Source organism: Argiope bruennichi, chromosome 6 (assembly GCF_947563725.1).
Source record: "Argiope bruennichi chromosome 6, qqArgBrue1.1, whole genome shotgun sequence".
In the NCBI taxonomy this organism is placed as follows: domain Eukaryota; kingdom Metazoa; phylum Arthropoda; class Arachnida; order Araneae; family Araneidae; genus Argiope; species Argiope bruennichi.
The window spans coordinates 123,807,582-124,036,286 of NC_079156.1; the positions used below are offsets into that span (position 1 = coordinate 123,807,582).

The 228,705-nt window shown below is 30.0% G+C and overlaps 6 protein-coding genes across 9 annotated transcripts; 3 read left to right on the forward strand and 3 right to left on the reverse strand.

Annotated features, from left to right (window-relative positions):
• Window positions 1–31,926: 31,926 nt before the first annotated feature.
• Window positions 31,927–41,634, reverse strand: LOC129972151 (uncharacterized). The gene has a single exon (XM_056086167.1). It carries the CDS (start codon window positions 41,486–41,488, stop codon window positions 35,507–35,509), a length of 5,982 nt encoding a protein of 1,993 aa, XP_055942142.1. The 5' UTR covers window positions 41,489–41,634; the 3' UTR covers window positions 31,927–35,506.
• A 13,614-nt stretch (window positions 41,635–55,248) lies between these two features.
• LOC129972602 (protein phosphatase 1 regulatory subunit 16A-like) lies at window positions 55,249–162,556 on the forward strand. Of its 2 annotated transcripts, XM_056086800.1 has the most exons (11): window positions 55,249–55,469; window positions 117,077–117,175; window positions 140,194–140,818; window positions 142,961–143,031; window positions 144,476–144,725; window positions 146,788–146,912; window positions 147,987–148,112; window positions 150,905–150,980; window positions 154,960–155,077; window positions 157,063–157,174; window positions 159,637–162,556. In XM_056086800.1, exons 3-11 carry the CDS (start codon window positions 140,545–140,547, stop codon window positions 160,270–160,272), a joined length of 1,788 nt encoding a protein of 595 aa, XP_055942775.1. In that variant the 5' UTR covers window positions 55,249–55,469; window positions 117,077–117,175; window positions 140,194–140,544; the 3' UTR covers window positions 160,273–162,556. The 2 variants fall into 2 exon arrangements, with proteins under 2 accessions (XP_055942775.1, XP_055942776.1); XM_056086801.1 differs by lacking the exons at window positions 55,249–55,469; window positions 117,077–117,175 and adding an exon at window positions 135,684–135,810.
• Window positions 162,557–170,994: 8,438 nt separating this feature from the next.
• On the forward strand, window positions 170,995–176,574 carry LOC129972176 (gastrula zinc finger protein XlCGF8.2DB-like). 2 transcript variants are annotated; one of them, XM_056086206.1, is made up of 3 exons: window positions 170,995–171,329; window positions 173,439–174,413; window positions 176,211–176,574. In XM_056086206.1, the coding sequence occupies exons 2-3, from the start codon at window positions 173,591–173,593 to the stop codon at window positions 176,270–176,272; spliced, it is 885 nt and encodes a 294-aa protein (XP_055942181.1). In that variant the 5' UTR covers window positions 170,995–171,329; window positions 173,439–173,590; the 3' UTR covers window positions 176,273–176,574. The 2 variants fall into 2 exon arrangements, with proteins under 2 accessions (XP_055942181.1, XP_055942180.1); XM_056086205.1 differs by lacking the exon at window positions 176,211–176,574 and having other exon boundaries at window positions 173,439–174,708.
• Window positions 176,575–196,939: 20,365 nt separating this feature from the next.
• On the reverse strand, window positions 196,940–213,621 carry LOC129971565 (probable tRNA N6-adenosine threonylcarbamoyltransferase). The gene is made up of 12 exons (XM_056085450.1): window positions 213,415–213,621; window positions 211,713–211,832; window positions 209,096–209,198; window positions 208,354–208,426; window positions 207,562–207,657; window positions 207,426–207,475; window positions 206,996–207,074; window positions 203,797–203,896; window positions 202,267–202,323; window positions 200,471–200,546; window positions 197,612–197,710; window positions 196,940–197,045 (listed from the first exon to the last, which is right to left on the reverse strand). Exons 1-12 carry the CDS (start codon window positions 213,527–213,529, stop codon window positions 197,006–197,008), a joined length of 1,008 nt encoding a protein of 335 aa, XP_055941425.1. The 5' UTR covers window positions 213,530–213,621; the 3' UTR covers window positions 196,940–197,005.
• Window positions 213,622–213,711: 90 nt separating this feature from the next.
• LOC129972241 (chromatin complexes subunit BAP18-like) lies at window positions 213,712–217,157 on the forward strand. 2 transcript variants are annotated; one of them, XM_056086297.1, is made up of 2 exons: window positions 213,712–213,841; window positions 216,089–217,149. In XM_056086297.1, the coding sequence occupies exon 2, from the start codon at window positions 216,109–216,111 to the stop codon at window positions 216,553–216,555; it is 447 nt and encodes a 148-aa protein (XP_055942272.1). In that variant the 5' UTR covers window positions 213,712–213,841; window positions 216,089–216,108; the 3' UTR covers window positions 216,556–217,149. The 2 variants fall into 2 exon arrangements, with proteins under 2 accessions (XP_055942272.1, XP_055942273.1); XM_056086298.1 differs by having other exon boundaries at window positions 213,748–213,836; window positions 216,089–217,157.
• Window positions 217,158–218,714: 1,557 nt separating this feature from the next.
• On the reverse strand, window positions 218,715–222,624 carry LOC129972412 (tetratricopeptide repeat protein 32-like). The gene is made up of 5 exons (XM_056086547.1): window positions 222,392–222,624; window positions 221,538–221,724; window positions 220,774–220,931; window positions 219,817–219,963; window positions 218,715–218,871 (listed from the first exon to the last, which is right to left on the reverse strand). Exons 2-4 carry the CDS (start codon window positions 221,663–221,665, stop codon window positions 219,836–219,838), a joined length of 414 nt encoding a protein of 137 aa, XP_055942522.1. The 5' UTR covers window positions 221,666–221,724; window positions 222,392–222,624; the 3' UTR covers window positions 218,715–218,871; window positions 219,817–219,835.
• Window positions 222,625–228,705: the final 6,081 nt, after the last annotated feature.

Sequence of the window (228,705 nt, forward strand, 5' to 3'; positions counted from 1 at the left end):
TCTTTATTTTATTCTGAAATTACGAATTACGTTCAGATAAAATCTAAGTGTTAACCTTTAAATATGGTCATAAATTGCTATAAGCATTATAAAAATATTTAGTGAAATTGAATAACAAAAAATAAATCATATATACTTTACTGCATATTTAATAATAGTATATATTTAAATTTATCCAGTAAATTCATTTATCACTAAATACTCATAATATAATGTAATTTAATTTGCATTACGTGTACGAAAAATTCTATTTTTATAACGTATTCTACGTAACAAAAAATTCTATTTTTATAAATGAAAAATCGAAAAAAAACGGAAGTTTTAGATTAGGAAATATTATTATTATTTAATTCGATAGGATTATGTGTTGTTTTTCTGTTAATTGAGAAATGTAGTTTTAAAGCACACAGGTATATATTTTATACTAAATGAGGAAAATTTTGCTTTTCGCTTCTAAAAATTTCGAGCATGAAAAATACGCTGATATAGAGATCCAGTTTACTTGAATTCAACAAATGTTTGGCGCAGTTCAATCTAGAATCGCCTTTTCAATAGAAAATCTTAAAAAAACAAAAACAAAAAAACAGCGAAACAGAGATAGATAAATAAGTTCTAACATAAAAAATTATAGATTCTGCATAAAAAGTGATTTAGAATCATCTTCCTATTATAAATTAATTATTATTTATTAATAATATTAATTTTTATAAGCATTCAACTGTTCTTAATCCGTATTTGAAGGATTCTAGGAAAAATATTTTTGTTGTGAAATTAAAAATATAAGAATAGTTAATAATGACTGCTCTTATGGATCAGGTACCATCTCTTATGAATATTCACCTTTTTTTTTGCTTTGTTAAATTCAATTCATATTAAAGCACCTAGTATTTTTTTAAAAAATTACGGAGTGACACTATGGATTAAGCCAATGAGAAACACACAAAAAAACCAAGTTAATTATGTATATGTATCAATTATTACAAAAAAAATACTAAAATAAATCTATCATTAGATTTGAAATTGATTTTATATAAACGATTCCCAAAGAACATGAAAAATTTATTAGGTTTTAAAATGTTTTTATAAAAGTCAGTCATGATGTTTCATTTTTATGTCTTTTTATATTTTTTCATATGAAAATTCAACATTCGTGATGCAAAGTATGCGATTTAAATTCATAATATCTTCAAATATAAACATAATTTATATTTTCTCAATATGTGTTGTTCAAAACTTTGCATCAAATGAGAAATAACTGATTTATCTTTAAAATAAAACAATGAATTATTCAGTGGAAATTCTATTGTAAATCAATTTCTGCAACTAAATCCACAATATTTCATTTCATTTTTGTTGTTGTTGTTTTGTTTTAAATAAGAACTGTGAAATTATGGATGATAGTGATTTCATGAAAGTGGAAATGTAGAGAGAAAGAGGAAATTTTAAAAAATAAAAACATATGCATTTTACTGATCTTCGTTATTAAATTAGGATACTATATTATCTAAGTAATATTTAAATTAAAAAATTAAAAGCCGTGAAATGAAAGCAACATGTCATAAAGAAGTTAAATTGTAAACCGCCTTCATAAATATTATGGTAATCTCATTCAGATATTGGGATTTTTATTTTGTCTCGGAACAAAATTTATTCAGAGCACAGTTAAAACAAGAATTATTCATGATACGATTCTCAAAGATTAAAATAAGAGTTCATCAAACAAAATTAATTGTTGTGACATTTTGAATAATTTATGGACTCTTAAATGAATCTTCTGTGCAAAGATCTCTAGTAGAGCCTAAGGATTTGAATCACTTAACAGATGTGTAATTGTTCTCAATAAAAGAAAAGATTGGAAATCTTCTATTGTAAGAACACAGTTAGTTAGAAATAACAGTTAGAAAAACAGTTAGAAATAATTAAATAATATTTTACAAAAAAATGCTTTCAGAGTTGTCTGAATAAGTATGAATCAAGACATAAATGAATATGTTTGGCTACGTGTCTATAAAAAAATAACATCAAAATTCCTTTATGGAAATACGTGCACCTTTTTTGGTTTTAAATTATTTTTATTTAAATTATTTTCTAACAATTTTTAAATATATTCCTGAATACTAATGAATCTTTAAAATACAAGGATTCTTCAAAGTCATAAAAGTTGGACAACATTCTTGAAACACCAGATTTAATATAAGAAATCGAGAATCTCATAAGGTAGTTCTCAAATTTCAATTTTAGAAATGGGTTATCCTGATAGTTCTAATTTTCCTACAACTTTTCTTCGCTTGATTGGAATCACACGAAATTTTAAAAGACGAATTTTATGTATTGTTTAAAGTTGATTTTTAATTTTGTTCTAATCTATACAAGCGTGAGTGATTGTGCACGGTGTTCCTTTGTTTTTAACGCTTTTGCTACTTTTAACATCACAGTTATTACTAGAGATTTGCTGATAGCAGTTACATATTATCTGATATTACACAATAAAAAAAATCATTACAAACGTTATATTTAAACTCAGCAAATTACAATTGTTTGTAGATAATTTAAAAAACTATATTTTAGCATATTTGTTTTGCTGCACGAGTGCTGTTTATACGATAATATTTATGTGACAAGGCGGAATCAGCGAAAATTTATGCATATGGGTTTTCAGTGCAAGACTGTAAATCAACTGCTTCTCATGTTAATAAATGCTTTTTTTTTCTGTACTTGTTCAGCCTATCTTTATGAATCTTGTGATTCTATTTTACTGTTCACTTTGCAGTAATTGTTGTTTGTTAGTGAATAGTTCGTCTCGTGAGATATCTCAAATGGATTCAGCAACATTTGAACATTCCATGCAAATTCACATTCTGAAAAAGAAAGTTCTGATTGATAACATTCTATATAGCATGGAAGTCGCCTTCTGTGCTCCATCTTTTTTCATACTAACAGGTTGTTCCTTCTCATACTTGATGGTAATGTTTGAATATTTTTAAACGAAAACAATTAACTTTTATTACTTTCAAGTATTTTCTACCATTTTTTGGAGCTTTACTTCCTTTGGTAGTAGTTTCATCGCATTCTGGGTAGCTAATGAATTGCCAATTAAAGAGAAGACTTTAAAGAGGAATTCTTTGAAATGACGCGCATCAGACATATCTTTATACAATGTACGGAAGATCCGTGTGTTTCCATAGAACTATTTGAAAAAGCAGAATTCGTTTTTACTGTATGGAAATGGATGATTTGGGTGCTCTTGTATTGTTCCTCACCGTGGCTCTTTCCTTTGTGTTGAAACAAGTCTTTCTAGACAACGAAACCAAAATTTATTCGACCAGTCAGCAACATTTAAACACTGGTCGCTCAAAATATCGGTCCAATTAAATGTCTCATTTCAAGATGTCACCTTGCAAGATGTGACTAATGTGCAATCTCACCTCGTGTACTTTTATTATTTTTTTCCCATGTATTCATACAGTCTTTATTAAACACTGCTTGAGGACAGAATGAAATTAAGAAACATTGTATTGATTGTGATTGTTTACAATAAGAAATCTGTGTGATTATTTTAAATTTTAACTTTAATTTATGATTTTATCTAAATACCATTCACATAGTTGATAAATTATCATATGTCAGATAATATCGAAATTACTTTTAAACCCAGTTTTGGATCAATCATTAATTACAACATCTAGAATAAGAGAAAATGTTAAAAGATGAATTACTCTCTCATACTTTTAAAAGAAAAGAATGATGTCACTCTTTTCCACATTTTTTTTTCTACTAAACTATTCATTCATTTATAGAAGGATCACAATTTGATCGTATGCCTTTCAAATGACTACTCCAAAACGATGTATTAGACTACAGAAATATTATCGATTTTTAATTCAAAGTGCAGTAAATTACAGTTTTAATAGGAATATCATAATAGTATGAGTCTGCCTGCTTAACCCTTTATAGGGCCGTGGGAAGTATGCTTCCCACCAAATTTATCAATCTTTGTATGAAATTATGTAGGTTGACATAAGTTCTGACAATTTTTTTTTAGTAAGTCAGAAACTTAGATGCTTCAGTTCTTTATCTCAGACAAAATGATGTGTCTTGATTTGTTACTTAATTATTAATTAGCCAAATGAATTAATTAATCAAATTAAATTTATCTAATAAGCTAAATGAATCCCTTTTCTTATTCTAATTTCAAGCCTAAAAATATTTTAACATAATATGACTAGAAAAAAATGGCCCTTTAAAGGGTTAAAACATTTCATAAACATTTAGAATATTTGTGACTGTTTTTTTCTCTATTAATTAGTAAGTTTACATAAAACATACAAACATTCAATTCTCGCTCAATGAAAAAGTTTCTGCTTTTTGATTCAGAAAATTGCCAACAAGCACGATAAGCGGTGATCAGCAAATAAACCCAAAAATACATATAACTGAATCATCGTCATTTTCAGAGTCGTTAGAAAAAGAAATGATCATTTAAACCAAATGTTTCTTTTCTTTAGAAGAAATACGTTTTATTTTTCTTCCAAATAAAACATTTTATTTAGTTAGTTTCTCCATCATCGAAACGTACTTTTTTTTTCTTTTTTTGTACTCTGATTTTCCAGGCAGTGCTAAAACTCTTAACCACTCAAGGTTTTAACAGGATATTATGGTATACAACTTATACTATAGGTTTAATTAAAAATGAATGCTTTGATATATTTGGGACCTTTCTTTTGGAAGCTCATTTTTCTAAATCTTTGTTAAATTGCAAAAAAAGAATACATTTTTTCAAAGAAATCACAGGAGGACACTTTACATTAAACTACTTAAAAACATAATGCATTGAGACTAAAAAATGAATAATTACATCGTATTCCATTAGGTTTGGAAATGCCTTTTATAGAAATGTATAAGTACATTTCATTTTAAAGTCCTTTAATTTTTTTTCAAATAAAATTTTAATATTCGTGATGAAAAGAATTCTCAATAAAGACTCACTTATTGAGAAGCTGTAAAGTAAAAAAGACATAGTTAGCTTAAAAATGATATGCAAAACCTTATATTGGAAAGAAAACCACTAATTTATTTTTTAAATATAACAACGGATTATTCATTGAATATCTGTTACCGTAACTTAATCTATAATTATTCATTTCCTTTTCATCTCTTCTTAAATTAAAACATTCTGGAAATTAAGTATGTTAATGATTTATTTTCATTTCAAGAGATATAATGAATTTTTAATTATAATATCTATGCATTTTATTTTGTTCCTTCGTGAAATTATTATGTACTATGATTTCATTGATATTTAGATGAAAAAAATATATTCCACTCATCTTTAAATGAAAAGATCTCGGAAATAAAATAAATTTTCAACAAGAAACATAATCACTCTTTGAATTATTGTATGAGTTGAAAGTAATGCTTCGTTTAGAAATACAAAAATTTTCTTTTCTTTTCTTTTTTTTCAAACAGCCGTAAATTCGGAAAAAAGTAAACATGATAATGGAATGACAAATAAAAGCATCAGAAAAGTAGAGGAACTGAACATGAAGATCAAATAGAAACTCAGCAAAATTCTTTATTTTTGAAACTTTATTGCTAATATCAAACGTTTTTTCGCCATTACAAATTAAAAACTATATTAAAACTATCTGCTGGAATCAAACTGGAATCCTCTTTCCGATATTTGTACTAACAACAACTCCTATTTTATTATTGTGCCAAAGCTAATGAGGATAACATTTCTATTCGTTTTGAATAAACTATAAGCCGTAACAGTTACCTTTTCTTTGAAGATATCAGGCTTTTTAAGCAGAAAATTTTCACTGGTTCCCGATAATCTGAAGTAAAATTTATCCTCAGACACTTGAAAGACGGTGTTCTTTATTTCAGAAAGAATATTGCCAATTTCTGCCTCAAACAGTATAAAGGCAAAAAAAAAACTGAAAGGCTCAAAAATGGAGTTGCAGATAGTCTCTGCAAAGTTGAAATGAGCTTTAATAATACTGTCTATAATTAACTTGGTTAAGTTAAACTTTAAATTGGTGATAAAGACCGCAATTAGAGCCAAAACTATTGGAGACAGCATGTCATTTTTTTTTCGCTTTTTCAACAGTTAGCATTAAATCAATTTGAAACTTCTGTGAAATTTCTCATTCTTTATATCTATATCTTTATACAAGTTACATTATCTTTATATCAAGTTAAATTATTACAGTTTACATAAAATATGAGTATTGTGAGCATTAAAGATACCTAAAATAGCGATAAAATGCATTATACCTAAAGATACCAAAAAAAACGATAAATGCATCTCCATTTATAGATTAAATTACGATAATTTTATTTTTTACAATGTTGTGCTTATTGCAATACTTTTAAGAGAAATTTGCAAAAAAAAGTGCAAGTTTTAATTTCGTTAAATAAAGGATTCTGTTAACTCTTATTGCTGAACAGTTTAATTTTGAAATTGAATTAAATTATAACATTGCCATTTTCCAATGGCCCCTATTTTACTTGTCCTCTCTCTGCACATAAAATGTATGGCCCTTTTTTATCCATATGTCATATGCCATATGCCTCCTCCTCATACAAATATCAGGATAATTTTGAAAAAATATATGTGTGAACTTCCACAAATGAATTTTGTTGCTGAAAATTAACAGGAGAAAAAAATCACCGTGCAATACGCTATAGACACAAAAATTAAATTCTGATTTTTAAGATATAACTTTTACTAGTTCCGGATAAGATGCGATTTTTAATTCAACAATTTCTTACTTCGCTTCCATTGTCTATAAAATGAAATTCAAACGCAATAAAGGAAAGATATGTGGGCATTTATATCTCAAGAAATTGAGTGTGCGGTTTTAATTTAAATGAACAAATATGTAGCTAAAATTGCAGTCATATATAAAAATTAAATAACTGTCAAAGTAAAAATAAACTGGACATAATTAAATGAGTGAATTTTTTAAAGGAAAATAAATGGTTTTAATGAGGCCTTTCATTTTCTATAATAAAGTTTCCAATGTTTAGAAGCGTCTTTGATTACTTTACTTAAATCATTTACCAATGGATAGCTTTAATCGATTTCATAGTTTTGCCGGAGATTTTTCAAAAGACGAAATGATAATATTCAAAAATTTGAAAAAAATTAAAATCGGAATAATCTATTGATTTTCTTAATGGAACAAGCCGTTGACATTAATTTACATATTCCTGTTTTAGAACAAAAGGCATTCAACTTCATGACATATTAATTAAAAAAATAACTCGTTATTCTCTGCAAAATAGAACAATTATAAAAAAGTGCTAAATGATACACAATAATTTTTTTTTTATCGACAACCGAAATCTTCCTGCTCTGACTACTGAAACCATTCTATATGCGTTGACAGATTTTATTCTTTCTCACGTTAACATACAATTTTATGCAAAAAATAATGTACTAAAGGAATAAAGTATTTTGATATTCAAAAGACAACAAAAATTAACAAGATTTTTAATAAACATTTAATACCGTTGCTGATATTTAACACTTCTACATTATGCCAAATAGGAAACTATGCTTTCAGAATTTTATTTGAAATATGTCTTTCTAATATTTGCACTAACATCAACTCGTAGGTTATTATTGTACCAAAACTAACAAGGATAACACTTCTGTCTATGTTGAACAACCCATAAGCCGTAACAGTGACCTCTTCTTTGAAGATATCAAGTTTCTTAAGTAAAAGACTTGCACTTGTTCCCAATTTTTTAGAGTTAAATTCATCTTCGGTGAGTTGAAGTACTGTGCTCTTCATTTTAGAAATGGTAGCAGGAATTTCTGCAGATAAAATTACTAAAAACACAAAAATGGAACCATCAAAAATCACATTGCAGATAGTTTGTCCAAAGTTGAAATCAGCTTCAATGATACTGCCGATTATTAACTTGGTTAAATTATACATCCAACTGGTGATAATGACAGCAATTAGAAAAAAAATTAATGGAGACAGCATGTCATTTATGGTTTTCATTTTCACAACGGCTCGCGTTAAATCCATTTGGAATTTTTTTTGATGGATTAGAAATTTGTCATCCTTTATATCTTTTTGAAGCCTTTCTGAAAAAAGAGTTAATAAGTAATAGTTCTTAAGCTGGAAATGGCAATATAACATAACTATCAAACAGGGAAATGCAGTTAAAAAAATAAAATATTCAATAATATATAGTCTTAAAAAGATGATTTTAATCAACGGGTATTGAGACTGAAAATTTTCTTCTTTCTCGGAACCAAATGTTACAAGTCGTTTAAAGAAAATTATAATACGTTCATGTGTTACGCATGCTACAATAGAAAGGGCGGTATAAAAGAATGAACCTAGCATAAACAGAAACAAAATTTTCCTTAAATGTTGAAATCTCTTCCACTTTCTCAACATTATAGGATAGTTAAAGACAGGATTTTCCGACAAATATCCTTCCATTCATTTAGCCTTAGAAGAAATCAGGATCCACAGAACAATCAAAAACGTCGTCATGGCCACTAAAACAATCAAAGCACTTCTGAAACGAAATATCGATCCATATAATTTTAATGCCAAAGTGAAAAACATGAATATACAAAAGAATATTTTGTATATTTTGCCAAATAAAAATATCAGTCGTTCAAAGACAGTTTTGGAATTTTCTTTCGACTTAAAATATATTCCGAAGAAACTGAAAGCGTAAAAAACAATTTTAACGTCTTTATCTAATATTGCACTGAAGATACTTCTTAGTTTCCTCATTTTTTTTCAGATTAAACAAATCTTAGCATTTTCAAATAGAGAAAATTTCGCATATTTAAGAATTAATGCCAATTCTAGCCGCATTACTAGTACACTTTCCTGAAATTAGCTTTAGCTAGAAAGAACAGAAATTCGATTCAAAAATGACACGCTATTATAAGCATTTAATGGGCTATGCCATATTTGTATCCATTTATCAGATTTATTATTATTATTTTCGTTGTTCAAATTAAACATAGTTAATAAAACAAATCCTTTTTAACTCTATTTATGAAATGAAATAGGTTTTACCAAACAATGCTTTGTAACATAGCTTCAATTGTTTCATCAGTGCTCATTTCTTATGATTAGCTTTAATGTAAAATATAATGTCATATCATTTAATGGCTCCCACTTAACCATTTAATGACTGGCACTTAACCATTTTTAAAACGTTTGCAACAGTTTATTCTCATCAAAGAAATAAACTTTTAGAAATAAATTGCCCACTTCGTACCAGGAGCTTACTCAGTTTTAGTTATCCAAATGTGCATAGAAAATATGTTTCATAATATATACCATGAATCATATTCATAAAAGTCCGCTTCTTCAATTATATGATTAATATAATTGCAGCTCGTCCCAAAACATGTTGAATCTATAGGGAATTAATATAATGTAAATTGTCTATATTAATTGATATTTTTTTATTCTTTATGCAATCCTGTGTATTTTATTCTCTCCTTAGCGTCTAATTCATGATCTTTGTAAAACAGTGTTTTTATAATTTTCTAACTCAATAGCAGATGAATATTTCTTCTTCTCAGTTAATAAAATTGAACGACTCCATATTGTTATTTACTCAATAAATTATAATATAATCTTTGGAAGTGGTTTGCTGTCTTTTAAAATATATTTTATTAAAAGAAATTAAAGAAAATGTATCGAACTAAGCATGCATTTTTACATTTTATTGGATATATTAATAATGTGTTATAAAAATGTATTTTTTGGCAATGCTGTCCCTTTTCTAAATGATTTCGATTATTTAGGATTATTCCTTGACACAAAGTTACCATTTGATAACTACCTGAAGCAAGACTTCTATTAAACTATTTTTTGAATTTAAAATTTGAGATCTTAATTTTTTTGACGATTAAGCGCAATCTTCTACTCTGAAAATTAATTCTAAGGCTAGTTATGCAATATGGAACGCCATTTGAACAAAATCATCGAAAACTTAAATTAATGAGAATATTAATGCTTCTTTGTATTTGGTAAACAATCTTACATATATTGTACCTCTACTGGTTTCTTTTTAAAAATCAAAATGTTTCTTAAAGGAATATACCAGAATGTCAACGAATAATTGTAATTAACTCTATACGATTCACCAGTTTCGAGAATTCAAAAAAAGACTCAAAAGAAATTTGAATTATGTGTCTAAAAATTTTCCAAAGGTTAAAAAGTTTAGTTGAATTCTGCTGAAACTTTAAAACAATAGAATGCTGGAATTGTTCGACTTTTTCCTTTTCTAAGTCCACTTTTCTATGTCGAGCAACGCTTGTTTTGTGAAGAACTCTTCTTTTTTAACTCAGTAAAATATAAATTCTAAAATTTTAACCAATAAAGGAAACGTTATCTAGTACTGAAAAAATGGCTAATAACCTAATCTACGCTAGCTTTTAAAAATCTGATAAGAATTATATATATTTACTCCAGAAAAAAATTTTGGAAATAAAGGGATCATCTATTACAAATTTGTTTCCTCTTTGACATCTGTTCACTTTATTTTATCTTTTGATAAATATTAAATGTGTCTCATATGTGATATAATTAACTATTTGTTATGGATTAATAAAATTATAAATGGATAAAAAAACATATTTAAAAAACATCGCCGAAGATCGTGTTTTTGATTAGATATAATTCATTTTCATGTAAACTTAATCAGATATCAGTTCTTTTCAGTTTTATGATGCAGTGTTGTGTAATTTATTATATTGTCACGTAGGTATCTATAGTGTGGAACTCAAACACACACAAGAAATAGAGCTAAACTAATTTATTAATTGAACTCAGAACTGAGAATACAGTGAATGACAGATCCTCTGCATTTATACTAGCAAGGAAAGTTCCAGAATACTTTTCTGGAGACAGTAAGAAAAGTCCAGATCACTTGTCTGGTAAACTAAAGAAATGTCCAGAATCTTCTGGAACATGAAATAAAGGAAAACATAAAATCAACTAATGAAACATTTACACAGAATGTGAAAGACATTGTCTCTAGCGAGATTTGAACTCATAATCTCTTGATTATGAGGTCAGTGCTATGGCAATTCGGCCATGGAAAGTCGACTGGCTATTTTCAATGCGGCAATATCACTGCTAGCACATGAAATTTTTCGATATTTCAACAGTGATCTTTGATATTCTGAATGCCGTGCAATATCATGGAGATATCGTAACAATATTGTTGAGTATCTTATTCTAGAACTTAGCCCTCATTTAACATCTATAATACATAATATCACCATTTTATGATTTCCAGTCTATTTAACATAAGAAAATTCCCCCAAGATTCATAAATAAAATTGGATGACCTTCTATTCTTAATTCATTTCCAATAAGTTATTATCCAATTTAAGGATTATTTACTATTCTGAAAATTAACCATTATTTATTTACTTCTGGAAATCTATTATGCTAAGTATGTATATATAGAGTTCTATATTGTACAAGTATATTAGTAATACATTATAGAAATATTATATATAACGACCTTATATACATTATAGAAATGTATATAATGTAGATACATTATACATTTCTATAATGTATATATATATATTATAGAAATATTATTATGTAAAGAATTTTTTTCTCATTTACAGTAGCCTTACAGTACATTCTTTCAGTAGCCCTCATATTGTTCCCAAATTATGAATTATCTTCAAATTGTGGTGGAATGTAGATTTATTATGATCCGTGCAGGAAGCAATAGGGGAATGTTTTTAGGAACATTTCTTTTAATAGTCACATTCACACACTTAAACAAACACAAACACAAAGACAAGACAAGACATTCACTCGCGCAGCTTAACAGAACGGCATCACATCTCATTCTCATTACACTCGCAATGCATTATGAGATGGCCTAATCAAGCATCGCCATCTAGTATCCAAAAGAGAAGATAAGAGTAATGTAACTGCAACAAAATCAAATACAAATGTTAATTCCAAATATTGTCATAAACTACAATATTAGGAATATTGGAAATATTTAGGAAAATTAAATGTAAACAAAAAAATAAAGTATCACCATTTTATCACCAAATGTATTTTAATGCATATTTAATAATAGTACATATTTAAATTTATCCAGTAATTAGTTCCTTTATATCTCACAAATTTTATCCTAGGTATCTAAATTTACAGTATATGTAACGTAAAACTCTATTTTATAAAGTCTCAAGAAATGCAGACGAAAGTTTTAAATTAGGAAATATTATTATTTAATTCTATAGCAGTTATGCTTTCTTTTTCTTTTAATTGATAAAGTAAAGAGACATATACACTTTACATTTAATGAGGAGATTTTATCTTCCGCAAAAAATTCCATTCATGAAAAATAAGCCGAAATAGATGGTCTTTTTATATGTTAAATTAAAAGATTCATTAAATGATAGTCATTAAATGTTTGAGGCAATTCAGCCTAGAATAACTCCTTCATCCAACAAAACCCCAAAAACTAAAACCAACTCAACCCAACAGGGATTGATGAATAAATTCAAGCAAAAATAAAATTAAATCATTCCTGCATAATAACTGATTCAGATTCATAAACACATTATAAAAGGATTAATATTTATTAATAATATTATTATAAACATTCAAATGATTTTAATTTGTATTTCAAAACATTTTATTAAGAAAAAATATATTATGAAACCAATAATATAAGGCTAATAATTAATGACTGCCCAGGGGGATCAGGTACCATCTTTTATGAATATTTACCTTTTTTGAGTTTTGTAAAAGTGATAGGATATTAAAGCATGCAGCAATTTTAAAAGAAATCACAGCATGACACTGTAGATTAAGCTATAAGAAAAACATTGTAATAAAGAAATCAATTATTATGAAAATTATTCTAAAACCCAATATCAAAATCAGTTTATCATTAGATATGAAAATTATTTTGCAAAAATGAATAATTTATTTCAAAAATTAGTAGGTTTTGGGATTTTTTTTTTTTTTTTTTTTTTTTGGAAAAATGAGGTATTATATTTCATTTTGATGTCTTTTTATATTTTTCCTTTTAAAATTTTAATATTCGGGATATAAAGAATACAATTTAGATTCACAATATCTGGGAAACTGTGAATATAAAATTAATTAACTTAATATTCGCTGCTCAAGACATTACATCCAACGAAAAACAATCAATTTATTTTTTTAAATAAAACAATAAATTATTCAAACGCAATTTTACTGAAAATCTCTTTCTGCAACAAAACCCATAATGATTTCATTTCATATTTATTTCTTTATGAAATACATATTTTGAAACTATTAAACGATAATAATTTCATTTCATTACAAGGAAAAAAATAGATTTCTTAAAAAGAATAAAAGCATATGCCTTTTATTTCGTTTCCTGTTAAAATTAAAATAACTATGGAATGGGTAAGAGTTATCATTAATGTACGGCTTCTTGTCAAACGTAATCGTTTCAAAAACTCGCCAAAATTTAGCCAATCTTGGATGGTTGTCTGAAGGGGTAGCAAATGGTATTTAGAGTTACAAAAAAGAATTGCCATGATTACATTTTCGAAAAATCATTTCAGAATACATCAACTTTGGAAACCGTTCATTAATCTTAAATGTAAATATGTAATTTAACCATTTCTAGTTTCTTCTCAATGCAAATTAGCTTAGAAATTTAACTATATTACATCCATGTTGACTAGATTATAAAAAAATATGATACATATTTTCTATATGAATACATGCTTCCTGGAACTACATTTTTGTCTTTATGAAGTTATATGAGTTACTCATTTTTCTTTTATATTTAATTGTGATCAAATTTCTATAAACTAAAAAATGATTTGTGATAAAATTTACGATTGATGTTAATGCGAAATTACGAAATGAAATTGTTACCACAGTAACTATTTTCTATGAGCAGCAAGAAAATTTAATTCTTTGGGTAATGATGCATTTTGGGAATGCATTAATGATGCCTTCATATTACATTATTTACGTATTATATCACATGATATAACACATTTATACTTAGTATAATACATTTGATGTTACAAATAACCTTTATAAAAGAAGACAGAATTTTATTATTGAATAATCATTTGTAATATAAAAATAAACAATACAAATCTGTTTACGTTTGTTAATGGGAGGTGGGAAATTATTTTCCTCTAATTCATCTAGAAATAACGGGCAGATATTATTTTTCAAATTGCGTCGAATAAATATTCGTATGATAAAACATGCAATCTTCGTAACAAAAGCAACATCTAATTGACTAATACTTTCTGAAATATATATGCTAATTATATAAAATAATATTTTTTTGTTGATGATGTATTTTACTTTATTTTATATAAAAACATAATTACATTAATTATTTTAATGGAATTCATTTTAGAAAATTTAAAAGACCAAATCATTCATACACATTTTATGGAACACTTTACGTATTACATTCAGAAAAATCGGATTGAAAGAGTTCCTGGTACCAAGGGATAACTCCAATATTTCTATAAATTTTGTTTCTTTAACGATAAATTAGTTATGAGTGTGGAGTTAATAAAGCCATTAACCAAAACAACATCAAAGTAATTATCAGATATTAGTGCTGATGAAATTAATCACGAAATAATTGTAATAGATTTAGAATCTTTTTTATCAAACATTCATTCGGAATTTTAAATGGAACAGTTAAAAAACTATAGCTTTTCATTAAATGCTTAATGCCTCGCCAATCTATGAAATAAATGTATTTGTAAAGCTACTATTATACAATATTTAAATCTATTTTATATATAATTGATATGTAGATTTCGCAAGTCGATTTAATTTCATTTTTGCTCTAAAAGAAACAATTGTTCAAAATGTGTTCGTTCAGTTGTTGGATAGACTCTGAGAAATCTGATAATGTTTTTGTAATGCCATCAATTCTCTGTATGTGAAGTCTTCACCAAAATTTTAAACTTACTCTATATTTTAAAAAGTGAAGATACATAGAAAGGATTTCCGAAGAATTCAGGGACGGGATGTGAAAATTATGATTTATGCATTTAGGCTGTTTGGGACCAATTTGAAATCAAGGAATTCACCCAAAAATTTATTTGATCGTCTTGTATTAATAATTCGTAAAATTTACAAAATTTTATGGTGTGGGTTCCTGTTTTTTACTTTGGCAGCAAAACTTCACGGAAAGCTTCTATTGCATTTCAAAAGTGTCTAAACAGTTCTGGTGGCTGAGACGATATTTCTGATCATCTTGTGGTTCTTGATTTCTACTAAAACAAATGTATCGAAAGAGCCCTTTACATATACAGACCTTAGTCTATCCTATAATACTGAGAAAATGGAAGAGATTTCAGTTTTTGAAGATAATGATTTTTTCTATATTTGCTATGCTCGTTCTTTTACAGTTTACTTGATATTGTTGTATCATTAACTCTTGAAAGTAATATTATTTATTTTAAACAACTTGTAGCTTTTAATTACGAACAAGAAGGCAATGTTACGGACCAATTCTTTTCGATTAAATTAGTCTTAGTTAGAATTTATATTATTTATTTCGTTTCACTCATCAGTACATTTCCTTGTTTGATAGCAACCTCGTGTTTCTTACTCTTTAATATCAAGGAATCTTTCAATTGACTGTTTTTATACAAAGGCTCCAAGAAGATATAAAGAATAATAAATTTCTAAGCCATAAAACGAAGTTTCAAATTGTTTTAACTCGAACTGTTGAAAAAGTGAAAAACATAAATGACACGCTGTCTCCAATTGTCTTAGTTCTAATTGCTGTCTTTATCACCAATTTAATGTTTAATTTGACCAAGTTAATTATCGGCAGTATTATTAAAGTTGATTTCAATTTTGCAGAAACTATCTGTAATTCCATTTTTGAGTGTTTCAATATATTTGTCTTAATAACGTTTGCAGCAGAAATTCTTAGTATTCTTTCTAAAAGTGTCTTTAACCGTCTTTCAAGTGTCTGAAGATAAATTTTGCTGCAGATTATCTGGAAAAAATGGAAATTTTCTTCTTAAAAAGCTTGATATCTTCAAAGAAAATGTAACTGTTACGGCCTATGGCTTATTCAAAACGAACAGAAAAGTTATCCTCGTTTGCTTCGGCACAATAATAACCTACGAGTTGTTATTAGTACAAATTTTGGAAAGACACATTTCAACTTGATTCCAGCGGAAATAGTTTTCAATTTGAATTGGCGTAAAAACATATATTAGGATGGAAGTTTCAAAAATAAAGAATTGTACTGTGTTTCTATTTGATTTCCACGTTCAACTGCTCTATTTTTCTGATATTTTAATTTATCGTTGCTTTACTAAATTGATATATTGCCGAACTGAATCGTATATCAAAAGACAGGTACTCAAATTCCGAAGATTTTTGTTTTTATGGCTGTTTAAAAAACATACATTTTTTTTAATCTCGAAACAAACCACTGCTTTCAAATCAGGCAATCATTCACAGAGTGCTAGTGTCTCTTGGTACTGATATTTCTTACAGCTTCCTAACGTTTAACCAAAAAGAGAAATATACAAGAAAATTTATTATCAGAATTTTGTTCTAAATGTCATTAATGCTCTTTGCAAGTTTCATTTGATTACAGATGTTAATAAAATGTTTAAAAAATTGTCTTTATATTTTAATAAGTAATTATTAAATTTCTTATTATATTACAAATAATTATTATATTACTGCATAATAAACTGCGTTTTGGAAAACTAACTTGCATCTGAGTACGAACTTGGAAGTGCATCCATTTCTGTAGATATGACTGAGAAACTATGATTTTCCATTATGTTCCACTCAACATTAGGACAATCTTCAATAATCATACATATACTATATATGATTGTTGATGATTGTTCTAAACAATACACACACACATTTATTTTTTACTTTATGATTTTTTTTTTTTTTTTTTTTTTTTTTTTTGTTAAAGGAAGAGGAAGATGGCTTCTCCTAACGGTTTTAGAAAATTTCTTTGTCATAACTTAGAAGAAGAAATAAGTTTTTGTTGTTGTACATCTATTTGCGCCCCTTACTTAGATATTCTACTTACAAAGAAAACTGTGTTCATAACGTCGCTGTAAATTTTGGTGCATTATTGGAATAGGCAATTTTGTTAGAAAATCTATAAGAAATCTTTATAAATACTGTTTGATTTAGGATTCTACGACTACCATTTTTTGATGCTTACACTTGGCTAAAGAACGCTACGCAGAAAGATAAACGGTTATTACTCTTTCTAATTCCACGAATAAACTGAGGTCACACTACAGATAAATATAACATTTCCTCCCTTCAATTTTCCTCCCACCCCCTCTTTTTTATGAAATAAACACCACCTGACGCACGCGAAAAAGTGTGGAAATTTTAGAATCCGAATTCAGTATTTGTTCAACAAGCTTGTAGTATCGGTGCAAAAAATTGGAATGTGACATTTTTATTTTAATCACCCTTTGAAAAGCGCATAAGACTGATATAAATTATAACTGACAGAGCAAAATTTTGGCAGATGTATTTAATAAATTCCTAATTAGAAAATAATATTTAGATATTTAATCCGAGTACTACAATAGTTCTTGAATTATTCTAAAAATGAATTTTTTTTCTGAAGAGATATGAAGAGCATTCATTCCCTAAAATTTCTTCAATGGCTCCTTGCGAAATCCAAATTGTTTTCAATTAAACTATTATTCAGATAAAATCTATAATTTTATCGACAAATTGCTGATTTTACAAGAGTAACTTGTATCGTGTGCCTCATATTTGGTCATATTTGATTCCTTTGAATTTCATGTTTTCTCTAAGCGGCATCATTTAAAATGTAGTGAATGCACCATTTTCTAGAATTCTTTTTACTTGGCTTTATTATTCCCTTTTAGCTTAATGAATTTATTTCATTATTCGCTTCAATTTCTTTCTCTTTAAATTGCTCCATGAACAAAAGGACTACTCCATCTTTATTTTATTTCACTTATTTATTTTACTATGTTGTAGCTCTTTCCCTCATTATTCTTCTCATTGTAGGTTTGTAATAGAAATAATATGGAAAATCAGTTTGTGTTTGTTTATAAGTTTTTCTACGGAATACTGGACACTTTCGTAACCAGTTCTTTCAAAAACTAAACACGATATTTGAAAATCGGATCTCTTATTATTTTAAATCTTTTTAATGATTTGTCTTTACTATTGTAAGTAAATGTTTAATTTATTAGAAAAGAAAGGTAAATATTTAGACCATATAATCTTTGAAATTAGTTTTATATAAAGTATACATTTGAAAGTATATATTTAAAATATATAGTGAATGTTTCATTTTCTAGAATTCTTTTAACCTGCTTTATTATTCCCTTTTAGTTTAATGAGTTTATTTCAACATTCGCTTCAATTTCTTTCTTTTTAAATTTTTCCATGTATAAAAGGACTGCAGTATCTTTATTTCTTAAATTTAGTTTGTATTTCTTGAATACCATGATGTAGCTCTGTTGCTCATTATTTTTCCCATTCTAGGTTTTTAACTAAAATAATGTGGAAAATCAATTTGTATCTGTTAATAAGTGTAATGGACACTTTGCAATCAATTCTTTTAAGAACTAAACACCACATTTGAAAATAGGATCTTTTATTCTTTTATATCTTTTTAATGATTTGTTTTTACTTTTGTAGAAGTTCGTAACCATATAATCTATATAATTAACCGTATTATCATAATATAATTTAAACCATATAATCTTTGAAATTAGTTTTATATGAAAGTATACATTTGAAATCATTGTTGTTAATCCTCACGCGATATTGGATTGTGTATCATTATTTAACACTTCCAGAAAAGTGATTGAAAATTTACAACTCATTTTTGTGCAAGTATATTGAACCAGTGGGGGTAGTATGTGAAAAAGTTTTTTGGAATCGCTGGAAAATTTTCTTGCATACTCTTTAATAAAGTTGTTAACTTCCCCACCCCCTTCCTCAAAAAAAAAAAAAAAAGTAGTTCTTGTGAAATGCTTCACGAATGCATAGATTTTTATTTGGAATGTTTCTCATATCAGCTTTTTATGCCTCTAAAATATATTAAAGAAAACTGTAGCTGTAAATTAACTGTATGTTGTTAGATATCAATAATTACAATCTATGGGGTTAATCGAATGTTTGTTCTGAATCTAATCTTTGATCCTTCCATTTTCATTTTCTTCTTCAATGCTTAATCCTTGGCGTACGGTTAAAACTGAAGGTACAAAAAAAATCAAATGTGAATTTTAGATACCTACTTCAGATTAATTCGAACCAAAATTTAATATATAACTACAATTGTTGTAACAAGATTACACACGAAATTCAATTTATTTAAGTCATTCAATTTTTGAATTATTAGGTAACATACATGCGAATGTACAGATCTAATAAATGATCAGCCGGTGATGTATTTTGTACCAAATTTAATAGGACTGTACTCTTTAGATACTAAATCTCTAAGCCATACTTTACCATCTAACCCCTAACTTTTTGAAGTTATATTGTTCACTTGACGGATAGCCGTATGAATACACTTCCTCTCCATTTATTTCGTTCAAAATTTGACAGAAATGTAGAAATTAGGTATAAGGCATGTATAAAAAATTTCAGCCTAATTCACTAAAAATATCATAAGAATTTTCATTATAGAGGCTAAATTTCGTACCAAATTTTATCCATTTACGTAGTTCTTCATGTTTTGTGGTCATCGAGTTGACTTTTACTTGAACAGCTGAAAAAACAGATTTCCTTTAAAAGGATTTCTTTAAAAATTTGATAGAATAGACAAATTTCGTTTTAATTCAAAATAATTAATTTCTTCAGTTTCTTCTAACGAATTTCTTCTAACAGATTTCTTCTTTCTAAATTTCTTCTAACATATCATTCGAACCCTGGGAGGTCTCAAACTTGGATATTTGTCAAAATCTCGATTTCAGATTTTTTGAGTATTACAATAATTTCTGTTTGTATAATATGAAAAACTAAAAAAACAAGTATAAATTCAATGGATTTGTTTATTACAGTAACGTACACAAGTTAGACTCAAATAAATTAATGAACATCTGCAGCTAAAACAAGGATATATTTTTTTTATTAATAATATTATTAATGTAATGTATTTTAATTTTTTTATCACATTTAATGTATAAACTATTGTTGTTATACTTTAAGACATGGAAAGTTGATTCTTTGAAAAGAATATTTAACAACATAAATCCTTAATAAAGTGGAATTTGGCACTGTATTGTTGTGTACTGTACTCACTACTGTAAACTGTACACATTAATTTTTACCATATTCAACAGAAATGTGAATCATTAATTGATTTGAATGCATTTAATAAAGAAAATTTCACATTTTAGCTGTTATGTGTCGCGTTATAACCATAGTATTTATTGAATTAGCAAGTAGATATTGATATAAATAAGTTTAAACGATTGATTTAATTAGAATTATCTGTCAGAATGAAGGTCTGCTGGATAAAAGATTATGCCAATATGTTGGAAGTTCTTACGTGTGGCAAACTGTTTTGAGATACAAGGATCGTTTTAGTCAGAGTAATATCATTTTTTTTACTTAGAAGCGTAATTATTCTTTACACAAATTCTTCATAAATTGCTTGATTTTCCTTTCAGAATTTTTAGGAAATCAACGACACGAGAGCCGTTTTCAAATATTTATACAACAAATAATGGTTACATGATATAAAGCCTGGCGAATAAGACAGCCAATTAGTATTGATGTTAACTATTTTTTAATTAGTTTTAAAATCTCTCAGTTTAAATAGAGCATTTTTTCAATAATAATTAATAACTTGCGTTTTAAGCATAGATATGTGTGTGTATATATGTATTAGTATATCACTTTAAGACAGAGGTGGTTAAATTTTAACCCGACAGTAAATGGATTCATTCTATAATTTCAAAAATGTAGAAAAGGATATAATTCTATATCCCTAAGTGCAAAGAGCTGTAAAAAAATTATATAAATCATTTTTAGAACTCTATTTTATTGTTGTCATGTTTGGATTTATGGTGCTTTAATCGAAACGAGATTTAGGCACAATCCCAACATTCTCAGAAATCTGAGTATTTTTACAATCATTTGATTGAAATTCGAATGAAATCACAAAATAAAAACAGATTTTGAAATAATTACAAAAATTTCTCATTTCAAATAAGTACAATCGATAGTATTTTTTTTCAGTCCCACTCTGTCAGCAAGCAGAACTCAATCAAGGCTGCTTTCCCTGCCATCAAAGTTTATTAACATTTGTATGCTTCTGTCGATGCATTAAGAGATTAATGCAGAATTATTTTTCCCCAATAGCATGCGCACTAAATATAAATGATATAAGAGAAAGGAAATGTATATATGTGTATGTGTGTGTAGAGTGATTAGGGAATAATTAGTCTGGTACTATAACATTTTTATTTTTATTTTTTTAATTATTACCTTTTATATATCTCTCTTTTCGATAACTCAAGGAGAAATTTCTACTTTTTGAAGCAACGTTTCTACATCATTTCCTGAAAATTGTATCCAGTTAAAAGCCTTCATCGGTTCTGTTTTCGCTACATCTCTAGTCGCCAAATTTGGTCCGTTTTAGCTCCGAACTAATCAAGGAGGACAAGAAGAAATCACGAGCGAAATCAAATGCATAAAGATGATACTCTACTATAACGATTTTATGCCAGGCTTAAACATCTTGACGGACACATAATCGACTGGAAAAAAAACAACAAGCATATGTCGGAATGCCAAGTATTAGCATTATTAGCATTCATGTTGTTCTTGTTGTAAGTTTCCAAAATAAGCCGGAGTTGATATCATAACCTTCGATATAGTACATTTCTCCTGAATCTCCCTTCACGAAATTGCCACTTTTCTGAACGTTGCTCCACATTGTTTCCTGAAAATTGTATCCTGTCATCATCTAAACTGGTTCTCCTTCTGGTACATCTTATCACATCCATAGCTGCCATGTTTCCTCGCATGCATGATTTTCAATTATTCCCTGTTCAACAGTTCCCAGAAAAGTCTGGTAAATATATTTCAATAAGGATGAAAAACTGCCAAATTGGTTTCACAATTTCTTAACAAGTGAGTCATAGACCACAAAACTTTTTAGTGCATCATAAGGGAATACATCAAATATCTCATTAGTATTTTGGATTGATGTTATTGAAATGCAGCTTCCATTTGGATACAAATTTTAATTCATTTATCTAGAACAAATTAGTCTACCATAAGGGCATAAGACGAAGTGAGGAAAAATATTAGAGCAGCCAAAACTGTGTTTCTGTTTAATATTATTAATTTTCCCGCACTAAACACGAAATTTTGTTTTTCAAATAATTCGATGGCAATATGCGTCTCTTCTATACTTTGCATAAAAATTTGTCTCATACGCGTTTTTTCAACAAATTCATCTTTGAGAGTTTTCATTTTTATTGGTAAATTACTCGCGATCCAGAGGACAATGAAGATGCTACCGAAGGAGTTAAAACTCCAGAACATGAGAGAAAATACAAAAAAGTAATCAAAGCTGATTGTTTTTAGATTATAGCATTGATACATTATCAAGAGACACAAGGAAAAATTCTCTATTAATATGAAAAGAGTTGAAACGCAGAAGGCGAGTTCCATTTTAACCAGAATTTTATCAATCATAACTTTTCTTTTCAGAATGTAAATTTGCATGGAACGATCAAATGTTGCTGGATCCATTTGAGATATTTCACGAGTCAGACTGTCCACCAATAAGTAACAATTACGGCAAAATGAACAGTAAAACAATGTGACAAGATTAATGAAGATAGGTTGCACTAGTACAGATAAAAGAGCGATTGTGAATATAAGGAGAAATCGAATGACAGAGTTCTGCACCATAAATCCATACAGATACATTCTCGCTGTTTCTCCCTTATCACATTTTATTATGAAGGCTATAGTATAAACAGCGCTCAAGCAGCAAAGCAAACATGTTAGAACATTGCTTTTCAAATTTTTACCTCTAAAAGATTGTAAATCACACATTACATTTGTTATTAATTTCTTATTGTACAGTATCACATAATATGTAGCTGCTGTAGATAGATCTCTGACGATACTTAAAAGACAAAAAGTATCAAAGCGCTCAGACGAAATGAAACATCGGCCACTCATGCTGGCAGTTGTAAAAATAAGAATAATATTAAAAAGTGATGTTGTAACTTTGTACAAAATTCGTCTTCTGGAATTTTCTATGACCCCTATCAAACGAAGAAAAAAGATAAGAAAATTAGAGCAGTTTCCGTCAGAACAATTCCACTCTAACATGGAAGCATGAGAACTGTCAGTTATAGATCCTCGACTTCTCATATTAGCTCTGGTGTTCCAAGAAGATTCTCTTACTTTTATCATCTTGATTAATCTAGAATTTTAGACATTCATTAGAAAACAGAGGAGTATTTAAAAACTGTTACAAATGCGTTATATATGTTGGCTCAAAATCAGAAGACGTTGCTATAAATTTCTAAAATTGATATCGATAATATTTTTTTTTTCGATTTTTCTATTGTAAAAATCTTAACATAATGTTTTTCGTTTTGATTATGATTAAATATCACAAACTAAAACTCATCTCTTATAAAATAAAATGCCATAATTGCTTATTAATTTTAGAACAAAAGTATTTTGGGTTGAAATGATCCAGTCCTAACTTTTATTGACAGGAGTGGCATTCTTCAAATGTTCACCTTCTGGCAGATGATTTTGCAAGAATTGCGTTTTAGTACTAATAAATTATTGGCGATTTCACAATAATAAAATGTGGTAATGGAGGTTTATTTTATACTAGAGAAACGGAAGATGCCATCATTCGTCTTTCTTGTTTCTTTTGATTTAGTTTTGATTTGAGATTTGTATAATAAAAATCCTGACATCTAAAGTTGCCATGGTTATACTATGTTTCGCCCATACAAAGTTTTAATGATCGCAGTTCACTTTACAACGAGAAAATTTATTTTTATTACGAATTCTTTTCATTCAAAAATTACTAGAATATTTTTTTTTTTATCTAAATATCAATTGAATCATAGAATATCATAATTTAAGGGTGAAACAAAATAAAATGCATAGATGCAATGATTTTTAAAAAATCAATTTCATCTCTTGAAAAAAAAATTATTATCATACATTATTTCCAGAATGTTTTAATTTAAAAAGAGATAAAAAGGAAAAGAATAATTACAGATTCATTTACGTTAATACATATTCAATAAAACATGCAATGAATAATTTATTGTTATATTTTCAAAATAAATTAGTGTTTTTCTTTTCAGTGTAATATTTTGGATATCAATATTGAACCAAATTATGTTTTATTAATTTACAGCTTCTCAGTAGTTTAATCGTTTTTTAGAATTCTTCGCGTCACGAAATTTAAAAGTTTAACTGAAAAGAATATAAAAGGACTGTAAAATGAAATGTACTTAACCATTTCTGTAAAAGGCATTTGTAAACCTAATTAAATACGATGTATTATTCATTTTTTTAACTCTTAAAGCATTATGATTTTCAGTAGTTTAATCTCGTGAGATTTCCTTCAAAAAATGTTTTCTTTGATGCAATTTCATAAAGATTTTAGAAGAATAAACTTCCAAATGAAAAGTGCCAAATGCTTCTAAGCATTCAATTCTAATTAAACCTCTAGTATTAGCTCTATAACAAATTATTCTTTTAAAAGCCTGTGTGAGCGCAATTTTTAACACTGCCTGAAAAATTAGAGTGAAAACAAATATAAAATCTCGATGATAAATAAATAATAAGTAAATAAAATGCATAAATAAGTAAATAAAACGCATTTATAAAAAAGGAAATGAAATGTGAATGTTACCGTTAAAGTGTATAATTCAGTTATTTCATAGAATAACTAGGTATTTCATGAAATAACTAGGCAGGTCAGTTTAAGTATATGATAGGTGAAAAATTTCATTCTTTACATAGTTACTCTATGAAATAACTAATGATAGACCGTTAATGTGAAAAATAAACAACTTCAAAGTTATTTTATAAATTAATTGATCATAAATAGCTAAAATCTCTCGAAATGCGGTCTCTACCACCATGTCCAATAGAAACATGTGTTTTATTTAAAATATCAAAGAGCATGTCACTTGAGCAATAAAATATCACATCAGGTTTTGCATCGGTTACTGGCACAATTAACTTTTCTACTCCTTGAACTTCAAAGATATCAGACTGCTGAAGTAACCAATAGTCATGTGGTACTTTTTTCTGTGCTGTTTTAGCACTTTTTACTTCTGTTATCAAAGCTAATAATTTTTCACGAATAAATGCAGCACTGTTTTCCTTTGTCTCACGCTTATTTAATAAAGATTCAAATCTCTCTTGCATTAAATCTTTCTTATTTACAGGTTGGTCTCCCATTTCTTCAGAAGTCATTGCTTGAAAACAGATTGCAAAAATATTTGTTATTAATCCAAAATATAAAACGCTAACATAAATACGCCATCTAAATTCTACGTCTAGTGTACACACACTCACGTCATTGCAAAGCAAACTATAAATGGTTCAAAACTGACTAAAAGCAGCTAGAACCAGTTCAAAGAACTTTCGAGTTCCGTATTTCATACTTTAACGATCAAATAGTCGTTATTCTATAGAATACCTAGTTAAATCGTAGAATTCAATAATTTTATATACTCTAACTGGCTTGTTTAGTTATTTCATGAAACATCTAGTTATTCTATGAAATAACGTATTTCACTCTTTAACGGTTACATATATATTCGAAAGAAAAGAAACATTTGGTTTAAATGATCATTTCTTTTTCTGACGGCTCTGATTGTGATGAGTCAGTGATATTTAATTTGATTTTATTTGCCAATGACCGCTTATCGTGCATGTTGGAAAACTTTCAGAATCGAAAAACAAAATCTTCCTGCTTCAGCAAGAATTGTAGGTTTGTAAATGTGTGAAGTATTAAAACAAACATGGAGTATTTCGAAATGAATTAATTGCCTTTTCTCTAGTTCAAGAACTATAGAACATATTGAGAAATTATATCAATGCAGAACAAAAAGTAAGTATAAAATTTTAATTTACGAAGTTTTTTATAAGAAAATTCTACCAAAGATAAGAATTTGAAAAAATAACATTTAACGATGTAAAATAGCATGAAAACATACATAAATGCAAATATAAAAATCAGTGTAATTTCTCAAAAAAACAAGATTTCGAAAACGAAATTCAAACGGTTTTTGACTGCTCAAACATAAGGATTATTAAATATTAAAAAATCATATTTTCGCAAAAAAATAATAACTTTTCAACGTAGTCATCAACTGTAACTTTAAACTAACAAAAACACCACTACTCAAATATTGCTACTTAATTGAGTACTTGTTACAAATGCTTTTGCATTATCATTTTATGAATTTCGAGTGTCTCAACAGTTAAGTTACTTGCTCCTAGAATAAAAAGAATTCAGACGTCAGAAAAAAATTAAAAAATTAATTATTCGAAATTTAGAGATTAGAAACAGATATTGTTTGCAAAGTAAAGATGTAAATGAAATCAGATCAACATATCTTATCAATCAACATTTTCTATCCATGAATTACTAAGGACTAGTCACTTCAATTCGTCATAATTTCATATCAACGATTTGACATTGAAGCCGTGTCTTATCTAAATTCCGTTTATTGTCAGGAGATAATCCCATGATATCACGATACTATTAAAAATGTTAATATGCGGTTTATCTATCATAAATTTCCCAAAATTGTAACTATTTATTTCATTTGTCTCCTAAATTACACAGATAAAAAAAATTATTCTTTTAACTTTTAACAGCGGAAGAAAATCCTGTGATCAATGCATTGATGAAGCAATGAAAATGACTTGCACTTCAGAATAACAATTTAATTATTGTTGGAAATTAGGTAAAAAACAAAATATTTGAAAAAACCTGAAAAAATTCACCAAATATTATATTAAATTGCTATCATTAAAAATACAAATTATAAACTTTTAAATGGTGTAAAATTTGTTTTTGTGCAATAATAATTTTGAAAGTTATCACAGAAAAGCAGCAAAATTCAGTTTTATATTTAATTAATTAAAATTTCGAGCAAAATTTCAAAAACGTTACTCCGTGACACATATTCTCACTTTTCAATATATATATATATATATTGTTACAAAATTTTTTCTTCTACAACAAATACCGCCACTCAATTGTAATGACGCAGCACAATTAATCTCTAATAGTTCAGCAACTTGCTTGCTTGCTAATCCTCCAGTTTCTCTACGTGTCGGCGACTCCGACTCCTCTCACACCACTTGTGACGATACACACGACGACTCGGACGATCCACACAACAACAACAACTTCGTAGCTTCTGAGTGCCCGTCTTTTATAGTTCCGGGAGGCGGGGCTAGAATCTTCTGACCAATCAGGGCGTACCTGGCTGCATCTCGGTTGTTAGTGGATGGATCTTGAAAGTTCTCGAACTTTCCGGTACTATCCATTTAGTCGCCAAACTCGCCAAATTTATCGCCAAGCCACCAAATGCTCGCCAAGTCTGTCGCCAAGCTCTAAGTTCATTGATCTCAGCACGTACAGGACCGATCGTACAACGGTCTTTCTTACGATGACTCTATTCGTGCCGGGTAGCAATATTATAGGTTCGTAACAATATATATATATATATATATATATATATATATATATATATATATATATATATATATATATATATATATATATATATATATATAATATAAATTAATTCGACTTAATTAATTTCCAGTATTTTATCTTAATTTAGCCCATAGTAACTTCATTCTAAAATATTCTCTTATTTCGTGATCCAATTCCACTTTCTCTACTTAATTAATTCAAAAGAAGCTTTATAAAATTGCTGAATTGCTGAACACTTTCACACGCTTGGCGTGAAGGGGTAAAAAATGTCCAGTAAGCACATTCTTTCTTAAAAGATCCCTGTGTTTTCCTTACATGTGATTGACATGCGTCAGAAATCCCTATCAGAATCTTATTAATATATTAGCACTATGAAGAAATATTTTCCCTATCAAAATCTAAGGTTATATAAGACGAGGAATAATTTATTTCGTCCCTTTTTCCACTTCTGTTTTTGTACTGCGCTGTGGCGGACGTCTTGTCCGCGTCTCTGCTTGTAAATAATTATGCTTTTCCGATGGATTTAAAAGAATTTAAAAATGTAAAAAGTCTCTTCAATGTCTTCAAATCTGCCTTCTGCTTCAAACAAAATAATACTTACATATATATGTGCAAATTTGGTAGCTGTACGTTAAAACGGTTTCGCTTGAACTGTGCCAGCACACAGACATTCGTTTTTATTATTAGTACAACTATCAACTTTGGCGATCAGCTGGTTTACAGGAATAATGGTTTTATTTCATTGTAGTTAAATTAATTAGATATAATTTCACTGTATGGTTTCCCCAAACTGTTGGGCATTAAAACCATGCTGTTTTAATTGTCCACTGTATGCTTTGTGCATGATGCTTTATAATGGAAAGAGTCCTATGTCATAGCTCTATTAAACATGTAAATATCCGATTAATCTATCTAAATTTATAATTAAATGTCCCATCTTAATTTATCCAAATTTATAAACTAATCATACGACTTAAGCGACTCGCTGGTTCACCAGTAATATTTGTTATATTAGATTTCAGATAAATCGGTTTTCATAAAGTTCATGTTCGCGATTCCGTCAAAATATCTGACATCAAAGCCGTGATATTTTAATTATCTTAGTTAAGTTCGATTTATCGAGTACATGAACCTTTCTAATGGAAGCCATTTCACAGCATCTTAGCGCTATTAAAAAATATTATTTTCTGAATTTTGCAATATTGTAACTTCATTTTTTTTTCTTGTAAAAATACAGATATTAAAACAAATCCGGCAAAAAACAATGCAAGAATATCAAAAGATTAAAAATGAAAATAGCTTAAATTTCAAGACAGCAATATAATCTATTGTTTGAAGTTCGGCGCAAAATTATTTTTCTTAAAATTGCCAAAAATCACCAAAAATTTGCAAGACAATTTAACTAGTGTCATTAAAAATTCCTTAAATTAAATTCTTCAATTTCATAAATTTTGAAGCTATATAAATATTGCTGAAATTATCAAGAGATGGGGAATGCCAAGATTCAGTTTGATTTTTAATTTAAGAAATTTTTAATTAAAATTTTTAAAAAACACATTCTCACTCTTCAAGGTATATATGTAAGGTATATATTTGATAACAGTAGAGCAAACATTCTGACTTGTAGAAGATCAATACATACATTCATTTTTATTAGTATTACAGATGGATCTTGTGTTCCTTTCACAAAAATATAATGAACATCAATCGATTCATGCTGGATTATTTTGTCATATTAGAAATCTAGAAAGAGAATGGAAAGAGAATTTTCTTAATCCATCCAGGCTTGTTCCTCCTATTCAAAGGCATATTATATATATATATATATATATATATATATATATATATATATCCACAAAAGTTCCATTATTTCGATATTGTCACTTATGATATTTTATCGCATTTCCAACAATTTTCTGTAAAATTCACAGTTCCTGACGGAAAAAATTTTTAAATTCTCATCACTTCAAAACTTTAGAAAATTGAAATTAAAGGAGAAATAAGTAAGTTAAAAAGTAAATAAGTTAGTTAAGCAAGTTAAATAAGTTAAAAATGTTTTTATTCACTCCAGAATTGCAAAGATCAGAACAAATATAACTTTGAAGTGGATAAAACTTCTAGGTCATAATATACAGAGTTGAAGAAGCACATGAACTCGGATACAAAACAAAATGTGTATTTAAAAATATATTTAAAATATATATAACATTAAAAATTTAATACATCTTAATAAAAATGCCATTTAAAACATAAAAATAAACTTTTAAAAATTTAACTGCATTAATTCAAATTTAACATCATAAAATTTTCAAAAAATTTATACAATTCTCTAAAATCATAAAAAATATTATTTGGTTATAAAATTTCATTAAGCAGCACTTCATATAAAAATAAAAAAAAATGTTTGCAAGATTTACTCATTTATTGCACTGCATCAACTCATCATAGGTCGATGATATATTGTGTTCATATATTATAGAACATTTGTCTAATTCATATAAAATGAAAATTTTATAACTTAAAATTTTACATTCATGATAAATTTAATTTAAAAATAAAATACAAGGTAACCAATAAGATTATTTAAATATAAAGTAGGAATTAAAATGCTCAATATCGCAGTTAAAAAAATGAAAATGATTAAGCACTTATAATTACATATATGTTCACACACATAAAAATGTTTTTTCTTTTCTTTTTTTTTTTTTGTAAAAACAAATATGATTTAGCATTTTATTTTTGCCAAGAAAACATTTCATAGTCCTTTTCAGTCTTAAAAAAGTTGATTCCCATACTTTGATATCAAACATTAATTGTCAGAATTAAAAATCTATTCCAAATTTATTTTATATAAAGTTTCTCCAATAAATTATAACAATTAATAACAGTAGATATTAATAAATAATTAAAAACAGGAGATATTATTAAATTACTTCTAAATTTTTAAGAAGCAAAAACAGTTAAACTATTGCATGGGAGAATTAATATTCCTCATTGCTTATCAAATTTAGTAAATATAGTTTAATAAATAAATAGTAATTTTTATAAAGAAATTATATACATTTTAATACCCTTATAAATAATTTCAATGAATAAACTACTAAACAAAATACACTGAATATTTTTTAAGTTTTTAAAAAATGAGAATTATTTTATTCTGTTGACTGTATGCACAGTACAACAGTATAGAATTCAACTAAATTAAGAATTATTCACTTGTGATCATCGAGAGTACAAAAAACTTTTTTTTTAACTAATGAAAACAATTCAAAAATACAAACATTTTAACAATTTTTAATTTTAATTTCAAACTCAGGTAAATGAATTCAAATTCTAGAAAATTTCTTAAAATTATAACACGATAAGGAAGCAATGAAAAATTCAAATTAAACACATTTCATTATAATTGGTTTCAATCCTACACCCTATCAAGTTCTCTTTATGTAATAATAAACTGATTACAATAGAGGTGAAACAAAAATCATAGCACATAGGAAGCTGAAGTTAACCAATACCTAATTTTCCAATTAAGTGAAAAAATGGGAAAGCAATTTTTTAAATTCTTCAAAAAAAAAAAAAAACTGATTTCCTACTGCATATAATTTAAAAATAAAAAACACTAAATTATCTTTTATCTCAGAAAACATGTATTCCTAAAGATTTCTTTTAATCAAATTCAACAAAATATTTTTTTTAAGTTGGATCTGTGATTTACATTGATAGTATTTCCAAGCATATCAATCATGGGGAAAATCTTCATGTGTGTGAAACATATGTAACAAATATAGAAAAACAATACCACATATTTTCTACATTATTATCAAACACAATAAATTCAGTACTTTCAATAAATCTCTCATAATTTTATTACAATCTGCTTGCATCTGAAGAGCAAATAATACTTCAATCTATATTGAATAATTAAGTAAAAATTCAAAGCAAGTCAAGCAAATATATATATATATATATATATATATATATCTGTGTGTGTGTGTGTGTATTTATTTATTAAAAACAAATACATAAAGGTTTAAGTAGTGTACTTCTAAATATTCATGCAGATAACAAATGATAAATAATATTTCTGTCAGAACTATTTATAGCAACATAATTTATTTCATCACAGCAATGCATGATAACAATTGATAGGAAAATAATTAAGCATAATGAGTTTTTACAATGAAATAATGAAAAATATTTGTTACACAGTATGCAGATATTTCATCATAAAAAAGAATTTATGATATATTATACACATATTATGAAAATGAAAAATAATATATATATTTTTATTGCAACATGGAAAGAAAGAAAAGAAATTCATTCAAAAACAGTTAAAACAATACAAACTATCTTCAAATCAAATTAAATCTACTTTTTGGCCTCTCTAAAAAAAACGGGATTTGTACATCACAGTGAAATTCTGCATTTTGTAACTTATTTTTCAAAATTTGTGAAATTTTTTTAATTGTTGAACATTATTTGTTCACAAAAAGAAGGACAATATTTGGAACTTCTCATTAATTCAACAGCAATAATTATTTCACTTAAACGTTGGAGTGAAAACAATTTTGAAATTCTACTGAAATTTTAATTTTACTACTCAATATCATCAATCAGAACAAGTTATTAAAATCTGGAATTAACAACATGTTGCTATTGAATTAATTATAACAAAATTGAATACCAACATTTATTAAATATTAATATATATCAGACATGACATAAGTTTGAAATAAAAAAAAAATGAATTGTGAACAAATATAAACATTAAGTAAAATAAGTATGATTAATTGAGCAATGAAATGAACAAATACACAAAAAAATACTTTAAATATTAAAAATAATATAGAATGTGGATATAAAAAAAATTAATCAATGTCAAAAATGATAAAAATCAATTTCAAATCAATTCCCATGACACATTTTCATGAAATCCACTTTTCCATGGAAATGTGTCATGTTTGATATATAATCATGCCAATTTGCGAGTAAGTTTTATTTAAAAATATAAAATATCTAAAAGGTATTTCTTTTAATCTTTCATTTCTTTTCTTTCCACAATAAACAAATTAAAGAATTTTAATAATATCATTTAATGGTAAAATGGTATTGTCAAATATTAACAAATTAGTTTTATAAAGTTATATTAACCAGAATCCTTCATCTTTGTTTTGAATATTGGTAATTTGAGCTTTAAGTTCTTTCAGTTCTGATGAATTTCTTCTTTAATGTCTCATTTGGAAATAACATGTTGACTATTTTTGGATAAATCTTACATTTTTTTAGGCAGGTATTATTCAGATGACAAAATTGACATGTGCCAGCACTTCGCCATAAAACTTCCATTCTATACCAGGAGGAGGATGTTTGATCATCATGAGATTTATATACATAGAGATCTGCTATAGACTTCTGTCTTGAACCTGCAACCCTCCTGTCACAGTTTTTACCACAATGACACCTATGATCAATTTAAGAATCACTCTCTTAACAAGAGGAGTGTCTTTAGATGTTCCCAAATATTTCATACATATGTATTCTTTCTTTAGAATATAAAAGTCATTTCTAAAATCACTTCCATCTGATCATAAATAACAATATTTTCTTTTCTTTCTCCATCAAGCAATGGAGAAGGAAATAGTGGTGGCTTGTTGGCATAGAAGGTAGCAGAGATGCAAAAAATATTCATTAAAAGATAGTAATTAAAAAAAAACTTTATTCAGAAGTAGCTAAAAAGATTTAATTTCAAAATTATATACGAAATTTTTTGCATTTCAAGCAAATAACTAATATAATATAAATTCCACATAAATTATGTGAATGTTGTGATGATAATTCAAAAGAGATAAGTATCAGTGGCCACCCCAACACATGTCCAACGCACCCGAGAATGGATACAAATTTCAGGCGGGAGTAAAAAAAAGAAAAATGATCACATCACTACTGCAAGTTGAGACTGCAACTCCATTCAACTGCAAAAAAGATTACTTTCTCCTGAGTTGGAAAAACTATCATTATGTTATGCACACATAGGGCCATCACTGGCTGCACAGCAAAAAATACATCTGCATTTATTTTACTAGACTGCTATTTATTGTTGATTTTGATGATTTAATTGGGTTTTTTTAATTATCATTATTATTGTTGTTGATCCTCAAACTCTTATTTTAAAAAGTAAAGTAAAGAAAAGAAAAAAACTCTCAGAGCGAAAAAAATGGGAATTTAATTTTTTTAAATGAAAATGCAACTTTAAAAAATAATTTGAAGAGGTACTGCAACCTTGCAGTTCTAATAAGCAAGCCACCATTTTAACATATCACATACACAAGAATTCAAAATTCAGTGTATGTGATTCAGTTATGAATAACATTATGACTTAATTAACTGAATGTCAAGTAACATAACCAGCAAAAATTATTTTGAAACTTTGCACTTATATACAGTGCAAAAATGGTCTATACAGCAATATCACATACCAACATTACAATATCTATTATTAGAATAAAATTTAATTATTAACAAAAGTATAATAATAATTGTTTTGACACTGCAGAACTTTCCTTGTTTTACATATATACAATATTTTATATCAGAAAAAAAAATTGTAGATATAATTGTTGATATTAAGCTCATCTTAATAAATGATATAAAAATTAATAAATAATAGATTGCAAAAAATTACAGCTCAGAACTGCCCTTTTTACTATGTTTTTGCTAGACAAACTCATTATTCTCTTACTTTTAGAGTGAAATAGATTTAAGATTACATTTTTTGACCAATGCTTTGGAGAAAAATAATCAGATATTACATATTGCCAGTTTTAACAGTTGAAATGAATAAAATTTAACATATAACACTGGATGAATAATACTGATTTAACAGAATTAAATAGACTTATATACTATGCATAAATATTGAAATATATGCAACTGAAACTTATTTCTAATTTAATGAGCTACTACTGGCTACAAACTGCAATAAAAAGCAGTATAAGAAATTCTATTAAGCAGAATTTCCTACACAGCAGTGTGCACTTACATATTATGCTTCATTTTTTTAAATAAGATTTTTGCAATCTGAGTTGGATTTCAGAAATAATTTAAACACAAAATTATCAAGAACTTGTAGATAAAAAAAATGAGAAAAAAAATAAAATATTGAAATGCCAATTAAAACAAATTCAGAGATGAAAGGTTTTCTACACCTGATCTCAACAAATACTTGAATAACTTATTCTTATAAATAACAGTATGGGATTTTAACATATAACTTCAGAAATTACTTTTTAATTTCATGTAAAAATGTCACAATATTTGCAGTACCATATTTTACAACTACTAAAATGAAGGGGGGCGGGGAATTAATGAAAGAATATAAATATTATATGCAAGATAACAGCAAATATATTTACTAAACTTTAAAAAATACTAATTAAATCAGTAACTGTTTAACATACTTAAATCACATCACAAAAACATTTGAAACATAACGACTCATAATTAAACACAATACATGTTATTTTGTTCTCTCAATTTTAGAATGAGCAATAGACTGATTCTACTCAATGCTGTATATAACTAAAGTAAAAAATAAAAAATTAAAAAAGTGTTACACCATACATGTATGGATTTAGAAAATTTGTTATTTTATGAAGTATCATCAAATAAATAAAGTAATGGTCAAGATAAATAATAGACATGTTATAATTAGCAATTATATTTCCTGCAAATTCTTTCACTTCAAAATCAAAGACATTGCTTTTATTGTTTTGATAAAATAAAAGCACCTGCGATACTGTGCATCTCTTGACAGATTTACCCAGTCTTGTTCCATGTTCTGTTTAGACAAGAACAGACACAAAATAAGGCACTGGCGTGCTCTAGTAAGGGCTACATTTAATTTTCTACTGTTTGATAAAAAACTGTTTTGATCACTAACTTTATAACAACACAAAAATACTATATCTTTTTCTTGTCCTTGAAAATCTTCAACAGTACCAACTTCAATAACTTCGTAATTAGAATTATTTGACCTCAAAACTCTAATCCAATTTTTAAAAACATCAAGCAGCTCTTTACTTGGCACAATGATACCAATTGATAAATTAGGCTTAATTGTCACTGACTGAATACATAATTTGATTATAGAGTCAGTACATAATTTCAGATTTCTATCTCCTAGCATATGAAACACAGTATAGGGTGCCAGTTTCTTATCAGCATGAACTTCAAGAAAGTGTTCGTATCTTGAATCTATACCATCAGCAGTAGTTAATTGATTGCCATAAAAATAATAAGAAGGAAAGTAACAGATTTCAGAATGCATTCTATATTGTAGTAACAATTCAATGGCAGGATTTTCTTGTTTTGTGTGTGAAAAATATTGCAAAAAGCGCTCAAATGTTGAGCGATCATAACCTAAATTTTTGGCTTTCTTTGATAGCACAACAGGTGGAAGCCCATATTGATTACCCACTAAAATTAACTTATTAATACCCAATGATATCACTTGCAAAAGTTCCAACTCAGTGCACTGCGTAACTTCATCAATAACGCAACAGGAAAAATTCAGGTTCCAATTTTGTTTGCAGAAATCCTGAAGCAACTCAGAAGAACAACAACTTACAGTAGTAAGAATAATCTGAGACTCTTGTAATAAGTAATGATAGTAATCCAAACGTGTTTTCTTATCAGACTGCATGAATTCAATTTGACTTCTTAAGTCCTTTTCCTGTTCTATTAGAGACTTTAAATCAGCTTGATCTAAAGGGTCATTACTTTTAAGCAATACCTGAATTTGCATGTTAATATTTTTCAACTTTTCCATCTTACTTCTGATCTTATATTCTGCATATATTTCATCTAGAGAAAATGGCTTCATTTTTTCACTTGTTTTCTCCTGGAGGTTAACTCTAATGAATCTTATTCCTCCATGGGGATGCCAACTTCGTAAGCGTTTATTCATTTCAATTAGTCTGGAACCAATTTCATCTATGGCTTGAGAAGTTGGAGCGACAATTAAAATTTTCTGTTTTGAAAGACAACTGGAAATAAGATTTTCTAACAATCCAAGAATAATATGAGTTTTACCAGTACCAGGTGCTCCTTGTATAAGAAACAGTTTTGGATCAGAAGTGTGCTTTCCAATTTCTGAACTTATTCCTTGAATTATAGACATTTGAGTTTTGTTGAAAGTACTAGTGGAAGGAACATCAGGATAATTTGAAAAGAAAATATCTGAATCAGGTATTAGAATACTCTGACATAATGGAGAATATTCAAGATTCTGAGCTGCCTCCACTAATTTCAAATAATTTAATATACAACAAAGACCATTACCTTTCATTATGTTGTTTAAAACCGGGGATAACTGAGGGCGTATTTTGACAAGAACTGAAAATCGATATAATCTGGCTTCTTTGGCCCATGACTCATCAATGTTTAATAACTCGGGATTTATATTATTATTACTTTGAATCTCATAACTATTTATGTAGCCAAATATAGGATTTATACTTTCTGTACTTTTATCTTTTATAAACATAACAACCAAATTTCCATCTTTAGGTTCAAAAGACAAATGATTTATTAAAGCTTCACACTGGTATTCTGCAACATCCCATTTCATTTCCACATCAGTAACAATAAAATAAAATTTATTGGTAACTTTTCTTTCATCTTCCTGAATTGGTTTGTATGCAATATACAAACGATCCCAAATTTCCAACAGAAGCATGGAAATAAAAGATGAAATGTAATGGTTCAAAGAGCTGAAATAAAGAGGTATGTGCAAGACACCATTTGTGAGACTTTCATGAGGAGTATTCATCATCTCATATTCTTTAAACCATATTTCCTTCCATTCAACTATTGTCTTAATCATAAAATTCTTTCTATCTGAATCTTTTTTAGGAATTATTACAGTTTTGTTATGATGATTTGTAGGAAACATTTGAGCATTATTTAACAGATCAGTTGTTTCATTATAAGAAGCAGTAGTAACACCTAATGGTAATTTTGACACAATTGTTTGATCTGTACTTGGCTGAAAATAATTCTCAGAAATTACTGGAGTTTTACCTTTATCAACTGTATGGATAGTGTCACTTTTATAATTTAATCCTATGTCTTTAAAGAACAGTTGCCACTCTGTGCTTTTTGTATTTATTGTTGAAGTTTCAGCAATACTGCTTGGAAATTGCTGTTTCAATACAACATTTTGCTCTTTACTTTGCTGTAAATTATCACCAGAAATTATTGGAGTTTTATTTTTATCAAATGAGTGCACAACATGACTTTTAAAATTAAATTCTTGATTTCCACTTACTTGTTCCTTCATCAGTTCAGGTAAAACTTGATTATGAGAGACTGATCTACTTACATCAGCAGGAATTTTTAATAAATTACTATCATCATTCAAACTTTTCCTATCTGTCCTTCGATTTGAATTTGCAATTCTTGGAGTATTTATAACTGGGATCGGAAAATTTTGAATGTCAGTAGTAACATTTGAAATACTCATTTCAGAAGTAGTTTCTCTCCCTATTTCATTAATTTCTCTGTCAATAGATGAACTCAAGTTAGTACTAAATGCCACTTTCTTACTTTTGACATGTGGTTTTAATACAGCAGAAATCGTTTTAGGGGGCTTTTGTTTTTCAGTGGTGAAATCTGTAATTAAAAATTTTGATCGTGAAGCCCATTTATTAGGCTTTCTAGCAATAGATGGTGTTTTCTTATCCAATGTAGATCCTTCAGTTTGATGTGCTGTAGTTTCAATATTTGATTTCACATCAGAAGAGGATTCTTTGTTTATTTTGGGGATTTTAAATTCAAGTTTTTTCGTCAATACAACTCCAGTAGTTATTTTACTAGACTTTTGTATATTTTTTCCTATATTTCTCTTTGCAGGTTGAAGTTCCTTATTTGATATGATCATATGGTTCTTAGGTAATGCACATTTACCTTCAGAACTTGCAACAGCCTTCTGAGTTGAAAACACTGAACTGTTTTTTTGGTTTACAAATGCCTTTTGGCCTGAAAGAACTATTTCATTTTTTGATTTTTCAAGAATTTTCTTTTTGATTTGTTCAGAGTCCTTTTTACACTCTTTTTGTTTACGAATTCTTTTTGGAAAATTAGTTAATTGCTTTGGTTCAGTGAGCAATGTTCTCTTAAGTGACTGTTTTTTAAAAGTGCTATAAGGCCTTTTAATACTTGCAATACTTTGATTTTCTTTCTTTGAAGAATCCACAGCCATTTCAATATCATTCTCTGATTTTCTATTTCCACTATTAGAACGATCACTCTGCTTTTTCCTAGCAAAAGGAATTATAATGTCATCATGACTACTAACACTTGAAGTGCTAAGCGGTCTCTCAATATCTGCATTAAGAGCATCTCCACTTCTAGCTTCAATGAGAGATGTATCTTCATGGTCAATTTCTGAATCCCCATCCAGCATTTTTTTAGCACTTTCTTCATGCTCTTTAATTGAGTCACTAATGCTACTTAATGTAGAATCATCTCCAAATAATAAAGAATGTAGATTCATATCTTTTTCATTATAAATTTCAGTAGCATTGGAATTATGACTGTTACGATACTTTATGTTAAAATCATCATCAGGGTATGCTTGCTTTATAATCCTGCAAGAATTGTAATCTAAATAAGCTGCATCATCAGAAATAGTAATTCTATCTTCAATTTCTGAATAACCTGAATTCATACTACAGCTTTTGTTCACATTTGATGTTGCAATCACATGCATGTTTTGACCAGAATTGGTGGATAAAAAATCTTTAAAATTTGTTACAGAATTTTCAATAGTCAATGAATTATTATTTTCATTATCTGACATTAAAGATGCAAATTTTTTATTGATATCAAAATTATTAATCGCATTGCTAGATGAGGATGCAGGATGAAATTGTTCTAAAGTAAGTTTTTCTTCAATTGAGGATGTTGTAGCTTGTTTAAAAAAAACTGAATTCATCTGTGCAGTAGGTGGTACAAAATCAGATAAAAAATTCAAATTTTTGTTTAAATTGTCAATAGCATCCCTTTTCACAGAGGGTAAACTATTAGATATAAGCTCATTTGGTGGAGAAACAGCATTTATAGGTTCCGGTTTTGTAAACTGATTATTTATATCCGTAGGTTCAATTTTTGTAAATGAACTGCTTATACCCATAGGATCACTTTTTATAATCAGTGGATTAGTATCACTTTCTTGACTTTTCATAAGTGGAAGATTAATAAGCTTATGTTCATCATTCGTAAATGAAGAATTAGTATCCATATCTTCAGTTTTGGTTATCGAAGGCCTATTATTCAAAGATTCCTTTTCTGTGGCTGGAAGATTACTCTCCACAGGCTCTCTTTCTATAAATGGTACATAATCATTTCTTATAGTAGGAGGACAACTGTAATCAATTTCCCTTTTTACAACTGGATATCCCTTATCCACAGTTGGAGTACAACTATAATCAGATTCACTTTCTGCATCTGGAAATCTTTTATCTGTAGGTTCAATCTTTACGAAAGGTGGAGAATCTTTCACCTGTTTACTTTTAACAGTCAGAGGACAACTATAATCACTTTCACTTTCTGCATCTGGAAATTTTTTATCCATTGTTTCACTTTTTATGAAAAGTGGAGAATCATTCACTGGTTCACTTTTAGCAGTTCGAGGACAACTATAATCACATTCACTTTCTGCATCTGGAAATTTTTTATCCATTGTTTCACTTTTTATGAAAAGTGGAGAATCATTCACTGGTTCACTTTTAACAGTTGGAGGACAACTATAATCACATTCATTTTCTGTATCTGGAAATTTTTTATCCATCGGTTCACTTTTTATGAAAAGTGGAGAATCATTCACTGGTTCACTTTTAACAGTTGGAAGACAACTATAATTACATTCACTTTCTGCTTCTGGAAATTTTTTATCCATCGGTTCACTTTTTATTAAAAGTGGAGAATCATTCACCTGTTCACTTTTAACAGTCAGAGGACAGTTATAATTAAGTTCACTTTCTGCAACTGGTAATCTTTTATCCATAGATTCACTCTTTATGAAACGTGGAGAATCATTCACCAGCTCACTTTTAGCAGTTGGAGGGCAATTATATTCTTTTTCATTTTTTATAGGATTCAAATTAACTGGCTCACTTTTTACAGTAGGTGGACAAATATATTCAAACTTCATTTCAGAGCTAATCACATGTCCATTGCTTTCAACAGTAATTTTTCGTTGTTCACATTTTATAACTGAAATACCATTACAGGAAGATTCAGCTAGTACAGTTTGATCATTATCCACTCTTCCACTCTCAATAATAGGTGAATCATCTGTTGATATGTCTATTACTTCGATTTCTGGAGATTTATCATTAGCTTTTACGCTTAAACAACAAACAAATCGTTTATGATTGTCTGTATTCCCAAATGCAATATGATCACCTATCTGTATTTCTTTCAGCCGATGATTTATTAGACGAGATCCGTTAACATATATTTTTTCTACACTGTGCATACTTTTAACAAACCACTTACTAGAACGTTTTGTAAATTGAACATGCTGAGGTAAAACATTGGGATACTTCGTCAAAACTGGATATGTATCATTCCCAACAACTATGCTATTACTATTCAATTTGATGATGAGAGGATTTGGATTTCCTGGCTCAATCTGGCGTAAAAAATACTCCATCGCCACAAAATTTCTAAATAAAAGAATTTGACTAAGTTTTAGATCTCATTTGCTTGTAAGTTCATTTAAATTATCACTTGATCTTTATTTTATCACAAGAAAAAAACAATTTCTCAGCATTTTCTACAGTGAGCTAAAACAACTCCACTTCCTGTGTTTACGAACCAAAACAATAATAGATTACTTACATAAGAGACAACAATATGGGCTAGGAATATCAAATGCTGATTCGTTGCTCAATTTTATGACGTTTACTTCTAGCCAATTGATATTAAGAGAATAACGAGGTATAGATGGTATTTCATGACTGAGTGTTGCCAACTTTTATTTGAAAAAAGATCAAATCGCCAAATAAGTTCCTTTTTTTCTGAAAAAGTAAAAATATTATTTTTTTAAAACTGCTTAAGATACTTTAATAAAGTGTTAAATATTTTAACGCAGTCTTTCCTTATACAGATAAATTTGAATCTATAGTAAATGAAATAAATTCTAAATATAGCAATACTTTAAAATCTAACTGTCCCCACTTTACAAACAAAGAAACAAAATAGATTTGTCATGCAGCTTAAAAAATAAGAACTATAGAGATGCATAATCCACGATTTTCTGAATAAAAAATAATTTTGCTATTGTTATTTTTAAATATTTGTTCCAAATATCTGTTATTCCAGTCATATTATTAATTAAAAATTATTACTTAATATTAAAAAAAATTAATATTATAAAATTTATTAATTGTAATTAATACTTAATTTATTAATTTAAGTAACGTGTGATTGAATTAATTTATCTATTTGAGCTTACTTCTTAAATTTGATTTTTTTTTCAAAACTATTTATTTAATTTCTTTAGTGGAGTAAACCATTTTCTGAACAAGTTGAATTAAATATATATTTTATTTCTTTAAATTGTTTACTGTAGTTCTATATTCTAACAATAGATAGCGCCAGCAGTAAACGGAATATATGCAAAGTCAAGTCACAAGCAATTAAAAAGGATATGTATGGAATATTGCATCATCAAATGCGAATATCGGAAAATCAAGATTACTCTCATGAAGTGGAGCGGCGATTTCACACTTTCCAGTGAAGTCACCGCCCCGATAAATTTCAGTGATATGCAATTCAATGATACGATAATTCCAATAACCGGTCCGTTCACTTTTCAATCCATTCACAGATTTCTCCTTTTCTGTTTTGTTCGAGAACTTCCATTGAACAGATCGAATCGATTGTTACTTTCTATCGTGATCCAAAACCTGTAATCGAAATATCACCAGTAAGACCGTATCAAGGATTTGAATCATACCCCTCTTTGAAAAATATTGATCACTGGTATTTGGGACTTTATGATATTGGTTACGTAATAACCGCTCATAAAATATTAGTCATCCCTAGTAAATTTCAGTGATATCGTATCGATTGTTTCTTTCTATCGTGATCCAAAACCTGGAATCTAAATATCACCAGTAAGATCGTATGAAGGATTTGAATCACATCCCTGTTTGAAAAGTATTGATCACTTGTATTTGTGACTTTTTGATATTGGTTACGTAATAACCACTCTTAAAATATTCGTCATCCCTAGAAACAGCAATTTTTTTTAGATTGATTGCTGAATTGCCCATTTAAATCAAGCCACCCTTAAGATCGCACTTAGTTATATCCCTGGAAAATATTTAAATAAGGATAGTACCAGGTTAAATTAATCTTAGAGGAAAACTTTAAGTCATAACAGTTAAAAAGGCATAACAAGATTTCTGGAGAGTTTTGTTAAATTAATTATATCATGAGTAAATGTTTGCAATTTTTTAAAAAATTACAAATTTGAAAAATTCTTTTTCATGTTTATTGTTATTATTATGGAACTTTACTTATGCGAGCGCGTATTACATAGAAACTAATAAAGACTTTATATTTGTATCCTTATAAGTTCCAAAAAGAAAAAGATAATTCAAAAATGATTGTTAGTACTTGTCTAACACTCAAAAATGGACCGAAAAAATGTATTTCAAAAGCTTTGTTTTTCGATTTTAGATGACATTATAATTGCCGATTTCCAGTAAAAGGTGATGAAAATGAAATTTGTAGTAGGTAATTAAAGCTTTTTCAGAACCAGCCACTATAAAGTAAGATTTTTTTGACTATCTTGATAACAATTTAAATCAAAGAACAATACCTTTAAAATAAGATGAATTCTCGACCCGCAATTTCTGATCAATAGAGAAGTACTTATGGGTTTTTTTTCAATATATCTGTTGTTTTTTCAAATGAGTTAAAGTTTCAAAAACTAATGTAAATAGCTGAAATTTTTACTCTTATTATGTCGCTTATAAATGTTAAAAATTTTGACCAAATTAAAGAAGATAGTACATCTGTTTTTTCTAAATTTGTTTTTTAAAAACTTTATTTTTTAAAAATTTATATTTTAAAAAAATTATTTTTTAATTTGCATTTTTTTAATATTTATATTTTTAAATTTGTACTCTTTTTTATTTATCTTTTTGAACTTTTATATTTTTAAAGTTTATATCTTTGAATTTATATTTTTTTTAATTTGTATTTTTTATTTGCATATTTCTTCTGGACTAGTTAAGTAGTTATAATATTTAACACCTAATTTATGGGTCTTTTTTAATTATAATTAACTTAACAGATTTTTATTTAAACATGGAACACAACGTTTTAACCTTCAAACCTTCTTCTTACCTTCTTATTATATCTGGGTGCAAGCTTATAGACCTGGGATAGACAGCATACCCAGGTAGTACAGAATGTAGCGCAATATTATATAATATTGTAAGATATATTATATTATTCAATATTTTGCAACTCTTGCTGTTCCGCGTTTGTTCCCATTTTCTTCTCTATGCATCTTCGGGCGATAACTTCTTACCACCCTGCCTTTTATTGACCAGACAGAAGAATCGGGTACATGGCGGACATGTGCATTAAGTTATAACTTTTTGATGGTGATAAGTTGCAAAAGTGACAACCTTCATTATTATTTTCTAATAACCCTAAAAGTGAAGAATTGATGCCTCAAAAACGATAAATGGCCAATTTTTTGCCCGTGCATTTTGAGGCTTCAAAAACCCCAAAGCAAAACAACATCATGTTTCCACATGAAAAAAAAAAAAACTACTACTTTACTTATTTTCTTTATTTGAATACTGATATACTCAGTAATGCATATATTTGGTGAATTGCAATTATTTTGCAATTTATTTGAATAGAATATCTCTGTAACCAAAACTTCAAAGGAGAAAATCAGCAAATATATTCTGCAGATATTTTCCTGATATATAAATATGTTTTAATTTTTTTAAAATATATTATCAATGAAAAAATTATTGCATTTGAACATATATTTTCTTCTCAAACTACAGGTTACAACAAATAATATTCTTGAAAATAGATATTGCTTTTTACTTTTTAAATCATATTTATTTTTCCAGTACAGAAAAGTATATAAAAAGCAATACAATGGAAAAATCAACAATTATATGGTAAAAAAATGACAATGGGTGAAATTGACCCGTTTTTTTATCGGCATTATCGGTTTTCGAGTGATTTTAGTGCATTACATTATCATTAGAAAAATTAATTTTATTTGACCATACATTTTAGAATCAGCCGAATGCGAACTTTCATCAAAAAAAAAATCTTCTGTACAATTATCTTCATCACTAAAATCCGTGCCTGGTTCATTTAAAAGTCTTGTACTGACTAGCTCTCTCTATGTACGAACTCAAAAAAAGACCAGCACGAGAGATTCTGTGATGGAGTGACGTGAGGATGAGTGGTGTTATGTGACGAAAGATGTTGTGTTTCATGGAATATGGCCACACTGTTAACTAACGGCCTATTTAATGCTGAAATAGCTTTATATCTTTTATATATGTGTACCTGTGATGCGTGCAATTAATTACTTATTACAGCATATTGTACTAAAAGATTGTCGACTATTATTTGCTCTTAAGACACGTCACAGTCTCTGGAGCTCTGCCTCATAAGAAGATAAACAGGTTGGGTGATATTTCGAGGATCAACTTTTACAGTCATTTTCTAAGTCCTGTATAACACTGAAGCACTAAAAGGGAGGTGCGGTCTTACAGACGTCACGCATAGAAATAGCTGAAATATTTAAAAACGTATCCACTGAAACCGGTTGAAAAAGTGCACGAGTTATGAAGGTCCCGAAACAAGGAGCTACAAGGTCAATCCATTCGATTGAGCTGAAAATAAAATAGGGGTGACCGAAAGTCCATCCTTAGCGGTCTGACAGACCGCACTCACCATCTAAGGGTTAATAGTGGTTTTGTACGTTTTATTTATTTATTTATACATGGCAATAGTATTATGCACGTATGAAAGTCGAAAGAAGGATAAAGATAGATTTAAAATAATACGTATTCCGAATTTATAGCATACTGACTTGAGGTAAATCGGCCGTATTATGAGGATCCATGCTAGAAACAATTTTATGTAATATTTGAGCTTTGTGCATGCTGAATCTATGTGACTGAATTGATGATATCGTGATTGAATATAGAGTGATTTGAAAGCCAGATATTTATCCAACAAATCAAATTGATTGTCATGAACTTTTTGGTAAGATTCCTAATTTGGCTTTTTGCCAAAGCAGTGAGGAAGTAAAATGTTCTTGTTCGTCCGAAAATTTTCGACGAAAAATTTTGAATCCAATTGTTTGCAATGCACTGAATTAAGATATTTTGATTTTTCTTCTCTAAAATTAGATAAATGTTTACATAAACATTTTGAAAAAAGCATTTTTCATGACGGATATAAGAACTTTAGTTTTTCAATTTTTTTTTTTAAATTTTCCAGCAACCCAAGTAGCATATATATGTTGTACAATATTGTACGACATTAAATAATATTCGCAATATTATATAATACTGTTAAATATTGAAATATATAATATAATATTACACAATATTGGGCAATAGCATGTTATACCTGGGAAGAATTACTAATTTTTAAAAAATGTTTCTCTAAATCCATGGTGCCATTCAAATTCTTTCAGAGCGAAAATTATCTGTTCCTTTTCTCTGGAGCACAAATCCCCCCACCCCCACCCCCAGAATAATTAGTAATGATACTACTGGAAAATGTGCGTTATAGACTTCTAAATCAGCATAAAACACGAAGTAAATATTTGTCTAAATTAAATTTTAAGATTCGGACTTCGAGATTCATTGAATCACCTCACGTATGCTAAATTTCAAGGTTTAATGAAAGCGTTCGATGTCTTAATCTGGACATCACACGTACACACTTCCTTTTTTAAAGTACAAATTTGTATAACTAGACAAAACTCGCTTTAAAATAGATGATTAAAATTATTATTATTAAACTTGCCTTTCTGTTGCATATTCGCCTCCAGAAGGATAATCATAGAATTACTACTCCAACTCACCCGAAGGCACAAGAAAGAACGTGAGTGATCGAATCGTAGCGACAGCAATACTGGCGGGAATTATGGTTGACTCCTAAGTTCAAGGACCTCCCAAGTACAACCCTTCCCTAAGGAAGTACGTCCCGTCTTCGATGGGAACAGCCAGACCCCCATCTTTTCGTATACCCATAAGGGTGGCGAGAACCAACCACCATGTTCTCATCCTCAATTACGAGATGCCCCTTCCCGTGAGACTTGAGAAACAATAAGAATAAAAGCTTTTTCTTCATTATACAGGGTGTTCCAAAAAAACGTGGACAAAATGACATGGCAGATCAGTCATACAACATGGATCAAAAATTGCATAGGAACATGGGATGGCAACTGCGATGTGGAGCCGCTAAAGGGCGTCTAAAATAATACATAACACAAAGAGAAGAAACAAAATCAATACAGAACATTTTATTGATAATAACCTACTGACATGCGACTTATGCATGTCAAACGTTGCGCCTACAGGAGGTGCTCGAAGTGTTTACCAGATGCATCGAGACATGCCTGGCATTGATGTTGCATGGAATTGCGCACCTTCTCAAAGATACCAGGTGTATCTCGAACACATCCCGCTGCCTCAACGATTCTTCCTACCAAGTCTTCTGGCGTTTCAACAGGTGTTTCATATACAAGTCCTTTTAAAAAGCCCCATAAGAAGAAATCCACGGGAGACAGGTCTGGTGATCGTGGTGGCCATGCAATTGGTCCACCACGACCAAACCAGCCGCCAGGAAAAGTAGCCTGCAGATGTGCTCTGACGTGTGTACTGAAATGTGCTTTCAACACGATGCGGGAGTGCCATCGTGTTGAAATTGAATGAGTCGACAAATAGGCATCGGAACATTATTCAGCATGTCTGGCAAAACCTCTTGCAAGAATGTTAGATACGTGGAACCGTTCAGTCTGTCTGGTAGAATGTACGGACCAAGTAAACAGTGTCATACAATGCCAGCCCTTCACGTTCACGGAAAATCTTCGTTGTGCGGCGTGCGGACGTATAGCATGCGGGTTTTTATCTGCCCACCTATGCAAGTTGTAACAATTCATCACACCCTCTAATGAGAATTAGAGGGTGTGATGAAGCCTCATTCGTGAACAGAACACTTGCAGCGAAATGTCGGTCGGCAGCCTTTTCTTGCACATACCACCGCGCAAAATCCATATGACTGCTGTAGTCTCCCGGTTGAAGTACCTGGACGCGTTGTAAATGATATGGGTAAAGTCCTTCGTCGTGTACAATGCGCCAGACGATAGTTTGGGGAATATGGGTCTCTCGGGATACAACTCGTATACTTGTTGAAGGATTACGCTGAAGTGCTTGGACAACTCTTTCTTCAGCATCAACTGTCCGAGATATTCGTTGTCGACCTGAATTTGGCTTGTGCACGTCTAACGAGCCGGTTTCACACAATCTTCGGTGAATAGTGGCAAAGAATGAGCAGCTAGGCATCTTTCTACTAGGATATTTTTGACGATACATTCGCAAGGCTTCTAGTCCATTGCAGTTGGCCATGCCGTAAACTAAATGCATGTCAGCCAATTCGCGGTGCGTGTAACTAGCCATGTTACGCCCAACGCATCCACGACTCGAATGAATTCAATCTCCTTTTGCTCGGCTCGTGTCTGCACCTCAACGCCCTCTCGTGCTTCTCGCGCCCTCTACAGGCGTTTGCGACCCCATGCTCCTATGCGATTTTTGATCCTTGTTGTATGACTGATCTGCCATGTCATTTTGTTCACGTTTTTTTGGAACACCCTGTATTTGTAGATGGCAAGGCAGAAAATGTCTTAAAAATAAGAATAATTCTATAATACAGAAATTGTGAATTTTTAAATGAAAACATTAATAATAAACTTAATACTTAATAATAAACGAAAACTTGTACATAAATTTATTACACGAAAAATTATTGAAAGTTTATACAATTATTTATGACGTGTATTTGGAGCGAGGTATTTTGACGAAAACTAACTGGATTAAATTATATTAATTTAATATTTAGAATTGTCTGTTTAACGAGTATAAATCTATATGAACAAGTGAAAAGATTTTATGAGACTTTTTAAGTGCTTTACCTGATGTTCTCGTGCGTTTCTATGATAGAGAAATGATTAAAGACAGTTTGATAAACGGATTTAGATATACAGATGATTGAATTTTGCTAAATTTTGATAAATCTGTTTTTATTAGTAATAGTTATTCAAAAGAATTAAAACTAAATATTACTAACGGAAATCGGTGAAAGGAAAACTACCTGGATATTAAAATAGAAATTTCTAGCAGTAAACTTTTGGTAGATATTTATGATGAAACTGAAGAGTTTGATTTCAGAATAATTTATCCGAATAATTTCTATTCAAATTTAAATTCTAAAATTTTCAAAAAACTTAATTCTTTTTTTATTAAACAGATTTTTAAAAAATGTAATAATCAAAACCTCTCATATTGAAGCAACAGATAATGTTTTTTTGAAATTTATATGCTATTCTATTTTGGGTGGTTTGTCTATTTTTTAACAGTTACTTTTAGATTTCCTACATTGTTTAATTCTTACTCAATAGATGGCCCTAGGTGTTTGTTTGTATATATATATATATATATATATATATATATATATATATATATTTCCTTACGGAGGTGCACGTTTTTAAACGTGTCTTTTTTCCTTTCTTTTCTCTGTCTCTCACTCTCTTATTTTTTTTTTCTTGCAAAATCCTAATTTTTTCCCCTTTGTTTTAAGATTACATTTTTTTTTTCTTTTTGTCACTGACCATTTTGATGGAGAACTATTTTTAAACTGTTTGAATTGTCTGATTTGTAGACGTTTTCCCAATTTTGTTATTTAATTTTTTTTTCAACTTTTAATTTTTTACAGATTTTATATATTTTTTTTATTTGCTTTGTGTTGCAAGCATACATATATTGTCAACATATGTTTTTTTTTTTTAAATGACAAAGAAAGTTTTTTCTCCCCCTTTTTTTTGTCATTGTTTTGAGCTTTTTTGCGGACAATTGTTGTAAAACTGCTTGATAAATTTTCTTAATTGTAGATGTTTATCTAATTTTGTTATTGGGTTGATTAAATTTCATAAATTTTTACCATTCCGAGGGATTCCAAGTTTTTATAATTACTTGATATCTAAGGTGTACATATTCAAGTCCATGAGATTTGCCAGAATTGTAGGTTAAAATGAAATGTTAAATTACACTGATTCTTCCAGAGTTGTGACACGTTCGTCATTGTTGACAATAGTCTCCCGCATGCAATTCGTTATCGTCTGCGGAGTTAAGCATGTTGAAAATTGTGCTAAAATATTAAAAATAAATAATTTATAATTCGACTAAAAGTTTTTATTTTCTCCTTCCTCTTTTGTGTTGTCTTTTACAATGATCTTTTCAAATGCTTTATATTGCGAATTTTCATCATGCGCGTGACTTCTAACGCCATTTATGATTTTTCGTTGGTTGATCCATTTGTGCAGAAAAAAAAAAGTATTTGCAATCGAATCATTTAAAAAAATTTCACTGTAACCGTAACTGTGATAATCAATTGTTTTAAATCATCACAATCTGGAACGCATGCCTTCATATAAGAATATCTAAATTTTCATTTTAGTTAGTTAAGTTGATTTGTCATTAGGGGCACATATATCGGATTTTTTTTTTTTTTTTTGATAAGCACCTTATATAGAGACAAGCTTTTGGTTTAAAAATAAGTAACTTGAAATGTATTTTATGTACTGTTCATTTCAAGCTCCCAAGGCTTGCACTTTTCGATGATTATACTTCGCTAGGGGATGGTTCGCAGAAAGACGACCGATAATTAAGCCTCCTAATTTCGCGAATAATCTGAGTTCAACCTAATACTAAATGCAAAATCTAACCATTCATTTCGCCTCTTTCTTGATAGGTAATATTGATTATTAGGTTGATAGATAATATTGATGGATTGATTGATAGGTAATATTGATTAATTGGTTGATAGGTAATATTGATTGACTGATCGATAGGTAATATTGATTAATAGGTTGATAGATAATATTCATTGATTGATTGATAGGTAATATTGATTAATAGGTTAATAGATAATATTCATTGATTGATTGATAGGTAATATTGATTAATAGGTTGATAGATAATATTCATTGATTGATTGATAGGTAATATTGATTAATAGGTTGATAGATAATATTCATTGATTGATTGATAGATAATATTGATTAATAGGTTGATAGATAATATTCATTGATTGATTGATATATTTTAACTTTTAGAAAACTTTTTCTTACTTTTACTTTTCCTGCTTCTTTTATTCTTACTTTTTCGCTTACTAAGCATATTTAAAATTCTCCTCATGAGTGCTATTGTTTTAAGTAATATTTTAATGTGATAATAAATTAAACCGTAAGTTTTTTTCATGAGTGAAAAAACATGAAAATTTCATTACGAACAGCATACGGTATTTCAGCCAGTACAGAATTTAACTATTCCATATGCAAGCAATAATAACGAATTATATAAATTACTAAAATTTGATACACAAATAGAATTGTAGTTGCAAAATTGCATACCAAATATCTCATATGTAAGGCCTTACGTTTCTGAGTTATCGTGTTCATGTATCTGTGAAAATATATACATACAAACCCCTTGATGGATTTCCAAATCTAATTGATATCTGCTATCTAGGAATAGGATGTGAAATCTGTGGACCAAATTTTATCCGTTTAGCTCTCCTTATTTTGTAGTTATTATTTTATATTCAGATAGTCAGACTTATTCTGAAGGGATTTCATTCAAAATTTGATAGAAAGTTACTGATTTGGTATAAACATATACTACATTTCATCCATCTAGCTGAAAGTATTTTTGAGTTATCGTGCTCAAAGACATACAAACATAATGCAAAAATTATTTTTCGGACTTAGGAAGGTCTGAAACGAGGACAACACGCAGTAAAATCTCGAGGTTGCAAATTTCGACGATTCTCTTTTCGCAAACGGGGGGGGGGGAAGAATGCGAAACTAAAATGGGAAAACATTATATTGCTTCAGTGATTTCAAATTAATTTTAAAGTTAAGTAAAAATTCATAAAAATATTACAATATCGATTCATTCTTAATTAAAAACCTGATTAATTTCTGAATAATTCTTTCTTAATGAGTAATCAGTACAGCACATAAACAAAACACACTAATGAAACCTAAAATATTATCAAGTTTCGATGTTCCAGATTTCTTAAATATTTCTTTATTAGAAATTTTTTAGTTAGATTGAGAATACTCTTAATATATCAGCACCGCACTCTCGAACTTGCGCGGGTGGATATTCTTTTTTAAAATTTCTGTTTTGTGAGTAAAATTCGTTTTAAATTCGGAAAATTTTGCATTTAATTGAAAAATTTCATTTCATTTTATATGAATACATTTGGCATCAAATGGTTAGCCAAGATCAGCAACGTTAGGGTTCGTAGCCGAGTAACAAAGCCACTAGACAAAAGTGTACACTCTCCTCCGGAAGTTGTTATCCGGCTTATGATGTTACCACCACCACAGTTGCTACAAATTTGAACTGTATAACTATGTTTTAATGATCTTCTCAATGATAGTTTTTTTTTAACTTCCTTTTTTGACAGTCATATAACTCATGCTAATTTAGACGACTTATACCATTCTATTTGCTGTGCTATCATATCCTTAATTTTATTTCAATGTTTTTATGCATATCAAAAAATTTCACAGGAAGGATTAATAATATTTCAAAATGGACGCATTTCAAAAAGTGTTTCACCCTTGCTTGATTCTGAATTTAAACCATAAATTGTAAGTACAATATACTTTTTTTTATTGAAATCTTACCTTATACTGAAGTCGGATCAAGATGAAAATTGATAATCAACAATGAAAAAAAAAAGCCAAGATGAAATATAAAGTGAAAAATAAATGAAATATTAGTAAAAACTATAAAAGTAAAATTAGTAAAATTCTACTAATAAAACTCTACTAATGACCTAATCTAATAATCTCTACTAATTTTTAAACATTTTAAAAATTAATTGAAAATATTGAAAAAAGGCAAAAATAATTAGTACTAAAAAGATAATTTGTTTTTGATTTTTGAGATGATATAAAAATATTTTCGTGCTGTAATATTTTTGGAAGTTGTAACAAAGAAACAACAAAGTTTTTGGTTAGTTAAAATTTTTTAAAAAGTGCTTAAAAAATGTGTGCTCTAAAGTGCACATTTCGACTCCGTAAAGAATATATGTACCAATTTTGATAATTCTACATCAAGCGGTCCGGTCTGTAGAGCGCCAATTAAAGGCAATAATAGAAATTGTCCGATGGGCGGGGGCAAACAATATTTCACTATCTTCAAAATTACACGCAATTATTAATTTTATATTTTAATCAAAGGTAATTAAAATTAAATTGCTAAATTAATTAAAATAAATAGTTGTTTTCAATAATTAATAAGTAGTATGGTGTTGGAGTAATACGACCAAACGATGATTAATGATAGAAAATAAATCATCAACGACCAACTTTTCGCCTACGATCTATATATTTAAACTAACTTTCGAAATTAAAAAACTAATCCGCCAGTTATAATATTGGAACCGATTTCGACAACTTTTATTTTTTCCATAGGAAATCTCATCACTCCTAAATATGTCATCAAGAATCGTTTGTCTCCACCGCCTTCATTTTCGAAAGATATCGCATTGTAAAACCCAATCTCAACAAATGAATAGATTTCGCCCATTATTTTAAAACCATAAATGAATAACATAAATGCTCGATCGTTGCTATGCAATTATAATTTAAAACAGCATTTTCTATTTGTTTTGATAAAGTATATTTCTGCGAATATAGTCGGCATGATTATATTAAAACCATTAAAGAAGTCATTGAAGGTGGCTAGAATTAATAGGATTAATTTAGTCCTGCCAAATAACTTCTATGGATTGCATCTTATCAGAAGAAATATATATTAAATGAAAGCTACATTATATTACACTCTTATAATAATATAAGTAAAAACTGAGTAATATAAACGAAGTCTACAATTATGATTGAACATTCCGATTTTCAAAGTAGCGAAACTCTCAAGTTTGAGCAGAAAATTGGCGAAATCGGTTGAGTTATTAAAGTTGAAGGCGGTTATGTCAAAGTGGAATTTGCGATATCTTTCAGAATGGAGTGGAATTGGTGTAGACGAAAAATGATGACGAACCGAGGTGTCATAAGCATTCCTATGAAACAAAAGCCTGCGGTGGGGGGGGCGATATCCGACAGAGGTGGCAATTGCCCCCCCCCCCTTTCCCAAAGTATCTCCACCTCTAGCTAAAATGCACACATTCATTCATTCTTATTATTAGCAGAAATAACGATTCGTCAGCTTTTGTAATGAAATCATTGTGAAATGAAATATGCTGTGTATTGAAAAAGAGTAGTTGATTTTGTAATTTTCTGTTTCATTCAATAACGAAATTCAAATAAATAAATATTTTGTATTGAAATATTATATGTTTTTCTCTCAATATTTTCACTTTTGATAAGTAACAAAATTAAAAAGTTGAGATTCTGTTTCAAAATGGGAAGTTACACAATTTACACATGGAAGTTACTCATGGGCACACAGTTTTCAAGTTTTGTTAATAAATTTGATTGTATATAAGAATTATTCTATATCCTGGTGATAGTAATATTATAAGCAAATTTCATATTTATTAGATTTGTTAATAATTAGAATTTTAAACCAACGCAATATTATTCTTTAAAATGTATCAGATAAAATAGCTTTAAAATTTAAATTTGAACCTAAAATATTAATTAAAAATCGATTAATGTAAAATAAGTATTTAAATAAAACTGATCTATTAAATAACTTTTTCTTCATGTAAAATATATAAATATAATATTTCATTATTCATTAAATTATAAGAATGCAAATAATACTAATAAGTCCAGTTTAAAATTGAATAATAATTATAAAAATTAAATACTTCTTTCTTTTTTCTGAAAAGACAAAAATGCATTTCTTGATTTTTTTTTTAGTGTTGGTAATAGACATAATTTTAAATAGTAGAAATAGTTCAATTTTATACTCGACGATTTATTAAAATAAATCACTGTATTGTTCTGATGCGAAATAAATACGACGGTGGAAACCTGTTGATATAACGCGCAGTTTGGCGACGAAAAAGTTTCTGAATTCCATTAACCCTAAAATGATGAGACAGCGTCGATTTGACAACCAGCGAATGACGGCAAAACGCGGGCTGTACGTTGAAGACTGTAGATCAACATTTGATGTTTCGAACTTGATCTGATATTTTGATGTTTGTATTGGTATTCGAAGTATCGTGGAAAATTAGAATGGAGTAGACTCCGTAAAGAGATTGATGTTCTTGTGTTTTAAAAGGTATTGGGATTTGTGTTCAACTCAGAGCCAGATTCGACAACTATAGTGATTTTCTTAAGTAACGGATTTCTTTCTTGGGTAAGTTTGTATATTGGTTTTTCTTTGGATTTATTTTCGTTTCGTACCACCAAATGTTATGGAATAAAATACAGAAATTTTAAATAGTTTTCTCCAGAAAAAAAAAAAAGTGCTATGTTTTTATTTTTTGTTATTTAAATGTTTTGTTATCGGACTATCACAAATATCAAAATATTTCTGCTTTATAGATGTTTAAGATTTATTTGCCATTCAAGGTAAATAAATTTCTATGAATTTTAAACAGTTTTCTCTAGAGGAAATAAAATTTAAAAAAACGGGCTATGTTTACACTTTATTCTTTTTTTTAAAAAAAATTCTGTGTTATTAAAATATTTATATGTCTTATTATCAGACTGTCACAAGTATTGAAATATTTCTGCATTATAGATGTTTAAGATGTATTTACCATTAGTATCTTGGATATCATTCCATATCAAAGGAAATAACAGGGGAGCGGGGGGGAACGATTATTAAATGCCACAAATAATCAGTGAGTAATTAAAGATAACTAACTTAGTGATATTGCACGAGTTTTCTGAGCATCTGCTTTTTTGTCAATTGTTCTTATCATTTCGGATGATACTGCATGTTTCTCTTTGATAAAGAATTTATATTTGTTTTCATTTTTGCTTAATTAGTAAATTATTTCCATAAATAATTTATGATGAAATTTTTGATATAATACCGAAACGAATGTTTGCACACTTTAGATACATTTAGGAATAAACTTCAGATATATTTAACTTCACAAAAATTTGTTGAAAATATTAATATAGCGTGTTTCAAAGCATCAAAATCAATTCTCAAAATTTTATATTTGATTTATAAGTTAAAAATTTATCAAATAATTCATCAGATTATCAAGAATTTGGGATTGGGATATAAAAAGGTAGTTTTTCTTTCCTTTCTTTTTAATATTTTGATTCCAAATGTATTTTTAAAAAAGTCGTTCTGCTTGGAATTTAGTTTGTGGAATATTCACTAGCTATTTTATAAGGAAGTCAAGGTAGAAATATGGTTTGTTTATTTGTGAAAAATTTTCTTGAAAACGTTGTATTTGTTCTTGAACATTCTCAAAAAAATAATCAAACTTTTTTTTGTAACATAGTTTTCATAATAGTTGGAATTAAAAGATAAATTTCATATTATTATCATTAGTTTATAATCCAAAATTTTATATTTTTTGAAAATAGAGATATTAAAAAATGTTGTCATTGTTTTTTTGTGCTGAATTATTAAAAAAATTCCAAGTGCTTTCCGCCACACAAGTTCTACCACTTCGAATCTATATTCATTAAAAAATAATTTTGATATCGAATTTTATTATCTATTTATTTACTACTATTTCTGAACTATTTTTTATTCTTGGTATTTAAAATTTGTTCTAAATTTTATACAGCGAGCGGTTTTTTTTTTTTTTCGTTTGCAGAATCAGTTTTTTTTTAATTATTATTTTCTTTTTTAAATAAGACAAACGATTTTTTGAAAAGAAGTTAAGACATCACAAAAAGAAGCTGAGATCTGAATTGCGGTTAAACGAAGTGCTCTATGAATAGTTCTTCGCTCAGCGAGGGACTTTTTAGTGATTGAGGCGTTTTAACCCCTGCGTTGCTGATCAGGTTATATTCATCGCTTCACGAATTAATTAGGACATGTTAAATTTATATCCTAAATTTAAATAAAGAACTAATATTATTCTCAGTTAAAAGGGAATAACGTAAGTAATTACTACATTTAGACTGTTCTAATTTTTGCCAGATGATTTCATCTATTTTCCATTCAAATTAAAATTAAAAATTATAAAACTGCAGCGAACCATTTATTTTCATCAACAATATAATCTTGCCATCTGCTATGCTGATAGAAAACCATAACCCTTATTTTTGAAGCCCCAATTTTTAAATCGTGCATTCGATTTGTTTTTGTGTGTTTGTGCGTTTAAAATAGTTATTTAATTAATCAGTTAAAATATTTTGTACATCAGGGTTGAGAAGTATTTTGAAAATAGATAGTATATTTCGTCGTTGTCAATAGCTAAAGTATCAAAAGTAATCCTAACTAATTAGATAATTTTTCTTCCAAAAAAGTGAATTAATATGGATATAATTTTAGTTCTTTACTGAATGTTTGATGAATGTGAATTAAATGTGTATGCATACTTCACCAGAAAGTCAGAATGAATTTTAAATTTGCTTTATATTAAGTGCAAATGAACCGATTGATTGAATATTATGGCCAGAAAGTTGCCCGTTTAAATCAATCCGCAATTCATCTAACCGAATCAAATTCGTTATTATTTATTATGTTCTTTGACTGTTAAAATTTCTGCATAATTCAAATTTCACTGTTTATAATCTTGTATATAATTCTTTAGTTAAAAAATGAATTGCTATCAAACCTTTGTTTAGAAGCAAACTATTAATTGATCAAACCATTATTGGTCTTCCAGAAATAGATCTATTGTATATTCTTGCTGTGAAATATCAGCCAATTTTTTTTTATTGTCATATTGAATCAAAAATTTAAAAAAATTATCATTTGTCGATACAGATATTAGCGATAAAATTTGGGAACTATCAAAATTCGTTTTTTGAAAAAATTTACTTATTAATTGGTCATTTTTATGAACTAAATATAATTTAGAATGTTAGTATTGTGTTGAATCGAATTATTTGGATTTTAAAATATAGAATTGAAATGGAAATGTGCTTTTTAGATGTAAGCGTAAAATCAAACTGTGTCTACACTTTGTCCGTTTTGAGAGTATTTTATGAAAACAAAACTGATTTTTTTTTATTTATTAAACTTATTATTTATGTCCATTTTTATTTATTAAAAACTCTTTTCGTGTAAAAATTAATATCATTTTTTAAAAAAAGTATATTGATTACTAATCTATTTGCAATTTGCAGCATGACGAATGCGTATCCGAATTAATTGCCCAACAAAATATTTTTGTGTCTTTTTTTCGTTTTTTTTTTTTTTTGTTTTTTTTAACCAATTTGTGGGGAAAGGGGGAATTTTTCTGGACACCTTAAATCACTGAAGTCTTTTTTCTTGTTTCTTTTGACTCAAGTATAACCAATTTGATTCATAGGGCTTGAAAAATTTTTGTTGAAGACGAGACGAAAAATTCTATACGAATGGGAATTCTTCAATTAACTGTAGATAGTTTAAATCTTTGACTACTCATCTGCATCCATGACTACTTATTTTTGGTACAATACGGATAGATTTGTTTTATAGTACAATTTAAAAACTTTTTTTGACTTTTATATTTTTGTCGAACCTTAGATATAATGAAAAGAGTTCTTTAAGGTTAAGCTTCTTACCCCCCCCCCTCCATTCGCGCCCTTCTTTTATGGTCTCATCCTTGTAGGAAGAATATTTAAGTAGAAAAACAAAATTTCAAAGTTAAAAATTAGTTCATTTTAAACGAAAGGAAATTTGAATTTGATTAAATCATAATTTTGGAATGGCATGTTTCAAATGAAGACGAAAGTGTAAATTGTTCTTAACCGTCTACCGCCAGCAACGAATTCAACAAAAGCGTCCGACATGGTGCATCGTTTTACAATTTTTTTTTTTTTTTGAAATTTTGATTGTTAAAAATACCTACATATTGATAAGAGGATGTAGATTAATTTTTCAGGGAAATTCAACTTAAAACAATTATATATAAATATTTATTTTTCGGAGCAATAAACAATCTCTTGTATTAGGTGAATAATTATGCATCGAATTACTTTTCCGAATGAAAAGGGTTAATATGTAGTCAGACCGAAAGAAAATGTATTCTCTATAAGTTTATTATATTTGGAAAAACATAATCTATCTGAACATTTTATATATGTCTATAAAGATGTTAATTGAAATTCTGACCTCTAGTTCGAAACATCATAGTATGCTATTTTAGCTTAATTGGTTTATATTGACTGACGCAACCTCTGGGAAAACATGTATAATGATTTTTGTTTATTTGTACTTAATTTTCAAATGTATTTCATGATTATTCCAATAACACCCCTCCATCCACCCTCCAACCAAGCAGCCGAAACCTCTGCCTCCCTAACCGCATTCAGTGAAGACCCAGTCAAAATTGCAACCTTTTAGTCCATGGCATGCCACTACTGACTAATTATTCGTAACGAAGAAGGGTTTTGGTGTGTCACCGCTTTATTGGCTTAATGTGATAGTGAATGCCTGACTTAATATAACTTTCTTCATGTTGGTATTAAAAATAAACAAAATAGGTCCTATTAGTCTGACCTTATTCTAAATATAGTAAAAGTTGTATAGGAAAATTCTTAAAATTATTTTTTAAAGAAATCTTATTCATTTTCTGTTTTAGTATGACTCGTGTACTATTAAGCAGAAAATGCAATGTATTTTTAACCTCAAATAGCCGAAAATATAAAACTATATCCTTTAAGTTTATGCGTCACTTAATCCGTATACGCGTATATAGTTTATAGATGGGGAAAAAGAATTCGCTTACTTCTTTAAAAATTACCTTTTCTATTGAATTAAAAAAATATTTAAATATTCCTTTGTTTATGATAAACTGTTTTTTTATTCGTAAAAACTTTCTATTAAATTACCTTCCCTATTGAACTTAAAAAAATTTATTGAATATTCCCTTGTTTATAATGAGTTATTTATTTTATTCGTAAAACCTTTCTACTGAATTACTATTCAAATTTCTTTTCCTATTGAACTTAAAATTTTGTTTATTTGACATTTCCTTGTTTATGACGAGCTGTTTATTTTATTCGAAAAATCTGGGACAAATAATCCAATTTTGGTTTTTTTTCTAACTGATCTTGGATTTCCTTTTCTTGTCTCTCCTGTTCACCATTTGTCGATGAACGTTTGATTGAAACATTTAGCTTCAAGTATTGGAATAGCAAGAACCTAGGGAGTAATATAATTTTTTTTCGTCCCAGTCGTTATTAGTGCTTTTGCAAATTGTCATGACATTCAAGACAGGATTTTATGTTTTCATTCCTTTTGCAAAATTGACTTTAAAAAAGTGACACGGCCGTACTAAAGTTTTGCCATTAGTGACCGGATTGTCTATATCTTCTCTCCCACGTCATTACGTCAGTAGGCCCTAGATTCGATTTCTATTTGAGGTAATTTTGAATGGTATATCAAAATATTAACCCGGTTATTTTAGTTTTGATAATTAGATATGTATTTCGTTGGCATGTTTGAATTAAAATCTTATTTTAGCTCAGAGGATCTGGAATCTAAATTTCGTAAATCAGCGGATGTGTCCCCACCCCTCAGAATCTTTATCGAATACTCTCTAATAAAAATTTATTCCCACCTCCCCACCACCCACATTATATTTTGGACTTTGGCCAAGGGCATCAACATCACAAATACAGATTTTTATGTTAAGTCTCGCACACGAGTGTTTTCTCTTCGTAATATAACGAAAATCGAGCATGCATTTTGGACGCCTTTCTATCAGGCCGAATTAAACCAAAATGTAACACACATCTATTTTATTAACAAGATAACATGTCAGAATTTTATTAATCTAAATCATTGCGTTTTTTAACTATCCCGTTCATATGTAAATGGAAATACGGTCCGACGGATGGTCAATACCATGTCGCTTTTGGTTCAAAATTTGACGCAGATCTAAACTTCAGATCTATGCAGCAAATTTCATCTATCTAGCTCGTGACGTTTTATAGGAATTGTGTTCACCAGACAATACACAGTTCCACTAAATGGATTTTTTTCAAAATTTGATAGGAATCCGATTTTGGTGTGAAGATTACAAACCATATTTCAAGAATATAGCTTAATGTGTTCTTGACTTATTATGTTCACGGACAGACTAGTATGATTCCCAACAAAGGCTTTTCTGATTCTTGGAGATCTGAAATGTGGAGATTCGTAAAAATCTTGGGTTAGAATTTTTTGACGATTTCAATATTTCCTTTGTGTGTACTTCATATATAAAAAGTTAATAAAAAGAAAATAAAAAGTTAGCATATTTGATATTACTATATGTGATATTACAATACTATTAGCATATTACTATATGTGTGCGATTAGTCTTAAAATATTTTACGTTAATGTACATTCCAAGCATAAGATAATGCGCAAAATTAAGTATCCGATTTCATGAAATATGTAGAAAATAATTGGTGTTTGTGTAAATAGTCACATTATCAGCAAAAAATCGATAGATTTTTCGCTGATAATTGTTTATGCCATTTAAAATTCAGGTCAATTCTAATTTTCTCTTGATTCATTTCAAAGAATTTTGAACTGGATGATCCACACTGATTTTTTGCACTTTTTCATCTGTGAGTAATAACTTTATAACTTATAAAAATTAGGTTTGATATATTTCCAAAAGTAAATACTCAAAATGTTTTTCTTTTTAATAAAATAGTATTATAAAATGAATTTTTTTTTTAAATTTTTATTTCATTTTAAATTCTTTTTACAAAATTCGGCGGAAAAACTGAATTCGAACCTCTTCAATGGCATTTAGGTTTCTTCAGTGCAGTTATATTCACAGTGAAATCAATTTCAAGTGTTTCTGGCAAAAGAATTTGAAAACTCTTTGCATTTCATACAACTTAAATTAAAGAAATAATAATTTTTTCCCCGTTTTTGAAAGTATATACCCGTTATGTTTGTGCGTCATACATATCTCATATTACAGCCTTTTTTAAATTTCTAATCTAAAATTTATTCATTCAAAGGTGTTATAATTCGATAGAAAAATTACACGTATTTCATAAATATCTCAAGTGCTCCACGAATTTTTGGTTGAATCAACTGGATAGCACATTTCCTAAACGGAAAGTGTCGTCCAAGTGGATAATATAGAAAACAAAACGATTTTGAGAAAATTTTAAAACTTTTTCCCGTCAAGGAAAAGTCATAATTACAAATATACTTTCTCCCCGACTTATGACTATCGTTGCGTATGACCCCAAACGATAAATTTCAAAATAAAATTGTAGGTTTTATTTTTTTTTATAGTTCATGCAAGATTACATAACATGCATTTTTTTTAACATTATGTACAGTAATTTAACGCACATAAATTGAATTTTTGTATTTTGAGTGCAATTTTTATAACTGGCTTGTGTGAAAATATAAGAACTTAAGACTAACTGTCGTATGTTGTAAACCTTTGGGGATTTCTAACCAGCAGATTTCAAATTAAATGAATGGAATAACCTTTAATATGTAGCTGTAATGAGTGATTTTTTGCTAATGCAGTAAATACATGGAATATTTTATTATTAGGCGGTATTTCAAGAACATGCAGATCTTCCTCGATTTATGACTGAACTCTATTTCAGCTGAAAGATTGTCTAGTTTGTTTTCAATACTATTTTACATGACCACTCACGCACACACTCATAATTTTAAGTTGTATTTTTTGCTTATAATACATGCAATCGAATATGTATTAAGTATTGTTCATTTTAGGTAATAATTAAACATACATAGATTGAATTTTTGTGTTTTATACACATATTTTTATAACCCGCTGAAATGAAAATGTAAATTAGTCCACCTCTCAGTTAAGTCGAAGAGACCCAAAGCTCAAATTTAATAAACTGAATAACCTACTTATGTTAAGTTATAAAGAGTTGCACTTGGCTTACGACCGCAAAGTCACTAATCGGGTTTATAATTTTCAACACAATTTACGTGTCAATGGATTATAAAAATTTTACATGAAATTCAAAAATCCATTCTCTGTACGCTTAATTATTTTTGTTGTTGTTAAAAATACATAATATATTATAAACTCTATTATATTTGCTGTAAACAATATTTTGCATACTGTATTGTAAACAAAAATACAGTTTGAAATTACGTTTTATTTTTAAATTAAACGTAATATTACATTTTTTGTGGTCTAAGTGCGGTCAGTCGTTATCTTAATTAACATGAAGACATATCTTAATTAACATGATCATAATAAAAATCGCGATTTAACGGAACTCTTTTGATGCAATTATTTCGTTAAATCGCGGTTTTTCTGTGCTCACAAATAACAAGAATTAACGGAATGTTGTATTTTGTATATTTATAAAATACGTGAAACGTGGTGGGTCACTAGTTCATAGACAGCCCTGAGATATATTGTGCGCGTTGCCCACCGGGGCCAAACGATGAGACTACCCTTTTGGCACTGGAATGCGTCGGGCCCTGCCTTGGGGGGTACCGGTCTCCTCTCTTTGACCTCACCTGTCCGGCATTCCACTCGTCAGACCTGTTCCACCCTCCCTCCCCGCTTTTCCGCCCTTCCGAGAAAAGCGCCCTTGGAAAATGGAAGTTCTCCTCTCTCCCACGCCAGACACAACGAAAGATGATCGCCTTTTGTGTACTCTCGCCCTTCGTCAGGTGCTTGCTTTTCATACAACCGTTTTCGTTTTTTTTTTTTTTTTTTTCTCTTCTTCCATGTGGGGATCTGGTTGATAACGACGTTTGGTTAATGAAAATGTTTAAAAGACGCTCGTTCTCGGCACGTCTTTTTTACCATCTGTCAGGGCGTTACTTCATAACTATAGCTGCAACCGACCAGCTTTTGGCAATATGTAGGTAAATGAAGACCACCTGTATGCATGTTTTTCGTTAATAATAACAAGCTTTATTATTATGTTTGTTTTTTAAATAGTAATAAAAACAAATGCAATAATAACGATTTTGCATTTGTATATTAAGTATCCAGTAATAATGAACAACAACAAAGAAAAAAATAAGTAACATTTGAGTTAGCATGTAAGTTGATTTGTGGACTATTTGCTTATCTTGAAAATGTTTAAAAGATTCTCGTTCTCGCACATTTTTTTTTTTTTTTTTACCATCTGTCAGGGCTTTACTTGCTATCGGTAGCTACAATCGACCAGCTTTTGGCGGTATGTAAATAAATGAAGACCACCTGCATATTTTCTTTAATAATAACAACATTATTATTACGCTTGTTTTCTTTAATAATAATAAAAACATAAAACCAATAAAATAATAACATAATTGTATTCGTTTTAAAATATCCAGTAATAATGAACAACAACACAGTAAAAAGGAGGTAGCATTTGAGTTAGCATGCATGTTGATTTGCGTGTTATTTACTTATCTTGAAAAATCGTAAAAAAAAAAATCATTTTTTTAAATAATAAGTTATCAAATTTTAAGAACAGAAATCTTCTCTTTATTCATCATAACTTAATGTTTATGCTCCTTACAGTAAATAAAAATTGCACTGAAATATTTATTGTGAATTAGTATATTTTTTCCGGTAGTATTGTGAATTATCTGCTACGTTTCATAAGTTAGCGAGTCATTTGAGTTTACTTCATTGTTAAATGCAAACATCCCCTAATTTCATCTGTCCTTTCACCCCTATTTTGACGAATTACACTCATCCTAACGAATGCGTAAAGAGCGGAAGGTTTAGCTTCCATTGGTAAACAATATCCAGTAATGATGTACAACAACATAGAAAAAAAAGGATGTAGCATTTGAGTTACCATGTATGTTGAATTTGCGTATTATTTGCTTATTTTGAAAAATCGAAATATATTCACTTTGAATAATCAAAAATATATTATAGCAGCTAGCATTTTATATATTTTACGTATACCAATAATTTGAAAAAAAAAAAAAAAAAAAATCTGTTGTTGTTTCTAACGGCACTTGCTATGGACAAGCTCGCTGATAAACTCAGCGATTTTAAGCCAAGGGAGCGTCTCTTGTTTTAGTAGCGCCAACTAGGGCCAAGAGTACGTCTTAGCTACTCACGCATCACATTCGCTTGCACAACCCCTTTTTACAGGGGAGCACATTCACACATCTGAAGAAGAACAGATGAAGAACAACCAGGACTCGAACCCAGGACGCCCTGATCACGGGAAGACACGCTACCCCTAAGCCAGGAGCCGGCAAAAAAAAAAAAAAAAAAAAAAAAAATAATAATTTTTTTTAGGATTAAATATTTATTCTAGAAGTAATTGTCCAAGATTTAGTGAAAGCTTTTGTTATGATATTAATGCGAACGTATGTATGTAGCTAATCTTAATGTAAATAAAAATTGTGGACAATGTATATATGTTCCACATCTCTTTCTAAACAACTGGTCTGACTTTAACCAAACTTAGAACACTTAATTACTTAGGCCGGAAAAAAAAAAAAAAAAAAAAAAATACCGACAGTTTATCAGTGTGCAAAAGCTAATTAAATATTCAGTTAGAAATTAATTGGAATTTTGCCATTTCTCTGCAGTAATTTCGGTGCAAGTTATTTTGCAAGACTTATTTTAACACCATCTTAAAATTCAAAATTTTACCTCTTCACTGGCATACGATTCCTTTCTGTGCAATTTGTTCTTTAATCTTTATTATAAAATATAAGAAATACGATTTTTTATTACAGTGACAGTAAGATTTTGTTGTATTTTACTAGCATTTTTGAAATGCCTTTTTCATATCTATTGAATTTTTTTATTGGTCTAAAATAGTTATTTAACTACGCCTAAAAGAAAAAAGAGTAAAAACTGATATACCCTTCATTTTCAAACGATTATAAGATTCAGGAGAGTTGATCAGGTTTTTGATGTATAGTAAAAAGTATTGTGTGTATTATAATAATTTATATAAAATTAGTTTTTTCATTAAATATATTATACATGAAAATATTTTAATTCGGAGCAACGTCAGGTTACGAATTCTAATTTTTCTCTTGTAAAATCTACAAATTTTGCCCGATCTTAATATAATTGGGCACGTGTTCTACAAGATCACATACCAAATTTCCTTTTTTTTTTTTTTTTTTTAAGTCATTGTGTTTTTATTTGTGCAGAAGTACCGACCGACAAAAAATCAGTTATTTAAGCAGATTCAGTTCAAACTTTCATAATATAAAAAATGTAGGATTTTAAATGTTAAATATGCGTGCTAAATTTTATTTATCTAGGTATTCTTTTACGTTTTGTTGTAATCGAGTTCACTTTAGACAGCTAGATAGACAGATTTTCCTCGAATACATTTTGTCCAAAATTTGGTGCATATCTACAAATGTGGTATAAAGTCTAAGATTTCATTTGTATAACTCAAAATGTTTTTAAATTATCATGCTTACAGACAGACAGACAGACAGGCAGAATTTCAAAAATATGTTTTTCATATTCGAAGAAATCTGAAACATGGAGATCTCCAAATCTCGAAATTTTTGGCGATTATAATGCTTTCTCTTTGTATTCTTCGTATTCGAGAAAGAGAGAAAAGAAAAAAAATCGCGTGTTTATCAGCGCGATTTTGTGAGTACCATTGCGTTGAAAGCTGCTTATTCTTGCGTCTTATTTTTTCTTTTTTTATCATCTTTCATGGTTTCTCGTATACAGCAGATTAATGAACTGTACCTTTTTTGTTTTTTTAAACATTTATAAACATATATAGTTTGTAAAATTTTATCTTAATTCAAAAAATTACATTAAAATTTTGACGAACACTTGTTTGAAATCGGAATTTGTTTTATTTATCGTTAATTGAGGGTTACTATTCTGTTTTTCTCTTTTATGAGTATAGAAAACTGAGATATAGTAGTTGTCGAAAATTCGACTTCAAGATTTGATGAATCTCTAATGTTCATTAATGGTTCGTTTTGCTTTTTCGATACCTAATGTTGGGATCGAAATAAAATATTTCAGAAAAACTTTACTGTACGATAGAAAATCTAGAACAACAAAGAAAGAGAGGTAAACAATGACAATAACTATCCTGATTTGCTTTGTTAAAAATAAACACACACATAGAAAATATATATATTTTCATATAACTCCAATTGTTTTCCTGTGAATTACTTCGATCTCTAATAGATGAGAATTAAATTACCCGGAAGGTAGTAATCTGGGGCGTCAGTAATTGGGATCAATTAATCAAGATATGTTTGCAAGAGCGAAACCTAAATGAAGGAAATTGAAGGAGCATGGACAGTAGAAAAGATTTGATTGATATGAAATGAAACTGACATTTTTTGGCAAATAAAAACAGCTAATAAATGCATAAATGTCTTAATTTATATATCCGAGTTAATATAGTTGCCATAATACTAAGAGAAGAAAGTGTTTCATTTGTAAATTAGAAATCCTTCTTCTTATGATATGTTATTTGTAAGGCAATTGCGGTAGAACTCCGTCTCTCCAAAGTAATTGGGAACCAGGTTGGATCCGGATAATTGGAGAGTTGAATGAAAGAGAAGAAATTTGCTTGCAATGAATTAATAATTTCAAAAACAAGTTTGTTCACAATGGGTAATCCAATTCACCAGTTAATCCTTTTCTAGTAATCCGGCATTTTCAGAAGGGTGGTTGGGAAATTAATTCTGTGCATATGGATGTCATTGAGCAAGTATCGGCGTAAATGATTGGCTGCTACTCATAATTTTTGTTTATATTTTATAATATTTACTATATATTGCATATTTGTTCATATAATTTGTACATTTTTTATCATTAAAAATATAATTGATAGTTTTTTATGATCTGATATTTACCGAATTATTTTAGATTGCCCTAAAAATACATTGTTTAAACATATCAGTTCAAGTCAGTTGTTTCACTTTCCTTACTCGTTTTTACTCGGAAAACTTTTTTTTTTTTTTTTGCAGATACCCTCCCCCCCCCCCCTTTTCTCAAAGTAATCAAGATAACCAGAGTTTCGATAATCGGAATTCTACTGTTATTCGATGCAGTCAAACTCATCTCAACTTGTTTTCAACGATGTTTTTGTGCGATCTCAAACTTGATTTTGTGCGATTAATTTTTCGCACAAAATCAAGTTTGATAACTGAAATGCCACAATTTGTATAATTTAACGAAAATTAATTGTACGCTTATTATTAATGATCTTACAACAGTTTTAGAATGTTTATTATAATTGTGTTCTTTGATAATTTTCATAGCCCAAGATTACCGTAATTACCTTAATATTACAATAAAATTCGTTTTCAAGTTGACGGTTTTTAAAATAACTGTAATTCAATGTTGCTTTTAAAGTTAATTTTCAAGTAACAAATCTTAGTTCCTCCGCAGTTTTAAATGGAAATTTATATCAAAAAATAAATTTAATTACTTGAAATACTATGTTCGATGGTAACGTTCTTGTAAGCCGTTGGTATTTACTTTAGTAAAAACAAATTATAAGAAATACCCCTTCCCAAAATGTAAATATCGGAAATGAGCTCAAACTCGATCATAATAAAAATTAGTAATTAAAAAAGAATGAAAAATACTGATTTGCTGTTTCATCGTCACGCCGTAATCGACTATTTCGATTAATTAACTCGAATAACTCGGAGTCTATCTAAAGAATACTTATGATCCCGTCCTGAACATGATGATGTATGCCATCCCGTTTGTAATTCTTGCACTACGAAGTCAAACAAATTGTTCTGGAATATAGAACGTGAAAGTTCATCTAAAATTTGAAGCTTAATTTTTTTCTCATCATATTACTTACTATGTGTACACTTCCAGTACAAGAAAATAATCAGCTGGTTTGGATCCAACCTAAACTTGCTCGTGTACTCTTTAATAAACGTACTTGTGTATTAATTGCTTGCCATTGGCGAGCAATAGTTACGAAAGAGGTTTATTACTGTACGATATTTGTCGGTTAATCAATTGTTGTTGTTGTCGTGTGACTATTTTAAGTCAAGTTTTTCCGCAGTAGCTTCTGTGGATAAAGACTCCTGAGCATCCGAGGGCAGAATTCTAACTTCTAGCTCATATGAAAATGGTACACACACACTCACGCGTCACAACCCTTTTTACGGGGTGGACTTCATTCATGCATTTCATTCACTCATCCACACATCGTAATTTAGACCTGAATCAGAGAACAATCACCTCTGAACCAGTACCTCCAGTGGTATTATTCTCGACATGGAAGACTTTGTGACCACGACAGATTTATACGTGAAACAGCCACCACACAAACGGAGAGTCTTCGACCGGCGGGGTTCGAACTCGCAACATAAGGGATGCAAGTCCAACTCCCTATCAACCAGGCTAACCCGGTCGGTTAATCTCAGAGATATTATTAATACATAAACAACTGAAGAACGAACGGGAATTTTGGACGTCTTTTTCCCCCTATGTTTTAAAACTAGAATTTGACAGAGGATTACAATTGCAGTAAAAATATTACATATAAAATTTTTATATATATTTTTATTTATTGTAGTAAAAATTTTTTTCATATATACAAGTTATGTTTTTTAAGTTAACGCTTTTGTATGTTTATGAAAGTACTGGCTTTAGATTTTAAGTTTCTGTACTACATTTTATCCATCGAACTCTTTACGTTTTGTACTTATCGTGTTCACTTGTTTTAGGACTGCCAGATTTGCTCTCAATGGATTTCATTCAAAATTGGATAGAAATCTAAATCTTGGATAGAAAGACCCTATACCGAATTTCATCTTTCTAGTTCAAAGTGTTTTTGAGCTATGATGTTCATGGATAAACACGTATTGTTTATCAACAAATTCCAGAGCCTTCCGCGCTTTTGCGCAAGCATTAGGATGGATTCAATTCTTCAGAATAGGGGTGAGCGGGAAGATGAAAGAAGATGTTTACATTTAACAGTAAAATAAACTAGGATTGCTCGGGTACTAAATTGAAATAAAATTACACGGTCTGAAACGACTCGATACTCACAAACACGTGAAAAAAAGTTGAACGAAAAAGTATTTAATGAAGCGGAAATCAAGGTCAAAGAATGACGAAGGATTTCGGAAATTTGCTTATCTTTCCGCATCTCACCCCTTAATGAGATAGGATCGTCGAAAAGTGATCGTCTCAGAACACTAAAAAGAACAATAATTCCAAGTTTTTTTTGGGGGGGGGAGGGGGGAGGAAGGTCTGAAATATGGAGATTCATCAGAATCTCGAGTTCGATTTTTTTTTCTTTTTTTGTTGATTATAATGCTTTCTTTTTGCATACTTTCGTGCAGGAGGAAATAAAAATTGATTGAACTTTGCTCTATGATTGAAAAATATAAATCCCCCAAATTCTTCATCAAATAGACGCAGTTCTCACGCAGTTTATTTACTTATTTTCGTTTCTACCCGTAGAACTAAAATTGTTTTGGCTCTTTTTCCCTCATTTTTCTCCCTCTCCCGCTGTTCTCTCGTAATATTTTCCCGCATGTCGAAAAAAAAAAAGTAGGTCGGAAAATCGAAAGAAGCGCCAGGTGGAATTTTTTTTAAAGTAACACACATTTCTACCACCTGACTTACGGAGACAGGGAGGGTAAGAAAAAAATCAGAGCACTTACAGATTTTTTTAAAAACTTTTTTTTTGTATGAATTTCTATTTTTGAAATTCTCAGTAGTACGTTCACATTTTCTATGAAAGTAAGAAAATGAAAAAATGTAAATTAGAGAAATTAATAAAAATCTAACAATGGAAAATTACAAGAATAGATGGGGAAAATTTGTGGTTTTTCTTGCGCGTATTTACGGAAAAATCGTCATGGGAGAGCAGTTGTGGGAACTTAATTTCTCATCTTACTCGCAAACCGTTCATTTCATAATTTGGTTTGTAAATTGAGATGTTGTAGATATTTTAAAACCATTCATTTGTATAGCTAAATTTTTATATATATAATATGAATCTTATTTATATCATGAGAATATATGAGCCATATATTCTCATGTATGGTTAAATCTTTATATTTATGAATATATTGTGGAAAGTCTAGTTACTTTCTCGTATACGTAGTATAGAGAAATTAATGTAATCAAAAAATTCGAACTCGACATTTTGATGAATCTCCACGTTGTAGACCTTTCGGATTTCGTAAAACACATTTTTGAGAAATGTTCATCTGTCTGTCTGTGACAAAAATAACTCAAAAACTTTGAACTAGACGGATGAAATTTGGTATACAGGCTTAAAATCAAATTCGTAGATTTCTGCCAAATTTTGTGCAAAATTCTTTCTTAGGAAGTATGTCTGTGCGGTTGATCGAATATAAGTTCACGCCATTACTACAAAATGAAGAGAGCTAGATGGATAAAAATTGGTGAATGAATTAAATATCTATGCTGTAACACTTATCAAAATTTGAGCGAAATCAAATGGGGAGGGGGGGGGGGTCGACCACCTCTTAGTCTGTGCTTTCAGAAACATGTAAAAGCGACAACTCAAAAACGCAATGACTTAAATATATCAAATTTGTTACATGATTTTGCGACTTTCATGTACAATTTTATATCAAATTTCTGTTTCAATCGGATGAGAAGAATGCGCCTGAAATCCATATTCGATATTTAGATACTTTTGATCGCATAACAGGGATTCATCGCCAAAAAACTCGCCAAGGATCACATGATACATTCAGTAAAAATACTAAATTCACGTCAAATGTTAATATTTCGTAACTACTGTACGCCAAAGTCATGCAAGACGTTCACTAAGATAACATTTTTTATTGGAGAGAAAGTTTTTGTGAGACCCCCCTCCCCGGTATTTGAAAATTGTATTATACTCAGTCTATATTTATCAGGTAAGCTATCACTTGAACAACATGCAATTCACTTCTACTTTGTAATTAGATGATAATTTTTCTACTTCAGGTTAAAGATAGCAGAGAAGGGACAATCTAATTAGATATACGATCCGAATGATAAATGTGAATCAAAGCAGGCAACTCGTTAATTCACTACTCAAAATACAACGATTTGTATTTGTATCATTAATATTTTTGCCTTTCTTTATATTCTTGTATTCAAAATATAGGGTGATTATAAATGAGTTTCCTAAATTTGCAGAGGTATTAAAGAATCTTGTTGATCATTATTGAAATTATAAATAACAATTGAAAATCTAAATTTAACAGTTATAGTTGCTGGCCGTAAGCACCTCTAAATATATGAACGATATCAAAGCGATACAATAACTAATCCTATACTCTTTCAGCATCTCGGATGTTATGTTTTGAAACTCGGCAGATATGAATGTCATTAACCCGTTAACTGTTTTTGACGAGTATACTCGTCATGGAAAAAGTTAATATTTTGCGTTGTAACGTGTTTATTGAATGACAATTATTATATTTATAAATAATTTTCATTATATTCATATAATATATATATGTTTATGACAATTTAGATACGCATTTCCCGAAGATGTCGAAATAGTTTACTGGTTAAATTTACCAACGTCAGCTGGTAGCGGGAAGGGGGGGGGGGAAACACCTGCTATTGATGTAACCCCAGAAAAAAAGAATCAAGTGCCATCATATACGCATATCTGCATCGTTCCAGAGCTTCATACCAAGCATGCAGAAAAAATTGTGGGATGAGTTATCGTACTGCTTCGATGTCCTTCGTATTTCTGGAGAGGTTCACATTTAAAAACTTATTTAATTAAAAATTTAAATTAATTAAAACTTTCAGCTCTTCTTTTTGCATTCCAATAATCAACAAAGCAGTACTTTGTTTTGCTTTCTTTTAACAGCCCCACAAAGTTGAGATATTCATTTATAATTGCCCCGTATTAAAAGAGAAAATACAATAGAATTCTGTTTTCGGATATTGAGACCAGATCCTATTTGGATAATGTAATATTCAAAGGGTTGGATAATTACCGAAAAATTTCTTTGTGTGGAAAAAACGGAATTTGTGACGTGTTAATCTCTTTGTATTCGGAAAAGCAATTAGGTGTATAATTATTTACAGAATATATGAACCCATTTTAATGCTCCGAGTCCTGTTGTTGTTGTCTCTAATCTCCATGGTCTGACTTAGTCAGACCAAATCCAAAAATCCGTTGACAAGAAGAAAGTGAAAAACGAGGAAGGAAGAAGAATAAATTTCTCCCCAATGAAATCCTAAACAGTCTAGAATATGTTCAGCAGAGGCCTGATGTTGGCAGCATTTCGGGCAAAGAGGGTAAAATTTTTCACCCTGAGAAAAGAAAAGACATTTAAGGTGGCCACTGGCAAAGCGCGACAGGCAAGTGTTGGTTTTTCTATCACAAGGAAGAATTAAGGACTTTCCCGGCTTATTGGCTCTATACCAATATTCAGATCTTAAACTTCAGATCTTGAAATTCAGGGTATTAAAATCTTGTGGAGAGGTAAGCCTCTAAACATCTTTAACGTCTATCACCCTCCTAACCATAAAAACCTTGCTGCAAATTTTTCCAACTTTATGGATAAGAACTCTATTATTATAGGGGACCTTAATGCTCCGAGTCCTAAAAACTACAATTGTAAGCGTTGAATTTCCGAAAATTTTTTCTACTAATTCTTCCAATTCTGTGGGCACTTTTTTTTAAGAATCTAAATTCAAAAGCATTAATTTGGAATGAGGCATGAAAAGATCCTCCCGAGTGCAAAGGGTTAATGATTACAAAAACAATTCTGTTTACATTTTGTATTAGAATACCACTTCTTAAACGCACATCAATCTGTCAGTTGTTTAATTGTTTTGTTTCTTTGTTATTCAAGAGGATTTTATTTTCGGAAATCTTTCCACTTGGCCTATTTTTGGTGTTTGGCACAGTATGGCCAAAAATGGTTTTTGCGCCATAAAGCAACAATCAACCAACTTTCTATCTCGTTCTTCGAATCTCTTTATTTCGAATTAACTGGGTTCTTCCACATTGCAATCGCCAAAAAATTTGACCTCGAAAGATTTTAATGAATTTCTACGGTTTATTCGTCTGCCCGTGACCAGATCATTTCACAAATCCAATGGGGAATCATGAAATTCAGTATGCAAGATTTCTTTCTTCTTTTTAATGAAATCCTCCGAAAGGAAGTCTTATTTAACAATGTGAGTGCTTGTGGATTATTTTTAAAATATAGCGAACTAGATGGCTGATATTTGACGGTAGTTTTATCCTCAACACTGTAGATGTGTATCAGATTTTGACCGAATCTTTTTTTAAACATTATCCGCTCTAACGGTTTGCTGTCTGTTGGCGCGATCATGATCAAGTAGTAACGGAGTAGTCAATGTGGTAATCCCCCATTGACTACTACGACCCGCCCTGAGTCCCACGGATAAATCTGAATAGCCAGACCGTCGAGACAGCATTGGCAGGAACTGAAGTTGAATCCTAAGGGCTACGGTACAACCCTTAATGTGGAAAGCACGTCCCGTCATCGGTAGAGGGTAGTTGACTTCACACCATTTCTTTACCTACCCGATAACCAATCACCTTGCTGGAAGTTTCTCATTCTGAAATCTGAGGTGCCTCCAATGGGGCCTGTGTAAATTTTGGGTTTAATTCAAAAATGTAACTAGGAAAATTAAATTTGCCATGTGATTTTGATATCAAAAATTGTTAATATGTATCAATATTTTGGACTGAATCAATCGATATCTAAAATGTATATATCCATATTATATACATATACCAAAGTGCCGAGGAGAGAATACTCCTTCTGTTTATAATTGCTTTGAAAAAATGTTGTGGAATAGGACTTTGTATTTGTATTTAACTGAGAATGGAAATTTCAAATTCTATACTGCATCATAATGAACCCTTTGCACTCGAAAAAGTAATTTGATGCATAATTATTCACCTAATACAAAAATTTGTTTATTGCTGTGGAAAATAAATATATATAATTGTTTTAAGTCGAATTTCTTTAAAAAATTAATCTATATCTTTTTACCATTCTGTAGACATTTTTAACACTCAAAATTGAGAAATGAATAAATAAATAAAACGTCAAAATGATACTCCGTTTTGAATGGTGAATGAGAGGCACCATTCGAATGCAAAGGGTTAATTTTTGCTTCCCTAATTTTACGCCAATTCGTTCGCTATAAAACAATTATTTGCTCTTGGAAGTAAAATCAGAAAAGAATTAAAAATTTGTATTTGTTACTTATTTTGCTATGCATTCCTCCCGATATATGTAATTTAAAATTATTCTTACGAACTATTGAAATTAAGTTCCAGAATTAAAATGAATGGACTCGGTAATACGCTGCATAAATTTAGTTTTTTCTAATACATTGCATCGGTGGCATATCAACGAATCAATTTGGCTTCTTGCAGGAAGTAAAATGTCATTAAATCGTAGCGCAGCATGGGACAACGTATAATTAGATTTTAATTAAAAGTGTTTGTGAGAAATGTAAACATTGCAAACGCAGTCGCATGCGCCATACAATGTATTTTAAGTTATATGTTTGAATGACGTTTGCAGTTACGTTTGTCAATTAATTCAATTGGTTGAGTCATACAAGCTTTTAAATATGACAAAAAATAATTTATTACTTTTGTAAAGATACACATTTTAGTATGTTATATTTAAGCAAGCGTGATCTGAATAAACATACCGGATACCAACCGTCTTATGCTTTCATATAGTTGGATTTCTCTCTTTAATTTGAAGGTGCACATTTTCATCATGCCTTTTCATGTGGCGTACCAGTAAACTATTTTCACTGAATTTTATTTAAATATTTGCCTACAATACAAGAGGTTCTCCCGACATGAGAGTTTGATGTTAATTGACTATTTGTTAGGAACAAAGATATTTAAAAAGATCTTAGTCTTGCCAACCTGACAGGAATTTTAAAAGAAACTCCCAACAAGATTCTTTGAACAAATTGATGAAAGTGATAATATCGCAATAAAAGCAATTGAAAACTACGACCCTACATACCAAATATCGTTAGGAGACCTCGCCATCTAATTCATGCTTAAGTCGTCATCATAGTTTTACCACACTGATTGGCTCTAGACCGAATTTGCCGAAAAATACTCATATAAAATCAGTCAACTTTTTTTCCCTCCGAAATATTAGTAATCAGTTACTTTACTAAGTAATTCCTTTATTTTATCTAAGCACAAATACTTACTAAGCAATCTCATTGCCATGCTATTACTCTAATCATCATATCCGGATGTTAAGGACATGATTTAAAGAACTCGGTGACACACCCCTCAAATCGGCTTGCTTGCAAAATCCATTATGTACAGAAAGCAACAACAATAAAATAAATTTAAAAACTCCAATCGAATCAAATTTAAAACATGATCATGCCTTGATGTTTCGGTCTAAAAATTACAATAATCTTGAAACATTATATATAATTTGCTAAATTAAAATTGGGAAATAATCATATTGAAATTTATATATTATATAATTTATATACTATATAATTATATAGTAGACTTCTGAGTATCCGGTCTAATGTGGCGGGAGGGCAGGCTGGATAACAAAAAAGCCGGATAGACCGAAGTTCTATGAACTCAAACTTTACCCACCAACACCAGAAGACAAAGTTTTTGCATCAAAACTCACTGTTACAATACGTATTTTCTCACTTCTTATTGAGTACTAAACCCTCCATTTATCTTAAGCCACGTATAATGTGAACGTGACCCGTAAATCATAGAAGCAATCGCCGGTAACGTGTCGAGTTAAAATGAAATGCTCTGTGCTGGTAATTTATATGTTTATATACTGCACTGCATGCTTCAAGAATTTATTAGAGAAAAAGTAAGTTAAATGATATAAACTGCTCGCATTTTAACATTAATTCTGTAATGCCCAACTTAAATGCAAGAAACATAAAGAATGTTGCCTATACAACGCCTTGTCTTCCTCATTTTATTGCGATGAACGAAAATTAGGCCGTATAGTACGGAAGCCGGATAGTCTCGAATTGGATACTCGGTAGTGCACTCACTGTATTGAAATTTATGTTATACAGAAACACAATAAATCATTACATTCAAAAGATTTGATTGTAAAATATAATTTTGTAAGTACTCTTTGAAATAAGTACAAAATAACACCACTTTAGTGTATTCAGTAGAAACTCTTGATCTTATTAATTTACGCGGAACAAAATAATTTCAACAGAACTTTAAAATATTGCGTTTGAATTGTTGCCATTCATAAATAAATAAATAATAAAAAAAACTGCTCATTTTTATTCCTTCTCTAGTTGAGTGATCGCCCCATTCGCCCAGCCTGTCAAAAGAAAGTGAACGAAGAAAATTCAGTCGTGAATTAAGTTCATTCTCTTTTGTATTTACAAAACCAAGCAGAACGTACTAGAAATAATTCGTTTGCATAAATCACATCGACACAAAAGGCAGTACTTGCAATTTACCTGCAACATTTCTGCTTGGGTATTGCCCTTCAATAAACACAACTTCATACTTCAATTGGAGTGAAGGCAAAAAGAAATGTTAACAATAGAAACTTCTTTTCACTCCACTGATTGTAAAATATTTCATTTTCAATCGACTGTAAAAACTGACTGCAGACGATTTTTATACCGAAGTTCCGGAACTAAAGGCGCGTAAAATTATTTGATTTATAAAAGTGGCGCTTCAAATATAGTTCCTGCGTAGTTTATGTTGTAAAATGTAATTTGCATTGAATTTAGAAACATTTTTCAAATAAATTACTGTTTTTAGAATTTAAGTCTATCTATAAAAAATGTAGTTATTTATATTGGCAAAAGCTACAATTTTCCCGTTTTTCATAGTACTATATTCTTTTGGCTATCAACTTTTTCGCCTAGATTACGGACTTTTTAATCCGTAATAGGATATATTGTTTTAAAATTCATCTTGTTAAGAGATATTAACTATACCTATTTAATGAAAACAATTTCATTACCGTAATTTTTTGAATCTTAAAGGATACAAAGACAATTTTTGTGAGAATTATTTTGGAAGACATTAACGTCACTTTCCACAGACAAGTCAGCGATTACCCATTTTGTGACGGTTAAGCCTATTTTTGCTTTCCATTAAACTTTCTGTTTGAAACTTATTTCTTGGCTTCTTTTTCCTAACTTAATTGACTATTTTGTTGACACGGCTAATCCTTTCCAAAACATTTAATAATATCAGCTCCATTAATTAACTAAGCGAAGTGCTCAGTTTAATGCAGCTGTAAATATATTCAGTGAAGCAGTCTAAAATTCGTACGTTATAGTTTTACATTTGAATGTTGCCACTCGATGATAAGTAATAAGGGTGATTTCTGTGACACGTAGGTTAGTGTTTTATATATAAATAGATAGTTAATTCTTTTACCTTAGTTGATACCTAGGCGCTCCAAGATCGCTTAGCCACATTTTCCCTTTATCACGAATCAAAACTCATTGATTATGTTGAATCAGCTGGCATTAGGATGGGTACAAAATTCACATTAGAATATCGAATTACTTTAAATTGTTAATTTATAAATTAAATAGAAGTATGTGCTATCTTAGTGGATTGGTTACTTAACAAAATTTTAATGTAACAGAACACATTCATGGGCAGTATTTCTCATGTCTTTCTTTTTTTATTATCACTCTTAAACAAGGAAATACAGATGCTTGCCTATCTGAGATGTTAACAGAATTCCAATAATCGTATTGGAAAATGAAAATATCGGTCCATTTGTTTTGCCACTTCTCGTATCTTGAATTATTCTTTGTAGCAGGATGTCCGATTTAACTCATTGTGTTCCAGTATCTTTTTTTTTAGTTGCTATTTTTATTTTCCGCTCGAAAAGGTTAGAATTAACAGCAAGCCATGCACTCTGTTACAATTTACAGTCCATGAAGCTTTAAATTAAGTTTTTATTCTTCCATGTGAATAATGCGTTTTTATTCGATAACAACTGCAATTTTTAGCTGGAAGAAACGTATGCTATTCATCATTGCTACTAACTAAATAGTTCTGAACATACTTTTTAATTATTAAAATATATATTTAAAAATGTTTTTGAGTACACTTGTAATTAATAGTTTGAAATGTGCTTGAAAAACACATTCTAAAATGCGCTTAAAAAAAAAACATTTTGGAATGCCCTTAAAAAAAATTTCGGACATACTTGGAAAAAATATTCTCGGATATATTTGAAGCAAAAGTATTCTCAGAAGTAATTGGCAAAAAACGTACTCTTGGAAAAAAGAGTATTCTTGGAAGTACTTGGAAAAAAAGAGTATTCTTGGATGTACTTGGAAAAAAACGTATTCTTGGATGAGAAAAACGTATTTTTGGATGTACTTGGAGAAAAACGTATTCTCGAATGCATTTGAAAGAAATATTCCCGAATAAGCTTGAAAAAAATATATATATATGCTCTTATATATTAAAAAAGAATACTTTTTGATCTGCTTGAAAAGAACATCCTTAAACTGTATTTTTACACCAGTAATTAATTACCAACATATAAAAAATCCTAAGTTATGAAAAAGTTAATTTCTTGCAGTTATTTCTTTAGCAAGATGTGTTGTAATAGGTTTGACGCTATTCTCCAGTGATGCTTGTGGGGGAATACCCCCACAAAAATCTTTTTAAATTTTTAAAAGAAATTGGTTTTTATCATATTATTTAACATTTTATTATGTTACCACTTTTTATATCTTGTTCACTATGTTAAGAGACATTGTCGTGTTATTTTATCTATCATTTTCTATTTTTACATAATTTTACATAAAAACACGGTCTTTATATTTTAACCGTATGTCTGGCGCAGTATGGTCAGGTTTGGGTTTTGCGCCACTAAACCTCACAATCCAATTCAATCCAATCCAGTGATGCAGTCGCGCATATAGTTTTCTTTCTATAGTTAATATGAAAGGCCAATAATTGCAATTACCTTTCGAACTGCATATGGTGAAAAGAAATTGATATTTTAGTAAATTCTTCAGATGAAACCTTCAAAAAATGACATTTTTGCCAAGACATTCTTTCTTTCCTTTTCCTTTCCTTTTTTTTTAAATTTTGAGTAAGTATTTGAAAGTTAGACGCCTGCGGTTCAAAATTCCATTCCTTTCAGTACCCTTTCCACAACATTCCGTGTCCATTTTTTGCTCAGAACGTTACTGTAAAGAACTCGGAATGTTTCGTTAATTATCTGTGAAGGCATTTTGAAATTGGGAAGTGTTTTGAAAGCGGGATGAGGAAACGATGATTGTGATCTGGAAGATTCCTTCATTCGAAATTTCAGCGGATGCCAACGCATCTATACAAAATAAAACCTTAAATAAGGAAACGCAGAATTAATTTAAATCTCGAACGATTCCGATACACGGCAAATGAATTATTTCCTTTTAAAAAGTGATGAATAAAACGTTTCTGAATTGCTCTTTAAAGTGTTACATCAGGAAAATGGATCTTTAAAGATCATATAAAGCACTGTTTTTATGTGTCTGTTTTATAAATCGTTGCATAACAATGCCGATTCATTTGTAACCAGTGTAAAATACTTCATTTATGTGACGTAGCTTCGGTTAAACGTGATTTTTGGTTTTAAAAAATCTGGAACATTCTGAGAGCTTTGATCATTCTCAATAGTATGAAAATTGCGATACCGATATCATAAAATCACAATGATGATCGGACATTTCAGCGAAAATACGGATTTGGCGTTTTTGGAACCGAATTTTATTATTCTTTGCATCGATGAATTTTCTTTTTATGGAATGATTCTACAATATTTTTAATATCTGAAGCATCTTTTGTATAAATCTATCCAGCTTATCGTTCAATTAATCATACTTATTTTACTTCTATGTGATTTTTTTGGCACATTTCATTTTTTATGCAGTTTACACATTTCTGTTTAAAGAATATATCATGTTTGATTAATATAAAACAGTTTATTGTTCATCTTCGGATTTGGAAACGTTCCGTCCTTTTGCGCATGCGCAAGGACTCGTTTATTTTCTCGAAAAGAGAAAAATAAAAAGAAATGCTTACATTTAACAACAAAGTGAATTCGGATTTTTCACGGAATTTGGAGACGTAATAACTATTCATCTTTCTGCGTACCACCCCTTAACAAAGTACAATCGTCGAAAAGTGCTGATTTCAGTGTTCTGAAACGATCAGCATATGATTCTAATTCAAACAATGAAGAAAAGGGCTAAAGGATATTCGATCTTTATTAAAAAAAGACGCAAAGAATATAATGGAAAACTACGAACATATTTTATCAAATTCTAGATTTAAAAAAAACATGTAATAAACTTGATTTGGTTCATAAAGTTGTACCGAATGCTTCCAGATATTCAGTACATTAGTCGCCTATTAAAAACATTTTAATTAAAAACACTTGCTTGCATGAACGTCGTATATAATAAGAAACATATAATTAGTGCTCAAAATGAGCAGCAACAATTTGTTTTTATTTTTAGTATCAATGCTCGATTTTAAAATTTAATTGTTTTTCAGTACTAAAAATAATATACTAGTATTATACATACCGTATGAAGTTATGCTTTCTTGTGCTGTAAGTTTTACTAGTGGTAACATTAAAATTATTAATTTTAAATTAATTTGTATTAAAAGCATAATGAAAATTTTTATTAAAATTGAAATTTAACATTTTTTTTAAAAAATTTATACGTTGTTTTACCTTAGTGCTGTTGTATGATGTATAAAGAGTTGCTTTATTGTATTTAGTCGTCTTCAGTATTTTCTCGTATTTTTTATTTTCTGAATGAATGAAATCGGTTATAAATGTTCTTCAAGATATAATGCTAAAATGACGCGCCAGACACGTGTATCAAATAATAGAATATTTGGTGTTCCTCCCATTGTTGTTTTTAAAGTTAACATAGCTAATTATGAAAAACAATGGAAAGAAAAATAAGAAATGTTCAAAATAAAGTGTCAGAAGCTTAACTAAATTCACAGTTTAAGGAATTAATGAATCTCTCTCTTTCACACACACACACATGATCATTGGTTATATATGCAATATATTATTTATTTTAGGTTATTATTATTGAATTTTATGAACTTTGCGAAAATGCGTATGTTTTTATTCATTTTGATTCATAACTCCATGGTACCTATATTTGTTGTCAATATTATGTTACGGTTACTGTAATAACTCAGTGACAGTAATGAAAGAGATAAAAACTTGATTCAATTATATTTGCTAAAATGTTTATAAGGCATCATATTATTATATAATTTGTAGAATATTGACTAACCCTTATCCCCGTCAGACCACCACCCTCTTGTCGGTACTGCTTCGTTCAGTGGTGGCGGGGTGGTCAGCTGTACACAACAAGAAGTTTAGCGTGCCCAGGCAGCTAGCTGCCTGTTCGGAAATCTATAATTGCTGCTTTTTTACAAATTTATTTATATGGCTATTATGTTACTATACTCTTTTTAATCAACCTGCCTGAGCATACCCTGCGTCAATTTAGGGTTGCGGTGGCCTGGTGGTGAGGTTTTGGCTTCGGAACCGGAAGGTTTCATGATCGAGACCCAATTCCACCGAAGAAGCGTCGTGTAAGTGGGTCTGGTGCACGTTAAATCCGTCGGGGCCAAACGTCCACCCGCTGGTGCTGTGTGGAAGTTTGGAGAGGATGTGTCAACTCAGGTGTCGTCTTCGTTATCTGACCATGGTTCAAAAATACGAGGTACATCCCAAAATATCCCTAATGCTGCTTTAAAACGGAACGTTAATATATCAAAGTCAAAACGTCAATTCAGCAATCCTAGGCTGGTGCTTATTCGGGAACCGGCAACTGCGTGATACGCACGGCCAAGATGCTATTGACTCAACATATTTCCTAGAAAGGTTTACATTAAATAGTACAATTCTGTATTTCCACAATGAAAGTGGTTTAAATTTTTGGTTTATTGAAAGTTTTGTCCAAAATTGCTTTTTTATATGCTCTAACATCTTGCTCTTTTGTGAAATTCATCGGAAAGTTGCATCCGTTGGCGTGTCAAGTTGGCTTGGGTTTTTCAAGAGGTATATCGAAGCGATTCGTCATGACATAATCATCCATGTTTTGAGTCACGAAACAGTGATCTACTTTTGTAAGACATACTAATCCAAATTCAGAAAAATAAATATAAATACAAATGCATTCGCGCGATGTAAAAATTAAGAACCCATAGCCGAGGCAGGAATAAATAAAAACGCCATACTTATGTTTTGTCATCAGTGCAAGGTGCTTTTGAGGTTGGTCGTGAGTTCTATTATTCTATTTTGGACTTCTTAGGATATGGTTGCTAAACTTGGTTCTCTTAAATCTTTTCCGATCGTGAACGCTCTGTATTGGCCAAAAGTTGACGAATAAAAAATTTGAGATCCCTAGTTATTCACAGATGAAAGAAAATAAATCAATAAAATATTATTTGGCTGAAAAAATATATTTATGAGGATATTAAATTTTTGATCAGATTTAATATATGAGAATTGGAAATTTTATAGTGGCATTCGTTATAATTACAAACGATATAACATTAGTAAAAGCTTGAAATATTTATAATCTTTCGATGTAGTCGCCAGTGATACTTACTATTTGTTTTCACAGATTTTGAATACCTGACGCGACGCAGTATCTGCTCGTTGGTGCGGTCTGCTACGTTAAGAATCTTTGGAACAGATGGGTATTGACTCACACCAACTGGTCCATTCTTTAAAGTTAAATTATAATTATAGAGCTTAAATATGGGTAAAGAACTTTCAACCTAGTGATTAAAAAAATCAGTCACGTGTTTCTACCGAACCATTCCAGATTACTAATGAGGCAAATTGTTCCATCCGAATTACTAATGGCTACTTTAGGTATTCTATAATAATCCATATCACTGGACAAAAGCTGTATATACTTTTGATGACTATACTGAAGAGTTATAAATACTTCAGTCTGATACCAATATGGCATTGACTGTAATTCTATGGTTGTCACCATTAAGTTTCCAACCTTTTTAAGATTTCAAATCAGGATATTCAACGCTTTAATTCCTGTTCCACCAACAGATATAGCAATAATTCGATTAACATTAGATTTAAAGGTTATAATAAGACGGCTGATGCTTGGTGGAATGTTTTCGTAAATGGATGGTATTTCGTTTGCCAAGCCGATATCATATCACCAGCTCACTCTGCGTAGTTGTGGTCCATGATGTGATTCCTCCAAAGATGTATTGTGTACGCTATTTTGATGTATGTTAAGGTGATTTTACACTCATTAAATTATAAGATTCTAGTAAATTCATGCATGCATACAAGAAAAATTACGCATGCGCTGAAAGAACAGACAATAGTAAGTGTTTGTCTCGACGGGACAAGTACTTTCTGCGTATGCTTGGTCTTATTGGATTGATTGTAGCTGGGTGGATGTAAACTCTACTTTGTCTTTTGATTTGAGACGTTTTTGTAGAAGTTTGATGTCTAAATTTGGCGAGAGTTGATAGTCTGAAATATCTATACAATTTGACCAAAGTTCAAATGAGGTTGTTGTGTAAATAAATAACATTTCAATTCAGTTCTCAAAATCACCTTCATTTAGCTAAAACAGGGCCTTGAATTAAAACTAAATATTTATCTGTGTTTTCCCTGTCCAATTATTGTAAAATATCCTCTAGGGGCTTTTCGCCTCTGTTATCGAGCTGCTGTGTTTGGTCCATTATTTATATTTTTGGATCCTTTTGTTTGGGGCGTGGTATTATTTACGCCTATCTGATGTTGATGCTATGTTGCCATTAAATGTAAGTTTAATTAATTTTTGAATATTAATATAAATATGTCAATAAAGAATATTTTTGGTACTGCTTGCTTGCACTTAAACATATTGGCCATTTGCATGGAACAGTCAAGACTTTAATTTTCCTAATTGCATTGGGCGGCAAATTATTTAGGAATATTTAATTAGGATTTTGATAATGTTTGATAATTTGATGATGATAATTTGCTTGTAAAATTTGTTGATGACAATTTGCTTGTAAAATTTGGTGATGATAATTTGCTTGTGAAATTTGGTGATGACAATTTGCTTGTAAAATTTGGTGATGACAATTTGCTTGCAAAATAATGAATGACAGAACTTTGGTAAATCAGGTTTAAACTCTAAGATTCAATGAAGTTAAAGTTGGAATAGTTAGAAAATCTTTATTATTACCAAAATTTTATTGTGTCTCCTTTATCGACACATTCATGTTTAAAAATTTTCCAGTTGCGATCATTTACCATTTGAGAGCATTTCTATTTCGTTATTCAGTAGAAGTTTCTATATAAATTTAAAAGTGCATGTATTTCAATGAAAATAAATGATATATTAATTGCAAATCAATGAAATTTACAATTCCTAAGACTAACTTCATTTTTTATTTAATTTCTCCTTTAAGAAGTATACAAAATGAAAGTATTGCATCTTCGAAAAATTCTACTTCAATATTTTTATGGTGTTTTGCTTTTTAGATCTTCTTGAATCCGAAAAATACATTTTTGAAATTATGTCTATCGTCTGTAAACATTTTAAGTCGAAAACCTAACGGATTTCAGACATAAGGTTTTGACATCTCTATCTCATTAAATATTTTTTTGAGAATTATATCGAGAACTTTACGGATATTGATCAGCTATTTTCTAACGAATTAAAATAATTTGCATTTGAGAACGTCCAACAAATTTTAAACAGATATAATTTGAAGTAAACAAGTAGCATTTGCATGTAAATTTAAATAAATGCTTATAAATATATCCTGAATTTAACTGCACTATTTATTTCCAAAAGAGTTTTCATTATGCAAGATCGCGTAAGATTGTATCATTTCCATACATTTCTAGTCAAACTGTTGATCACTCATACATGACTAGTCATTGATGCGCCCAAATGGAGGCATGGGTAATGATATGGAGATCAGTAATAATGCAAGCTGAATGAGAAAGAGTAGCAAGTAGTGTAAACAAGCTATAGATTGCACTTGATAATACAATTAGAACCAACGGGAGTAGTCTCTCCAAAACTTTCTCGCATACATTTTAATAAATGTATTTGAATATTATTAACCCCATGCTATTCGCGAATAATATTTGCTAAATAATCTAAAAGCTTATGATATTTGGTGCGTAATTGCTGCGATGTGGTTTATACAAAAGTTTTAGAAAATCGAACGTGTATTTTGAATTTTGTTTGACTGACGTACTGAAACCAAAATCGGTGCAGAACTACTATTGCAGCCACAAAATCACATATTGGATTTCATATATTTAAGTCATGAGTTATCGCATTTACATGCTTGTGAAAGTACAGAGGGACAGCCGGCCAACCCACCCCTTGACGGATTTAATTCCAAATTTGATGCATATCTGTTCTTTAGATGTTAAATCTGTGCAACATATTGTTCGTTTCAGTGTTCTGAGATGACCACTTTTCGACGGTTCTATCTCACTATGGGGTGACACACGGAAGGACGTGCGCCATTTCCGGAATTTACTTTATTGTTAAATGTAAACATCTCGATTTCTCTTTCCTTTCACCCCTATTCTGCAGAATTAAGCCCATCCTAACGTATGAGCAAAAGCGCGGAGGTTTTTAGAATCCGTTGGCAAACAATAGTTATCGTGCTTATTTATATTCGAACAACCTCTGAATGGATTTCATTCAAAAATTGATTGAAATTTTAAGTAGAGACCATATGTCAAATTTCAACCATCTAGCTATCGTGTTCACAGACAGACAAATATAATGTCAAAAAATATGTGTTTTGGATGCAAAGAGATCTGAAACGTGAAATTTCTTCAGAACATATACTTCGTATACGAAAAAGTAAAAATTATATCAACTATAACGAGTAAAATTTAACGCTGTTCCGCTCAGTATTTAGAAAATAAAATTTATTTATTTATTTTGGTTTGCTCTTTAAAGTATCAGGATGTATGTGTCTTTATGCTTAAGGGCGTAAAGATATATCGTAACCCGAGCTCGTGGTTTTCGTGAGGAGTTTGTGGGGGGTGCCATTGCTTGGTGTTAATGTCTTGGTTTCAGGGTCATAGGGTTCGGACTTCCAGAATCTATTCTATCGATGAATTGCCATGTAAGTAGACCTGGTGCACGTTCAACGAAATAGATATGATTCCATTGATAGTTGGACGATTGTGAATGGATCTCACGTATGAAACTGATTCACACTTAAGAATCCAATACAGTGATCTGGCCTTAAGTTTCGGCTTCTTAATATCAAAGGCTATCTGGTTCGAGGTCTAATTTTAACGAAAATTCCGCTGTAAAACCGGGTCTGGTGAATGTTAATTCCTTCTGCGTCCAATGTTTCTTCTGCTGGTGTGTTTTTTTATATCGTTGGGGTTTCTGGCCTTGAAGTCGGCCTCGTTACTTAATCACGCTTCGAAATATTAAATTAGGAAGCATTAGCTATTTCTGTTGCTTGAACTATTTCACAAAGTTTTATTCCTATGATCGCTGATTTAAAAAAAAGCCGCCATTTCGATGTTATGCCTACAAACAAACGAAGCAAATTGATATTATATACTATCCGATAATAATATATAATTTTAATCTTTTATTATAAAAGGTAAACATATTAATCCACGGAAATCCAGCGATGCAACAGAAAACAGACTGCTAATTCACAGAGCATCACGAAATAAACATTTGGTGAATTAAAACCTTTATATAAAATTAATCACTTTTGTTGATGAATTGATTCGCGAGGATTTGGGTTATATTTAATTTTATTTAAAGAATACGGACATATCATGTTCGTGATTCCGTCAAATTATCACCTTAAAGTCGTGCTATTTCAATAGTCTTACATATGCGTTGCATTAACATTTAGATTGAAAGCCATACGGTATCATAGCATTATTAAAACTTTATTGTCAATTCATCTAATTTTCGTGATATTATAACCACTTTTTTTAATTCGTTAAGTAAACTACTAATACGTATATTAAACAGAATTCTTTTTCCTTGGCTTTCAACTATGAAAAATAATCACGTGATTAAATATTTGGTGAAATAATTAAAACAATTTGAATATGTGGGCAACAATTATTGTTAACTATTGTTATAAATTAGACAAAAAAAAACGTAATTGATAAAAGGAAAATTTTGCGCTATTATTAAATTGATATCATTAAAAAGATCGTTTCAAAATTTTGAAATGATGCAAAAATCATTTTTGTTCAATAATATTTTCAGAAGTAATCGCGCAAAAATCTCAAAATTCTGTTAATTAAAATTTCAAAAAAAAAAAAAAAAAAAACTATCCGAAATGCACATTTCTACTTTTTAAGGATACAAATTTGGTATCTGTTGGAGCTTTACAGGGCAGACCGTTTGATATACCCTCACACAAACACAGTAGTACATTCATCTTTATTAGTAGTAGAGATGATATTTGACTCATTCATCAGTTTGGAGAATTTTATAAATTTTTGAAAATCAATTTGAAATTAATTTAGAAAACAATCACTTGGGCATGCTTAGATGTCTCAAGTGTTTTTTACTTTCTTCCATGGATTGAGATGCAATTTATAAATATCCCGTTTGAGTAGTTATATAAATTTATAGGTCAGAAGTTTGGTTTTTTGGAGTTTTTTTTTGTCCCATTTTGAACTGTAGTACGAATAATAATAGTTAAGCATACTTGATTTATATTAGCTTTACATTTATTACTGTGATACAAGTGGATTAAATTCCGATCCACTCCACATTAAGATTTCTGATTACACAAACTGATATTGACAAAATCTGATGTCGCATGCGTAATGATATCCGTCTGATGACTTCAGCGCAGTCATTGCCGGTGTTCCACCTGTAGCTATTCCCATTTTGGTACATTTCTGCGAAAAGTGACCTCTTTTACGTTTCTCCTTCTTCCCAGCAGCGACGTGATGAAATTTAGACACATGCCTCGGGCTTTCTCTCGGCGGTTATTCAGAGGTATGGGATTTCGTCCAAGGTTCCAGCAAGATCTTTTGATGCTGTTGCAAGCCGTGAAGATAGACCGGACGTCTCAGCTTAACCGAAACATTTTCGAATTTTTATTTTTGAATTGAATTTTTTGAAATGATGTTCTGAATTTGATGACTTCAGCATAGTAATTGTACAAATACAATTTCAGAATATATATATATCGGATCATTTTGCTGTTTTAATTGTAAAACTAAATTTTAATGTTTTATTCTGACTTCAAGAAATGCCCTGGATTTATATTATTTTGTACTCATCGTTAAATAGTTCGCATCTGCTCTTCGTTTCAGAATTTTGGCAGCGGTAACGTCCCAACGTATTTCTGAGTTCCGCTGCGTGACAAAGTGGTCACGTGCGCCTCCACATCTTAATTTGGAATAGCAGTTATAATTTGTAAGCTTAAGGGAAAGATTAAAATTAATTGAAACTAATTTAGATGAGTGCATAAAGCTTTAACGTCTTGAAATTTGGTATAATTATTGAATTTATTGTTATTATCTAATTATTAATAGAGAAATATTTTGATTATTTATGGATTTTAATGGATTTACATTGCACGTGCCTTTTCTATGGGAACTGATTTAATTAACTATTTTGATTTGTTGTTTCTGAAAAAATCCATAAAATTTCATGCTCGTAACTCATCGCACCTATCAAAGGCCGAAACAGAAATAATTTATAAACAACTTTAATCCACCAGATTGGCAACGGAGTTTGAAATTCTCTGTCTTTTTACGGACGGAAAATTAATGTAAATATTGTCAATTGCAGCCCTAGATCTTTTCCTAGAGCTGGGACAGCAGGAACCTATGCTGGCAGTTGAAGTAACTCGTTGCGGATCTGGGGTAATTTTTCGAAGAACTTAATGGATGTTCTTTTAATAAATTCCGAAACCGGTTCAGTTTGGAAGACATTATGAAGTATTTTCCTTCTAATGTAGCAGGGCCCATTAACATCAGATGTTTAGTTTGCACAACTTGCAATTTGTTAATGTTTTGGGCGGAATTGCCTCCCCCCCCACATTTTAGAACTATACATTCCTAATGATCTTAAAATTGCTTTTTAGAGTAGAAGCTTGAGTCTATTTGATGACGTACTCCACGGAGTAATTAAGCTATTAACACTCGTTATCGTAGCTTTGGTGAGGGCCGTTTTAATATGACTAGTTAATATTAGTAAAAGTTAATTTTGCGTCTAAAACTAACCCTAGGTATTTGTACTCATTTATCTAGAGGACGGGTTGGTTGGAAATATGGATTGGGTTTAAATCGGGCATTTTCTATTTTTTAGTGAAAAGGAGACACAGTTTTCAACTATATTTTGCTAGAGGGCGGTAATTTCGTGAATAATCTGAATTCTCCTCATTGCATTCTCCTCATTCATTTGAATTCTCCTCATTCATCCTTCCTCTCACTTCTTTTTTGACGTAATAAACACCACCTGACGTATACAAAAAAGCGCGGAAAGTTTCCAAATCCGAGAATGAACAGTAACAAGCGGGAGTACACACTCTTAACTTTGAGGGCGCGGTGGCCTGGTGGTAAGGTCTCGGCTTCGGAATCGGAGGGTTTCAGGTTCGAGACCCGATTCCACCGAAGAACCGTCGTGTAAGGGCGTCTGTTGCACGTTAAATCCATCCTGACCAAACGTCCTCCCGCTGGTGTGGTGTGGTGTGGAGAGGGGGGTGCCAGCTCAGGTGTCATCCTCGTCATCTGACCACGGTTCAAAATTACGTGGTCCGTCCCAAAATAGCCCAAGTGTTGCTTCAAACGGGACGTTAATATAACTAAACCTAAAACCTAAACATTCTCAACTTTCCCGTTTACACAATGTACTCTATATTTTATATTAAGTTCCATAATATATTAAAAAGAATTGGTTATGCATTCTAGATCTCTTGTCATTTAAGTTCTCTTGTCCAAAAAGTTATTGTTGCTGTTCCGAAAGAACATAATAAACAGTCGTGTTTTATAATCGCCTGTTTTTTTTTGCCAACCCAAGGATTTTACATATGACACTGCTCGGCAATTTGTCTTTTCTCTCTTTGGGAAAATGATCAAAGCTAGATGTATTGGTTTTTGCGACTCAGGAATTTCTGAATCAAAACAAAACAGAGCACATTGAATTAGAGAGCATGAAACGTAAGATCCGATATGACTGATCTATTTGGTTTCCCAGACCTACCTTGGTTTGAATCGAACTGGATACTACGAAACGCACTGTTGTTCAAAAATGTGTGTGTGTAATAATATATTTGAGATATATATTGTTACGAATCTGTGAGGCAGCTTCCCAGCATAGTCGGTTCCATAGGAGATCCCAGAGTTTGGCGACGAATTTGGCGACTTTGGCGCCAAAATAGATTATACCCGAAACATCGAGAATTTTCCCGACCCGTCCAGCAGGAACGGAGATACACCTCGAACGTTCCTGATTGGTTGAGAGGCTTCTAGCCCCGCCTCCTAAGACCTATAAAAGGAGCTGCAGCTGACGGTGAGTGTGGTGGTGAACCAGTGGTGAATTGAGGAGAAGTCGGAAGCAACAGAGCAGACTAGTAGTGAACCAGAATCGTCGTCGTGAATTGAAGAGTCGTGGACCAGTGGAGTCGGAGAGTAGTCGGAAACGACAGTAAAGAACTGGCCTTCCAGAGATAAGCAGAGCAGCGACGGAGTGAAGCTAGTGCTGAACTAAGCTGTGTTCTACTGTCTGCAGTAGAGTCTGTTGTATGCTGCTGTTTTGTATGCTGCACGTCTCGGCTGAAGATAATCGTCTTCTGTGCTGTATATAGTTTCGTCTTTGTGTTGTCCTGTGTGTCTTCGTGTAAATAAACGTCGTTGTTTTATTTTCTACTGCCGCCTGGTGATTGAGCGTTCTTCACACCATATAACTTCCACTATCCAAACGAACCCCGGAAATTTCGTAACAATATACCATACGCACATATGCTCCTCCTTTATATTGGGATAAATGATCACATGTCCCGGCTTAAGTTGGACAAATCCGAAATTTGATACTTTTTCCATAATAAAGTACTGAATTTGAATTAAATTATTATCCTAATATAAAGGAGTCAGTTCATGATTTCCTGGTATTCGTAAAGCGTTCTGCGCCTATTATACACCTTGGAATCTCATCATACAATTGTGTTAAATTTATTATACCATAGCACAGCGTTCTATTGAATGTCAGATATGACGAACAATAGCATTTGTACTACGATTACTTTTAAGCAGATAGCCGACTTAATAAAAAATATTAAAATATGTCATTTTAAAAATTTAATAAAAATAGCATTTAAAATGTAAGCACAGGGAATTCTGTCTGATATTTAGTTTGCATATTGAGATATCAAAGAATATTTAGGATAGCACAAATTTTTTAAACAATCTTTTCTGAAAAGAATAATCATGTTGTAGAACAATTCATAATACAAATGTTATAGCACATAACACTTAGCAATCAATTGTACGTTGTGCTATGATGTAATATTTTAGCACCGAATGTATGATGAGATGCAGATCCCAAAGTATAATTGGTTCAGAACTTTTTCCGAGTACCAAATGATCATGAATTTACCTCTTTATTTGGGGATAAACTTAAGCGGTCTTATGTAGAATTGGGATGGAGTGGAATAGGGGGTCTCCTATTTGAATTACATGTCTTGGATTGTCTCGTTTTATTCTTATTAGTAATTGGAGGGGGGGGGTATATTTGATTTTTTGGAAAAGAAATTAGCTTTTGAAGAATTTTACTGTCAATGTTTTAAAATAATTTGTATTTATTATGCCCTTGCTGAATCTATAATGCAAGCTATAATTTGTTCCCTGGCCTGTAGATCAAAATAATATCCAAGTATATATATATATATATATATATATATATATATATATTATGTGTATTACTTGAATGGACTTGTAAAGGGTTCCCATATCTCAAGTAATTAGGGCCTTTTGAACTCAGTCAAGTAGTACTCAATCAGCTTGGAGAAGAATTAAAATCAGCAGCAAAAATGATAGCATTTTTCTTTTTTTACTCTGCCTCTTCCAAAAAAAAAAAAAAATTAATGACAGCAATCTAGAATATTTATTTTTCAAATTTCATCAAAACTTCTTTTTCAAATTTCATTAAAACCTCTTAATCTTCTCCTGGCTATCGTGTTGCAGTTTTTGCATAGTCGCCAACTGAAATTCAGAAAATCTGGTCACATCTGTCAGAAGAAAATCTGTCTTAAAGAAACTGTCAGCAACAAGTATTAAATAACAAGCTGCTAAATATATGCAATTTCTGTCATTGGCCTCATTTTGAAATAACTATGCGCCTTTCAGTAATAAATAACACTTTAAAAATATGATCGTAATAAGCGTGAAAAATGACATCCACGTCATACTGATCGAGACAGATCGGCTGATAACCGAAAGCCGAACCTAAAAAAGAACTGAGGATGTCTTGTGAAGTCATAATTTATTCCTTATAAAGATACTGTTCATCACACAGAGATTCGCACAGAAGCTGCCGGTTTACCTTATAACTAACTTCACGTGCTACCCACGCAGCACGAATTCCATCTCGATCTTCGCGATGGCCATATTAAGTTTTTCTCGGGGATGCTTGTTTGTTTATTTGTTGCGGGATTTTCTTTTCTCTGCATGCCATTTTTTTTTTCCTTCACTCTTCGTCTGTGGCGTAGAACCTCGGAACAAGGTCAAAGAATACCAAGCGAGGCGCGAAAACGTGATGATTCTTTTTTCTTTTTCTTCCTTGTGTCGCTTTTCCTTTGTTGTGCAGTGGCTCTGTTTCTGTTTTTGTGAAATTGAGAAAGTAGCTTTCGTTTGAAATTTAGCTTGGTTATTTTTTTTAGAAAAACGATGTTCATTTATTCGCTTATATTTCTCATTCTACTTGAAAGCATTCGAGTATACTGAAAATGTTCCAAAAAGAGTTCTCATTAAATAAAGGGTGTCCCAAAATTAACGCAAGATTTGAATGTGCCACCGTTCGTGCAGTAAAGTGTAGGCAACCCTTTAAAAAAATATTTGACAATTCAGAATTAGTAAAATAGGAGCGTTACACGATAGAACAACGTGTTTTCATTTTTGAACAATATTTCAGAAATAATAGAATTCTGGCCGCCATAGTTCGAATATCTGAGAATTGCCCCCATTAATTCGTGTGATTTAAAACCATTGGATTTCCTTTTATGGGAAGTCAAAAGCCTATGCCAACAAGCCCACAAACGTGCATTGAAGGAGGGAATCCAACGCTGCATCAACGAAATTCAGCCACATTTATGGAAAATGGTCATTGAGAATTTCGACAAAAGAGGACATATGTGCCAGCAAAACTGTGGATGCCATTTGCCACTTGTGTTATTCCATACATAACCCTATCCTTTGTACTTTACGATTCAATAAAAATATAACAATTTAAAGAAAAACTGTTTTTTATTTCATTCAAATCCTGCATTAACTTGTTCTATCATGTAATGCTCCATTTTTATTAATCCTAAACTATCAGCTGTCAATTGGTCTTTTAATAGGGTTGCCAACACTTTACTGCACAATTGGTGGGGAATTCAAATCTTGCGTTATTTTTGAAAGGCTTTATAGGCTGTTTGGAAAATATTCCAATCAAATTTGAACTTCTCTTAAATTCTTAAAAATATTTGCCAATAGTTTCTCGTTAGTTTTATTTTCTTATTTATTTGTTAGCCATGAATGCCATTTTAATCATTTTTAAGATATAATATAAGAAATGTGGTCTTTTTTCGAAGCTCTCGGCATTAGGAATTTTTGGTAGGTCTTGTATTGTTCAGTAGTATCTTTTCGTCTTTAATATCATCGATGATACTGTGAATTCGTTTTAAAATTAACTTTACATTTTTAATTAAACTTTTTATATTACTCTTTTCAAATGGCCTTTTATGAGAATTCATATAAACGAATCAAATGGGGGAAAAATAATGTTGAGCATGATATTTTTGTTGATATGTTTTATTCGGACTATTTCATCTAGCATTGCCAAAAACAAAATTTCTTCGTTGCGAAAGGGCATTTTAAGATTTTTTTTTTCTCTTTATTTCCATTTTATTAATAAAATTAATGATCATAAGACATTTTATTGGAAATTGTTTTCATGAAAAAAATAATAATAAAGTAATGGTGTTTCGAATTTCGAATTCAAAATTTTTCAGCATGAAAATGTTTTAAAACTGATTTGCCTACCTTTATATGATTAAAATTTGCTTTAAATCATAGCAACGTACGCGTACCTACACACCCACACAAAATGCATGTAATATCATTTCTACGCACATGTGTAAAAGCGCAATAATTAAAACGATAAAAAAAAATGCCAACTGTATTTCAAAATATTTTTAAAAATTATTGAAATTAAGACAAAAATATCTTGGAAATAAAATTATCAATATAAAAAGCTAAATTTTTTTAATTTTAAAAAGTTTTCAAAAATGGTTTTTACGTAGTATTATATACGCTTTGAAATTATTGAACAAAAGCATTAAAATCGTATATGAATCCTTTCTTAATACATAACTATTACCCCAAAAGTAAATACTTATATGTTTGCTCTTGGTCAAACGATTTGCTCCGTAAAACATTTTGCACGATTTTTAATCTTGCATGTCACTTCACACGAAATATGGCACAATTTACATGGCGTGTTAATTTATAAATAATATGTTAAAAGTTATAGATTGCTTTACATTGTTTGATTCTACCTTCGGTGAAATTGTACATTATCGTTTGAAAATCCATTTGTATATACTCGAAGATAGTATTTATACAGCAAAAAATTATTGTACTAGTTTTGATATTTCCCGTACTAGAAAACTCGGAAAAACTTTCATTTTACACATGACTTGAAGTGTACAAATGTAGTTACGCACTTGAATGATTTTAATAATGATAAGATAGCCAATACATTGCCTTTTATTATGAAACGTTTTTGGTGAGTTCGAACTCTATTTTATATTCATTCATTGATTCATGTGTGTATGTTGGGGAAGGGGGAGTTTGCATTCTGTGAACTGATAAATTCATTACTTATACAAAATTATTTTATGCTCAATAACTATGCAGACATCGTTATTTTTGACTTCGGTGAAATCGTACATTATCGTTTGAAAATCCATTTGTATATGCTCGAAGATAGTATTTATAAAGCAAAAATTATTGTACAAGTTTTGGTATTTCCCGTACGCCTTTACAAATAGCCTTAACAACTGTGTAACATTTAATCTTTCTCTCATTAATTGTTCTCTTTTTTTTTTATTGTAATAACTTAACTTCTTATCTTTTCTGTACTATCTAATTAGATACCACTTTTTGTTTGGAAATAAATTTGATGTATCAATTCATAGATAGTCCATTGATCTGATAATATCCATTATCTTCAAATTGAATGAAAAAGATTTATTTTTATATTATAAGCTTCTAATGCAATAATTCAATGAAAAATCGCATTTAACCACCACAGTTAAGAAGTTAAGCATAATTTTGCTATGGTAGTAATAATTGACTGTCGGGTTCGAATCGAAAACCATTACCTGTTGCTTCAAGCCTATTTTGCTTTCTCGTATGCGTAGTATAGAGAAATTTTAGTAATCGTAAAAAAATTCGAACTCGAGATTTTGATGAATCTCCACGTTTTAGACCTTTCCGAGTTCGAAAAATACATTTTTGAAAAATGTTCGTCTGTCTGTGATAACTAAAAAACGCTTTGATCTTAATGGGTGAAATTTGGTATACGTTTTTTACACCAAATTTGCAGATTTCTATCAAATTTTGTTTAAATTCTATTCAGAGAAGTCCGGCTATAGGAATATAAGTTAACATGACAGAGGATTCGGTACACAGATTTAACATCTGTAGTGTAGACATCTGTCAAATTTTGAGCCAAATCCAATTGTGGGTTGGCTGTCTGTCGGGCTGTATTTTTAGAAACATGTAACGCGATAATTCGAAAATGCAATGACTCAAATATATCAAATTTGGTATGGGATTTTTTGACTGCAACTGTAGTTTTGCGTCAAATTTCTATTTCAGTTGGTTGAAATAAACGTGTCTAAAACACAAATTTGATTTTCGGATACTATTAATTGTATGCCAAGGATTAATTGCCAATTTAGTCCCCAATGATGACACGATAGATTCAGTAGGAAATGCTAAATTCACTCTAACGGTTAATATTTCGTACTATTGTTCGCCATTACCATGCATAGCATTCTCTGGCATGGCAAGTTTATTAGAGATTATGCGAGAAAGTTTTGGAGAGACTACTCCCGTTTGTTTACTTTTTTTATGTTGCTGTCGTCAGGTAATTCGACCTCTTGATATTGGTGAATAACCAGATTTCACATCCCTTTAAGACCGGAAAAACCATTTTTAGAGGTCTAAGACTTTTTTTTTAAATATACTAATGCAGAAACGCAGTAAGTAAGACGCATGAAATTTAGTATGCGAGGGTTTTCAAACCAAAATTGTTGATTTTTATCAAATGTTGGCGAAAAAAACTGTCTCCGTAAATTTGGTTTGTCCAGAAGCACATGAAGACGATGAACTCAAAAAATACAACAGCCATGAAATTCGATGTACCATCCCCCTCCTCCTCCTCATTATTATTATTATACATCTATATCAATTCTTGTGCCTAATCTATGAATAGATTGAATGTCCGTCCATTCGTTCGGGCGTAAAAATAAAAACATAAAAATAAAGCAATTAAATCATGAGAATTTTCGTATGATCTTTACATTCAAATTCTTAACTTGCATCTTATTTTGGACTCATTCTGATAAAGGATAAATTGTTTTGCCCAGCTGAGTGTATTTAAACATGACGACAAAAATAAACAATTTCTTTTTTATAACCAAATAAAAAGAATTATACCAGCTATGAATCGCAATCGGCCTAAGAGTTATAAAATATATATTCTACTCTCTTTGCTGAATTACGAGGTTAAACGTAACCTTCGTACTCAGATGGTGTCTCTCACTCACCATTCAAGATGGTGCATCATTTTGAAGTTTTATTTATTTATTTTTCAATTTTGATTGTTAAAGGGCCGCGGTGGCCTGGTGGTAAGGTCTCGGCTTCGGAACCGTAGGGTTTCAGGTTTGAGACCCAATTCCACTGAAGAACCATCGTGTAAGGGGGTCTGTTTCACTTTAAATCCGTCAGAGCCAAAGTCCTCCCGCTGGTGTGGTGTGATGTGGAGAAGGGGGTTCCAGTCAGGTGTCGCCTTCGTTATCTAACCGCGATTCAAAATTACTAGGTCCGTCCCAAAATATCCCTAGTGTTGCTTTACTACGGGACGTTAATATAACTAAACTAAACTAAGCTTTTGATTGTTAAAAACGTCCACAGATTGGTAAAAAGACGTAGACTAATGTTTCGGGGAAATCCAACTTAAAACAATTATATATGTATATATTTTTCGAATCGATAAACAAGTTCTTGCATTAAGTAAATAATCTGGCATCGAATTTCTTTTACGAGTGCAAAGGGTTAATAGTGTGTATTGTGTAGGTATACGAGAGATTTTAGAGTTTTCACCTTGCTTTGTGTCACTGAACATGGATAAATATTTTTTTAATGCAGTAGTGAGTATTTCTTTTATTGCTGCATAATCAATACTTACTTTTTTTAAAAAAATCGATTTTTAGTTTTTGTTTGCAGATTTAATAATTTCCTTTAACAGAAGATTTAATAGGCGGTTTTTAACTCCTTTGTTATGAAAAAGTTAAATATAGAGAATGCAATTTTCTCAACAATGATGCAAAAAGCTAATTAGTTTTTAAGTGATCATTTGTAACACTTTTTAGTTACCAATTCTCTTACGCTAGAAAAAAAATGAAGATCTAAAAATAAAATTAAAAAAAAAGCCATTCATAAGAATTCTGATTAATTTTTCTTTTCTTTGTAAAATAATGCCCCCCCCAAAAACCCCCCCCCAGAGATGTGAGGTATTATTACTTAATTTTTACAGTAATGCCGCAAAAGCGCTTAACCACAAAATTAGCTTTAAACGACCATTTATCACACCTTTTATGATAACAGTTCTTTTATCCCACGTATAAAAGGGAATTCTAAAAAACCCTCCCCCATAAGAGTTCTGCTTAATTTTTTTCTTTTGTTTGAAAAGCAATGTTGCTTTTTTTCCCCAAAAAAAGGTTCTGAGATCTGAAGTATTATGATTCTGAATAAATATCGTATAATCAGTTTCGGTACCAGCGCCGCGATTTATTTAGTGCCTGATACTACTAAATACGAATATTTCTGAAACAAATGTTAACAATTCGGAATCAAATTCGTATTATTACATACCCAACGCAAAATTGGAACGGTTTTGCGTTTATGTAGGTTCTGTTTTGATGTTCATTTTCATTTATTGGTTGTATATGATTGATTACAAGGTTATTGTCTAGCTTCAATCGTCATAGATTGTTTTTCATCTCAATACTAGTAGATGTCATTGATTTCAAGAAAAAGTTATATTCATAAATGAATTATTAATTGGACATTTGATATTCTTATGCTTATACAAGAGAATAAATGCAGTAAAACTCCACTAATGCGCACAAATTAGATCCGGAGCAGGGCTCCCGCATCAGGAAGTACGAGGTTTATTTAGAAACAATATCGGTTAGCTGCTTTGGTTTGTAGTAAACTTATACAGCAGGGGGGGGGGCAGAGGGGGAGGTACCTTCTTTTCATATTTGGTGTGAACTAAAATGAAATGAAAGAAAATATAGTGGACTAAAATTTTCTTTGAGAAATTTATTTTTATGACTTTTTAAAAATAAGGTCAGATACATTTATTTTACTATTTTTTACTGTTATAGTCCATACAGAAGTCCATTTAGACTTTCTCTATTAATATTTCGGAAATAAGTTTGAATTGGAAAAAAACTGATTTAGATTGTTAATCTGACCAAGTCTCAAGATCAAGCTATAAAAATAAATAATTAAAAAGACTGTATGCATCAATTATTACCAGATATAGGTGGAATCATGATTCTAATGATTTTCAACTGAGAAGAATGAATGATGGCCTTAACTACATTTTTTAACAGTTTTGAGCCTTTTGTAAAGATGTTCAAACCCTGTATTCTGACTTCTCCACGCCAGTGACGACATAATGAACCAATAGAAATTTTACCCTAACACAGGGCACAATCCCCAGGGGGGGGGCACATCGTAATTGGATATGAGAACTTTCCAGCAAGGTGGTTGGTTCTCGCCACCCTGTTGGGTACACAAAAAGATGGGAATAGGCTCCTCCCATCGATGACTTCCCAAGGGAAGGGTTGTACTGTGGCCGGTGATGGCCCTTAGGACTTAACCACAGTTCCCGCAAGTGTTGCTTTTGCGACGGTTCAGTCATTCAAATTTATCTGTGTGCGTTCCGGCAGGTTAGAGCAGAAAATTTAAGACTTAAGGTAACATGGGGTACATTTGAGGGTAATCGACAAAAGACCATCTCTAATTTGGATTATCGAATATCCATATAATTGAATAAACAAACTTTTGTCAAACAAAAAGTCATTTCTTAGAAAAGAACGAAGTTTGCTTATAATGTGCTAATATAATAACAAAAAATATAATAGTTTACTTTTAATATTGTTGAATATCGCAGTTTAAAAAAATCAGTTAATCAGCGCTAACTGATCAAATCAGTTAGTCAATTAGTTTTTTTCGCGATTTCCACTCGTTTTTCTTCGAAAAGATTTTGTTTGCGGATATCTTTCTTTTCATTCCCTGAAAATTATCCGGATTTAATCAGAGTTAGGATTATTGGAATTATATTGTAATTCCACTCAGTAATAACACCCTTTAATTTGACTTTGTAAATTTGTTTCGTTTTTTAAGTGACGCCGCAGCTGTTTAAGGATATCCTAATTTTAATGAGTTGAAGAAAAAGATAACTGACTTTAAAACTTCAGTGTCAACTTACACACCACATCCACATGAAGTGTGCAAATTTAACTCTCAAATATTTTTTTGACTTTGATTCTTTTGCAAAGAAATATTTAACATGAATAGACAGCACGCAGGCGTGAACACACACTAAAATCCTTCATTCATTATTAATCTACTCTACTCCATTAGAATGGAGGCACTCTATGCTATTCCTTTTTTTCCTCTACTGTTTTGGGGTGTCATCCATGAACGCAGTCTTCAATTCCTTCAGAAAACTCCTTGCTTGGGTAAACTGCAAATACACTCATCCCAATCCTCTCGCTATCTCTCTCAATCCGCATCTCCTGTATTGCGCGCAATAAAAGTGAACTGCGCCATGCCAATTTTGACCGGTTTTTCAATTTGAACGATTAAGTACTACCTCTGTTGGCTTTGTGTGATTGTATGATCCGATAAATAACTTAATAATAAATATCCTATAAATAACCTAACGAAATATTTGAAAATTAAACCATTATAAAAATAAGTCTTTGCCATCCGATCTAAAAGCATTGTCTTATGCGATTATCGTTTCGCAATGGACTGAATACTGTTTATTAAAATGGTAAAGGTCGTATATCAAAAAACCACCTGATTGTAAATCAGTAGTCAGTACCATTTCTTCTCACCAAACGGATGTCAAATACCCAGTGCCAAAAAGAAAGATGGCCGCTAAAGTATATTCAAGTGGGAAATAGGGCAAACACAAAAGAAAAATCAATTGTTTGTTAGAGGTGGAAATTCGTTAAAACTTTAAGCTAGGGTTACTTCATTGTACTTGTTTTTAGTTACCGTGTTCGCGTGTGCATGGACGGAAAGACAGACTTATCGTGAGCGGTTTTTGCTCAAAATTTGATGGAGAAATTTTGTGAAAAAAAAAAAAAAACTCTGCCTGCATCTTGTTTTCACTTAATTAATGCATGAAAACCAAATTACACGAATTCATTGCATTGTCTTCTTGAGCTACAGTATTCATAGAAAACGGGCCGACATTTGAGAAATGAGTTTTTCTGACTCGAAAATGTTAAGAGTATACAGATCGAATCTTTTTACTCAATTTTAATTCTTTGTAAATATATTTAATATCCGAAAAAGTAAAAGTAAATGTATTGTGAATTTTTTAGGAGTTTTAAAATTCTTCTAGTGACGAGTACTACTTTCCTCCATCATACTTGTTGCTCCCATGTCCATGCACAAAAACGCATCAGAAGCATTTCATTGTCTCAGTCGTTTGTCACTCCCAAAAGAGCGGCTACCACAAAAGAATGAAATGATCAGGAAGCGAAGCTTATCGGAACGAGGAACAGAGCCGAAAATCCTCGCTCTGTGTCAAATGTCACTCGGGGAAGAACGGCTCAGCGAAGCGATTGGCCGCGGGAAAACCTGAGATCGAAGGAGAAAGCACCTCTTTCGCGGCTCGTTGGTTGCAGCCCAAAAAAAGAACACTTTTCGAACGCGGGACCGAGGTCAGTCAGACGAGACCCGACGGGTACTTTCCTGTTCCGTTGACGGTCAGTGAACTGTGATGTGCTGCGGCTCCAGAGTATCAATGTCTTATCTGTGCGATGCTGCCAATTAAGAATTTGCCGGAGTTGCTGGCCACTGAATTTTAATAGTCTCCCAAATGTCGCCATTTGTCAAACAAGATATTATGTGGAAGTTGTTCGATTAAACCTTTTTGGAATGAACAATAAATAATTAGGAATGATGTGTAGCATCTTATATGGTTTCATCCTGAATGAAGGGCAAAACAATTATGTTGATAATGCAATCGATAAAGACATGGGTGACTACATTTTATTCAAACACTTGCGGTTGCAAGGAAATGACAGGTACGCATACCAAAACTCGCAGCGAAGCTGCACAAAGTTTCCGATACTTCATAGAAATCGGAAAAAGATTTGTATCTTCTAAATGAATTAATTTTCGATATAAGGTTGTGCTCCTGTAAACTGTGTTTTGTGGGACAATATCCTTTTTACTTCTGTGGCAACTGCTTGCTGACATGTGTAGCACGTCGTCATCGATTCTGTGACAAAAACATCTCGTTGTGTTTGGAACGGCTTTCCATCGCAAGTGGTTAAGGCTGCTGTTTAGTATTTAGTAATATCTAAACTGTAGTCTTAAATATATTTATAAATATCCCAATTTGTTTTGATGTTAATTGTTTAAAATATGAAATTTTATACTGCTAAATATAACTTCTGCGTTTAGAAAATTTGAAACTGAACTTTTAACACAAAATGCATTCGCTTTGAGACAAAATTCGACGAATATCACTGAAAAGGAGTTGCAATTAAAATTGTTGGTGAAATATTGATTTTAAACAATAAAATAACAGAATACTCAATTATGATTCTAAAACTTAAATTAAAAGAAAAATGCAATAAAATAAACTTTAAAAAACAATAAGAGAAAGTGGAAACAAATCCATAGATTGAAGGAAAACAGTTGGTAAGAATGAAAGAGAGAAAGCTCCAATTGGCATAGCGCCAAACCCGGGATGCCAAAAATCCAACTCAAGCCAAATTAAATTTCAAATGCAGAGATTGTCGCTTTTCATATCTCAATATATTAATTACACCGTGTTACGCGCAATGGACGAATTCTGGCGTGGTTTAGATCTATTTGCTAAGCTATTCCAACCTAAAGCTCTTACTGGTTCATTTTTTGTCTGATTTTTACTTTTCTCGGATACGAAAGATATTATAAATGAAACATTCAACTCGAGATTTTGACGAATCTCCTCGTTTCAGACCTTCACGAGCATTATGAGGAATCTTACGCCTTGAATACTAATAATTCTATTTAACCAAATTATTATACTAAATTATTATACCAAATATTGAGTAGCAATTCTATTTAACCAGCATGATTCACTAACAAAATTGTGACCGATCTCAGTCTTTGCTGTGAAGACTAAAGGTTGAGACACTCCGCTATAAAAGGGGAGAATGTCTATTCTTTTGCCACATCTTCGTCTATTCTCGTGTATCTTTAAAATGGGCTGACTAACTAAAGTTGTAACCACAGTGATATGGAATTTTACGCATTGAATATCCGGACTAGCAATTCCATTTAACCAGCATGATTCACCAACAGAATTGTGCACGCGATCTCGGCTATCTTTGCCACGATGGACAAAAGGTTGAGACACTCTTCTGCAAAAGGGGTGAAAGTATATTCTTTTGTCACGTCTTCGTCTATTTTCGTGTAGCTTTAAAATGGTCTGCTTAACTAAATAAGGCTATAAACACTAGCGGTCCGGAATCTAACGCATTGAATATCCGGACTAGCAATTCTATTTCAACAGCATGATTCATTAACAAAATTGTGCACGCGATCTCAGCTATCTTTGCCACGATGAGCGAAAGGTTGAGACACTCTTCTATAAATTGTCTAGCTAGGAAGCCAAACAATCGAATGAGGTCGGAAGAATAAACCATTTTGAACCGATGGGTCAATTAATAAAGGTCATTTCGTGAATAATTGGGATTGAAGGTCTGCGTCTCAAACACAATGGTAACCCCATCAAGTTAAGAAAGGCGAACTTTCTCCAATGTCAACGCCCTTTGAAGAACAGAAGCAATTGTATAAGGAGAACACCCGATTTGTTAACGCTTAACAAACGATATGAAATCAGTGTTTGTGTTGTAAAGAACATAACATACCGGTTTACTATAATGATACACAATTACTTACCTGCTTGAATCATGTAAGAGAAGGATAATGTTTGTTGTGCAGATTTTTATTCTCTCAAATTCTAATTAAAATGGTGGGAAAAACGTGTATGCTCGCCTGTGTGAGAAATGCGTGAAAATTAATTGTTTTGCGAATAAAGTTAGAATTCCCACGCTTAGATTTGTTTAGTTTTAATCTTTTTGTAATTATGAAGCTTTGAAAATAAAAGTGGAAAAAAGTTTTAAATCTTTAAACTGTTAATCCGAGAATATTATGAAGGAGAAAAATTTACAATCAAAGTGGGGAAAGTGTCTTTGTTACTGTAAAAAAATGTTATGAAAATGTTAATTAAAAAAAAAATCTATTAAGTATTTAGTGCTTCGAGAATATCAATTTGGTGACCAATGTAAAGCCATACGTATTTAATATTAGCTTTCCTTTTCGAAATTGAACATCCCTGGACTCTGAATCTCTAGGGTTCCCTGGGCCGCGATGGCCTGGTGGTAAGGTTTCGGCACGTTAGGGCTTCAGGTTCAAGAGGCAATTCCACCGAAGAACCGTCTTTTAAGGGTGTCTGCTGCACGTTAAATCCGCCCGGACTGCTTCGTTCATAATGGTGACGAGGTGGTCAGCTGTACACAACAAGAAGGTTAGCATGCCCAGGCAGCTAGCTGCCTGTTCGGAAATCTACAATTGCCCCTTTTTTACAAATTTATTTATATGGCTATTATGTTACTATCCTCTTTTTAATCAACCTGCCTAAGCACCCCCTGCGCAAATTTAGGGCTGCGGTGGCCTGGTGGTAAGGTCTTGGTTCGGAACCGGAAGGTTTCATGATTGAGACCCGATTCCACCGAAGAACCGTCTTGTAAGGAGGTCTGTTGCACGTTAAATCCGTCCGGACCAAACGTTCTTCCGCTGCTGTGATGTGGAGAGGGGGGTGCCAGCTCAGGTGTTGTCCTTGCATCTCACCGCGGTTCAAAATGACGAGGTCCGTCCCGAAATAGCCCTAGTGTTACTTTACAACGGGACGTTAATATAACTAAACTAAACTCTAGGATTCCCTGTTGGTTGTATGGATATACGTGGAAATATTTATTAAGAAGAAAAAAACTGTTAAAGTGTACATACAGAGCAGAAAATAACAACTATACACAATACAATAATGAAAAAGGGTGTGTTTAGTGGGGAATATGAGTTCAAGAATTTTGATGAAGTTAATTTTTCTTGGAGAAGGTCTTGATTGAGAAAGGAGGAAAAAATTTATTCCTGGTCTGAGGAGCTGATTCAATACTAGCTGCTATACCCCTATTGCATATTAAAATCCTTTCATATATAATATTTTAATATGGAAACTCTTTTTGTATAAAATAATATAGTATACAAATCCTTTTTTATGTTGTATGCATTGAAATAAACGAGAAATTTTAACAACATAATGGTTTTGGCTCAGTTCAAAGTCTTAATGTTGTTCAGCAAAGGAGTATCTGCCTCCTAACTTTCTTATTTCAACCTTAAATATTTTACAGAATGAATAAAGATCGAGAGAAAAATTGTGCGAAAATGAAATTGGTATCTTTGAAAGGATAAAATTTATTTTATGTTGTAATATTTTTTTTTTATCTTAATTTATTTTCTTCGTGGAAGAAAGCCAAAATATTAGTTAATTTCTCTCATTCTGAAGTTCGAACGTACATTTGTTTCACTTGCCCATAATGTCTAGATTTCTTGCATCCCTTTTAGTTATTTACTTTTAAGCAATATTAAATTAATTCGTTGGAATAAATAAAAACTTTACATAGAAGAGGCATATTAAAATAAAACAATCTAAAAAATAGTGATAGCATAATTCAAGGTTAATACTAATTTTAATGCGTTTATTTTTTTTAATTAATAACAGTAATAATTATTATTGAAAGAAATATTGTGCAAAAATTAAACGAATATCATTGAAATGATAAAATGTTGACTTTTAAAATATTGAAATACTTTTTGAAAGATTATTTGTTCCGAAGTTATTGCAGAAAAACTAAAATCTCGGTTAATTTTTAATCGTATTTAATTAACTTTTTTTACTTTGAAAAGTTGACGGTATTCTTTTTTTCCCGTGTGCAAAATTTGGTTGAAATGGGAGAGTTTAGGAGAAGATGTGGAACATACATACATTTACAGCTACATTGACTTTTATTTATATTAATTTTAGTAATAATGAAAAAAGTTTCTGCTTAGTTGCTTGAGAGTAGTTAATATATTCACCGCATTTTGCTCAACATTGCCAAATACGGCTATTGAATAAAAGAAAAATGCTATACAACCCACGATCCGCATATTATTAATGCAAATGTCGTTAGTCAGTGTGATGTTTTTTTTTGAGTGTCGGATGTAATCGATCCTTGCAAATATGAAGCGATGAATGTCTAATATTGGCTACTCTAGCCTGCAAATTGTTAACATCGTTAAGAATGAATATATGTGAAATAACGGAAGTGTAATCCACAAATGTATTCATCTTTTAAAAAGATTATTTAGGCTTTGAGAAATATGGATTATAAGTAGACTTAATGAAACTGGTAACCATGAAACTCAGAGTAAACTATATTACCCATTTTTATATATTAAAATAAAAAGGAATTTTTTGTCAAATTTTTATGAATGTTTTGTGAAAACTAATTGAACAATTAACATTTCATTACTAAAAAAAAAAATCCGATTATTGATGAGGTTATCAGCTAATATATTCTGAAATTCAGAAGATAGTTTTTTTTCTTCAAATAATTAAATCAAGTTGATACTTTTTAATATAAATTTGTTTTCAAGTAGGAAAAAAATTCTTATTAAAAATCAGTTATATGTCACAAAATATTTCTTGATATTTAATGGAAATTCGGGACTCTTTTTTTTTTTAGTCCGATACCTAGTCAAAAACCGAGACTGTATCAGTAAATCCAAGGTCTCTAAACATTTTATATACTTAGAAAAGTTAAAAATGGGGAATAAATTCGTTTCTATTTTGTTTTTGTACTAATTTTTTAAAAAAGAAATTGATGACAATTAATTGGGACATTCGGGATAAATTCGGAGTAATTTTTTTGTTTAAAAAAAACCCAGCCCAAATTAAATCTCTTCAGAGATATTTGGCCATATTAGTAAATCACCGAAAAGGGAAACTAAATTGATAGTTTGACTCGAACATAATTTAAACATGAACTGCCTCTGTCTAAAAAAAGATTTTATCGTAATATTTTTTTTTATCCCAAATGTATTGTAGAAATCAGATTGGATTCACTCATTATTTGGAAATAACTAGAAACAGCATTTGTATTTGGGCCGACACCTACTTGTCAAATTTTCCCTATTTTTATTAGACGTCTTTATTTTTTTCCGCCTGCTAAAAAACTTGCCGTATTGTGAAAATCGGGAAAAAAATAAAATGTTTGATAACCTATTCCATATTAAAGTACCCTTCCATTGTGCTCTTTTTTTTCCTTGTGAACCCTCATGTCGAAACCTGACGCACTTCCCCCAGAATGACTGGGCTCGAATTCCGGCCGACACGCCCGCAGGAAGAAAGAAAGGACAGGATGCTGGCAATAACAATGCCAAAGGATCGCTTCCTCTACCCGCCCGCTTAGCATCTCTGTTTTGAAAGATTACTAATTAATTTGTATCTCTCAATCGCGAATGTGGCAACACTGCTTGCTGTTGTCATTAAGTTGTCAAGGGAAACCATTTTGCTTTGTTATGGTCAATGTTAACGAATTTGGAAACCAAAAGCGGAAAAGGGTGGATGGATCATATTCAAAAAATGGAACTGAGTTAGTAGTTTAAAAAAAGAAAAAATGTGTGATTTCTTTATCCAGTACAAATTATAGAGAATTTTTCTACTCAATAGACGATTAAAAACATGGTGTTTTAAATATAAATAAATATTAATACATTCAAACCGGTTAATCACATTTTTATACATATTTATTTAATTTTACTTATTTTATGATATTTTTTAACATGGAATCTTGTATTAGAGTTTATTTCTTTATTTTTATATTTTTTTCAAACATACAAGCACACACACACACAAAGAAAAAAAATTGTTCATTTCTTTACAGAATTTTGAAATTATGTACTCTGGTGTTTTCTAAATAACAGTGCAGTATTTTAATTTTATTAGAACTTCATTATTAGCGAAACGATTGGTTTAGTTAAATTTTGATTCTATGCGAGTGGTGCCACCTATTGAAGAACTGACTGAAAATGGATTTCTAGATTCAGTGGTATTAAAATTATAAACTAAAAGCTATGAAACAGAAAATAATTTTTTAAAAAATATCTATTTTTATTGCATTAATGAAAGTATGTTTTTAAAAATTATTTTCATATAAATTTATTCTTATTTTAACTCATTTAGAGTACATATTTTCTATTTTGTTCACTTGAAAATTACAAAAGGGGGGGAAAAAAACTAACATAGAGAATTTCGAAGTCTTTCAAGATCAGCAATGTCCTGGCAACAAGTTTCAACTTAGAAATTGAGGGATTTCGGGTTCAAGTTCTTCTAAGCAACCAAATATTCGCAGGCTTGGTGCGCACTAAAGCTATTCGAGTTCGACAAACACCCCTAAAGGATGTTTCATTGGCACACAAATCTGGACAGGAGATACCGGCTCTGGTATCATTCCAAAATAGTTCTCATATAGCTTCGAAAAGGAGGCACTGATATAACAGAACTCACCTTTACAAATTTGCATCCTTTGAGGCGATTTCTGTGATTCATAAAAAAAGCATTAAATTATTTCTTTCAAAAGATGATCAGTTAATGAAAATGTATTAACTTGATCATTTTTGTTGTTTAAAATTGCTGGTGCACTTGTTTTACCTATCTAAATTCAAACGAATTAACATTCAAAAAGTTTTTATTGGAAAAAGCAGCATGACGATATAGTATTACTGCTCACATATTTTGATCGGAATTTAATGGAGGGAAAAAAAAGTGTATATATATACTTTCTGGTATACGAAAAAGAAAAACTTTTAATCATAAAAATTCGAATTCGAGGCTTTGATGAATCACCATGTTTCAGATTATTATTCCAACTACGCGTTTTCCTTTTTATTCGTAGATTTCAACATTCCTACTTTGATTTCTAAAATATATATTAGATATGAGCATATTATAGATCAGTAAAATCTTTTTTAGTAGAATATTCCTTTTTCTTTAAAATATATTTCAAGACTCTAAGACGTGTTGAAGGTATTTATTTTCTTGAGGACTGAAAAGAACCCGATACTACTGTTAACAGAAATGTAAACCAAAGACTTTAAAAATTTCTGTGTGAACAACGATACAAAGAATAATAAAATGAGGTTTAAAATCGTAAGGATAAAAAATCAATCAAATCGATTTTAAAAATGATATCAAACCTAAACAATAACTAAAATGAATACCTCTTATGCTCATGCTTTCAAATAGTATGCTACACACACCCCTCAAGAATTATGTAAATACCTGTTGCTTCCTCATATCCTATTGTTTTTATGCATTAGTCTTTTTTCTCCTCCTTTCCTCCTTTAAAACTATACAATCAGCAGAAGAATCCCCTTCCCCGTAAACAAAACTAATAATCTCGTTACGTTATAGTTCCGCAACTAGGAATTCTTATCTATTATGTTGCTTATTCATGTAATTGGCAATTTCTTGGAAGATTATTCACCAAAATGCTAGTGATTCTTTCAATGCCATTTTCATTCCTTAGACAAAAATGATGTAATTAGCACAAAAACAATTATCTTTTCTATTCCTTATTATTGATTAATTATCGGATATTTAAACTGTTGTTTTAAATCTATATTTATAAAGATAAATCTTTGTACGTTTTTATAAATAAATGTTCAGTTTTTTGTTCAATGGTCCATAATTTTTCCAAGGCAAAACACTGTTAGTGTCTCCGGCAATAAATGGGTTAGTTATACTCTTACACACGTAAAAAGAGTCCGAGTCTTACTTATTTGTTCCCAGATACTTAACCTTTGACAGTTTTTGGTTCAGAGTTATCCCATTCATTGCTATTCTTTTTCACTACAGCCGATAATCCTGTTTCGGGACGGAGAGCTTTACCTCTTTTCGAATGGCCATTTCCTGTTAGGAATTGAAAGCCCTGACCATTCCACTTTATTCTGTAGGGATTTGCTCGGGACAAAACTACAGACGGGTCCCTTGAATTATTAATGGGATAGAGTCATTGTCAATGTCAATCCCTTTGTGTGTTTAGCATGGTCTGACTTACTGATTATACGTGCTATTATGATCAAAAGGTAACGGAAGTAGTTAATTTAAAATACGCATGAACAAAATATCGTTTGCTGTTCTTTTGAAGTTCTTGTAACCTCCATCGACATCTGGCAGCAATTTGTAATCATCTTCATATGAATGTTTATGAATGATGTGAGAAGAAGAGTTTTTGTTCTTTCGATCTCTCTTAAGTATGTCTATAATTAAGCAAGAGCATGCTTTTTTTTTTTTTTCAACAATGAAATTTCAGATATATCTTTCAAGCGTGTCCCCTCCCCCCAAATAAAAGCCTCTCAAAAATGCATCATATTTTAAACTTTTGTTTTTGATAAGTATGAGATACATAAATACGATGGCTAAGTATGTGACATCCTTTTGTTGCTACGAAATAATTTCTACCAACTATAAATTAATCAAATCTTTTTTGTTTGAAAAAATAAAGAAGGTTTTTGGTGAAAAAGAATGTTCTAAAAATTCTTAGCTGAGCAAAATTTCTCAAATTAATCGATTTTTTTTCAAAAAATGTGTACAATTATTCAGAAAATCGAATTTCAAAAAGTTAAAAATTTTCAAAGAGCAAGAAATACATAGAGAAACAAACAATATATATATATATATATATATATATATATATTCTTCAATTTGATTAATCCATTTTGATTTTATTAACTGTCATAAGTTCTCGGCTTGAACCACTCTTAATCCTTTTGAGAACCGTGAAGCGAGTATTTACCACCAAATCTATAATTTTTTTTTATAATCAAATATATAGATTGGCTTTAATTTTCATCAAAATTTTCGATAAAACAAAAATCTGGACGTTTCAATTTTATATCTCACATCAAAATAAAATGTATGGATTTGTTAATAATTTAATAGCTAAATTAACTACCAAATCAAATTAATTTTATCTAATAAAATTAGTGAATCACTTTTCTTAAAGGTATTTCAATCCCAAAACATTTTTAAATTACTAATACTAGAAAAAAAAGGGGGGGGGGCATTTTAAAGTTTCAAAAGAGTTTAAAAGTTTTGAAGCAAGACTCTTGCACTGTTCTGGCTTTTCACAAATTTTATTGACTAATAGCAAATATACTCTATAAATTCCATATCCATCATACATGTACATCTTCCTGCTTTCTGTATTTCTTCTTATAATACGCAAAAATTCTCTAGGGAACTAAAAAGGAGTTGAGAAAACGTACGTATGTTTGAAGGATTACAGGAAATGTTAGCACTGCAATCGATTTAGTGAATATTCGCCAATAAAAACTCGTTATCATTTCCGCATCTTTTTGATCACAGCAGTAACTGAAATGTTAAAAAAATGGCGGATCTTTCTGAATCTATTCCTTTACTCCCATCCGTAAATGGAGAGTAAAGCAATGATGCACGACGTTTTTCCAGCGGCCTTTCATGTTTTCACTTTATTTTTTTTGTCGTGTTCCGTTCATTGGATGATGGGTTTGCTGAAGCTAACCTAATTTATTTATCAGTTTTTGTTTAATTGTGAAAGAACAATAATAGTCAAAACCTTTCATTCAGCGGATTTATTTGTTCTAGACTTAGCAGAGCTTGTTTGGTTTGATTCTTATCACAAATCTAGAATATTTGTTTTTGTTGTAAGGAGGGGGGGGGGAACTTAGCTTTTTTCATCATAATACACCTTGTTAATTGGCTACCTTGCTGATAAAGCACTAGATATAACGCTTTAGCATTTCTGATATTATGTGATTCGATAATTTTAAGGATGTTACATCATTTGCCAATTTTCTTTAAGAAATAAAACATTGAAATAGGAATGCGCTGGACATAATTGCATTGTAATCAAAAAGTAATATTGTTCCTGGTTACCAAAGCAACATTTAAGCTTTTTTAACTCTTTGGAGCGAGGTAGGGTAAAAACTACTACTTTTTAGCTTTTCATTCTTGGTAGGATATATTTTAACCCATTTCTAAAAGTTGGAGTTGCTCATAGTAATGCAGTTTAATATTTTATTTAAAGTTTTTCATTGACTTAGTAATGCTTTCACCAACGGTAAATGCGTAAATAAGTGGAGGGAAATTTACACGAATCGAAACGCATCAGTAAATTGTGTGTGATGCAGTGAATCTTTGTCGTTCATAAAGATATGCGTTGTTTTATGATTTAATTATTATGAATGAATAAATTGTTTTATAATAAAAAATCATACTTGATGTCTTCAGGCAATTTTCTTTCTTTTTTTTAAAGCATGCTTTAGAAATAATAAATGACAACATTATAAATTTGCTTAAGTATTTTTTTTTCGGGATGGAATGCATTGTTTTATTTACATTGTTCATATGGAAAAAAAATGTCGTTTTACGAGTTATGCTCATTTAACGAAATTCCACGATACATTCAAGATATTAATGTGATCAATCAAAAATTGGCTCGCAATCTACTGTTTGGCAATTATAGTGTTCTAAACTGTTTAAAAGGATAATACTAATATTATTTTTCTAATTCCCAATGTAAAGTTCTAACTTTTTAAAAATTAAAGAATATTTTTTTCAAACAATATTCATTAATTTACAGCATTCTGAATTGCTTTATTTCATTGAAATATTTGAAATCATAAGAATGTATTTAGAAAAAATAATGTACATCCTGTTAGGTTAGACATTGTAAACAATCCGATACAAACGATGTGCATGTCTTCAGAAGTTGCTCAAAATGTGTTATTTCCATTTTTGTTCACTTTGTGGTTTTGTTGGAATGAAGGCGGTTCGTCGAGAACGCCCTTCCATCATGCAAATAAAGTCCATTCATCCGTCACCTCGGAAGTGGCTGAAAACACCTGCAGAACTCGAAATGGCGCTTCGAATGTTTTGGAACATAATAACTAATTGGGTTATAGGTTCAATAACTGATAAGCTGAAATTAGCGAATTGGGCCAGATAAATTTGGGGTCCTTTGTGAATCTTCATTGAAAATTTACTGTATTTCCGAAAATATGTACATCATATATTTGAAGAAAACTGTGCACAAAACAAAATTGTGTATTTGATACAATCATAATTGTCTGTATCAAATATTTTTGACAGGGGAGAAAAAAACTGAATCTAGGAAATTTTGTAATGCCCAGATTCAACCCGCAGACAAACACATGCATACATTCATTATAATAGTAAGGAAAATCAAACTTCTTTTCCGAAATAAATCTCAAAATATTGCTTCTGTATATTTTACATGGGTAAAAACCTCAGCAAAATTTATCAACCCTAGCTGCTTTACCATTGATCTTTCCTTTCCTATTAGTTGATATATTTGGCGTGCCCTGGAATTTAAATACTTTCACATAATATTATTAATGTAAAAACTAATTTTGTGTAAATTAATATAATACGCAGCAAAAAAAGGTAAAATTGCTATTAATTTCTGATTAACTAAATATGTAACTAAATTTTGTGCTTTGAAAAGTAGATAATCATTCTGGGCCTTGGTCATTTGTAACCACTTAGAAAATGGTGGCTTATCATTTTTTTTTCCTTTAGAAACCCATTAAATAACATATTTATTAAATAAATCCAAAAGATATGAAATAGAAATTTCAGAAAATAATAGTAGTGTAAATCTGAAATTTATGGTTGCCGTATGTCAAATTCATCTTTCTTAAATTTAAAAGAATTAATAACAATTAAAGAAAAATATGTACATAAAAGGGTTTAATAGTATTGAATAGGTCAAATTTTGAATTTTAAGATGGTATTAAAATATTTCTTGTAAGATAATTTGCTTCGGAGTTCCTGTAGAAATGTGGCAAAACTTCGAATAATTTCTAATTGAGTATTTAATTTTTACATTTTGAAAAATTGATGTTATTCTTAGGTGAAATCGGGTCTAGTCGTTTAGAAGGAGATGTGGAATATAGCCACAATGACTTCCATTTATAATAAGATAAGATGAAGTCCTTTTACTCCTAAACTCATCATCATGGTCGTCTGCTTCTTAAAACCTTCCAGTTTCGAGAGAAAGCACAAAAATGCTACTTTACTGCATGTTCTCTGCTGTGAAAAATTTCGATAAAATGCTCCACCTAAAACGTTGCCTGGATATTTCGTCAATTTTTATTTCGTGTGAAAGTTTACAGCCTCCCAGAATGCCATCAGTGTTTACCTACAACCCTCCACCTCCCTTCATTTCGAAAGATATAGCTAAATAAAATTTTGGCAGATCCTCCAGCATCAAAAACCGAACCTAATTCTAAATTTTAACAATATGCGCATTACTAACCAATCATGATGCCTTGTGTTATTGTGTATATATATAATTTAAAATTGTACTTTATTTTGTTAGGATGTCGATTAACATAATTGACTTTATATGGCGGGCGAACAACTGATCGTTGAAGGCCACTAATTCATCAAATTATAATAAATGCAGATTGTTTAAAAACGAGATAAGATAAGCATGCTCCAAAAGCACAATTTTAAAATTTAAACAAAATGAAAACTGTAAGAAAAATATAGTTTAAAAGCAGATTTCATCATAAAATATTATTTAGGGAATTGGCCTTGTAGATTTAATAATAATCTGGTGATAAAAAAAAGTTTACCTGAGATACACCTTAGCACCTTCAAAGATATATCAATTTTTTTATTTGTAGATGGTGTATGCTTACTTTTAATTACATTATTTGGCGCAGCATGGCCATGTCTGGCTTTTGCGCCATTAAAATCCAACAAACCAATCTTAATTACAATACTTAGTACAAATTTAGAGGTTACTCTGAATACGAATGTTCCGATTATGCTAGGACAATCCTATTTTTTTTTACTTTGTCCTAATTAAAAAATTATCTCCCAACAAAAATGTCCCGGATTCCCCTGAAATTTAGTTTCTAATATTTCATATTCAAAAAAAGCTGATCTAAATGTAATTTTTTTTAAAAAAAATTTTTGTTGCTTTTACAATATACAGATGAGTGCTTATTTTATCATGACTAATGTAAATGAATCTGCCTAATAAGGGAAGGGAGTAGTAAAAAATAAAAGTACAAAATATCTCTTTTACTTTCCTATATTTAGAATTGGGATGGCGCGGTAGTAAAATTTGGCTTACCCAAGACCAAATTAAATCTTCTAGGGACCTTTGAACAAAAATTATTTTGAGACCTCGTTTCCCCTTCAAATTTATAAAATTCAGTTCATAAGTTTGAAGGGAAAGTGTTTTCTTTTTATCGATTTTAATCTAATATTTATATAAGTAGTTTGAAGTAGCAAACTATGACAATCTGAAATTGTAATGGTTTGGTTTCAGGTCATTTTCTAAACATTTGGTTTCGGTATATGTGTATAAGAAAAGTAAAATTGAAATTTAAAAGAAATGTTTAACAAAATAGTTGAAAAAAAAACTTCTTAACGCAAGCTAAATAATAATTTTTTTAAAGTATTGGACATTTTTTAAATTATAAAAAAATTGGACATTATTAAAATTATTTCATTTTTTTAGAATTATAAAATAACATTATGTGAAATTTACAAATGGCAATTAATTAGGCAGAATGTTAGAAATAATGTTCAAAAAGTAATTTAAATAATACTTTATTTTTATTTGATTTTCATGGCTTTTATTATTAAATGTTAACACAAAATTAAATAGCTTTCAAATTACCATAAAAAAGGACTCGGAGATTCTAAATTTGTGGGAGTTCCTTGGTAATTGCCTACTTTGCCTATTTAATAATCCGGCCCTGGACTTATTACTAGATTATCTCAGAGTTTAAGTTCGAAACTCGATTCCACTAAAGATATATCATTTATGTCTGCCTTTTAGATGTTAAATCTTATGTTGAGGGTGAAATATCCTCCAAGTTAATATGTTTTGTCTTAACATTTTTTGAAAAACATGTTTTAAAAATTAGCATTTCATGATTTCTGATTTATTTTATTTATTATCTTTCAGATTCTCACCAATATTTCCTCCCTTTCCGGGGTTCCAAGACAGCCCACAATTGTTTGGGCTCAGATAACCAACCAAGACAACCCAGAGCTCGGAAAATTGGTAATTTCATTTTAGTATAAATTCATTTTGTGTCATTTTATATGAAAAATAATTCTCAGCTCTCATCGCTATCCAGGCCTGAAAGCTGTGCCGGACTTACACAGGTGTTTACTACTTGTATGTCATTAATTGAGCATTGCTCTGAAGACAGCATTCATGTGGTATTTTTACTTCAAAAAAGCAATTTAGCGTACCCAAATGGTGTTGCAAGAAAGGCCATTAGCACGGATCTGCGAATTGTTTCGAAACTAAACGCCTTTAAGAATTTTTACCTTCCTGATAAACACTTTCCACTATAATGGCTATTACTGATTTAGCGATGCGTGGTGTCAAATGGTTTTGTACGGATAAGGGAAGGAGGAAAACACTGGGCTTGAAATAAACTCTTCGAGTTCATGCCGTACAACCATTAAAAAGCGACTCGATGCAATCTCTTTAGATCGCAGCACAGAAGAATGGGTAGATATACTAATGTGAAAAGAGGATCGTGAGTTTTGAGTGACGGTGATTATAAAAATGTTGACGAATCTGATGCCCGAGGGCAGTGGTTGTAGCCACTTCAAGAAATGAACAGTGCTCTGGTAGACATTCTTAGAGTAATGAGATGAGTAGTGGTGGAATTAGGTATCTTGTGACTTAGTCAGTGGATATGATGAAGCTCCTCTTTTTATAATCTGGTCAATTTATTTTGCATTTTCAACACATTTCCAACAACATCGAATTAGTTAATGATTTATTTTAGGTTTCTTTCTTTTTATTTTAGTAACTTTGGAAAAATGTCTACGTTCTTGCTTATTAGTCACTACATAGCATCCATGTTTGTGCAGAGGTTCGGTGTATATAAATAAATATTATAATAATTAAATGAATGCAATCAAACAAATAAAACCACTTGACAAAGTGTTAATATTATCCCAATATTTTATATTTCATGGAATTTGGCAACTAAGTTAATAATATTTATTTAAGTGTCCTGCCTGCGCTCCTCAGCCTTCAACCTTAGCGGCGTCGCCTGCGCATTCAAAAATCCGCCAATGAATCCGCTAACTGTCAGAAATGAAGAATCGATAATTAGATCGGGTAATTCATAATTTTTGCTGAATTGATCTGCGTATCATATTGAAATGGAAAACATACTTTCTCCAGAAATTGATGGATGTCTGGCACCACTAAGCAGCGAGATATTGTGTAATTTACTTATAAAGCAAGTATAAAAAATCCAAATATGAGCATATTTGATATAAAAATGTATCCTATTTTTTAAATTAACAAAAAAAATTAATTAAGTCTAAATAGTTTTCAATATATTCATTCATGTGCATTTAAGCATCAATAATTCTTTAACATTTTTTTTTTATTAGACGCTTATAATTATTGTTAAATTCATATAGTGTAAAATTTATGTTAAGGGCTGAAAGTCCTGAAAACAAATGATAGTTTTGTTTTGTGGACAAGCGCCCATTTTGGTGGAACATTGGATCTAATAGTAAAACATGTCCTGCTCTTCTTTTCAAAAACAGAATGGTTCCAAAGATTTTTATCTACCATTCATTTGATAACTCTTTTGTTTACATTTTCATATGACTATAATACCTAACAAATTTTAAATAAAATTGGGAATTCGTTAGCTCTGGTTCTCATCGCTCATTATCTGAAATATGCATGGGCTGAAATATGTCCTTTATTTTTTGTTCTATCGATTATCTCAATGCAGTGGAAAGATCGGTAGAGGAATGTGCTTAAATCTCTTTAATAAAAAAAATCCTCAAATTCAAGAATGTACTATAACGTTCAAATTTATTTGTATAAATTACTTATTTTCTTAAATGTATTGATAAATATGATAATCTCTAAAAATAGAAGGGCCTGGTGGTTTAGTGATTTTGACTCAGATGCAAGATCGCATGCTCAAGACTGGGTCCCGTCAAAGATCAGCTGCTCTTGTCTGTGCACCTAAAAATGACAAATCATGGGCATTCGTCCTCTTACTGCTATAGTGTGAAGATTTGTCAAAAGAAATGACGTCTCGTTATCATACTACATATAAAAATTCCGAAATTTATACCAAACCAGTGCTTGTGTTGCTTTGCATCTGAACATTAATTTTGCCTAAATTAAACTGGCTACAATATGTAATATATTAGCTCAACTATTTGATTTTTTATTTTTATATATTACATAAAACTTTTTATTTAAACACTACGTTTTATTCGCTTTGCGATTCTTAGATAGTGAGTCACCTGACCCATAACATCTGAGGTTTATTTTGTAAGTATTGTTTAAAATATTTAATGAAAATTATTATTACGTCGTCATTTATATTGTACTTGATGGCGAAATGGTTTAAAAAAAAGGGACAGTACATCTTTCATTAACAGCGAATGAGTTTAAAACAATATTATTTGTTATTCTACTTTTAGGCACACCATTTGAGGCAACTCTAATGAATTGCTTTCGGATATGTCTATCTTTTCCGAGTTAGGAAAATTTTCGTCTCTCGGCTCGCAGTCGTCTGAATACCTAAGCAATAAACGTATTAACCTGCATTTTTTAAAAATAGTAATGGGGCATCCAGCGATATCAGATGAAGAAAAAAAATGCGGCGAAAGGCCGAACAATTTGAAAAGAAAAGTTGATCGTGAATCTGCTAAGTTGGCTATAAAATGTGAAAAATCGATTCAATATTTAGGTATTGGAGATAAAGCAAAGAATGCTCACATTGTGTTGCTTTGAGTTTTAAATCAGGAATAGGCCGATCGGAAAATGCATGTTCTCATCATGGAAAGATTTAAGATTCCAGCAATGGAGAATTGGGGCAGCAATGAGCGAATGGAGTTTGCAAACTTACTAATTGGTGCTGACGAATATCGCGTATAATATCAGACAATAATAGGGGTTGACGAGCGAACGCGAACAGGTGGCAAAGCCCCTTAGTTATATTATATGAAAGTTATAGTTATAAAAGCCCCCTAGTTATAGTTATGAAAAAAAAAATTCTTTGTTGGCAAGACTTGTATTAGCGGCGTCTCACACTAAATCACATAAAGTAGTCAATACACAATTCCAATGTTATATTGACTGATATTTAATCCTGATATTTAGTTTTTTTCCTGATATTTAATTTCTAGAAAATCTTGAATAATTTTTTTTAAGAATGCAATTTTATTACTTTTTTCATTGAATTTTGATACTAGTTTTTCATTTGCATCAAAATAATTCTTCATACTTTTACTGCGCCTTTTATTTAAAATGTTCATATATATATATATATATATATATATATATATATATATATTGACTTTTAAGTAAATAATAAAACTTAAATTATTTGAATGTATACAGTTTGGGAGAAAAAAATATAAGGCTTTCTGTACGAAGTATATTATCCGTTTGGATGTTCTCTGACCTTGACCTCCGGGTTGGTTCGTATTCCGATATCTCCAGCCTGTAGGCAACGTCCCGTGAAATAAACCTGTTAACGCCCATTAAGGTCAAGATCTCCTTTCTCTAAGCATCAGTCATTGACTGTTGGATTTATTAAACAGAGCGGGATTTTCCACTGATGCAGAGGTTGACACACATACAATTTAGTAACTTCCAGCTTAATCGCCACCCACAAAATGAATCATTCAGTTTTAGAGGCACTGCCTTTTTTGGTATAAACCATACCATTTTACATCCGTATGCATTTTTTTTTTATGTAACCGTATCATTCATAAATTGTAATATTTTTACCTCCACTGATTCTTTGTATATTTCATGTACTAGTAGTCTACCTTCGGTCGCACTGTCATTACATAATTTAACTAACTTATTCACGCTATATTACGTAGTTTAAAATAATTTCCAAGCAAATTTTACTGAGGCGTTTTGCGTCAAAGTGTTTTTCCTCACTATCTTGCATATAAATATTGAATATACAGTTTATATTTTATGCAATATCCTTGGAGATCGCAATTTGTATTACTACAGTAGAATCATGCTTTAACGAACATAATTCCGATCTGATTCGTAAGGCAGAACATTCTTTAAACGAAACATTTATTCCTTTTTTTATTTATTTATTTTAATCCTTGTAAAATTAGACTGTCCGTAGCATACTGAAAAACGTAGTCAAATAAATTTATAATAAACTAATTTACATATTGTTTGACTATGCCTCAAAATTAGATTAAAATGAGACACAGCGTTATCGTTAAATGAATTTGTAGATCACATAGCTACTACCTCATCAGGTGATGCTCCTCAAAGTACGATGTAATAATTTCCCATGTTTTCAACACCTCCTTTACTTTACTGGAAGATTGTTACTCAGCTACATCTGTTATTTCTTAGTCTCTTGACCAAATCGTCTCCATTGTGACACAGAATGCAGCTCTCTAAACTCTTACACAGGCCCTTACTGAAATCCTTTGAAATCATGCTCGACAACCCTATCCAGCCTAAACTTCTTCCATAGAGATATAAACGTGTTCTTCACACAAGCGCCCAATACAGATTAATGCAGGCCAATTCAACATGGGGCGTCACGTGTCTCCTCGTCACTCGTTCTGCAAAACATCGCTCATTATGTGTTATCACTTTTTTGTATTTTGTTTTTTTCATTATGTGAATCACTGATTATGCGAGAGTTGTTTATGCATTACAAAAAAAAAAAAAAAAAAAAAAATCGGATTTTAATGAATATTTTCCAAATTTGAATGCATCATGTAAGAACAGGCAAAGAGTAATATGTGATAAACTAGGTTGATTTATTCCCTTAAAAATGCATCTGTATGAGCTTATCTCGGGATTTTATAAGCATCAAAACATTACGTCGCTGGGAAGGCCAAGGCATAGACGCTCCATTGCAATAAGACGTAACCCTTCATAGCATCATATTGCATAATTACATTCTGGTGTTTTTATAATCAGCTTATTCCTCTGATTTTGTTTCATGCGACATTTTCCTCTAATGAAGAATTTGCAAAAGTGGCAAGAATTCTCAAGTTCCTTAACACTACAGCGCCGAAGAAAATGGATGAATTAGCAATGGAAACAATTTGTCTGTCTGATACACTTGATACAATTCGAACGAAATATCGAGATACGCAATCATAACAACGCAACTAATGTGTTATTACCTTTAGCAACTTTTATTTGTATGATGATCACTTGGTGAGAGCAAGGTTCTATGTGGAATATATATCAAATAGTTTCGGTATTATCCTCAATATGCTGCTATTTAAGTAACATATTTATTACTACTGGAGGTCTTTAGCGCAGGTGCTAGAATCTTTCGCCTGATGCTTCAAGACCTTGAAAATACTTCCGATATCTTTTCTACATACATTGCAGTGCTAAACGGAAGACAAATTTATAATTTGGCTGGAAGAGGAACCTAGAAACAATTTTTTGCTCGTGATCTGGTATTTTTGAAAAAAACGCCATTTTTTTCACCCACTGCTTAACTCCTCAATGGCAGTTCGCGCAATGTATGTGATAGCCGAAACAACTGTTAGCGTCCGCTCATACAATATGTGTGATAGCCGAAACAACTGTTAGTGTCCGCTCACACAGCATGTGTGTGATAGCCGAAACGATTGTTAGTATCCATTCACACAACATGTGTGTGTGATACTACCGCCGAAGGTTATTGGCCTGTATCACATTGCTGATGAATGTAAAAGGGTATAGATAAATTAAGAATATTGTCGGCTCCTGACGACGTGTGACTGCAGTGTTAATCTACACCTTCAAAACATTACATTCGCGTTGCAATAAATCAGTAGTTTCAGTTGAGAATTAATAAGCCTATTTCTTCGAAAATCCAGTTTCCTAATCGCAGTGTTTACTTTTTCTACTGGTTAAAATAGACCAAACGATTCAAGGTATAACACATGCTAAGTCAACATCCTGAACAACTGAGCTACACAGGGTGTTGGTCCATCCATCTACTAATAACTCTATTGACCCCAATCGGCGGACATTCGGCCCGCGCATCCGTTTATCGTTTCTGTTTGCTGCCCACTCAGACAACATGACCCTTCTGTTTTCTCGCGCGACCCACGCTCAGACCCTCCTCTTTCCTCTACCCCCGAACTTTCTCCTTTCCTTTCGATTTCGAATTCGGGGCGTTCTAATCTTGTATCGTCCAAGATTTAATTGGTTCAGGTGGGTGTTACACTGTTTGTCCAACCGATCCATCTTATTTCTGATACTTCCATGCATGAGAGAAACTCCACCCTATGTCTGCTGAGCCCACGATTTAGATTTATTCTTCATTTAGTCAGAAATTTGAAAAATATAATTGTTACAATTTTGGACGTAGTCAAAGTTTTTGAAAAATAAACTTTTACGAATCGTTTTCTGATTTCTTTTTATATTAAGCAATTTTTATTTATAGAACTCCCTTTAGGCTCCAAAGCATATGATTTTGAATTTGTTCTTGCTTTATTGCCGAAAATTTGAAAATTGGTTTCGTTTCGACAATTTTGAATCTAATCACAGTATTTCGGATTTAATCGCGGCTTTCTAGAGAAGTCTTATTTATTGTTTTCAGATTTCTTTTGGGTGATTCTTCTTGATTTTTAATTCTGAAAAATCAGAAAATTTGGCTTTTTTAATTGATGAATTTCAGTCCGGGACAGTCTTGAAGAACAGTTCTAGACATTACTCTCTCGCTCATTTTTCTAATCATTCTCCTTTCGGCTTTCATGTATATTTAGAGCAATATAACTCTTTCGTTCCGGCTCTACTACATCCTACTAGGACCGCGATGGCATAATGATAAGGTATTGGTTTCAAAGCCTTGGAAATCCAGGTTCCAGACTCGATTCCACTTAACATCGATCGTGTATGCATTCCTGGAGCACGTTAAATCTGATGTCATGGGCCAAACGTCATCTTTTGGTTGGATGCGGAAGTTAAAAGAGAGGGTGTGTGTCAGTTCTAGTGTCATTCTCTGTCAGTTCTAGTGTCAGTTGGCGGGATTTCAAAATTATGAAGTCCATCCCAATATAGTCCTAATGTTGCTTCCAAACGAGATGTTAATATAATTAATTTAATTACATCCGCTGAACTTATTGTTAAGTGGCGCAGAAGAAAGTGGCAAAGATTAAATAATAGAGAAAATCCTTCCTTCCCGACTCCCGTGTGTAGTCACATAGTATAATGCGTTTTCTGTTTCGAAATACAGGGTGTTTATAAAGTCCCGGACCCATTTTGATGTTTAATAACTCGTAAAATAATAAAGATATAAACAAAGTTATGGCATTTATTGATGGAATAACTCGTATATTTTCCTTTTCAGGTTTGAATATTTTTACTTTTGTAAATATCGTCTGCACGTGTGGTTAATTTCAGATAATTTCATTTTCGAGTCTAAATATCTGTACTTTTCTTAATATTGTCTGATTATTAATTGCATTTTTCTCTCTTTTGTTTTTGGCAACTATTGCAATGTTATGTTTACTTTTGATGTGTTTGTTCTATGTAGTACTTTTGTATGTGATGTTTTAAGGAGAATGCATACACCACAAGAGAAAGCACAGATTTTATGGTGGTTCATAGAAATGAAATCGATAGTGCAAGCACAGAGAAATTTCAGAAGAATTTACCAAAAAGATCCTCCATCCAAAAACAGCATCTTGCGGTGGAAAAAGAATTTTCTAGAAATTGGAAGATAAGAAACGTTCCAGACGTCCTTGCACAAGTGATTTTGATGTTGAGCGTGTCAGAGAGACATTTTTACACAATCCTAGAATATCTGTGAGATCAGCGGCACCAGAATTGGATATCCCAATTTCAACTGTGTACAAGGTTATTAAGAAAAAATTAAGACTGCATGCATACAAAGTTCAAATTGTTCAAGTTTTGGAACCGAACGATAGGCCTAGGAGGATGGCCTTTGCAACAGATATGCTAAGGAGGATAGAAGATGCTGCTGATTTTCTGAAGAGCATAATGTTCTCCGATGAAGCATCCTTTCATGTTTCTGGCATTGTTAATCGCCATAATGTGCGCAAATGGCTCTGTGGATGCCGACATGCTTGTCGCTACCTGGCGTGAAATTGACTATCGACTTGATATTCTCCGTGCGACGAAGGGGGCACACGTGGAAGTTCATTGACAAGGGTCATGAAACTTTTTGAGTCTATTTAACCATTTATGTTATTAATTTAAATCTATCTTTATTATTTTATGAGTTATTAAACATCAAAATGGGTCCGGGACTTTATAAACACTCTGTATAGAGTATACGTTTAATATGAGTATAAATTAATTAATATGAGTATACGTTTCTGGCACCTTTTATTTTACTATTTGGGACATTATGATCAGATATACAGTCGTAGTGTTAAGATTGCATACTAGATTTCATAAATCTAAATCACTATGTCTTTTTAGTTGTTGTGTTCACTTAAATTCGAACAAGCAAACAGACAACTTCCTCCGGAGAGATTTCATCTCTCGAGCTGAATATGTTATTGAGCTATCATGATCAGGCAGACATACTTGAGGAAATTTGAAATGTGGAGATTCGTCAAGAAGTCGACATTTTTTTATTATTTCAGTGACATCTCTTTATATTTTTCGTACTCTTTATATGTTTCGAAAGTTTAAAAAAAACTGTAATAAATAAATTCTTAATTAATGAAATAGTTAATAAAAATTTTAAAAAGAAGAAAAACATTTTGCTGTAACCTTTATTATATTCAATCATCCACATTGATCATGTCAGGATTCCGTGTACGTAAAAGTTATAAAAGAGAAATCTTCCAAATATAACTTTTTTTGATGCTGCATCTTATTTATATATATTTTTATATTAGCTATTTATTAATAAATAGAAAAGGAAGACAGTCGCAGATATTTGATTCGAATTTAACACTTTCATCGCGAGGAACGAGATAACTCGTCCTCTACTCAAGGTTTTTCTATATTATTGCAGCGTCTTATATATTATATATAAGAGACAGTGGCGCTGACTCTTAGTGCAGAGGGTGGGACAAAGGCGCACCATTGTCGAGATGAAAGTGTTAATACTCGATAGCTAATCTAGAGTATCTGGTCACTTAAAACGCAGAATAAAGAATTGTTCATTCAAAACTAATTTTCAAAGAATTTATTTCTTGACATTTCATTTTAAAAATTAAATCATTAACTTATAAATGAAATCAGGAGAAAATTTATATCCTTAACTTGCGATTATTATATTTATACGGAAGCTATTTTTTGCTTTATGTATGTTTTAAATTCCAATATTCATTGTTAATTTTAAGCACAAACCCGAATACATTCAAGTCATTTTTGAAGCCGACATAAGTATTAAATTTAGAGATTGTCCAAGCTAAGCTAAGATTTCTGACTTCTGTAGTTGATTATTTATCTCATTGGGGAGATAAATAATCTAGAGAGATTAGATTAGATTATATTAGATAAATCATTTAGAGATTGTCCAAGCTAAGCTAAGATTTCTGACTTCTGTAGTTGATTATTTATCACATTGGAGTATATTTCTGTGATGCAGTCTTAATCCTTTTAACTTTCTTATATTCAAAATGAAAGTACTGTAATCGTCAAAAAAGGTTGAAACTCCAGATTTTGATGAATGTCTAGATTTTGCACCTTTTAAGAGTAAGAAAAACACTTTTTTGGTGTTGTCTCTCTGTCGACCTGTGAACGCAATTCAAAAGCTCTGTGGTTATACCAAAAATCAATATTTCGTAACTATTGCTCATTAATACCATGCCAGGCATTCATTGCCTTACCCAAAGTTCCTCCATTTTATGCCAGGGGAAGAGCAAGACATTTAGTAGAGAGCATGCGAAAAAAATTCAGGAAACTATTTCCACTGATTTTTAATAAAGCGAGTATTTTTCATTATTGATTTTAAGTTTCTGCTATCTTCTCGTATGACTCCTCCATTTTCCTAAAATCAACAATAAAAATACTTAATTTTATTATAAAAATAGCTATATTTACAACATTTTTAATTTTCATAATGCCTGAAATGTTATTGCATTTTTTAAAATAATAATGTTTATAGGCTGGCATGCTATTTGTTAATTACATCATGTGATAAAAATGACTCAAAAATCGTTTAAAACGTTCAACAGGACAGACCGCTAGACCTAGAAATAGTATAATTCGCACGTGGTTATTTCCTGAGTAGTAATTTCTCTGAGAAAAGAATTTTTAAAATTAGATTTTCAATTAAAAATTAATCGAAACTTTAACCTTTTCCTCAATAATTAGAGTATTATCTCGCAAAAACTATTTATACGCCACTAAAAAATTCGATGAAATAGTTTTCAGTGTTAAATATCAGTTTTATTTTCTTATAACTTCTTTTTTTTTTTTTTCTAATTTTAGTTGACTTTAAAATATATTTTTCGGTATATTTTGAATCTATTCCATTATTTTCATTATTGCATAAATTGTACTTCTTGTATGCAGCAGTATCGACAGAGCAAAAACAGTATTATGATATGAAATACAATTTTTGTGTACACCTTAACGCCATTATAAATAATTAAGATTAAGTTCTTAGAAACAGCATAAAGATAGATGAATCAAATTTAAAACATTATTTAATTACGATATATTAAAGATTCTAATCCCCCTTTTTTCCCTCTAGTTTAATTTTCAAAATTTCCATAGTAGTCAATTGACAATACAACTCCGTAATGTTTCGGAGTCCGCCGTGTGACAACGGGGTCTCCGAGGTCCTCTACATCATAATTTGGAATAACTTAATTGGAATGATTTATTTAATATGATTAAATTAATAATAAAGAAATATTTTAATTATTTATGGGGACTGTGGAGGAAATGGATTTATGTTGTTCATGCCTTACTATCGAGAACTGAATTATTTATTTTGAAAAGAGTCAAAAAAAATTACGTGCGTGTAGCTCATCGTAGCTGTTTTGGATTGAAACAGGAATAGTTTTGAATAAATTAATCCTTCAGATTGGCAACGGTACGATTGATTATCTGCCTTTTTACTGGCGGAAAATTAATATAAATATTATGAATCGTAGCCCTAGGTCTTTTCTTAGAGCTGGGAGTAGCAGGATCGTAGACTGTTCGTTGAAATAACTCGTTGCGAATCTGGGGTATTTTTTTAAAGGAATTAATTGACGTTTTTCTGATAACAAACGTTTGACATTTTTCTGATAAATTTTAAAACAAGTTCAATTTGGAAGTCATTATGAAGTATTTTAATTCTAATGCACTATTATAAATATGATATACTCCTATTAAATATGATATACTCCTATTAGATATGATTAAATAAGCCCCGCATACTGTTGCAAAGCATATTTGGCATAGAGTGTAATTTTACATATCGATTCATATGATTTCAGTATGATCAATTCGTTATAATTTACATATGATTTCATTATGACCAATTCGTTATAATTTACATATGATTTCATTATGGCCAATTCGTCATAATTTACATATGACTCTATTATGTCCAATTCGTTATAATTTACATATGATTCCATTATGGCCAATTCGTTATAATTTACGTATGATTTCATTACTTCCAATTCGTTATAATTTACGTATGATTTCACTATGATCAATTCGCTATAATTTACGTATGATTTCACTATGACCACTTCGTTATAATGTACGTAGGATTTCATTATGATTAATTCATATGATTTTCATACTACTCTAATGTAGTTAAAAATATCTGACTGTGCCGTTTGGAATAAAATAAGCTTTCTGTTTCAAACGGCACTGATAATCTGAGTTCTGATTATCTGTGGAAAACTACTGAAAATAAAAATAGTTTTATATCGAATGTATTTTTTTTTTCTGTGGCACCAAGTCGCATAAAAACAAGTATATCATTTATCTCTATTATCAAAATGCATAACTTTTTACGTACTACCCACAAATCGTTCCTTGGACATAAGTAAAATGTAATTTTCTGTATGTAAGTAATTCAAACATAATTTATAGATGATACTTTTGCCATTAAAAGAACTCGAAATAGCGGGCGATCGTGAAGAATTATTTGTGGTACAAACACAAAGTACGGACAACAAATTACCATCCCGAAACAAAAAGGCAAAACTGGCCCATAAAAAGAAACCCACGACGTCATTCTGGTCCAGACCTGCACCCCAACCACGACATAAACAAATCCCGCGCAAGTTAAAAGCCCTATCGCGGGACAGGTTTTCTTGACGACTGACAACCGAATTTATGAGTCAATGCCTTCGCTCCATAATCTGGTTTTGTTTCTCCGTGACGGATATTGCTGATAAATCCTGCGCATGGAGGGGTTGTAAATTAATTTTATTCTGCGAGCAAAACACCAATGTATAAAATCCGAGATCTTGGATATATATATATACTTTTTTTTTATCTCTCATGCATTTCTTCCGTTCTGAAGGCACTTTCTTTTGTTCTTTAGGAAAATAAATAATTGTATATAGTGCTTTATTTTTTCGGATTCATGGTAAGGGAAGAGAGAAAACGTGACCTGTTTTTAAGAGTCACAACGTCTTTTTATATGTGTGGGTCACCTTGACATTCCTGCACTGAAGACGGCCGCACGCCATCGAAAAAACCCAATTAAGACGCCAAATGATGCAATTGAAATGATACGTGATTAAGAAAAAAGCATGTCAACACGTTACGTCTTCCAAGGAAATGTACAAGCGAATTTGTTTGTACACATATACTTTCGGCCTTGTTAATGAGCTCCTAGCTCAGTAACTTAGATTTTATTTTCTTGTACAGGAAGTTATACAAAGAAAATATTGTACCTCAATCGTCAAGATATTCAACCGACATTTTGGCGAATCTCCACGTTTTAGATCATCCTGATTCGGCATAGGAGGGTGATTTTTACACACTTTTCATTAACTTTCCTTTCATCATAATTATAAAATTTTGTAATTAATGCTTCACTCATTTCCTAATATACAATAATTTTAAAATTTCTATATTTGGATGTTCTGGATGACAATATATTACTATAATATTTTCAGAATGTAATTAATCGATTAATTTTAATTGAACTTTGATTCCATTCAAATAATACAATCTGGTAGAAAATTTGAGAATTTTTTTTAATGTTTTATTTATAATAAAGAATTATAAAATAAGAGCTAAAATGTGAAAATAAATAAAATGTAAAAAATATAATTTCTAGTACATTTATAAAAAATGTGTTTTTAACAGTCAATTTATAAAATGTATGTATGTATGTCTATTTGTGTGTATATGAGCTAAAAACAAAACAAGATCTAGACGGATGAAATTTATATAATTACTTGAAACAAAAAATATACTTTTCTATAAAATTTTAGAAGCAATTATTTATGAGAAGTAAATAGGTTTTTCCATATGCGCATGTGAATGTAGATGCTACATATCATCCATTTCTGTATGTACATCTTTTATAACTCGAATGCTATTGAAATTCTGCCTAATTCTTCTGCATTTCTTGTAATTATCAATCCTTCTTTATTCCGGTAACACCAACAGAATCTCTGATATCTTTGGGGCTTCGAGACGAGATCTACCTAATGCACAGACGTGGTCTCTAGGCCAGAGGGTACCGAGTTTGGAACATTTCACTAAAGATCCCTGTCCATCCCAAAATAACTTAATGGCTTTCAAACAGAATATTAATGTAACTAAGCTAAACTTTCCTGCCTTTCTTGACTCTTTTTCAGGGGAGATTTCTAGTCTCGTATGTAACTTCTTTTCGGGTCTACAACAATAGTGTTCTTGTAAATCAAAAAATATTTGGGGAAAATGAATTGGTTCAAGCTTATAAAAGGATATAAGACTAAAAACATCTTTTAACTGCCAGGAAGTTTTTTTGAGATTGCATTGCATCTTTTCTTGAAAGTGGGAAAACGAAAAATTTCAAAATAAGAAATATTTCGATATAAAATGCGGTTCCGCAAAATAAAATAATATTTAAATAGGCTATTAGAGGCGTTACAATCGAATGAGACATTCACAAAATTCCAAAAGCCCCAGTTATAGGGTTCTCGGCTAGAGATTAGTCACTGCTAATGCTTTGCTCTTCTCATGTTAGATTTTCAAGCATAAGTATATAATTTTGCAGGAATAAAAAAAATCTAAATTATTTCTAAAATATCATTAAATTATTAGAAATTAAAAAATTATGTCAAATAAAAATGTAAATAAAGACTATTATTTTCTTACTCTTGTAAATCATAGCACCCTTTAAAACCAATTAACAGCATTAAAAGGAGTGATTAAGCATCTCTAAAAGAACTAGTTTTACTATCTCGTATGCGTAGTACAGAGAAAGTATATATGTATATTTTCTGTAGGCGGTTCAAGGTCACATTTTCTACCTCGTAACCGGTTGTCTGCCTCGGCTGCCTAAGGCAGATAACAATGTCACTTTTATTTATTTGTTTGTTTATTTTTTACACACCTGTTAAGGTATTCCAAAGGTAAGGTATTCCCGAAACGTACTGGAGTAGAAAAGAAACAAGCTTTGTCGAAACCATGGCAACGGAGAAGGAGAAAGAGTGAAGAGTAGGGAAAACGAGTGCCCTTGAAACGCCTACAGAAATTGCACAGACTATAGTAACCGTCAAAAAATTCGAACTCAAAATTTTGTCGAATCTCCACGTTTTAAACCTCCCTGAGTTTTGAAAAATGTCCGTATGTCTGTCTGTGATAAAGATAATTCAAAAAGGCTTTAAGCTAAATGGTTGAAATCTGGTAAACAGTCTTTACACGAAACATGCAGATTTCCATCAAATTTTGAGTAAAATCTACCTTGTCTGTTCGGTTGTTCGAATATAAGTTAACGTGATATTTATAAAAAAGAAGAGAGCAAGATGAATAAAATTCGGATCACAGATTTAACATCTTTATTGTAGAGACCTGACAAATTTTGAGACAAATCCAACTAAGGGTTGACTATCTGTTGGTTTGTACTTTCAAAAACGCAAACGCTTAAATATATTAAATTGGATATGAAATTTTATAATTACAGGTGTGGTTTTCTGTCTAATTCTTATTTTGATCGGTTGGAAAAAACGCTTCTAAAACAGAAATTAGAGTTTCGCCTGGGATGACAAATTCATTAAAAATGCTAAATTCACACCAAAAGTTAATATTTTGTAACTGCTGAATGTCAACACCCTGCAAGGCGTTCCCTGGCATGAATGGGAGAAAGTTTTAAGGAGCCACTCCGGCTGGTTATAATTGAGGATAAACCAAAATTTCATTTTTTTTAAGGGTCGCTACATCCAATTACGTCACTGAATGCTATGTGCTATTAGAAAGGATACATTTACAAATGCGCCAAAAAATTTTACTAGTACTTCGCTTGAGCAGGTGAATAGTGGAAAAGCTTAAGAGCATTTAAAATCGGCACTGGCGCATTTTGATAGTTAGCATTGGCTTGAGATTCAGAAAAATGCTTCAAAAAGTGAAAAAGCGGAAGTCTTCAATCTTTTCGAACTTTGAAGGTCGACTTGAATATTAGTTACTTAATGGCACGGAAATGTTATAGCCGATGTATCCGATTTATCAATGGGAACTTCAGTAACGAAATTTTATTGAGATGAGCTGTATTTAAAAAGAAACGATCTACGGACATCATGATTCCCTGCAGAACATCTGCTTCCGAAGATTATTTAGTAGTTAATTCCGTGTGTTATATTTATTGCAAGCCATATTAAGATCTGTAGCATTAAAATGCAGAATACACAAAAATAATTAGTGAAACTGTGTCTAAAAATAATTTGACACAGTTTAGCTTATTAATGGCATAGCTGATAAACTGACGGAAAGGAAACGAAAATATAAAATTATTGTCTTTGATGTCAATGCATCTGACGTCAGAATATCAAGACGAATATGGCTTAAGCACGTCATTCAAATATTTAACTATATATGACATTTGACGCAGTGCTGTTGCACCCAGTGCGGATATGGGCAACTGGGCTGCGATTGACGCAGGCAAATCATTTAAAAATGGTTATAAATCTGTTCGTCAAATGAAGAAAATTGCAAAACTTTCAAATTCTATTATTTTTGTGACCTATTAGTAAGAATTTTAGCTTCGAGATTGGAGGGTTTGAAATTCGATTTTATCGCACAACCACCGTGTAAACGAATCTGGTGCACGTTAATATATATATATCCTCCTCTAGTGCACGTTAATATATATCCTCCTCTTGGTGCACACATTTAATGATGCATGACAACTCATAAAATCTAAAAATATTTAATATATTCTTTCGACTTATGCAGCAATGTGCGAGTACATATATATATATATATATACAGTAGACTCCCGATTATCCGCGGACGGGTTATCCGCGGTGCGGATTATCCGCGCCTGCCGCACAAAGTTTTTTTTTCTTTTTGACTGATTTTTTCAAAAAGGTGCAGTTTTACAGTTATGCTTTTGTAATTAAAATACATTACAGTATTAAAACAATACATATGCATTAATTTTTCTGTCTATCCTTGACGCCTCTCGTAAATACAAAGCACTTTTCTGTTTTCATTAACAAAATGCAATTTAGGTTAGTTTTGAGTGATATACTAAAATATTAAGCGTTAGTTAAAAATTTCCTGCTGTTTATTTTACGTTTTATTGTACATGAAACGATTTTTCAAAGTTGGAATGACTGTTTTCTTTTTTGCTATACCCCCGTTTTTAGCTTTTTTCGGATTATCCGCGGTGGCCGCGCCACCCAATTCCGCGGATAATCGGGAGTGTACTGTATATATATACTAGTAATAAAAACCAAGTTAATAGGAAAAAAGTATCAAGATTAAACTAAATAAAATAAGAATAAATTAATTTTAGATTGTTTCAATTATAGGTTTTAATTACCTAATTTTTGGTAATGTAAAATATTTTTATTTAACATACTAGGAAACCTATATGTATCAAATTTAGTATGTGATTTTATGATTACTAGTTCTGTATCAAGTTTTAGTTTCAATCGGTTAGGAAAAAGGCATCTAAAACATAAATTCGATTTTCGGATACTATTAACCGCATGTCAAGGATTAATCGCCAAAAAAAAAAAAGAAAGAAAGAAAAGCATTGCCAAGGATTACGCGATATAAGTAAAAAATGCGAAATTTATGCGGAAGGTTAATATTTTGTAACTGTTTTGTGCTTGCTATAAGGTACGCAGTTTTTTGCGGGAGGTGGGGGATAACACCTTTATTGAAAAATATGCGAGAAATTTTGGGGAAATCTCTCCCTCTGGTTTTTCATTGTATTATGAAGCATAAAATGCTGAATATTATGCACATATGCATAAAAGCCGAGGGGAGAACAGTCTCGCTGATTTTTATTTAGCAGTGTAGTGAAGAAAACTGACTATGTGTTTATGGGAGTACATTTTACTTTTAATCTATTTTATCCAAAATTTATTACAGGTCATACTTTTGATGCAAGTACCACTTGCCAGATTTCTATCTTTTTTTTTTCTTGAGCCACAGAATATCCCCGAAAATGGCATTTCCAGGATTACCTGTCGGATGAAGGATATGCGGGAAAAGATTTATTAAGAAAAAAAAATTAAAATTTACATATAGTACACACACACACACACACACACACAAAAAAAAAAAAAAAAAAACTTTTTACAATACTATGACGATAAAGGGAGTGTTCGGTGGGGAGTAGGAGCTGAGGAATTCTGCTGAAGTTAATATTTCCTGGAGAAGGGCTTGATTGAGGAACGAGACGAAAATTTATTCAAGGCTTGGGTCTGAGGAGATCAATTCCTCGTCGTCTTGCAGGTACCGCATAAGATTTCTAATTTTGACCTTGGACATCTTGTTTCCCATAACGTTGATCCACCAGATTCGTTCGTGGTCATGGGTGGTTTTATTAAGATGGCCAGATTTCTATCTGAAGCAAAAATGTCACTTAAATATAAGTGACAGCAAAAGTTCTCATTCATTCCAGATATCCTTGTTTTATCCCGTTGTCTACACTGTGAATCACATGCGACTCACATCTGATTAGATATTCTCCTCTCTATTATAACTAAGAAACAGTGAAGTAAGCATCCTATTAGATAGTGGTCCGAATCATAGGCATGATTCATGGCAACGAAAGTATTAAACGTTTGAATTACGTGCATGCTAATATCATATCAGAAGAAACCACTCCGTCGAGTCTAAAATATGAAAAATCATTAAAATAAAATCGAATAAGTTGAATTTGAAATGAGTCTATTACAATTATTTTGTGTATAATTCATATGCAAAAGGTTAACATTTGATCATATTTATTAGTTCATTAACTCCATTTATTAACATTCTTCGAACACAAAATTCTTTCCCTAAGCGCGTGGGTGACTCTGTACTAGACACCATTTCTTTAGTTTCCTCCCTTTGAAGAATCTGGTTGAGGAGGAGGAGGCGGACAGCGTTGTTTTTTTCCTGCGTTCTGTCTGTTCCCAGACCATTCTGCTGCCGACAGATGTGGACTTACCCAATCCGTCGACACAAAGCCATTGATCCTTGATCTGTGACTTTGTGCAAACGGTTAACTGAGCTTTCCCTCCCTTCTCAAATAATGAAAAGGCCGGCGGATGTTTCCGTTTTCTCTGCCAGGATACGCCCGGTTTGCGTTTCAAAGGGATCAGGTGAGTTACAAAAGTTTAAAACGTCTGTAGAAACAGAATTGGAGTGTTTTTTAATGAGTTCCAGTCTAGTGTCTTCATCTTTGGATTCGTAAAACTTTGCTGATATATAAAGCGACGGATTTAAGTATTTTGCTTCTCTAGGCAATGTACATTAGGAGACCCACTCTTAATAAGGTGGTCAATTAAGTTTAAAATTTCAATAAATTTTTTTTCTCGTATACAAGGTAAAGAGAAAGTATTGTAATCGTCGAAAAAAAAAATCGAATTCGAGATTTTCACGAGATTGGACCTTCCTGAGTTCGTAAAGCACGTTTTTGTGCTTTTCAATATGCCGAAAGACAAACACAAATTTTTGTATGCCTGCCTGTCTGTGACAATGATAACTCAAAAATACTTTGAGCTAGACGGATGAAATTTAACATACGGTCTTTATACCAAATTTGCTGATTTCTGTCAAATTTTGAGCAAAATCTTTTCACAGGAAGTCTGTCTGTCTGACTTTTCGTATATAAGTTACAATAATACTTACTCATTAATAACACAATAACTATGAAACGAAAACAGCTAGATTGATGAAATTTGGTACACAGATTTAACATTTCTAATTTCGAGCCAAATTCGACGAAGGATTGAATGTCTGTCGGTCTATACTTTCAGAAACATGTGAACGTGATAACTCAAAAAAGCAACAACTTAAATGCGTCAAATTTGGTATGTTTGGTGATTTTGTGACTGCAAGATGTAATTCTGTACCGAATTTTTGTCTCATTCGGTTCGGCAAAACGGGTCTGAATTACAGATTCTATTTTCAGATACTATTAATTGCATTCCAGGGATTAATCGCTAAAATATTCAACAAGGATCATACGTCAGATTCAGTAAAAATGCTGAATTCACGCGAAAAGTTATATTTCGTAATTATTGTACGACAATGACATTTAAGGTTCTCTGGAATAACAACTTTATGAGTGGGAATGCGAGACAGTTTCGGAGGACTGTTATCATTTGCTTATCTTAACCAATAAGTTAATTATTTATTTTTTCCTATTTTTTTTATTTGTATGAAGATGTATGTTTGTTTTTTTTAATCGTGGAATCCATGTCTATGTATAATTATATGTAAGCTGACGCTAGACGCTCATAAATACTGTACTAGTTTGCTGTGATGAAATTGGCGGGATTTTATTTGTTTATATTTACGTTTCATTTCGATGGAATATGAAGGCTATTTGAAAACTGACAAATTATATTCTATAGTCTTGATAAATATGTCATAATTCATAGAATTGATATTTTTTATAAATTTATTTATTTGACAATGGGCTAATAAATAAATTTACACATCACATTCAAATTCTCCCATCTCAGCGGTCCTAAACAACTTTTCAGTCAGAAATATGCAATTATTACGATTCCATTCTGTAGTGCCTGTACTGTCGCCGCCCCTATCACTTCCTTGCAAATCAGTAAGAGTGGCCTTCCCCAAATTTTTCTCCTACTTTCTAATGAAGGTATTGTGCTCCACCTCTCACAAAAATATCTTGGATAAGAACGCCTTAAGATATAAAAAAAATCTATATAAAATATAAGAATGTTATTGGATATTGGCATATTGGTATAATATATTAACCTGTGGCATGAATTTAACGTTTTAACTTTATCCTAGACAAGGTTTTTGGCGATTAACCACTGAGATGTGGTTAATAGTATTCGAAATACGAATTTGTATTTTAGAGACATTTTTCACCACTGATTAAAATCAAAATGTGTCAAAAAAAACTACAAATATTGTCATAAAATCCTATATCTGATCTGATATATTTAAGTCTTTGCGTTTCTGAGTGAACGCGTTTAGATGTTTCTGAAAGTAGCGACTGACAAATAGTCAGCCCTTTGTTATAATTAGTTCAAAATGTAATAGGTGCCTGCATTATCGACATTAAATTTGTGTACCAAATTTTATCTATCTAGTCCTCTTCTTTTTGTAATTATGTTATATTCGAACAACCGAGCAGACTAACTTCTTCTGAATGGATTTTACTACAAATTTTATGTAAATGCTCTACACCAAATTTCATTTATTTAGCTCGAAGTATTTTTCAGTTATCTTTGTCGCTGGCAGACAGTCTTAAGGCCAAAATATGTTTTTTAGAATTCAGAGATGTGGACATTCGTCAAAATCTCGAGCTCGGATTTTTTATATTACTGTCTCTATACATCTTATACGATTCATTAAAAAGGGATAAGCATTAAAATCAAAAGCTAATAAAATCTTAAGTCCTTAATTTAAATGTGAGATATCCTTTGTAACTTAGTTTAACCTTAGTCAAATGACCTTAACTAACTTTAGATCAACCTTAAGCTTTGTGTATTCTGGATAGGAATAGATATATTATAATAACCTAATTAAGAAAATAATATCAGGATCTTCAGCTTCACTGCTTCTTTTATTATGAAGAATAAAGTTTCAAGACTGTTCTGCTAATTTTCATACGAAGATGGTAAAATCCTTTTGCTCTTTCTTTGATCCACTACTGACCCAGTGAGGTGTCAAGGTCACGTGTCATGCAAACTCGCAGACGCGTTCATCTCGCTTACGCTCGACACAGCCGCTGATTTTCAAGGTTTTGACCATTTAAGATGCGTTCTATCGTTTAGTCTGAGGAAAAGGAATGACGGTCATTGCTCGAGATAATCGATGGTCGAAAGGATTAAGAAATAATTTTTCCTCTCATTTCTATAAAAATGAATGTTAATAGAAGGAATGATTTTGACCATTTAAGATGCGTTCGCTCTACCGTATGTTCTAAAGAAAAGGAATGACGGTCATTGCTCGCTGTACTTAGTGGTATTTTAGTCAACAATTTGAAAGGAATTTAAAAAGTGATATAATTTTTTTTTCACATTTCTATCAAAATAAATGCTTATAAAAGGGATTGCGTTTATATCCAGTCTATTTACTATAGCCAGACAAATCTATCGTCCTTACAGCTTGAAATTTGGCATGCAAATAGTCGTAATGGTGATTCAATGCACTAGAACCCCGAATTTCAAAATTTAATCTTTACACTCGGATGGCTCCTCTCAGGCACCATTCAAAAAGACGTATCATTCTTACGTATTATTTACTTACTTTTTAAATTTTGATTTCTAAAAATATCTGCAAAGTGGTAAAAAGAGGTAGATTAACTTTTAAGGAGAAATTCAACTTAAAACGAAATAAAAATTATAAATGTATTTATTTTTCTGGACAATAAATAAGTCCTTGTACTGGGTAAATAATTGTGCATCGAATTACTTTACCGGATGTAAAGGGTTAATATAGAAATATTATTTTATATTTTATTTGCAAACGGACGTAGTTCCAGAAATGTTTTATTCAAACTCAAAGGGGTTTAAATTTTATGTTACTCAAAACCTAGCAGTTGATTTTTTTATTTTTGATGATGATGATTATTATATATATATTTATAATACTTCCTAGACTAAAAATTAGAATACTTCTAGATTAAAAATTAGAAGGAAAATATTATGAACAAAAATTCTTATTCTTCCCTTTTTACTTTCTCGTACACGAAGAGTGGTCAAAAGAAATCATTATAATCGTTAAAAGATTCGAATTCGTGAATTTGACCTATCTTTACACTTTAGATTTCCTTAGTCCGAAAAATGCATTCTTTGAATTTGGTTTGCCTGTATGCGAACAAAAATTCAAAAACGCTTTGAGCTAGATAGATGAAAATTGATGTATGTACTTAAGTTTTCATATTTCTATCAAATGTTGAACGAATTCCATAGAAGTGCGATTGTCCGAGTACAAGCGAAACAAAATAACTGTGAAACATAAAGAGCTAGAGAGATGAAATTTGATTCAAAGATTTTGCATCTAAAAAGTAGATCCAGGTCAAAGTTTAAACCAAATCCCTCTAAGGATTGGCCGTCTATTCGGTTACGAAAGAAACTACTCACAATAGCACGAGACTGAGAGCTTACCCATGACTATGGTACTCGGCTTTTATACACGTATAGAATGTTCGAGAACGATGCAGTTTGAATATTTAAGAAAGATCTAGAATCTTCCAAAGCTTAGATAAACAATAGATAACATTTGAAATAAAGGAATTCCCGTCTTTGATAAAATACAATGGCTGAGATTCGAACCACGGATCAACAGAACTGAAATGCTCTGGCAATTGAATCTCGGCAATTGCTAGTTATTCTTATTTGTGTGGCAATATTGAAAAACCAAATCTATGGCGAAGAGTCGAATAAATTTTATGTATTTGATACTTCATATTGATGGCATTGATATTATTAACTCCTTATGTTTTTTTGCCAAAGTTTTCACTTAAATTAATTAATATTCATTTTCTTCTCTTGCAGGTTTTCTTCATGGCGCCTCTGAAGATGTGGAGTGATAACTTTTTTCTGGTAGCAAAATTTATCATTTAGAACTGAGAAGCACGATAATTTATAAACTCCTACTTCTTCCCAAGCAAATATTTTAACTTGGCTGTTGAACATTTTTGTTTGTTTACCATTATATAAAAATCATCATCGAAATCTGCAAGAGTGCCATTTACAAGATACAGTTTGAAAAAAAAATTGACTTCGGATTTGCCTCAATCAATTCTTTTTTGTTTTAGTCAAAAGAATATTCAAAGGAAATGTTTCGACCCGACCGAATTAATCCATTTAGTGCTGACTGAATAATCTTCATTCGACAGTTCCAAAATGGCGGAACACTCAGAACTCATTTCAGAGATGCAGGTGGTGGAGAAGATGAGTACTCAGGAGCGTCTAAAGCACGCTCGGAAAAGACGTTTGCAGCAACTTAAACGCTGGAGCCAACGCGAGAAGGAATACCAGCAGACCAAAAGGAAAAAATCCGGTGGGGCAGCCGTGGACCTCATCACCAAAACCACGAAGAGCGCGAAAAAATACAAAGTTCACTTCGTCCCCAGCGTTATGTTACTGGAAGCTGCGGCGAGGAATGATGTTGAGGAAGGTATAATTTTTTTTAATGATATTTTAAAGTATTTGTAATGTCCATATGATTCTGATTTCTATGAGAGTTAACATGAACTGGACAACAAATATGTTTCCTTAAGAATAAAAATCTGCTGTCATAATAAATATCACGAATCAAAGAGAAGGCTAAGTTAACCCGTTCACTGCCATGGCTATCATCCGCATTTTACACCTGCTCTCTAATTGTACCGAATTATCCATCCAATTAGATGACCGCTTTTCTACTATAGCAAAGAAGAGTCATCTAATTAGGTATCATGCTGAATATCATGCTTGAGCCATGGCAGTGAGCGTGCTAAATAGCTCATAAATTTTATTACAATTGATTTGAATATCCGTCTGAGTGTTTGTGTTGCTGCGCATTTTTCATCAGTCTAGATGTTAAAAGGAGCCTTATGAAAATCGGGCAAATTTAGTTGAAGTACATTTTAAATTAGGTTACAGAAGTCAGTTAGATTTGGGAATGAAGTGTTAAAGGTGATTTAATTTTGGGTTTGCATTAAATTTTAAATTAAACTTCTAAGCTGTGATTGCCTCCAGTTAGGATGATCTTCTGGAATAGAACCATTTAGTTGTAGCATATATACATGCATGCTTTCCTTGATTGTCAACATAGAATGGGAAACAGCTGGTAACTGGATTTGGATGATTCTTGATTTGTTTGAAGAGTTTTCTAGACCGCGTTTGCAATCTTAATTCGATTTCGTAATTAAAATAAATCTATATAACATAGTACTTATAATCTGATATATAGAGCGTCAAGAAAAAAAAAACTCCTATTTTCTGATTTTCCATAAAATTCCAATTTATATACTGGTGTGAAGAGAGATCAGGATAAGGCTCATAATTAGAATTGATGTCTATAATATAGAAAAAAAATTACAACTTTGAAAGACGGTAAACAAGTTTTTGTCAATCGGGTTAAATGAACACCGTCTCTAAATAGTGTCATAGAAAGGTGGTATAAACCCTAACATAAGAAAGTTAGTCCCTAGTTTGACTTTCGCTAGTGACGTTTTCGCTATAAGCTGTTTTTCAGAGGCCTTTAGCTGTTTTTACACTTGTAAATCTCATTTCCAATTTTTACTTCTTAGAAAAACAAACCGCACTACGTTAGATTATATCCACTATACAAAATATGAAACTATCGCAGTCAAATTCTGTATTAATATTATCTTCTGATAAGTTGATTAATGATAGGTCCTCCTCAATGCACTAGCGTAAAGTACAGAATGAAACTATCGCAGCCACATTCTGTATTAATATTATCTTCTGATAAGTTGATTAATGATAGGTCCTCCTCAATGCACTAGCGTAAAGTACAGAATAAAACTATCGCAGCCACATTCTGTATTAATATTATCTTCTGATAAGTTGATTAATGATAGGTCCTCCTCAATGCACTAGCGTAAAGTACAGAATGAAACTATCGCAGCCACATTCTGTATTAATATTATCTTCTGATAAGTTGATTAATGATAGGTCCTCCTCAATGCACTAGCGTAAAGTACAGAATGAAACTATCGCAGCCACATTCTGTATTAATATTATCTTCTGATAAGTTGATTAATGATAGGTCCTCCTCAATGCACTAGCGTAAAGTACAGAATGAAACTATCGCAGCCACATTCTGTATTAATATTATCTTCTGATAAGTTGATTAATGATAGGTCCTCCTCAATGCACTAGCGTAAAGTACAGAATGAAACTATCGCAGCCAAATTCTGTATTAATATTATCTTCTGATAAGTTGATTAATGATATGTCCTCCTCAATGCACTAGCGTAAAGTACAGAATTTATTGTTAATTTTTCATTGCATAGCGTATCAAATTTGATGCATAATTTTTTATATTAATAACAAATAGAATTTTTTTTAGAATAGAAAATTCTACTTTGGTTTTCTGTTGTGTATTTTTATGTTATTATATATGAACCTCCCATGCCAAAAAAGCAATTTTATTTTACATTTAAAAAACTTTATTTTACATTAAAACTATTTGCGTTTTCAAAATCAAATGCTGCTTTGCATATTAGGTTTAGATTGAAATAGTTTTACTTTGTTATTTTTTCAATTATTGATGACACAGAAATTAATGAATCCATTTGGTCTTTATTAGTTCGAAGGTTGCTTATGTTAGGAGTTAGTCCTGATTCGACTAATGAAGATGGTCTAACAGCTCTTCATCAGGTGAGATAATACACAATGTTTTTTTAAATTAGAAATAATTCTTTTAAAAAAGCTATTGCTTTAAGATAATGTTTATTTAAACATTGGTTTCTTGATACGAAATATGCGAGAAAAAGTAATATAACTCTTAAAAGATTCGATTTAAGATTTTGATTTATTATCATTTTTAAATATCCATCCTTACGTATGGGATTGTAGTAATTCAAAAGAGAGCATCGATTTAAGTAGAAATAATCTGAATTGGAATTTTACCAACTGAATTGCAAACCGTATTAGACTTTGTCCAAATTCGTCAACAGGTTGACACTTCTTTAGTCCATTTTAGTGCTTAATGTGAATACGAGGTGAAAAATATGTGAACACGATAATTCGTTTTCATGTCCTTTCATGTCTTTCGTTTTCCTCAGTCTTATGTGAATATGATAATTAAAAAAAAAAAAAAAGACAAAGTGGGTGAATTTTGATATTCTTGCAGCAAAATTCTAGATCTGTTTATCATTTTGGGCCAAATCATCAATCGTTAAACTGTTTACATAACAGAGTGACGTTTTCTGTTGATGGCAAATTAAATTTGAATACGCGCTCTGAAACACAAGAGACTTGATCATATATGGATCTGTCTAGTTATTTTCCGCTAACAGTCAATTCAGTATTGCTGTCAATGGAACCAACTCGCGTGACTACAGTCACATGTCAATAGCGCATGCTTTTATGATGTTTTACAATGCATTATGACGTCGCGTCATTTTTCCTACTCCCAGATACGCAGTGGATTTCACAATTAAACTGAGCCGTGATGACCATTTAGATACCAGTCTTGTTCCATTTAGTGATCATTTAGATTTAGTCTTGTTCAGATACCAGTTCTACCAGAAGGTTGCAAATTGGAAATACGAGTCTAACTAAGGGTCGCCGCACATATGGGCCTGAATGTGTGCATTAAAACAGACATCTTGCCTCTGATAAGATTCAAAAACTTGAAGTGGAAAGTTCCACTTTGAATTCCGTTTTCATCTTCTGCCTGTTAGAACGAATTCCGCTTCTTACTAATCCTCGCTTTGTTTAGAAAAGAAGCATTAATATAATTTAACTAAGTATCAAATTGGTGATACATGTTTGACGTTTATCACCGGACCGTTATTTGGTTATTTTCCAATTGAATCTGAATTTATTGAATCTATTTTTATCGGATTGATGTCATGACGTCTTAAGTATTGCCATTAAATTTTCGACATACTATTTATTATTTAGGGGAACTTCCTCTAGTATTTAGCATAGAAACCATTTTTTAAATCATTTGGCTAAAATCATAGATTTAAGTACGAAGACTATAATAATTGTAGAACAGCCAATCGAATCTATTCATTTTGTCTTTACATTTGAAAAGTAATTGATGCGACATACTTTAATTTCCTGCCATTTCATAAAATATCGCTCCCTTTAGTGCTGCATCGACGACAGCGAAGAGATGATGAAACTCCTTTTGGAATTTGGTGCCAACGTCAATGCCAAAGACAGCGAGCAGTGGACGCCCCTGCATGCCGCTGCCACCTGCGGGCATTTGCATTTAGTGAGATACCTCATAACCAAAGGGGCAGATCTCCTGGCTGTAAATGCCGACGGCAACATGCCTTACGACATCTGCGAAGATGAAAACACCTTGGATTACATTGAATCGGAGATGGCTAAAAAAGGCATGACGTTTTCATTTTGTTTTTGCTTGCAAAGGCAATTCATATAAATTCTGTGTTATATATAATATGCAAAGTAGGAAGGGCAGACCTTCATATTATTGCCTTTCTGTGGGGATCTAACTCTTAGAGGCATTTGCCGCTCTCATAATTTAAGCAAAAAAATATCTTTAAAATAAATTATATTAACAATGATTTAGTTTTTTCTCCTGTTTTTAAATGTATATTGCTATCGTCTAAGGTTATTTTTATATTTTAGTTTATAATTTTAAAACATACAAAATATTGAAATACAATAAAATTGTTTGAATTTTGAAAATAATAATACCAATCATTTGGCAAAATTATTAGAATTTAAATTTAAAATAAGCTTAATATATTGTAAATGATGAAGATTTGACACATTAATTGTTCCTATTTTGAAATGTTATATATATATATATATATATAAAACACAACATACATATATCTATACTTATATAAAGCTCAATTGTGTGTGTGTTGGCGCTCTACAGGCCAGACAGTTTGACCTACAGCAACCAAATTTGATACATGTATACCTTGGAAGTCGGGTATGTGCACCTGGGGTCCCATTTTTTAAAATTTTTTATTAGAATTTTAATTATTAATTAAAAACTAACTTTACCGCCAAAAAAATCTTTTAATTTTCCCCACCGCCAAATCAGTAAGGCTCCAGTTTTTTTTCTTTCCCCACGCTAATGTCGCTAGACTTAAAATTTTTCGACCGATTATTTCAAACGATTCTGTTTATTTTCTTTATGTTTGATGCATTTAAAATTAAACATAGTTAATTAATCAATCTTTCAGATTCATTCTGAAGCATTTTGAATTAAAATAAAACAGAATAAAGGAAATTAAAAATTTATAATCTGCATAGCGTCACCCCAACTGATGTAGAAAAATTCACACATTTGCATTACCATAACTGGCGATGAAAATTCACGCATGCGCATTGTTTTCCTATTGTTGACAACTATTATCAACGGATGCAGACTTGATTTAAATTATTTTTAGGTTAGTTGTATGCTTTTATAATTAAATTGTATTTATGTTAGTTATATATTTTTTGTATATGTTTATAGTTTTAATTATATCGTTTTTTAAGTACTTTTTTAACCTGTTTTCAACCTATTATTTTAAACGATTCTGTTTATTTTCTTATTGTTTGATGCATTTGAAATTAAACATTGTTAATGAATCGATTTACTCATGATGAATCTGAGAAAATTTTATTGACAAATTCTTGAGATATTACATAAATTAAGAAAGATATTCCTTATGCCCATAAAGTTGAAACGCTCAGTGACTCTGTTTTCAGTAATCATATTATAAAAAAATGCTTTGTTTCGGTAAAAAACATTATTATATTAATTGCAGATTGATCCTTTCCGCTTTAATATAAAGCATAAATTCTACTTAAGCTAACAGAAAATTAGAGAGATACATATTACGTTATGACTGAAGGCCTTTATAATATTACGAGTGAATTATATGACTATCAAAATTTGAAGTTTTAAAATATTTTGATGAAGAAGTTATTAAAGTAGGAATTGCATAAAATATTTAATTATTAAAATTTTAACGAACATTAAGATTGGCGAACCGGCTGGTCGCCAAAGACGGCTAGTATAATATAAAGACACAACATACTGACGTACTTTACCACTCATTCACTTAAGACAAGTAAAAAAAAAATCCGATATTCTTGGAAAGAAAGGGTTGATTTGAATTCAGTGTTAGCGCTATGCAGCATCACCATGAGCAACTTGGAAGGTTGACGCTTCAACATTCTAATTTTAAAAACTTAAGTGCCCTACTACTAGACAGGCTTCGAAGGAAACATTTAATTACATATTGTTTTACATGAATCTGAGATTCTCAGATTTGTTTTTTATATCATTGGAAATTTGCAAAAATCTTTATTTTAAAGCAAAGACAATATAAATTACATCAATACTAATAAAAATTTATATAATAATCATAAATATTCTGTAATGAATACATTTACTCAAGTTTAACACTGTTTTTGATGCCTTTCCTGCAGGTATAACTCAAGAAATGATCGACGAGACAAGGGCGATATCTGAAAAGCAGATGCTGTCCGACTTGAAGTATCTCCTGGAAGAAGGAGGTGACATTGAATACAGGGACCACCAGGGTGCGACGCCAGTAAGGAGGTTTCTTTATTAAATGCTTTTATTTGAATAAATTTCTTTCGTGTTTGTGAAGACAAATTTTGGATTAATATTTTGTTTCCTGTTGGACAAGAGCTCTGAAATTCTATAAATTTGTGTTTTCCGGACGACAATAGATTTTAATGTTATTATATGTTAACTATCATTTAATCGTTTTAATTTTATCTAGTTTTGACTCAATGCAAGAGACGACATATAGTTGTGGGTCTGTAAAAATATTGTTTACAAAAATCCCGTAATATTTTAACAACGAATTATGAAATGCAATAAAGATTCAGAAAATTTAAAATAATAATAGAAAATCTGGCATTTTAAAAAGCGTGATTTTTAAATGTTATCTTTTATTAATGTACTGCACTTTTTAAATGTACGCTTTTATTAATGTACTGCACTTTTTAAATGTACACTTTTATTAATGTACTGAAATATAAAAATTATAAACATCTATTGATTGCTGCCAAAAATTCTAAAAGTTTCAGGCAATTAAACCAATATTATTAGAAAAGTAAACTTTTATAAAATAACAAACGAAAAAAAATGTGTATTCATTCTTAAATCATGTATAATAGCAGGTTAGAATTTAATGGTTTTACTTACAAATCTTTAATCGGAAAAGTAATTACTTGTATTATGATGTTTGGTTAAAAGTTTGCTTGTTTTAAAAACCCTTTACATTGGTAAATACCTAAATTATTTTCAAAATAATTAAATAAAATAATTATGAATAATACAATATGCTCAGTATTGAAAGCAGAGGTCATTGTCGGTCAAATCACATATTCTGGAAGTTCAAGGGCTTAGGGCAGTAACGTGGTTATTTAGTATATGCCATTAATTATGCACAGAAAGAAAAAAAAAGAAGAAAAACTTCTTTTTTAAATCGCTATAAGATACATTCAATAATTTTTTTGTGATTTTTAATTAAAAAAATGCTGATAATTTTTTATAAGCTTCTTCATTTTTGTAGTAAGAATATTCTGGAGGTTTGACTGTATTTTTTTCTGATTCTGTCGTTGAGAATTAAGGGTTTGTGATTCTCTTTCTTTAGCTTCATATAGCAGCAGCAAATGGCTATGTGACCGTAGTGGAATTCATACTGGACAACCACGGCTCCACAAATGTGTGTGATAACGACATGTGGCAGCCCATTCATGCGGCGGCTTGTTGGGGTCACGTAAGTATAAAACATTTTCCTAAAAAGAATCTCTAGATTTTTTTTTCCGGGGATCCTAACAAATGATACAGTGGTCTGCTTGGTTAAAAGTCATGTTGGAATAAGTCATGTTTAATTGTTAGAATATTCTGATTTTTTATAGCTTGTGAATTTAAAATAAAATATTCTAGAGGAGAAGTAGGAAAAGTTGAGAACATCTAAATAACAGCTTCAACGAAAAATACAATGGAGAGTTTGTGTGATTTATTTTAACACAAGTTGTTATATCTAGCAGTTTAACGTTTCCATTTTAATTTAAAGTTCAAATGACTTTCATTTATATTATGATTGTTGTGTGCCCTGAGTGATGTGGAGGTCGCATTTCATGCCTTTTAATGTTCAAATTTCGATATTTCGATCTTTTTGATAAAATATCATACGGATTTTAAATTTAAAATCTAGTAAGATTGTTCCTAATTTTCGTTGAACTTCTATAATTTGTGTTTTGTATTTAACTTCGCCACTTAAAAAACATCTTTGACATTTTTTTTCTGTGACCAGTTGGGTTCCTAGTTACCATACTTCCTACATAACATGCATATATACTATTTATATATTGTTACGGATCCCCGGGTTCGCTTGTATGGTGTGAAAACACAATCAGCAAGCCTCAGTAGAAAACTAAAAGACATTTACTAAACACAGAGACACAGACAACGGATACAAAGACGACATCTATATTCAGCCGAGACGTACACATGGGACAACACACTGCAGCAAACAGTTGCACACAAGTAGTTATCGTCCACAGCACACAAAACGGCCAGACAGAATCCGGCAGGAGAGGGGATCCTCGGAGCTTCGCTCTACGGTCTGTCCAAACGGCTGAAACACTCGCTGTCTCCTCGCTTTAGCTGTATTCAACTGCCGACTCACTACCACACGACTGGTTTAATAATGCTTCCACCATAGACAACAGGATTCGTCACACAGCATTGTTCAACAATAGCTTGGGCTCCACACCCCTAGCACTCCGTCGTTGCTTCTCTATTCTCTCGAAGACTTGTTACTTTTCTATGATTCCGATCTGGTTCGCTGCAGCTTGAGACTTCCGGCCTTTCATAGCTCCTAGGAAGCAGGCCGAGAATCTTCTAGGCCAATCAGGCGTATCTTGGTTCCTAATGGATGGATCGTTAAAATTCTTGAAGTTTCCAGCATTATCTATTTTATCGATTAAGTCGCCAAGGTCTGGGATAATTGGCTCGGCACCCGAGCAGCATCCGATACAGATGATTCTAAATCGGTCTTTCTGGTGATAGAACTAACCGCAACTTTACAGGCTTGTAACAATATGTATACTTCTATAACTTTGATGTCAAGATCATATACTAAATTTCATTAGTTACTTTTTTTCTATTTTGAGTCATCACATTTTTATAGATACGTATCAAAAGAGCAATAGACGAGCAACAAGTTCCTGAATTTAGTCATAGATGTACAATTTTGATGATATAACTACATGCCGAATTTCATCCATTTAGCTCGCTCTGCTTGTTAATTATCGTGTTCACCTGAATGTAGGCAAACAGGCAGATTTTGCTTAGACAAATTTTATTCAAAATTTCATAAAAACAATTTTGGTGTAGTGATCATAAACCTTATTTTATTTTTGTAATCTTTCCATTTTTTTTATTTATGATGTTCTCATACCATCTAACAGATAGCTCTTTGAAAATCGTGTTTTTGCTCAGGGAATCGTAAAATTTCAAAATGCACCACATTCTATATCAAATTTTACTATTACAGAACTTCTGTATTATATACTCCATTTATGTGAAATTAAAAATTTATTTTTCTTAGTAAAATAAAATTTTAATTCACTAATCAGAGGAATTATAATTTTTCTTGTATTTCAGTAAAGTTATTTCTGTATTCTCCTTTTTTAGTTTTCCCCGGACTTAATCTTTTTTCTTCCTTTGAAATTAATAGAAATGAGATGGAAAATATTCTTCAAGTGCCTAACCAGAAAGTATTAAGATAATAGCTAATAAAATATATTTATTTTCCACAACTTTTTGGGAAGGATGGGGGGGGGGGGCAGGGGTTACTGATGTACTAAAGATTAGATTAAAATCCTAAGATTCTCCGTCTCTTCTCTAAACTGAAGCAATTCATTGAAAATGTTTCGTTATTAGGTAGATTCCTATAGGAAAACTACTTATTGCAATCTTCTCATGACAAGACTTCGGGAAAATTTCTTCAGTTCTTTACCGTTCCAAGTCCCTAGAACACAAACCACCGTTCGTTCAAAAATTTATATGCTTATAACTCTTTACCCATGTTATCTTGTGAACAGGATTACTAGAGTAATTTTGCTTCGATTTTAACTGGCTTGGAATATGTTGGCAGAAATGCAAAAATCTTAAATGTCTCGTCTGGCTCATAGGGAGTGGAAAGGGCTAGTTGAATTATTCATTTCGATATAACTTTCTTAATATTGAAGATAGAAAAATAAATCCAGTTATCCAAATTAGCATCTCATTAAAACGAACAACTTTTATTCTTGAAGTTTTTCGATAACTGCGATATCTTAGAAGTTAGGGGCTGAAAAGTGATTTTCAAGCCATAATTTTGATTGTTTCTAACATCAGCGATTTATGTTGCCAGATAGTAACGCAGATGTAAAGAAATCTGTCTTGGCCTTCCAGCTTGTCATGAGGAATTTTTTTTTATTTATAAATTGCATCATTAATAATTATTTTCTTATTAATAAATTCTTACTTATGTTAATTTTCGTCTTTTACTCTTTGCAGCCAGATGTAATTGAAATGCTGGTCATGGCTGGAGCTGATCTCTCGGCAAAGACGAAAAATGGTGAAACACCATTTGGTGAGTATTCTTTCGTATAAGCCCCTCTGTAAACGATGGTCTCTCGGGAACTTTCTCTCATTCTCTGTCTAAAAAAAGATATCCCTCCCCTCCCCTCCCCTCGTATAAGACTAGGTACCGTATGCAATAATAATTAATGATTTTTCATTATTTATTATATAATTTTTATGCATGCACGTGAGAGATTGATGCTTCGGAGTGCAGCAAAAAGAATGGATGTGCATTTTTAACGCTTTCTTTTTATGACCGATTGAAATCAACATTTGATACAAAATTGTAGTTTGTATTGTAAGATCACATTGCAGATTTCATTTTATATCGCCGCGTTGTTGAGATATATCGTTTACATGTTGAGATATCGCGTTCATAGAAGTTTGATCTTTTATTCGTTTGTATATGAAAGTACAGAGCAATAGACTATCAACTTCTTTATGTATCTGGTACAAACTTTGATATGGAATTATACTTCAAGTGCTATCTATGTCTATGCCAAATTTTATACAACTCTATTCATTACATTTACTAATTGTCGTGGACCTTGCGCAAGGTCAGCCTAACAGATACACTTTCTGTGAATGGGTTTCTCTAAAAATTTTATAGAAATCCAAGAATTTGGCGTAAACTCTAGCTCAAAGAGTTTTGGAGTTATCGTGTTCAGATCTCAAAAGTTCAGGTAGATAAATAAATAATTCCAAAAATGTGTTTTTCGAAAGTTTAAAACGTGAGATTCGTTTAAATCTCGAATTCGAATATTTTCTCATCATATAAGAGAAAGTAAAAACTATCAAAATATGGATAAGCTTATGTAAAAGAAAATCGTTAGTCGCAATGTAGACATCATTAAGTTCAATTTCTCAAATTATTCATTTGTTTATTCTATCGCTCTCTCATTTATTAACACAATAATTCGTTTTATGTCATGCGTAATACAACGAAGAAACATGAATATTAATTTTGGTGTTTTCTTTTTAATCGATTAGATCCAAAATTTGAAGCTGAATAACGCTTTTGATGATAAAACTGTACAATTAATTCAATCTTTCCAGATATTTGCATTTTGATTTTACTGTTAATGTTGCACAAAGACCGGAGGGCCGACAGTTTCTACTGACGGATTTCACCCAAAAATTCATAGAAATATCCAAATATGGACTTATCATGCTATCTGACAGACAAGCATAACAAAAAATGTGTGTGTATGGGGGGGGGTATTCGAGAATATTTGGAATGTGAAGATTCATGAAATTTTAAAAGTCAAATTATTTTATGATTACAATGTTCTGTGTCCTTGGTATACGAGGAAAAAAAGGTCTAAATGTGAAATAGAAATTATATGTAATTTGTATAAATTTTCTAGCCATTTTTTAACTCCAATAATATTATAGAATTAATTCATTCCAGAAATGATGCCAGTTGTGGCCAAAATTAGTTGCAGATATATAATTTCGATGTACCAATAGGCCAAATACCGAATTTCATTTATCTGGCTAGCTTTTGATTCATCCTGTTCACTCAATAAATCAGTTAACAGAACAAATTTTGTACAAAATTTGGTTTTACATTCTCAATATTGATGATAAAACTATTTATCAAATTCCATGCATCTACCATGTCCCATTTTTGAGTTATGGTATTTATGCACATATGAACGGACTTGACGGAATTTTAGTGAAATCTTGATAGAAATCTATATTTTTAATGTGAAGACAGCATATCATATTTCATTAATCTATTCATTAGCTGGTTAACTACTCAAATATTAATATTAGGAGGCATCATATTTCTGGGGGTTTGATACGTAAAGCATTCGTAATGATTATGATATGATTCTTGTATGAAAACTTTATTTATATACTAGCCGCTTCTGGCGACTAGCCGGTTCGCCAATCTTAATGTTCGTTAAAATTTTAATAATTAAATATTTTATACAATTCCTACTTTAATAGGTTCTTCATTAAAATATTTTAAAACTTCAAATTTTGATAGTCATATAATTCACTCATAATATTACAAACGCCTTCAGTCATAACGTAATATGTATGTATCTCTCTAATTTTCTGTTACCTCCCGTAGAATTTATACTTTAAATTAAAGTGGAAAGGATTAATCTGCAATTAATATAATAATATTTTTTACTGAAACAAAGTATTTTTTTGTAATATGATTACTAAAAACAGTCATTAAGCGTTTAAACTTATGGGCACTAAAGAATATCTTTCTTAATTTATGTAATATTTCAAGAATTTGTCAACAAACTTTTCTCAGATTTATCATGACCAGACCGATTAATTAACAATGTTTGATTTTAAATGCATCAAACACTAAGAAAATAAAACGAATCGTTTAAAATAATCGGTTGAAAACAGGTTAAAAAAAACTACTTAAAAAACGTTGGACTTAAAACTATAAGCATATACAAAAAAATATATAACTAACATAAATACACTTTAATTACAAAAGCATGCAACTAATCTAAATAATTTAAATATAATTTAAATAATTTTAATAATTTAAATCATCCGTTGATGGTGGTTGTCATGTCAACAATCAGAACACAATGCGCATGCGTGAATGCCAGTTACGGTAACGCAAATGCATGAGTTTTTCTACTCCAGTTGGGGTAACGCAATGCAGATTAGAAATTTTTAATTTCTTTATTCTATTTTATTTTAATTCAAAAGTACTTCAGAATGAATCTGAAAGATCGATTAATTAACAGTGTTTAAATTTTAAATGCATCAAACATTAAGAAAATAAACAGAATCGTTTGAAATAATCAGCCGAAAAATCTTAAGCCTAACCTCATTACTGTTGGGGGAAAAAACTGAACCCTTACTCATTTGGCGGTGGGGAAAATGAAAAGATTTTTTTGGCGGGAAAGTTAGTTTTTAATTAACTTGGGGTCCCTTTTTTGAATTTTTAAATAGAATTATTTAAAAATTCAAAAAAGGGACCCCAGGTGCACATTCTCGACCTCCAAGGTATACATGTACCAAATTTGGTAGCTGTAGGTCAAATGGTCTTTTCTGTGGAGCGCCAAAACACACACACACATTGAGCTTTATATATAAGTATAGATGACTTCTTATATATGACTTTATATGGTTCTTAATGTCGTCATTATCTATAACATTTTCTCATTCAAGTTAATCATATATGAAAAGACGAAAAAAGTGGGGGGGGGCGTGCTTCTCTGATTACTCTTTGTATGCCATTGTATGTGTCATTGTAAAAGATAAAAGGATTTAATTTTGTTGCACAGCATAACTTCAAAAGTGTACATCCCCACCTTGCTCTAACATCCGGTATCCGAAAGTCCGGCTCTTGGGAGTAATAAATTTGAATTGTCATTCGATGCATAATATCTCTGATATGAGTGACACATGCGACGATCTCTCTAAAGTATGAAGCAATAAGCCCGTCTGTCAAACAACATCACTATTATTGCACTCTCCATGAAAGCGAGAATGATTTATTCGGCGAGTTTTCACTCCCGTATTTCAGATGCATTCTGAAATGAAGGATAGCCTATCATTCATAAAAAAGACACTCCCACCCTGCATAGGTATCCGGGGATATTTGATACTTTCATTGTCGGTTAGCATAGGCAGAAACGTGGGTGGAGTCCTGATTTCTATTACAATTCACCCCTACATACCCTCGATGGGTGCAAATTCAGTCTAGTGGTAGCTCAAACCCACTATTTTACTATACATATCCATATGGGGAGAAGGTTTTCTTATTTATACTCAACCAGTGCAAGGCAACATTAAGTGACACATGTAATTGTGCTACATGACATGCGCAGTTATATTTGCCTTGCAATTATGATGTCACGGGAATTGACTCCATTGCTACAATTCGCATATTTTTCAACGTCAATAATATTTTAAGTGTACGAAACGCGTAGTCATGCTTAAAGATTATTTCATCTTTTGTAATGAAAATTTTTCATTAGTGTGTTACTTTCATTTTTCAGATATTTGTGAAGACCCAGATTTGAAAGAACGCATCATGCAGTTGAAGAGTGAAATCGAGACGAAGCGAGCTTCACAACCTGTTAAGCTGAAGCGTTCTCAGAGTCAAAACACAAGGAGGTAAATTGAAATGGAAATTTCATTTATAAAACTATGTTTTTTTTCTTGACACAAATAATGATAATTGTTTCAGCATTGTTGAATACGAATTGTTAATAATGAAATTGATTTAATTTATAGTATTTTATTTTAATTATTAAATATTGATAAATTCCATAATGAGTCAAATCGCTGAAAAATTTTATTTATTGTATGCAAAACATCAACTAATGTTTTCAAGTTTTAATTAATTTAATTTATTGAATATTGCGAGTGAAGTTTGTAGATAATATTTCAGTATATTTCATTTGCCTCATATTTCATTTGCCGCGAACAAAAGGATAATCAGCACAAAAATCCTGTGAACCCTGTTTTTAGTATCTCGAAATTTAGTACATTCAGTGTCTTGGCTCCTTGATTGAAAGTTTACGCATTCAAACTAAACATCTATAATGCAGATAAAAGTAAAAAATATTAAATGTATAACGATCCTCTTTCATTAATGCTATTTGGACATTATCTTCAATATGGGCTCTTGTCTGAAGATTTGAATTGGGGCCAAATTATAAGAAACAAAATTAAAAACTCCATCTCCAATGGTCTCCAAGCCCCCTAATAATTTAGTGGGATAAGATATAGCAAGGCTAAAGAGTAAGAATTAGAGGAAGAAGGTATGGGTTCTATCCCTGACTCTACATTTAGTTGGCATTATTTGAAAATAAGTTTATTAGTATAGACTTTAGCAATAAATTGTTGGCTGCTGAGAATTTCCTCGTTTTTCTTTAAGCAAAACACATGTTGGATAGTTCATTCTTTAAAACTTCCAGGAAGGCAACCTAACCTTAAATAGCAGGATCAAACAATGTGAACTTTGAAATACTCAATGTGATCAGTACCTTTCTGTGAAATAGAGCAGAAAACCTTACAGAAATTTCACCTGTTCTGGAACTCTGCCGATTGACCATTGACTAAAGAATTGGAGAATGCTTAGCCAACAATAACTTTACAAAGCGTTAATTTTTTTTCTCATGTACTTTATTATTTTATATTTACTTTTGTACTATTTTTTAACCTTCTACTTGTATTTTTTTTTCTTACTACTTATTATTTGATATCTATGTTTTGCATTCAAAAAGTAAAATATAAATGAGCCAGCTATCAGTTCTCGGTTTTATCCTTTGGTGATTTGTAATTTTATCTGGTACTTCCTTACTGGATAGGTGAGTAGACTTATCTTTTTCCGTTTGGCTACAATAAAGATCTTGTACCTCCAATATGCTGGAGTTTGGACAGACTTCATATGCTATTTAAGTGTTCTTAGGATGTTACATTTCCCCTTAATACTCTCATTCCTAAGAATGCAAGTACCTTAGAGTACCGGAATTTTTCTTTCAAAGATAAAATTATCTAATCCTCCTGAAAAACTACAATGCAGCCCATGTACTTTAGAGATTGATGTACAAAAAGGGATTCCGCTTAACTGATAGCTATTAAGCAAATATAAGGTCGAACATTCTTAGGGGATTCTTATAAAGCCTCTCTATCTCCCAAATTTGTTCTGTGCGAGTGTCTCTTACGAACAAACACGTGCCTTGGGTATTCAATCAGTCACACTTAACGAAAAGGGGCATGATGCTAGATGTTTTGTGTGGCCACCGTAGTTTCGTTAAATGGCCGTTTGGGGTCTTTCTATAATGACAGAATTAATCACTCTAAATCCAGCATTTTCTTTTAATCTAAAAGTCATTACATCACTTTCCAACTCCTTGGTTCGTGGATTTGGTTATGTTAGGCCAGATGGGATTAAAACTTCCGCTATGCTAAGGTTGTATGCAACGATTTTTTTTTTAAATGACTGCTTGATAAAATTGTTTTATTAACTTAAAAAAGAAGAATAAATAATTGAAACGAATCAAAATAGGGAATATATATATATATATATATATATTAATATTTGAGTGATCTAATCTTGCAAATTCCTGTTTTAATTCTCTTTTCGTTCCCAGCCAATCTGTGAGACGCACCAGCATCCGAGACAAATCGTTGATTTCCAGGAGAGAAGCCAGAGAGGAAGCCAGAATACGGCATGAACAGCAAGAGCAGAGTGGGACCGATGAGGTAAGCATGGTTTCATGAAGAATTCAACTGAAATCATTTGTGATTAAATTCAATAGAAAATTATAACAAAACATTTAATACATAAATATGGGAGCCTTTATAAGGAAATAATGAAGAATTCTCTACCTCCCATCCATAATTAGACCAGTTACCTCATTATTTTAGAGCCAATCAACGGCCGCCTCGCGAATATGATGAGGGTTTCTTCCTCGAAGCAGCCACTGAAACTCGAAAATTGTTAAATACACGGTTTTATATCTTGGTCAAATTTGATCATTTTGCCTAAGTTATATGCACAATCATATGCCTTTAATTCACATTTTTAAAAAAATTCAAAATTTTCTTTTTAATTTATATTTTATTTAAAATTTAAAATGCATTTCCATTTTTATGTAAAACCATATGCCACATTTCATCTATCTAGCTCAGTTTTCCCCCATCTATCTAGCTTGAGTTTTTGAGTAATCTTAGATTTACATACATGGATGCAGTATTTATATTAAAGGACTTAAGTTATAATTTTCTCATGCATATAGATAAAAAATTTCAAAAATTGATCATCCTTTCTGTTCAACTTCAGGCCAGGCTAAATTGTCTAGATTCAACCATGTCTTTTGTTTAAACTTTTGTCAATAACAAATCTTTTTTCTTGTATATTTCATTAATGGGACGGAAGTTGAAATTTTGATCAAAAACATAGTAATTAAAATTTACTGATCAATTACTTTAATTTAAAATTCTTTTTTCATCATTAATTACAATTTTATTTTCTGTGGCGTATATATATCTAGATAGAAAAGGTCTTATTTAATGTGTAACCTATTTTCTATAATTGCTTGTCAATCTTTAATTTATTTGTAGCATTACAAAAATTCCTCTTAAGTTTCCCAATTAATAAAAGACTTTGTTAATAAATTAATTAAAAGGAGCACTGGTCATATATTTTAATCATAAGTGAAATAATAAACTTAACTTTATAATAAATAGAAGAGCAAATTCTTCTCTCCAACTATCTGCATTGTCCAACGAAACCATCTAACACAACTGCCGCTAAGCTGACATGGTGGCTTTACCACTTCATAAACTCACACTAAAAAAAAAAAGAAATTTAAATCTGCTGTTGTAAATTTCAAGTTATCATGTGAGGACAATTTTATTTCGAATTAAAAATTTTTTATGACCTAGAGCTGGATTTTTAAACCACGTTTGATCGCGAAATACATTGATGAACTTGAACTATCCGAAATCTTCCGAAAAAAAAATCGATTGAACTTTATCCCATAATCTTTCTGTAGAAAAGTGTTCATTAATTCTGTAAGATGTAAAAAAGAAAGATTCCGATTCCTAAAAGTTCTGAAATCTGAAAATTTTTAATAAAACCTAGATTTTTGTTTCGATTTCTTTCTTGATTCTAATAATTGTTCTCGTCGATTTGTTTTTTCATCAACAGGCTCAGTGAATTCAAATATTTTTCATTTTTAACTTCGTATTTTCATTCAATTTCTCGTAGTTTTTCTTTACATTCAGACTTTTGTCTGTACTTTCGAACAACCTAACATATCTGGATTTCCACTTCTTTAATTTAAAAATTTTATATGACCCTTGGTCATTTTATTGTCACAAAGAAAATGCAATTTAAGAAAATAATTTGGTTTCATTTTTGAAGGTAAATAAAAGAAAAAAGAAGAAAAAAATGCTCACAATCTTGCTTCAAAGATAAGGTTTGAAAAAGGATACAACTAGAAGAACTAAAACACATTCAGCTTCTTGAATTTGGGAGAAGGGTATCATTTTTATATAAGTTTGCCAATAAACATTTCTCTTCTTTTATTTATTTATTTAACTAGTTTTCTTCAAATTATGAAATGTTGGTCCACGTGCGTTTTATCATTTTTAAAATAATAGAATAGGCAAGAAAAAATAAAGAATTCAAGGCATAGAATTTTTATTATTTTTTAAGGTGACAATATATACTTGGCCGACTTTTTCCGACATCATAAGCCATATTCCTAAAACAATATCTTGTTCTTGCATGATAATCATGTGAAATTCCAACAGCTTTATTTTGGTAAACTCTGATAAGAATCATGCCGAATCCATATCTGTAGGATTTAAATTAAGTGTTGGTATGAAGTGATTCATAAAAACACGATCGATCTTGGCTAATCTTTTTATGTACATAGAATAGCTTTTTATGCATTACAGAATTTCTATTCTAATAATAACGTATTTCGATTTTCCGTTGTAGACACAATTTAAAAGTTATTAATTTTATTTTAAAGACGGTCTCTTTTCTCTCAATATTGAAAACTACAGTTGCTTTATTTCTACAAACCTTCAATTTTAATAACACAGCTAAAGCAAAAAGTCTTAGCCAAAATCGAGATTTCGCCCATAATTTCAAGAAATTTTGCTTTTTCGTCATTGCCGGCCTGTATTTAATTTCCAATCTCTCATTTCAGGAGGAAGAAAAACTTCAGCATGATATGCGAGTGACAGAAAAGGAAAAGCTACCCTCATGCCAGAACAACAAAGATGAAGACAGCGTGCAGTGTCCCATCATCAGCAAAGACACCATCCAGCGTATAAAAGGCCAGAACATGAAGGAAAACATCGAAAACGCTGCCAACCAATTCGCAGCCTATGACCCAAATGAAGACGATATCCACATGCAGACCCAATATTTAAACGCCGTTAACGACAACCTTACAAACGAATTCCACAAACAGACTCTCGATGACATATCAACATGCGATTATGCAGAGACAATGAACCAGCCAGTTATTCATAGTCAATCCGAGTCGGTCAAAGTCGAAATACATGTAACCGTAAACACCAATCCGACCTACTCGCCAAATCATGGGACATTGGCAGATCTGAAGAAACACAGATCGGACATGAGGAGTCGTAGTAGTCTGATCGCCACATCGCAGCAGGACGTGTCCGAGAAAGGGGCATGCAATGGCCATACTTTCAGTGCAACTTACATGTACGATAGACCTCCATCGCCAACAATCTCACTTCGACGCTTTTGCAGCGATCCGTCTGAAGTGGTTGGTGGCGAAGTTCATAAGCAAGGTTGCTGTGTTGTTATGTGACTTAGAAAAGCAATTTTAATACAATGCGGGTTTGACTGTGGGATTTTGAAGTATTCCCACAAAAAGAACCTGAGCAATTTATTATCCGGTGTATTTCAAAATTATTAATTTAATGGGAAAAAAAACAATCCAAACTCTTTTAAACTCATGATGAGTTTTTATAGAAACAAATTCATTTCTTTTATACCATTGTTATCATAATAAGCTGAAAAGTTTATTACTAGCCACATTGCATATGTGGATATATAATTAGATAAACTTAGCGAGACCAATCTCAGAATTAAATTTTTTATCATTTCTTAATTTATTTTCTTTAGTTTTCAGATATTAAATTGAACCATAAGTACAGTTTAAAATAATGACCGTATATCACAGATTCTAAAGTTTCTTCGTATTTTCACTAAAATCAAAAGTGAGAAACTGTATTAATTAGCTTTAGAAATGATTGAGAAAATTAATACAGTTACAAAGACAGCAAAAATGACTTATAGTTCCATGTAACTTTATTTACAGGTATATTTTATCAACAAATATTCATACAAACTAATTCGATCAATACATAAACAAATTCATGACGAATATTTTAATACTAAAGGAGAAAAAGCCACACATTTTCATTTAAATCATTTGTGTTCTAAAGAATTATCTTTTTTATTATCAGAAGTATCTTATGAAGAATTCTTCCATTATCTTGAATCTTTATGAATGTTGTAAATCTTTCCTTGGCTTTGATGTGTAACCTAAAGGATTTATTATTTATTATAATTTTACAGAATAACTTTCAAAGTGCTTAGTGGCAGTTAAATGCAACATTTCTCTCCATAATATTTTTTAAACTTTCATAGATTTTCATCATAAAATGCACTATATATATGATATGAAACCAACAATATTATTTATTAATTTGTTTTACCAAAAAGAAAAGAAATGAGTTCCTTTAAAAAAAAAAAAAAAAACAACTAAATGAATAGGTTTGAGACTAAGAAAATAGCAAGTGAATCTAAAATTTCAATTGAATTACTTTTTACATACATATATAAATGGGAAAATGGAATAATTCCCCGTAAAATCATTTCACCAAATTCTATTATTTAACGTTTAAAACTATTTTCAGTAGATTTTTCTTTCTTTCTTTCGTTTCTCTAAAGTGACCGAGGATAGTCAGAATAAATCTAATCACAACTTTCTATTTCGGCTACCTTTCGATTTTTTTCATACAGAACTCAAAATACCTATAGGCTCAAACCAAATACTTTTTAAGAATTTCTAAACATTGTTTTAAAGAGAGAGAGTTTTCATTCCTGGCCTTATTAGGACTGAATAAAAATTAAAGTTCTCTAATAAGCGGTCATAATTGTGGGTTAAAGGAGCAGTTAAATCTGATAAATTTAAATATCGGTTAAATGATAAATACAAAAATGAAATTAATTGGTTTTCACTAAATTTTAGATTCTTAGATTTATCATACATGCATATTCGGCAAACAATGTTTTTTGTCAGTTTCCTATAATGTATTAAACAATAAAAGAAAATTATTTTTATATAAAAAATTTTAGAAAGTTTATTTTCTGCATGCTGATGATAATTAAGAGCATATCGATGATAAATAACGTTAATATTGATTTAAAACATTTCTTGTGAAAATCAATTATGCACATTTCTTTTTCAAATGTCTTAGCCCAGAATTTTGTTCAATAAAATGCTTCATTTTATCAGTCATCTCGTATCTAAATTCTGTTAAATTTGAAATGCTTAATATTACTGATAAAACAGTCCATCTTAAAACCGGATCATGTAATCTGACATTTAATACAACATTTTGTATATTTCCACTGTATTGTTGCCAACAATATTTATAAAAGGCTTTAGAGAACTATTTCCTTTTTTTCGTTATATGACTTAGAAACATGAAAGCAATGTATGTTGGCTTGATAATGTTTAAAGTTGAAAAAAAAAATGACATAAGCTTTTTTTTTATTATATGCCAATACATGAACAGTTGAACTGGACAACACAAAGACTGAAATAATTAAGATTCTTATTGTTTTAATTGTGCGCATGCTTCTTGAATCGTCATATTCCAACATACAGAACATTCCACTGTATGTCCATGAAGATGAAGTGGCGATTCTTCAATTAGCATTGTGATAGCGTCTTCAAGAATTTGCATCTATTAATGTAATATTTTGGAATTGTTTTCTTTCAGAAATTTAAATCTTGTACATACCTGTTGAATTACTTTGTTCTTACCCACCAATTATTTTAATAAAGATATAAAAATAGACACTTGTAATTTTTATTTCACTCTATTATCAAAGATGTTTGACTTCTTGTTATTTAGTGCATTCTATAAAACGAATAGAAGAAAGAAAAAGTGGTTTATTTACAGTTAGCTGCTTTTAGTGACCAGCTGGTTATTTAAAAAAAATGGATAGTACGAAATATTTAAGCATCAAACTATAACAAACATCAAAGCTATGTAATTTTAATAGCTTGGTACTCATTATGTATCTTAATAGAATCAAAACATATCTTTCAAAGAAATCTAAGTTTCTTATTGTTATAATTTACTTTTTTCATTCCTCACCAACTGGGCCGACAAGAATACTGCTTATATTTTATTTTAAATAAGGTATTCAGATATAACTTCATGTACATGATTCCATCAAATTGTGACATTAAAGCCATGCAAATTTAATTGTTATTTAAGTTCTGTGTATTGTGTGCATGAACCTTTGTAATGGAGAAAGTCCAATAACATTTCACATCATAGCTTTATTAAAAACATAAATATCCGTTTGATCTATCTTATAATTTCACTATTATTTCAGCTTTATTTTTTTTAAATTTGTCTTGTAAATTACACAAATATTAAACACAATCCTCTTTCTTTACTTACCAACAATGGAATAAAATCTCATATTGCATTATTTCATGAAATAAGAAAACTGTTTGAATTTTAGGGCAATAATTTAATCCATTGTTAGAAATTAGAAAAAAACAAAAATGTCTTAAAAATTTACGCGACTTTTAAACTGCTGTCATTAAAAAGACAATTTTTTTAAACTCTGAAATGGCGTAAACTATATTTTTATGTAATTATATTTTCGGAAATTATGGCAAATAAACTCCAAAATTCAGTTTAATTTTTAATTCATTAAAATTCTGTTAAAAAATGCTTTAAAGAATCGTTCCGAGATGCAAAGTTCCACTCTCCAAGGTATATATGTGGCAAATTTGATAGCTGTAGCTCAAATGGTTTGATTTGTAGAGCGCCAACACACTCACACACACACACATTCATCTTTATTTTTAGTATAGATAAGTAAATTAACATCAACGAATTTTACCTATCAGAATTTTCTTACTGCTCAGGAGCGTGTTGCGATTTCTTTCTGTGCAAGTTCGGCGAATCTTATTTATTTTCTACACACGTCGTAATACTGAATTCATTAAATCTGCCCTCTTATGGGAAATAATTTTCTTGGCTTTATATCTGGCATAATATCTAAGGGATTAAGGAACATTTTTCTAAATAAGAACTAAATTAAGCTAAAGGAAATTTATATTAAATATCTTAATTGGGGAGGATGCATTCGAACAATATTTACAATATCTCGATACTATCTGTAAATTGTGATATGTATTATGCAAAATTGAACTAAAAAAGTTTTTTTCACAAAACTGTTATTACAATGTAATGAAAAAATTAATTGGAATATTAATGTTTTTCCTGACAACTTCGGAGTATACTACTGAAAACTATTTTTACATTGCCTTAAAATTCATAAAATTAGTTTTTTAGCAAGATTTTCCAAGAATGTTCCAATCTTCAATTTTTTTTTCTTACCTTACTTTTAATCAACTCTACTCTCCTCTAGTCTACACTCGTATTTTTATTCTTGGCAGTATTTACGAGAGTGAGTACTATACAAGGTAAGAGAGTATTAAATTATTTACTGAGAAAAGGCATACTTACAACATCGCGCACACCTTTGACATTTAAATTCGTAACATTGATTGAATTAAATACTCTTAAATTACAGTAATCCAGAAAAATAATGCCTCGACATCGATCTTTTTCTTTATATTTTTTTTTTCAATCAACTTTATCAATAAATTGCTTCTTTATTTCTTCCAATGTTAAATATATTTTTTGCAGTCACCATTTTATTTTGATAAGTTACGTGCTGATACAATTTGGAAATCTGACGATTGCAAATTAATTTCTATTGATGTCATCAATTGATAATTAATTCGAATTTATTTGATCTATGTTTAGATCAAAACAAATTTTATATTATTAGAAGTTAATAACATTGACTTGAAATTTGAAATTTTTTTGCTAAACAAATTGTTTTGAAGTGTATAAAGGAGATACAGTCATTTAAATATAATATTTTTAATTGATATCTTCTCTTATTCCTATTATCGATGAAAAAATAATTGTAATTTTTTTTTTTTTTTTTTTTTCCTTTTGAAACGTAATTTTGATAAGTACAAATAACATTCTTAGAATCTACTAAGTAAAACGTCGTAGGTCACAGAGAATATCCAAAGCAGAAACAGGAAATTTTAACACAATCATCAAAAACTTCTCATTCCTAGTTTTGAGGGCCCCCCAAGGGGATAATTAATTAGTATAAAAGTCAGTCTGCATCAGAATCTCATTCAAAGCAAGCAAATGATAGACTGCTTCCAGTCTATCATTTGCTTGTCCCTTATATTTTATACCCACAAGTTGCAGATTTAGCATTGAATCCAATCTCTTACATGAGATAGCACGAGGTAGTGGCCTTTTGCAATATCTTGGCCTCAAAGCTGGAGTATTCCTGGTTTGAAACTCAATTTCGTCGAGTAACCACCCTTTAGTGATGCTGGTTTGCACCAAATTTGTGGCACGTGAAGGTTCTCCTAGTGTTGCACGGAAAGGAGGTGCCAACTCGAGTGTCTTCTGACCCACGTCTTCTGACCATTGTTCAAAATTACGTGGTTTGTCCCAAATAAGCCTAATATTGCTTCATAACAGAATGAAAACTTGTATGTTAGTTAAAATGACTGTGCTGATGCAATAGGGCCCCAAGGGCTGTTTTCCGATCTGACAGGCAACTGCCTAGAGCCGCTGCCTAACTGCAATAAAGACTTTTATTTTTTTACTTGCTGAATAAATAAGTTTGTAAAAAATGCAAAATTATAAATTGGTTGCGTTTCTGCAAATATTATCGGCCACGCTTCTATATATTTTATTACGTTCACTTTGTTATTAAAACATTTATAAATATTGAATGTCTGCTTCAGTAATATTGTATGCTAATGGGCTTGCAGGGCAGTCTAAAGTCATTATAAATAAATAAAAACAAATATAGTTGCGAAAATTGTTATAATTTTTTTTAAAAAAAACTATTACCCTTATGCAACAAAACCGTGCCCCTTCTTCTTCAACATCAAGACAACTTCCAAAGCCAGGTCGCATCAAAATAATAATCATCACCATCAAAAAATAATCAATCAAATTCACCACTTTGAGACTCTATTACTTCGCAAGTGAAAAATAATTGATTATTTGTGATATCATTCATTTGATAATCATCAACCACGGATGGCCTACAGGAGCTCTGTAAGCATTAAACATTAAATTAGATCCGTCTGAAATTCAGAAACGACTTGTCCATTAATAGTTCACTTACATCTTATTCTTCATAATCAGTACAGTTTTTTAACACATTTTAAAAGAATTCTTATTTTTGAAATAATAAAAAAAGTATTATTTACTGAAAATGCATGGGCTTTCCTTTGTATTTGTGTCTAATATAATGAATAGTCACAAACATTCTTGAAAGCACCGATTTTCGGAAAAAAATCCAATATCAAAGGCTGATGAATGTTATTCACCCACTCACATAAATGCAAGCTAATCAATACAAACTGTCGAAGACCAGTTTAAGTCCATCTAAATGATTTACAAGAGCTCGTAAACATGAAATAAGAAATATCAAAATGTTCAAATTAAATACACACTTTTCTAGCCAAATGTCAAAACTGCAATTAAAGTTATATCCAAAAGTCAACCTTTTGCTTGTATATTAAGTGAATTAAAACTATGGACTTATATTCATATCATCTATACTTATATAAAGCTCAATGTGTGTGTGTTGGCGCTCTACAGGACAGATCGTGCGACTTACACCTACCAAATTTCGCACATGCATACCTTGGAGATTGAGAATGTACACATGGGGCCCTTTTTTGAATTTTTAATTAGAATTTTAATTATTAATTAAAAACTAACTTTCCCGCCAAAAAATCTTTTTATTTCCCCACCGCCAAATGAGTAAAGCTTTTGAGGAGCAGTTCAAACGATTCTGTTTATTTCCTTAGTGTTTGATGCATTTAAAATTAAACATTGTTAATTAATTGATCTTTCAGATTCACGAATTCTGAATTCATTCTGAAGTACTTTTGGATTAAAATAAAACAGAAGAAAGGAAATTAAAAATTTCTAATCTGCATAGCGTTACCCTAACTGGCGTAGAAAAATTCACGAATTTGCGTTACCATAATTGGCGTTGAAAATTCACGCATGCGCATTGTGTTCTGATTGTTGACAACTCTATTTTCAACGGATACGGACTTGGTTTTGAAAGCTTAACATGTTTCCGACTGATTAATTCAAACGATTCTGTTAATTTTCTTAGAGTTTAATGCATTTAAAACTAAACATTGTTAATTAATTGATTTGTTCATGATGAATCTGAGAAAAATTTGTTGAAAACTTCGTGAGATATTACATAAATTAAGAAAGATATTCTTCAGTGCCCATAAGGTTTAAATACTCAGTGACTCTGTTTTCAGTACTCATATTTAAAAAAAAATGCTTCGTTTCAGTAAAAAATTTTCTTATATTAACATTTCCACTTTAATTTAAAGCATAAATTCTACGGGAGCTAACAAAAAATTAGAGAGATACATACATATTACGTTATGGGTGAAGGCCTTTATAATATTATGAATGAATTATATGACTATCAAAATTTGAAGCTTTAAAATATTTTGATGAAGAAGCTATTAAAATAGGAGTTACATAAAATATTTAATTATTAAAATTTTAAAGAGCATTAAGATTGGCGAACGGACTGGTTGCCAAAGGCGGCTAGAAAAATAATAATGTAACTACTGACTGACTTTTTTTTTTCCTCATGGAAAAAGAAAGTTTTCCATAAGTTTCCCACTCGTGCTTTTTTATTTAAAAGTAAATCATTTATAATATGATATAATTTTTCAAAATTACTGCGTATATTGAATAGCAGACAAATAAATTTTGGCAAAAATTAATGGAGGTCTTTTTATTCGATTGTATCAAATTTTAGCTCATTCCTTGAGTAATTTCAAATGCATTAAATTTTTTGTATTTCCCCCTAAAACGATGCACGTAAAAGAACACTTACTAATTTCAAGATCCATCATTTCTTGTACTAAACAGTTATTTTCTACTTCGTTGTTATAGAGAATGTATAAAATTAAATCATAATACATATAGTATAAAGTTCTGTTGCTAGTTGATCAATAGGAAAAACAACACTCTTTGTTTTAGCTTTTCCATTACAGGGGGGGGGGGGGTCAAAATAACGATAAAATTTTTTCCAATGTGTTATATTTTGTCAATAATTGGTAGCTTTAAATCTGAAGAAGGATCATCATCTTTACAATAAGTATGATTTTGTTTTTGTTTTTTCCTTTACATGTTTGTGACAAAATATTTATAATATGTCTGTCACAAAATATTTGTAATATGTCTGTCACAGAATATTTATAGTATGTCTGCCACAGAATAAAAGAAGTCATTGAAAAGTAACGATTATATTTCAATTTTTTTAAACAATTTGTAGGATTGAAACTAATTAACTTTACGAATATGATGGTATTAGATCAAATTATTTCGATAATCTATACTTATAATAAAGCTCAATGTGTGTGTGTGTTTGTGTGTGTGTGTGTGTGTGTGTGTGTGTGTGTGTGTGTGTGTGTGTGTGTGTGTGTGTGTGTGTGTGTGTGTTGGCGCTCTACAGGCCAGGTCATTTGACATACAGCTATCAAATTTGGTACATGTATACCTTAGAGGTCGGGAATGTGCACCTGGGGTCCCTTTTTTTGAAATTTTAATTAGAATTTTAATTATTAATTAAAAACTAACTTTTCCGCCAAAAAAATCTTCCATTTTCCCCACCGCCAACTTTTCCGCCAAAAAAATCTTCTATTTTCCACACCGCCAGATGAGTAAGGCTTAAATTTTTTTTTCTCTCAACAGCAATGAGGTTAGGGTTAAAATTTTTCGGCGGATTATTTCAAACGATTCTGTTAATTTTCTTAATGTTTCATGCATTTAAAATTAAACGTTGTTAATTAATCCATGTTTCAGATTCATTCTGAAGTACTTTTGAATTAAAATAACACAGAATAAAGGAAATTAAAAATGTATAATCTGCATAGCGTTACCCCAACTGGCGTAGAAAAATTCCTGCACTTGCGTTACCGGAGCTGGCGAAGAAATTTCACGCATGCGCATTCTGATTGTTGCCATGACAACCATTATGAACGGATGATTTAAATTATTTTTAGGTTAGTTGCATGCTTTTGTAAGTAAATTGTATTTATGTCAGTTATATATTTTTTTGTATATGCTTATAGTTTTAAGTACATCGTTTTTTAAGTAGATTTTTTTAACCTGTTTTCAATTTTTTAAATTATTTTTAGGTTCGTTGCATGCTTTTGCAATTAAATTGTATTTATGTTAGTTATATATTTTTTTGGATATGCTTATAGTTTTAAGTACATCGTTTTTTAAGTAGTTTTTTAAACCTGTTTTCGACCGATTATTTTAAACGATTCATTTTATTTTCTTAAAGTTTGATGCATTTAAAATTAAACATTGTTAATTAATCGATCTGTTCATGATGAATCTGAGAAAATTTTGTTGACAAATTCTTGAGATATTACATAACTTAAGAAAGATATTCTTTAGTGCCCGTAAAGTTTAAACGCTCAGTGACTCTGTTATCAGTAATCATATTATTAAAAAAAAGGCTTTGTTTCAGTAAAAAATATTATTATATTAATTGCAGCTTAGTCATTTCCATTTTAATTTTAAGCATAAATTCTACCGGAACTAACAGAAAATTAGAGAGATACATATTATGTTATGGCTGATGGACTTTATATTATTATGAGTGAATTACATGACTATCAAAATTTGAAGCTTTAAACTATTTGATGAAGAAGCTATTAAAGTAGGAATTACATAAAATATTTAATTATTAAAATTTTAACGAGCATTAAGATTGGCGAACCGGCTGGTCGCCAAAGGCGGCTAGTTTTAAAATAAATTTTACATCCTATACCTATTAAAACACGTGTGTTTATTTAGTATCTGTTGATAGTTTTTTCATGCATTCCATGTTTTCTCAAAGACTATAAAATATTTTTAAATTAATTTGCTTTCAATGTAATTAACATTTTATAAGCTAATGAATTCCAAACATTAAAATATCATTAAATTATGCAATTAAAATTCGTTTTTTCGGTGGCAAAATTATTAATTGAAATTTGAGTATTGCCACAGGATTAAAATATTTAATAATCTATAGCATTATTCAAATAAAGATATTTCTGTTAATTTGTATATCAGGCAAAGAAATATATAGTTATTCAAAAAAAAAATCTTTCATCCATTTTCAAATGTAAATGTATCTTATCATAACTTTTCTTGCATATTTCCCAATAAAAGTGTTTCCTCCATTAATCAGGCATAAAAATTGGAGAATTTTAAGAAAGGCTGTGAAAGCCCTGAGTAATTAGGGCTTCGCAGTATAATGTAGAAAATTGAGTAGACATTTTGGATGACTTTTTATTAATTAATTGAAACTACAATTTGACACATAACTATAATTTTAGTGATATGATCATATATCAAAATTCATTTATCTGAGTCATTGTAAATGCGAATAAGTAAAGCGAATTATATAAAAAGTTGTCCTGCATTCATATTAAGTTTAAATCATCTCTACTGATCCCTTTATCCCAAATTCTTTCCCAGAGAGACTTTGGGCTGCGATCATTTTAAATACAAACAAGTGGAGCAATTCTAATTTAAGATTTTTAGTCTCCATATCCTGAAGTTTTCAGGATAGACATGCTGCATCGACTGTAACTACAAATTATAATCATTCAAAAGTTTCTCTTCATTGAATTCCATATGTTGTCCATTCAGATAATTATCCACAGTTTGATCAAGTAACGATCATACATGAAAGTCAAGAATTTAGTAAATGGCCTTACAGAAATTTATTTACAGACCCTAAATTTAATTAAAACAACGAACTAACAGAATGCAGCAGTGAAAACCACCAAATTAAAACCGCATTAAAAAATCTAGTAACTTTTATCCAGCAGTAATGTCCTATCGAGCAACTCCTTTATCCTACTAGCAATAGACACCCCAGCTCAGCTGGATGGCGATTTGGGTATTTTGGGTACTCCCTTGATGATTCCTTGCCAGGATTTTCACCTCTGATGATAATTTCCTAAGATTTGCTCTGAGAAAGCTTGCTAGTGTGCAAAACATTCAGTGTCATCATTAAATAAAAGACTTAGACTTCGTGAGAAACTCAACCTTTCAATGTTAAAGATAAATGGGCTATAAATAAAGCCTGTGATACTTTTCACATCCCAAATGAAGAATCTGATTTACTCGTAACTGTAACGAAGTTTGTTTATATTTTTTTTAATAAATCCTGATGTTTGTCATTTGTGTAATGTTTTGAGTTCTTGTCTTTAAATCTGCAATAATTTTGTACAACAATATAATGCTGCCGAATTAACATTTTTAATGTTATTTGGAAGTTGTCATTGACAATATATTTGGTGAAAGCTTTAAACTCGGCGTTAGATTTATTTAAGAAATATCCAAATAAGCAATTTATTCTGATTTACTTTACCCCCCCCTCCCAATCTTTATCTCATTATTAATCATAATGACAACTTGATTCTCAACTGAATAAAAGGTAAGTCTACAAAGATTTAAAGTAAATTACTATGGATTGAAAGCGCAAACTGCTATTAAAATTGCAATTTTTTAAAAACAACATAAGTACATGTAATTTTAAAAACCATAGATTATTCCTTTATAAATCTATGTAATCTCATGCAGAGTAAAATTGCGTTGTATTCGATGTAGTTATATAATCCATGTGTATTATTAGACTAGTTATATTTTAGAAATACGCACATAAGCTAAACTATATTATATATCTTAACCATGATGTCAAAGACAGCAAAAGGCAATGTTTTCCCTTAAACATATAGCAATATTAAAAGTGAATTCTCAATATTTAAATTGGTAATCTATATAAATCTGTAAAACATAGAAAAAAAATTTGCAATTTTGAGAATTTTTTGTTTTTTCATTGTTAACAATAACAGTCAATCAGATGGTTCTAAAATGAAATAATAATAATAATCTAGTTCTGAAATAGTCTATCACAGTCATTAAATGTAAAAACCAGAAAATGTTTCACAGAGCCTTCAGCAGATTGACAAATACAGTGCTTTTCTTTGTATATGCTGAGAGTAGGATGCTGATCATGGTGTTGAATGATTGAGAACACCTCAGAAAACTAGGCATTAGACAAATTTAAAAGCATATGAGTTTAATAAAAAACTATCTAAAGTGTCAGTCTGTAATTATTTGGAATACTCTGACTACGAATAATGTTGAACTCCTTCATTTTTATCTTTTAAGAAGAGTTTCTGTTAGTCTAAAATAAGTTTGATATAAAATTTTCTCTTTCTAGAAATTTGATTCATATATTAATATTGTAATTTTTCTTTTTTATTAAGAAATCATGCAGCCTGAGAAAAAATCAAGCTATTAAATATTTAATAAAACTATGAGAATGGTTTGAATTGTAGGACAACAATGTAACAGATTATTGAAAATCAGGCAAAAAGATATTTTTAAAAAATTTCAAAAATTCAAGAAAAATTTGAATAAATATTAATGGTAACTCAAAAAAGACAATTTTTATTATAGTGTAACATTTATTTTTGTAAAAAAACTAAATCATCAGAAAGTACCAAAAGTCAGCTTAATTTTTAATTAATTAAAATTCTTACCAAAATTTTAACTTTGTAGTACACATTTCACATATTTCAAGAGATATATATGCCAAGCTTGTACTGTAGGATAAGCAGTCTGACCTGTAGTATGCTAACACACAAGCATAGGAAGACATGCACTAACACACATTCTTCTTTATTAGTAGTAGAGATAGATAATAATAAATTTTGTTTTTTCACAAATTGTGCCATCAGTTATAAAGTGAGAAATTGCAGTTGTCTTTTATATTAAAATTATACTATTTCACTACTTGAAAATTGTACTGAGAATAATAATTTGTCTTTTAGCATATGAGTATTATTACACTAAGAATTTATGCATATGATGGGCTATGACTTTGATTGCTACACAGATGTATAAGTGTTTAGGAAATCATATGTTTAAAACTCATTTCTGAAACTATTTATAGACAAAATATTGTTTATTAACAACTAAGAAATGGGGGGGGGGGGAACAATATGGAAAATTGTGTTCACATTGTTAAAATATTTTCAGGATACTGATAGGCCTTACTGTACTGATAAAAATTCAAAGAATTTTGCTATTAATGTGCAAACGATGTATGATAAAATTTCTTGTAAAGAGTTCTTTATGTTATTCTGTATTTTGTGGGAACTTCTTTCTTTCCAACACACCATCAATAAATTCTTTTACATATGTAAGGTATTATTATTATTTTTTAAAATTAGAATATTGCTCTTTTGTATATTCTTTTCAGAGCATTTTTAGTATGTGTTATTTGTGTAATTTGAAATTGTGTTTTAATATTATTTGTCATGAATAAATATAACTTTGTTTGAGAGTTCTCTGAGTAACAAAGATCAACTTATTGTCCTTTAATACTGAAATTCATATTTCTACCAAAGATCCAAAATATTTAAAAATAAATTTCAAATCGCTTTCTCTTTCGTGTATTTTATTCTGACTAGCAATAAAAGTAGTATTAAACTTATGGCAATGTAAAGTATTTCAAATAATGAATTTTCTTTTATAGGTGGCTTTCTGAGATATCCTGATGTATTACAAGGATTGAATTTTTTAATCATGATAAAATAAATTAAGAGGATAAAACAAATTAAGAGGGTAATTGTCACTGATTTGACTTCATCTGTTTTATTAACAGAAGATCTGTTTTGAATATATTAGATGGAGAGTTCTGTCAAAGCTAATGAAAAACCATTGGTTAGTGATCTGGGTATGGAAACCTTTGAAACTGATACACATGTCAAAATTGGAAATAGCATTGGTGAAAATACTTTCAAATGTGATATCTGTGGGAAATCATTTTCTCAAAAACGTTATTTAAAACGTCATGTGGATATTCATAAAGAAGAAAAGATTTTTAGTTGTAATGTATGTGATAAGTTATTTGCTCAGAAACGTTGTTTAAATGAACATTTTCGTATTCATGCAAAAGAAAAACTTTTTGTTTGTAATGTATGTGATCAGACATTTTATAAAAAATTTCATCTGAATCAGCATTATCGTTGTCATACAAATGAAAAACCTTATTCATGTAATGTATGTAATAATGAATTTTCTCAGAAAGAAACTTTAAAGAAGCATCTTCGTATTCATACAAATGAAAGACCATATTCATGTGATGTGTGTAATAAGAAATTTTCTCAGAAATATTCCTTAAGTGTGCACTTTCGAACTCATACGGATGAAAAACCCTTTTCATGTAATATATGCCATAGAGCATTTGCACAAAAATGCCAGTTAAATGTTCATTCTCGAATTCATTCAAATGAAAAACCTTATTCATGTGATTTGTGTAATAAGGAATTTGCTCAGAAATATTATTTAAGTCTGCATATCCGAACTCATACAAATGAAAAGCCATTTCCCTGTGATATATGTAATAAAGCATTTACTCGGAAAAATAAATTAAATGAGCATTATCGAACTCATACAAAGGAAAAGCCTTATTCTTGTGATGTATGCAGTAAACAATTTTCTGCAAAAGGTAACTTAAATAAGCATTATCGAATTCATATGAAAGAAAAGCTTTTTACATGTGATGTGTGTGGTAAGGCATTTTCTCAAAAGATCCATTTGACTAGACATTATCGTATCCATGCAAAGCAAAAACTGTGATCAGCATAATAAATGTTTTATAATTTTTTTTCAGACTTTTAGCATTGCAAGATTTTATTTCTCTAAATAAATAATTTAATTATTAAAATTTTGCTATAAAAATAATATTTTATTGCATTACTGCAATGGGGTTTTTTTATCATTAAAATGCAATATTACTTTGCTATGAGAGTAAAAATATGTCTGTTCATTAAGTTTTTTATCTTATTATGATGAAATTTTATACTTTTTCAAAAAAAAATTATTTAAAATAGCTAAATTATTCTTTACAATAAAACTTGTTGTTTCAACATATGTTTTTCTACAAAATTCTGGTAATTTTGCTGTAGAAATATTGTGTTTTCTGTCATAATTCTACACAGAAAAATTGACTTGTATTCTTTCTTATTTTCATGAATTGCTTTTTTAGAATCTTTGTTTTCAGTTATTATTTTACTTGATTCTTCTTTTTTTATATAGAAAAAATTCCCCCATTTTAAGGATATTATGACAGCTTTACTTTTTTTATACTTTATTTTTAGTAATGAATAATGATTAACTCACATGTATGGTATTGCATTTTTAAATATGGTTTTTTGACTATAGTCATTCGCTTAAGAATAATTATGATTCTTCTCCCAATTTCAGGAAATTCTTTTAGTCTTTATAATTCATCTTAAGAAGTCATATAATACATCACTGAAGTAATCTTCATCTATCTAATTTTATTGCTTTTGATTTCATATTGAATGGTTCCTTTTAAATAAAATAACACTACAAATTTTTTTTAAAAAATTCAGTAATTTTTTTTTTTTTTTTTAAATCTTGAAACAGTCTATTTCACTTAACAAGCATCTACCTATCATAATGCAAGATTCTCATAAGGAATAAAGCAAAATGTATTAAAAAAATGACCCTCATAATGAGTAATGTTTCACAGAATAATTGACAAGTAGACATTGCGACATCATATGTAGGATTGGCCTTATCTTGGTTATCAGTCAGTATTGATTTCTTGTTTGAAAAGAATAATTTTAAGAAATTTCAAAATAATTTTGGTCAGACAGAGTTGTCAAACACGACTCTGGGCAAGATTATAGGGTTAGAGATGGATAGCAACAACATCAATGAGCTGGCAAAAGAACATAGTGTCAGATCTATCAAAGAGCTTATCCAGTTGCATTCTGTAGCACAGCAAAAAGATGCAGATGAGATTTGATCAGGATAGAGGGGGGGGGGGGCATAACAACCTCAACAGAGCAACAACCTTCCAATGAAATAAGGAAGATGCTGAAAGCATGGGAATTTATTGTATTGTGCATTGAGCAATATCATTCTAATTAAAATATAAATATGCATTCTATGAATTCTTTTAACATTAATGGTATATTTCATTTTTACCAAATTTTGAATTGTAACCAAAGACAAATGTCTTTAGAAAACTTTTTTTAAGCATATTAATAAATAATAAATTTTATCATTATATATGTGAGTTTTTTTTTTTAATGGAACAACACATTGCTGCATTTAATATGGATTTCAGTAGAAAAGATTATTTCCCTTAACAAGTGTTTTGTATTATGAATAAGCTTCAGGAACGTATTATTATAGTGAGGTTTCATTGTACTTTATTATTTTTATTTATTTATTGTTATTATTATTATTATTATTATTTATTTTTTTTTAGGAATGGATGGCAATTTTCCTCATTTTTACATGCTATCTATTTTAAATGGTTGGACTATTTAACTTTAAAAACTTTTTTCCAAAGTTTGCTGCTCTGGGAATTGCACACATAAGTGATTTGCCTTTTTTATGTATGTGAATATTACTAGTCCAAGAATTTTTTTTATATGTCTAATTTGATTTGATGATATAGAATGTTAGGAAATTATATATTAAAAACTAGTTTCTTATACCAGATAAATAGTATCTTACTAACCAAAACAGGTACTTACAAAAGATTCTGAAAACTGTATATATCATTCTCTTTAATTTTGTATACATTACCAGGAAACTATAGCATCTTGATGAACAACTTAGTATTTCATTATAACCATGTAAAAAGTGTATAAATAAATGTATTGTATAGAAAATATTCTTAATGTTATTTTCTACCTTATATGGACTTCTTGGTTTTCATTACCTTTTTGAGAGGCATATGATTTTAAGGAAATAAAAACCCTAGTTGCACTGAATTTTTCTACTATCAACTACTTTCTGTAAAAAAAAAAAAAAAAAAAAAAAAAAAAGCATTATTCAAAATATGAACATTATTCAATAAGTTCGTTTTTACAGGGCCGGACATATATAATCCTAACATTTAACAGCTTCAAAATTAATATAAAATATTTTTTTTCCTCATAAACAATTTATTCATCTATCTATCTATACTTATATAAAGCTCAATGTGTGTGTGTTGGCGCTCTACAGGCCAGATCGTTCGACCTACAGCTACTAAATATGGCACATGCATACCTTGGAGGTCGGGAATGTGCGCCTAGGGTCCCTTTTTTTTTAAAATTTTTAATTAGAATTCTAATTATTAATTAAAAAATAACTTTTCCGCCAAAAAATCTTTTCGTTTCCCCATCGCCAAATGAGTAAGACTTTTCCCACGTTAACGCTTTTTTTTTCCCACGCTAACGAGGATAGGCTTAAGTTATTTTCGGCCGATTATTTCAAACGATTCTGTTTATTTTCTTAGTGTTTTATGCATTTAAAATTAAAAATTGTTAATTAATCGATCTTCCAGATTCATTCTGAAGTAATTTTGAATTAAAATAAAACATAAAAAAGGAAATAAAAAATTACTAATCGGCGTAGCGTTACCCCAACTAGCGTAGAAAATTTACGCATTTGCGTTACCATAATTGGCGTTGAAAATTCACACATGCGCATTGTGTTCTGATTGTTGATAACTCTATTTTCAACGGTTACGAACTTGGTTTTGAAGGCTTAACATGTTTCCGACCTATTATTTCAAACGATTCTGTTTATTTTCTTAGAGTTTCATGCATTTAAAACCAAGCATTGTTAATTAATTGATCTGTTCATGATGGATCTGAGAAAATTTTGAAGAAAATTTCTTGAGATATTACATAAATTAAGAAAGATATTCTTTAGTGCCCATAAGGTTTAAATACTCAGCGATTCTGTTTTCAGTACTCATATTAAAACAAAAAAAACAAAAAAAAATGCTTTATTTCAGTAAATAATGCTCTTATATTAATTGCAACTAACTATTTCCACTTTAATTTAAAGCATAAATTTACGACAGCTACCAGAAAATTAGAGAGATACATATTATACTTATAACATATTATACATATAAGACCTTTATAATATTATGAATGAATTATATGACTATCAAAATTTGAAGCTTTAAAATATTTTGATGAAGAAGCTATTAAAATAGGAGTTACATAGAATATTTAATTATTAAAATTTTAATGAGCATTAAGATTGGCGAACCGGCTGGTCACCAAAGGTGGCTAGTTCATAATAAAACAACACATACCATTATGAGCAACAAAAAAAATCACTGCCTTACACAATGCCAACTTTAATCATAGCAGCAACTTACTGATGTGTTTTGATTTGTATATAATTTTTTTCACTTATATATACATTTATTGTTAGTCCCTAGTATTGCCAACTGAATTAAAAACTAAATAAAATTATAAATATTTCAAGTTAATATTTAAATCAAATATTAAACTAATTTTAACATTTCGATTTGAGTTAAAAGGCATCTCATCTTACATAAAAAGCTAAGTCAAAAGTGGAAGTATTTTTAACCCACCTAACTCAAAGAATGAATCACTTTTTCTCTTACTTTAATAAAATATTCTTTTCAGTATCAAGAATGTTCTTATATATTCTCTACAACACTTTGATGTGAATGAGATTTAACCTTATACTTATTGTGTAATTTATATTTGCATTTTAAAGTTATCATCTGAAACTGTATTTAACTTTGCTTCAAAGTTTGAGTAATTAAGTACAACTTATTGCTATAGTTCTTATATGACCTGATTTCAGCAAAATTACACCATAGTTTCTCAGGTCATAGTCCTTAAAACTCAAAACCATCTCTGTTTGTAAAGTTCTTACATATAGCCTATGTTATCTTGTAAACATCATAAATAAATTTAATTTAATTGGATTTTAACCTGTATATTATATGTCAGATGGAAATCTTAGTTTATTTCATTAATTGGCTAATCAGCTGAAATAAGGTTAAACTGTTCATCTCTCCATAACTCTTTCTATTTGAGAGAGACTTGATTCAGATTAGGCAAATTGTAATCTTATTATAGCAAACAATTTTTGTACTGAAAAATTTCTTATTTGTCACTATTGATTATAAATATAAAGCTTTTAACTCTAACTTTGATTGCAATTTAATGTAAGCCTGTGGTTTCTTATTTAAAGTTCTCATCAACTTCATTTTCTTTCAGACTTATAACTCTTGCTCTCATGAAATTAGGGAAGAAAATAACAGTATAGGATTTCTTTTCTTTTTACATTTGGACAACAACAAAAATAATGTCTTCGCATTCTAGTTTTTTTGTTAGGTTCCGTTTCACAAAAAGATATGGTTCCCTTTTCCCTCCCTTTATCCATCTCCACACCCCAGATTCGTTATCTTTACATTCTAAATGCAGTGGTGTTAAGTCCTTTGGTTTCATATCTGCGGTATTCTGTTGTATTTCATCAAGTCGAATCAAGGTTTTGGATTTAAATATTGATCCTTTGAGATTTCGACCATTTTGAAATATTGTGTAAGGATTACAAATCATTCAGGTTCTTAAATTATGAGAATGTCGATTGTTCTAATATTATAATATTCAAAACTTAATAAATGTTCCGATTTGAATGCAGAAGATATAAACGTTTATTTATTTATTTAAAAGTTGAAGTCTCAAGAATATTTTGCAGAATATGATTCCTTAGGACCAAAGGAATGTATAAAATTTAAAGTTCATAATTTTTTAAAAATATATTTATAAACCGGAAAAAATAAAATATTATTATTGCTATTATTTACATCTTTTTAAAAATAAAACTAAAAGCTGAATTTTTCACTGAATTTATTTTTGTTAAATTATTTCTTTGAGATATTATAAAGAATGAGCATTATTCTGTAGTGCAAATAAGACTTCAATGTTGAATGATTCTGCTTTCAGTTCACATTTTTTTTAACAGACATGCTTGGATTTACTAAAAAACGTTGATTGCTGAAAAACCTATTATGAGAATAAATAAAATAAAATATTAATTGAACATTTTAGCGAGCATTAATACTGGCAAAATAACTGGTCGCCTAATGCGGCTAGTTTAATAATAAAAGAAACAATAGATTATATTTTTAATCAATTCGAGAATATTTTTCTATTATCTCAGTGCTATTACTGGGAAACGAATAAACAATATTAGAAATAAAAATTGTTATTTCTAACATTAATATTTATACAAAGAGATTTCCCCTCCCCCCCCCCCCCCTGATTTTAACAAATGCTTCATAGTTCAAAAACGGTGAAATACTGATGGCCAATACAAAAAATTCTTAAATAATTTATAATATTAGTTTGTTTTTTTTTGTTCAGAATAATTGTTTTTCAGGAACGAAATCAATAACTATACAATGCTACAATATATATTTGAATTCATTTGTGCATTTTTAGATGTGCAGTCTGTTTGATTGGTAAAGGAATGATTTTTGCAAATGGATTTGTGACAAAATACAGAATTTCTCATTAAATACAGATCTGTGGCTATTGAATTGCTTCAAAACAGGTATCTAGTAGATATCCAGGCTATGTCATCCTATATATATATGAAGGGCCGATACCCGCAGAAAATTAATTATATAGGTACTATAAACTGCACAAAAGAGTTGCTATTACGAAAGGCCTTGACCAGGAGGATTTCTACCAGCCTCATCAGCGTTATTGTTCCAAAAAAGGAAAGAAAGAACCGGCACATTAAATTGCACAATTATTATCCACATTCTTATAGAATATTCTCCCTCCCAGCAGGTGATATCACCTGCGAGGGAGAGGAGATTTTCTTTAAGTGATGGCTGTTCTTTGTTTAATAGGAAGATAGGTGAACGGCAAGATGAGGAGGAAGGTCAGTGATTGACCACTTTTTGGCTGTGGCTAATTGCGTAGAAAAGGATGTCAGTTTAGTGAAACGGTCAGTGTTAAGTCCTGTTCCAATTGCCTATGCCCGCCTTGAATCTGGCACACTTTTCCCTGTTACACTCTCTTGTGGTTTTCTTGGGTTCTTTGATGTCTATTCATTTTACCGACAATTTGCTGCGAACTCCCGATCGCGTCCTCAGGCAGGGTTGGTCCAACAATGGGTCAGTTGGCAGATTTATGACCAAATCCGTAAGGCCACAAGTCGTCGGAACGGGGCTTTATGGACGGACTATGCTGAAAATAGCAGTCGGCTACAACAAATCTTGTCGACACTGCTACGTTCATTGGTGGCAGGGTGGTTGGCTGTACACAAGAAGAAGAATGTGATATCACCAAGCAAAGCCATTTTGCAGATTTCTTTTATTTCGTTAGATGTTAATGTACTTGACTCGTATTATAAAGTTCATGTAATATATTCCATTATTTATTCTTATTCTTGATGCTTGAAAATCCTTTTGCAGCCATATTGTGCTATTTTCCGAGATCAGACTTTGGAATTTTCTCTAGTGTTTATTTTAAAATGCAAATGAAATTCGCCAAATTCTTTTATAATGAAATCGACATTTTATTTTAAAATTCAAATCTTATGTGAGAGTTTCAAGGCTAGTAGCCAGAAGACCATAGGTCAACAGACATCCAAAAACAGTGAGAATGTTTTCTTTTCTGAAAGAAATTAAATCAAGACCAGAAAACAAGAAGATTTCTTGTTCTAATAATAGTTTTCCTATTGTATAGTCTTTTGGAGTGAACATGATGCAGAACCTTTGCTCATACTTCTTTCGAATTGCTTCATTGAATTTCTTCAATTCGAGTGTTACTTCCCCGGGGAACCAGAACATTGCTATCAGACACACAGAATTACTCAAGCAACTAAAAGCTGTTTCAACTAATAATGCCCACGAATTTTGTTTAAAATATATAATGTGCCCTAATATGGCAAAAAGGTACGAGAAACCAGCTGAAGATATAAGGAAAGTAGAAGTGGAGAAATTGCTTTGAATTTGATTCAATACGTCAAGAATTTCTCTTCGACGAAGAACGTATTTCACTTGTTCAGATGAGGTGAAATCATTGAGTGAAACTCTTGATAGTTCCTGGTTCAAACTTCGAAGAGACAAACAGCAGTGATGGCATAAAATGCAAAACACAGCTGCAACTATGTTTGCATAAGAAGGGTACAGTAGAAAAAATATAAAAGATTTCCCGCCTATTATCAGATACCTTACTACATTTCCTTCAACTGTTATTCCGTAAAAAAAGAAATCATAAACAGAATTTTCATTTGTAATCCAATTAACTATCAAAAATACAAAACTGAAACAGAAGCAAACAATTAAAATTAGACCTATCGAAATATTTAGTACCCGGATTACGAAAGAATCACATATCATCGAAATATTTCTTATTATCTTGTTTAGTGGATGCCTTTTAGAAGTCATTACGAACATAAGAATGATGCTGCATGTTAGACTAAATATTTTTTCTCCTGAAAATCTTGTATCACCGTTCGTTTTTTTCGATGCTACAATGAATACTATAACCACATCGATGTATGCAATCACCATTACAAATTGAAAGATATACGTTATAATCTGATTTTTAAGATTCTGCTTCAATATACCAAGGCAGTATACGAAGTTGAGAGTCATGATTACAACTTCATCCCATCATATTATTTCACTGATTATTATAGCGTTTAGGAGAAGTACAATCCACTACGTTTTCTACTCCAAATGCAATTCAATACTTTTAAAGTAAATTAATAGCAACTTTCATCAACCTTACACATCATCATTAAAAAAAGCAATGACAGAAAACTATTTGAGAAATAAATTAATTCATCTTTTAAATGTGTTTAGACCTTATGAATTTGATAAGGATAATCGTCCTTGTCGATTTAAAAAAAAATTGATCTGATATTAATCAACAAAAGAATAATGAGAAGTTTTACATTACAAAAAATGAAAAATGAACTATCATTTTCGGTATTTCATAAGGAATGAAAACATTGCATAAAACATATTATCTGTCATTTATATAATTAGATAATGCAATGGAAAAAATTAATGAATAGAAGGTGTTTGCTTTAAGGAAAATTAAAAATCTTACATGTGCACTGTGATTTTGAACTCTTCATAAAGAGTTAATTTCCCTTTTTGAAATATCAATCATTTCTGAAATAACCTACACAATTATCTAACCATTTATGCCATTCAAGATATCTGAAGGGTTTCTTTGTAATGTAACTAAATATCGATTGCTGATTTTCGTATTCTTTATTCATTTTAAAGCTTCCAAATCATACGTAATACAGAAATCGAATATTTACAAATCTTGAAATGGCATAACGATAAAAAAGTAATATATACAGATTAGGTCAAATCATTCAATTTTCTAAGGATTTTTTTTTTTTTTTAGGAAGTTGTTTCTTAAGTCCTTATGAAGGCGTACAAAGAAACAACTTAGAAATTTGTCTTAAATGTACATGATAAGCTAAGCTAACTATTTGATATTTTAATGCGAATACATCCGATGTACACGAACACGTTGCTGTATTCACATCATTATTGGAAATTCGGATAATTATATTAGAAATTAGCCAACCAAACGTGGTCTCTTCAAAACTTTCGCGCATACTCTTTAATAAAGGTGTTTCTCCTCTCCCTTCGTGTAAAACTACGGACCTTAGATAGGATCGCGAATGTCTTGCATAGTATTGATCAGCAGCTATTAAATATTGGTCTTTGATGGGGAATTAAACATTTCTATCGAAGCTGTCGTGTGATTCTTGGTGATTGATCCCTGGCATTTAGTAACAGGTCTCTGAAAATCAAATTTATCTTTAAACGAGATGTTTTCAGCTGATTAAAACCAAAATCCGACAACCCCCTCCTACAATTGTAGTTATAAAGTCACGTACTAAATTTCATATTCTAAAATCATTGCGCTTTTGAATTATCGATTTTAAAGCTTGTGACAGATCGACAGAAAGCCATCCCTTTGATAGATTCAATCCCAAATATGATAGATACCTACATTTTAAATATTAAATACGCGTATCAAATTTTATCTATCTCCCATTTATATCTCTTCATTTTGCACTTATTGTGTTAATCTATATTGTGACAGCTGGACAAACAGAATTCCTCTGAATAAATTTCGCTCAAAATTTGTTAGAAATATATGCAAAATTCTAGTCTGTCTGGCTCATGGCGTTTTTGAATTATCTTTGTCACAGACAAACATAATTCCCAAATGTGTGTTTTTCTAACTCAAGGAATTAGAAAAACACACACTAAAACGTGGAGATTCGTCAAAATCTCGAGTTAGATTTTTTTTTTTTTTTTCTTTCTTTTTTTTTTTTTTTTTTTTTTTTGACGATTACAATGCTTTCTCTATACTTCATTTACAAAAAAGTAAAAATCTTCAAATATATGAAAAAGTTTTCGTGACTATGAAACTGCATCATTAAAGGGACATTATTTAAATTTTAAAGCTGTGTAAAATTCATTTTTGTACAATAATATTCTTATTAAATATAATTAATAAGAATATTTACAAATATTTGTACAATAATACTTTTACAATATACTTCTTATTAAAATTTTAAAAGAAATCGCTCCAAAGTACAGATTTCCGCTCTTCAAAGACTTATTTGCCAAAATTGGTAACATTAAATCAAACGGCTTATAGTCCACCAATACATACATACATATAAAAAGTCTACTTTTGAAATACATACTCCCGTAGATTTGTTGCCTAACTGGATCATATAATTGTTGCTTCTTATGGCACTTGTTATAGACAAGCCCGCTGACGAAGTCAGCGATTTTAAGCCGAGAGAGCGTTTCTTGTTTTTCAGTTACGCCATCTAGGGTCAAGAGTATGTCTTAGCTACTCATGCATCACATTCGCTTGCACAACTCCTTTTTACAGGGGGCACATTCAGAATACAGGGCCTCACAGATAGAACACAGATGAAGAAAAACCATGTCCGAACCGGGACGCCCAGATCACGGGGAAGACGGAGTATATAATTAGCAAAATTTAATAAGAATTTTGTATTGTGAAATGTATCCTGCTGTAATCAGATGATCATCAAAGTGCAATTTTTCAATTTTGAGTTAGTTTTCTGGGTTTAGTTTAGTTATATTAAAGTCTCGTTTTAAAGCAACACTTGGGCTGTTTTGGGATGGACCTCGTAATTTTGAACCACGGTCAGATGACGAGGACGACACCTGAAATGCCACTCCACTCACCAAGTTTCTCTACCACACCAGTGGGAGGACGTCTGACCCTGACGGGTTTAACGTGCACTAGATCCGCTTACACGACGGTTCTTCGGTGGAATCGGGTCTCGAACCTGAAACCCTCGGGTTCCGAAGCCGAGACCTTACCACCATGCCACCCCGACTCATTAGGTCTCTGGGAGGTGCAGGAATCAATTTATCTACTGATATTTCTGAAACCTCGTTAAATTATTCTCCCCATTATATTATAAAATAATTCGTATCATTGATTACAACTGTGATATTTAGAGAATCCATACATTCAGAAATTCCCTGGTATGGACATTCCAACCTCTGTATTTATTCAAAGTTTATGGGCTAAGAACCACTTTCGGGTAAGTAGACCATCTTTAACTAACAACTTTGGAGATTCATGAGTTTGTATTTGCTCCTGTATGAATAAATAAACATAGAATTTTATTAAATAGGATCATTTTGAAATATTCTGGCAAATTATTTTGCATACTTGCTTTGTATATTTCAAACAGGAAAAACACATTATACTGTTTCATTTTTCCAATACAAAATGAGCTCCTACATCCTAATTTAAAAAGAATCGAAAGTCATTTTCATCACTAATCTGTTATTTAGTCTTCTTACATTTTTATTTTCCATGTTTATACAATGACATCTCAAAAATTATTGATTGTCTACTTTTCTTTAGAATTTATTTTTTACTGATTTATTGGATTTTCAAAATGAAAAATAAAAAGGTATTATTGTCATTTGGCTATTTTTCTTCCAATGAAAATAAGTTTTCGAATGTCCGCAATTGGCCCTCGACCAGAAATCCATTTCACATTTTTCGGTCGATACCTGACTACATCTGACTATTATTGGAAATCTCATGCAACAAAAGTTCAACAAAACAGTCAATATTCTGTAAACTGAATGGGTGGTTAGTTATGCTCTTTTTACATCTTTCGTTGCAAATCTGAAATTTTACTCTTATTATAAATTTGTCATATTTTTATCTGCTCTTGTCAGTGCGGTTTCGTCAATTCTGCAATCTGCCGTCAACGTTTGCATATATTACAGAACCTCTTCTCATTTGAATTTCTGCAGAATTATGTGGGTATTTAAAATTCTTTGTTGGTTTGGAATAGGGCAATACAAAAAACATTACAAAACCTGCATTTTTTTCACCTTAATATTTTTTATTTATTTAGATGTCTTGGTTATGTATGTTATAACAATAACCATAAATGGTTTTGAGATAAAATGGGCCGTCGAAAGAATAATCAGCATCACATCCAGTATAGTATTGGCGTTTTCTGTGACTCGTAAAAGATGCCAATTGGCAATTGAAATCAACAGAGTAAAGCACATGTTTAATACTGGTTTTAAAAAGAAAGCAAACATTTTCGCAAGTTGGATATTAATTTCTCCGTTCATTTACAGTTTGGCGCTTTTACTGGCTGATGTTTTCGGTGGAGATGAAAAAGGATTTATCTATTTCTTTTACGGAATCCCGGTGTCCAACAAGTTATTAAAGTATTTCATACTGTTTTGGAAATCCTTCGTTTATTACTTTTTATTTCCAACTTACTCTAACTGCCTTATTTTGATATTTTGTATAATTTTCTATGACTTCAGTTTCTCTATTCGAAATATGTCCAAAGAATTGGAGGGTTGTTCTGCTGAGGACTTCACCACCTCAGTCCAGATAAAATGTCTCAACAGCAGAAGGGATATTATCAAAGCGCTTGACAACTTACAAACGAAATTCTCTTTCGTGTGTTTTATTGCTTGTGCAGGTCATTTCTCGTATTGCTTCGCGTTGTTAGCTCAGATAATGTTGTACTCTTTTAGGCAGAGCGCTTTAACCTATCAGGTGGATTCGGCCATAAACTTGATCAATGTTGTTATACCATTGATCTTAATATTTTGGATACCTGAACGAATTCCAATGGAAATGGAGAATCTCACTAAAATAATACGCTGCAAATACGAAATGAGAGCCAGCTTTGGAACAATCATTGAAAATCCCACAATTGTAAAATTGCTGTTGGACGACAAGACTTTCACCGTATCCGGATGCAATGTAATATTTTTAAGGAGAAATCACGTTCTCTCCGTTTTAGGAACTGCTTTCACATATGGACTGCTTCTTATGGGACTTGAAGTACGAAAATGATGCAAGGATCATTGCTTCTAAAGTTTTATATTTGTTAGGGGTTCTATTTATGTGGATTTTATTTCCTGAGAAGAAGAATAGACACAGGCTAAAATAATGTAACGTATAAAATAACCATACCTACCTAGCGCAAGTACATTCGGAAGTTCAGAGTAAATATTTTATACTTACAAATAATGCTTCATGCAAAATTATTTACAGAGGATTAAAGTCAAGTTATTTCTATTTGGAAAGCTTTATAGAAAACAATAAAACGGTAAACTTAACAACGTCATATCGTTGTGCAATCCAGGCAAGAAAGTGGGAAACTGAAGAATCTGTGAAAAAAGTACCAAAAAATAATAAACGTTAGATATGAAAGATAAATAGTCCTAATAAAAATATAATATTATCATAATAGTGATATATAATTAAAATTGTAATAGTATTTGAACCGTACATTAAATAGTAAAGTAGAGTTTAGTAAATAATGCTAATAATTTTCTTAAACCCTTAAAAATAAATTTGATTAATTCAATAAGAAAATTTATCAGAATTCTCCTGAGTTAAATGAAGGCTTATTTTTAACTTTTTTATCGAATTAAATTTTTCTAGAAAAAAAAATAGAATTGTTTTAAATCTTGTAATAAAAATGTTTGCGAAATTATGAATTTTTAAATATAATACTCCTTTTTTTTTAATATATTTTATCTAATATGCTTGAACAGGTTTATTTATAAAACTGTTAGAATTTTAAGTCCATTTCTTGGGAAGTTGCACTGATTTTTATATCTGCATTTAATTACATTTTAATGCTATTTTGCATGTTTAGATGCTATTTTCTCAAATTCTAATCTTAGATAGAATTATCTAACAAAAATGCCTCATAAATAAAAAAAATTAATGCATATTTTTTGTTCAAATTTGGTGTAATGATTGTTTCTATGTTCTGCAATTTCTGTACTAAAGAATAAGTAATCTATTCATTTAGAAATATTTCATAGTGATTTTAGCACTTCACAATATGAAAAAAAGTTGAAAATTTAATATTATTTATTAGTTATTAGAACTATTTTTTTTAACTAAATTTATTTATTTATTTATTAGTTATTAATATTATATTATTTATTAGAACTCTATTATTTAAAAGAATAGATAGAAATACAGTTTATCATTTAGTTCAGGGACTAGATAATATATTTCTTAAGTTATTTTCAAAACTTTAAGCAAATCGTTTGATAAACCTGTAGATGTTTTTTTAGAGGAAAAAAAAAGAAAACCTTTTTTTAACCAATTTTTAAAAACATTTTTCCAAAATATACCTGGTATATTTTGGTTTCATACATATTTTTTCAATACATATTTTTACTTTTAATGCAAATACTCACAAATATAATTATTTTCAAACTTTTTTTTCAAAAAATTCATCTCGAACGTAGTGACATATCTTAACGTGACTGTAAAAAGTTTTGTCCCGCATTTTTTGTGCTTGCTCCAATCCAAAACTGAAATGCAACGCATGGCGTTTTCTGAAATAACTGCCTTAAATTGTCATGTTATACCACAGGCATTCCTGTACAGAAGGGGGGGGGTGCAGTTATTTGATAATAAATTAAATAATTACATATTCGGAATATCTCCTAATAAGTTAATCAAATAAGGATATGCATCATTAAAATACTTTATTTTAAAATTATTAAAATTTGTAGATTCAATTAGAATGCGTTTTACAGATGAAATTATGTTATGGATAAAACATGAGCAGACGATCCTGAGAATTGTTATTTTTACAGCAGTTCAAAATAATAATAATAATAATAATTTAAAACCTTTAAATGATTATTGTATACAATATAGCTTATTAAGAGTTTGATTAATTAAGAGTCCTTCTTCCAGATATTTAATTTTAAAAAATGATCGACATCGCTAAAAAAAATAAAAGAATAGTAAATCGCGGCTGTTTTTGCAGCCTTGCCTCATTCTTTTTTCCAACATGATCTGGAATTTATCAAACATTTATATTTAGAAAAGTTTTTTAAAGCTTGTTTAATACAACGCATTGTTAGTAAATGGCTCTGACTCGATGTATGTACAATGGCCTCGACAGAACTATTAGTAATAAAAAAAAATACTTTATTATTATATTGTCTATGACAATGTTTAAGGCAAGTAATCAAAGATTCTATTTGAGTTAAATTTTTAGAATCCTTACGTGTCTGTACACGTCACTGAAATATAATATTTTTGTCATAAAAATATTTTGGAAAATTCAGCAATTGTCTTGAATACTCCCTCACCATTTAAAAATTTTCATTTCTTTTGTTTGTTATTTTACGTTTTTATTGATTATTGTAAAAAAAAATAAATAAGTCACATTAAATAAAAAATATAAAAATGCATAAATGGAAAAGCATCGTAAAAAATGTTCCTAAAAATTTGATTTAATAAGAACCTTTTTTTTTATGAATGAAAAAACAAAATTTCTAAACAATATTTCACTTTTTACAGCGATCATTAATACTTGTTATAAATGAATGTATTATTTATTTATATTTTTGTTAAACAAGTTCGCTGTCAATCGCTTCTTAGCCTCTTCTTAAAATTCTAGAACTTTCTTAACAATCGATTACTTTAGAAAAAGGGACGTACAATTTAAAAAGAAACAGTTATAGTAAACAGAAATTTCTAAAAAAAAAATTTTTATTCAAATTTTGAATAAAACAAATCGTATTAAAAGGATTCGATTTTTCGATAAATTATTCTAAAGTAGAAGAAAGAATCGATTAAACCATTAACTGAATCAGTAAGAATGAATGCGTTGAATTATCCGCCATGGTAAAAATACATTAAAAAATAAATCGACAGTTTACAAAATAGAAATGAATGTAGATAAAATTTATCATTCCCATACAAAAAGAGTATGTATTTTTTAAAAGCATTGTTATAAAATCGCATAGCATATTCTCAGAAACAGAGCCTTTAAATGGATGGTACAGTGATCGAAAATTTTCGTTATAAAGTCTCGTAAATCAAACCAATAAAAAAAGGGTCAAATCATATAAAAGCATTCACCTTTCGACTGATTTTTAGAGTACACGCAATTTATAATAAAAACAATATTTGCGACTTTACTTTATAGATACCATCAAATCATGTTTTGGTCAGTTCAAAATAAATAAATAACATAAAAATAAAAAAAGAGAAGTTTAGCGAGTACTGACATTAATGTCTTAAGTACTATATTAAAAAAAAAGCGATGGTTAAAGCTGCACTTTCGCGCCAGCCGACGGCTGATAAAAAATTAGTACCATTTTGTTAAGTATCCATAATTTTGCTTCCACGAGCAGTTAGCCTTGTAGTAAGGAGGAGAGGTTTTACAGGTAGTATTAATAGAAGCCAAGTCAAAGGCCGGTCTTGGGGACAAATATAAATATTCGCAAATAAGTGGGAATCTTGTTGATATCTCTATCAGGATTCGAGATTCGTAGTTTCTTTTCGAACATTCGATGACCGGTTTACGGGAGCTATAAAAGTGGAGGCGCATACACAAAAGGAGTAGTTGAGCTAATTCTCTTTTTGGAGTGTTAACCTCCAGCTAGTTCTTTCTGGGCGCTTTGTTTAATAGCAATTTGCTATTTGTAAATTATTGATTTTTACCAGTAGTGTTTCTGAGTACCCTTCGCCCATGCTTTCCTATTTGTATTTTTGTACTTCCATGTGACATAATGTTTCGTTAACCGTTATAGAACTTGTTGGACTTTTCTCTGTACATTGATCAACCAGATTTTCCGTAGCAATATAGTAGTGAAATCGCAATGCGAAAAGAGCAACATCAAATTTCTTTCACTTCTATAAATCCCGTTTTCTTTTCAAAGAAACTCTCGACTGCGTAATGCAAATATTCAGATAAAGTCCGAGAACAAATTAGCGGCATCCAGTGTCATCCAGCATTTAAAACGTTTGTTCGAATTCACGTACTTATCTTGTAAGCGGTACATGGACCTTTGATTTTTGCATTCACACTTAAGCATGAGGATATACTTGCAGATATCTGTGGCAACTAGGTTATATTTTACAGTAAATGGATACCAAATTCTTGCTCAGTAAGGATAATGTCGTAACAGATACTTTATCTAGAATTAGTATAGTTTTCGTCTTTATACGATTTAAAGTTGTGAGCGAATCTTAGGAAAAATTGAGATCGCATTTAAAGGAAAATAATTCAGTGATAATTTACTCAGAGTACGAACTCCAGGTTGTTTTATGTCAATATATGTTAATGGTAAAATTTAGCTCGATTTTTTTTAAACATTAGAACGTCCGTCGGTGTCGATTGGACACCGGAGCCTGTTTCGTTTGTTCTCCTTTCGGCATTTTAGCAGGGAATTTGAAAAATTTTCGTGACTTTTAATTATTTTCCATAGTGATTACACAGAAAACGTTTTGGGATTCTAGGTTAATTAGGAGAGAATTTACAACTAAATATACCTAGAACGTCCGTTGGTGTCGTTTCGACACCAAGGCAATTTATCATTATAACTAGCTATCGTTCAACAAACGATAGTTCACTAAGTAAAACAAACTTCCCAAAGTTCTGTCGCACATTTATTTGACCTTGAATGCAGTGTTATTGGGTTCACAGAAGAAATGAATCAATTGTACTAAAATTGTTGTGTCTAAGTGTTTCGTTACATAGCATTTGCTTATCTGCTCATTAAAAAAAAAAAAAAAAATCGATTTTCGAACCTTGTGCAGAGCAGACATCTTGAAACGATGGCTCGTACAAAAAGTCCGATGAAATTGCTACTTTATTGCGAGAACTTTCTAAGAATGAATCGGATGGTAGTGAGCTGTCTCGTTCTAATTTAGATTCCAATGAAGACATAAGATTGCGTGAAAGTGACTGAGAAGAATCTGAAGAAAGTACAGATGAAATTGATAATGTTCCAATAATAAATACTGAATTTAAAGGAATTACAAATTCGCGGAAACGCAAAAAGTGAGAAAATAAAGAATGCAATAAAAATGCCTTATAAAAAAAAAACGTGTGTCATTTGCATAAAAATGGTGTGCGGAAAATGTACAGGAAAAATTGAATATCTCTCTATCCATTGCAAATGAGGTTTGTACAAAACATTATGCATAAAAACGATAAATAATGATTAAAAAACTTGCATTCTCATAAAAATTACGATTTTGTTTACTATACAGAGTGATTATAATTAAAGTTTAAGTTCCAAAACGCTATAAAAAAAGAACCACTGATGAGAATGACGTCAAATTTGAACGGCATGTTATTGAAGAAGGCGGAAAACGTATGGCAGAAGAAAAAATTTAGTTTCATATTTTAGCAACAGATTGCGCTGTAAGCGGCAGAAGATGTAAATTAAAATACCTGTCATGCGCACTACACATTTCAGTGTTATAAAATCGCCAGGTACACGACTGTTCCTCATTTCGCGTCACAGACGTTCGCCATGAGTGTCACACTGCAGGACCGCGCTCTGCTGGTAAAGCTGTATTACAAGAATGCTGATTCTGCAAAAGTAGCCCTGCAAAAGTTCAGGACACTGAAGGGTATAAAAGAAGGCGTTGGTCCAATGAGTGTCGTGGGTCTGAAGAAAATGATGCAAAAATTAGAAATGACAGGTTTGTTTGATATGCAATCTGGTAGAGGGAGAAAACGAGTGCATTCGACGGTATTGAAGAAGTGGCCACAGCATTACAGGAGGGGTCGGCCGGTGGTGTCCAACCGTCGGTGCACGAGGAATTCCCCGAATATTGGACAGGCCTACGAGCACGTTGCTAAAAATTGTACGAAACATCCTGCAATGCTATCCATACAAAATTGGCCATGTGCAGGAGTTGCTTCCGTCTGATCTGCCAGCAAGGGAGACGTTTGCGTTAGAATTTCTTGCTTGCATGGAAGTGGATAATGAATGGCGGCGGAAAATTTTTGTGGACAGACGAAGTCTATTTCCATTTGACAGGGTACGTCAATACCCAGAATTCTCGAATATGGGCAACAAAAAATCTACTGGAAACGCACCCCGTACCACTTCATCCTGAAAAGGTCACGGTGTGGTGTGGCTTTACGGCATCATTCATCCTACAGCCATATTTTTTCGAGCAGACGGGTGCTTCCGGTCCTGTTACCGCTACCGTCACTGGTCATCGCTATGCTTATCTTTTACGCAACCACGTCATTCCAGCTCTGCAACAGCGTGGATGTGTGGATGGAATTATTCTTATGCAAGATGGCGCTCCCATGCACATCCCGTGAAGCAGCTGCTGAGGCGCCATTTCGGAAGTGCACCAATTATCGGCCATCATTTCCCTACAGCCTGGCCGTCCCGATCACCTGATCTTACTCCGTGTGACTTCTGGTTGTGGGGTTATCTGAAAGATGTTGTGTTCCGTGCTCCAATTGCAAATTTAGCGGTATTAAAGGCATGCATTTCGCAACACATTCTGAACATCGCCCCGGAGACACAGCGATCTGTTGTGGAACATGCTATTTGTCGCTTTCAACTTGTTGCACACAACGGTGGACACCATATTGAACATGTTTTGTGCCAGTCTCGCCTTATTTCCAAACTTCTTTGATGAATGGTTCTTATGCGGTATGTCGCCGCAAAACTCTTGAAACCGATTTGTCCCTTTCAATGTGATATGTACAGTCATGCAAATAAAATTACTCGACAATTCTAATTTGTCAATGCGTTTTAATGTGTAAGTTACACCTTAGCCATTGTTTTACGAATCATTTCTCGTCGTAATTCTGCCACTTACAGCGCCACCTGTTGCTAAAATTTGGAACTAAATTTTTTCTTCTGCCATACGCTTTTTGCCTTCTTCAATAACATGCCGTTCAAGTTTGACATCATTCTCATCAGTGGTTCTTTTCTTATAGCGTTTTGAAACTTAAACTTTAATTATAATCACCCTGTATATATACTATAGGGTGCGGCACAAAAACTCGGACAAAGTTATTACATCATAGAATAGAAATTAATTAATTTCTTTTTCATTTTTGTTCATTTCTTTTTGTTTACCACTTTAATTGTAACATATTTTATAATGTATCTTTTAGTATATGTACTAATTTTTGGCCTATTTACAATGTCAAATAAAAGATATGCTGTTTTAAAGTTGGAAAACGAAAAGTAAGAAGCCGTTCGTTTGCTTTATGTTCTACCTCAAACAATGTCGGATGTAATCGATCGTTTCAAACAGCTTGGCAATGATGGTCAAAGTCCAGAAAGTGAATGAAAGTTCCAGAAAGTATGGTGAATACTTTCAATAGCCGTAAGGTTATCAAAAAGCGAGTTCAATGAAATTCGGTTTCCATGAGAAAGACCGCTCGTAAACTAGGAATAAGTGATCGATCAAAGCAACGAATGACAAAAACAGAGCTTGTTCCAAAAAGTTCAGCTTCTCACTAAAGAAAATAAACTTGTGCGGCTCCAAAGATTCCGAAAACTTTTGAAACGGTGCCGCAAGGCAGCGCTGAGTGAGATTCCTTTTCACTAAAGAGAAGCTCTGTGCCGTCCTAAAGCTCATAATTCCTAGAACTATAGGATCTAGTCTTTAGACGCTCCAAGCACTTCAGCAATTGTTGAATATCGCCAACATCCAAAGTCGGTCATGGTCTGGGGCGAAAGCTGCAAAACATCTCTGGTTTTTGTGGATGAGGGCGTTATAATAAATCAAAAACTGTACCAGTGAGGCATTCTAGCTGTTGTGTTTCTGTGGGCCAAAACGCTCTTCGGCAATATAAAACGGGAGTTTCAACAAGACTCTGAATCAGCTCACAGGGCTAAAAAGAGAAAAGTGGTGGAAGGAACCATTTTCTGGACGTGATATCATCTGGAGAATGGGCACAATACTCGCCAAATTTCAATACTATGATTAAAGTGTATGGTCCATTTTGCAGTCTGGGGCGTGCACTAAACGACATAAAAGTTTGGACTCTCTAAAGCAATGGCTTTTGCTGGAATGGGATAGATTAAAGGAAGAAGACTTGCGGCAAATTGCTAAAAATTTCAATAAGCGTTTGCGCCTCTGCATCACTGGCCACTGCAAAGCCGGCCACTTTGAAAGCAATTAAATTTATTTATCAGTAAAAGTTTACTCTTATTATTATTTATTAATTTTTTAATCAAGTTATATTAAAATTTGTTTGTCCGGGTTTTTTTGCCGCACCCTGTAATATTTATGAATATTATTGTTTTATTTCATTTTACAAGATTAGGTAATTTTGTTTTGTTATAGTTTTTTATGATATAAAGGGTCATAATATATGATTACATGAAATAATATTAAAAAGTCTTAAAACTAAACCATACTGAACAATACTCCTGCAATTATTTAGCTATTATAATTATTTTATATCGCGGTGTCGAAAAGACACCGACAGAAGTTTAAAGGTAATAAAATCTCGGACGTTCCAGTGTTAACAAAGTAAAATTCAAAGATCTCTTAAGGGAACAACTCTGCCAAGTTTAGCTATATCATATTTGTAACTTCAGAATCAATGGTATACCTGTAAACATACATAAACTTTATCATTATTGATAAGGATAAATAAATTCTATTTTGAATTCCTTTCTTGTCGCTAAATTAATATTTTTAAATGTTTTTTTTTTTTTTTTTTTTTTGAGTTTTTGGTTCACAGACGTGCTGTGAGTGTTGCCAGTAGTGAGAGAAAATAGCTGTGTGCCACTTCATGTTGAACTACGTTTCTTGCCTCCAAATTAAATTTTAAACTAGTTGGAGTGGACTCTCCAAAACTTTATCCCACACTCTCTAATAAATTTGTCATACCAGAGAACGCCTCACATGGCATTGGTATATAACAGTAACGAAATATTAATTTTTGGCGTGAATTTATCATTTTTATTGAATTTATCGTGTGATACTTGGCGAGTTATGTGGCTATTAATCCCTGGCATGCGGTTAATAGAATCCGTGTTCGTCAAAATCTTGAGTCTGAATTTTTTGACAATTACTATTCTTTCTCTACATTACATATACGAGAAAGTTAAAAATGCTTTTTTATTACATCGAAGCAAGCGTGACTGTGAATCGTTGCCAGCAATTTGTGAAAATAGCTGTGTGTCACTTCATGTTGAACTACGATACTGCGAAATTTCAAGAGTACAAATTCATTTCAATTATTGTAATTATTTGACAGATTATTCAAATTTATTATATTTATTCTTCAATCAAAACAAATTGCATGGTGTTAAAAATTAATAACATTGACTTGCAAATAAGAATATACGTAATGAAAACTGATTGAAGATATAGAGATTTTTTTTTAAAGACCTGCAGTCCTTTAAACTTAATACTCTTGTATTTGAAATCTGATTATGATGATCTATTATCGATTAAGGGGTTCTTTTGAAATTCTCAGAAGATATTTTAGACAAGTTCAATTTTGAGTTCGCGTTTATGCTTTTGAAAAAGGAGACTTTGGGTATTTCGCTAACTAAGCCGATTTATAGGTATCTCGGTGACAAAGAGCCCGGAAATTTTGTCCCAGGCAGTTCAATAACTAGATTTTCAGAATCCTTAAATATATTAAATCTTCGCAGTGTAAAAAGCATAAATATTTTTATATTTTAAATTAAAACAAGAGTGCATTAATTTTTTTAAAATTAAGCGGCGTTAAAAAGAAATATTACATGCATATCTCGTGCAATTCTTTTAAAACTAAATGCTAGAAAAAGTTCACCGTAAGAAAGACAGATCGAAAAAAAAAAAAAAAAAAAAAAAGCCTACAAAATAAAAAAAATAAATAAAATAAAAACTTTTAATAATAATTAAAATATATACAATATTATATTCAGATGAGTCGTCATTAGTCACGCCAGGTTATTTCAACATCATCAGTGCGAAACCTGAAAAAAAAAGTAAAGCCTCTAATAATTTTATCAACACATATTCCGCTATATCTACACATTACGGAAGAATATACTTGGGCAAAACCACAGCAAAATGTAGAAAAAAAAAAAAGTTATTAAAAAGTTAGCACTGGTACAATAACAATTCATTAAAACGATTATTACTTTTCCGACAACAATTATTATCTTTACTTACATACTATAGCAACCATGCCAACTTTCAGGATAAAACATCAAATTGGCATTCCCGATTTAGCACGTGTCTATGGCGCTGAATTGGGAATTTTAATATTGGTTGCAATAATATTAGTATAGTTGCGATACATAAGTACATTATTATCGAGCATATAAATGCAAAATGATTTACTATTTATTAATATGGCAATAAAAAAAATGGGCCAAGTACAGAAATTTTATATCCAACCACACATTCTTGATGAAAATGAGTTACTGTATTTGGTAAGCATTTTGTTTCTGCCACACAAATAGACAGGTGGCAGAGGGAATGATTTTATTGAAAAAAACTGAAGAATACCAACAACTTTTCAAAAATAGATAGTTACCTCTGGGTACATGTAGAATCTTCAAAATCTGTTATTTGACCCGATCGAAACATTTCCCACCCTGCTTGTGCAATCATTGCCCCATTGTCGATACAAAACCTAAAATTTAAGCACTTTTTAATGTTTTCTTTTTTAAAACATATATAATTAAGAATATAAGTTATTTCCATTAATGTATATGGAACACCAAAATTATATTACATTTCTTTAAATACTACTACTAATAATAAAGCAGTTGCAGTTCTATTTATACAAAAAATATCCTTAATGATTCAGAAACAAGTCACACTTTATTGTTTCCTATTGATATATTAGGCAGTTAGAGTTAAAAGTATCTTTCTTCTGAATACTATTGATGAAAAATATAGAGGGCATAAGTAACAAATTGTAGTGAAATGTGTTTAAAACATGAAGTAATCACACAAAATTAACATTAGCAAAAATAGGCATTCTTTTAAATATTTTTATTTAACTTGTCTTGTTTCATTGCTGCAAAAAATAAAATTTTTTAATCAAATTTTCCTTCTTTTTCTACAGTACTACTAGTGCTCTAAAATTTTGTACACTTAAGTATTCTCAGTAATAATATGCTTTTTAAATATTTTTAGAGCCTTAATTATCATTAGATCATTAATTAAATTGATTTTATTTCTGCACCGTTAGATAGTGAGTTTGAGAATCAATAGATTTCAATATTAAAAATACAGGAAATATTTTTTTAAAAAAAAATTATGCTGCATATTTAAGTGTTAAAAATAAATTTAAAAAAATAATTAAAATTCATTCAATAATTAAAATTTAAATAATAAAAAATTATCTTAAAATTCTTAACTTTACTTGATTTTAAATGCTTTAATTAAATTAATATTTCAGCAATTATGATATTTTCAATATATATTTCATTGCCCCTGCATTAGCTTGTGCTAACTATAATATTCTACAGTGGAACATGCTTAACAAGCATAATGCATTCTCGAATCTTCAAAATGTAAAATGTTGTGAAGCAAATTTTTGTCATAGGTTTAATATAAATTGAGAATACATAACATTATGAGACAATACACAAACAAATTTATAATAATGCAAACACATTATTTATTACACATACTTTTCAAAAGAAAGCTTTCTACAGATAATTGTTTTTGCCTGCATTTCAAAATTTGATGAAAATGAGACACAGTATTATAATTAAATAAATCTATAGCAACATAACTACTGCATTCCTGCATCCCTACTGTATTAGAGTGGTTCCTGACATATGATGCAGCAGTTTCCCATTTATCAGCCTTTCATCATCTTTCTTTTATTTCACTGAAAAGTTGATGTTATATTCAGACAGTTATCTTCTGCTTTCCCGACAAAATGTCCTCCACAACTTCTTATTACAGAACATGTTCAGAACCTCTTCAACATGTTTATCTTATCTACAGAATGAGGGTCCTGTCTTTGTTTGTATTTGCACTTGCATTTTTTAAAAATTTTAATTAACTATACATTTAATAATTCTGCTATCAATTTGAAAAAAAAAAAAAAAACATTAACAAAAAGGCATCAAACACATACTCATGCTAAGACACAGACAAAATTCTACATTAGTATATCTTCTCATCATTTATTTAATGAAGGAATCATTAGGAGTTAAAGGAGTCATTATTTTACATTTTGTTTTGTTCACTATGCATTGTATTTGTTAAGCAAGGTTTGATTTTAGTTTGAAATTTGTGATTACATTCCTAACTTGTACATTTCTTCTATTATATTTTGTATGGCAACAGTTAATTACTTTTTTGTTATTTGGATAGATTAGAGATTAGGATAATTAGTATTTTTATTTTTCATTTCCTTCTTGCAAATGATGTAATGTATACTTAGTTTAAATATTTTAGTGTTGAATAATCTTTTAGGTTCTTCTTATTCAGCTAAATAAATGCCATTAATTAATATGCATCACAAGTATGATTAAATAATTAGATGATGACAACTGAATAAATATTAGACAAGGAACTGTTTGCCTATTTTTTTCCCCTATCCATTTTTAAACTTCTGTTATGTCATTTCTTTTTCAATGTTCAAAAGGATATCATTGAGATTTTTCATGTTTATTAATTTTATCTCCAGACTACTGTTAAAAATAGGAGCGATTGAATATAAATATTTCATTAGAATAAAGTTATGTTTTGCTTTGCAAGATATCTATAGCATCCATGATCGCATTAAAAACGTTCAAATAAAGGATTACAGCAAATATCTGCAATAAATTTCCTCCCATTGTAAAAATAAAGATCTTTTATTGAATCAGGACAATGTTAGATAACATGTTGCCACTAACCATCAGAATGCATTATATATTATAAATTAGAGCAAACCGTTATTCGCTTCCCACATTAAACTGAAATAGAAACTACCGACTCTTATCTAGTTCACTCATTATATAATCATTTAAATAGAAAAATCATGCATTAACTGCAATATCTAAAAGGAAATGAATTATGTTTTTTTAATTCATAAGTTTAGAACTTTTTTTAATGCTGTTAAGCCTTTAATTTGATGGATTGCACATGAATTTTCATGCTGCAAGAACTACACATGGTTATACAACTTCAAATGCATGGGTAAATTAGATTGACAATATGTGTAGAAAATATCTTTATATATAAATAAAAAAAAAGATTTAAAAAAATTATATTAATTTGATTTTAAGAAATGGCAAATTTATGCACATATCCCTGTTTTAGTACATATAAATATCAATACTTAATATGAACTATCAGGCAACGGAAACCAATAATGTCTGAATAGAAATTTTCATGTTGACTGATATAAACTTTAACATATTACCAAAATTTGAATTTTAATTACCTTTCATCAGTTGCAAATAACTTTGCCCCTCTTTCTTCTGCCATTATTTGCATCATTTCTTGTAATCTTTCATTGCCTTCAGCATAAGAGAAATAGGTCATTTAAATGTTATGTTTAGAAAGATAAAATAAATAAACTGTAAATATTTCATTGAATTCATTAAGCAAAAATACTACTGAGAGTTCCTTACAGTTACTTCTGATTTGACAGTATATAGAAAGTTATGAATAACTGAATAAGAAGTAAATGGTGCAATAAGTGTTTCTATGTATCACAATATTAAAGAAAAGAATTCCATGGAATTAGATATGGAATTATCTATTTTAAAAATGGAGTTTCATTGCACAGAATGTTCAAAATTTATGTATAAATTTATGAATTAATTTGAATACATAAATGTGACAATATATAAAATACAACAGGTACCTATCAAGGAAGGGGCATAAAAGGAAAGTGGAATATAAATTTCCTAGTCATAGATGACATCATGCAGAATAACTGAGAACTAATTAAGTCCTAGGACAGTGTTTTGGCACATGTCTTATTTCCACTTCACTAAACTTCAAACTTAAAAATAAGAGAAAAAAAATCTATCCTGGGCTTTGGAAATTTTGCAATTCCTATCATAATAGGTCTGACGAAATTAAGATGAAATGTTAATATGTTTATGTCACCTTTTAAAGCTAACTGTATTGAGAAGGGGAATTTTTTTTTTTTTTTTACTACACTAGCTGCTTTTGCTAACCAGCTTATTTGCTCAGATTATTGGCTTTTTAGGATGTTAAATGATTAATCTGGAATGCATCTTTTTTAAACTCTCGTCTTGTTATTTGATACGATCAAAAAACAAATTCAATTGAATCAGTTTATTGCAAATTGAAAAGTGTGTTTATTACAAATTGAAAATCTTCCTTTGGAATTAAAAATATGTAACTGAATATTTCGATGGATGAATTTGAATTCCATCATAACATTTGAAAATATTGTGTATCAAATTTAATTAAAAAGTATTATTAAAATTATGGATGAATTTGAATTCCATCACAATAGTTAAAAATATGTATCAAATTTAATTTAAAAAGTATTATTAAAATTAAGAACGAAAATGAATGAGAATAGAATTCATATCATTACAAAGGTAATTTTTTCAGTCTTAAGATAACATAAAGACCAGTTTGGTAGGATAATCAATTGTTATAATTGTATTGATGTTAATATCTTCCAATTGATGTCAGAAGATATCAACATCAATTTACATAGGTAACTTACAATGATTACCCATCTATACATCTAAGCCTATTTTTGCACTTGATTAAACTTTTTGTTTGAGAGCTATTTCTTGATTTTTTTTGGCATATCTTCTTTCCTCTGACTGATTTGACTTGTTGGATACCAGTCAAATTACCTCTCCAGAACATTTCTAATAACATTTTGCAGCTCCATTAACTAGCTAAGGACACTTAATTCAATGCAGCTGTAAAAACATTTATTGAAGATTTCTGAAATTTACATAATGTTTTGTTTACATTTAACTTTACAATTGGCAATAAATAACAAGAACGATTTCTGTGCCATGTATATTAGGGTTTTATACTTGCTAAGCCATTCATGATGGACAGAGAAAAAAAAATCACATTATATTCGAATAGAATTGTTGTTACTTTCTTTTACTGAATTCAGGATTATTTAAATAAATGGAATGATAAATAATGTGATTTTCCCTACTATCAGTTCCTGATGTTTTTGAATACAGTAATAAAGTAAATTATGATTGAATTAAAATACATTTGACTTACATCCAACACCTCCAACTATTAAAACTTCATTAGATCCACAATGAGCCATGGCACGTTCTGTAAATGCAAAAAGAAAAATGATCAAATTGTATAATTCATTCATGTGTTTTTTTGCAAGTAAAATACACACACACACAAAAAAAAAATTTTTTTCTTTTAATTCCATTTAACTTTTTAAACATTTAATTCTTGAAGAAAAAAATCCAGATATCTTGAATAAAAAAGAAGAGAAATATACATCTAAAATCTATTAACAAAATTAGGGAAATATGTCATATAAAACAAGATGTTGATATAAGATTATGAAATACAAAAGCAATTAGCATTCAATAAACAGGCAAAAGAATCCGATTATCTAAATCGTATTGCTTGAACAATCTACAAATGATACTAAGCACACTTCTAGCCTCTCTAAAACACTGATTAATTCTTCATTGTTATAATCATTTATATAAAACAGCTATATAGACTTGAATACCCAATGGACTACTGTGGCTACATGCTTGTAGTTAGTCATGTGAAAAGACAATGCTTTAAAAGATTCTGTGAGGCAAAAAATATGCTAAATGAATATATATGTCTATATAGATGAATGAGTTTGAACAAAATAGGACAGTAAGACAGGAGGATTAATCTTCTAACGAATTGTAGAAAGAATGGATCAAAATGCTACAGCTGAATACAAATTTTGTAAATAATGGAATTATGAAGGCAACAAGTATAATGGAATCTGATTGATCTCAAACTCTAATGAGAGGAAAGATGAATAAATTCAAAGAACGACCATAATTGATCAGAATTTGGAGTTCAGTGCAAGTTCATGTAGTGCATCACAAACAGTCAGGAGCGAACAGTGTTTTTCACATTAAAGATCCTATAACATGCTTACCCATTTAATTTTAGATACACCAAAATCATCATTATAAAGCCATAAAATAGTCAACTAGAGGTTCAGGTGAAAGCCAATGAAACAAAAATTTGTTCTCAAATAAATTCATTTGTGTTTGGTACTGAAATTGATTTTGGCCCATAAATGGTGTTTGCTTAAATGTTTTGCTGCACTTCTATTTCTGCCATAAAAATAGAAGGGCAGCTCCGAATGTTACACATAATGAAAGTCTTCCCAATTTAAGAATAAAACATATCCATCAAATCTGGTATTAGAATGAAACAGGAGTGTAATAAAACACTGATGCATTATTAGGTCAATTGTTGTATCAGTTCCAATACAAAAGAAAAAAATATACATATCTTTAGCATAACATTAGTATTGTCTTTAAAGTTAAAGTTTAGAACTTCAAATGCTCTTTCCTTCAAACCTGAGCAAATAGTTTCACTAAGCCACAAGCTAAATAAATAGAGAAAAAAGGGTTTTTTTCCCCAACAATTATTGTTGCATATTGTCTAGATTTAAAAAGTAAAATTCTCTGTAAAATCTTTAGTAGGAAACAAGCATTACATTCATGCATGTGTACTCAACAATTGAATAGCATACATAAGTATAACAATTAGGCATAACAGCCTACTTACCTGTTATTTCAACTAGCATTGCAAACACAGTTTCTTGCAAAGAAAAACATAAATCTTCTTTTGTGCAATGATTTGATGCCAAAAGTGTATTAGCCCTCTCCTAAATTGTAAGAGAAATAAATACATTAATGTAATGAAGCATTAATGTAATAAAGAGTTTAAAATTAATTTTTAATATTTAAAAATAAGAAATATTACAGTTTTAGGCACACATATATGTTTAAAATTTACTCTACATTAAACACAGAGTTCAAAACAGATTTGCAAAACCAATTCTTTCAAAAGCAGAAACTTTACCCACATTATATATATATATATATACCGAATTTTTATTTTATATATATATATATATATATATATATATATATATATATATATATATATATATATATATATATATATATAAGCATTATTTTTGAAGCAGAATTGTAGCCAAAGACAGGGAAAATACTTTGAATTTTTAACTTCGTCTTATTTCATCCTGGGAGGCATGATTTATGAACAAGCAGAAGTGATGAGCACACACACAACACAGAGTGAAATGAGGAAAAGCTAATGAAAGTTTTATCCCAGTGAATATATACTGTGAGATTTTAATAGGGATTTCCTACATATGTCAACCACAGGCAAGGGAATCATAGGGATCTTTTAGAGGAATTTTTTTAGGTCTGGAATTTTTTATCCCTTCACTCGAAGTGTGGGAATTGCTGACGAAAGCATTTTTACAGAGCTTTCTATTGCATAAATTAAATAGAAAAACCGGAATGGGATCAGGAAATAAGAGAATATTTCAGAATGAAAATATGTGCTGAATTGAGCAAAAAATTAGGAAATTAATTAAGTTTAAATTAGATTTTAAAATATCATTACACACATACACAGAGAGAGAGAGAGAGAAAGAGAGAGACTTACTTATTACAAGTGAAAATGAATTGGAAACTTCAACTATATATATTTTTTTTTCCTTGGGAACAAACTTAAAAAAAATATTTACTTGAATAATGTATTTTTGCAAAAGTTGCTCTTATTGGTCTCATGCTACAATAAACACACACACACACACACACCAATAATAAATATGGAAAGAAACAGCAGGGGTGTTTGTGGGACCCCAAAAAATCCCCTGAAACTTTTACGGACTTACTACCGGCATTTTGGAGTTTCGAGAAGGGGGGGGAGAGAAATGAAAAATTACAATTATGAAATATTGAATGACCTAATTATAAAAGTTCAATGAATTACTTTTTTTGCAAAATTAATAACCATAAATTTTCAAACATATAAACTACTACATTTTATGCAAATATTTTAAATTACCTGAATTAATTCTTTAAAAAAAATTATCTAATTTCTGCTGCTTTTTTTTATTTTCTGATGTTTGTGGGCTTGTCTTTCTTTTGTGGTGAACTTCATAATTGCAGGAAGATTGACTTTTATTTTCCTCATTTACAGTTGAAGAAATTTCCTCGAGAACTGCACATGCAGAGGTAGAAGCAGTTTGCTTTTCTGCTAATGTAGAAGGTTTTTCAGAGACTTTTATAGGTGACTCATCTGAAATACATGTTTTTAAGTCCTCTTGATATGTTTTCCAACTTCTGTTCATATTCAGTAAGAGATCTTTGTGAATTGGATCAGTCATTGGATTTTTTGAGCCATATTTTTCACATGAGGTTTCTTTAGAAGCCATTAAATCATATTTAATAGTCTGCACTGCATCTAGGGAATCAATCTTAAGAGAGGTTCTATAGTCAGTGACAAGTGTATCCATTAAGTTGAATGCACTTTCCACTAATGGGCCATGGAAGCAGCTAAGGCAGGCTTTGACCAATTTAGCCAATGTAGGATACTTATAATCATTTGTGAAATCATCTTTTAAATTAAAAATTTTAGACCAATATTTATCAACTGTACACTTGACTTGATTTCCACTTTCATCAGATGTGTAGAGCATTTCTTTGGTGATATCAATATCACTCTGGTATAACCTTATTTCAGCTTCTACTTTTGACTTTTCATTATCACTAAAAATATGGGACATAAAAGATGATAATTTTTCAAAAGCTAATATTGTACTGGTTTTACCTCTTAGCTCTGGATCTAATGCTGTAAAACTAATTAGATATGAATTTTTAAGGGGTAATTACTGTTTCATATGCTGAAATTTCAAAGTGAAATTCTCTTGCGTACATAAATAAAAAAATATTTCAATAAGAGAAACGAAAAATTTACACGTGCATCAATAAATGAAACGAAAATTTTACACAGCGGAGAAAAAAAAGTTGCGAAGCGATTAATGACAAATAGCTAATACGGCGAAAAATCCCCCTTCTCTACTTATTGGCGCCACGCCAGGAGAGATAAGACCTTTGAACCCAGAGTCACGTGATCGCACATCTGGTCGCGAAGTCTCTCCCTTTTTTTTCTGCCGCGCCTACTTGCCGAAAAGAATCCAGAAGAGAATGTCCGAGAAACGGGGGAATGAGTCATAACTCGCAATAAGGAAAGAACAAAAAAGAAGTTTTTTCCCCCTTTTCACGCATTATCACTGCCTTTGGAGAAAGAAAGGAAAAGTTTTCACCACACACGCTGACCTTGCGTTTTCTGCTTTCAAAGCAAACAAAATCGCCCAGATCAAAATAAATAATTCATTATTATTCCTACTTCCTTTTGAACGACGATCCCCGGAATTTCCGGGTATCGAAGTTCAAAATCCCCGGAATTCCGGGGTTTCCCCGGAACACAAACACCCCTGAAACAGTGTAACAATATGATCAATACATTAACTGCTCACCAGGGAATAAAATCAATGCAGATTGTCTCACTGTGTTTTATATTATATATTTATATCTTTTTTCCTAACTTTCAATCAAATTATTTGTAGGAATTTTTAAAAATTATACATATGAAAATTTCAAACATTTTTATATTGCAATGGCAATTTCTAAAGTCATTTAAAAAATCAGCAGAAATTTAAAGTATTAAGTATTAATAATGAACTTTCAATTTAAGCTGCAAATAAGTGGCATAATGAAGTACTCAGAGATCTACACTTAAATAGGCAAGCATTGAAATTAAAATCATGATTTATAATACTTTATAATGAAAAAGATTTTCATGTCTGAAGTAAGGGACTGTGAAACTATTGATTCTTGATAACAACCAAATTTTTATTTATTGTTAAATGTGAATTATATATTACCTCTATGAATGAAAGTAAACCAGAAAATGATATATCCATGCCTTTAACACAATATGGTAATGGAATAAATTTCTTCCCTCTATAAAAAGAAAAATATAACAAAATTAATATGTAATGAAATATTAGGAAATTTTTTTTAAAGTTTTCTTAACAGAACTAGTTCTTATCATATTATATAAATGTACTTTTAAAAGAGAAATAACTTTATAAATATTTAATCTGCTCATATTGTTTTACATTTTGTAATTCTTCCTTCCTCCATTTTCTCTAAATATCAAGTTATTAATAACAGTTTAAAAATTAAATTATTTTAATACTTCATTAAACTTTTGTTTTAAATAATGAAAAACATTTTACTAATATAATCCTTGCAAAACACAAATAGTACACAGAATATAAATCTCATCTATTGAATTGAAGAATAACATACTGTTTAGCTAACTGTTCAATATTGTATCCTGGACTGGGATCATTCGAGAGCTGAAATAATGGATACATATTAAATAAGTATATTTAAAATTTGTATTAATTCATATTTTAAGCTTAAAATGACATTTTTCCAAAACCTTAAGAACTCTTGCAAACCTATCTAAACAATTGCCAACAGCTATATCGATTGTTTCCCCAAATATCCTGTAGCGTCTTTGATTGTAAGCAATAATCTGAAAAATACAATAATAATGTTGTATGTAAGCATTGAATACTTTGTTTATGCATCCAAAGAAAACACAGATCAAGATTGCATAATACTTCAATAATGTCTGAACACACCTTTTTTTGCTTGCTACTACTTATTACTCTAGCACAACTAAAATATTAGAATCAGATATCCTAACATCAAACCTAATATGATTTTTAAATTGAGGAGCATGTAGTAATATTTAACATTGGTATCAAGAAAACCTTCAGAGAGTAATAATCTTTCAAATTTTTCAAAATCCGTAAGGCAAAAACAGTTTGGAAAATTGATTTCAACCAAAATAATTTATTAGAATTTATCTCAAAATTATTTCATTTTATTTATTATTCATTAAAACTTAATGATTATATCCATCTTCTTATTTAAGTTTGATATAAAAATTTTAACACAAAAAGATTGCAGTAAGTAATATTGTGATAGATTAGATATTTTTTCCCCCAATTTGAAAGGAACCATGAAAATTTCTTATTTAAATTATGTTAATTATAAAGTTAAGAAAAAGTATTTTTAATTAGATATATAATTTACGCTATCTTTAAAAGAATATTCAGATAAAAAAAATCCTAATAAATTGAACAGATAAAAGCAAATACAATGTAATCTTACAAAACTAACAATAAAAAAAATGTTAGGAAAGAAAAAGAAAAAAAAAAATTACCTGCGTATTTCCTCCACTGACATACAAAATTATTGGATTATCTGCACCTGTTACTAATCGACCCATTTCAATGTGTAAGAAAATTTAAGTTAAGAAAATAGAAATTTAGCAGGCAGTTATTATTTACAATAAAAAAAAATTGCAAGCTATAATACTAAGTTTTTTGTATGTTATTATAAATTATTATTGTGCTAATATAAAATGTTTTTGAATAATGCCAAAATTTTATTTCAGTTATTTCTAAAAGTATAACATGTTTTGCATGAAAATAGCTAATTGTTATCCATTTTGAATTAATTCAGTATTAGGACAGTAAAAGTAAATTTCATTTTAATGCAATTAATTTGTAAACAACCAGTGAAAAAGATTTTTTTCTTCTTCTTGCAAATACATAAGTTAATATTAATTGGCGGATATGAATCATTTTTTTATTTGAAGTTAAAATCAGAATATTTTTTATTGAATAAGTAAAATGCTCAAATATTTTTTTCAATATAAATATGTTAATTTGCAATACAAAAAATTATTAAAACTGATTTCAATGGACTAAAATTCTTGATTAAAAAGCATAATGTTTTTAAAATTCTAGAAAAATTAATAATCTGATACGTAATGAAAAATAAAAAATATAAAAATCAAAACAAAGAAATTCATGCAATTATTCCTTTTTAAAAAATTAAACATAAAAATATCAGTTAGTGGTAATATTTACTAGTGATAATTAAATAATTATAAAAGGATATGACCAATGCAATGATTTACTCCAATAATGGGTTTATTCCATAACTGAGCAAGTGTGCGAGCAACTATAGCTACAGATACCAAGGGTGCTGCTATTCCAGGACCTGAAACCAATATTATTCAAATATAAAATTATAATTAAAGTAAAAATATATAAATATAATTTTAGCATAAGTTGGTGATATAAAAGTAACTAAGATATTGCTTCCTACTTATAAGGGCACAAAAATGGGTTCATAACTAAATTATAAATTTTAGACATCTAATAGCACAAGTAGCCAACAACATTGAATAATATTTGGTTCATGTACAATTGTTATAACAAATAAACAAGAAAAACAATATTTTTTTGAGCCATTTAAATATATTATTTGTCAAATATCTATTAAAAGTATTTATTTTTCTTCCAAAATATAACAATCAACATGCAATTTCTTTTATTACATAATTACTAATCAAAACATATTCTTTTGATGCTTGAAATTTTTTGGGTCAGTCAACAAAATAATGATTGATCCAATTTGTTTCCCAGAGCACAGAAAAGAGTGCACACTAATGAAATATTATACAGATATTGGTATTTATCATTATTTTTTGTTAACACTGTAGACAGTTGCTATTTAAAGCGATGTATGTAATCCAATAGTTCATTGTAAACTATTTAATTTTGGACAATGATCAATATGATTCATTTTTTTTTTTTTTTTTACTTTTCACTTAATAATATTTAATTGAATAATTTTTTAAAACCTTTAAAGAAATAATTTAATAATAAATATCAGTTGCTCACAGAGGAAGAGAGAGGTTCCTTAATCATATCAAATGAACTATTAAAATTATTTGCTGCTATTATTAGTTTAATAAAGAGAAGGTTGCTTATAAACAGATAAATTTTTAAATGTATACTAAAAAGTTATTATTCCCACAAGCAGATTAAGCTTAGTAAAAGAATGAAACACTGAAACCTTTCAGGAGTCCAGAAAGTACTTTCAATGTTTCAACTTATAAATCATTACATTTAAAAATGATAATAATTTTGATACCTCCTATTTTTGAATCTGCATTTTTTTAATAACAATTATGCTTTATACTTTTTATATTATTTATTCTTAATTAGTTTAATTAATCTTCATTAAAATATTGCAATGCATTGAATTCAAGTTTAAAATAGTTTTGAATCATGAATAATGAATGGAATTTTGAATAATGGATTTCAATTTCATAATTTTCGAATAAGAGATACCAATTTCTTGTCATTTTTTAAAATTATTAATAAAAAGCATATTGTTTTAAGTTCTCCACATTGCTTTACTTTTACTTCAATAATAATCAAAAATGAAATCATAAATATTCTACTAGAAGTAAACAGCTGAAAATAAGAATAGAGTAAGATTTAAAAAAAAAAGCATTTTTTTATTATTTTTATTTAATATTTTTTAAATTTGGTTTGATAGTATTTGCTATATATATCATGTATTAATTTTAAATATTTGCAGCATGAATTTCTTTATTTTTCATGATATTATAACAAATTTAAACAATTCTGAATTACTGAATTTTTTTTTATCTATTCCTGCGATATTATTAGGAAATAAATACATGGAAAACATAAACAGAACTTATTACAAGCATTAATCACTATTTAACCAGAACAGTTAGGATCCATTAACAAGTTAGATAATTGAAGAAATATTCAATCTGTTAATGACAAATCATAATATAAACTCATCATGATTAAGAAAGAAAAAAATAAATAAATAAAAAATAAATAAAGGAAAGAAGGAAGAGGTTCCATATATAAATTTGAATTGCAGTTCAGTCCCTAGCCCCTGCATTAATCATATTAATTGTGTTTAAAGATGTACTTTTCTGACCATTTTTCAATATTTAAATTGTCTGTATAATTTATTAAATTTCAATATAATTGACCTTCAAAAATACAAAATATTATTTAACACTAATGTTACAGAAAAAGGTTATTCTAACATAGATAAAAAAAAAAAAAGTAATTGAAAATAGTAACTCAGATAAAGTAATAAATTTTTATGTTTAATTTTATTTTTTAGTACATGTCTAAACATTTTTTGCAATAAATTATTGTATATATTTGAAATCAGATCTTTTGGGGGAAATGTTTTAAAATTTTTTCTAGTTAAAGCAAATTTTTTATTTGATGAAATTATACTTCATAATAAATAAATAAAAATGAATATAAATAAAATAAAATGATATTGAAAAAAAATTTTGAATTAATTTTCTTTGAAATAGCAAGAATCTTCTATGGGACTTTAGATTTAAAATGCAAAAAGATTTAGAGACTAATATTTAAATTCAAATAATTTCCCCACCCTTTTCTTTTTTTTTTCTTTTGTTGATCTGAACATATCTCACAAAATGTCAATCAACTGGAATTGACATGTATGCAAGCAATGCATTTCTGACAACTAATATTAATTTAATCAACTGAAATGATATGCAAATTTTTTTTATAATGTAAATTAAATAAAAATTTTCCTAGTTAGAATGCTTTACTAACTCTTCAATGTAAATATTTTTATAACAAAACTGCAAAGGCTTGTATCTTAATTTTTTCATAGTTATATAAAAAGAAGTTATACCTTTTGTGTAACAAACTGCATCAACATCAGTTCCTTTAATATTTGCATCTTCCAGTGCATGCTGTACTAAATCTAGTATACGAGCCTGATGATGACGAGCAGTGTCCCTAGGAAGAAAGCCTGAAAAAATTCTAGTAATTAACAACAGTACCTAAATTTAACCAAAGCCAGCATTTATAATAAATTTTAAATGATTATAAAAAAACTGACTATTTTACAAGGAATTTATTTCAAAGAAATTAATAAAGATTTATAACGGATTAAATCAACAATTTATGCAGCTTAAAAAAAAATTGAATGAACACAAATATTATGTTCTAAGAATAATTTAAACATATAATCTTAAGTACAAAATAAATAATTTCTATACTGTTTCTTTTCTAAGATCATTTTAAAATCATCTTTATAGCAACTTTCTGCAACAGAATTAAATATTTCAGTCTAAGAATAAATATAAACACTTTCATAATCATGACAAAAAACAATAAATATACATATCTATATATAATAATAATTTTTCAAAATTATTTTAAATATGATAACAAATTCCTATATTATTTTTAGAGCTGATTCCAAAATCGATAACGACTTTTTTCCCTTCAAGTTCTTTTTCACAAAAAGATTTCACATTTTGGGAGAAATATTTCAAATTAAAATACTTTGATGTAGTTATTTTCAGAAAATATATATATAGAAGCCATTAGAGCAATTTAATTATTAAACTCATATTCAGTCTAATATTTTGGTATATACTAGCATCTCATCTACAATGGATTTGTTGCTTAGAAACATTGACTTGAAAAATCATTGAAGAAGAAGTAAAGAAAATGGCAAGGAAATAATAGAAGGAGGAAGAAAACAAGCCTGTGATTTAAATTTACTTGTTTTTCTCAGACTTTATTGTTGTATATAACAAACAATTTGACAATTTAAAAGAAAATAGTAAAAAATAATAATTTATTCTTTTTTAGGTTGAATTTATACAGAGCAAAATGTTATTTACAATCTATAAACAAGTTTAATAAAATTTTGTATATAATATCAGATTAATCTTAAATATCTAAAATTCACATACATTAGACCCGAAATTAATTAAAGGAATGTCATAATGAAAATTTTCCAGTAGTTACATCCCAAAAGCTATTTTTGCTAGTTATTTTTAATATTTTCACCCAATGCAAACCAATGTTATTAATTACAATTAAACATTGTTTAATGTTTAACAAGAAGAAACCTTACACAGGTAAATCAGAACACTGACAATTAAATTTTATATAAGAATTTTTTTACACTGATTAATTTGTTTTAATTTAAATAATGTGACAAATTTCAAAAATAAAAATTTAGAAATTAATGTTGGCAGGGTTCCGAGAAATTTTTAACGAGTTTTCTAAATAATAATCCATGAATAAAAGAAGTATAGGCTTTTGGAATTAAACTCATAAACCTCTCATTCTACAACTGTGAATTAGAAACAATCGATAGTGTATCTATGTGCAAAATATATTAGTTTCATTCAAAACTCATTGCAAAAACATTTACCAATAGCTCTCGCACACATATTTTACAAACTATATTTTATGGTTCCTTAATTTTTCAAAAGTTTATATCATTCATAATATCAAAAACAAGGCAAGATTATAATAATAAAATTAACTAATTATTTATTAACTGACAAATTATTTATTTACACTATAGTTACCTTCGCCGGGAAGAGTTACATATGTTGCTCTGCGATTAGCAAGAACTTCACCATCTTTCATAATTCCAATACCTAATTTATTCGCACTACCTTCAAATCCAATAGTTATAGTCATTTTAAAGCTTTTAAAACACAAAATTAAAATAATCAGTTAGCTATTGATGTAAAATTATTCTGTCTGCTAGTCGACCACGCTGAATGTATGAATATTATTAAACAAATCGGTTGATTGTTTGATTGGTTTAAAAAAACTAGTTTCGGTTGTGATTACAAGGAATGCGTTCACTGCTAGCGGATGTGAATCGATTCACTACGAAGAAACAGTGTTTACATTCTGCCATTAACGATGTGGTAGAGCTTTGCCGCCAACATAAGAAAAAAATTGTTATTTGTATTTGTACAGTTTAATAATAGAAAGATAAGTAAGGTAAAGTTTTTGGTCTTTTCAATGGATAACTGATGATCCATAACTTCATTTTATACTAATTTTACGGTAAATTTTTATCAAGTAGCTTCTTTTGAACAAGGCATCGTTTAACTTGGAGTATTACTTTTACTTTGTCAGTTATGAAATTTAATGAACATAGTTGGTCAAAACTTATATCAAATAGTTTTCATCCGAGTGTCCTAGTAACCACATCAGTAAAAATAATTTAAAAATGTTTTTGCTGCGTGTTTTTATAAATACATTCTAATTTCATTTCCGTAAGTTCCGGTTATGTATTAACCAATCAACTCTTTATTACTAGTTTTTTTAAATCATAATCTTTTCAGCATGTATTGATCCTTCCTCTTATTACGAATAATTTTACTCAATTTGTGTATTACTTTATTGCAAGAAAAAGTCATGCAGTGGGATCAAGTTAATCTTTGTATAAGCTAAGCAAATATTAAAAATAATTAACAAATAATGAAAAGTATAAAAGCATAACATTTTCTGACATTATTTCTTTTGCCCAGTCTTTCTCATTTCATGTAAAATTTAAACTGATGAAATGGATTTGAAAGATGAGCTGAGGTAAATATATGTAGTTTAGAGTATTCTTAGAAGCATGTTTCCTTATTGAATGCCTAAAAAGGTGAAAGTGGTTTCATATATAATTTTTTGGGTACTTTGGAATTATCCTGTCGACCATTTTCGCCAAACCCGATATTATCGCCAAAAGGTAGCGAAAGGATTGACTTATTTTTGCGACCATTGACAGGTCGACGTTATAATCCCGAAGTACTAATTTTTGTGTCGTAATGTAACTAACAAGTATTTGTAACATGTAAGCACTTCATGTAACCAAATTTTGCATTCAGATTGTAATTACTGTGCACCTTAATTATTGAATTGCCAATTATTCTGTACTGGTTTATTGCGAATATCAAAGATTATTTTAAACTATACAAAATTGGTTTCAAGATTTAAAAATTTTTCATTTTTAACTATACTTTTATATTTGAATTTTTCTTATTGCAGCTTTTCTATAGATTTCAATGTTTTCAGTTTGAAAAAAATTCATTCTTGAAATCGATAAATTTTCCTTTTATTTATATATACAATCTTTTTGATGACTCAAATATTTTTTTTATAAATTTATTCATTTCATTGTTTGCTTTATCGTATTTGTTTAATTTTTCAGTATTTATGTATGACTTAATCCATCATTTTACAATTTTTTTTTTTTCCGATCCTCTGTTATGTGTGAAAAATGGATCTCACTTTTCAATTACTTTTTCAAAGTAATTCTCTTACAGTAGAATATTTTAATATGATCACTATTGAATTATGGTATTCCCAGTACTTTGCCATGTATAAAGTCTAAATCACTAATTTATGTAATATTTAAATGCAAAAATGATCTAATTATTTGACATTTTCCATCTTTAAAAATAAACTATAGAAAAGAATTTAAAACCTTTTTTTTTTCTTTGCTAAGATGCTTTTGAAAAAAAAAAAAAAAATTTTTTTTCAACTAATTTTAAATTTTCCCAATTTCCTTCCTCTGCACAGCGACTGCAACATAAGATAATTTTTAAAAAATGAAAGATGACCAACAATAATGTTTTTATTTTATTTAAAATAGTTTATCTCATAGTTAAAATTTATTTATTTGTAATACAAGTTGTTTTCCTTTACCAGAAGTTTTATTTACAAATGAAAAATCTAAATAAAAACACTCAAAATTTTGCACACTTCTAAATAAAACACTTCATTCCCCCCTTTCCAATATTATTATATACTTTGTGACTTAGAGTTTAAGCCTTGTCCTTAAATAAAACATAATTGACTGTAAAGAACAAGACTTAAAAAATGTCATTAATTGCATACTTATTTTAAGATAATTTTGATATATTTATGTAACAAAGATAATTTAATAAGTGAATCTTTTTTTTTTTTTTTTTTTTTTTTTTGTTATTTTGTTCCTGTAACTATACTGAAGTCTAAATTGTTGTTTTTAACATTAAAAAATAAAATATATTCTAAGGCATAATAGGAATTTGGACAGGTTATATGTAATTTTAATGATTTCAACTGACTAAAGAAGTATAAATATATTAATGTGTAATGAAGGATTAAAAATTACAGCACTTTCACAATTAATGAGACACCATGGCATTAAATACTGTACAAATTAGTTTAAATCAAACTCATTCTTAAAAAATCTTATATTTTCCTTTATTATAGGTCAGAATTTGAAAATCACAATGAGTAATCCCAATGCTGATAAAGTTGGTGAAATATTCTTAGCTGGTGGAGCTGCTTTTCACAAGATGTCTGAGCTCATAATGTCTCTTCATGCTGGAGATACAACTCCAGCTAGTGGAAAATGGTCATTGCAAGAAATTCAGATGCTGCAGACATCAGTGAGAACCTTTAATAATGAGCTGAAGAGAATTCATAAATCTATCAAAGAAAATAGTAGTCAAGTAGAATCTCGGGTGAAAGACACAGTGGGTATTATTGGGTTGAAAAAGACATCTACTGGTACTGTTAAAAACATGTCAGATGATAAAATGAGAATTTCTACTGGTATATCACAATCTCCACCTAAATCTCATTTGACATTGAATATGTTGAATGCTGTAGAAGCTGAAGTTGATGTTGAAGGTTTGTCAAATAAACTGGACTATGACAGTGCAGATGCTTCTTGATTTCCTTTGTAATGTTGTACTCATTAACAGAGCTTACATCAATATCCCTTGTCATACATCAGATAGTGGAAAAGAAAATGAACTGAAGAACAATTGTAAATGTCATGAAACATCATTTATAATATATAGTAATTATTTTTAATTTAGCAATTTTCTGAGAAAAATGTTTTTTGTTCTTATCAAATCATGTATTATGTTTCATATTCATATTATAAAATTTTGCCTATATATGTTTTAATTACTAGGCTATATTGTAGCATATATACACTGCTTTTTTAAATTATTAATATATATTCTATTATTACTATAAAATTATTGTAGTTGATGGACATGTAGTTGAAAACTTTTACTTAAAAATGTTAAATTTCTGCGTGTTTTTTTTATAGTGAGAATGGATCTTGAAAATTTGTGAAAAAAAATTTAACTATGCAAAATTTTGTTTTGTGAAACAATGGTTAATAGTCAATTTCAGAAAATAAACTATTAAAATATTGTTTTATAATATACATTATTAAAAAAAAATAATATATTTGAAAAGTTGTTCTGAGCATCACCACTGTTCATTTTAATTGACTTTAATGAATATCAAAAATATTACATAATGTATTGATAAATATGGAAGAATTTTTTTAATGTCTGCTTTAGTATAAAAATCTGAAATTAAATGTATGAAATACCATACATTTAATGATTTTAAAATGGCATATTGTAAATATACTACACAATAAATAAACATACATGTGAGTGTTCTATCATTGTATTTTCAAATGATATAACTTTGCTGTTATTAATGTAAATCGCAATTAAAAAAAATAAATTAGCTGTATTTAGTGACAAGCTGTTCTTTCTCTAGATTAATAACATTAATTTAATCATGATCATATCTTTTTGGATCTATGTAAAAGAAGTAAATATTATTTAAATTATACTTGCAGAATAAATATAGAGCATTATGATTTGTTAGTTATATTTGCATATCAATGAAATTGATCCAGTTGTTGAAGATGAGTTTAGTATCAAAACTTTATTTTACGATATGTATTAAAAAGAATTTGGCAATCAATCATTGATAGTAAAAAAAAGTCTTATGAAATAAAAATTGATGAAATCACTATCATGATTGTGGATTTCCTTGCAAACAATATAGTGAAATAGTTTTTTGGGGAATATTTCTCAAAAATGGAGGATACAAGTTATTATTAATAACATTCATAGGAGTTGAGAGCGTTAATATGAAAAAGCAAGTAAGAGTGCCCTTCTCTCAACTTTCTCATACATATCAACAATATAATGGTTTATTTTTGTTTTTTTTCTTTGAGGATAATACTTCTTATGAATCTGTATGCCTTGAATATACCATCAGCATTTGAAAAGTGCAAGCAACAATATCATGCACATACACTCCAGATTTCCACATGTAGCACTGCATATCACATTTTGTAAAATGAGAAAGAGAATCGAGTATGAATTTTGGATGTCCTCATTTTGATAATGAGGTCCAAATTTTGTTCATGAGATTGTACACAGAATATTACTAATCCAAATCATTGTATTTTTTTAGTTATATAAATGCTATTCTTGTACTTGTTAACATATAAGCCAAATAATAATCATTCCATTGAAAAAATTTGCTTACAAATTTCTTGCATTACCTTAAAGTTTTTAAAAAAAAAAAAAATCAACATGACAACACTTTGACTTCAAAACTTGACTAATAAGAGGTATATGCCAGCTGAAAATTGTTTGGGAACACATATTGAAATTTGAGAGTACTAATAATAACAATGGAGAATGTTCAGTTTAGTCTTTGAAATGAAATGTAATGGTCTTATAAATAGGATGCTTACTGTAATAGATTAATTCAGATAAATTATTTGTTCTTGTAACCCATTAACAGACATCTGACATTGCATTTTAACCCTCTCAACACTGAAAAAAGATCTATTTCTATTAAAGAATTCAGAAGAAAAAAAATGTATTCATAATATAAAATGGAAAAAACCTCATCATGGGTGATTTAAATTATATTTTATTCAGAAAACCCTTTATAAGGATTTTTGAATATTGGCTGTTATATAGGAATTTTTGACAGAAAAATAAAGCAGTTTTTTTTAAAACAATTTATTAAAAACTATAATACAAAAATTTAACAGGTGAAAATTATTAGTATAATTAAACATTGTATAAAATAATTTCACTGGTTATAAGGTAACAGATACATTGCATGTGTCTTAAAAAGAAGACACTAATGAAAATAAAATATTTGGACCTCTCTTTTTAAAAAAAAAATAGATGTTCAGGTACATTTTAAAGAACCTAAAAGATAAATAATAATGAATTATTTTTGCACATAATTGTAAGTTTTTTAAAGATAATAGATATTGTAAAAAATATATAAGTTCATCATTTTTTTTGTCACGATTGTAAACTTAGGAGGAATAACATTTTGAATTAGGAATTTGAATCTGTTTTAATATAAATGCATTTTATTTAAAATGATTAAAAATCTAATAGAAACAACTGAACAGACAATGGAACATAAATATTAGTTTAAGAAAAGCTGTAACATGTCAAATTATTCAATGGCTGATACCGTAGAAATTCAGATTAATATCAGGCTTATACATACAAAGTATTCCCTGGTAAATAAGTAGAATAAAGTATTTATAATTTTATAGAATCATAGGCAACTGAATTTGATTATTCATTTAGATTTGCAATTAAATATAGAATATAGAAAAAGTTCAACATCATCAATTATAATTCATTGTTATCATCTATATTCATTACTTTTTAATAAAATATTTAATTTAATCTAAGAACATTTACTTATAGAAATGTTATTTTTTATTATTACAATTTATTAAATTAATTATTAAATATTAAACAATATTTAATTATTAAATAACATTTTTCCTGGTGACATGTGCCAAAGGTTATTGAAGAAAAATGTTATATTAATAATTTTTAATTAAAAATCAAATCAGTATTTTGAAAAAATTATTTTTAGTTAATACTCTCCATTAAAAAAAAAAAGTACAAGCCAAATTTGATACTAGAACATATGAAAAATTTCTGCATCATGCATTAACAAATAACATTTAGCCTATAAGCCTATAGCATTTAACCTATAAGCATTATGATGCTAAAAAGTTTGCTGATAAAGCTTCATTAATATTCATAAGATAGTCTCTGTTAATGCATGCACTAATTAGTTTCTGAATTAAGATATGCATTTGAATAATTTTAAGTGATACTTACATTAACAACAAAAAGGATTTCATTTAACAAATTTTTTTATTTCATTCAGCGCAACTTCACTTTCATGTAATCCAGTTACAAATTCTGAATTTTGCGGCTCCAACAGGACAGCTGTCCTGAGATCTTTCACAGCAGATTCAAATAAGCCTTCAGATAAATAAGATATGAATTAAAACATAATTATAAAAATTTTAATACACAATGCATTAATTACACAATATTCTTTAATTCTGAAAATAATATTCTATGGAATTTTAACATGCAATTTATTAATAGCATCTTACATATCAGTAGAAAAATGACAAACTCAAATAATATTAATTCTTTTAGTTGAATGGAAAATAAATGTAGATTGAAAATTAATACCTCTGATGTATTCATTAAATTAAAGGAACAAATTCATTGAATATAGCTAGGATAAAAATGTATATTATCTTAAAAATTTTTTCTTTGTTAAAACATTTTTGTTTGTTTTCTTTATTCTAATAAATCTTTGTTAAAACTTATAATAAAATCAAACATCATCTGAAAAAGGATTATATACCATAAATCTTACAATAATGATACGTACACATTTGTTTAAATATAATAATTAAACATATTTTCTAAAAAAAGCAACAAGAAAGGTAATTCTTTTATTATTATTATTCATAATAATAATAAATAATTGTTTATAATTAGAATGATAAGATTTAATATATACATTTCTAAGAAAGTTCAACGTTAATTATATATTTCTTTATATGTGTCTTAATAGTGCATCTAGGAGATCGACAGAGATATCTTCTAGATTATTAATAGCTTTAAAAAGACTCAAAATTTTCTTAAATTTTAAAAGAAAAATTATTTATAATAATATTCTATTAAAAATAAGATTTTGTTATCAGAATTTAATTTTAAAACAAATATGAGGATAATAAAATAAATAAAAACTGTTAACCAGCAGAAAAAACTTACCAAGACGGTAATTGATAACTCCATGATTGTAATAAGCTGGTGCAAAAGAAGGGTTTAATGTCATGGATTTTCTATACAATTCTTGTGCTTTATTAAATTCAACCTTTTTGTACAGAATAAATCCTAAGTTATTATATATTTTCGACAGCCACAATTTCCTACAATAAACAAATGCTAGATTAATGTTTGATGGCCAAGCATATTATTCCGATGAAATAAATGTTTAAACTTCTATAAATATAATTATTTTTAAAAAAATCCTCTGGTAATTGGAAACCACTATACAGCATTAAATAATTCAATCCTCATATCAAATATTTGAAAATTATAGTTGACATAAGCAAAATCAAAATTAATTCTACATCATAACAATTAAAATTTATAGAAATAAAGTTTATCAAACTGAATCAACAAGTTAATTCATATTCACAATTATCACTGTATAATAAGTTATGTATTCAATAAGGATAGGTAAAAAAAATACAAATAGTATAAGAAAATATGAATAATAAGTTTATACGTAAATAATAAGAGTGAGCAAGTATCAAGATAAAGATAAAAAACTGATTTTAAAATAATAGTCTAAGAAATAAAATTACGACATAAAAACTGAAAATTATATTAATTAAAAGATAATAATATGTAATACAAGTATTAATTAAAAAAATTATAAACAATATAAAATAGCTTTTTTTAGGATTCTAGATCTTCAACATTTAAACTATACCATCTTTCAAAATAAAATTAATTTTAACAGTATTCACCTTTCATGTGCAGTCTTCATTTTTTCTATGTCAATAATGATCTCGTTAAATATCTTCTCTGCTTCATCATATTTTCTCACATCCATCAACTTTTGTCCACTTTCAAATTTAACCAAAATATCCTTCATTTCTCAAAATATATAGGCAGTAGTTGTCTATCAGCCTTGAATTTTCAGTTTTGCAGAAACTGGAAAAATAGAAACCACTAGCTCTTATACCTTTATATTTAAAAAAGGAAGTATTTGATGATGTCCCAAAACATTTTAAGAAATTAAAAAAAAAAAAAAAAAACCTAAAATTTATGCATCTAACATTTTAATTTCATTATCTTTTAAAAAATAACTGGAACATTCTCAAGTAATATAAAATAAGGGTGAAAATGCCTTTTTCTTTTTCGACTTTTAATCAACTGCTTGCTCAACGAATTCAAAGATATTCTTTATGGATTTCTTCATTTAACTTTTATTCAAGATTTTCTCAACTTGATTTTTATTCGCTTAAAAGTATCACATATTTTCCGAATCTTATTCTGGCGTGGAACCAAATAAGAATTAATTTTCTAAGAAATATGGAAAATATTTAGCTTTAATAGTATCATTTACAACGAAATTTTCAATTAACAATTTCCATTTTTCGATATTTGTTTCACCTTCGATTTTTAGTAGTTTTGTATCCAATATCATGTCATAAAGAAAAACAAACGTGCAAAGATAGTAATTTTTTTTTTATTTCGTTTTCATTAATCTTGTCCAACAATTTTCAAGAATTAAAATCCCAAAATACTTATTTTATATCTTTAAATACGATTTCAGTACAAAATTGTAAGCATGTTTTAAAATTAAATTTTTGCTTACATGTGCACTTCAAACAGATATTTCATTTACTTGGTTTGCTATTCAAAATTTTAAAAAACAGAAGTTTTACAATATTTGTTTAACATTAAAATAATTTTGTCAAAAAATCATTTAATTCTTTTCTTTCAGCATACAAGGTCAAGAGGAAAATAATAATGTATGAAAGCTTAGTCCTTGTGGAAAAATAAAATAATTCTGTAATTGTATGCACATGCATATACAGCAGGGTAGAGTTAACCGGAGGACGTATTGGAGGATCAAGCTAGGTTCTAATTAGTGCCTGTAGACGGCGCCAGCAGTCTAAGCCATCTATAGGCGCTAACAAGAACTATCCCAATTGCAGGATTAGCTATAATAGGGGTTATAAGATTTGGCAAATAAGCGCATTTGTGGCGAATTATGCCAATCTTTTTTATTTCCTATTACGCGATTTTGTTTTTTATTTTATTCCGCCAAAACTTGGAATCGTCAAACTGTTTCGTTTCTTTTACTCTTTCTGAAACTTTACTCGTTTCTTTTACACTCTTTCAGAAATTCATCTGATATTTTTTTTTAAATTGATTTTAATGTAAATAAATTCTTTATTATTATTAAAATGTATTTATTTATTAAGAATTTTTTTAAGTCATTTGTTAAAAATTATCATTTATTAAATAACTTATTGAAAATATAAATGTATTTATTTATTATTTTTTATTTATTTTATTATTGTATAATTATTTTTCATTTGAAAGAAAACATCTCCAACAGTCGAAAATAATAGAAATATTTTCATGCGAAATTTGAATAAATAAATGCTTTTATGTTATTGCGATTCGAAATAACATTTGACTGCAAGGACTCTCCATATAATATATATATATATATATAAATCTTTTACTATATGCAAATTTTTTTTCTAATAAAAGAGAACGTGCGTGTGTGTACGCAGAGAAGAATAAATATGTTTTGGAGGGTAGGAAAGTGTAATGTTTGGTAGAGCAATTTTTTAATTTTTATTATTTAAAAACAGCGAAAAAGTTTGAAGTTTTTCTGCAATAACTTTCAAAAATATTTCCAAATTAAAATAAAGATTTTAATTCATCTTTAAAATAAAAGTATATTTAGATATATATCTTTTTAAGTATAAAATCTTATGATATTCTTTATTTTAACAAATTTTTAAATTTCGATTTTCAGCAATATCGTAAATGAAAGACAAATCATTTTCATTTTTCAATCAAAGCTGAACGATTTTTCTTTGTTAAAAAATATGAGATAAAATTATTCATACTTTTAATATAATAAAATTTAAAGGGTGGCATGCTATCAATAAATTGCATCTTTCGAGGCAGGTTGTTGGACTTAGAGCTTCCAAATTTGGCTGGCAATTAGTTATTTCTTAGATAGCAATATTAAGAAATCTTGTTTCAAAAATTAAATTAAAATTTTAATAAAAAATTAACAAAATTCCAACATTTTCTTTATAACTTCGAAATATATCACTGACCAAAAACATTTTAAATTTTAAAAAAATTAGATTTTCAGTTATCTTTTTTTTTTTTTTTTTTTTTTTTTTTTTTTTTTTTTTTTTTTTTTTAAATCCATTCAATATTTTTCTTCTTTGATCTTAGTATTTTTCAAAATACTTTTAAACATATTTTTCAAAAATATTTTTCATTGGTTTAGTAAACTATACTTCTACATGAGCACATTGCAGTGATATTCAATACAATTTTATGCGCATATTATTGTCATTTTAATTTTTTTAAAGATAATATAAAACTAAACAATTAAAATCTAAAATCTTGGCTTTCTATAATATTTTGTATGAAGATTCAAATCTACTTTATTATTTTCATTTCGATTATTTATTTTATTTCATTTATTTTAGGTTAACATAAAATTAGAAATTAGGTATAACTGGAGCATCATTTTTTCCCCTAATAAATTACAGTTGATTTTTTTATTTGACCAGCTTTTTATTGCTTTTTTCTATCATTTAATAAAAAGCAATTTTAAAAATTAACTTTCTATTAGTTTTAATATATTTACTTCTTAGCTCAATCATTAAATAAGTCTTCTATCAACTGCAAGATAATTCTTTTCGAAGGTTATGTTAATTATTTATATATTATGGTTTGCTTAAACAGTAATTCTCATAAAAAACTAAGAATTAAAGAAGAATTAAACTAAAATTAAGTATTAAAAAAATAATTCTCAAAAAAATTCTCATAAACAGTATTTTTTATAATTTACAACTATATATAACTTGTTATTTTTTTTTGCAATTCATACATTAATTTAACAAAAATTAAATTTATTGCAAATACTTTAATTGACATAATTAAAGTAATACTAAATGTATGATGGACAGACCAACTGGTCACCGAAAGCAGCTGGTACATCCCTAATTATTTCGATTTCGTTTCCAAAGTATACATCTAACAATAATCATCCTTATAATGTAAATGTGTTTTCAATGTGAAACAAAACAGTCTACTTATATCATTGGGTCTACTTATACCATTACTTATATCATTTATTAAATAGTTAGCTAACATTAGAGCTCATGTTTCTTCTTCGGCTCTAGCCATGTCATACATGGAATACCTGTTTAGTTATGCACCGACTCCTCTTAAAATCCAAAATTAATTTATTGACTAATTCTCTATTTAGCATTTATGTTCAGCTACCGGGTATGCGCCTATATTGTTATATTAATGTTGAATGTGTAGCATGGACCTTTAATTGTTCTATAAATTTTTACATATCTTTTCTAATCAACTACTATTCTTTGAATAATCTACATTTATTCTCTGAAAATGTTATGAACTTGTTTGTAGATTATTTGATGAAAATAAGCTGGAATGTATAAACCCCTTCAAACCCATTATGGGATTTATGATATTTGTTTTTATCAAGTAAATTCTTCCAATCAGACTTCAAATCTTAAGAAATAAAAAATTCAATTAAATTTGCATCAAAAACTATTGTTATGACTTTTTCAAACGCTATCAATAGAAGGATATTGGAAAACCCATCAGGAAAAATGATAGAAAAAAAAAAAAAAAAACCATGAAGGAGCCCGAAGTGGAGCAGTTCTCTTAGTTTTCGGAAAGAGGATATCCTACAATGGCAAATTTTCAGGCACTGTGTTTTAATTTTGTTCAATTAAATCCTATTACTCCTTCCAATGATTAATACATTAATCTTATCCGGTATCAATGACATCATGTAATTGATCTTGACCACTTGTTATCTGCTAGGAGAGAACAGATTAAGGAAAAAAATGTCTTTGACGACAGATCAAAAAGATCCTTATATTTTCTATAGACTGCTTATATTCTCTTTTCAAATTTATCACAGAAATTATAAAAAAAATAAATATTAAGGTGATTCGAACCTTTAATTCGAAATATCGTAGTATAATAGTATTTTAGGTTTCATTTTAATCTATCTTTATATTATTCTTTTCCCTTAATTACAACAGCTATAAAGTAAATAAAAATGGTGTTTAATATCGACAATATCAAACACATTCTTGAGTATAAGACCAAGAATTAAGCAGGATCGGTCTTTAGTCGATTGCTTCCAATTGGGCGACGTTCATAAGGTCTCTTTCTTATTTCGTCATACAGGGTTAATTTTTCTTCCCCCTTGCCATGGACCTTAACAAACATAAAAGAATCCTAGTAGTCTTTTTAAGAAGGGTATTGTATGTTCATAACATAAAATTTACAGCTAGTTTGTCTATTTAGTAGGGGAAAAAGGGCGGGGGCACGAGAAGGGTATTGGGACCAGACATTTCCGTACGAGTCAAACGTCCAATAAATCATTCTTAGCCCATTGAAAAAAGGGGCTAGGGAGTGATTAGTCTTTGCTAAAAACACATAAGCCTGCTGGCAAGAATGTTTAGTGAGAAAAAGTATTGGTATTTTAACTAAATTTTGATACTTAAACATAAGGAAAAAGCTTCTGACTGTCTGTACATGTGCTGACTTTACAAACCAGCCTTTTTGACATGTATCAATCAAATTTGGCAAATATTTAGTTTGGTGGGTAAAAATGTGCTTTTCAGAGTGATTAAAAATTTTTTTAATTAATTAAAAATTAATCGAAATATTGGTCTTTATTCAGGATAACTTTTTAAAAGTTTACAGTAGAAAAATAGTTTTTATAGCATTATAAAATTTATATATATATATATATATATATATATATATATATATATCCTTTTAATGATACCAAATTTGTTTATCATACAATTTTTCTTACAATATTTAATAAATTTTTTGAAATATATTTTAAACGTATTTTGCAACAATATATATTTCACTGTTGAAAAAAAAAGCTCAAAGCCGTTTTCAATGTTACTACTAATTTTGTATCAGCTTTTTTTTTTTCTGTTTCTATCATTGTTACCAGTTTTTTGTCTATCATTGTTTCTATCTTTTTTTAGAATTTACAATTTAGAAGAATTCGGAAAGTTAAAACTCTTCAGCAACGAAAATTAACTTCTTGTCCACTTAACATGCTATTTACTAATGGATCTGTGGCGAAACTTTTCATGAGCAGAAAATAAAAATTTCAAGGCATTTCTTCTTTAAAAAATAATTAGCATTTTATGCATTGATTTCTGGTTCATTATAAAAGTGGTGTTTTCTATAAAATTTGAATAAAGGAATTTTTAAATAAAAGCCTTTTAACTAGGAAATGTGAATTTATGAAATTATTATTCTGATATGATATTATTATTCTGCACTGACTTTATTCAAAAACAAGATATTTGTTCTTAACTCGAATTTTCTTGTAATCCTGAAGGGTTATTTTTAAGAATTTTATTTTAACTTTTGTGAGCTCAAATGCTCACAAAAATAAATATTTTTTTTTTTTTAATTTTTAAAACTTTTTTTCATTATAGTAGTTATGGATATTCTATCAACATTTTTCTTTATTAATCACCATTTTAACAAGACGCATTTATCCATATGTCATTAATGGGAACATTTGGAATAATATAGTTTTTTTCCGTGAAATAATTTGCAGAAGGGGAAAAAATCCCATTCCGATTTCTTTTTTGAATGAAAATATGATAGTTGAATGCTTTGTGAGGAAATTGAAGAATGCATTTGGAAATAAAATAAAATAAAAAATTTTTTTAAAAAAAACCATGAAAATTTTGAATTTCTGGCTTGTGATAACAGATAAGACGCATTTCAAATTTATATATTCATCTACGGATTCTCTTGACAGTTTCAGTTTCTTTAGCATTTGTAGAAAGAAAGTTTTCCAACTTGAAATTAATTACGATCATTAAATCATTAATTATAAAACAAACTTACGATCATTAATTCAGCAAGGACGCTTAAATTGTTGGGCAGTTATATCGATTGGATGTGAAATCAGCTGGATTTCGGATTTATATAAAAAGTTCGCAAAAGGAAATAAAAACAAGAAAATTTGCTCCCTAATAATAAACGACAATAATGATCTATTAATTTTCAATTATTCCTAAAAATTATTTATTAGTCCTAAAAATTATTTATTTCTGACAATGTTCTTGCATTTCAATTTTCTTTTTGTACCAAATAAAGAATTTTCATAAATCTTTGTTAAGTCACTGAAATAAATAGTATAGTGACCTATTTACTTATTACAAATAGTATACAAATTTTTGTCCATTTGTTGGCTAGCTTATGTGCATTCATGAATTAAAAATTAAAGGATATGTTTTAAAGTATATATAAATTTACGAGTATGTTTGGTTTATTAATCCGTGTGAAAAACACGTTTTAATCATTTTCTATTTAGCGTTAATTTCTATTTGTGATTTCCATTCTATTGCTGAGTTATATCTATAGCAACATTTTATTTAATACTAATCACCGACCAACTGGCTAGCCAAAGTTAATGGCCGCTAAAATTTTCAATTAAATACTTTACGTAACTGGGTCTTAATAGCTTCTTTAGCAAATTATTTATAAGCTTCAAATTTTGATAGATAGTCTATAATAAATATTATATTAGAAGACTTCTATGATTCTATTCATTTTACTATGCATTTCCCTTATTTTCTGCCAACACCACTAACCATCGTGGATGCACTTTGATATTTTTAATCTTTTAACAATACAATCTAATTTCTAACCTAGGGCAAAACAAAAATTGGCATTTTTCTTCATATTAAAAATATTTTAAATGTAAATTTTTCAGATTTTTTTTTTTTTTTTTTTTTTTTTTTTTTTTTGCAGAATTAGATAATTATATTGCTTACTTTCCTGAGATCAGCTTTGCCAGTCATAATTTTTTTAAAGGACAGAATAATAATTCGC

Coding starts and splice junctions, on each gene's coding strand:
- LOC129972176 (XM_056086205.1), top strand. CDS start 173,591: ATGGAGAGTTCTGTCAAAGCTAATGAAAAACCATTGGTTAGTGATCTG.
- LOC129972412 (XM_056086547.1), bottom strand. CDS start 221,665: ATGAAGGATATTTTGGTTAAATTTGAAAGTGGACAAAAGTTGATGGAT. Junction 220,932..221,537: donor ATGAAGACTGCACATGAAAG/GTGAATACTGTT, acceptor TGTTTATTGTAG/GAAATTGTGGCTGTCGAAAA. Junction 219,964..220,773: donor AGTTATCAATTACCGTCTTG/GTAAGTTTTTTC, acceptor ATTTATCTGAAG/GCTTATTTGAATCTGCTGTG.
- LOC129971565 (XM_056085450.1), bottom strand. CDS start 213,529: ATGACTATAACTATTGGATTTGAAGGTAGTGCGAATAAATTAGGTATT. Junction 203,897..206,995: donor GTTTACTTTCATTCATAGAG/GTAATATATAAT, acceptor CTTACAATTTAG/GAGAGGGCTAATACACTTTT. Junction 197,046..197,611: donor GATTCTACATGTACCCAGAG/GTAACTATCTAT, acceptor TTTTTTTTTCAG/GTTTCGCACTGATGATGTTG.
- LOC129972602 (XM_056086800.1), top strand. CDS start 140,545: ATGGCGGAACACTCAGAACTCATTTCAGAGATGCAGGTGGTGGAGAAG. Junction 144,726..146,787: donor ATCGGAGATGGCTAAAAAAG/GCATGACGTTTT, acceptor CCTTTCCTGCAG/GTATAACTCAAGAAATGATC. Junction 157,175..159,636: donor AGCAGAGTGGGACCGATGAG/GTAAGCATGGTT, acceptor CTCTCATTTCAG/GAGGAAGAAAAACTTCAGCA.
- LOC129972151 (XM_056086167.1), bottom strand. CDS start 41,488: ATGGAGTATTTTTTACGCCAGATTGAGCCAGGAAATCCAAATCCTCTC.
- LOC129972241 (XM_056086297.1), top strand. CDS start 216,109: ATGAGTAATCCCAATGCTGATAAAGTTGGTGAAATATTCTTAGCTGGT.